The following is a 288,358-nucleotide window of genomic DNA, read 5'->3' on the forward strand; positions in this document are numbered from 1 at the left end:
GGAGAGACAAGTCCACACAGGGAAGAGTCAAGGATAAGAAGCAAGAGTTTTATCCTGATGGCACGGATATGCTGTACATTGGAGTCAATTTGCTTTCTCTTTTTAAGACATGTGTTCAATTGTTGGTTTTGGTTACTTGCAACAGAAAAAGAGAATCTCTTCAAGTCATGGTGTGGATAGAGGGAAGTTAAGCTGAACGTTGGGCACACTGTTTTCTCTCCTGCAGCGGTTGACCACACACTGTGTTCTCTGCAATGAGACACATCTGTGAAATGAAAGCAACTATTGATATTGATCTGAAATATAAGTTTTAGGTGAGACTCTCGCTCTAGGTTTCTCAGAAAAAACACATGATCTCAGGTCTGCAAAGGTGAGGACTAGAATACTACGGACCACTGTGTTACAAGGCACATCCATGGCTGTCCTCCATGTGTCCCCTTTCCTGTGGTGGCTAGTCTGCCTCTTGTTTGTACAAGCCTTTTTACTAAGTTTTAGATACTCCAGTGAAGTTATTTCATAAGGACTCACAGGAAACTTCTAGGTAATAATGAAACTCTTTGAAAGTAAACTTGTGTGATGAATTCCTCCTTTCTGAAAATGAAAAAGCTATAGGTTACATCACATATACGAGTTCATGACTGTTGGCCCTGTTGCTTTGAATCTGTGCTGAGGCAGCATTGTGGTATATAGGGGGAACCAAACCCATTACCCAATATGGCTGAAGTGTAAAAGAGAAAAGGGAAAGGAGACCCATTACTCTCTCTCTCTTTCTCTCCAAGAAATCTTTTATTGAGTGTCTGTACAGGAAATGATGTAGATTATGGCCGTCTAAAATGTATACGCAACATGCCTCATTAATAGAGAATGAGAATCTCCATTTCTCCAAATAATAAGGTTTGATTTTTATTTATATATATGTGTGGAAATGTGCACAAGAGTACAGGCATCTATGCAGGCAGGCCAGAAGATGTTGGATTCCTTGGATCTCTCGTTACAATGGATTGTAAGCCATCCAGTGGATGCTGTGAACTAATCTTGGGTTTTTTGCAGAAGCTATAAGCATTTGAAAAATTAATTTATTTACATCAAATGCTGCCCTTCCTTCTAGTCCCCTCTCACAGAGACCTTCCCTTCATCCCCCCTCTCTTTCTCTGAGAGGGTGGGGTGCCCCCTGCTCCCCCCCCCCGACACATTAAGCCTCTGTCGGAGTCCACTACCCACTTCCAAGGGAAATCTGACAGCTTCCACTAAGTGTTAACATCTTTAGTAGACCACGCTGTCATTATGCTTTTCCACTTGGTTCCCTAGGGGACACATGTCTAAGTTACACTATAAAATAAATGTTAATCTCAAATAAAACTTAATGTTAACAAGATGATAGAAAAGTTAAGGATAACAAAACCCTTTGTTCTTTATTAGTAACTTTTATTCACCTCAATAACTAAGCAGTTATTGAGATGGTTATTAGCCTCACAATTAGAGAAGGTTGGGAGATGCATCCTGTAACCAAGTTCACTTCTGGTCCTTAGAATTTCTCCCATGGAATACTGTGTGTGGGGAAAATGGGGCATGGAAATGCTGTCATGGAAGATATTTACAAAAGCTTCCACACTTGGAGAATAAAACTCATGACAGGAAGGCTGAGAGAATAAGAGAAGGATCAATCTGGGGAGCCAGTTGTTCGAGTGTTGTAAAGTAAGAGGAACCCCACATTCAAATCCCCAGCATTCATGCAAAACAAAACAAAACAAACAAAAGCTTGGTGTGGTTGAATGAGCCTAGAACCTTAGGACTATGAAGACAGGAAAACTGTTGGATCTGTTACCTAGCAGGCAGTCTATCACTAAGTTTACTAAGAAACGTTGATTTCAAAGGATTAAGAAAATAATGATAGTACAGAATCCATGATGTGGTTCTCCTCTGGATCTCTCTCCCTCCCTTCCTCCCTACCCCCTTCCCTCTCACATACACACACGCACATATACACACATCTGCACATACCTACAAACACTAGCACATACCTACACACACACACCTATGCACTCCTACACACAACACACACACATACATATATGCATATACATACTAACACATACATTTCAAATGAAGATAAAGATCATCACTTTTATATTCTTCAATTAAACTATTCAATATTTGAGACTGTATGGAGCCAAGTTTTCAATTCGGATGAAGTCTGGGCTTAAATTTAAAAAAAAAAGTTTTCCTAGAATAATAGCGACATCTTCTAGACAGAACACACACACACACACACACACACACACACACACACACACACACACACACAGGAGAGTGAGAGAGAGACAGACAAATAGACACACAAACACAGAAACAGACACACACACAACACATAAGAAATACAGGCATACACACACATACATGCACACACAGAGACAGACCCTCACATATACATACACAGAAACATACACACACACACACACACACAAACAAACACAGATAGACACAAGTTCTTTATTTCAAGGAACTAGTTTAGAATTGACTCATAGTCTGATATAGTAGTGGGTATTTAACATTCTATTGAAGAAAATAACATGCCATTTCTCAGTTATGGGACTCGAGTGTCTACATCATAACCCATGTGGCAAATTTTATTCTTATTGTGTTTCATAATCTATGACTTTCACATTTGTGGATAAGAGCACCATGTAATAACCCCTTTTCCGATACTATATTAATGTTCATGTTTAGAGAATCTTAATAGTCTGACATTTTATGTGATTATTTTATGTAAACAATTATTTTTGTCAGATTTTTTGAAGCATTCTGAAAATTGGAATAACTTTCCTATAGGAAAACATAGAGAGGTGTGGCAGATAACATTGAAGATGAGATTTCAAAAGCCAAATTAGTGTCTGCTGTAGAATGGCTTCAATGCCCCCAAAATCTAGCCTCAGAATTTTTATGTGAAATGCAAAAGAAAGCAAAAAGGTGTTCTCTCTTCTTTTACGGAACCTCATCCTTCCACAAAAAGATTTCACTATGTGTTATGAATAGAAAAACATTTCAGAGTTCAGTTGCAAACACACACATCTCAGCAACTAATGACCCATTCCCCATGAAGACAAACAACTTCAGAAAACAAAACCAGTACTTCCAGTGTGGTGTCTAATATGTTTACTTCCCAGCAGCATAATACCACTTTGGTCAGGTTGAACCACTGCACAATTTTGCAGCTCTTTCATAAAAACAATGCAAACAATTGGAAAGACAGGATGTACATGCAATGGTAAGAAACAATACAATTGGCCAATCCTTCCCTATGCATATGAAACGCCCTTGGTTCATCTCCACACTGTGTATCTATAAGCCCTTGGACCAGAGTTTTTTGTTCTTTCCATTTTATTATTATTATTATTTGTAGCACCAAATAGACACAGTGGCTAACAATAATTCTGAAGTCATCGAAACATTTTCACAAGTAGAAATTTTCTGGATCTGAACTTGTATGCATGTCCCTGGCTTGAAGTCTTGTATTTCATGAGAGTATGCTATTATGTAAGATTCAGTTCTGATCCTGCCTGTTTCTGATGTGATTTGTTGGCTATAATGAGTTATAATTTACTAACATTTTTAGTTACTACTTTACAAACTCAAGATGTTTCTATATACAACGATTCATTCATTTTAACAAAGAGTGTCCTCCACCCAAGCCTATGGATAATGGTTAGGCACATGGACCACTGTGTTGGACTTTTTGGGTTCAACCCCCCCCCCCCATTCTGCCAACTAATGGGTTGACCTTGGACAAGTCATGAGTCTGGCTTCAATCTGTGTGTAAATGAAGCCAGCTTTGGTGAGAAAAGCTCTGAAGCTGCAACCTGGTAGAGATGGATGCAGTTTTAGGACTGTTGAAATTGCCTACCTCCTTGGGTTGTAACTCTGCTTTATGGCTAAACTATGGGGCAAATGTGAGTGGCTATGTTCAGAAAGGCAAGCTCTTATAGATCTACTCAGGAAGCATTGGGTGGTTCCTATGCAGCAGCGAGGAGGGCTTCTTGTTGCTGTTGTTCCTCTAGCAACGTGTGCTGAGGACCCAGTGAATGATCAACGAGGTGGCCAGAATGAAAGGACCTCATAGCAAACCTTAGGGTAGGATTATGTTTGAATTGTGTCACATTGTATTTCTCGAGTCCAGCATGTACCAGGAATGCAGACATAATTTGTTAAATAAATAAATACATGGACAAGTTTGGGGAGAGGGTAGCAAGAGAGGAATTTTTAGCTCAGGTCGATTCTAGGAGTCAAAGAGGGGGCATTTGCAAGCAGAAGTTTAGAAAAGGTGTTTTCAATGTCTGTGGATTCTTTGAAAAATGGAAGTATCATAGGGTAGTATATGTTTGATGATATAACGATTTTTTTAAAAAACCTAAATCATAGTGTTCTGCGAACTTTAGAAATAAAGTCCTATTTTTGAACTGTCCATGCCAAATTATCCATGTGCTTTTGTAAAGAACTAGAGAGATTTCTTTTACTCATTATATATAAAGTTTGAAGTGTGTGCATGCATGCGAGAGTATGTGTGTTTGTGTGTGTGTGTGTGTGTGTGTGTGTGTGTGTGTGTGTGTGTGTGTGTGAATTTGAATTCCCAAACATTGATCCTGACTTAAAGGTCCTTTAACTTTTGAGATACTTAATTTAATTTGATTACAGCATGTATCTTACGAGGAAATTCTGGCTCTGACTATGACATGCAAAATTATAAAATCATAATGCCAAATTGTAATGTCAGAAATCAAAATCAATTCATTTTTCTTCCTCTTCAATAATTCATTCATTCAACAAATAGTTGTTGCATGACTGGAGTGTGCCAGCACCTTTGCAGGACCATAGTCACATAGTCGTAGGGGGTTTGGGTCTAAAGAGGGATAGGTGGTCCCAGAATTCTCAGAGAATGCTCTGTGCCTTCTTGTTTGAAGCTTAAGGATCAGCCTGGAGTGCTTACAAGCAAAGACAAGCTAAGAGGTAAGAAATCCAGGGACTCGTTCACATACCCACACATGGTAATAGATGTCGAGAACAGTGTACCACGTTTGGAGTCCTGAATGTACAGCTGTGTAAAGGAAAATTAGATCAGCTTGATGCCATGTTTGAGAACCACATTTGTAAATGGGTATAATTTGTCTCTAGCCAAGTTCTTTAGTGACAAACTTCCATTCTTAACAAGCCCCCGAATGCTACATTTTTTCTTTTCCTTTAGATCTTAGCATTGTCTTGAAAGACAGCAGTGGCTCTCATTGCTAGAGCGTTACCGTATTGATTACATGATTGAGGAAGACAAGAGTGTGTTATTCTTCCAAAGTCAATTGTAATTTAAGCTCATTATCTCCCTGCAGATGTCTGGCAAACGGCTACAGAATCTAAATGTAAATGCTCCTGATGAAAGGTTCAGGAATTCTTTTGCCTTGTGTGCTTGCCTTAGTACCCTAGAAGGAAAAGGTGCAGAAAGAGTTACTTGCACTCGACCAACAGAAGGAGCTAAAATTCGCTCCATCAGGCTCCTGTTGAGAAGTCACAACCATTTCTCCCTAACTTTTAACACCCCGTTTATTATATTTATATTGAACTGCATGGAAGCTCAGCCTATGTACAATGCCTTTTCTTTTAATGGCTGACAGGAGCCATGTCAGAGGCTCTGTTTGTGACTCTTGGGGGTAGAGAAGATCGGTACAGATCATGGTGGATTTGTTCTTTCCTTTGTCTTTAGTGGAGCTTCAGAGATACACCAGGGGTTTTGGGGGTATCAATTTCCATTTACATTCTAGAGAATGCTTACATTTCAATGAGCTAAACGTCACTAAAGAGAACCAGCCATTTGTATGTAAGATCATGAAGACATAGAACCTATCCCTTGGCTTGTACGTATGATGGATTGCTTCATTTCGACAAACAACCTGGCATACATTTATCAGCACTACACATTATACAGATGTATCATAAAATGCACAGACCTCTAGAACATACCAGCTTAGAAAGTATCAGCCTATTTCATAGTTGCTTCTGACAATCCTTGTACTGATGTGAAACCATATATTAAGTTTCATATTAACTAAACACTTAACAACTAAGGGAAAAACATATTCAACTTAAGCTCCAAATTTATACAATGTACTGAAACTCGTTGGAATGACCATTTTCTCATTATAAGGGTGAGATGATTTCCTTTTATGAGAGTTTTGTGGCATCTCCTGAACAGCTTTAATATTTCTTTGATAAATAATAACTAAAATATATGTTTTTTACATCTTTTTATAAAAATGAGAACTATCCTTTAAACTGAATAATACTCATAATCTGCACTTTGTTTTGTCATGCTTGTCTGCTTTATTGACCTATTTTATATAACATTCTGGGTCCTCACTGACCCCTCCCCCCAACCTCTCCCTAGTAAAAAATGACAATGTTTTTAAGGATAGGAATCTGTTACCACAACAGGATAGTGTTAAAATAAATTGGTGTAGCTCTTGGGTTTCTGGTCATTTGTCACCTGGTGGGCAATGCACTATCTAAAGCAGAAAGAAATTGCTATTGACAATAGTACCACCCGATGGTGTGACAAAACGTGCTGGGTACCTCTAATTGGTTTTGTTTAGTTTAAGGACAATGGCTTGTAAGGTGAAGTTCACAAATTTCTATGCTGGAGAACTATCCGAAATACCAAATTCTTTGTATCTTCAGGAACCATTTTCTGCTTTTGGAGAAAAAAAAAAGACATATTAAAATATCAGACTCTCTTTCGATGATCCATCTGCTTGTTTTAACTAGGCATGTGTGTGTGTGTGTGTGTGTGTGTGTGTGTGTGTGTGTGTGTACATTTTTGTGCTTACAGTGCCTATTCATTCCATTATGGAAAACCAGATTAGGTATCTAGATTTACTCCAAATTAAAAAATACTGTTTGTACAGGAGGTGCTAACAGATCTTTGTAAAAGCTGAAAAAAATGTCCTTTTCTTATTTACAAAGGGGAATATGCAAAACTGAAACAGATTTTCTCTTGGAGAACACAGTATCTGTCACATACAATACTGGTATCACTGGGTTCCACATATCTCAATGTAAGAGAGTCAGTACCTTTGATCTTACACTGTCCAAAAATATAAAATTTGTATTTAGGGTTACTGATCTAAACTTTATGTGATATATCCCTTTGGATGTATATCTATGTTCACATATTATAATTCAGTTGTATAAATCTCCAAGATTTAAAATATCAAATACATTTCTATGGAAGCACATCAATGTGTGCAGGATGGGTTTAGACTTCTCCAAAGTTCATCAATGGAAATGAATAAATAAAATGTAACAATAAAATATTGAGGGCAGGTTACATAAATCAAGTGAAGAGGAATTCATAAAGTCCAGAGAATCTCTTACCAGAGTAGTGACCCTTGGTAAAAAAAGAACCAAGTTATAACAAGTGTACTCTGGTCTTATATATTTTGTGGAAAAAATATACATAATATTCTGTCTAAATTAATAATAGATATAGTCAATACTTAACTGTTTGAAAAGGACAGCATTAAGTTACAACCTTTACTTCTAATAAATTAAAAGTTCAGTTAAAATATTCTAAAATAAAAAACTTCAGCTGATGTGTTTGGGAACTGTTAGAAATAGAAACTAAAAAGCCAACTGTTTCAGAACAGATTATGTAGGATAAGAACTTGGCATTTTCAAGAGGAAAATGTGGGGTTGAGTTTGTAACTAAATCAAATTCCAATTCAGACAGCTTAGCAACATAGACTATGGAAAGGGTTAGGGCAGAGGTCAATATGTATGTTCCTTTCAAGTGGCCATGACCTTGAACTGATGCAGTTTGAACTATAGCCTAAAGAAGGGTTTGCTAACCTCTGGAAGAGCCTTGACCAAAGATTCACTTAATCCTAGCCCAGGTGATTTGTTCAAAAGTCACAGACTTTATTCTTACACCATTTCAGTCTGCAGACTGGAATACTTCTCTCCCTCAACACACTGCGGGTTTCCACTGCCATCAATGGAAGGTTTGAGTAGGTAAAAAAGCAATGAACAGGGGGCTGATGCCCAGAGGAGGAAGATGTTGAATTGCCTTGGTAAAGGATGGATACACCATGTGTCCACAGCTTTGTGACAGGTGCAATTACTGTTGTTTTCTTTCCCTTTTTCTATGTGCTGGGATTCCGGAGCACGGGTTCCAGATTTGTGACTGTTGGATGATTGACCTGCTAGCATTTCTTCTAGGACCTGAAATGGGATGAGGTGGGGTAGGGTGGAATAGGAAGAAAGTGGAGAGAAATCAGTGATTAGTATTCATTTTTTAAACTATAAATGGCCACAACTATCAAGAGCATGCATTGAATGAGTGTCTTAGTTACTGTTCCATTGCTGTGAAGAAAAACCATGACCAAAGTATCTTATAAAAGAAAGTATTTAATGGGGGGGAGGGCACTGACCAACTTGAGGGAATAGGGGGAGTATTGTAGCAGGCAGGCAAGTATGAAGCTGGAGCAGTAACTGAGAATTTACATCTTATCCACAAGCAGGAGAGAGAGAGAGAGACAGAGAGAGACAGAAACAGACAGACAGATAGAGCGAGAGACAGAGAGAGAGCAAGAGACAAAGAGAGCGAGAGACAGAGAAAGAGTGAGAGACAGAGAAAGAGCGAGAGACACAGAGAGACACACAGAGAGACACAGAGAGAGAGAGACAGAGAGACAGAGACAGAGAGAGAGAGAGAGAGAGAGAGAGAGAGAGAGAGAGAGAGAGAGAGAGAGAGAGAGACTGGTTCTGAAGCCTCAAAACTTGCCTTGTCTTCTACCTTCTGCCTTGTCCTCCAACAAGGCCACACCTCCTAATCCTTCCAAAAATAGTCCTACCAACTGGGAGCCAAACATTCAAATGTATGAGCTTAATGGGGCGCACTGGCTAGTTTTATACCCATTTAACACAGGCTAGAGTCTCAACAGAAAAAAAAAAAAAAAAAAAAAAGATTTAAAAAGACCTGGTTGTAAACTAGGCTGTAAAGCTGACAGGGGAGGGCCCACCTTTTGTGGGTGTTACCACCCCTGGGTTGGTAGCCCTGCTTGCTATAAGAAAGCAAGCTGAGGGAGTAAGCTACCAAGTAGCATTTCTCCACAGCCTCTGAATGAGTTAGGGCCTCTGGGTTTCTTCCTGGTCTGAGTTCCCATGCAGCTTCCTTCAGTGGATTATGAGTCAGGATATATAAGTCAAATAACCCCATTCCTCCCCAAGTTGCCTTTGATCATGAAGTTTCATTGCAACAATAATAACACTTAAGAAAGAGAGGGAGCCATTCTCTTTCAAACTCACAGTGAGAATGGCTGGGATTAGTTTGAGTATCATCATTCTTTTGGCTTCCAAACACAGAAAAAAAAAAATGCTATGAAGGGAATAATTGATGAAGAAGGCAGAAGAAACCACAGCATTTCCATAAAGTGAAATAAAGAATTTCAGTTTGGAAAAAGTTCAAATATTTAACATTTCTCCCTATTAGGTTCTACGTGATTCTAATTCACTCCAGGAAGGCAAAAAATACAAATGGCACTCATAGCATAAGTATAATTAAAACGACAGCATTTGGTAATGCGCTTACTGAGAAAGGAGCCTCCAAAGCCTGTCACTCACCAGGTGAGAGCACCAATATCCCTTCTGTGAAGAAGAAATCAAGGACCTCCCGCAAGGTCAGCCTGATGCCACGTACAGCAGACAGTGTCTGTCCTTCACTGATCCAGTCTGGGGATGCTGCTCTGCAAACACCTCCCCCACCTCATCCACTAGTACAGAGTCATTTCTCCCAATCTTTGTTCTTTAAAGATGCTATTTTTATTTCAATGAATTCCCCCAAAATATGCAAGGTGGGTTTTCAAAAAATTGTTCTTCCTAATTTGCAGCCACCCTCTGGCTGAAAGTCATCTAGTGATCTTGTGCCACAACTCGGGGGTTACTGTGGGTCTTCTCACGCTGCCCATCTGAATCCTGGAAAGCAGGACTGCACTTAACATCTGACCCACTGCAGCACCAGTAGCAGCACCATTGCCGTGACTGAAATGTTTTATTAGAAGGTCACAGATTGACATGTTTTAGTGAGCTCATATTATTTCCTCTGTTTCTTAATCTCCACATGAGGACCTTTTGCTGAGTTTTAGATTGATGGCTTCCTACAGTGAAGAGGTAGAGACTGATATTTCAAAGTAGCCAAATTATCACATAGTCACATGTCATAAAGGAATAAGGATCCAAAACCAGTGTTTATTCTCTGAGTCTTAGAGTTTCTCATATACCCTGAAGGTGACTGTGACTACGCAATGTAGCAGTAGTGGAGAGGGTAGTAGGCGAACAAAGGAAGAGTCAGGGCAGATCCCGGGAGAAGCCACCTCATTATTTATCTGTACCATGTTATATGACTCAGCAGATTTGTGATTCATTTTAAGTACGTTTACGTTTGGAGAGAGAGAGAGAGAGTGAGAGACAGAGACAGAGAGAGATAGACAGAGAGAGATAGACAGAGAGAGAGAGAGAGAGAGAGAGAGAGAGAGAGAGAGAGAGAGAGAGAGAGAGAAAGGAGAGAGGAGAGAGGAGAGAGGAGAGAGAAGAGAGAGGGTTTTAGAGGTCAACTTTGTGGGCTTGATTTTCTTCTTCCATCTCCTTGTGGGTTCTAGGAATCAAACTCATCCCTTCAGGCTTACAGATGTCTGAAATAATTCAGTGGTTAAAGGTGTTAGATTGAAAACCATCAGGGTTTTGTGACTCTATCCACTGAGGCATGTTGCTTGTTTTCAAGCACAAACTTCATTTTTATTTTAGTGTGAATTTTGTCGAACCGATTTCATTGTCAGCTCCCAGAGGGGCCACTACAGTTCCTAAAATGATTCTCTCCATCCGTGTTTTGATATTGGCACCTTCTATCTTGTAGATCAGTGGATATGCTTCCTGGGTAACTTGGGTTGCAAGTGAAATGAGGCTTTGATAGTCAGTGTAAGGTAAGTAAATCAGGCACAGTGTGACACAGGGCAGGTTTTCTCTCACATGTTGAACCTGGGTTACACATATATGACACATATAATGTGAACAGGGAAAAACCGGCAAGTAGAATTTTTGGAAATAAAAAGAAAAGCTTCACGGCAGAGGAAGCAATGAGAGATTCAGAAACTGTGAGAAAATACTCGCAGTCAAACATCTGATGATAGGCTAAAATCATAAATGTGTTAAAGACATCAAGTCTTCAATAGCAAAATATAAAATCAAAAAGCAGCCAAAGCACTTAGATGATTATCTTCCAAGCAAGGTAAAATAGCCAAGAGAGAGATGATAAATAAATAGATTGGGAAACATGTAACCAAGCTCATCATCCTGAACTACTGGGAAAGTGAAGCTATAAACCAAAATGAGATCTATTGGCTCCTGGAATAGCTATTTAAAAGGTTAAAAAAAAGACAGCAAATGCTAAACAATGCAGAGAAAAGAAAGACCAGTGTTGGTGGGAGCCTTAATTCTAATTAATGACAGTCATTGTAGAAAAATAGTGTAGTTGCTCCTCCTATGCCATCCTGTTTGGTTTACTATGACTCTGTAATACATTTTGAAAGTGGAAAGTATGATCATTCTTTTTCTGTTTATTTATTTTTTACTATAAATTTTGTTTTTTACTTGAGGTTGTGGTGGCTTGAAGTTTAGAATTATTGTTTATAATTTTGTCCAAAATGTGATTGGCATTTTTACAATTGCATTGAATCCTACAAAACTATACAATATTAAAATTGTGTTGCTTATAAGCACTAACTTTAGAGTACATTTTTTTTTTTTTTTTTTTTTTTTTGTGACAGAAAAGGAAAAACTAGCACCACTGTAGTGACCGAGGATGGTGTCCTGCTTTGGAGGTGATTGGTAAGGGTGGATTGGACACAGCTAACTCTAAGCATTGTGAAACGGAGTCTCCAGGAAGTTCGTGAATACAAGGTAGAATCAGCAAACACTGACGATGTACACAAACTGCACAGTGAGCAGTGACATCATGTTTCAGTGTGGTGGGGATGAAAAAGTACTGAAGCCCATAGTTTTCAGTCTACTTTCTGCCCTGTCATTTGCCAGTTGTGAGAGGCTGTATATATATATATATATATATATATATGTCTACCTTTTGTAGCTTAGAATACAATGAAAATGTATCCAGCCATCATGGGGCTATTGTGAAAGTTGCTTAACATGTGTTAACCATTCCAGAGAGTGCTTGCTGGTATTAATTGTATCATAAACATTAGCATTCTCATTGTTTCTGCTCTAGTTTCCTGCTAGAGGGATTCTGGATTCCTTATGGTTACTTTCCTCAGGCCACCCTGTGGGATCTACTGTTCTCAGGGTCTGGTTCAGTGGCAATGGTTCCTTGATATTAACAGGAGGTAGAGAACGATTTCAGAAGGGACAAAGTAAAAGAAAGAGAGTCTACAAAGCAGGAGGAAGTCAGTGAGGCTGCTGACAAATGCCAGCTGCCGTGTTCATTTGTTGTGATTTGTGGTGTTTCATAGCTGAGGAGTTCTTCGTGTTATCCTTGCCCAACAATGGAGGGCAGAAACAGACATTTGTCTCAGGATTTTTTTTTTTTTTTTTTTTTTTGGAATATTAATGTCTGGAAAAGTTTGAGTGTTGCTCTTCTTTTTTTACTCCTTAAAAATCATAGTGAAAATCCCACTGTGTACATGATTTAAAACTAAATGAAGCCATATAAGCTGAATAAACAGCACTTTCTCAAAAGCATGCCATCAGATGGCCAACTCTATAATCATATTTTTTGTTTGGATTTCCTCAGTATAACTGCAGGGTATTCTTATTTTTGCATTTTTTTAGGAATGGAATCTAGTCTTCTCACTTAACAAACAGAAGTGAGGATGAAAAACAAATTTTAGTTCAGCAGAATCTAAAATTCAAGAAGGTATAAGAAGACAATTCCCTCTTGTATAGCTTACATTCAGTTTGATTTTCTTTTGTGTCCACTTCCAATTCATAGTGACTTCATAATATGTACATTCTCAGCACATATTACTTCTGATTTCGAAAATATTCATTTGACACATAGTGAGACTGTCTTCCGATCAGTATTTTGATTATCTCTTCCTTGAATGTGAGCCAAAGGGGAAAAATTTAAGATCTGTTTCTAGTTGAATAGATTTAGTAAGACCAAAAAAATTTAAAATCAACCAGTATGTATTAAGTGTTGTAAATCCTTTCTGACTCTCTAAAGATCAAGTTAATTAAAATTTAACCAAGAGCTATTGTAGGTCTTTTTGACTGGATTCACCATAAAATTCATGGGTGACATGTCTTGGGTATGTCTTGATTGTTCTTGAAATGGTCACTACCATTTAATCTCAAGTAGACACTGTATGCTACAATAGCTGTCCTGATAAGCATAGATACAAAGTTCATGTTCAAGCAAATGTATCTCTACTGCATCCTATGTAAACAGCAAAAGACATTTTTTTCTGGTTAAATATGTAAGTGAACCATAGAAACTCTTGAGGCGATTTAATTAAGACTGAACAGGGAATAGAAATACAAATGGCTACATATGACCAAAGTGTGTATTTCCAAAGATAATGGGAGGAGAAAAACATGGCAGTTTTCAATAAGATCTCAGAGGTCAGCCTGTTGCTTTTAAACATCCCTGATCAATTTTACTCAAGGCTAATATCATAAATTATTCAGGAGAATAGGGATGTGCCCGTATTACCAGAAATAGAAGAAACAATAGTATTAGCAGAAAATGATTGGTTAGGAAATCAGGGATTTCCTCTATTATTCAAAGAACCTTTTGGTAGGACTCTGATGGTACAGAATAGGCAACTATGGAGAAGGCTTTAGGCTAAATGACTTGTCTGTATTTATTCATGGTGTTTATCCCAACTATATCATTCTATTCTAATCTTTCTCTTATCCTATCAGAGCCCTGTAATTCTCTATTGTCATAGGAGCCAAATTTCTCTCAGGGTGTTTCTAGGCTTTCTGTTTCCAGTCCCCATGTGTCCTTTTGACCTCATAACCCATTACTGTTATTACTACTCACTGTTCCTAGCTATCTAGGTTCTCTTTCTGTTGCTCAAATATCAAATAGTTCAGAAGCTTTATCACACTGTTCATTTTCTCTTATTCTTTCTTTGGTTGCTTCTCCTTGTCATTCAGCTTCATCTTAGATGTTATATCCTTTCAGGGTTCTTCACTGACAACTGCGTCTAAGGTAACCATCTTAGTAGTCTCCACTCAAACAGCCTTGGTCCAACTTTTTAACGTATTTCTCTCAAAAGGATGTTGACTTATTTTCTTGCTTATATATTAATTATGCCCTCCTAGCAGTGTATAGCCTCATGAAGATAAGGTGTTTGCTCATGTTACCTCTGGTGCTCAGTGGACAGTACCCAGATATGGCTGTGCCAAAAAACATCCATTGTTGAACCAATATACCTTTGGAGATGGAATATAATTTTTAAAAGTATATGTATTTATTTTCTCATTCTATCCTCTATCTATCTATCTATCTATCTATCTATCTATCTATCTATCTACCTACCTACCTACCTACCTATCTATCTATCTATCTATCTATCTATCTATCTATCTATCATCTATCATGTGTTGTGTGTGCACACTTGTGTGTCTAATAGTCATGTGCACTATGTGTGTAATGAACCCTCAGTAGCCAGAAGAGGGAAGTATAACTCTGGGGTTTAGAATTATAGGTGGTTGTGAGTGTTGGGAACCAAACCCAGGTCCTCTGGAAATGCACTAAGTGCTCTTAGCTACTGAGCCATCTTTTCCAGTCCCAAAATACACTTAAAAACAAAAGAAAGACCACCAACAGGCAAAAACCACTCACTATATAGCTTTTTTTCAAAAGTGTTATTATAAAAAGAGGCATGCCTAATGTTGCAAGCAATATTTTTGTTAAACAAACAGTAAGCTAATAAGTAAGGAAAACTGAAAACCACCCACACCTGTTGCCACTTTTCCAAGAACATGTGAATGTTTTTTCCCAAGACACACTTTAATACATCATAATACATAAATGCCTTCTGATAGAATTCATCTTTTCCAATGAATAGTTTGGAGAACATATAAAAATGACTTCAGAGCATCTCATGCCGACAGGAGGAGAACTCTGCTTCCAAGCCACTTATTAATGATGGCTGATTGAAGCTTCAGACTGCTCATCCCAAAGATATGTCTTTAATGGTAATTTCCTTTAGAGGTTCTTCAGAGGCTGAAGGGTATGTATGATAAGGGTGTCACTGACATAGTAGACACTTCAAAGGTGGGGAAAGTTTTGATATTAACACAGTTTTCTTGAAAATATCCCCCAAACTTGATATACCAACCTCTTGGTTGTGAAGTGGGATTTGGGAGAAAGTAGGAGGGTCAGATATACTTCAAACCCTTCAGTCTCTCACACTGTGTGAACTGTCACTTTGTCCTTGAGCTTGTAGTTTGGAACACATTTCCTAATACACTGTATCTTTCTAATCTAAAGTCCATATAGCCAGGGATAGCACCATAGACTTGTTCAGTTCGTATACTCTGTAAAAGAGACTAGCCATGGCGCTGAGTGGAGACTAGAATCAGCTTGCTCTCCCTATATAGATCTGGGTTGGCAAAACGAATGCATTCTCATAGTTTATAAACAGGCATTCTGGAATTAGTATGCACCTCTCACATAGCATTATACTTTCCTAAATATCTTATACGCAGAGACTATAGCTGAATGACACGTGTAAATAGAACAACCTGTTTATATTTTCGAACATCATCATCTTTCAGTTGATTAATTTTCCTTGGGTGTTTATTATGCCCGGCAATTTTATTTTTGGCTGATTAAGGAGACACCGTTAGGATGTCAGTGGCTTGCACACAGGGAGGAGAGTGAGTCTCACCTATGACATGTGGTTTTGTTGTGGCTGTTGCTGCTGCTGCTGTTGCTGCTGCTGAATGAGCAACTGCTGTTGCTGCCTGCGCCGGGCTGTCCGCAGCTTTTCAAAACGAGCCTCCATCTCCTCCAGGACCTTTGGGGTGTATCTGACCACAAGCTTCACACTGTCCTTAGCAGCCTTGAGAAGTTCCACAGCTTTCTCATGATGTTCCCCTTCCACACTCTGAGAAGACACAGAGAGAGCACATTTGTTTCCTCCGGGGACTAATCTAAGATGACTATCCTAGTGAAAACCCAAACTCTGGGGCAGGTATTATACAGCTATTTCTTGTCCATATATTCCAATACTTATAAGATTGAGATAGGAGGGTGGTTGCAAGTTCGAAGTCAGCCTGGGCTATACTGGAAGCTTCAGGTCAGCCTGGCATATGATGCAGAAACTATATTTCAAAAAAAAAAAATAAGAAATCAAAATCGAGGGCCTGGTATTATATGCCGGTTTGTAGGGTGTTTGTCTAACAGGCCTGATGCCCTGGTTCTATTTTCAGTCTCACATACAATCATAGTTGGTGGAAGGTGTCAATCCTAAGGCAGAGACATCAGATGATTCAGTCATATATATGGCTATATACTGAGTTCAAGATTGACCTAGGATACAGGAGATTGTGTGCCAAACATCATCATCATCATCACTATGCATAATGCTCTCCAAGACTAAAGACTATGCACTACAAAGAATCCAAAGTCTGCAACTTCTAGAAGACATGGCAAATAAGACAATATTATCATATTTATTTATGTTCAACATCTATTATTTATATTTCTAACTGAATGACAAATTGGTTATGCTGTATTAGGATACATGAGTCAGGAGGGCTAAAGATGGGGAAGTTCTAATAGCAAATTAAACATTAGAAATTGAATTTCTAAATTTCACCTTGAAGGGTAAATATATGTGCTGAAAAATAAAATAAAATCAAGAAAGTTAAAAGTTGCAATAAAGGGAAGCTTTCTCCAACAGAGAATAACCCCTGTTAAACATCGGCAGGGATTCAAATCTTGAAATTTAGACACAAGGAATTGATTATTAGGTAAAGGATGAGGAAGCAGATAGTAAAAGCTTTTCTCATATGCTAAGCTACCATTAATGTCTTCCTTCAAGCCCTTTAAAGCTCTAAATTTCAAAGGCTTAGAGGGATGTTTGTCATATTGCAATGGAAAGGGGACTCATCAATGAAAGCCCAAAAGGAGGGGGATCTCAGGATGAGATGTCCAGAGTTCCAGTTTCTATATTTCAAACACTGCACAAGGAAAGAAATAAGGCAGGAGGAGGTCTGCAGTTTATCAGTGGATTTATCAAGTCTTTCAGAGAACGCTCTCTTCAAAGTCTGTAAGAGTGAGCCAGAGATACATACATGTGCTTAAGTAATAAAACACAAATGTTTCCTAAAGCCATGTACAGGAAGAGAAGTCATCTATCTTCCATATAATCAAAGAAGTATAGATCAACATACTTCATTTTAAAATTAAGAACAGCAATTTTATATATGTTGTATAGACAAGGATGTGAGGAAATGAACTTTGATTAGTTTAATGAGCTCTAGTGAAATTTTTGTGGAGGGTGCTCTCATTACTAACTGAAAAAAATAGCCTACTATAATGAGTGCTTTTACTAAGCATAGTAATAGATATATACCAGTCTATATATACTAGATCCATAGACATATGAGACATATACCTGCAAGTATGTAAATAGAATACACATACATTGATTAGAGTTTGAACTGCTTTTGAGATTCAAATTAGTCTTTTGAGCATCAATAGCATGGACAAATGATTGAGAAAACTATGATTATTTCAAGTGAAACAAGAGCTGCTGAAGCCCTGTACAGATTTTCTAGGCTGGAAGAAGGGAGCTGTTAAGCTGTTAAGCAGAACATTGCAGTTAGATGTCCAAGGACCGTATAAAGGACACTGCCCTCTTAGCTGACACTGAACATATAAATAGCATGTCCACATTTTACAGAAATTAAGTGCAATAGCTTTTTGCTTAGTTATTTGGATTAAGTGCTAATGGGTGGGGGAAATGACAGAAGATATAGATAGAACTTAGGTGAGGACTTCAATATTATCAGAACATCTAATGTAGTAAGGACAAAGCATGTCCCCCATGGGTTAAGATTTCTTTTCACACCACAAGTATAACAAACACTCAAGATGCATTAATATGAACTATAAAAGGAGACAAAACCTATTAGACCTCAAGAGAACATCACTTAAGTTTGAAACTCATAATTATTAATACACAGCTTCAGGCATTTTTAGAGGGCGTTTTTTAACTCAGTCCCTTGCCTTCAGTAGGTGGGAATAGGCAGAGGGAAAAAAGTTTCAGTTTATCAATTTGGTCAGTTTGTCACTGCTGCCTGCCTGCGAGAGCGTAGTTTGCTTGAGTCCTAAACGGATAATACAGGTTTACAAAATGGCCATAGAGAACTAGAAAGACAATTTATTTAGCTATGTTCCTAAGTCTGGATTAAACAGAAAAAGCGGATTAAATGGAAATAGTTTACACAGCTTTTGGGTAGAGGGGATTTTTATCTCTGGCTAAAGCCCAAGAAAACAAACATGTTCCCTGATTAATACATTCTTTGGGTTATTCACCTGATCACTGATAGCCACTAATCAGAATGTTATTAAGCATCTATCTTAGTGTCTATAGTTAACAAAATTTTCAAGTAAATAAAAGACAAGAGAAAATATTGACTGAAGAAACCTCTTTTTAGTTTGTTGGTAATTACTTTGTAATTTGTCCCAAGATGATTTATTACCACGTAGACTGTTGCTTTCAAGTGAAACCATGATTTGTTTATCTAAACACTTCTTTATTTTTCCACATCAAAACTTCCATGAGCTTTGGCTGTTGTTTGGTTCTGTAGAGGTTTTGCGGAGCACTGGCTGATCTAGAACGTTGTATGCTGTAGAAGAGCAGAGGGTGACTGTTGCCTCGGATCCTCCAGTCTCTACATCCAAGCAGCAGGATGAAAGGAATGTACCATCCCACCAGATTTTCCTGTTTAGTAGTTGGTTCACTGACTCCTGAGGCCAGCTGGTCAGCCTCAAGAACTTGCCTTTTTAATTTGTAGTACTTGCTTTTACTAATGAGGTGAGAGACAGATGACTTTAGGACAGATTTGGATTTGAAGATGCTCATTACGTACCTGTAAGCACTGTGGTGGTTATTCAGAGGGTAGCCACAGGGCCCAGGAAGGAATGCAGGGGTTAACAGGCAATCATAGCACCAGGAGAAGGCAGAGAGAAACCTGACTTTCATGACCCATATTCAGGCCCTGGGGACCCTTATTATCTTCTCCAAACCCCTGGCTCTGCTACTTCTAAGGAGAAATTTACAAAGAGCAAACTTTGTGCTCTTCAAATCTAGAAATCTGGTCTAGACTATCAAGTGATCCTCTCTCAGGCTCTTGCCAACTTCAGTAGTTTCCCCCCGCCCCATGGTATTTCCCACTAGAGCACAAAGCCACTATATGACCTCAGGTCTGCATTCTCTTCTTTAATTCTACTACATAAAGAATCACTTACATAGCCTACAAGTTACACAATTAAATGTAATGGAAATGAAGGCAGGTTTTAGAGAGGGAAAATATTAGAAGCATGTTCTTGGTTCGTTTTAAATCCTCTGATTTTGGGTTCACTAGATATCTTCAGGTTTATCTTAAGAAAACCTCAAGATACCATACCTTTCTGTTGTTTGTATCTGTGGTATGCTTTGGCAGGTAGATGCTTGGTTTATCACGTGTTTATCTTTGGATAGATATTAGTTCTTTAGTCAACTCTTAAATAGGAGCAGACTGATTGACACGCCTCTTTTCCTTTTTATTTTTTTAGAGATAGAACAAATAAAGGGATCATCATCCTATATGAGTCTAGTTTTGTTGGTTAAGAGAGGCTCAGTTAGGGAACGAAGGCCTCTCTAAGCTCAAGACTAGCATGCCTTCAGCCCTGAGGGATTAGTATCTTTCCTGTTTTATCTATGTCTTACTGGAAATATCCCTCAATTCTTTTTTTATTAATATAGATCATTGATTCTTTTATTTGGAGTATTGGCACATTTTCAAACAAGAGGGCCTAGGTGCCAAAAATGCACATTTCTATAATAATAAGGTCTTCTCAAATTCTTAGTTATAGGGAAACATGAAAATTCTTTTCTATTGCATTTCTTGTATCCATTTCACAAAAAATGTGCAAGGCTGGAAAGAATGAATTACATTGGTGGAAAATTTGCTCAAAGAACAGATAACCCACACAACTTGAGACTGATTGATGTGTAAACAGATTTTACTTTTAGTAGATGTGTTAATATTAAAATCTACAGGGAAATGAACAAACATGAGATTTGGATGTGACTATAAATTTGTAAACTATGAGAGAAGTGAATTGTTGTGTTCTGAGAGCACCAATAAATAAATTGTAAATTATTGACTGGCTACTTCTATAAAACAACATATTCTAATTCAATTTAATCATTTTGTATTTATCCATTTTACATCCCACTTACTGCCCCCTCCTGGTCCTCTCCTCCCACAGTCCTTTCCCCATGACCCATGCTCCTTCTCCTCTGAGCATGTTGGGACCCTACTAGGTATTTCCCCAACCCTGGCACACACACACACACACACACACACACACACAAACAATCCAAAGCTGGAAACATTATAAAGCTTAACAAAATTGTCCATATAGAGCTGTTCTAATTTAGAAATTTTTCCTTACAAAAGATACATGAAATTTGACTAACACTGAAAATTTGTGACAAAAGCTTTCTGCACAGTATTGAACTGAGGCTCTTGTGTTTATTAAGGGGACCTAGGAAAGGTTCCAATGTTGAATTGAAATATCTCTTCCCTTTAAGAACCAGAATTTTGTACATTTGGTTTCTCATCCCATTACTTTAAGATTTTGAATTTTGAAAGAGTTCTTAGAAAATATTAGTTTAACATAAGCCTTTCAAATGTACATCTGGTAAGATAGTTCATCAATGGGAATGAAAACAAAGAAAGAAGGAAACTTAGTTAGGATTTTACTGCTCTGAACAGACACCATGACCAAGGCAAGTCTTGTACAGCACAGCATTTAATTGGGTCTGGCTTACAGATTCAGAGATTCAGTCCTTTATCACCAAGGTGGGAACATAGCAGCATCCAGGCAGGGTTGGTGCAGAAAGAGCTGAGAGTTCTACATCTTCATCTGAAGGCTGTTAGTATAAAACTGACTAGGTAGCTAGGAGGAGGGCCTTAAAGCTCACACCCACAGTGACACACCAACACTAACAAGGGCCACACCTACTCCAACAGGGCCACACCTACTCCAACAGTGCCATACCTCCTCCTAGTACCACTCCCTGGGCTGAGCATATACAAACCATCTCAGAAGGTGAGTATACTAGACACTCAGGAATGGTTTGAACAGTATAGTCATAAAGCAGAAAAATATAAAAATGCAACTTCATGGACCCCTAGTTAGGCTTTAAGGACTGGGAACCCTCAGAGAAGTGAATGAGTGTATTGAGAAGAAGTGGATATCCCAGTCCTGAAAACATTTATGTCTGTCTGACTTAAATTATGTAATACTTATTAAAATCGCTATTTAAAAACATCAAACAATTTATAACTGCTTTATAAGTATAGCTCTTATGTACCACCACAAGATCTGGATTTCCTGTAAGATAAATGCATACATGCATGTTTCCATTCAGGAACCTGAAAAAGAAACAAGCCCAACACATAACCCACCGTACATTTGTTCTGTTTAAAATTGTATGCAGTGGTAAGTTCTAAAAAACTTTTACTTTTGTTGATTTATTGGAAACATAACAAAGTTCTGACTGCTAAATGAACCAACATTTAAACTCAGGTACTTTCTGAGATTTTAATACTTTAGCTATGTCACACAAAGAGATATCAAAATGCTCTTTCTAGGACCATTTATTTCTGGGGTGACTGAGAATCCTCCAAAAAGGAATTTGGATTGTATTCCCTAGGTGAATTTCCTCACTATATGTGCCTCCCTTTGTGACAAAGTTACGTTTTTACCTTGTCTGGGCAGCAACTAGAGAAGCCTTCTGTCCTGGGAAAGAATGTTAGACCCTATATCTATGCACTATTTCTGTGAAATGCCAATGCTCAAAGGTTTTCTAGGCTTTTTTCTATGAAATTAATTATAATTTCATCATTTTCTCCTCTTTTTCTCTCTACAATACTGCTTTTTTAATGGAGATCACATTGGCTTTAACTTGACTGAGTTTGCTGTTGAATACCATCTTGAAGCACTATTGTATAATAAAGAGGCAGCATGCTTCCTGGGCTGTCCTTGGCATGCTCAGTTTCTAAGTGACATGTGTCATTTGCAATGGGGGATAGATGATCTTGTCCAGGAGTAAAAGATAGAATGATATGAGGCTATGATACTTTAGTACAGTTAAGTAGCTCAGAATGTTGTCTCGGAAAAGGCTCTTAGGAATGCTCTCATTTCTTGCCTACTCTTCTTTTTCAAGAATAAAGAAATAGAGAGTGAATCAGCTGGGAACTAGCTCACCACACAAAGCTATTTGTTGACAGGCTCATCACTGATGAGAGCTTTTAAAACAATCCCATGATACTTCCCTAACTAATCCAGAAATGAGACACATGGCCAGTCTGTTTCTCTGGGGTGAAAGGACAGGAACCAATGGTAGCAAAAAAGATCTGTCATCTCCCAGCTAATGCTGGAGCAGTGGGAGGTGCCTCAAGGGGTCTCTCTTTTGAGCTATGATTCTCGGCTCTGCAAAAACCCCATGTAGTCACTCGGTAACCTAGTCTTTTCTCACACACAGATGGTTGTGATTATCATTTTATATTTTTCTGTGTATCACTTTACAGGAATATATTAAAATTGATAAAGTGCTGACTCTAAGTAGCATTCCCCCAGCTGCCTTTCCAGGTGGAAACTGTACACTTGCTTGGTGGCAGGAAAGCCACTGAGTGTGGCAGAGTGACATCCTGTTTATTTGCAAATACTAAATATCGATGTATAATCCTGAAAGAAAAGAAAACATAGGTTGAGGTACTTGCAAGCATCATGATAATTCAGAACTTTGGACAATTTCAACACAGTAATGGAAGACTAAGTTCTTTTTAGAGTATGAATTCCTATTGCTGGGATGAGAATGGATCACCTTATTCTTATAATGGTTTTATGCATTTGTGTTGCTTTAATCTTGTTACATTTGAATGTCTACATTTGTGTATATGAATATAGATGCATGTGTATGTGTATTCTAGTATACCTACTTAGAGCAAGTTGTGTTTTCTTTTTTTTTTAATGTGTATTAGATACATATCTTATAGTAAGTATATGAGACAGGTCTTGGAAACACTTAAATTCATATTCCTGGTAGTAAGAAAAACACACCGTTACAAACTAACATCTAGTTCTTCGGAGAAACTGAGTGCTTCCCTGTGAGCTGAGTCTAAAACAAAAATAACAAAAATTAAATATGGGAGTGGGTTTTTTTGTGTGTGTAGTGGGGAATAATTTATACCAGTATTTTTTTTGTCATAGCTGAAGAACTTTGGGAATAGAGATGTCTTGGTGAGTCCATGGTATGTTTTGTCAAAAGTCATAGCACCTTGACCATGTATAAAACTCAGACCCAGCTAGCCAGTCCCTGATGTACAGATTACATTTGGATACCATGTTCTAAATTGTGGCAAACCCAGAGAAGTCAGTGCCCTCTGAAGGGCATCTTTTTATGATGTTATTTTAGTGTGGCCAGATATGGGGAATCTAATCATCTTTAGCTTGGCGTAGAGCTCTGCTGAGTTGGTATTTAATTAGGACAGGAATATTTTTGAACATTTAAAGATATGTTCAGGAAAGAACTCTATGATTCTTTGATCCTTCTCTTTTCTCAAATATGCTAATTTCCCCTTTCTAACTGTATTCTCTTCTGCTTAGGAAGCATGGCAAATGTATGAAATGTGTCACATTTATCCCTTAGAAACAATATGCTAGTGTTCTCTCAGAGTACTTCTGTTCCTGCCTACATGCTAATATCTATTGCCGAGTACTATAATTTTTCAGTTCACAATCATTCTCTGCTACTCGAGTCTACAAGGAAAGATGAGTCTTGCTTAGCAATCTCTGAGCCAGCTTCTATTATGGGCCCCAAAAGTATGCACTAAATAAATCTATTTACCCATATACTGTCTCTCTTTAGTCTATCATATATTTATTTAGCAATCTACTATCCATGAATGTATCTATTTATAGATCTATGTATCTATGTATTTATCTATGTATCTATGTATCTATGTAGCTATGTATGTATGTATGTATGTGTGTATGTATGTATGGTATCTATCTATCTATGTAACTATGTATCTATCTACCTATCCATCCTTCCATCTATCTATCTATCTATCTATCTATCTATCTATCTATCTATCTACCTATTTATCTATCTATATGTAGTTATGTAGCTATCTATCTATCGTTTTATCTATCTATCTATCTATCTATCTATCTATCTATCTATCTATCTACCTACCTGTCTGTCTGTCTGTCTGTCTGTCTATCTATCTATCTATCTATCTATCTATCTATCTATCTATCTAATCTATCAATGCTTGTATTCTACTAAATTAAAGAACAAGCAGTTCTTTGGTCTGTGTTTGAGCTTTTTCAATGATCAGGTCTGTGAACCTGGAGGAGCTGCTTCATATCTCTGGGCTTCAATTTCCTTATTTGAAAACTGAGTATAGAACACCTACTGTTGTAAAATCATCACAACATTTAGAAGAATGTCTGACATTTACAAGGGTCCAACTAATATTAACTCTATGTTTCCTGGTTACTTCTTTGTCAGTCTTCCTATATGGATTCAAATACTTAAGAATAACAGACAGAAATGTAGTTACACAAATGAATAGAAGTTTTCTTTCTATATTCTGGGAACGATAGGTATACTACACAAACCAATAGACTGTGGGACTCGCTAGAGATGTGCTTGAAAGTACTGGAATCCACAGCTTTTACTTAATCTCACACAATTTAGCTGCATCATTTCCATAAGTACATAAATTGTTATTCGAATTACGAATAATAATTAATTATTCAACAACCACAACAACCACAACAACAACTACAAAAAAAAAAACAAACAAACAAAAAAAAACTTTGTCACCCTTTGTTCTCCCCAGGTTCATTCTTAGCTAAGGACAAGACTACTGTGTTGGGCATTCACTGGACAGGAACATTTACCTTATGAGAGCTCTTGAGAAGAAGATCATCAAGTAATTGAACACTAGAAAACAGCATGGAGGTTAATGGAGAAAAGTGTGCATAATTATACATATTTTTATCCTATGAGAGTAGTTACAAATAGAGGACATTTTAAACCAAGAAAGGGGGAATGTACTATACTAGCACCAAGCTGCAGGGGCAAAAACCAAAACAAAACCAAACAGAAAAACCCAAAATTGAACAAGTGCTTCAGAAAAAAAAAAAATCCTGCCAGAATAAGAGATTCATAAATCTAACATTTTGTTGATCTCAGTCTGTCTTTCAGATCTGGGAACTAAAATTGGAAATGTGTTCAGCTGCTTCATCTCAGCAGTAACGCTTCGTAGTAACTGCACGTCACTAGTGATGTGGCATAGTGATAACTGTGGCATCGCATCAGTGATGCTTCCTAGTAACTGCATCTCAGTAGTCATGTTGCATAGTAACTTGATGCTGCCTCAGTAGCAGTGCTTCCCAGTAACTGTGCTGCCCCTTAGTAGTGATGCTTTACAGAAAGTATACTATGGCACAGTGGTGATAGTTCATAATAACCCTACTTCCTCCCTGTAGTACTGTGCCTTAGCAACTCCACTACATCTCCATTGTGATGCATTGATCTAAGTTTACTTAACCTATGAGATGCTATCATTCACAGAGTAGGAGGAATATTTCAATAGTAGATTGAGCCCCATCCACTCCCTCACACATTCATGTATCTGTACAAACACAAACACACACACACACACACAGAGAGACAAAGACACAGACACACACAGAAAGAGATAGAGATAGATGGGGGGCAACCTTTTTTGTGAATAAGAAGTTCTCAAGTGTTTTATTCCACTGGGACAGTCATAAATAGCTTATCCAGTTATTAATTACTTAGCCAATTAACTTTCTCTTATTTTCATGGCTATTTCTTTTATGGTATTTCAAATGTTATCCCCTTTCCTGGTTTCCCCTTCAGAATCCCTCTATCCCATCCCTCCTCCCCTTGCTTCTATGGGGGCAGGCTTGGTTTCAAGTGTGAAGATATGAGCTCTAAAGCAAGGTTTGAAACAGAAAAATGCTGCCTAGAAAATTACATTAGGCAATGCATTTTTAAAGTAAGATTATTTTTCTTTTCCTTTTATATTATTTTGTAAATTAGCAAACAAAGTAATGATCTCTATTATGATATTTCGTACCTGATTAGGAATGTTAATATACCTCATACGTCATTCACCTTCCTCCACTCTCCTGCTGCCCTCTCCCCGACTCTCCTCTTGCTAGTTTTCTTCCTCTCCCTAAACAGACTTTCTGCAGTCATCTCACAGGCATTATCCTGCAGCCATTCTCCATTCCTTATGAGCTTTGTGGAGACAGAGAGAGAGAGAGAGAGAGAGAGAGAGAGAGAGAGTCCTGACACTGAGTGGTAGAGTCAGTAGTCAGCATCCCACCATTTTCTAACACTCCTTCCTTTTGGTTGAACTGTGACAATTCCTGAAACTACAGTAATTTGATTGCTAAAACTAGATCTCTCCTTTGTCTATAGTTTTGGCCTCTATGCTCCTCCATCAACCCTCAGAGAAGGATGGCCCTGAGAGGTGTGTTCCAACCACCTGGTGTTCTTTTACTAACCAGCTGGTCCCTGAGTTTTCCCAGTAAAGGCTAATCTCATTCCAGAATAGGAAACTTTGATCACTCCCCCTCCTTTTTTTTTTTTTCTAGATTAACCAGGTTTCTTGAGTTAGAGAAACCCTCCCTACTCCAAGTGTTTTCAGCCCCATTATTAATTTTGATATTCTAGGGACAAATTTGTAATGGAGTTGCACTGTGGATTTGAGCTTCTAAGATACATTTTATGCCCACCTAGGGTTCTCTAGGTTCACCCCACCCAGACACCATCTCCTTACTCACCCAACGTTCTCTGTCTCTGTATTTCCTTAAAAAAATGAAAACAAACTAACAAAACAAAAGCAACTAACAACCCCCCATCCCTACCAAATTCCCCAAAGAGCCTACAGTGTCCTTATTCTCCACTTTCAATTCTAAGTCTGAAAGAGCATTAGGGAGTGTTCCTTGGCCCCATACTGGACTGTATAGCTGAGATGTCTATGTCACATACTGCTGGGCACCAGGTTCTCCCATCAACCCCCAGACTCTACATGTTTCAGGACCATCCTGCCTTGTGTACCCCAACCCAGAACCCTACCATGCACTTTCCAGCCCAGGGACCTGGGATAGTCTTCTGTATATAATCCAACCATTTTTGGACCTTTACTATTTTTTGGCTACTGCCCCTGATCCCCCTCTCCCCCCTCTCCTTTCCTTTTCCCTGTCTTGTCTCTTCATATAGTTCAGGGTCCTGACCACTATGGAATCTCTCAGATGTGCCTGCCTCTAACTATATTCTCTTACATATCTATTAAAACCTTTTTCTTCTAACATATCTAATAGGGAATAGTTGCAGCAATGGGGGACCTCTCTTCACATTCAACCAAAACCCATTTCCCATACTTTGCCACTACCTTTGGCTATCTTGATTCCCAGGTTCCTGCTCTTCTGGTTTTAACACTGAAGGATCCAAGGAAAGCCTTAATTCTAGGGAAACTGAAATAACTGATCACTCATTAAGACCTGGGAAAATGTTCCAGAGTAGGAACAATGCACCAAGCATTAATTCACTAATTTGAAGATCATAATTACCAACCCCAAAGAAACTGGACTTTCAGAGAAGAAGGCAAGCAGTCCTGTAGGTCAGAATCATCATTGGATACAAAAGAGCTGCATGAAGAATAGAGAGGGATAGATAGACTCAAGGGGAAGACTGGAAGCTTTGAGAACAGCTAAGTCCTTTTGGTTCTCCTTGGAATTCTGCCGATACAACAGAGGCAGATACAGTAAGTAGGAGATATTACCTTCTTTTTCTGCACCTTGATCCAGGCCAGTGAGGGCATTGGAATGCTCAAGAGGTTCTGTATACTGCACCCCATCTGACAACCTCAAGGATACATTAAAATCCCTAGGTTTTAGTCTCGACTCATGATTTTAGTGGGGAGTGGTTTGCCATTATAATGGGTACAAGTCTAAAGCTATAATGTTCTATGGGAGATTCTATGAGTTAGAAAAGAAGATTAAGTCTTTAGGACATTTTGGGGGAAATCCTGCTATCTCAGACAGATCATAACACAGGTCATATTGTGTCCTTTCCCAGATGAAAGCACCTGTTACGTGACAATGACATCTAGTACTCATTCAGGTAGGATTTATTCTTTTTTCTATTTAGAATCTTAAGTTTGCAATTTCATTGAGCTCATACATAGTTTTTTAAGGGTATTTATTATAGAAACAAAAATACATGGCTGAATGATTGCAGCAATTCTCTTCAGAAGATCCGTTCTAATATCTAACTGATTTGGAATCCAAGATGTCCAGACAATTAGCACAGAATGTAAAGGGGACGTGTGTCTCAGCACCTGGTCGCTGAGCCTGGGGTTGTCAAGTGTATTTCTGGCCAAATTATGTATAATGAATGGGCATTGTTGCTGCTGTGTTGCATGAAAAATAGAATGTTATAACATCTAATCTAATTGCAGGACATTGCAGATGCCTTCCTGTACAAGTAAAAAATCTAGAGGATATATTGAAAGTACTGTCCAATATCTCTTGGCTCTACATACAAAGATTTTCTGAATAAAAGCACAGCAGCGAATGATCCTTTGCGTTCGTTATCGTTGATTTATATAAAGAACTTTCAGTTGCTTTAAGTGTTCTAACTTGCTCAAGCTTTCTAACTTTCTAGCTCGCTTCAGAATGCCTCGTACTTAAGTGATCACATGGCCAGCCAGGACTATAGATTATGGAGGTATCCTTAACGTTTTCCTCAACCCATGTCCAATTATCTACCAGTATGTGCCAGTACACACCAGTCTTTCTTCTCCCTATCCTGATTTAATTATTTCTTTTATTTTTTTGAGATTATAATTTATTATTCCCCTTCCTTTTCCTTCCTCCCTCCCATGTACTCTCCTTTCTCTGTTTCAAATTCATGGTCTGTTTTCTCATTAATTGTTGTCATGCATATTATATTCCTAAAGATATAGACTGTATCTGCTTAGTCTGTATAATGATACTTGGATGTATGTTTCCAGAGCTGACCAGGATATATCTACATCATGCCTCCTGTACCTAAGGCTCAAGGATTATTTTGGAAAGAGCAGAAAGGTTGTATGAGCCAAAGGATTCAGAGATTTACTGTGAGATTGTGTCTCCTAGGGATGTCTGAAACATACCCATAAAGTCATAGCAACACTTGAGCTGCCTGAACTTTAACTAAACTGAAAGAGGGAGAAAGTCTGCTCCTCATTTCTTATGTCCTTCAGACTCAGAACTAAGTCACCTTGTGTTTACATCTTTTTGTTTAAAATCAATTGGTAAGTAATAACAACATGGCTCTGGCAGACCCTGTCCCCAATTGTAGAGATTTAGCTATATCTAATCTCGCCTCAGACCAAGTATAGCATACAGTACTGACCTACCATTTGCCTGCCTAAAGTACAGTGTGCTAGTTTTGAAGCTTAAACCTAATGAATATGGCAATGAGTATGACGCTCCTGTCCTAAGACTAGCACCTGCTTCTCGAAATGAGCATTAACATGTCTTAAGCACACAGCACCTTCCATAATGGGTCAGGTTCATTAATCTTCTTACAAACATAGCCTCCTGTTTATTTTACCATAGATGTGTAAGAGTATATAATCTTTCAGTTTTATTGATTAAGCACACCATATACCTTTTCCCAACCATTGTTCAAACCCCATTTCCAGTAGCACTTATTTTCCACAATGTTTTCTGTTCAGTGTAAAACACTGTTTTTAATGAAAACAAAGAAGCAAACAAAAAGTGATTGAGTAATAAAGTAAATATCAAACAATAAAGGAAGGGTGTATCTATCATGTGTCACAAAATAATATACATGAGATTAAGAAAAGACTCTATATACTGACAAGCTCTATAAAACATCTTTCTGATCAAGAAATTCAACTAAACAACAATACATATGTGCATGAAACTATACATTAAAAAACCTTATATATACCATTATTCAACATTTGTTGGATTTTTATGATCAGGTACTTTTCAAAGACTTAGCAACTCCATTGCATTAATAAAGAAACTGAGATTGTGTAAGGGTTACAAAATTTTCTAGGGCCACACCTTTAATGAATCACATGTCTCCCACTAGAGCCTGATGTTTCACACAGTCTACCATTTTAAAACATAGGCTAAAAAAGAAAATGTGTGTGTGTGTGCACAAACGTGCAAGAGCAGACATGCACACGCACACATCTGTGATTCTACTTAAAAGCAAAAAAGATGATTTAGATAAATATCTATCATAAACTTATCTTCTTGGGCAAGGAGGGAATAGAATAAGAGAATTAAGAAAATGGTAAATATCTTTTCTTTTTTGGTCTGGTTTTGGTTCTTGAGTGTGTATGTGTGTTTGTGTGTGTGTCTGTGTGTCTGTGTGTGTGTGTGTGTGTGTGTGTGTGTGTGTGTGTGTGTCTGTGTGTGTGTGTCTGTGCATGTTAATGAACATTACCTGGTAGGATGGTAGGACATCCTATAACACCCTATAATAAACCAAGGAAAGTTGTAGAAATGATAATGTTTCTTAAGCAGTGCTTTGAGGCAGTGTTTTGACCTAATTTGAGTGCAAAGAGAAAAAAATGTTACAACTGTAATTGCTGAGGCAATTTCAGGGAAAGGAAAAGATTTTATCTGAATTTCACCAGTGATCATGAGTACAGAAGTGTGGTCTGTGGGGGGTTTCAATGGCCCGACCCTCTGAGGCACTGACCCATTGATCAGTCACAACCAGGCCAGGCCTGTTTCCTCCTTGTCTCTCTCTAGACCTGGAATATGAGCCCTTTCCTTCCCCTTCTCCCTCTCTGTCCTTTATTTATTTATTGTCTTTTTTTTTTTTTTTTTTTTTTTTTTGTTGCCTCTGTGTCAGTTACAAGCCTGGCAAATAATTCATAGTTGTGTCTATTGGCTATTAATCCACATTTTTAGGGAATAATATTTGACTGGGAAATGGTGAGGAAGGACTGCAAAATCCTTCATGTTTAATTTTTGCTTTTCACTTAATGGCTTCTGAGATGAGCTTTTTCAATCTTGACAGATGAGAGGCTGCAGAGGGAGTTACAGATCAATTGGCCTAGGGATTTTTCTGAAAGTGAAATCAGTCAGCTTTGTGTGTGTGTTTTTTTTGTTTGTTTTGGTACAACTAATGTTGAGCCTTTCTTCTCCCCCACCCCCAGACAGCACTCCACTGTAACAAAGAAACACTATTATTTCTTTTCTCCATGACAAATTCACACTGAGATATATTTCCTCGATTTACATCAAATTATTTCTCAACCAGGTCGCCTTGCCTCCAATTCCGTCCCCTTCAAGGTCACTGTCTCAACCCTTTAATCTCAGGAATGACTCAAAAATTCAAATCGGATTCTTGTTATTTTCTCTTTAAACCAATCTGTTTTCTAGTATTGCTAAAACCACAATCTTCAGCCTAGTGCAGCTCACCATTCCTGCTGTACCTGTTCTTGTGTTTCTTATGCTGGGCAGCTAATCCTCGAGTCTCTACACCAGTGGTTCTTAACCTTCCTAATGTTGCAACCCTTTAATACAGTTCCTCATGTCGTGGTGACCCCAACTATAGGGATAATGTTTATATGCACTGGGTGAAGATGTATCTCTGTCCTTCCTTGTCTGCCTAAAGCACCTCTGGCTCGTTAAAATAAAAGTTCCATAGCCTATGACAAAAGGCAGAATAGAAGGTGGGACACATCAGCAAGGACAGGACTCTGGGAGTCTGTACTTATGCACTTCATTGACGGCTGGCCCTACCTAACGTTTCTCAAACTAAGGAAATGGTGGACTAACTGAGCAGGATAATCTGTGAGACAGATGGGTGTAATTGTTTCTGGGGAGCATAGCAAATCACAGATAATGATAAATATTTTGCTGAAGGTATGACATTCCTATAAATAACCGAAGAAGCACAAGAAAGAAATTGTATGACTTCGTCTGAGTTATTCTAGTCCTAGAATAATGGAATGCACATAATAAAATGCTCACATAACCAGATTCTTGTTTTATTATGTTAAAAGGGGGAATTAAAGAGTTGCACAGTTGGCTCAGTGGGTAAGAGTACTTGCTGTGCAAGCAGAATTCTCTTAGCTCAGATCTCCAGCACCCGTGGTGAAAGCTGGCACCTTGTACACATCAGGAACCACAGTTTAAGGGCCAGGAACATACACAGACAAATTTTTGTGACTTGTTAACCAGTGTGTCACCAAAGCTTTGAGCTCCAGGTTCAGTGAGAGACCCTTTTAGAGGCTAGGAAAGAAATTGATAGTTAAAGATATGCACTTGCTTCCTTGACATCATATGTGCAACCACACACATGCACATATGTATAGATGTACACACAGCACAATAACACATCCATACAACTTATACATATTAAAAAATAAGCCAATCAGAATGAAATTTTGATTTCTTTGCAGAGTACACCAAATACATGCAAAAAGATATCCATGAAGGAAAAAATATTTTCAATATTGATACCATAAGACAATATGTAGTTAACAGTCAATATCTTTCATACAGAATGCATTATATAACCATCACTGTTGCCTAATGAAACAAAAGCCATATAAAAGCAGAACATGTAATAATTTAACAAGGATACATGCTCCACTATGTTTTTGTAGTCTTGTTTATAATAGCCAGAAGCTGGAAAGAACCTTCAACAGAGGAATGGAAACAGAAAATCTCATACATTTACACAATGGAGTACTACCCAAATATTAAAATCAATGACTTCATGAAATTCTTAGGCAAATGGATGGAACTAGAGAATTATCCTTAGTGAAGTAACCTAATCACAAAAGAACACCCATGGTATGCAGTCACTGATAAGTGAATATTATCCCTAAAGCTCGGAATACCCAAGATACAATCTACAGACCACACGAAGCTCAAAAGTTGGAAGACCAAAGAGTGGATTCTTCAGTATTTAGAAGGGAGAACAAAATATTCACAGGTGAAAATACAGAGACAAAGTGTGGACCCATCCCATATACAAACCCAGACAATATTGTGGATGCCAAGAAGCGCTTGCTGACAGGTGCCTGACTTAGCTGTCTCCTAAGAGGCTCTGCCAGAGCCTAAGAAAGTGGCAGATGCTCTCAACCAACCATTGGACTGAGCATGGAGTCCCCAATGGAGGAGTTAGAAAAAGGACTGAAGGAGCAGAAGGGATTTTCAACCCCTCAGGAAGAACAATAATATCAACTAACCAGATCCCTCAGAGCTCCCAGAGACTAAGCCACCAATCAAAGATGACACCCATGGGACCCATGGCTCCAGCCACATATGTATCAGAGGATGGACTTATTGGGCATCAATGAATAAGAACAAAGCCAGAAACGTTTATAATATACTTCACAAATGCTTTTCCCTGAACCAGAACTTTGCTTGTCAGATGTGGAGAGCGGGTGTGGTGGCAGTCCCAAGATAGTGGCCAAGTCTTGTGACTAGCACCTGACTTCCTCCTGCCCCCCTCCCCCAGATTAGCCATTCCCACCGTGCGAGCTGCACTGGCGTACCCATTGACTCGACATCAGACCAGATGACTCGGACCTATGAACTGCAGCCATGCAACATGGACTGAGGAGGTGGAGTTGAGAGAGGATAAAAGGGACTGTGCTTGGAGGAGAAGGAGAGAGAGAGAGAGAGAGAGAGAGAGAGAGAGAGAGAGAGAGAGAGAGAGAGAGAGAGAGAGAGAGAGAGAGAGAAGGGGAGACAAAAGGTCCTGAATAAACCGCTTTGAGAAGAATTCTGTGTCGTCGCTACTTTTCTGCTGGTCGGAGATGGTAGCAACAGTCAGAGTGGAAGGAACAAGCAGGATGAAGGTGAGAAATGAGCTATAGATCAGTCTGCATAGGGTAGTGTTGCCTGAAATTGGGATCCTCTTGCTCTGGCCTTCCATATCCCCCCTGTGACAAGCTTGGATTATGAGAACCTACCTGTCCTCCTTTCAGAGCACCATACCTCAATAGCTCTGGGTTTCCTTTTGAAACTACAGTTTTAGTAGAGCTGCTCAAAGCACATGTGTTTACCCAACTTTATGACTCTGTTGGGAAGTGAAATTTGAATACTATTTAAGATGTGAGAGGGTTTAGGTCAAATATGGGATATCCTCCCCTCCTCCCAAAAACAAAATCTATAAAGAACCTGGACACAAAAACCAAGGGGGGATTTCAGAGTCAGCAGGTGCCTGCCCTGTAGCCTAAATGCTGATGACTTTTTAGACCCATCATTCACCTGGAGAGCTGAGAGGTTCCCTGTGGAGCTTAAGTTGTAGACTTTTATTGAATTTTCCAGACTTGAGCAGAAGAGCAAAGTGAAACACGTTTGTTGTATTCTTTTTTTTTTTTTTTTTTTTTTTTTTTTTTTTTGTGATGTGTTGGCCCAATACTTCTACAAATCATCCAAAGCTGAGGGTAAAACCAGTTATAAATAGGGTAGCCAGTTCTACTCATGAAAAACAAGACCCAAACAAAGACACTCAGGTGCAACAAGGTCCTTTGGGCATAAGACTGTGTTTTCTTTGAAGTTTTTTTTTTTTTTTTTTCTTCCAGCATCAGGCATATGAGGCAAGGTTGGTAATTCTTTTTAGAAGTCTTATGAAGAACTTTAAAGTGGGGCTGGAGACATGGCTCAGTGGTTAATAGCACTGACTGCTCTACCAGAGGTCCTGAGTTCAATTCCCAGCAACTGCATGGTGGCTCAAAGCCATCTGTAATGGGGTCTCAGGTACTCTTCAGTGACAGTGTACTCACATAAAATAAAATTTAATAATCATATATATGTATATATGTATATTTGTGTGTGTATAAACTTTAATGTGATATTCTCACAATATTGTTTTCCTCTACCAAAACCAATGGCCAGTCTAATCACCATGAGCTGGGATTTACTAGCCTTTACCAATTCTATTCTCATATAACATATGATATGCAGCCTGTGTAATTAGATCTTAATATGCCAGTTTGCCCTTTGGTTTGTATAAGTTTTTCTTAAAATTTGCTGATTTAGTTGATGATGATCATGGTTCTCAGCCAGGCAGACTTTTTGCCTCTCAAGAGTTGGCAGGTCTGAAGGCACTTCTCATTTGTGTGTGCAAATGGGGTAGGGTGTCAGTAGTAGTGTGTAGTGTGCATGCGTGTGTGTGTGTGTGTGTGTGTGTGTGTGTGTGTGTGTGTGTTTATGGAGTGTATGTTGGGTGCCTCCTTTCATCATTTTCCACAATATGTTTTGGGACAGTGTATACAACACATAGAATTATCAACTGGCTAGGCTGGCTAGCTGCTAGGACACAGGATCTGCCTATTTCCTTCTTCTCAGTGTTAGACAGATAAATTCCTGGGGGACTTGCACCAAGCTTTTATATGGGAATTTGAACCCAGATTCTGGTTGTGCATTGTCTACTGTACATACTGAGCTGACTCTTCCGCCTCTGAAGCCACTTTCTAATTGGCACGTCAACAGCGTTGGGGTGTTAAGTCACCAGGGTGAACATCTTCCAATATAACAGATAGCATTTCCAACAAATAATTATCCAGTTCAAAATATAAAGTATTTGAAGGGTAAAGAATTCTTATTATGACACATGTAATTTAGAAGGCTTTCATAGTCTAAATTGTAAAAACACAATAATATATACTAACAATTGTGGTAATAAAGATATTCGCATTGAATTGTTGCTGGTTTGGAGGAGCTTAACGTTTCATCTTGCTCTTACAAAAGTTAATGTCAAATTACAACTCTCTTCCCATACCATTTCACATAGATTAGCCTGCAGATGCTACACACGGCTGGGTAGCCAGTTCCTTGTTTTCTCCCCATCATCAGCACATTTTCTTTCAGTACCACCACTACCAACAACAACAACATCAACAACAACAACAACAACATCGTCAACAACAACAACAACAAGGCAAGATGCAGGTTTGGGAAAACTCTTTGTTTGCCAGTTCCTGTCCTTGATTTATCATATCCAATTAACTGCAGGTCCTATTCTTGGTATCATGATCTCCAAACTAATTTTCAAATCTTTTCCTCCTGGTCATTATTCTCTCAGTACAGATTCTGATCCGTGTTCTCCCACCACTTACGATTTCAATCTCATTGAAATCTTAAGAGTTTCCTAGTTGGTCTTAGTAACTTCATGCTTTCTTCCAGAAAATTCTTGACAGAAATAATCTAAGTATATATAAAATTATTTTGGGTCATTTTTTCCCACTTTAATTGATAAACACAAGCTCCCAAACAGGATTTATAGGGCTTTATTGTAAATTCTTCCAATTGTGCTTGAGCTAGAGATGCCATGCTATGGTTACGGTATGTGCTCCTTCTGATGTAAGACACTCCATTAACCTTAGCACACTGCTAGTCTGTGAATGATTAAATCTTAGAGCCTATGAATGATTAAAGAGGCAGGGGTTGACGAATGTATGATGACAAGCTTGTCCAGGAAGAATTTGAAGTCTAAGGCTATGTTCCTTTGAGGTGGGCTATATGTTTCTTGTCCAGAACAGAAAAGATCATCATTGCATTTACAATGCTTGCATCTATGAATCGAGACATTGCCATGATAGGAAACTCAGACAAACGTATCTGGGAGTTATGGGAGAAGGCTCCCGAATAATTTAATATCATCGGGGATGCCAGCATTGGGGATATTAAGGTCTATATTTTCAATGCCTTAGTTTTTACCCTGATTGTCATCAGCAGAGAAATATAGGACACTATGGTTACATTGGTCCTGATGGTGTATAGGCACTGGATATTCTAGGGACTTTCTGATGACCCTAACAATATCTGATATCCAGCTGCTTTTGATGAGGTATTTTTACTGTCTCCTGTCAGACAGAATGAAGGGTTTAAACTACGTGAAGAAGTTAACTCCTTATAAGGACAAAATTTTAAGACAGGAGCTGTTGTTGGGTATATCAAAGGTGTCCAGCTTAATGATAGGCTGATATACCGTCTCTCACTTAACCTGCAAATCACCTTTGCTGAAAAAGTGTTGGTACTTTTGTGATAAGTCAGAGTCACAAGATAAATGACTTTACTGTGGCTGGAATATTCTTAAACTTTCAAGAATCTTTAGACCCTGAAAATTAATCAGTCCCTTCAAAAACATTAAAGATACTAGTGAAATATAAAAAAAATGTAATTTCCACTATTTTAGCAATAAGAAATTAGGTTTACACTGCAGTTATGAGATACTAGCTTCTAGTTGAGTAATTTAATGATGTGTAAAAAGAATTTTTATTAAGAAAAAAATTGAATAGAGATAAAAAACTAATGGAATTAACTGTGTGGTGAACAGCTGCAGGGATTGTCAGAGACTCTTAGCACATTATGAAACTTCAGAGTTGCTGTACCGAGTTGAAACAAACTTAAGCTTTTGTGTACAGCTGGTAAGGGCCTGGTAGTTTCTCGATCAGTGTTTCTGCCTTATTTTATCTAACAGACTGTGTCTACACCATCCTTATATTCTTTTAGTTACATGGGAAAACATCTTACAAACATTAGTTTTCCTTACCTTAGTAATGTCATTCAATCGCTCCTCATACTCCAGTAATGAATCATGTGTCTGTTAAATCATTAGTTGTAGCCTCTACATGTTAGTTAAAGAGGTCATTCCTAACACTGTTGAAAGCAGCTCTAGTTGCTGTATCTCATGGCTCTTTGGCTGTTTTGGTCTGTTCCCTTTCCTCTACATCAGTCAGTGTTTAATTATGATGGTTGCAGGGCTACACCCTTAGGTACCACAGTGTGTTCTTCCCATGTTATCCCTCTTCCTTCACTCTTCACCTAGGAAGGACAAAGGACCCCAAATACTTAAATCATTGGACCGCATGGTCAAATAATTGGCTTCAAATTTTCATATACACATTCTATATCACATTGGGACCATAGGACAAAAGAAGAGATTATCGTTAGATGGTGTCCATTGCAAGTAGTAAAAGTAGCAGAGGAACCTGGGAATGTAGGAAGAACTTGTCCAGGGGTACAGTGGCAAAGACTGCCTGAGAATGGAAACACCAACATTGCCATGAAGAGTGGAGAACTTGCCTCAATCCTTAGCTGGGGAAGGCGTTTCTGGGTTTGTGGTGTTTACATGCAACAGAGAGGAATAGATGAGAATAGAAAACATTCCCTCTTAGAAAACTATGAATGTTCAAGATCTCGAGAAAAGCAGTCTGGAGATTGTACTTATCTTAGTGGATCCCAACTGCAGTCATTAAGAGTCCTATTTCTGTGGAAGTAGAGGGAGATGTGGTATAGAAAAGAAGGTAATGTGGCCACAAAGAAGAACAGAATGGGGAAGCTACCGATGGAAGATCACAGGCAGCCCACAGAGACCAGAAAAGCCAAGGATCGGATTATTTCCCTGAGATTCAGGTAGAGCACAGATCTGTTGGCTGGTTGGTTTGGGGCCAGCAAAACAAATTAATTCTGGCTCTCAGAACAGTGACAACACAATCAATTTCTGTCATTTAAATCACCAAGTATGTGGCTATTTTTTACGGGAGCTCTAGGAAATACACATGTGATTACATTGTTATACATACATAAAGGAAAAGTCAGATTATTCCAATCAATGTGGAGCTGGACAGAATTTTTGGAGGAAAATTTTCCTTAAGTGGAGAAAGTACTGGGATAGCTCATCATGGTTATTTACATAAACATTTCTATGTATGTATTTGATATCACCACTGCTACATTCTTACAGTCTATTAGACAAAGTCACATATGGGCTACAAGATGTTTGGTTTGTTCCCTGATCTGTTTCCAGGGCTGTGGTATGGCAGCTGGTGCATAATAATTGTTCTACAAATAACTGAATGGAAGATAAATGCTGCCAAAATAGCCTTAGTGAGGATGACCCCAAACAGTAAATGGCAAAAGCAGCTCTGGAAAGGATAACACCAGACACTAAATCGAATAGTCAAATCCATGTCTAGCCTGTGACCCACACAGCCATTTTTTTCTATTGTGCTGGTGCAGTATTTCCTTCTGCTTTTTAAAAGATCTCTGTCATGAGGTAGCTTGGACTGATGGGGGCAGTGTAAGGCCTGCTCAGGGTCACAAGCATAGCTGTGCCTGCGTCATTCAGAAGGTGACCACGATGGAACAAAATTGGGCATCTCTTGGCTCCTTGGCAAATGTGAAGGATCCTGTGATGTCATCCTGAGAACAGAAATGTTCCACATGTAACTGAAATTCCAGTTGGCTCTCCTGTTTAATTCTAGCCCAAGCAATCTCCCACGCTTGGCTGTCAGGAGTGGTTAGAAACCTGCAAAAGGCTCACACAGAGGGAGGATGTGAGGATAGCTTCATTCCAGGCCCATCATCTGAGAAGTATGTTGGGGATGCCCACGCTGAGGGTCCAAGTTCCCCTTGCCAGTGGTCAACTCTTCTCAGACCCAAGTGGGTTTGCAATGGTTGCTCACCTCGCTGAGGGCTATTCAAGCTTCACTGAGGTACCCAGTTTATAAACAAAACAAAACAAAAAAAAAAAAAGTGCAGTGATAGACCAGGAAGGTAGGAAACAATTTTAGACACAATCAGACTGAATGTTTGTTTCCCAATCCTCAGTACTCTGAGACATTTAAATTAAAGGGCACTCCTTTTTCAAAATATTATGACCTTTCTTATGGTTCTAAACTTTTGAAAGGTCAAGAGTAGCCATGAGAACACTTCACCTTCTCCTCGCCAGATGCATAAGCCCATAAAGGTTAAGAAGTCGTCATCTTCTCTATCTCGGTCACCAGGATATTTATGGCTTTTATATTTATTTGCTTTTAAATGATGAAGGTGTCCTGAGTCAGAACCTCCAGCTTTGCCATTCAGTAGTTGGGGTTTCTGTTTCCTCATTTGTGAATGGAAATGTTATTAATAGCACTTGCCACAAAATATCATTATGAGGAAAATAATATGCTCGTTCTGTAACGTCCTTACTGTGGTGCCTGGCATCCAAAAAGCATTTCTGGAGCATCACTGAAGTGTGCAGTGGGCCTGTTGTTGGACTGGATATGAGGCAATGGAGAAAAATGAGTGCTGTCTACGGTGAAAGGGCTTTATTGTAGGACTTAAACTTGCACAGATGTATATTTCATAGGAATTAGATTTCCCTTTGGTTATTTTGTAAAGCTTACTCAAAAAACAAATGAATATGTTTTGAGTTCAATTTCTTTGCTGGGAAGCTATAAGACCACATGGGCTCAAATCTACTATTCTAATTCTTGTTTTTGTTGTTTTATGTTTTGTTTGTTTTGTGCTGGGTACCAAACTCAGAGCCGTGAACATATTGGGCAAGCACTTTAGCACTGAGCTACATCTCTAACCACTGCTCTAATTCTTCATTAATCCTCAGTGTACACCTGACAGCACTCTGTGTAGCTAATTTGAGCTGTGAATCTCACCCTTAACTTGGTATAGGCATTTATAAAATGGGAAAAAGGCCAGGTACCAAGAAGACTATTTATTCCCTTCTTTTCCCACATCTTTATTCATTCATCTGTTATGCTCAAAAAGTAATTAGAGATGTGCATACACTGTACCAACAACTTGATTTAGATTTAACTACCAAGTGAGGCAAATGTAATTACAGTTGTCCTGCCAGGGGGCTCTGAAGCGATGATTGGATTTCAGAAACTAGCCACATCTCTTTTCAATGGTGCATGCAACTGAAGGTCTCATGTTCCGTTTGGTCTTCCTTCCTGTCCTTTGCTCTTACCCTTTCTTGTCCAACAGTGCTGATAGGCTATTGTTTTGGGGGGTGACTGTTTGGGACACTATAAAATGATTGTAGCTTTATAATAAAGGGTGAAGAAATATACAGGGACCTCACATGCCAACATCTTATAAAATTATAAAATAACATAAACCACAGGAAATTGGTGTTGATGTAGCCCCAGAACTCACTCAGATTCAAATGGGACTGATATTTCAAATCATCACATTTCACACTTGATAATCAAATAACGTCACAGTAAAGATTGAAGTTCACTTCATGTATTTACTGTGGGTCTCAAAGTTTACCTGACTGCAATCACTAATGTGTGTGTGTGCAGCAAAGGTTTCGTTCTCATTTTATGAGACTCTTTTGAGCAACCAATGGGGAAATTACATGTAAATATGCTCAAAAACTAAAAGTCACTAAATACAGTGGAGTACGGTGACACCAACTTTTAATAGTCTCATTTAAGGACAATGCCTCAAGAATAGGACCCATAAATAATAGGTTATACTAATCTTCAGCCCCTATGACAAACAACTGGTGTATACTATGAGACTCAGCAAAACTATCCTTCTCGGTGACAGGATTAGGGTCACAGAGGTGGCAGGGACCTTTGAGCCTGATCCTACTATGCACACAGTACCTGTGTTTCAAAATACCAAACAACAGATGGTCTTCTAGTTTCTGATTAAAGCTTCAGACAATGGGTATATGCCCTTTATGGATGGCTCTCCTTTTATTTAGACAGCTTTCCATGTATACAAGGTCTTCATTATAAAAACTGGATTCTGCCTTCCTTGAAACCTTCGTGCATTGGCCTTGGTTCTGTTCTTTGTGAGCTGGCACAATTGGAGGTCGCCTGGAGATATCAGTTTTCCTAAGCTTTCTCTTCTTTGCATCAAGTGACTTAAGTCCTTCAATAGCGTGCACCGCAGAGAAGCATGCTCAGTTGTAGCTACATTCATCAGCTCAGACTACAGCATGTCTACCTACCACATACCACACTCCAACTCAGACTACAGCATGTCTGGACTGGCCACCACAAACAGCACTCAACAGCTGGAGCACGAACTGTGTGTCCGACTAAAGTATTTGAATCAACCTTCCTGCAAAGACCACAACACATTTTTGACTTATCTGTTTTACCTTTTAGTTCAGTTTACTTTATATTGCTTTCAAAGATCAATTAATACACCCTAAGAATATTATTCAAGCTTTGATGCTTAGCCATGCCTCCCTGATTCTATATAGACAGTCTCTGGCATCTAAGCATGACTCCATGAAGAACATTAGTAAGTGAAGCCTATTGTGGTAACAATTGTTTCTTTTTAATATCTTGACTCTATCACCTGATAAGTATATTTACTGTCCCTGTTGGATTCACAGTGGCTGCAATACTTAGAAATGATTCTTGAGAGCACACTTGTACATAAAAGGGTGAAAGGAGACCATTAGACAGATATAGATTCAAACTGTAACATTGTGACCTCCTATTAATGTTAAATTTTAATTCAGCTATAAGGGTTTTTTTTTTTTTTTTTTTTTTTTTTTTTTTTTTTTTTTTTTGCCAAGGCTCGACATAAGAAGTCGCCACACAGAAAAAGACTATTTTCAATGAGGCTATATTAGGTGACTCAATGTCTCATTTGTAAGAGCCCCATGGGAAATTTCTTTTCTAGCCAGAAATGATAAAAAAAAATCCTTCTATGAGAGTTAAGCTGTTATGAGTTTCCTTCTGTTTTGATTTATAAGAACAACAAACAGATTGCTCAATTGCTGTATCTTTTCTTTATTTCTCTTTATTGATTCTCCCTCCTCTCTCCTTTTATTATCTTGTATTTCAAGTTAGCAGTTATGTGTTAATAAAATGATAAATTTTGGCAGGTATCATAATATTTCCTTTCTAAACTTAACATATATGTATATATATATAAAATAGATGATGCTGATTGGAAAAACCATTATTTAAGATTCTTGGGTTCATAGATAATTTAACCTTTAACTAAGTCAGTAGGGTATTGTTCTCAGAGTGCTTGGTGAAGTAAGGTCAGCCGCAACCCTTCGAATCACTGTGACTCAACTGAGAACAGTATATTCTAGACACCTTCCATGTGGGGCTTTGCAAATGGCATCTCATTACAAAGCTGACATAGTAGTCACTTGATCAGTTGCTAACCTTGTCTTTGGACTGTTTTTGGTCTTTCAATGATGGGGCCTCCAACCCCATTTTATCATAAAACATTTTATTTGCAGTAATACCACAGCCTGTGTGAGATTATTTCTATTGTGATGACCTCTGGACCCAGGAATAAAAGCTCTGGCTTCTTAAATTGCATTAACTATAATTTCTGTGATTAGGGACAGGGCAGTAAGCCATGCACATAGTTTCTCATTATGAAGATGCCTTGATATGAACACCTGATAAAATGGAGACAACATTCTTTCCTTTCTTATTTACTTTTTAAACCCTTTTTAAAAAAAATTATAAGTTTGAAAATCTTTTTCTCCTACGATTTTCTCTCCCCCAAACCCTCCCTCTACCTCTCTTTCAAATGTACACACCTCCCTCTTTTCACTAATTGTTTCTCCAAGAATATGGGTGTATATACGATTTACTCTATAAATTGGTAATTGTTACTCCTGGGGTCTAATAAACCAGGCTAGGGCTAGAGAGGGCAGTCATCAAGAGCTGTGTCAGAAGTAACACTCTACCTAAGGGTGGGCATTTGTTAGACTGACCGTAATGAGCAAATGATGTTTACCTCTTTACCAAACTACGCTGGAAATTGACTTGGTTGAAATTAATGCCTTGGTAATTAAAATGATGTGGTTTTTTAGCTAGAAACTACTAGTAAATGGTAGCTCTTAAGTAAATGTGAACTCTGGAGTCTTTGAAAACATAAACAGGGTATAAAAATCCTATACAAAGTGTTAGTAAGAATGTGGCCTTCAAAAGAGGAATGGATGCAGAAAGTGCGGTACATTTACACAATGGAGTACTACTCAGCTATTAGAAACAATGACTTCATAAAATTTGTAGGCAAATGAATGGAACTAGAGACTATCATCCTGAGTGAGGTAACCCAGTCACAAAAGAACACATGTGGTATGTACTCACTGATAAGCCTATACTAGCCCCAGAAAGCTCTGAATACCCATGAAACAATGCACAGATATTTTGAAGCTCAAAAAGAAGGAAGGCCAAAATGGGGATGCTTTCTTAAAAGGGAGCACAAAACACTCATGGGAGGAAATGCCAGGTCAAATAGAGGAACAGGGATTGAAGAAAAGATCATTCAGAGGCTGCCTCACCTGGGGATCCACCACTTATGCAGCTACCAAATCCAAGCACTATTGCTGATGCCAAGTGCTTACTGGCAGGAACCAGGTATGGATGCCTCCTCAGAGGCTCTGCCAGAGTCAATCAGATACAGCTGAGGATGCTTGCAGCTAATCATCGAACTGAACATAGGGACCCCAATGAAGGTGCTAGAGAAAGGACTGAAGGAGCTGAAAGGGGTTGCAAACTCATGGGAAGAACATTGTCAACCAACCAAACCCTCCAAAAACTCCCATGGACTAAAACATCAACCTTTGAGCACACATTGAGAGACCTATTGGTCTAGTTGCATATGTAGCTGAAGATATCAGTGTCTGGCATCAATGTGAAAAGAGGCCTTGGGTCCAGGGTGGGCATGTTTTCCTGATGTAGAAGAATGTCAATGCAATGGGTGGAGAGGGTGATTAGGAGGGCATGTACCTTCCTAAAGACAAATGGGGGGGAACAGCTCGGGGGTGGGGAGGATAACATCTCAAATGTAAATACAGAGTATGTAATTAAAAAGAGTGAAAAAATGTAGCCATAGGATAAATAGGTGCTTAATAGAATTTTGACCCAGGTTTATTCTCACCTGACTCAAGTGGATACTCTAAGTGGTTACATCTAACAGCAGATGACCAGAGACCTGGAACCTATCAGCTTCACAGAAGGAAGTAATTGTCACTTTGTTATTAATGACTATTTTCTAATTTGCATATAGCTATGTGGACAGCAGAGTTTTCTTTAAGGTTTAATAAAAGCAATATTCCTGGCACTTAAAAAATCTCCCTCACTTCAGTCTTCTTCATTGATCAAAATTCCATATCAAAGGTGTCTATGACCAAGTGATTGATTAGATAGACCTTGGTAGAGAGGTTGCCTCACTCATTCCCTTCCCCATACCCTTATCATTAGGAACTTTAGAAAGTGAAGCTGGGATTAGGCACAATGAGTCTGTAACAATATAGACACTGAATATTACACCAGGTCTGTTTGCTTTATTGTTGCAATGCACCCTGAGGCTACCCAGGTTCATCACAAGGTCAGTGCAGGAATGGAGGCCTGATTGTGACATCCTTAGCACTCCGCTGTGTGCAAATGTGTGCTCCTTTGATAGACAGATCAAGGCCAATTTACCTATCAGATTGATAACGTCATACATGGCTATGTTTGCTTTGTGTAACTATAATGGTTATGCAAACATATGAGTGGAATTTTTTTTTGGCTACTCTTCTTTCTATTTTCAACCTCCAATTCTTTAGATATGCAAAGTGTACTCAGAGAAATCATAAATTAATAACGCCAGGCATAACTTACTGTGAATCATAATGTTTGACCCTACTTGGCATCCTCTGCCAGAAAGCTGGGCTCTACAATTTTTGATACAAGTTTTGAAAAGAAAGGTCAATAAGATGCTTATCTCATGGCGTTATCTCCTGGAGAAAATAGAGAGAATGCTGAATGGGACTGGAGTGATGACATCAGATATTCACGAGATGCTAGTTTTGATGTTCACTAGAGAAAACCATAGTGCAGTGAATGGCAGTTTGTGAATATAAAACCACTTTGTTTTAAGTGTGAGCAAATGCAAATCAGATTAAAGATATAAACAGAAAATTTATGCCATGGTTATCAATCAGATATGCTTTTTTGAATATGTGTTAGATATTGTGTCTTGAACATAAATCAATGTTGCTACAAAGAGCTCAAATCCAACTTACATATTAAATGTTGATCTTACAATAAATGTTTTTAGATCTGGGGTAAGTATATTTTGGTAAATTCCTGTTTATATTTCTGGAATTTGTAAGCTTAGTTTGGTTTCGTTTGATACAAGTTAAACCTACGGGAAATATTTAATTTGTATCATAAGAAGCTATTTCTTGGGGTGGTATCTGTTTTGGGGGTGCAGTACTTGGCTAACATACACATGGCTCTGGGTTCAATGCTTAGTGCCAAAACAAATGAACAAGAAAACTAACTAATTAAATAGCTAAGTAACTAAAACTTAGTGAAACCTCAGATTCAACCGTTTATATGCGCTTGGGATGAAAATGGTATCGAAATCATATTCTTCAAAACACCCACTTAATAGCAGTATTCTCAGAAGGCAGTTCTATGTGCTAATTTCTTGGCGTGATTTCCCGATTTTCCTAGCTGTTGATATTTATCATACATGTGCAAGATGAAATGAGATATAAAGATATGAAATTACTGACTTTAGAGGTTTATACCCATCCAAGTCCTGGAAGCCAGTTGGAGACAGATATAAAATTGCTATTTGTACTGTAATCTCAATATTGACTTCTGTAATAGGGTGGGGGTGGGGAGTAGAAAATATACTTAGGGAGGAAAATCTCTGCGTGTTTTATCAACATACCACTCCGTTCACTGATAGCAGCTGGTCTCCTCTTTTGAGGCCTCCGTGTCTTTCAGCCACCCCTCCAGGGATGATGCGGGAGATGTAAATTGGGGAATTCTGTTCCTTCCCTCCCATCACGTTAAAACCCAGGCCTTCATCAGTCTTTGGCAGTTCGACTACCCGAGGGTGAGAGTGGCCTTCGCTGGCTGCAAAAGCTGCAACTGTTGCCTGAAAGAAAAGACGTTACTTTGGTAATAAAACATGGGAAATAAGGCTAGATATAGGATCTTCAGGGAACACAATGTCTTAGACATCTCTCTAGCATTCTCCTGTAGAAGGAAGAACATGGAATATCCTTTTAAAGATATGGTATATGATATTTTTCTTTGGTAAACCCTCACCTAGTTATTTCTATCTTTGTAAGTCTTATCTCCTATGAAAAATAAAATGAAAATCCAAAATCAATGTAAATTCTTTCAGAGTTCCATCAGCTACATGTAAATCCTGATCGACGACTCCAAATCTTTGTATACATACTACCTAGTATAATTAATAAGTACATGTTGATCAAGAAGCATGGCATACTTTTTCATGCTTTTGCTATGGTATATAGCCTAAGTTGTTGCTTGAACATACATATTGTTTATTTCTTATTGGACAGACTGCTGAGCAAATTTGTATGTATACATTCATGAAAACATCCTGCTGTTGCTGAATCATTGGTTTAGTAAATATGGAGATTTTATATTTTTTCAATTCAGGATGGCTAAGTGAAAATAAAATAAAAAAGAAGTGCTAGATTAAAAGTTGTTATTGCTATCTCATACCCATATTCTGTATTATTATGAATGATATCTTATTAGTTAATTGATTATATCTCTCTTAATTCTACATTAACATGTCAGCTAGTACAAAGATATGAGCAAAATAAATGGCTTGGGAACTTCTACTTAGGTATACAAAATTTTATTTAATATGATTATAGTTTCATTTTAAAAGTAACACACTAGTATCTTTGAATTCACGGAATCAACTTACCATCAGTTCCCACCCAACAGGAATAAAATAGTAGTTTCAATCAAGCAAAGATTCTCTGCCTGCTTCTTGTATTCCACTTCCATTAGCTTGCCTTAACCACAGTTGATTAGATGTCTAGTATAAAGTGATTTACTCTCAACACTGTGAAAATATTGATTTCCAACTATTGTATGCTCTTTATCCACACACCGCATTAGCGCATCAATTTAGCATTATGCTACTGCCTTCGTTTAATGAGAGATAGGGAATGACATGGGAATAATGGCTTGGCCTTAGCTACATGCATTTGCTCATGCAAACCCTGTTGTCATGCAGGGGTTTTAATGGCTGACATGGATGCAATGCAGACAGCCCAGAAACAACCAGAAAAAAAATACTGTGCTATTGCAACATTATGCTGCTATCCTGCTGTTCTACATGAATAAGAAATGAGAATGCTAAAACACTACATAATTCACTTTCCCCTTAATTAAACCATGGAGGGATCATTTTTCTGTGTGTGTTCCACTTCAGGACAAGCAAAGCATGATGTAATGGGACTCATACCCTCTGTGTGCTGATGTTAGAAAGAAACTGAGAAGAGGAGGAGGAAGAAAGTGGAGGAGGAGGTGGAGGATGAGGAAGAGGAGAAAGAAGAGGGAGAGGAGAGGGAAGAAGAAGAAGAACCTTAAAAGTCAACAGTGTTTAGTTAGAGAAATTAAACAATAGGTGATAAAGAAGGTGAATGAAAATTTCTGGTAATTCTCAGTGGTTCTCATTTCTTGGCATGATTACAAAGTTATAAGCCCTTTATGAGAAAAGTGGTGTTTTGTTAACACATTCTGTATTTGTAATATAAGAGCTGCACGTGTGACTTGAGATTAGCACTATTGTTTGCTAGTGATCCTCTCCTAGAAAATGTCATGATCTTCTCTCTGTATCCTTTCCAGTGGGACCTCTGCGATCTCTGGGTTTGATTCTTTAACGAACAAAAGTGTTGACCTCTGCAAAGGTGCCAGGCCTGACACTCTCAGAAAGTTACCTATTGGCCAGCTGAGGACAAAGAAGGGTACTGGCTCAGGGGTATCAGTTGAAGCCTTTCCATGTCTGACTTACATCAGGGCTTTCAGACTGTGCAGATGAGTGTTCATGATTTACATAGGCTACAGGTTCTTTTGTATCCGCAGGATGTGCTGGAAACCATGTAGAACTCGATACAGTGGAGCAGCAGATTTGCTTGTGCCAAATGGACATTTCGTGATTTTAATGAAATCATTCTCCTTCCTTAAGCTACAGAAGCAGCAGAAAAGGTCAGTTTTTCCGTTAGGAGTTTTACCTGGTGAGTAGTACTGGTTCTAGACTCTGGGCTGCCACTGAGGTCTAAATTCTCTTACAGTGTACACACGAGAATACCTGAAACACACACGCGCACAATCAATTACTACATCACTGGGGTCGGGTGTCCTTTTAAAGTTACTCAAGTCTTACCTTTGCGGTGGCCCTCGCTCGGAATTCAGGGCAGCCATTAACAGTAATCGTTTCGTGCATGTATTGATATACCTAAAATAGTCATGAGGGAAAAAAAAGAACATGTAAGAATATCATAAGAACATCAATTCTTTCATTACAGATAGGAGGAGAAATTTTCATTTTAGGATGGATACTTTCTATCACTACAGGTTGAATCAGTCATCTTGATGATTTGGACCAAATACATCTCCTATTTTGTGTGTATATGTGGGAAGGAAAGGCAATTGCACTTATTTAGATTTTTAAAAAAGATTTATTTATTTTATTTATATGAGTACATTGTAGCTACTTCCAGACACTTCAGAAGAGGTCATCGGACCCCATTACAGATGGTTGTGAGCCACCATGTGGATGCTGGGAATTGAACTCAGGACCTCTGGAAGAGCGGTCAGTGCTCTTAACTGCTGAGCCATCTCTCCAGCCCTATTTAGAATTTTTTAATCTGTACATATATATTTATGAACTTCAACAGCCCTTTTATTTCTGATTCTATAAGACTACCAATTATTTTAATATTTTTGTATGTATGTATGTATGTGCATATATAGATGTATGTAGTTCTATCTATAAAATATTTTATTAAGTTACATGGATAGTACTACTTGAATTTGATAAAATTTTAAATGCAGTTTTTGAAATTGATATTTCAAGCTAAGTTAACAGTATTTTTAATTTGGCTTGAATTTCAACATACAGGGAGGTGTGTTCTTATTAATGATCCACATTTATAATTTTGAATGTTCAGAGCCAAACATTTTCATGAGCACACAAGATCCTCAAATAGTCTTGTAAGCAAGAGGTTAAAGTGGTATTCTAGAGAAGCAAGAAAGGTAAGAAGTTTGTAAAATTAATGTGTCTGTTTCCATGATGCATTGATAAAGCTAAGATGAAACAGAAAGAATGCTGTTAGCATGGAGACCCTTTGAGTAGCATTTTTTTGTCTAATGGACTTAAGCTTGAACCTTAAGAAACCATGAGGCTATTGTATAGTACTTTCCATCTTTTTGCCAATCTGTGAAATGGGTAAGAAATGTTTACTAAATATGTTTTCTTTCTCTTTCTTCCTTCTTTCCCTCCCTTCCTTCCTTTTATTTCTTTTCTTTTTCTTTTTTTTTTTTTTTTTTTTTTTGAAATAAGTTTCAAGGGATCTGGCCTCTCAATGGCGCTCTTTAAACAGCTAATAATATGACTAATTAGTGTTTTAGACACAACAGTAGCAGGCATTGTTAAACCATAGTCAGTAAAACTGTTTTCTCCTGAAAAACTAGTGAGAAGATCACAACATCTTTATATTGATGATTAAAAAACAAAACCAAAACTTGTTTCATCTTACAAAAACTGAAATATAAAGAGTAATTTTTCATGGTATACTTTGAGGAAGATACTTTACCAAAAGAAAATGTTGGACTGTATGCTTATTTTGAAATTATGTAATGAAATTACAAAAATCTATCTCATACTACACAGAGATTATAAAGTCCATTTGTGAACTCTTAGGGCACAGGTATCAAGCTATTGCTTGGGTCTGTGCCCTCCAGGCCTCCATCTGCACCCACAGCTAGAGCTGGCCCACTGCCACCAGAACTCACAGCCTGCCCATAGAGAGCTGAATACACCCAGGACTAATCTCCCTCTGGAGCCCATGACCCACAGACTCACAGGAAAGTAAATCTCCATTCAGAGACAAGATCAACTAACATCAAAGATAAGAAGATGGTAAGAGGCAAGTGTAAAAATGTAAGCAACAGAAACCAAGATAACCGGGTAACATCAGAACCCAGCTCTCCCACTACAGAAAAAAATATAGGAGAACATGAAAAAACAAGTACAAGCCTTTAGAAAAATATGGGAAAACACAAGCAAACAGATGAAGGAATTGAACAAAACCATCTAGGATCTAAAATTGGAAATAGAAACAATAAAGAAAACACAAAAAGAGACAACCCTGGAGATAGAAAACCTAAGAAAGGGGTCAAGAGTCATAGACACAAGCATCATCAACAGAATACAAGAGATAGAAGAGAGAACCTCAGGGGCAGAAGATAACATAGAAAGCATTGATACAACAGTCAGAGAAAATGTAAAAACTTAAAAGCTTCTAACTCAAAGCATCCAGGAAATCTATGACACAATGAAAAGACCAAACCTAAGAAAAACAGATGTAAAAGAGAGTAAAGTCTCCTAAATGGAAGGCCCAGTAAGTACCTTCAACAAACTTATAGAAGTCAACTTCCCTAATCTAAAGAAAGAGATAACCATGAACACACAAGAAGCATACAGAACTACAAGTAGACTGGACCAGAAAAAAATTTCTTCCTGAAACATAATTGTCAAAACACCAAATATTCAAAATAAGGAGAGTATACTAAAAGCAGTAAAGGAAAAAGGACAAGTAACATATAAATGCAAACTGATAAGAATTACACTGGACTTTTTAACAGAAACTATGAAAGCTAGAAGGTCCCAGACAGACTTCATACAGATTCTAAGAGATTCTAAGAGAACACAAATACCAGCCCAGGTTGCTCTATCCAACAAAACTATCAATTACTATAGATGGAGAAACCAAGATATTCTATCCAGGACAAGACAAAATTTACACAATATTCGCCCATAAATCCAGCCCTACAAAGGATAATAGATGGAAAACTCTAACACAAGGAGGAAAACTAGACCCTATGGGGGAAAAAAATCTGCTTGCAACAAAACCAAAAGAAGAAAAACACACAAATATAATTCTACCTCTAACAACAAAAATAACAGGAAACAACAATCATTTCTTAGTATCTCTTAACATCAACAAAATCAATTCTCAGTTTAAAAGACACAGATGATCATACTGTATATGTCAACAGGACCCAGGATTTTGCTGCATACAGGAAACTCATCTCAGCAACAATGACAGGCAATACCATAGGGAAAAAGGTTGGAAAAAAACTTTTCAAGTAAATGATCCCACGAAACAAGCTGTAGTAGGCATCCTAAAATTGAATAAAATACATTTTCAACCAAAAGCCATCAAAAAGATAAGGATGTAGACTTTTTACTCATCAAAGGTAAAATCTATCATGATAAACTCTCAATCCTGAACATCCATGCTCCAAATACAAGGGCACTCACATTTATAAAAGAAACTCTACTAAAGCTCAAAACATATATTGCATCATACACAACAATTGTGGGAGACTCAACACCCCACTCTCATCAATGGACAGATCATGGAAGCAGAAACTGAACAGAGACACAGTGAAACTAACAGAAGCTATGAACCAAATGGATTTAACAGACATCTATAAAATATTTCATCCTAAATCAAAAGAATATAGCTTCTTCTCAGGACCTCACAGTACCTTCTCCAAAATTGACTACATAGTCACAAAAAGGCCTCAACATATACAAGATCATCAAAATATTTCCATGCATCCTGTCAGATCACCATGAACTAAGGCTGGTCTTCAAGAACTACAGAAAGCCCACATATACATGAAAGGTAAACAATGTTCTACTCAACAATAGCTTGGTCAAGAAAGAAAAAAAAAGAAAGAAATCAAAGAAAGACTTTTTAGAATTTAGCAAAAATTTACTCAGACTTATGGGACACAATGAAAGCAGTGCTAAGAAGAAAACTCATAATTCTGAGTGTCTCCATAAAGAATCTAGAGAGATTCAACATCCTTCATAATAGTCACAAAAAAACATGAAATACTTGGTGTGACCCTAACTAAGCAAGTAAAGATTCTCTATGACAAGTACTTCAGATCTCTGAAGACAAAAATTGAATAAGACTTCAGAAGGTGGAAAGATTTCCCATGCTCATGGATTGGAAGGATAAACATAGTATAAATGGCAGTCTTGCCTAAAGCAATCTACAGCTTCAATACAAACCCATCAAACTTCCAACTCAATTCTTTATAGAGTTAGAAAGAGCAATTTAGAATAATAAAAAACCCAGGATAGCAAAAAACATTCTCAGCAATAAAAAACTCCCAGGAGAATCACCATCTCTGACCTCAATCTCCATTACAGGTTAATTGTGATAAAACCATATAGTATTGGTACAGAGACAGGCAGGTAGATCAATGGAATAGAATTGCAGACCCAGAAATGAACCCACACACATAGGGTCGCTTGATCATTGACAGAGGAGTTAAAAACATTCAATGGAAAAAGGACAGCCCCTTCAACAAATGATGCTGGTTCAACTGGCAGTCAACATGCAGAAAAATGCAAATTGATCCATTCTTAACTCCTTGTACAAAGCTCAAAGACCTCCACATAAAACCAGGTACACTGAAACTATTAATAGCAAAAGTGGGAAAGAGCTTAGAACACATAGGCACAGGAGAAAATTTCCTGAACCAATGGCTTATGCTTTAAGAGCATGAATCAACAAATGAGATCTATGAAATTCCAAATGCTTCTGTAAGGAAAAGACACTGTCAAAAGGACAAAACAGGAACCAACATATTGGGGAAATTTTTTACCAATCCTACATATGATAGATGGCTATTACTCAATATATGCAAAGAATTCAAAAGGTAGACTCTAAAGAATTAAATAATCCTATTAAAAGTGGGGTATATAGCTAAACAAAAATTTCTCAACTGAGGATTATTGAATGGCTGAGAAACACGTAGAGAAATGCTCAACATCTCAAGTCATCAGGGAAATGCAAATCAAAACAACCCTGAGATTCCACCTCACACCAGTCAGAATGGCTATGATCAAAAACTCAGGTGAAAGTAGATGTTGACGAAGATGTAAAGAAAGTCCTCTTTAAAGTGGAACACACCTCCACTGTTGATGGGATTGTAAGCTGGTACAACCACTCTGAAAATCAGTCTTGTGATTCCTCAGAAAACTGGACACAGTACTACCTGATGACCCAGTTATACTACTCCTGGGCATATACCCCAAAGACTCTCCAACATCTAACAAGGACACATGTTCCACCATCTTTATAGCAGCCATATTTATAATAGTCAGAAGCTGGAAAAAACCCAGATGTCCTTCAGCAGAAAAATGGATACAGAAATTGTGGCACATTTACACAGTGGAGTACTATTATTAAAAATAACAAGTTCGTGAAATTCCTAGGAGAATGAATGAGTAGGTGACCTGAGTGAGGTAACCCAGTCACAAAACAACACTTAAAGAATGTATTCACTGATAAGTGGATACTAGTTCCCCCCAAAACTTGTAATACCCAAGAACAATTCACAGAACTTAGAAAGCTGAAAGAGAAGCAAGCCCAGAAGCTGAATGCCTCAGTCCTTCTTAGAAGGGAGAACAGAATGTTCATGGGAGGAAATAATGGGACAAATAGAGAAGGAGGGATTGAAGAAAATATCATCTAGAGACTGACTCCCCTGGGAATCCAACCCATATGTAGCAACTAAACCCAAGCACTATTGCTGATGCCAAGTAGTACTTACTGGCTGGAATCTGATATGGATGCCTCCTCAGAGGCTCTGCCAGAGCCATACGAACACAGAGGAGGATGCTTGCAGCTATCCATCATACTGAACATGGGGACACTAATGAAGGAGCTAGAGAAATAATTGAAGGAGTTAAAGGGTCTGCAACCTCATGGGTAGAACAAAACTATTAACTAACCAAATCCATCACAGCTCCCAGGTTCTAAAACACCAACCAATGAGTTCTTATAAAGAGACCCATGGCTCCAGGTCCATATGCAGCAGAGGATAGCACTCACTGGCTTCAATGAGAGAAGAGGCCTTTGGTCCAGTGAAGGCTCATTTTCCCAGTGTAGGGGAATGCCAAGGCGCCGAGGTAGGAGACGGAGTTTGGGAGAGGGAGCATCTTCATCGAAGCAATGGGAGGGGGAAGAGGCATGTGACTGAGGGAAAGGGGATAACATCTGAATTGTTAATACAGATAATATCCAATAAAAATAACTAAAATTAAAATCTATTAGTTTTGGTTTGGAGAGAGGGATGAACTATTAATTATTTTCTGAAAGAATAAAGTAGAAAACATGCCTCTAAAAGTCTTAAAGAGTAATTTTCCCTTTAATTACTCTTATTTTTAATATATGAGTCAAAGCTTCTTAAGAGAAGCCCAAATTTTGATTAGTTCACCATTCATCGGCCACTTGCTAAGATTTGGGACCAGTGTCTCTCGAAATGTTTCGCTGGTTCACCTTTCCTCAAATGCACTGGGTTGGGCCTCTAGGTCTACATGCTCAGATTATCCAGCTGGTAAGCTGATATCCCCAGAGATAAACTGTCGAAACGGTTTAGTTCAGAGAGGTAGACATGCAAGTTAGAATCTGTCTTGTATCTTTGAACCTTGACTAAATCATTCCGATGTCCGGTTCCTGTGGGAAATCTCCACATGGTAGGAAAATTCAGATCTGTGTTACTCCATATTCTGCAGGTTCCTAAAATGGCTGCCAAACCATAATCCCTGGAAGTACATTGGTTTGCTTTCTTGATAGTCCTTCCACAAATATATTCTACTTATTTCTTTTTATAGCTGACTAAGAGAACAAATCCCTCCTTCCCTACCTTGCTTCTCTTGTTAATAAACTCATTGGACATGTTTATCTACCCCCAATTCAATATCTCTTACTTAAGGTTTCTTGTTCCTGCATGTAGTCTCATAACTATGAAATACCCTTCACCACAGCTGTCTGGTCAAGTGCCTATCTAACCATGTGTGATCTTGGCTACCTTCTGCCCTCAAGTGACAAACGAGTCCAGAAATCACTGGGAAGAACCAAGCCTCGTCTTCATTTTTAACCTCTCCCGTGCACCTAGCTCTTGCAAATTCCAAAGTGAACCCTTCCACTGGTCCAGTTCTTTGAGGTCTTTGAACATCCTTATAACTCTGACAAAAATATTTTTCTACCTGGCAGGCATTTGTTTACCAAAGTTTATGAGGATGTTCAAAGGTCTAACTCAAGATTTATCTTGTTAAATGTTTCTCATATCTCTCATAGAGTACCTGGATTTTGGAACTTGCTGGGGGTCATGTTGATTAGTGGCATCTTTGTTTGTATCCATGGATGTTTATAGAGACCATCACTTAGCAAATAATTAAAAGAGTGTCATCAACTGATTAGGACAAAAGGTCATTTTTTGGTTAGGTAAAAAATGTAAACACTTAATAACTACTGCAAATTAAAACTAATTGTTCTCAATATTCAAATTTGAATTTTCAATTAAAAACTGGGATTCTAAAAGGGCAGAACTGTCTAAATAATTGCACAGGCTCTGAAGATGGCTTGGAAACAATCCCTGGCTGTCCAGATTTCCAATTGCATGATGTTGGTCAGTTAAGTGCTTGATTTCCCTGGGGCTCAATGTTCTCAATTGGAAAATGTGCCTTGAAACGGCAAGTCTTTTATGAGGACTGGGTAAGAACATAACAGTTTTCCGTATGTGGTTAGGTAACTGGAAGTTTGTGAATAGCACTACTGTTCTGACGTTGCTCATCTCATTTGATCCTGGGATCTTCAGGGGAAAATCTCCTAGGATAAACAGTATATGAACAGCTGTAGTTCTCAACTGGGGACCATTTTGTCTTCTGGAGATATTTGACAGTGTCTGCTGCCCTTAAGCAAGTAGTAGTTTCAAATGTACAAGGCACTCCCCACTCTCAAAATCAACGACTCCAACCAAAAGTGAGGAAGATCAAATTTAAACTTTTTATAATGCTAGCATGCTAAGTGAAATCAATCCAATATTATTGTCTATCTTCTTATTGCTACAAGGCACAGTAGATTTGGAATGCTTGGTCATCAGAACTGAAATAGCAGAGTCTAGTGATCCAATAAGGTCAAATCTGTGAGATATTCAGTCTACATGGGGTGGATCACCTAGTAAACCTCCTGCTACTCTCATTTCCTAAGGGGAGAAGATGCATCCTTGCTTGGCCTTCTTGTCAAGGACAACTATAAATATGTTTGTCAGTTTAGAAGAAAATTGTCAGGGAAAGGCACTCATTCTGCTGAATACCCAGAAAGGGTTCTTAAAGGCAAAAAGAAGGTGGTTTTGTGTGTGTGGGGGTTGTTTGTTCTGTTTGTTTTTTTTTTTGTTGTTGTTGTTGTTGTTGTTGTTTTTTGGGTTTTTTTTTTTTTTTTTTTTTTTTTTTTTTTTGTGCTTTGACAAAGGAAATTGGAGTTTATTGTCCTCTAGATCCCCTGTCTCGGATGTGCAATCACTGAGCATTTGTAGGCAAATTCCATTGACTAGCACAGATTTCATTACTAGTTAAGCGAGATCATTGTTAGAAGGTCTAGTGCCTTTTTACCTTCTATTTCAACATTAGCAATTTCCTAACTGTAAAATACTCTTAAGATGCCACACGGCATCTTGAATATTTAGACCTTTTCCAAAGCTGCTAAAAATTTAGAGAGGCAAGTCGATTAGATACAAACAAAACAATGGTGGCAGGTTGGTTAAAAAATTTCACTGAAAGGTGTGTTCATCTAACACTCCTTTCTGAGTGAATCTAGTTAGCCAGCTGTGCTAAATCATTTTTATTGGATATTTTATTTATTTAGATTTCACATGTTATCCCCTTTCCCAGGTTTCCCTTCAGAAACTTTATATCCCATCCTTCCTCCCCCTGTTTCTATGAAGGTGCTCCCCCACCTACCCATTCACTTCTGCCTCCCTGTCCTGGCATTCCCCTAAACTGGGGCATTCTGCCTTCATGGGACCAATAGCCTCTCCTCCCATTGATGTCCAACAAGGAAATCCTCTGTGACACACACTGCTGGAACCATGGGTCATACCATGTGTACTGTTTGGTTAGTTCTTTAGTCCCTGGAAGCCCTGAGGGCTCTTGTTGGTTGATATTGTTGTGCTAAATCTTTAAAGGAAACTATACCAGTCCAAAACTGAAAAAACATGATATTCATCCCAGATTGGCTATTAAATTTTTTTTTTATATTTTTCTTTCTTTATTCATTTTCCATCCAAGGTTTGTCTATCTTGTTGATTTTTTCAAAGATCTAGCTCTTGGCATTGCTGATTTTTTGTATTGTTTTGTTTCTAACTGACTGATTTTATTCCTGACTTTGATTATTATCCTACCACATACTCTCATCTTGGGTGTTTGCTTCTTTTTGTAGAGCTTTCAGGTGTGCTGTTAAGTTGCTAATATAAATCTCTCCAATTTCTTTGTGAAGCTACTCCGTGCTATGATTTTTCACCTTAACACTGGATGTTGTACATTTATTTTCATTGAATTCCAGAACGTCTTTAATTTCTTTATTTCTTCACTAACCAAGTGATTATTTCATAGTTATTCAGTTTCTGAGAGTATGATGCCTTTCTTTTGTTTCTTTTATTGTTAAAGTTCAGCTTTCATCTGTGATCATCTGATAAAATGCAAGGGGTTATTTCAATCTTCTTATATCTGGTTTGCTTGATGACTCACTAAATGGTGGGCTTTTGACAAGGTTCCATTAGTTAGTGAGAAGAAGGTATATTCTGATTTTTGGTAAAAGGTTCTGTAGGTATCTGTTAAATCCAGTTGGTTTATGACATCTGTTTCGTTTCTGTTTTGATGATCTGTCCATTGGTAAAAGTGGGATCTTGAAGTATTAGTCTGTGGGGTTCAATTTGTGATTTGAGTTTTAGGATTTTTTTTTTAATGAATGTGTGTGCCCTTTCACTTGTGGCAAAGATGTTCTATATTGAGACACCATCTTGGTAGATTTTTCCTTTGATGAGCATGTAGTGTCTTTCCACATCTTTTCTGAAGACTTTTGTTTAAAATCTATTTTATTAGACTTTAGAACAGATACTGAAGCTTGTTTCTTGAGTTTGTTTGCTTGGAAAATCTTTTCCAGCCCTTTACTCTGAGGTAGTATTTATCTTTGATTCTGAGGTGTGATTCATGTATATAGCAAAATGATGGGTCTTTTTTATGTATCTAGTCTGTTAGCCTGTGTCATTTTATTGGTAAATTGAATCCTTCTTAGTTAGGGTTTTATTGCTATGAACAGACACCATGACCAATGGAAGTTTTATAAAAGACAACACTTAATTTGGGCAGTCTTACAGGTTTTCAGAGGTTCAGTCTATTGTCATCAAGGTGCGAACATGGCAGCATCCAGGCAGTCATGGTGCAGGAGATGCTGAGAGTTCTACATCTTCATCCAAAGCAAGTCAGGAACAGAGTGAGCATCCTTAGGTAGCTAGGAGTATCTTTAAGCCCATCCTCTGAGTGACATTTCTTTCAACAAGGCCACGCCTTCTAATAATGCCACTCCCTGAGCCAAGCATTTACAAACCATCACAAATCCATTGATGGTAACAAATATTAATGATCAATGGTTGTTTGTTCTTTTTATTTTGTTGCTGGGGGTGGTAGTGTGTGTGTATGTGATTCTCTTTATTGTTTTGCTGTGAGATGATTAATTTGTTGTGTTTTCTTGGGTGTAGCTACCCTCATTGTGTTGGAGTCTTCTTTATAGCATCCTCTGTAGAGCTAGATTTACAGAAGGATAGTGTTTAAACTTGGTTTTGTCATGGAATATCTTGATTTCTTCATCAATGATGAATGAGAGTTTTGCTGGCTATAGTAGTCTAGGCTGGTATCTGTGCTCTTTTAAGGTCTACAAGACATGTGTGCAGGATCTTCTGTATTTTAAAATCTCTGTTGAGAAGGCAGATGTAATTCTGTCTGTTTTTGACACTTCCATATTCTAATATTAGTGTTTTGATTATTACAAGAGGATTTTCTTTTTCTGACCCAATTCATTTGGTGTTCTGTAAGTTTCTTGTATGTTTATAGACATTCCTTTCTTTAGGTTAGAGAAGTTTTCTCCCAAGATTTTGTTTAAGGTATTTTCTGGCCCTTTGAAATCTTCACCCTCTTCTATCACTATTATTCTTAGGTTTGGTATTTTCATATTGCTCAGTTCCTGAATGTTTTGAGTTATGAACTGTTTACTTTTGACATTTCCTTTGACCAATGCATCAATTTCTTCTATGGTATCTTCTATGCCTGAGAAGATTCTCAATCCCATTTTTTGTATACTGCTGGGAATGCTTTGTCTGTAGTTCCTGTTCTCTTTCCTAGGTTTTTCATTCTTAGGGTTGTCTCCATTTGTGTTTTCTTTATTGCTTCTGTTTCCATTTTTAGGTCATAGACTGTTTTATTCAGTCTGTTCACCTGTTTGGTTGTATTTTCCTGTATTTCTTTAAGGGATTTATTTGTTTCTTCTTTAAATGGTTCTATCTGCTTGATATTGTTTAGTGTATCTCTTTATGAAAATTATTTATATTCTCTTAAAAGGCTTCTATCATCTTCATGAGATGGGATTTAATGTCTTGCTCTTTGAATATATTGAGGATATCCAGGGCTTGCTATAGTAGCTAAGTTGGGTTCTGATGATGTTACATTGCATTGGCTTCTGGTGATTATGTTCTTGTGCTTGCCTTTTGCCATCTGGTTGTCTCTGGTGCTGGCTGGCCTGGGTGTGTTGGGTTGGAACACCTATTCAGGGAGGCAAGTGGAGCTGTGTGTTCCAGATTAGACCAGGCCTCAGGGGAGGTAGGCAGAACCGTGGGGTGGGGCTTGATGTGCTGATTCAAGACTGCAGGTGAAGGTATGGATCAGAAGGAAGGTGAAGTTCTGATAGCATGGGGCAGAGCCCATGGCTGCTGGGTTTGCTGGGGTCCCAGCAGGTGGGAGATTGGGTTAGGAGGTCACACCTTTGTGTCCAGAGTTAGAAGTGATAGCCCAGGCCTCCTGTGAGGCTAGTGAAACTGTCAGTTATTTGAACATTTTAATGAATGCTTTTCATCTTCTTTTTCTTTATACTGAAAAGCAAATTGACTTTTCTGTTTAGAACTTTATCAATGGGAACTAGCTAGTACACCTGAAATGGAACCTTCACTTTAACATCAGTTTATAACCAAGGTCTCAATAGCATTGTCCTTTAGAGTGAACAGCTACGATGCTTTGAACTTTCATTGGTGCAGAAGCTAAACACCTCCATAGAAGCTTTCAGTGTACACTTTTCAATCTCCAAAATCCTTAACATATATAGAGGTAGGGAAGGAATGTCAAGATCTGGCTATAAATTTCTCATCCTGAATCCCTTTTCTAAGAGACAGTAGCAGTTTACCATTTGTGAACCTCATTTTCCACTATGTGTTGAGCAAGCAGGCAAAGAAAGATAAAGCACATGATTTTGTTGGCATAACCTATTATTCTTATTATGCTCAAGTTAGAATAGCTAAAACAGCTTTTATTTTTTATTACTATTCCCTGCATAACTGAGATCTTTAAAATTGATGTCTTTAACATGCCCATGTTTAGCTGGCTGCAAGTGGATTTTTTATTCTTGCATTTAAAATTTTGCTAGACTTTGATTTTTTTCTGCCTTCTATTATAGTACAATGGTTTCATTGTCTTTTTAATTTTGATGATATTTAGATATTTCTATGTGCTCTCCTGATATAATGAACATTTCATCTCCCCATCCCAGTTTTATCTGGGCACATGACTCAGTTGTGTTCAGGGACAATTAAAATTGAGCGAGATGCATCTAGGAAAGCGGTTTTCTTTCCCCGTTTTCTTTACCAGTGTGTTTGTATATCCACCTGTGGCTGCAGCCTTCAACTTCCAGAGAAAAGGCATAGAAGTGTCTACACTTCAGATGTGATTGATGAGGGCCCAAAGTTTATGGCACATACAAAAGAAATAGCTCAGTGATAGAGACCACAGTTTTAAGGAATCTGACATCCTGTCCTGGCCTCCAGGTAGACCAGGCACACAGTTGGTACATAGATATACATGTAGGCAAAACACCCATATATAAAACTTAAAAAATAGTATTTTTAGATCAAGCCAGAAAGTTTTTTTTTTTTTCTGACACTTTTAGGCAAAAGAGTTCATAGTTGCTAGGTTTTCCAAGTTAAAAATATTTTATAGACTCATTCTTTTTTTAGTTTCTTCCATTTTCTCCAGTGCTGGAAGTTAGGACTCTTTCATTAAAAATTAGAATTTTCTAATATAAGGGACAAGAAATGGAGGACAAACGAAGACACAATGTTAAAGAAGAAGAAATGAACTCATTAGAAGTGTTGTGAAAGGAAGTAAAAAGATAAAGTAACTGGGAGAAACCGCTTGCAAGAAATTAACTTCTCAGATGATTCTTCCTATCCAGAATGTGTGAAGACCTTCTGAGATGGTTAACACAAAAAATATTAAAAGTTACTGAAATAGTTGGGCAAGTATATCATCAAGGAAGATACATATGCAGGTGTGGGAAATATGAGAAGACTGTCATGAGGGAAATCAAATTATGATAGTAATTAGATGAATCTGCAAGCTTACTAGAATGTGAAATTAAAAAAAGAAACATAAACAGTATAAAATGCAGGCAAGAACATGGAACAATGGAAACCATCAGACATTGCCAATGAGAATATTAAATGGTGCAGCCACTTGAGGACACAAGATAACAGCTTTCTACACAGCTAAACCCACCTGTGCTCGAGAAATCCATTTATCTACTCCTACCTATTTGTTCAAGACAAATAAAAGTTGTATTCATGTAGAAATGAAATGTGGGTGCCAAATAGAATCTTTGTTCGTTACTGACTTAACTAGAAACCATCGGAGCAGCAACTCTGTGAAACCTGAAAATGACACTAGACTCTCAGTTAAGGCAAGGGCAGACGTAGAAAGCCATCTGCATCCAGGATAAATGGAACAAAAGGGGGAGAAGTGAAGGGCACGGGAGCAGTGATGCGGTTCAAAGTTCGGCACACCAGAGTGTACATTATCACTTGGGAGATGTAATGCTTTTAATTAGGCATGTCAGGAGTTTATAATGGCAATAAAATTCATTGTATTGTGCAATGAAAATTCCAGAGTATGCTTTTAAGTATTTCTGTAAGCTCATTGATGTTGTTAGATGCACGTCACCAAGATCTTGGGATAGACAAAGCCTCAGTAGAACAGTGTCACTTAGGATTGAAGACAAGATCAGATACACTGTATTTAAAGACTGAAGAGGAGCATGATGGGCTGGGAAAGTAACACTGTAGCTGTAGTAAGCTCTTTAATGGCTGCCGTACCTGCTATGGATGGAGCATCGCTCATGTGACTGTTCTGCAATCAGTAACTGGACCAGTCAATGGTTTAGCTGCTGGTGATGCTGGTATTGTCCCTATGAGGTAAAAGCCACAAGAGTGAGAGAAAAGCTTCCTGCTTGAGAGCTGCTGTAGGGAGTCCTTTTATTTTATATTCCACCATCAGGTCAGGCCTGACCAGGTAGGTTTGATTCAGTGAGCAGTGTCTGGGCCCAAGTGACATTCTCTAATCTGCATTTTTTTTTCCAGAAAGAGGTGTATTAGAGATCTGACAAAGTGGTACCTTAGCTTTTCATTTCCTGTGGTGCTGTCCCCTTGCCTTGTTGGGCTGGCAGTGTCAGGAAGAAGAATGAAACACACAGGAGGATGCAATCTCTCCTCCACTTGGGGCTACACTCTCCTCTTAAAAACACCGAAACCCCTAATTCTCGAAGACCACACGCATATTTCTAAGCTCAGCTAAGCGACTCTCAAACTCTCCTGCAAAGAGATCCATTCCACTTACAATTTACTTTCAAGGACATTGGCTGGCCTGGACCTGAATGAAAATTGTCCATAATTTGTGACCAATCTTAGGTTTTGAAGTGAATTCATGTGAAATGGTCCTATTAGACTGAAAGAAAATGTAATATTAAATGCAAGTAATCTCCAATGCCAGGATTTAGATGTAGATTAGGAAAATGTGAGGCAAGAAGATACTTTTAAACATATGATGATTTGCCTACTCAAGTTACAAAGAAATGGAGGCTCTTTTCTGAATTATTATTTACAGTTCAAGCTTATTGAGAAGAATGCATTAAGAGGCTTCTCTTGTGTCCTACCACCTAAATCACATAGAAGAAAAATGAAGCTTCTTTGGGATGGCATTTTCAAAAGAAGAAAAAAAAAAAAGAACAGGATTGAAATGTTCCATCTATCCAGACAACAACTGGCTTTCCCCTTGCTTTTAGTGTGAAAATTCAGAAGCATGTATGAGAGTTGCAGGTATGTTACATAACTCATCCCTTAAAATCTCTACCAATTTGGAAATCGCTGGGAGTTATTTATAGGGCTTGTTTTAAAGAGAATTAAAATGACTAGGCAATACACTTAATTTTCCCAAAGGAACAGAAAATACTTTGTTCAGTTTTATGGCTTCACAACTAATTATTCTGTTATATAAAAGCAAAATAATTAGTTGTGCAACTATAAAACTGAAGAATGACTCTAATTTTAAGAAACTGTAACATTAACCTTTTTGCCGGTGCTTATTTTTTATAATTGGTTTATAATTCCAATGGATACTTAAAATACATAAGTTTCCTAAGGTAGCGCGCATTAATTCGGATGGGTAAGTTAACAACATGTGGGGGGAACTAGAGAACACAAATAACATTGAATTTCCTCAGAGTCCATATGGCAGGTGGCCAAGCCACCAGGGAAAAATCTCTTTCCTTGTAGTTCAAACAAAGTATTCCCTTGAGGCAGATATTCCTGTCCTGTCCCTGTCACACGGCCAGACTCTCCTGTGACAGGAAATGCCTGAGCAAAAATTTTGGGAACATGTCATCTCCAATTAGTGTAACAGTATCCAAAGCCCGTGGATTATCTCCACTTGCTGATTTTGAGCAAGACTCAAAAATGCTTTAGCTTAAAAAAAACGTTGTTTGGTTGTTTCCATTGAAAAGATCAGAAGGTACTAAGATCTTGGCTTGACGGTTTTACGTTTTGACAGGAAAATTTGTAAGATTTGTAAAATCAGTTCCATTTAAAATACATCTTTGTCAGGAGAACCAACGGAGTGTTTTGGAAGCATTCGGTGTGTAATGTCATTGTTACAAGTGTCATACCAGATTATCAAATGAGGATGGAGGGAAACAAACTCAGTTACCAAGAACCAACCCATGCTGAAGTTGATTAAAATTAGAGCCAATACAGCTGTAATAGAAATTCTGGATACCCAATTAAATTTGAATGTCAGATAAATAATAAAAAATTCTAGTTCATGTTATGATACATACATATATATATATATATACATATATATATATACATATGTATATATATATATGTATATATATATATATATATATATATATATATATATATATATATACAATAGCTAATACTCTATGACAAACACATTAAATTTGAAAAGGAGAATATAGTCTATCGGGATGGTGTTAGTCACACTTTTATGGAAAGAATGATAGAGTTTCGATATGTCTGGCTCTAGAGTAGATGGAGAGAGGACCAGTGGGGTGAGGATAGAAGATGTGGAAGATTATCTTAGACATCTGGCATCTGATTTCTGATGTCTAAGAGATGTTTTATCAGACAGCTAAAAATGTAGGTGTGGTACTCAGAGGAAACACTGTTGGTTCTAAAACATAACTTGACAGTCTTATATTTAAATGTCTTACAAACATGGTGTCTCTGTGATCATATTGGAGAAATACACAAGGAATTGAGTCAAATTCAACATCTTGTTTTTAAAATATGAAAATACTAGCCTTCATCCTGTATTGGTACTAACACAACAAGTACCTTATTACTTTTAATTGGAATAATATAATATAATATAGTATAATATATAGATATGCTCATTTCCAACTCAATTATATTCCAGGAGAAGGTACAAAGAAGCAAAGTTTTAAGAAGTGACTTTGAAAGTAAAAGTAGCTTACTCACACTACTGAAACAATAAAATATAAAACTACTTGAGTAAGAAATTAAAATAGTCTACACTTTCCCCTGAAAGAACTGCCAACAGTTTTTTCTATTTACTCCTTATCTATTTTATTTAGCAATTACAGATATTACCTGTTACTATCTTTATAAACTATTTTTATTTTATCTTTTATTGTGGTCTTGGAAATCATGACATCTTAGTACATATTATTGCTCTTTGTACTTAAGGCTACATGGCACTCTAATATAGATGTTTCCCAATCAACTGGATCAATCTTTTAATGAAGAACATTTTGTGTTAACATCTCATCTACAAATAAGCTTGGGTTTTACAAATTCTAAATTATCTATTTATGAAAAGTTCTTTGGGTAGATTATTGAGTCAAAATTATATGCATTCCCAACACTGATGGTGATATATTGCCTCTTCTGTAAAGTTTTGCAAACTGCAACGAGCATTAAAAAAAAAAAAAAAAAAAAAAAAAAAAAAAAAAAAACTAGTCTACTTTGTCTACAGAAGGTCCTCAAAGCAACCCTATTCCTGATGGGATGATCCAGATGTCCACCAATAATTTCAAAATGAATTACTGTTCAACATAATAAAAGGATGAATCCTTGATTCATGCAACAGTATTTACAGGCTTTATTCTGAGTGAAAGAAATTGGAGAAAGAACAAACATTATATAGCTTATTTATGCTTAATTTGTAAAAAAAATAATTTATCAGAATTTGGTTCTAGAGTCACTGATTGTACTTACTTTATATGAGGAAAATTAAGCAATGCCACAGTTCACCATTAAAACTTGATCACTTTTCAGACTGTAAAAGTTTAGAATAATATCCAATATAGAAATAAGGCTCTTTCAGAAAACTTATCATTCAAAGCATGAATGCAAGCAATGTTTTTCAAATTGTAAAACAAAATCTGTCCAATTCATACTCCAGGTTCATATTAATCTCTGGGCTTTTTCTTTAGACAAAAATTGCTGGAACAACATCTTAAACAACACAATCGCAGTTATGCAGTTGAATTGTCTGGTGGCTCTTTTTGTCCTGATGGGATTTGCTTTCCAGTCCTGAAAGAGTTTTTACAAATCCTAGGGGTACATTTAAGTTTGTGAATGGTCCGTTCCCAGAAATGTTGGCAGGGACTGATTCCTTCAGAAACCACAACAGCTGAATAAGCTATAAATATCCTCGAATTTGGATGAACTAATTGGCTTATTCTTCACAAATAGCATGCATATTTTATCCCTTGAAAGAGGGATGTGTTGTTCGGAGGTCCGAAGCCACATCCTGTAATCTGGGAGTGACTGTTGCAGAGTGGATATTGTTAAGGAAGCTAACACCCTTCCTTAACTGAGGTGAATACAAAGTTGATACCTATTCTAGGTCTTGCCATCCATCAGAGGTTGCAATACAGACAGAAGATCGTAAACAATCCTTTGCCATCTTCCTCAGTAGACATTTGAGTATGGCAGTATAGATACAATAGGCTCTTATATCTCTATTGACCTGCTTTCGAATTTCTTAGTCTTCACAGCTAGCCTTGAAAGAACTGAGTCTTCTCATGCTTGAGAACAAATTCCAAGACTCAAAGTTCAAGGATAATTTCTGTATTTGATTCTCCACCTTATTTCTGACGTCTAACTTTATGTTCTTTGCACCACATTCTGTATGGTCCAGAGAGTGGTGTGTAGTAGCTGTGGTCCATTTCATAGAAGAGATAAAGATCTGATTGGTCTCTTGCATAAACCCATCAGTTATACCTTATTCTTGCTCTTGAACTTTGATCATCCTGTCATCCTCTTCAGCTTGATGCTCTTCTTGACATGCTTTTCCTGGTTCTCATGATACCAAACAAAGAAGAGAAACTGTTCTAAGCATCTATAAAGGGCTATCAAAAAGCAACAGAAGCCATGCTCATCATTGATGATGATGAGTTCACTCAGGAAACTTAGGCAGATGGGATAGATGGCTTTTACCTAGACTCTACCAGAACTGCCTACCAGTCACGGGGCTGTTAAGGTCTGGTCTAAGGTAAGTTTCCTTTTAGAAAGTTTAGTTTGGGCTGCTCTACAGTGAGTAGACACAACTTTGGATCTCATTCTACTGCTGTGTTATTGTCTTCTTTAATTGGGCAGCTGAGTTTCTTGTGGCCCTTGGTCCTCAGTTTCAGAGGATCTTGCCCAGAGGTGCTCCACTTATAACTTGGAATGATTTGTCCATTAGTTAGGCAATAAGGTACCTCTGAAAAACCAAAATAGCAATCCTAGAAAGCAGTTCTCATGGTCAGAAAACAGATACAACACAAATGTACTTGGAATAGATAGTTATGTGATAGGTATATGAGGTATGTATGCAAGAGTCATTTGTGGATTTGTTTAGATGATGTATATAGTCTTATTTTATATTTTAAATATTTTGGAAAATGTCTCCCATAAATTTAATGTTGTTCACATTATTCAAGGTGGTACCATATTTAATGTTATAAATGTATCATAACATATATATGAAAAAATAATTAAAAGATGAAAAGCCAGTATTTGTTTGCTGACTGCCATGGTCTGAAGGTTTGTGCTCCTTTAGCAAATTCATATGTTGAAATCACTTTAGGTCTACTAAAAACTGATTAGATGATAACAGTAACTTTCAAAAATAGATCTCAACATGGGAAAATAAAGGATTTGGTACTTTCTTCTCCTTCCCTCCTTCCTTCCTTCATTTCTTCCTTCCTTCCTCCCTCCCTCCCTCCCTACTTTTCTACAGTTTTTTTTTTTCTTTTTTTAGTGTGTATGTGCATGTTAGTTTGTGTGTTTTCCTGTTTGGACAAGTACACTTGTTTTTTTGTTTTTTTTTTTTGTTTTGTTTTTGTTTTTTTTTTTAATGAAGGCAAATCCTATAAGTTCAAGGCTTGTTTTACAGCAAGTTGTGTGTCCACATGCCTGTCCATACAGAAGACAGAAGACAACCTTTGGTGTGACTCTTTAGGTATTACTCATCTTGATTTTTGAGACATCGAGTCTCCTTGGCCTGCAGTATAACAGTCTCCATCTGTCTCTACTTCCCCAGTTCTGGGATTACAAGTGTGCTTGTCCTAACGCACATAACAATCAGACTCCAATTATGAAAGGCAAACACTTGATTGACTAAGACATCTCCACATTTGGTTCTTTTCCAATAAAATCATCCAACGATTGGGGTTTTATAACTGTGCTAATTATGACCAAGTCAAATGCTGTGAATTCTACTATGGGTAAAGCACAATTTGTTAATCTGAAAAACTCATAAAATAGTTTGGTCCATATGTTTATGAACTGTGGTTTCTTTATATGATGTGAATGTATCTCCTAGACCTGATCTCACTTCTTAAATTGATCATTTGTACATAAGGTCTAACTGCCATCAATTCCTGTTATAAACAATGATGGTCCAGGAAACCTCTGCAAACATGAATTAACCAATATTGAAGTACTGCAGCTATAGGTTCCTGAGAGTTTCTCATCACATTTTCACATCTCAGTTAATGTTTAAGCTTTTTTTTTTTTTTTAACATAGTAGTGAATCATTATCAGTGAGTGAGAAAAATGTATTTGAAATAAACCTCTTCTCTGCATGGCACAGAGCTGACTTCCAGTGTTCTACACACTGATAGACCTCCAGCTTGGATCTCTTTAAACAGCAAAGTCACCCTCAAAAGGTCAAGGGTGTGACAAAGAGGGTAAGAAGCATGCTTCTTTGGAACATGAGAGCTGAAAGGAGGCTGAACACTTCCTTTTCCACCGCCAACTGGGAACTGCAGTCTGCACAGTGAGCTATTCAGTTTTTTATTAAAAAAGGGAAGCGACAGAATGGGGAATTTCAGATTGGGCTCTTATCTTTGTTCACACCACCCTAATTCATCACTACTATAACACTAGACTACACTCTTTACAAAAAGGAACTTTCTGTCGGAAAAATTCTAACTGTCCTCCTGTGTTCTATTGCACACATTCTAAGCACCTGCTTGTTTTCTGTAGCTAATCTCATAAGATGAATAATAGTCTTAGAAGACAATCACCAGGTCCTAGGCTGTTACTAAAGAGGCACTTTGGCTCAAACATATATAGCTTCTACAAAAAAGTAAATAAATAAAGAGAGAAAATAGGATGATTTAAAAATGGATGAGAATTTGCAGTCAATCACTAAGGCTCTTTCTACTTCCAGCTCATTTATTTATCAGGAAAATATAAACTCCCTAAAAATGATTCTGTTTTCCATTTTGTTGCAAATTAAAGTAGAAAATAAAACTAGATCAAGGAAATGAGTGCAATGCAACATTTTCTGTTTGTTTTTTAAATAAAAGCAAAGTCTATAAGTTGAAAGTTTGTTTTATAGCAAGGCAGCTACTGCTTTTTCACAATTAAGGCCTGTAACCAGCTTCCAAATGTACACAGGGACCTCCCCAAAGTGCTAATGACATAGATTTTATTTGGCTTGACCTATGCAGACTGCCCATGATTCTGTTCTGTTGAGTTCTGTAATCATATGCCCTCATGATGATGGTTCAGTCCCCTAATAAATGTAGGGTACTCATGGTAACCACCAAGATAAATTTTTTGTTTTTTTTCTTTATAACAGTAATCTTGCAGTTGTAGTGAATTGTTATGTACATATCTGACAAGCAAGGTAGCTGATTTGCAACTCGATGGTGATTTCTCAAGTGGCTAGATAAGTTTGTAAAACCACCAACAGTGAAGGAAGGTTCTATTCCTTGTCAGCCCATCATTTCTTGTATCTGACATATATATATATATATATATATATATATATATATATATATATATATCTATCTCAAATATATAGCTGGCAAAAATTCTTTTCCATTCTAAGCTTCCTCTTCAACCAGTTCATTGTTTCTTTAGCTGTGTAGAAAATTTAGTTTTATGAAGTCCAACTTGTCAATTATTGGCTTTATTTCTTGGACAAATGGTGTCTTATTCAGAACATCCTTTTCTATACCTATATTATGTATATTATTGTCTACATTTTTTTCTATCAGTTTTATGCATATTTTCTCTCATTTGAGGCCCCTAATTCCAGTTCTTCAGATGTGATTATATATTGAGGAGTAACAGCAGAAACCAGAAAAGTTAAAACAAATCCATTGCTGGGGTGCAGGATTGGGAAACAACAGAGAGAATAGTAGGGTAGAAGTGATCTTATAGGAAATATGGGGTGGGGACAGTTCTAACTAAAGAATGGAAGGGAGATAGACATGGAAAAAGAAGGGGATTAGGAGGAAGAGGAGGAGGGGGAGGAGGAGGAGGAGGAGGAAGAAGAAGAAGAAGAAGAAGAAGAAGAAGAAGAAGAAGAAGAAGAAGAAGAAGAAGAAGAAGAAGAAGAAGAAGAAGAAGAAGAAGAAAGGGTGAAATATCAGAACAGATGTCTAAAAAGGACATAAGTAATTGTACTCTTAAGCATTTACCTAAAGAGCCCTATAATATACCCAAATATACATATATATTTTAAATGAAATTTTCCAATCTTGGCTCACATTTCTTCTTCCAAGAATTAAAAATCATTTGACACAATCCAACATCAGGCATGAGAAGGCCATTTTGAGTTGTTTTCAGGGTTGTCTAGGAGGCTCTTCAAGTATAAAGGCTATTGCCATTGCTCTTAGTTGATGCCTTGAAATGGTAGGTAAGTCCTCACTGCTGAAGAAACCATAGATTCCACACAGAGGGCCCAGAGACCTCTGATCTGGAATTGATTTTAAAATGTCCTCCCTGAGAACTGGTCTCCATGCAAGCCTCCAAAGAAGGGAAGCAACCCAAATTGCTATCTAGCCTTGATGACTGTGGGGTTCAGTTGTGGCACAGATACCTAAACGGTAACCAACATCTTCCTAATTGGATTTAAATGAGCTCCTGAGCTCAACTAAAGAAGGAAATCATGCATTTTACTGGAAACCTAGCCAACTACCCAGGCCTAGTGAAGCCATGGATCTTGGAGGAAAGCCTACCACTATAACTTTACTAAATCAGCAAAATCCCTAACTACATTACAAATATTTGTCATTATATTTAAATAATTTTAGTTTTCATCCCTCATTTGAGTAACATCTCATACAAACCATACCCAATGAAAATGCAGCTGTCAAGTCCAGTTCCAATGGATACATCTACAACAGAACTCTTGTACCCATGTGGTTAGTGTTATTTTAAATCTTTCTCTCTCTCTCTCTCTCTCTCTCTCTCTCTCTCTCTCTCTCTCTCTCTCTCTCTCTCTCTCTTTCCTTCCTTCCTTCCTTTCTTTCTGTATGGTTTTTCTTTATTTATTTTTATTGGATATTCTCTGGATTTACATTTCAAATTTACATTTCAAATGTTATCCCCTTCTCTTTCTTCCCATTCCCCCTCCCCTCCCCTTGCTTCCATGAAGGTGCTCCCTCTCCAAACCACCCTCTCCCACCTCAGTGCCTTGGCATTCCCCTAAACTGGGAAAACCAGTCTTCACTGGTCCAAAGGCCTCTCCTCCCATTGATTCCAGACAATGCTATCCTCTGCTACGTATGCAACTGGAGATATAAGTCTCTCTATGTGTACTCATTGGACGATGGTTTAGTCCCTAGGAGCTTTGGAGTGTTTGGTTAATAATGTTGTTCTTTCTGTGGGGTTGCAAGCTCTTTCAGCTCCATCATTGGGGTCCCCATGTTCAGTTCAATAGGTAAGCTACAAGCACCATTGTCTGTATCAGTATGGTTCTGACCAAGTCTCTGAGGAGGTATCCATATCCAGTTTCTGCAGTAAGCACTTCTTGGCATCAGTAACAGTGCTTGGTTTGGTGACTACATATGGGGTCAATCCCCAGGTGACAAAATTTCTGGATGATCTTTTCTTCAATCTCTGTTCCTCTATTTGTCCCTGTATTTCTTCCCATGAGTGTTTTGTTCTCCCTTCTAAGATGGACTAAAGCATCCACATTCTGGCCTTCCTTCTTTTTGAGCTTCCTGAGGTCTGTAGATTGTTTCTTGGATATTCTGATCTTTCTGGGCTATTATCCGCTTATCAATGAGTACATACCATGTGTGTTCTTTTGTGACTAGGTTACCTCACCCAGGATGATAGTTTCTAGTTTTATTCATTTGCCTAAGCATTTCATGAGGTCATTGTTTCTGATAGCTGAGTAGTACTCCATTGTGTAAATGTACCACATTTTCTGTATCCATTCCTTTATTGAAGGACATTTGGGTTCTTTCCAGCTTCTGGCTATTATAAATATGGCTGCTATGAGGAATTCCAGCCCTATTCCCTCCCCTGCTCAGATAGCTCTATTGACCCATCAAGTAATAACTGGGAAGCAATTTTTACTCAACTTTGAGATAGGAGGTTTTTATAATAAGGACTGTAATCACATATGGAGGCACAGAAATCAGCATTTGGCTAATACAATGATAATCCTTTCCCAACACACAATAACATCATGCTTATTCAGAAATGTAAGTATCATTTAGAAGGCTGTAGGAAGACTAAAGGTCCAGATGTTTAGAGATTTGCTAGGAGCTTGCATTACTTGTACCTGAAATCATATCTTGAAATTTCTTTTTCCAAATATCAGTCAAATTTTATAGATTTTTGATTTTGAAAAAAAAGTCTGTTAATACATTGCTTACTCAGATATACTTTCGCTATTTCCATCAGTTATACTAAATTGTAAAAGGCATTGCTATAACTCCAAGAGTCCATAACTCCAAGAGTAGTGAACTTTGGAACAAGTCCATTTGTGAGTGTGTTGAAAGTGGAACAATTATCTAAGACATGGGGACTGACGGACATGGCAGGTCAGTTCTAGGAGACAACTTGTAGGACTCAAACACCTGTAACTAGGACCATCCCCACTCCATTCCGGACCTGCTGAAGATTTTATAACGTGTGTCTCGGGCATTCTAGATTCTTCTGCTAAGAATTCTCTGCGTAGCTCTGTACCCCATTTTTAAATTGGGTTATCTGGGTTGTTGGTGTCTAACTTTATGAGTCCTTTATAAATTTTGGATATTAGCCCTCTGTCAGAGGTAGGGTTGGAAATATCCTTTTTCAAAGTATAGGCTGCTATTTTGTCCTATTGACAATGTCCTTTACTTTACCCTGCCTGTTTGTGGGACATGTTCTTTTATCTGGGCTGAGACAGGCTGAGGCTAGATGCATCCTCCCCCACAGAGTCTTGATATAACAGGGTGGTGGGGATACCCAAGGGGACTCTGCTTAGAGGAGAAGGGGAGGAGGTGGGGGAAAGGATTGTGAGAAGGGGTGACTGTGAGGGAACAGTGAGTGGAATATAAAGTGATGAATAAGGAAAGGAAAGAGAAGTCCTCAATCTATTTAAAAATATTTTGTATCAAAACTAAAGAGGAAGGGGAGAGTAAAAGAGAAGAAGTAAATCACTTTATTGATGCAACAGAACTCAGCAAAAATGATGTGGGGACAGCAATCACTGTTTACATTCGCTATGATAGGGTGAAGGCACTGGAAATTTTTGTTTGGAAAGAATTTTTTTTTTTTTTTTTTTTTTTTTGCCAGGAAGTAGGCATGCATTTTCATTAGGGACATTGTTGGAAAATCCCCATGAAGCCAAACATCTGCATCACGATCACAACTGTCAGAAAGATTCCCTGGCATGCTAAGCAGTGAACGTGCTTGTCTCAGTCCTCAGAGATGCTAACTCATTAAAGAAGCCCAGGCCTGAAAATGAACCAAATTTCATTTAACATTTGAAGTGATATGCCAGCTTTAATTATAGTGTGAAAGAAGAAAGGCATGGAAAGGCAATGTTTCTATATGGAAAAAAAAAAAAACGTTCATAGGACATTTTCTCTCTGAGAGATGAAAAGTAGGTCAGTTTTATCAATGTGAATGATGATTTGAAACCGAATGCATTACTAACCTACCTTTGGGGATGACAAGGATCTGCCTTTGTATTTTTATATCTCTTGAATTAAATCATATTTGTAAAACCGAGTTTGTTTGGAAAAGGTGGGGAGCAGATAAGCTCAGGAAGTCTGAACTGGGTTGCAGTGTTTTGTTAGTCACCTCTTCCCATGAGTGTTACCAATTTGGGATGGAGACACAGTGTCTCTCAGGCACTGGGGATTCCTGTCACATTGCCCGTTCTTTTTAATCTGAGACAATTGTTAACATAACTCGGGGCTAAGAGAAAACAATCCTTGGATTTCACAGCTATCTGACGCTCCTTTTTCATGTTCTCTGATGCTCATCTAAAGTTACAGTTTAAAACTTTGTATTCGGATGTATAAGATCATTTCATCCATTTTATTGTCTATGAGGCAAATCGCCTATTATGGAATGAAAGAAATTCGGTGTGGATATATCTGAAAGATGTAAAATCTAAGGTCTGTATTTTCAAACTGAATGGTCTTTCTTGTGTGATAAAACTGAAAATGCATGCACACTTATCACCTGTAGGGTTTGTAATCTGTGTTTTTATTTGCACACAAAGAAAGGGAAGGGCATTGGGTAATGGAGAAAAGTAACGACATCAATAACACAAGAAAAATTCAAGAAAGCCATAAAATTAGAGATTTTTTTTTTTCTGGCAGATAGTCAAATTTGTGAGGGATGGCTGTGCGAAATCACAACCACGGACAGACTGTGAGTTGTATAGCTGCCTCCTACTAATTCAACCATTCTCTTCTAGAAGAAAATTCAGGAAGCCTAAGAAAGTTACAAGGTTCAAAAATCTTAGAAAACTATGAGATTGATTAAACCTCTCTCTCTGATATTTTATAAGCAGTGAATTTGGGGGGAAAAGAAATGTATGTGTCAGAGCTGCCTGCAAGTTGGGCAGGGCGCTTAAGGTATGCAGGTATCATGAAGTACGCATCCTCCAATAGAGCTATCACTGATAGCTATTATTGATAGCAAACTCCTTTAAGTAATGCAAGTTCCTATAAGCAAGCCTTCTCAACCATGATCCTGAAAGGAATTCCAACAAGTTCACTCAACTAGATGAATACTACCATCCTCTTGAACAGTGCCCTGCCTGGAGTGAACAAATATTTGTTCATGTCTCATCATTGAAAGTCATTAGATAGGGTTGGGAGAGTACCACAGATATGTACTCTTTGTACATATTCACACAGAACCTCTCATCGATGTCTTGACTCTACTGTCTTATGAATGTGAGGATGAACAGGCAACTGGATATGGAATAAAGAAGAAGAGATGAGAATTAAAAGCATGTGATATTTGCTGGGGAGAATGATGGGAAATCTCTTTTCTTAAGATTAGAGGAAGCACATGCTTCCAAGGAGTTCAAAGGGTTTCTTCTTCAAGTTGGCTGGGTCTCAGAATTGCTGTCAGGATGCACACTGATGTGTGGGAATTGTTTTGCCCATATTGTTCCGGTTGGCATGTAAGTGGCTATGAGCCATTTCAGAGATGGTTTCTTAAAATGGGAATTTGTGGACTAGACAAGGAGAAAAATATCAGAAGGACTTAACATAAAGTGTATCAATGATTAATGAATGTGTGTGTGAGTGTGTGTAGTTATGTGTGTGTTTATGTGTATGTGTGTATGAGTGTGTTTATATGTGTGTGAGTGTGTGTATGTATGTGAGTGTGTATTTATATGTGAGTGTGTGTATGTATGTGAGTGTGTATTTATATGTGAGAATGTATATGTGTGTGAGTGTGTGTATGTATTGTGTATTTATATGTAAGAGAGTGTGTGTATGTATGTGAGTATGTATTTATATGTGAGAATGTATATGTGTGAGTGTGTGTATGTATGTGAGTGTGTATTTATGTGTAGTTATATGTAAAAGAGTGTGTATATGTGTGTATATGTATGTGAATGTGTATTTATATGTAAGAGAGTGTGTTTACATGTGTGAGTGTTTACATTTGTGTGTGAGAGAGAGTGTGTATGTGTTTGTGTATGTGAGTGTGTGAGTGTGTATGTTTGTGTGTGTGTGTGTGTGTGTTACAAATGAGAAGTATAGCTCATCTTCCCATTTGAAATGGTAAATAATAGCAACAAGTAACTGTCTCCATTCAATGAATATATTCTTCAAAGACCAACATTAATAAAGAGAGAAAGTCTCTCACTTTAATTATTTTACATAAATTAGAGGTTATTTGATAGACATAAGGTTTTATTAAAGGAAATAATCAGTGAGACTAGTCTATCAAGATAACAGGTCCTTGATTACATTTGAATATTATTCAGTTTGACTGCTGCGTAGCTAAGAATCCCTTTTGAAAAACTCTAAGTGGCTTTTTCCTTCTTCAATGTGGCTTCTCTTAACACAGCTTCTTTATGTTGTCTATTTTAGCTCCTCATACATATAACAGTCTTTTCTTTCCATGTGTTTTAATTTGGTTTAGCTTTCCTTGTTTGGGTTCAGGAGGACTCAGACAGAAATGAACGTTCTGATGTGGAATGGTTCAAGGCAGATGTTTCCCTAGCGTTGGTGCATAATCAGATCACCAGGAGACCCTTAAAACATCTTGCAGTCTATCTGGCTCTCATCACCAAATACTGACGAAACTGAATTGAGGGAAGAGCTAGGCCAAGGGCGTCTGAAAGCTTTCCAGGTGATTCCTTTGGTAAGCAGGCAAGAACCTGCAGATCACACACCAGGACATGCCAATAACAAGAAAGTTCAGGATAAATGGAATCTGTGCTATCGTTTAAGGATTTTCATCTTTCCAGCAAAGTCCCTGGCATTTACTCCAAAAGAGGCTTGAGAAGGCTGGATTTGCTTAGAGACTTATTTTCACAATTGTCCTAAAACTGCCATAGTCTCAAAATTTCCCATCAGGATGGCAGACACTCATATAGCACATCGTTTGAGTCAGGACTACTATGCCGTCTTGCAGCCCAACGCTTATCAAGGAGAATGAGACCAAGATTCGAGCCTCAGATTTTATTGATAAGGGTGAATCTCCTTGCTAACTGAGACATACTGATTAAGAGGTGAGTGCAGGCGCCTGGCTGTAATCATGTTCCAACCGCTGAAAAGAGTCAGGGTTGGTACAGCGTCGCAGGTATGTGTTCCTCATTCAGTTACACAGCCTGGTATGTGCTTGGATGGACTCCCCCTCATGCAAGAATTCTGTTGATTTTTCTACTCCTCCTTTTATATAGACGTGAGCTCTGTACTAAGGAGAAATCATGACGATACCTAGGCTCAGAGCAATAGCAATTGAAAAACTACAACTATTTATAGAAACCCACAGTTTCCTGGGTAGCAAGGGTCTACTCTAAACTTAATTCATGTTTCTCCCTTCCTTATCTTTGCCACAGAACTCAGTGTCAGAAACTATCAACTTTTTTTTTTTTTTTTTGTTCACACTTGGTTGTATTTGCCAGCTCTCTCCTTCATACCTATAAACATGTCAGAAAAAAATTCCATGGCGTGTGTTTCCTGTTGCCAGTTAGGGGGAGAGGGAATGGGAGCAGGGAAGGGGAAGGGATAACATCTCAAATGAAAGTACAGAGTATCTAATAAAAATTTACGCAAAAAGAATAGCACTTCAAATTCTTTTGAAGAGTATGTTAGGCTATACATCTAATACCTCTCCCTTAATTGTATACTTGTAGCTCAACCAATTGAAGACTGGGAACAGATGTTTTCAGCTTCTTGCGTTAAGAGAATAGATAACAATTTGATTTGATTTTGGCACCATGTCTTTTCCTTGATAATGCATCAGCTACCACCCACAAGAGTGTAACAGTAATCATCAGAGACCACCTACCTAGCACCAGGGTAATCATTTACAGAGGTCTTCCAACATGTCAACATTTGCATATGCAAGGATGAAGAGAGAGCTTTTTTTCCTGCTGGTTAGAGAGGAATGGCACCACAGGGGTTCCCACTTTTCTGGTATATGTGTGTTACTTGTCTTCTGATATAGTCCAAGTAGAAGTCCTTTGGAATTAATTAATACACTAATCCGAAAGTGATGTGTTATCTGTCTCACAGCCTCTGGCCTGAGAGATCAGAGATGCCACCTGCCCAGCTGTTCATCAGAGATCATTGCTTAGCGTTAATTAACAAACTACAAATACATAACCTTTGGATATGGCCATTTGAGGGCAGGATTTTCCTTGGCTTGGGTTTCTCAGGAAAGCTCCTATGAGACAAGTTTAGACTCAGTTCCACCTTTGGGGAAATTCTAGCACAGAGACTAATAGTTGGTGCCAGAAGCCAGGCACTCGACAATTGAAAATACCCCTCACTTGACTCGTAAAAAAGACAGATACAATATGATACTAAATCTAAACCACATTAGAATTAGCAGCCCAAATTAATTAATATAAACGAAGATTGTAAATAGATCTCTTGCTCTTAACTACTGTTTAAATAATTGCCTTTACTTGACAAGGTGTGTTGTCTGAAATGTCAGCATACTGACTTGAATCAAACTCATATTTACAACTGCTAAAGCACCATAATTAATAAATTATGGTCTTCTCCTCGAACAATCCTAAAATAGTTTAAATATTTATTATCGACAAGTTCAACTGTCCCTAATTTTCTACATCTTTTGGATGTCTGCCAGTCTTGCTTTCTCTTGGCAATTTTTCATTCGACCTGGTAAATAACTTGCGAATCTTTATTATAATTGTAGATAGGAAAGTTTATTAGCTTGTTTAAGTAAATTTGTTTCTTAACCTCTAGGATTCCAGTTCTCTCAATGAGCAACGGTTGTTGGTTAGACACTATCTTAGACCAGGAGTAAGTTCTTTCTCATAAACAAGGGATACTATCTGAATACTATCAGAGAGACTTCAATAGAAAATAAATATTTTCTCAAATAAGGAATCAGGAATCAATGGGAAACTTGCTCCCTTCGCCTCCTCGTTGAGTGACATTCCTCAGAATTTAGCTTGAGAATTCTGTAGAAAAATGTGTGGAGCACTATTTTCCCTATATCATCATAACCTGCTGACATAGCCAGTTAGAGAAAATAGTTTGTGTAAAGAAAATGGCTGAACTGGGCACCATTGCACACCATTTTAAAGGCAGTGTCAAGAAAAGAGGCCGAGGTAGTAAGGGCTCTGTGAGTTCAAGGCCAGCCTGGTCTACATTATTTGAAATGATATAAGGTTTCCAAAGATAATAGATTACTTTAAGAAGTGAGAATGTAAAACTAAGAGTTTTATTCATGAAAAGCACATGAAAAACAAATTTACAACAACAAAACACTTGCCATTGTCTTAGTGTGTGTGTGTGTGTGTGTGTGTGTGTGTGTGTGTGTGTGTGTGTGTGTGTACACGTGTGAATATCTTACGTATAATTGGAGGCAGGGCATCTTTCATTTCCTTTAACCTTGTTTAAGGCTGAGTCTTGTGTTTTGTCTTTTAAAAGTTAAGGCTAACAGGGCAATGAGTGTCCAGAAATTCTGTCCCCAGGTATGGTCTTGCTTTGAGAACATTGGCTCCTCGTGGACTGTAGGAATTATAACTCAGACCCTCAGACTTACATGGCAAGCTTCATGCTGACTGTGATGTCTCTATTGCCCTCATTATCTTTAGTATTAGTTACTCTTGTACCTTTTGGCCCATTTCTGCATATGTACCCGTGAGAGGTTGTGATCCTCTAACACGAGACAGATGTGTATCAATCTTCACAGTGAGCACATGGAAATAAGTTCAATGACTGTGGTAGGATCATCCCCTAATAAATAAACATTACAAGGGACTAATCACTGGGTGAGTAGGCAGGACTTCTGGGTTGAAGAGAGGAAGAGAAGGCAGGAGAGAGGAATGGTGTGGGTTTTGGACTGGGGAGAGCAAGGGAGGTAGACAGAATGTAGGAAGCCAGAGGCTGTCGTTTCTAGTAGCAGATCTGGAACCACCACTGGAGGATTTCTAACATAGAACGGTTTGTAAAATTAGGATGCTAGATCCTGGACCCTGTGATTGTGTTACCTGTTGTTTCTAAACTAAGAATTCGTGGTATTGTCCTTTACATGGAGACTCAACTGGGTCCCAGAGAAAGATACCGCAGATACTGGTGGGCCAAGGTGCATCCCAGCCCACCATGGGGATTTTCAAGCACAGGGCATGCATGACAACAGCCAGCCATGAGAATTTAGTGAGAAAGGAAAGAGTTAAAAAAAAAAACTTGGCTGGTCTGCTGAGCTGAAGACAGACAGAGGCCATGTGCCAGTGCTAGCCAGTGTTTACAGGGGTTGTGTTTTTTATATTTCATGCTAAAAATGACCATCAAACGGAGAGTAAATTAATGATGTATATTATCATTCACAATAGAGTTTCATGCAGCAGTCAAAACTAATGAATCGCAACATACAAAAGCTGTGACTAAGTCTTAGTAATCACTGTTAAGAAAAATGAATTTCATTACCATAACTTTTCCTTGTATTTTCAATAAATAAACTTGAAAGAAGTATATTTAATATATTAGTACATTTAATATATATGTTTTCAAGTCTTTAAATCTGGAATATGTCCTTTTGAGTGAAAGGGACAGGAAGGTATAGCAGAGGAAAGAAAACCATAGAGGGAGATAGGTGTCTTGCATACACAGGAATTATATCTGATAGGAATTTTATTTCTTTTGATATATATGAATCACTGTTTGAAACAGGAGACAGCTGGATGAAGAAACTCCAATCTTCAGGCTAGCAATTTTAACGAGATGATATAGACTTCTTTCTATCTATGCTGGCAATACTAGAGCAAGAAAGGGTTAAGTGACTTCTGCATCGGGGTGAGAGGACAGTTGTCATATATAGTCATCTATGGTGCCCAAAATAGAAGTTCTGATTTCCACTCTGGTGATCGTGATCATAACCAAAGAGACTATGCTCACTTGTTTGATGGATAGAAAGCACAGCTTCTCCAAAGAGTCTGTTATTTTGAACTACTGTGTAAGTACATGTAATTACAAGCTTCTTCAAATATGTACTGTTTATTTTATCACTTGTAATAGCAAATGAAAGCTTGGGCTGAAAATTTACCCAACAGTGAGGTTAACAGGCCCCCCCTACCCCGTGGCATTGCACACTACTGTGAGGGTCTGTTTAGATTACTTTAAGATCAATGACCCATTGGAGCAGTTACAGTCTAAAAAGGTTCCTGCCACACAGACCCTCTCCTTGCTACCAGAAAGTGACATGCTGGAAACACTTTACACATCACTAACAAACAAAAAATAATAATGTGTCTACTCAGATAAAACTGCCAAAACAGAGAAACTACAGTTGCATTTTAAAAATTCTTTTCCTAATGAATGACGTCATCATTCTACTGCTGCAGTTTCTCAGATGAAATTATGAACCGTATCGTCAAAAGCAACTGCAGGGAGTACATGTGTTCTCTGTTGTTATAATTATTATTTTAATATGCATAGCATTCATGCAAAAACCAAAAGGGAAGCACATATGGCCAGTAATTATAAGAAAGGATGCTCAGCAATTGAATGATCAAATAAATACAAACTCTGACTGCAGTGAGATGCCACTTCACTGGTGGATATTCAAATGTCTTCACTTTCAGTTGGTGTGTATTATTTAAATGTCTCACATACATTTAAATAATCCCATAGCACCTCCTCTTCCTATTTCACCCTCACACACAAGTTTTACATACTTCTACCATCCATATAATCCATATAGGATGCCATCTTTCCATGCAGATGACATACAACCAGCAAGAAGAAAATAAAGGCTGTATAACTACAGACCGGATTGGTAAGACTTTAGAGACCAGGCTAGTGGCACCATATTTCATCTTGGTCCCCTAATCGCTAATGGGGAATAGTCTTTATTTTAAGGTGAATAATGGGAAACTATGTAATGGCTGTTTTTGAGAATCTGGTGAGATTGTGGGGCTATTCTAAATAAAATCCACTGTTTTATGTTGTGATGGTTTGAATGTGTCTTTGGCAGAAGTCAAGGGTTGTCATTGTGATAGTGTCAGGGAATAGGGACTTCAGGTGCATAAGCCATAAAAGCTGTTTATTCAGTTGTGAGGGTAAGTCCTTATAAAAGAGGCTCCATTCAGCAGGTGAGCTAGATTCTTATCTTGTCCTTCTACTTTCTGCCTTATGGGTGTGAAGCAAGAAGACAAAGCTGGTCCAGAGGTTGCCACCTTTCTCTAAGGCTTTCTAGTATCTGGTCTTTATATACTATATGAAGTCTTGGGATTTTTTTCTCTCTTTTCTTTCCTTTATTCCTTTCTCCTTTTCTTTCTTCCTTCCTTTCTTTTTTTTTGTAGCAACAAAAAAGTGGACTAAAATATATTTGATAGCTCCTTTATTCCCACCCCTGCATTTGTCCTTGGTTTATGCCATATTACTGGAAAAAATTAACTTTTTTTTTGATAAAAATAGACAGCTACTTTCTGGAGATCAATGATGACAGTTGCTTAATGAAAATGGTTTAAATAAATTTGTTTGTAATGAATTATAAGTAGTACCCTTCATTGGCTTAGTCAGATGTTAAAACTTAGCTTTCTTTAATGTTATACTTGGTTTTCAATCACCTTTGCGCACATTCCAATAGTAGAGAGCGCTCCAACTTGCAGCTTATATGACTTTTAATAAAAAAGAGGATCAAATAGCCATCGCAAGCAGAATGGCTCTTCCTGGGACACTTGAGTTTTCTCTCAGACACTTCAGTTGAAGTCGAGCTTCCAGTAGTCCTTTGTCTTCAAGGGAAATAAAATCATCTTGAAGAGTTGTCATCAGCAGCCTTTGTTAGCAAGGAAAGGCGTTTCAAATTCTTTCCAATGTGAGTGTTCAAAACAGAAGCAACCTTTGCAAGAGTCCTGTTCTCTTTTCTGGGTACATCTTCTTCAGGATACCTGGCAGTAGGCATCTTACTTCTAACTTTCCTAGCAAGGAAGGCTCTCATCTTCTCACCTCTAACTTTTTTGCTCTAAGAAGGCATTCAGAGTCTCCCACCAACAGGAAAACTATAGTTGCAAGGATATGGAATTGCCAGACCTCAGCTTTAAGAATCACATATATAACAAAGTCTCCTCACTGAAATAAAATTGTCTTGTCACATTGCTTTAGGATTCCTCCCTCCTGTACACACACACACACACACACACACACACACACAGACAGACACACACACTGAAAATTCTGACCCTCGTTCAGCTGCATATATCAGTTTCCTCTGGAAAAGCCATGAAACTTCAAGAAGCTAAAACGATGTACTTAGTTCACATTCTAAATAAAACCTTTTGAGAATATACGTCCAAAGGATACAGCTTTAAAATTACTAGGACACTTTCAAGGGCCGAGGAAAGGCATCTGTCTGTGGAGAAGCAAGGCTTTTGACACTAATGCGTACGGATGGCAAAGGCAGTAAGTGCCTCTGGCTTCACCACACTAAGCGAGCTATACTCTGGATGGAGAAATTGCACTTCTACTCCACAGGAACAGGCTCTGCCAAGGATTTTCTTCCATTAGGACTCTTGCCTCATTAAAAAAAAAAAAAAAAAAAAAACAACGTTCACTGTTGGAAGAACTGGCCTTTAAAGGTATCCAGGAAGCTTCACTCATATGTGCCATGGACCATTGACCTTCACATGCTACATAAAATCTAGAAGCAATGACAGTTTTTGCCCAGTTGCGCAAAAAATGGGAATGACACAGCTGTTATTTTATTTTATTTTTTTACCACAATTGGCTTCAAAATATTAGCAAAATGGCAGAGTTCAGGAGGAGGTTATATCAAGTGAACAGAGGCTCTATTTGAGTTTTCTTCTTTTTTATCTACTCACAGGTTCAAGCATTTCTAGATCACCTAAGTGGATGAAGCTCTCTCTATTTACTTAGGGCTTTTTTTTTTTTTTTTTTTTTAATTTCCTTTCTGTTTTTGCTTTTGTTTTTGTTTTGTTTTTTTCATGGAAAATTGTCAAGACTTTCATGATGGGGCAAATATAAGTTTAGTGATGTGCATCCTTTTAAAGTTTGCAGTTTTTCTATAGTGAAAACGTAAATTAAAAAAATCATGCAATTTCAAGAGATTCGGCAATGAGCTTTCCTGATTGTGTGTGGTCATCGGCAGGAAACTTAGCACAGAACAGCCTGCCTTGGTGTCCATTCTATTTGCCAATGCAAATAAAAATCAAAGGAAATGTGAAAGCCGTCGACTTCCTTCCTTTTTTTACATTTTCCAGTTTAGTTTATTGAGGAAGAAAGAGATATGCATAACCTTAAAGCAGATATATGTTCTTCAGTACTGTTGAAAGTGGTGGCACCCTGGAAATGTTCTTACAAGACTAATAGCTGTACATAAAGCACCCATGTAACTCTACCCATACATAAACAAAAGCATTTAAAACGTATTAAAGCAATAAAAGCAAAACAAGAACCAACCCTCACACGTTTCCCATAAATAACTAGCTTTGGCAGGATAAAGAAGGAACTTAACAAAACAAAACTTAAATAAAATGTATCGTATATACTCTGGTTTAACTTCAGATTGTATAGATCTTTTGCCTTTTACTAAAGATTTCTGGGGAGAAAAACAACTCTGAGTCTTAAACCAAATTTTTGAGGCTTTGTCTTGACAAGGCTCCACATACTGTCATAAAAATAAAGTACTCCAAAAAAGTGTCATATATGTACATATAATTCTACAAGTTAACTCTTACTTTACCATGTTTATACATAATCTTCAGTTTAGGATTTCCTGTTACAAAAGCCTACAAATGACACAACAATGCATTAGCAAACTCTCTTTAATGAGGAGCTAATGTCTAGAGCCTAGAAGAAACTTAAGAGTAAATTGGAAGTGTGTGTGTGTGTGTGTGTGTGTGTGTGTGTGTGTGTGATTTAATATAAAACAATGGATGAAAGAGTTTAGTATACATTTCTTAAAGCACACAGAAATCCATTATCACTGGGGAAAAATACAAATAAAATCACAATTAGGTACCACCTCATTCTAATGGCTGGCTATTGTCAAGCAGAGAGAAGATAATCCGAATTATTCAGGATGGAGAGAGAGGGGGACACTGAACACTGTTGATTCAAATGCTCATTTCTAAAACTACTTTGAAAAATGTCACGAAAAGTTCTTCAGAAAATTAAAAATAGAACCAATGTATGATTCAGCATTCCCAGTCTGGGAATGTACCCAAAGGAAATTAAACTGGAAAGGGAAAGAGAGATCTGTGCTCCTATGTTTATTGAAGGACTACTCACAGGAACTAAGAGTTAAAACAAAGCCTGCAAAAAAGCTCAGTGGGTAAAAGATGCTTGCCTGATGATCCGAATTCAATTCCTGGAACCTACATGTTGGAAGGCAGGGACCAGCTCCTGCTGTTTGTCTTCTGGCCTCCACACTAATACCATGGTATGACTCCTCTTGCAAATAAATAAATAAATACATGTATCTTTTTTTAAAGTATTAAACCTAACTATCTAACAAGGTATGAATACATAGAGAAAATGTGGTGCATATACACCACCATTAAAAAGGGACAAAATCCTGTTATTTGAGCCAGACATGGATGAGCTTTCAGGGCATTGTGGAAAAGAAGCTATGCACAGACCAAATGCAATGGTTGGTTAAAGTGGTCACTTTTTTGGATTTGAAATTAAGTAGCCTACACACCTCAGAAAATATGTGAGGGAGGTTCCATCCATCCACAGTTAACTAGAAAAGGTTGCCCATCCTGAAGGCGAGAGGTACTAAACTGTTAAATTAGGTGCCAGATTAAATAATAATTTAAACACACACACACACATACACCAAAACAAGACAACTAGAGCTGCTGTAGCATTCATGTGTGTCCTGACAGAGAATGCAAAGTGATCAGCTCCCTTCTCAGCCATCATGTTTGGACTACATGCCTTGTTGAACTATGAGCCCAAATTTCTTTCTTCTCTTAAGTTGCTTCTTTCAGGTATTTTGTTAGAGAAAGTAGAAAGCCAAGTGGTACAACAAACACTGCCTAATCTCACTCAGATGTGAACTCTAAAAGCAGCTCATTAGAGGGAAGGAGGAAAAACAACATCTGGAAGAGGGAGAGAGGAGTAGAGGGAGAGGGTTATCACAATCAGCAAAAATAAGTTCTGGTGTTCTGCTGTACAGAAAGAAGATCACAGTTAACAGTGAAGTATGCTACATTTCAAAATAGCTGGAAAGCATGTTTGGACTAGTCATAACACCCTGACATGATGAATGCAGTTAGTAATGCTTATTACACTGATTTGATTGATATACAAACAATATATGTATCAGACATCAAATCATACCATGCAAATAAAAATGAAAATCTCCCCGTGAGAGGTATGCTCTTTTCTTGGTCATTGCTATCAGGGGACACTTATATTTCTAGCAAAGCCATCAGTACATATTCTCACATACGCATTGGTTATCTACGTTCTTAATTTTTTAATGCCGTGCTGTGGCATGGCTTCTTGTCATTCTCCCTATCCAATCAGACTGGCTAACGTGATTTCTCTCCTATGACATCATCACTATGCTTGCCTTGTCATCATATGGCAAGGTAAGGACTCGTCCTATGTTGGGTGAGATATTCGAAAAGCAATACTGTGTCAACGTATCTCTTAATCTGTAGGGCCTCTTATTAACAGCTTCATTAAATGCCTCATGATTTAAAAAAAAAAAAATTGCAAGAATACCTTTTCTTTTTGGTCCTGTCTAATGTTTCTATTAAAATGCATGAAACATTTTAATTATTATCACAAGATTCAGGAAATCTTTCCTACCATTCTTTTGCCATTTACTGGCCATTTACTCTTGGCTCAGCATTCCATTTGTCAAAGTGTTTAATATTTTAGCTCATTTTATTTAGTCTTCTCCAAAACTTATTATTTTCTTATTTTATATTTCAAACAGAAGAGACAATCAAAATTGCAGAATGTAAGAAATACAAAGATAATATAATTCAGTAGCTAGCAAGTGAGTGGACCTAGGCTTTCCAAGTGCATTGTCTACAATCTGCGCATTTTTCTATTTAATATATCAATCCACAATACTGCTTACTTGTTATGTCCTTTCCTTCTCTCACCCCACACATGGCCCTAACTCCTACTCTTCCTAATTCCCTTTCTCTCTTTTCTTTCCAGTTCCTTTCAGCAGCTTATGACTTTTGTATGACTTTTGAGAAATGTGCTCACCCCAACACATGTTGGGAAACACTGTAGCCTGGAGAAGAATATGTCTTACTCAAAATTAGTCTGATGACCTCATAATATTTTCTTTCATACCTTTATACTTCTTTATACCTTTAAGTCTGTGGTATGGAAACTCTATATAGAGAAGTAGTATAAGATTTAGATGGGGAATAGATTGGCAATAGAGGGACAATGAATTCTATCCCCAAGAATAAAAGAAAGGAACATAGACAGAGTATGACACACATTCCTCAACGAGTGATAAGGTACATAGTTGCCATCGGGAGTTACACTGACTACTAATTTATACACACATTTATTCATTTATTTATTGACTTTACTTTTATGTTAGTTTAGTTCTTTGTGTTTGATACTGGGATCCAACTAAGGCCCTGTGGATGTTAGAAAAAATACAATTAATCAGGGGGCCCAGGCCCCCTTTTCAATTAAAAGGGAAGGCAGGGAGTATGATAATCATATCAATTAAAGGTACTGTTTTATTCAATGGAAAAAGGACTGCCTATTCAACAAATGGTGCTGGTCCAACGGGCACTCAGCATGTAAAAGAATGAAAATAGACCCTTCCTTATCTCCTTGTACAAAGATCAAGTGTAAGTGGATCAAAGATCTCCACATTAAACCAGGTACACTGAAACTATTAGATGAGAAAGTAGGGAAAACCTTAGAACACATAGGCACAGGAGAAAATTTCCTGAACAGAACACCAAAGGCTCGAGCTCTAAGGTCAAAGATTGACAAATGGGACTTAATGAGATTGCAAAGCTTCTTTAAGGCTAAAGACACTGTCAAGAAAATAAAACAGCAGCCAACAGAGTGGAAAAGATCTTTACCAACCCCACATCAGATAGAGGCCTAATATCCAAGGTATACAAAGAACTCAAAAAGCTAGACACCAGAGAATCAAACAACCCTTTTAAAAATGGGGTACAGACTTAAACAAGACGTTCTCAATTGAGGAATATGGAATGGCTGAGAAACATCTAAGGAAGTGCTCGACATCCTTAGCCATCAGAGAAATGCAAATCAAAACAACCCTGAGATTCTACCTCACAGGAGTCAGATTGGCCAAGATCCAAAACTCAGATGACAACAGATGCTGGCGAGGATGTGGAGAAAGAGGAACACTTCTCCACTGCTGGTGGGGTTGTAAAAACTGATACAACCACTCTGGAAATCAGTCTGGTGGTTCCTCAGAAAAATGGACATAGTACTACCTGAAGACCCAGTTATTCCACTTCTGGGCATTTACCCCAGAGACGCTCCAACATACAACAAAGATACATGTACCACATTGTTCATTGCAACTCTATTTATAATATCCAGAAGCTGGAAAGAATCCAGATGTCCTTCAGTAGATGAATGGATACAAAAATTGTGGTACATTTACACAATGGAGTACTACTCAGCTATCAGAAACAATGACTTAATGAAATTCTTAAGAAAATAGATGCATCTAGAGAATATCATCCTGAGTGAGATAATCCAGTCACAAAAGAACAGACACAATATGCAGTCACTGATAATGGGATACTAACTCTTGAAAGCTCTGAACACCCCAGAAACAACTCACAGACTGTGTGAAGTTCAACCAAAAAAAAGAGAAAAAAATATACTTTAATTAAAATAGAACTGTATCACATCCCCCTTTTCTCCCTACAGCCCCTCCTAGTCTCTCTCCTATCCCCTCAAATTAATAGCCTCTTTTCCTATATTATTGTTACATATATACATATGTTTATTTATATGTACCCACAAATACTTAATTACAACCTTAAAAATGTATTCAAAAAATAAATAAAAAAACAACAAAATTATGACTATCTCCATTAGTGTGAATGCAGAATTACCTGTAACACCTCAAGCTTGTGTAGTGTTAGGTAGTTATTTTATTTACACTCTCTTTTTTAAGTGAACATTTTTTAAAAATATTCTTAGTTGTTAGCATGTATTGATTATACCAAATAATGTGCTTCCTTGTAACATTTTTTGCACGTTTATCTATTTTTCAAACCACAGACAAAGAGCCAGCTGATACTTGTCTCTCTTAGATACTTGATACTCAATTCCCCCATCAACCCCTAGTTCATTTTCATCTCAGAGATACATGAAGCATTTGACTGCTTTCTGCTGTTGTTGGGGTGCCACCATCCCATCCCTTACTGATGCCCTCAGTCCTTTGCTCCTGGTCTCTTGTTTTTACTTTTGTACCCGTGTTTCTTCATTAACCAGAGAAACTTTCCCAGAACAAGTCAAATCAGGTCAAAGCTCTCCCAGAATGTCTTACATGGAGTAAAGTTCAATGTTTTTGTGTGGCCTATGAAGCGTTTTATAACCTGCTCTCAGACTGATACTGGGGAATGTACTTTGCTCATCTCATGAAGTGATGCAGCCTTTTGGGCTCCTCTATTCATTCATCGAGACCATTCTTGGCTTTGAGGTTTTGCATTTGTCATTTGCTGTGCTCCAGACACTCCTCTTTGGGATGTATGTAACTTGTTTCAATATTGCAGTTTTTTTTTTTTTTTTTCTGACCTTAAATTGGTAAAATCGAACTCCATCTCCTCTGATCCTGATTTTCTCCTGTCTGTAGTATCACTGGTTTCTCGGTTTCAGTTGTACGGTTCTTTGACACCCTTGTCTTTCAGAAGAGTGCAAGTTTTGTGAACATGGAGGTTTTGAATTGATCATGACCCATATAGTTAGTGAGCAGAGATATTTTACATGCCTTTCCCTTCAGTCAGAGAAACCAGAATCTTAGGACACAGAAAAGATGATAGAATCTCTGAACAAAGAAAAGGTTTTGGCTACAAAGCCTCAAGAGATTACAAATTCCAAGACAGGGAGAAAGAGTCTGGAGAGCTCAGCTGTTTCTTCTACAATGTGCACAGGAGGTTATCTGAAAGGAACCCACCAGTTTCTGGGCACCTTGTACATCTGGTCCTAAAGTGAAGACTTTCCATAGAACAAGTACATCTTGAGAAATTTCCTTTCAGCCTTTGATTAAGTGACAGGTTGAAAGGCTAGTAATATAACTATAGTTATTTATCTAGACTGTGCTCGGCACCAACAAAGAGCCAACAGTGATCAATTTCATGGGAGAAAAAAACCCCCACCAAATTGAAACTCTAAATGCATTGCACAGGGTAGAGTTTACATCTGCAGAGTATGTGCATCTATTTTGTACCTATTCGTGTTCAAAAAGTAACAGCATCCGTTTGCAGTTACAAAGGACACTAGAAGCCTGGTGCATCTGTGCTTCAGAGGCATGCGCTCTGGGCTGGAACAAACTCTGGTATTGAGTGGGTTCATTTGGCCTTTAGGAGGAGACCAGCACAAGATCCCTCAGTTGTGACTCCTAAAACAACAGCTCTGCTACATGGACAGGGTACCATTTCCGATTAATGGATCCTTAGTGAGTGATGGATGAGGGATAACAGGTTCATAAAGAAACGAGAAAGCTTATGTATCTCAAGAAGACTTTCTCATGACCAATTAAATTAATTAGTTGAATAAGTTAATTCCACCAAGAGCCAATTCATGAAATTTAAATTGTCATATGAACACACATGTTTTACCTCACTTAACAGAAAAACAATGGTTAGCCAAGAAGCATTATACAGATTCCCTACAAAGGCATGGCAGTCTATTTGGAAATATTTTCATTAACACACTAGGCATTAATGTTTGAGTATGCATAACTTCAATTGGTAGGAAATTATTCCTTAAGACCTAGCTATGAAAATTTTACTCAAGTGTACCCCTAAGAAATCACCTCATTAATTATGATTATTTCTATTTGAATTTTCACATGGCTTCATGTGACTGCCCACTAGATTAGAACATGCACTACAGTCACTTGCTGAAGCAGGTCCTTCGCTGGTATCATAAAATCAATGTTCAGTTTTACATAAATGTATAATTTCTGCCTGCATCTAATTTAAGAGTTTAGCAGTCTAAATTATATTTTATCATCTGTCCAAGGAGCTAAAAACAGAAAGCAAAGATGTACTTCCAAGCTTAACAATCTTAACTGTTTATATGGCAAAACGTGTTTTTTACTCAGAAGACATATGGCCGAAGGCAGTTGTTAAATTCTCAGCTTCCTACCTCTCGGATTGCTGTACAAAACTCACTCTGAAGCACCTTTTTGAGAGACTGGAGCTTGTGCACTGGTACTTCTCCAGATTCTTGTAGCTTCTCCAGGAGTTCGATTGCTCTTGCAACATCTGAGTGGGGAAAAAAAACATTAACATGAAGACAGAGAATAAACACTCTCACCAGCAAAACGCCATAATTTCAAGTGAGTGATGACAAAAATCCCACTTGATCCTCATGTGCGAATCCTTGAAAAGAAAATCAGAATTTATAACTTGGAGCTTATGGATTTCATCTTCTGGTCAAAGGCCATTTAACTCATCAAAAGTAAGCTTTTCTTTCTCTTTGATGGCATTTCTTAGCCTTAAGTGCACTAAGTATTCCAGACTCCAGGTGTTTCTACTTCAGCTGCTGAAAACATAAAATATGCCTACCACAACTGCCAGGACTAGTTTCTTTCTTTCTTTTTTTTTTTTTTTTTTTTTAGTTTGCCTTTTGTTTGTTATGTGTTATTTATCTATCATGGATAATGTTACAATGATTAGCGCTATGGTTTTATTGTTGTGCAGCTCCTTTCTTTATTATAAACTCTCTGAGGAAAAAACTTCACTAGTTTGTTTGCCTGTGCTCCCATAGTGTGATATGATATTGAGTAAGTATTTTAGGGAGAAAATGATTTGACTAACTCATCTTACCACCATTGCCTTGTTCCAGGTCCTCCTCCTCCTCCTCCTCCTCTTCTTCCTAACTGAAATAACTTATCCTCCAACTTCTTTGTATACAATGTTACATTTTCAAAACCAAGACCTGGTCATATCCCCATCTACCAGCCTTTAGAATAATGTTGAGAGGGTTTTTAAGTATGAAAGTCAAAGGTTAATGTTGCAGGGATTATGCTATCTTTTGTGGCCAACAAAGAAAGCTGAAGTCCTTGGGTTATTTCACATTGCCAAAAGAAAAAGAAATGTAATAAAAGCCTATTTAAAAATATTTATAGTGATTCCTTCCCACACAGTTGCTGTAGTCAGCACCCCACCAAAAAGCCACTTAGACATTAAACAGTAGGATATTTAGCTTTCAATTCCTAGGCAACAAGCTATAGGAAATATTTCATATCACTGCAGTAAGATAAATCCATTCATCCAGCCATTTGTTAAGTCATCCATCTGTCCATCTATCCGTCTGTCCATCCCTGCACCTATACATCTAGCAGTTTAAGGTTCTGTTATATGTAATATAAGGCTTATCAATAATAATATATATTTTCCCTGAACTCATGGAATTCACAATCTCATGAAAAAAAAAAAAAAAAAAAAAAAAAAAAAAAAAAACAGGACAGTTGCCAATGTAGAAAAAAAAAATATTAGACTTCTGAATTTGGGCAAGCTTAACATGGCTTTGTGTATCTATCTGAAGCAAATTACCAGGAGGGGACTTTAGAATCTCCCCCCAGGGGTAGTTATTTTTACTGCCAATTGTAGCCCAAAGTAAAACAAATCATGAAATCAATGCTACCCTGTCAGTTTCTGAAGTCTGACTTCTGGTACATAAACTGGAAGACGGCACAGTCCTCTTGACAACACCAGGCCCATCTACAATTACTGATGTGCCTGCTGCCATGTTATGCCTTTCCAGTACACAAAATACTCTACCCAGATACCCCCTGGGCACAAACAACTTGGATGTTTAAGACGGAGCTCGTTATTTCCTTTTCCTTGAAAACTAGCTCTTCTCTTCCAGCATTAAGTATTTCCATTAATAGGACCCCAAGCAGCCTGACTCCCAAGCTTGGCTGTGGTATCATCTTTTCTCACCCACTCCCACATGCCATTAGTCAGTCAGCAAGCTCTACAGATTCCCACCAAACAGGGCCCTCTGGATGGAATTCTCTGCTTCCATTTCAGGGATGCCTTCATTGGCCTTTATCATCTCTCACCTGTGCTACTGGAATGCAACCTCCCTAATCTCCTTTTAAAATGTGTCTTTTCCTTTTTCAGACCACCCACTGCATGGCTTCTATAGGAACTATCCAGAAAGAGAACTCGAGTTCTGACACCCTTGTCCATAAAACGTCACTGACATCTCACTACCTAGTGGACAAAGTTCAGGTCATGTGGGGGTCTATTAAAGGCTTTAGCAATCGAATTCACTTCCTGCATTACTAAGCACCTCCTTCCCCTCCCCTCATGCTGAACTTTGGAAACCTGTTTTTGTTTTTGCTGTTTGGATGTTGTTCCTTAGTGTTTTCTCCTTTTCCCCTTTCTAAAGCAGCCACCGAGTGCCACATCATCATAGGACATTTCCTGCCCCTTGGCGTGCCGCCCATGCATTCTTTCAGTAATGCTTCTTGGGTTTGTGAATGAAGACATGGTGACAGAGGAGATAGTCCCTTCTCTTGCTTTTATGGGGTCTCATGGACTTCAGGGTCACAGATCTGCCACAAGATGCATATGCTTTAATCAGCATGCTGCAGGAGGTCTCGGCATGTAGAGCAAAGACATACTTCATCCCGTGGGAGCCCAGAGAGGATGGACACTAAGCAAGCTCCTAGGTAGGCTGTGAGAACAGAAAAGGGGTGGATGAAGAATGTTTCAGGAAGACACAGTCAGCAAAGATGAAAGGCTTGATTAAGGAAGTGTGGGTCATTTAAAGTCCCCTGAGAAGCTCTGCTAGAGACTGACCAATAGAGATGCAGATGCTCATATCCAACCAACAGACTGAGCACACAGGGACTCCAATGGATGAGTTAGGGGAAGGACTGAAGGACCTGAAGGTATTTGAAACCCCTCACAGGAAAAACAATGATATCAACTAACCAGAGCTGCCAGAGCTCCACCAACCAAAGAGTATGCACACGGTGGGACCCATGGTTCCAGCTGCATAGGTAGCAGATCAATGGGAGGGAGGCCCTTGGTTCTGTGGAGGCTTGATGTCCCAGCATAGGGGAATGCTAGGGTGGTAAGGCAGGAGTGGGTGGGCGGTGGTGGGGCACCCTAATAGAAGCAGGGCAAGGGGGATGGAATAGGCAGTTTGTGTGTGGGGGGAGGCTGGGAAGAGGGATGACATTTGAAATGTAAATAAGTAAAATAACCAATAATCAAAACAGCACTGTAAGGAGTTCAGTAGGGTTAAAGCTGCAACAAGAAAAAATATATAAGGGGATGAGGCAGAGAGAAGGCATATGATGCAGGATGCTTTAGTCCTTGTACCAAATAATCTCTCTCCAAGGATGTCTTCCTGACATTGGTGTTCCCATGGTTCTTTGTTCCCTCATTGGTTACACACACTATTACTCTCACTTTGTCTCAGTTTGCACACCTGTCTCCTTTCTTTATCCATGGGAGATTTTGCATTTTTTACATATGTGTTTCCATGTTTCTTGGTATGCATGTGTGTGTTCCTATGTGTGACTGTGTGTGTGCTGGCATGCGGAAGTATGAGATGGCTGGCGATCGGCAGTCATGAGACAGAGAGGTAACTGTGGGCATTTAGCTTGTTTTCTTTTTATTCAGTCCAGCACTCCATCACTGACGGTCCCAATCACAGGCAAAAGGCATTTTCTCTCTTCCTTTGCAGCCATCTAGAAATAGTACCCTCAAACACACTCAGGCATATTTCCATGATTCTAGATCTTGTCAGGTTGGTCGTAAAGATTAACCATCACAGCTGAACATTATAATCATCTGGGGAGCTTTAAAAACACAGATGCACAGTCAGGAACACACAAGGGATGCCAATGTGACTGGCATGGCACTGTTTCTGGACATGAGGCTTCAGGACATCTAGGGTTGATACCAGTGCTCTAGAGGGCATGAGTGTTATAGAGGTCCTGTGGGGTGCTATTGTGCATCTAGAGCCTTTGAAAATCTGTTGCAGATTAATGGCTCCAAATAGAATTGTTTTCAAGCTCACTAAAGAGGGCTTACTGATATACAGGCTCCTAGCTCTCATTATAATTTGAGAGATGTTGAGTGAGAAGGCATGGAAATAAGGCCTGAATATCTCATTGAAAAGAACTGCTCAAAGTGATTGTGTAAGTACTGGTACTGACATATAAGTAATAAATGTGAAAACCTTGCATTTCTGTTATGTTTTGAGATAGCATATAAAAAGGATACTAAATTGGATTCTTCAAGGCATCTAAGGACTACTGCCAGAAGAGATGAAGGCTAAGTACCACTTCATTTAATTTTTTTTTTTGTAAATGACATTTGAACCCTGACTGATAAACCCCAAATCTCTGATCAGTACCCACTCTTCTGGTTTTTTGTTTTTGTTTTAATCTTTCCAGGCAATTTCTATGGCCATGCAGGGATGAGAAAAACACTGTCCAAGACCAACAAAACAAAACACAAAACCAGTTCTGTAAGTATGACTTCCTGAAAGTTAAAGCGATCCAATTACATTGCACCATTACATCATTGACACTCCTTATATGAGGTACCTGGGTAAAGATAGAATATTCCCAAGGACATTTTTTTTTTTTAATTTTATTTTTAGTCATTTTTGACAGAAGCACAGAACATTTGCTTCTGCTCCATTAGCTAAGGGAGGAAGGTCTCAGAGGACCAGCTTTAGAGAGTGGAAGCCCTGGGAGGATGAGCATGCCTTCCTTGGCTGCTCAGGCAGTGGGGATTGTCAGCCTGCCTTCGATGGGTATCTGGGCAGGTCAAGAGGGTTTAGGCAGAAATGGCACTTGGGCCCTGAGCCTTCTTGTTGGTATTGGTTCGTTTGAGTCCAACAATGTGGAGCCAGGGAAACCCAGAAGGTGATGAAAGATAAAGGAATCCTGAAAGCCAACAAGAGGGAAACAATAAGCTCTGGAATACAAGCCTGGCCAGTACTGGAAACAAAGCAGAAGTGACTGAGAAATGGACATGAGACTTTGGTCCCGCACACAGAATTCTGATTCTGTACAAAACATAAACAACAACAACAAATAAAACCAACCAAACAAAACCCAATAAAAACAAAACTTCCAAGACAAGGATCCTGGAAGGTAGACAAACTTTTGAGTCAGCTCAGTAGTTAAAAACTACTGCAATGAATCTTGTGGCTTATTTAATGAGAATTATTTATTTATTGTGGTTCTTGTTCAGAGCTTCCCTGTAATAATTTTATGAAGGGTAAATTCGTTACTAACATAAAAGCTTGAATCTACATGTGCCTTAGATTAGCAGCCTCACTATAAGGAAGGAAGGCTACTAAGAGCCACGAAGATTGAAGATTGCCCAAATGGTTTATCTTTCTGAAAAGTTTTAGTTACTGATTATTTACACTGCCACCCTACCATGAAAAGAGGTCTATCCACCTTTATAACTTCTATTCATCCTCCTCTTAAAACCAGTGGCAACCTTTAATTGGTCATCTGAGATTTGAGAATCTTAGTTCGTTTTCAGATGCTCTATGAGAATGCTACAGAGTAGCTAATTTATAAAAAACATTTTATTTCTCACAGTGGGTCTAGAGGCTGAGACAGTCCAGACTGAAGAATTGTAACCTGGTGACAGATTTCTTACTGAATCACAATACAACAGAAGCTATCATGTGGGAAATACACTGATAATTAACCCATCCACAGAGGTAGAGCTCCGGTGACTCATCCCCCTCAAAATGTCCTGGTTGATATTGTTACTGTGGCAATTAAATTTCAACATTGATTTGACAGAGCTATTCAAACCATAGCATGTTTCTCTGCCTCCCACCCACTTAGATTCTTCTGAAATACACAATGCATTCCTTCTATCTCCAGGGTTTCAAAAGCCTAAATCTATTCCAGCAACAACCCTGACGTTTAAAGTTCAAACTTTCATCTAAATCAGATATAAGTGACATGTAATTCACAACTCAAGCTGAAACAATTTTCCTTATCCAGAGACTGTGAAATCAAAATGTTGTCTACTCTCAAAACCAAGATAAGTCTGATGCGGAGTAGATACTAACACTCCAAAAAATAAATAGAAATAGGTAAAAGACATGAATTGGAAACAAATTTTATAATTAGGACAAAGTATGAATTAGGCTAAAATGTGATAAGAAAAAGCACAGTAAGTCTTAAAAAGCTGGAGAATTAATTTAATTTTGTATCTTGGAAGATACAAAATGACATAGACACATGCATATAGAAATAATAATCTGATGTCTGCAGGTTTACGCTATCCTTGACCCCCATGTCTTGGCCCTTTTCTTTGCATATTAATCATTTTGTCAAATAGTTGCATCGTCATATTATTTTATTCTTTTGCAAATGAAGTTCTTTTTTTTACCCACATAAATTTCAAATTGCTCAAATCTTTATCTTCCAATTTTCTATTAATTTTATCTTCCATCTTGAAGTAACTTATCTGCTATCTCACCACGTAGTTAAACCTAGCCATGAAGCTGCCCGCACGCTTGCTGCTTAGATATTTTTTTTTGGGGGGGGGGGGCTTGATATTTTAGTCCATCACACTGATGTTTTATATCCTGTAAAGCATTAAGACATGGGCATAAGTCCACCAACTTCTTCATGACTATAGAACAAGAGGGCCCTTTCTTTGAGTCTCCTATCCTATTTGTTGCTTATTTTGTTCTTTACTGACTATATATCTGTCAACATTCTTAGCATTGCTACAGGGAGTAACTCAGACATTATAAACTTTCCCTATTCTTTTCTACTTCTCATCTCTCATTAGAATCATCCTTAGCACTCTGTTCATAGGGACACAGCCTGTTGCTAACCTCTTCCAGACACTCTGAACCTCTCTGGTTCTTGCTATAGTCATCTGTATACCAGTCTGTACTCTGTGTCTACAACACAAACTCATAGATGGGGTCACTTTTAAAGAACATACATCCATTTCTCTCAAAGCAAAAGGATGGTGAGTCCATGGGAATGGTACAGACAACAAGGAACATTTTTGTGTATAATTCCATGGGAGAAGGGCAAGCAAGCACATGCCAGTCAGACCTCATGTTTAAAGAATACCTAGCTTACTCTCATTAACGGATGGCATGAATCCATACAGAGCATAGGTCACTGCTTACCTAATCACATGTCAAGGATTTTACTGATTAACATTTAACTGGTTACAACTCGATCAGCATGAATCAAAAACTGCAATTTAAGGCCATTGTATGTTAATGTCTTCATAACTTCTAACTCACTTCGACATTGCACATGCTTGTACATGGGGTAAATATCTGTGTGTTGCAAACGTACTCACAAATGCGGGATTTATTAGACTCTGGGTCTGAGCGATGTTGAACCCCGTGCCTTTTATTCCCATTTTCACCACGACTTTACTTTTAGCAACTTTTCTTGGTTGACACTCAGTACTTTCACAAAAGCTCTGTGCTCTGTAGACTTTCTTGGTCAGACCCTGGGCTCTTAATTTTTCCTCTGTCAATAAAGATTAACCCTTATGCGTTTGCCAGTGTGCCTCTTTCAGGTGGGAGTGACTGATCAAGAGGATCACCTGGGGAGCTTACAATTAACACAATAGAATGGTTATTAGTCTAGGCAGCCCACTGGAATTGCCTAGGAATACTCAAGAAAAAAAATCAAAGATGCCTGGATCTTAGTCACATATATTTCTGAGTTCATTGTGCTTGTGTTTGACCTGGACATCCTAGGAACCAGTGTTTTTCAGCAAGCATAAAATAACTTCATATTGAGACTCAGTGATATGGAATCTCGGTGTGCCCTTGCCATTTTAATTACCGTTATATTTATTATATAAAAAAGATCAAATTCATACAAATTATCATTTAAACATGACTATACACAGCATCATGAGCTGGAGCAAACATCTATAGGATTGTCTCAAGAAACATTTGTTCACAATGAAAACACTGGCCTATAAGAAAGTTCTATCTAGAACTCAATGGAAAATAGTAATAGGAAAAAACTTGATCACTCTTCATTAAAAAGTTTGATCACACTTCATTAAAAATGCTGTAAACAAGATAGCAGTATTATAAAAATAGTGAGTTTAAGAAATGTTGGAACTCAAGTGAGACAAGTTTCCAGTGATTGGGAGTAATAATGACGTCATCTTTTTAGTGCTTAATGATGACTTTTGACTAACGTGATTGGCACATAGAATTTGGTCCATAATTTATCTGAAGTTTGAATTTGGTCATTTAAATACATTTAGAGCAGCAAAAGTGTATTAAGTACTATGACAAATAAAATGATCCAAATAGGTAATATCTACTCCAAAGTCTCTTATCCTTGCTACCATTCCCTGAAAAAGGCAGAGAATGAACAGATTTTTCGCTCCAGAATCTATCTTAATTTTGAGCAAGTTATTTTAAGTACAGGGTCCAAAAAGGCCTTCACAATAAACAAACTGCTTATGTATTCTTTTAGAAGCTTGAGCTGTGCTCCTTTGTTCTTTCCCATTTCCCTTGACAGCTAAATGTGTTAATGTGTCAAAAGTTGAAACAACCATTTGGTCCTTCTAAAGATGGCTTCTAAGGTCCTAAGAATTCAGAAGCAGAAATGGTAAGGGCTCTAGCCCTCGATGTCATTACCCAGCTCTTGTGCCCCTGACTGTCCAACCTCATGATTCTTGATAATTAGATGAGTGTATACTTTACTATTTGTTTCCCTGTGGTTTAACCTCAAATGCAAGCTGCATAGTGAAGAGGAACATGAGCCTAGTGGCAGGGTCCTGACTGGCAGGGTTGACATTATACAGAAAATAGTTTCATGTTACACAGTGGTTCCTTTGATTACAGTAGGCATGGAATGTTTCTTTAAAAAAATCTTGTTTAGGGTAAAAAGGAGTCAGTTTTGACAATCAAAGGAAGAGTATCCCACAAAGAACAACATAAGTCAAGGTCCTGTGGTGGCAGGAACAAAAAATACAGGCTAGACGGTCAGCATCGTTCTTGCTTTTGGTGGCTGTGATAGAATACTAGCCTAAGCTAACATAGAGGAGCAAAGGGCTCATTACAGTTTTAGGTTACACTTCATTATTGAGAGAAGATGTATTACTGGTTTTGTGGGTCAACTTGACACAAGCTGGAGTTATCACAGAGATTGAGCTTCCCTTGAGGAAATGCTTCCATGAGATCCAGCTGTAAGGCATTTTCTCAACTAGTGTGCAAGTGGGGGAGGGCCCAGTCCACTGTGCTGTGCATGGTGCCATCCCTGGGCTGGTAGTCCTGGGTTCTATAAGAAAGCAGGCTGAGAAAGCTGACAGAAGCAATCCAGTAAGCAGCACCCCTCTATGACCTCTGTATCAGCTCCTGCCTCTAAGTTCTTGCCCTGTGTGAGACTTGCCCAACTTGCTTTGGTAATGGACAGCAATGTGGAAGTATAAGTTGAGTAAACCCTTTCCTCCTCAACTTGTTTCTTGGTCATGAGGTGTGTGGTTTTGTGTTTGTGTGTGTGTGTGTGTGTGTGTGTGTGTGTGTGTGTGTGTGTGTGTGTGTCTGTGCAGGAAGAGAAACCCTGACTAAGACAGAAGCCAAGGCAGGAACCAAAGCAGAGATCATGGAGGAGTCCTACTTATTGGCTAGCTCCCAGTGGTTTGTTCAGCCTGCTTCTTATATGACCACCTGACCAGGGATGACAGTAACAACTGTTCTGTGATGGTTGGTGATTAACAAACAGCCTTGACTTCTAGTGCTCACTGATTTCTGTTGTGTGAATTCTATCACAGCCTATGTGACATTCCTGATATAGTATGGCTGTCTTGCAAACTTCATAAATATTTAATAAGGGTTTTTCACAAGCCAGGGAGCAATAGATCTGGCACCCTACTGGATGAGGGTTAGTGTCTGAGAAATTAGCAGTCAGAATTTTGTTCAAAGATTTCATAAATGGGTTTTGGGTTTTGTTGTTATTGTTGTATAATTACTAGATAAAGTTATGAGATCATTTGGCTGAACACTAAGGCAATCTGGTTCACACTCCATCAACATTCCCAAGGATGCTACTGCAGGATTAGTTTTATTATTATTAGTTTATACAACAAAGGTGTATACAGGATGCTAGCTGGGAAGACTGGTATTCCAGCAGCCCTGTCAGAGTCCAAAGAAACTTAGCTGAGCAGGTGGTAATGAGGACAGCAAGACATGGAAGTAAAACACAGATAGGTATAAAAAGAATCAATGACCTGCTGTTTGTCACTGCTGTCTGACAAAGTCACCACAGAAGGACAATCAGGCAGAAATGGGTGATTAATGCCAGTGAAATATATTTTCAATGCTACCTTAGTTATTCTGGATTTTTTAAATATCTGGATATATCTTAATTATTCTGGGGAGGCAAATGGCATCAGCAAATTTTGAAGGATCAAGAAGGGAAAGACAGAAGAAGCATGCAAACTAAATTGTTTTTAAAGTAAATGATACCAAGATCACAAGTTCTTGTCATCCTCATTGTAGTCATAGAAGATACTTCAAGTCAAGTAAGGGATTACCTCACACATTTCACCACTTCATCAATCAGCTAATGGATACTACTCAAAATGTAACATTAAAGTAGGCTAAAGTTATAACTTAGTGGTAACCACTTTATATGGTTGTTCTGGCTGGTTTTGTGTCAAGTTGACATATGCTGGAGTGATCACAAAGGAGCCTCAGTTGAGAAAATGCCTCCCTGAGATCCAGCTGTAAGGTATTTTCTCAACAATCAAGGGGGGAGGGCCCAGCCCATTGTGGGTGGTGTCATCCATGGGCTGGTAGATCTGGGTTCTATAATAAAGCAAGCCAGTAAGCAACATCCCTCCATGGGCTCTGCATCAGCTCCAGCTTCCTGACCTGCTTGAGTTCCAGTCTTGACTTTTTTTTAGTGATGAACAGCGATATGGAAGTGTAAGCTGAATAAACCCTTTCATTCCCAACATGCTTCTTGGTCATGATGTTTTGTGCAGGAATAGAAACCCTGACTAAGACAATGGTTATTGTGAGCTCAAAATGAGAATTAAGTACATTTGAGTTTTAATGTTAGTGTGTGAAATATCACCTACATTTGAAAAATAATTCTTATTTTCTCATTATCCTTGATTACTGTGAGTCTTCACTTTCTGCTTTGTTACTGGCAACAAATGAAGGGATGTAAAATTAGAGAATGATGTTCTTGGAATTGGAAGTCCTTCCAATGAAGTGACTAAGATGACTTGTGTTAAAGACATAGTCCTACGCTTGACCAACCCAAGTTTGAGGGCAACCATATCTCGCCCTAAGCTAGCAATTCCTACCAGGTTTTGATCAGCATATTTACTGTTAAGAATATGTCCCAACAAATGCATATGTGAAACCCCAGCTTTTTAATATGCAAAAGAGGCTGTGTCTAAAGTGATGTGGCAGAGCATGTGTACCAACATGATAAAATCAGTGGTCCACAGTGCTTGGTGTCTCCACTGTGATATAAAAGGAAACCCTGCCAACTTGCAAGCTACTAATGAGAAATGACAATTAGTGTGTCTTCCTCATTTGACACTGTTGCTGCTTTGACTTGCCAAACATTGGTATGTTTCTTAACTGCAGACTAATTGGTTCACCTCTGGAAGGACTGGCTCAAATTAAACAAAAACATTTCCTCATTGCAATGTTGAAACTCTTCCTCTTCCTGGTTACTGTCTAACATGGGGTGATCTCTTTCTTCTCCATGGGATTTGAATCAACACTGAGCTGCATCACACACAGAGAAGTTTGACAACAATGAGCATTTAAATCATGAATTTATATAATGATAATCTTGGCTGGAGCTGCTCAAAACTGTTTGCCAAGCCCACTGCATCCAAGGGAACAACTGATGCTACAAAATGAAAAGCTGTAGTTGCTAAGAGATTCTCTGCAACGGAAAGTATCTATTTCATTTGATAGTGATTACTTTCCCAATAAACAAATCTTTAGGTACACAGAGCTTAAGATAAAGCGCTCTTTGTTAAACAATTGCTGTTATGCAGTCGGAATGAGTAATGTGTTCCCATTTTCTCTGGGTTGCTATATTCAGCATTTTGTCCTTTTTTTCCCTTTACTTACAAAAATCACTCAGTTTTCTTTTTTCAGTAAGATAAAGTTGTAGCTTGGTTTGCTTACCATCCCTTGGGGAGTCAGGATGCTGAAAGCCTCCCGCTTTCCTCTGCATACAGTTTCCTTTCTCGTTTTATTCCATAGCTTTCCCCTTCTCCATGTCTCCCCCACTTATCTAGTTATCTTGCACTGGTGGCTTCATGTGATTATGGCCCTTCCCCGTGCAGTCTTATTTGTAATCAGAGTGTAATCAATTCATCCGAGTCTCCTGCCTCCTGACCTTGATAGCATCCACAGGAACACATACCTATCTTGATTGTACCTTTTGAGCTCAGAGGACTGATTTGACCAAAAGGTAATTTGTCTTAATATGTCAAAAAGAAGCTGTACAAATCACTGTTCGCTTTTAATGCTAAGCATTAGAATTCCTGGTTCTTTCGTTTTTTCATTTTCTATATTCAGGTGTGTGGGGCATGGTATTGATGCATATTTGTATGTGTGTATATGGGGGTTTACATGCATATAAGCCCACATGCATGTAGACTCCCAGGGCTGGTGTTGGCTATCATCCTTCATAGCTTTTGCATTTTATGGAAAGATTGCTAATCAAACTTACAGCTACCAAATTTGGTTAGATTCTAGTCAGGCTGGGGAATCAATCTTCTGTCTTTACCTTCAAAGCTGAAATCATAGGTACCTGACCATTTATTGGATTCTGAGAATTCAAATTTGAGTCTCCATGTTTTCACAGAAACCATTGTGTCATTTCCCTATCCCTGAAAACACTACAACATCTACTTGTTAACTTAACATTTGTATATACATTTGAATATAATATTGTATCATGGCAGTTGAAGACCTTTAGCATTGTTTGATAAATAGAAATTATTATATTCAATATCATTTCTTTATATCATGTAAAATTTTTTACTCACTTACTATAAGCAATGACATCATGTCACATTATATTTGCCAAGATTTAGGTTACAGAGTATAAATTCTAAATAAAGTAAAATGGAAGGGACTGGAATCCACCTACCATTAATGAATGATTCATTTGAATCTATATATTAGAGTATCAATGAGTTTGACTATCAGTTATACCACAATTCATTTTAGCTCTCATGAAAGTGTTTAAGAAGTTGAGTTTTCTACGAACTGTTGAATAGGGAATGAGAGCTGCACAATCTAAAGTAAAACATTTTGTAAGTAGATACTTTGTTTGGAAATTTTAATTATAATCTCAAAAACTTAAAAACAAATTCTACATCTGACAGAGGGCTAATTTCCAAAATTTACACACTCAAGAAGTTAGATACCAACAACCCAAATAACCCAATTAAGAATAGGGTACAGAAGTAAACAAAATTCTGAACAGAGGAAATTCAAATGACCAAGAAGCACTTAAAGAAATGTTCAAATCCTTAGTCATCAGGGAAATGCAAATCAAAACAACTGAGATTCCATCTTAGACCCATAAGAATGGCTAAAATCAGCAACTCAAGAGATGGCATATGCTTGTGAGAATGTGCAGCAAGGGGAACACTTCTTCATTACTGGTAGGCATATCACCTCATACAAACTCTTTGGTAATCAATTTGTCATTTTCTCAGAAAACAGGGAATAGTTCTACCTCGAGATCCAGCTACCCCACTCCTGGGCATATAATCAAAAGATGCTCCACTATCCCACAAAAAAACTTGCCCGACTATGCTCATAGCAAACTTTATTTGTAATAGCCAGAAACTGGAAACAAACCAGATGTCCCTCAACTGAAGAATGGATAAAGAAAATATGGTACATCTACACAATAGGTTACTATTCAGCTATGAAAAACCAAAACATCATGAATTGTACAAGCAAATTGATGGAACTAGAAAATATCATTCTGAGTGAGGTAACTCAGTCCCAAACAGGAATGTACTGTATGTACTCACTGATAAGTGTATATTAGTCATAAAATATATGATATCCATGTTCCAATCCATAGACCCAAAGAAGCCAAACAAGAAGAAAGGTTGAAGTGAGGAAGCTTGAATCTCACTTAGAAGGAGGAATAAAATAGGTATAAGAGGCAGATGAAGGTAGGGATGGAAATAAGAGGAAGGGGAGAATGAATAGGGCAGTGGAGGGTTTCAGGATGAAGCGATGGGAAGGAGAGGAGAAATGGATAGATGGCCATCAAAATTAATGAAAATTTGCAACTGAAGGGGGTGAGGAGGTGGGGGACATCTCTAGGACAAGACAGAGACCTGGGATAGGGGAGGTACCCAAGAATTAGTGTGGGTAGCCTTAAATGTGACTCACTGCATTGTAGACAAGACCCTGAGGAGGCCATGTCCTGTAGCCAGACAGGAAACTCAGTGGAGCAATAGAGACATCAACCCACCCACTAAACTTTCAAACACAAAATTTATCCTGTCTACATAAAAGGCACAGGGATGGAGTAGAGGCTGGGGGAATGACCAACCAATAACTAGCACAACTTGAGACACATCCCATGGGCAAGCACAGATCCCTAGCACTATTAATGTTACTCTTATGCTTACAGACAGAAACATGTCCTCTGAGAGGCTCCTCCCAGTAGCTTACTTAGACAGATGCAGACATCCACATCCAAACAGTCAATGGAGCCTGGGAACTCTATCTTGGGAATTCTATTATGGAAGAATAGGAGGAAGGATTGTGCACCCTGAACACACAGAAGACTAACAGAGTCAACTAACCTGGACCCTTGGGGCTCTCTAAATCTGACCTACCAATCAAAGAACATATACAGGCTCGAGCTAGGCCTCACCTCACCCATTGGTCATATGTAGCAGATGTGAAGTTTTACCTTCATGTACATTTTGAAGAACTGGAATGGGGGCTATCCCAAAAGCTGTTGCCTGAACCTGGGATATGTTCTAGCTGGGCCACCTTTCTGGCCTCAGTGGGACAGGAAGCATCTAGCCTCCCAGAGAGTGCCAGGGTAGAAGGGATGAGGAGGAGGGGTACTCACTAAGAAGAGAAGGGGAGAAGGCTTGGGGGAAGGATTGTGGGAGGGAGTGACTGAGGAGGGCAGTGAGTGGGATGTTAATTGAATAAGTAAAATAAAATAAATTAAAGCAATAAATAAATAGATATGGTGTGAATTTATCTACTAATTAATTGAACTGTGTTGTGCATGGTCAGTGAGTGAGATGTAAAAAGTGAATAAAATAAATGAAATAAAATTTAAAATGTATAAATGAACACAGTGTGAATCTATCCACTAATTAAGTAACCTGTTTTGTCAAACCAACATGAATAAACTGATAATATGAGGTCTCAGCAATGCATGACCTTCCTTAGTTGGCTGTCCAGTCTTTTATTGTCAGTTCCTACATCATGACATCAGTTGATTTTATGCAGCTCTGTGAAATAACAGAACAATTTCAACAGGGCTTAAGTAAAATCTCTGCATCTTACCTTTAACCTTAGGCATAAGTGATATCTGAATCTGTTACCTTTTCTTCTATGATTCATGTATCCAAGGATCTCTTGGTAACAATTAGCTCATTAGCTGGCATCTTAAGATCTAGGCACTAAAATGAATCAGTTGTGCTATTTCCAGAGTTTAGTAAATACTCAACAAGATGCTTTCTATGGTCCAGTGATCCCACCTGAGCATGTACATGGAATGTGTGTGTGTGTGTGTGTGTGTGTATTATGTGTAATTATCCATAAATTCCAATTCTCTTTTTGTCAACTTGCAGAAATTGAAAGAGAAATACAATCATGAAGTTGCTGGAAAGACGAACAATCAAACTGGCTGTTTTCTGAAAGGTTATTAAAAAAAAAACCAAAAACCAAAAAAACAACAAAAAGAAACCAAATAAAAATCAACTTTCCTTGTCCTCAAGTACATCCGATACTAGAAAATGGATGAATATTTTTATCCAGACTGACAGTTTGATATATTATTCTGCTATCAAGGTACTTAATAATATTCTTCCTCTTATACCTTATCACAGCTCCATCATAATGTCTTCCAGCCTCTTAGCTGCTTTGGGAACTGTGTAGTAAGGTTAGTGTGGCGCAATCTACATCTTTAAATGGTGATCCCAGGGCAAAGCAGAGCTGGGTGGTTGCCTCTGTCATCGCGAAGGATAAGGGTGTAGGCATTTTGTTGAGTACTTGGGTATCAGGCAGCATAAGAAAGATTTTTAAAATATCACAAAATAATGAGATATTTTTCATTATTGTAGATTCCCTGGAGCCTCTTCTTCAGACTTTTGTGTTAGTGTATCTCTTGTAAATCAAACATTAGGAATAGAGAAGAAAGAAAAGCAATTGCTTTGGAATCTTCCACATTTGCATAACAAATAGCTGATGAAATGGTATTTAATCGTAAGCTCAGTTATATGAAATATTAGATAAATTGTAAACAGTATAAAAATTCACTGGAGTATTTTAAATACTTTATTTTCTAATTATAGTAGAGATTAACATCCAGGAGCTTTATAAAGTAAACAGAAAGAATATTTCTCTAGACTTAAAAACATCTTTCAGGTTTTTTAGTCTATATTGCCGTCACTGTCAACAATCACCCCTCCCCTTTTTAACAAAGCAAAGCTTCTGGCATAGTTAAAAATAACTGAATAATTTTAGCTTTGTTTTAAAGAACCTTTCATAGGCTAGGCAAGTATTATATCTCTGAGTTATATTCTTAGTCCAATTATTCTTAGTAACATTTTAAAGATGTTTTCATTGTATATGTATGTGTTTTGACTACACTCACACACACACACACTCTCTCTCTACACACACACACACACACACACACACACACACATACACACACACACAAACAATACATATATTGTGAGGCATTGACAGGCTTTGTGAACAGGCCCATAGTGTGTGTGTGTGTGTGTGTGTGTGTGTGTGTGTGTGTGTGTGTGTGTGTGTGTGTGTATAGATGCCATAGTACATAGCTCCTGTGGAGGCCAGAGGGGTCATAAGGTCTCCTGAAATTGGAGTTACAGAGGTTTATAAGCTATGTGGACACTTGGCACTCAACCCAGGTTCTCTATAAAACAGTAACAACTGTTTTACTTTACAAAACTCTATAAAAGCAGCAACTGGCCTCAGTCACTGAACCACCTCTGCAGCCCCTTTATTCTTATTTCTCATGTATGTGTGTGTATTACATGTGTAGGGTATATGTATGAGTGCTCCCATACACCCATGTGTATGCATGGAGAAGGAAGAAGAAATTGGGTATCTTTCTCTGTTGCTTTGAGCCTTGCTACTTTGGGATAATGTTCACTGAACTGAAAGCTCATCACTTTCAGTAGGATAGATGCCAGAGAACTTCTAAACTCTGCTTGTCTTCCACCCCATGATGCTCAGTTATAGACGAATGTGGCCATGTCCAGGATTGTGTGTGTGTGTGTGTGTGTGTGTGTGTGTGTGTGTGTGTACGTGTGTGTGTGTGTAGATGCTAGAGACTCAAACAGAAGCCATTTCCCCAGCCCCTATTCACCTTTTATGTACAAAAATATTTGCTCACATATTTCATAAGCAACAGAAGGTTTAATGTCTCTGTTGATTATGTGCCTGTTCACAAAGCCTGTCAATGCCTCACAATGTCACAATGCCTCACATCACACTCTAATTTTGTGGTGAGAACATCTAAATGGAATCTCAATAATTTTGTACAACCGAGCTCTTGAGTTTATAACACTTCTCTTCATAGATTGCGCATCCTCTGACCACTGTGTGTGAAATACAAACCTATCCTCACCCTCCTCTGAAACCAATCATTCTATTCTCTGTTTCTCTACACTCAGTTCCTTCCAGTTTTAACAGATCAGTGAGATAATATGGTACTTTCAGTGCCTATTCCATTTTGTATAATGCAATGCTTATCCATGTTAGAGAGACGAAGGGAGTTCTTCCTTAAAGGCTAAGCAGCGCTACACTATAAAGAGAGACTCCTTCCTTTATTCGTTTATCTTATGTGCAGTTAGGTAGAGCCCACAGTTTAGTAATGGTGAGTAGTGCTAACGTGAGCACAAGAGTGTAGGTCTGTCTTCAATACACCAAAGTCATTTCCAGTGGACATACGCACAGTGTGGGATTGCTGGCTTATAGTCTAGCTCGTTTTTTACCTTCTTGGAACTTTGCATATTCTTTTCTGCAACTGATATATTAATTGTCCTGTTCCCTTTACAGCCTACCAATGTTTCCTTAACCTCCACATCCTCTCAATACCCACTATCATTCATATTTCTCACAACAGCCACTCTAGTTGGTACATCACCTGGTTCAGGTTGTAGTAGTTGATTCCTCATCTAGATTCCTCACTCACTGTCCTGTAAGTGTCCTTACCCACCACTGAAACACCAAGCTGTGGATTTATGTTAAGTCAATATATGATTGGACAGGGAGAGGATGTGGGAAAAGAGAGAAGAAACAGAAGAGGAGAAGTCAGGGAGTAAAATGGAAGAGGAGGAGTCAGAGGAGAAGGAGAGGAAGGAACGGGAACAGGAGGCCTATTATAACGGCAAGTTATAAGGGATCTCCTAGGAGGAGAATAGAGTGTAGTGGTAAATATGCCCAATATAGACGCACAGCTTGTGTTTCCAATTACTGACTTGTGTTTTCATTGAATGGGTTTATTTGGGTTGAAGAGGATATCGCCACAAATTGGCAATTTAGGTTGAAGAGGATATCGCAACACTGAGCCATGTTTCTACTCCCACAAAATCCTACTTTTAAAGTACAAAATTTAATAAAGAATGCATCCCATGAGATATATACACATCTATATGGTCATATTCATTCATAGATCAAATGTAAATGAAAGATGTTACTTTTATTAAAGAAAACATCAATTTTTCAAGGAATGCACTAGTATCAGAAAGTTGTAATTCTTCTTACCTTCCCAGCCTTACATTTTACATTAAAAAAAATCTAATGTCATGGGATAGAATGTAATTTATCTGAGGTTCTGAATACAGAGATATATAGGGCAACATCAACATTGATTATGAATGAAAAACAATTACTCAAGAGACAAGACTTCAGGCATTGAGACTAGAAATACTGCTCCATCGTGAGAGATGAGCCATTTTTATTCTACTCGAGAGAGTAATAATGTAAAGTTTACCTCCTTCACGCTCATACATATAAATGAGGCCTTTACATTTTGAATAGGAATATCTAGGTGCCATTTTAATTTGCTTTCTCTCTGAACACTATTGGTTGAACATCTCATATGCTTAGTTCACGTGCACTTTTTTTTTTTTTTTCAGTAGAGTGCCTACTTAAATCTTGGTTCAGCTTCAAGACTGGATTCCTTTTTTTTTTTTATTCTTAAACTTTAAGAGTTATTTATATTTTGTAAAAGAAATCTCTTATCAGATGTGTAAATATTTTTCCTAGTCTTTTCTTTCCACTTTCCCGTGTGTGTGTGTGTGTGTGTGTGTGTGTGTGCATGTGTGTGTGTGTATGTGTGTGTGTGTGTTTGTGTGTGCTTATGCATATGTATGTGCTTGACTTTGGACGTGTGTATGCCACTGTATGAGCACAGGAGACAGAAAATCTGAGAATCTTGGTGTTCTCTTGGTTTGCAATAACATGACATAGGCTTAGCTGTTCTATAAACATCCAGGGCTCTGTCTCTGCCTCCCTACTTGTCAAAGGACTATGGAAACAACAGACTGCACTAACATGCTCACCCTTACATAGGTTCTGGGACATGGAAACTCAGGTTGTAATACATGCATGCCTCTTGCTGTGAAAAACCCCAATGACCAAAAGCAAACTGGGATGGAAAGGGTTTATTTTCCTTTTACTTCCATGTTACTGTTCATCTGTAGATAAAGTCAAGACTGGGACTCAAGTAGGGGAAATGTGTTGGCCATAGAGAAGTGCTACTTACTGCTTCTTTCTCATGGCTTGCTCTACCTGCTTTCTTGTAGAATCCTGGACCATCAGCCCACCCACAATGGGCTGGGCCCTCTTCCATCAATCATTAATTAAGAAAATAATCTACAGGTTTGCCTTCTGCCTAAGCTTATGGGAACAGTTTTCTCAATTGAGGCTACCTCTTCTTTGGTGACTATAGTTTGTGTCAAGTTGACATAAAACTAGCCAGGATTCATGGCAAATACTTTACCCGCTGATTCATCTCCCGGCTCTAGGTTTTTGTTTGTTTGTTTGTTTTTGGTAGATTTAGTTTTTTTCAAATTATTTCTTTTAGTTTTTGAGATTGTAGCTCTCAAATTCATGGGCTCCATTTTCATTAATTGTGTGTGTGTATGTGTGTTTAGAAAGATATTTCTAAATGCATAAATTGGCCTACTTTAAGAGATGGTAGTTGTATGTGTATTTTTTTTTTTTTTTCATGCAGGACTGACCATTTGTTAATGCAGAGACCCTAGATTTGACCCAAGCCATCTCTGGTTGTCAGTTCAGTTTCTTTGAGCCTCTATGAGCCCAGGTTAGTTGATTCTGTGGTTTGTCTTGTGTTATACTTGATTCCTCTGGTTCCTTTAATCCTTCCTGTCTTCTATGGGATTCCCTGGACTTTGTCTAATGTTTGGCTGTGGGTCTATTATCTGTTTCTACAGTTGCTAGATGAAGCTTCTCAGATGATAATTGGGCTGGACACTAATATATGACTCTAGCAGTATTTCATTGTGTGTATCTTGCATCATTCATGAGGACTTTTTGGGAAATGCTGAATCAATGTAATGAGAGCACATATGGCTTACTTATGCACATGAGGGAGGAATTCAGTTCTTTCCTATTAAGAACAACATCTGGAATAGTTTTATCTAAAAGTCTCCTATTGATTTGAAGGAGATTTATTCTTAATTTGCTAAGTGTTTATAGCATGAATAGTTGAGGAATTTAGCCAAATACATTCTATTAACTTTTTAATAATATTTTATTCATTTATGTGTATGCATGTTTTGCCTACATGGGTGTCTGTGTATCACACACATGCATGACATTAATAGAGGCCAGTGGATGGTGTTATATCCCCTGAAACTTGAATTACAGATAGCTATACATTGCCATGTGGGTGCTGGAACTTGAACCCCAGTCTTTTAGATTAGTATCCATGGGTCCTATCCTCTATTCTCACCCACACTGGCAAATCTCTTTTTTTGTTATATTTTTGTGTTAGTGAATTATTTGAATTGACTGACAAATTATTAAGCATGTCTGATTTGCTAGAATTGGGTCTCATGGTATACATTACCTTCTATCCATGGATGTGTCTAGGTTTATGTTTTTTTTTTTCTGGATTCTTTATTATAACATTTTGTTAAGCATTTGTACATTTATATCCATGGGGAATACTTAGTTTGATTTCTTTTTATATTATTTTTGTCTGGTTTCAGACTCAGGGTAACTCTACTATTAACGTATTGGAAGAATCTTATAGTATTTTAGGTACAAGTTTTTGTTGATAATATGTGTTACTTAGATATTTAATAGAATTTACTAATTTACCATCAAGCAGTGTCTTAGAGTTTTACTGCTGTGAAAAGACACAACAACAAAGGCAACTCTTATAAGAACAACATTTAATTAGGGATGGCTTAGAGATTCAGACTATTATCAAGGCAGAAACATGGCAGCATCCAGGTAGGCATGGTATAGGAGAAGTTGTAAGTTCTACATCTTCATCTGAAGGCTGCCAGCAAAATACTGACTTCCGTGCATGGAGGACTAAAGTATTAAAGCCCACTCCCACTATGACACACCTATTCCAACAAGACCAGACCTCCAAATAGTACCACTCTTTGGGCCAAGCATATACAAAACATCACATTCCACTCGCTGACTTCCATAGGTTTGTTCAAACATATGAGTCTATGGGGGCCATACCTAGGCATAGCATAATTTTAAAAAGGACATTTAGTCCAGTTTCCAAAGTCCTCAGAGTCTATTGCAGTCTCAACAATGTTAAAAGTCCAAAATTCAAAATGTCTTCTGAGATTAGCGAAATCACTTAACTGTAATCCTCAAAGCAAGGCAGGAAACCAGATGGTCACATTCCAATCTTTACATCTCTGTGTCTGATGTCAAAGTCGTCTTCAAATTTCTAATTCCTTTTTCATCTTTGTTGACTGCAACAAACTTCTTTCTCCTAGGCTGGTCTACTCCCTGTTAACAGCTTTCCTCGGCAGATAACCCATGGCTTTAGCATCTCAAACATCTTGGGGTCTCCAAAGCAACTTCAGTGTTACAGCTTCTTGTTTCAATATCTGGAATCACACATGATCTTCTGGGGTCTTCCTAAGGGCTGGCGTCACTACACTAGTTCTGCCCTCTATAGCTCTCTAAGTTCCGGTTGATCCACTCCATTGCTACTGCTTTACTTGGTGATAATCCAATGGTACTGGCATCTCTAATACTCTGGGGTTTTCCACTGCAATTAGGCTTTACCAATAGCTTCTCATAGGTTCCCGTCATGATGCCAAGCCGTACCATTTTTTCTTTTCTTTCTTTCTTTCTTTCTTTCTTTCTTTCTTTCTTTCTTTCTTTCCTTTCTTTTTTTGCATGACCCCTTTAGTTCTGGGTTGTGATCTAGAACTGAGGTTGTACCTTCACCAATGGCTTTCTATGGCCTCTTACAGTGCCAAGCCTTAGCTTCTCTTCATGAACCCTTCATGCCTTCAAAACCAGTACCACCTGAGTGACTCTAGACATTACCAAGTCCAGCTGGAGCATGAGATACAACCTTGGCTATCTCTGAAACACAGCTTCTTTGTGCTCTCAGAAAACACATCCCAAAAGATTCCACCTCAATGAAGCTGATCTCTTTTTAATCATGACTAATTTCTTAGCTCCAGCTAATCAGCATCGAATGTCCCAATAGTCTTCTTCTCTTCTTGGCTACAAAGCCAGAGCCACTTGGCCAAAGCTCCTGAGTTCTGCTGCTTGCTGGGGCTGGAACATGGCCCCCTTGTTCTAGTATATTATCACCAGCTTTCTGTTTTCCAACTTTTTCACTGTCTAAGCTTGACTGTCATGGACCTTGCTCTGTAGACTGACTTTTAACTCAGAGATCTGCATGCTTGTCAACTTAGCAGTGGGATTAAAGGTGTCCACCAAGCTGGGATTTAAGCTTTTCTTCACCTAGAACTCTGTTCTAGGCTGGTCTTGAACCCAGAGATCTGCTTGTCTTTTCCTCCTGTGATTAAAGGCTTGTACCACCGAGCCCTAACCTAAACTTAGCTGGGTGGGATCTTTCCCCAAGTCACTATTCCCTTAATTCAATTTAATACCCTAGAACACAGGATTTAGCTCCATTTCACTTTTTGATGACCCTTTAATACTAGGACCATGTATTTTATATTTTTCCTTTCTCTGTTTGTTATGCTTGTTCAAAACACTCTTCATGAGACTTAACCAGAAAACAAAGTCTCTGCTGGGCTTTTTCGAGACATCTTTTGACAATGAAATTAATATAAATCTCTTTACCTTAGCCTCAGGTAGACTCTTCAGATAAGGGAAAAAGCAGCTACATTCTTCCCCAAAATACCACCAAAACAGTCTCTCAGCCCCATATTAAAATGCTTCCCCTCTGAAACCTCTAGGATCAGGCTTTCACAGTTTAAATCACCCTCAGCAACAAAGTCATCCATATTTCTATTAGGATGGCCCATCAAGCCCCACTTAAAGCATTTTGTGGCATTGTAAGACCAAAGTCCCAAAATTCACATTCTTCCAAACAGAAGCATCTTTCAGCCTCTCACAGCAATAACCCAGTTCCTGGAACCAACTTCTGTCTTAGTGTTTTACTGCTGTGAACTGACACCATGACCAAGGCAAGTCTTATAAAGGACAATATTGAATTGGGGCTACCTTACAGGTTCAGAGGTTCAGTAGGCAGGAACATGACAGCATCCAGGTAGGCATGGTGCAGGAGGAGCTGAGAGTTCTACATATGAAGGCTGCTAACAAAACACTGGCTCCCAGGGAGCTAAGAGTCTTATAACCTACACCCACAGTGATATACATACTCCAACAGGTCCACACTTTTTTTTTAAGTCTATAGAATGTGTTTATTTTTATTTTTTAATTAGATATTTTATTTATTTACATTTCAAATGTTATCCCCTTCCCAGTTTCCCCTCTGAAAACTCTATTCCGTCTCCCTCCCCCTGCTTCTATGAGGGTGCTTCCCCCACCCACCCTCTCTTACCTCCCTCCCTGGCATTTCCTACACTGGAGCATCAAGCCTTCACAAGACAAACAGCCTGTCCTCCCATTTATACCCTACAAGGCCATCCTCTACTACATAAGCACCTGGAGCTATGGGTCTCTCCATGCTTACTCTTTATTTGGTGGTTTAGTCCCTGGGAGCTCTAGGAGTCTGGGTGGTTGATATTTTTGTTCTTCCTATGAGGTTGCAAACCCCTTCAGCTCCTTCAGTCCTTTTTATAACTCCTCTATTGTGGACCCCATGCTCAGTACAATGGTTGCCTGTGAATATCATCCTCTGTATTTGTCAGACTCTGGCAGACCCTCTCATGAGATAGCTCTAGCAGGCTCCTGTCAGCAACCACTTCTTGGTATCTGCAATAGTGTCTGTGTTTGGTGTCTGTATATGGGATGGATCCCCAGGTGGGGCAGTCTCTTGATGGCCTTTCCTTCAATCTCTGATCCACACTTTGGCTCTGTATTTCCTTTAGACAGGAGCAATTCTGGGTTAAAAATTTGGAGATGAGTGTGTGAGGGGCACACTTTCTAATTGTGCCACTCTCTGGGCCAAGCATATACAAACCATCACAAACAGTAACACATTTGTGTGTATAAAGGTGAATGTTTTAAAATAAAGCTCAGTTTTTGAAAGTTAAAAAAAAGTCTATCCTTTTAATTACCTCATTTCTGTGTCTACCAAACCAGCTTTAATTCACTATAAATAACCAGTTATTCTCAAAAGTTTGTGCAAATGTCCTTTATAATATTTTCATGCTTCCTTCTTTATTCCTCTGGGTAATTTAATTTTTCCATCTCTGTAATTTTTGCTGTAGAGTACAAAAGTGAATATAGATATTTTAAGTGAATATTTGTTTCTAGAAACATCGACATTGATCAATAACCCTCAAAGGCGTATTGTATTAAGTGCTTTGTCCATAGTTAATAGTGTTAGGAGGAAGTAGAATCTTTAGGACATGGCTCTCAGTAACAGGTGACAGGTCACTGAGGGAAGTATGTCTTCAAGGCACATGGTGGACTTCTGTCTCTTCCTCTCCCCCTTTCTCTCAGTGGATGACCTCCTCTGCTGCTCCTCTGTTCTGATGTTCCCCTGACATAACTTCAAAAAACTGGGGAAAACTGGTCATAACCGAAATCTTCTAAACATTACTTATCATCTTAATTATTTTCTACAGGAACAGAGAGCTGACAAAGATAAGAACAGTACATGTGGAAGTATAAGGTAAGTCAATTTAAACCCATGTTCAGAATCCCTTGTGAGGATAAACCTTTCTACCTTTTCATATTTATCTCATTATCCTGAATCACTTAACATGACATTTCATTGTTATTACTCTGCCTAACTTTTCTCTACTGCCTCAAAAGCTGTTCTCCGGCACACACTTTGCCTTTTGCACAAAGACTGTTAGCTGTCATCTGAGGTTAAGTTTTATAGAAGAAACTTATAGCCAATAATTTTATGTCATATGTATGTTCAAATGACACCCAGAGCAAACCATGAAACAGTTCTTCAACCATTAACTGCACTTAAAATTCAACATTTAAGTTACACTTTTTGAGAATTTTATACTTATTGAATTTTTATTACTTCAACCCTCTATATCCCTCCGCAACTCTTCCCATCCCCAGTTTATACCCTCCCATTTTCTCCTCTCAATATTCTTCCTTAGTGTTTGCTTGTGTATGTTTGTGTATGTAAGTGTTCATGAACACATGTCTGTCTCTCGGTATGTATCAAATACAACATACTGACTGACTCTATCTAGTCCTACTCATATGTCCCTGAGCTGACCACTTGGGAGTAGATAATCTATCAAGGAGCTCATTCTACCTCTTGGCATCTATCAGTTGCCTGTAGATCATCATGTAATGGAGGAGCCTTGTGTGATTTTTTTTCTACCAACATTGGCATGTCAACTGGGGGCATTATTGTGCTTCTCTTGTTTAGGCAACCATACCGCTGAGTTATCTCTCAAGCCTGCAGCTTTGTGTAATGTACAAGTGATGCTATGCTGCCCCAGATACCTTGGTCCTCTGGCTCTGAATCTTTTGTCTTCCTCCTCCATGATCTTCCCTGAACCTTGTCTTTAGGATTTACAACCTACAGACCACAACTGTGTTCAACATGACAATATGTCTCCAAACATATGATAGTGGCAGTTATAACTTGGAACATTCATCTAATTGACTTTAGGCCTGACCCATGCCTGGTACTGCAAATCTTACCATCTATTTGTCTGGTGAGGTCATCGACCACACTTGACTATTTCCCAAAACCAGTAACATCCTCAACTGCATTATTATTTTTATTCCCACAGATAAGTGGAGCTTTTAACTATATCTCATCAAAGATACTTTTTGTTAAAGATAGAGAGCATTATAGAAATTCATAAAATGTTCAAAGTATAGAGAACTGTTGACCATGGCATGTCCAAACTCAGCTGATATGTGTGTGTGTTTAATCTATAACAAAATTTAATTTTTAAGCCTTGAACACACTGTTCCTCTATGGTTTTGTTGTTGTTGTTGTTATTGTTTTTTGGTTTTGTTTATTTGTTTGTTTGTTTAGACTTTCAGATTTATCTCTTATAGAATAACCTGCCTCAGGAGCTAGATATGGAAACCAGAAATACAATGTGTATCTTTCTGGACTGCCCCTGCCCCATACACATTTTATGAATTTTGTTACTGTATGGAATGTTTGTTGATCCACCAATTCCTATTTACCTTCCTCATTCTTTCTTTCTTATCACTTGCCTGTATTATTGAGTTTTCTAACTTCTGTATTTTTATTTTGCTCATATTAGAATCTCTTTTCTATACAGAATATTCTTATAAGCATTATTTCCCTTCATTATTATTTCTATTGATTTTGAAATGAAGTTAAACTTATTTTTTAAATGTACCAAGTAAGTCCTTTCTTGACATTGTCTGCTACTCCAACTTTTTCTGGCACCATAAGCTTCTTACAACATGATTTTTGCCTTTACTATCTGGTCATAATCATTAAAAAAATGTCTTAAACATTTTCCTATGTTTCTTTTTAACCACGGAATAATTGATTATACTTCAGAACTTAAGAAAAATACCACTTTTCTCCAGGTCTTTCGTTGGGCTAATTCCCCACATTATCTTGATCATTCAGTTTTACTTTTATAAATCCAGCCAATTAATATTCACTGTCTCCCAGTGAATGCTTAATGTGTTCAATGCACTGAGTGCTTATTTCTCTTCTAATACAACTTACTTTTGCTTTCACATATTATTGTTGTTGTAATTTAACGTTTGCAGTCATTACTATTTGATGAATAACTATCTTCCAGATATTAAACTCCATGAGAACAATAACTGAAAGAATAATTTTCTTTATGACTTAGCTTCAAGACATTCTAAAGTGATTTTAAAAAGAGAAGACCTGTTCAGAGATTGGAAGCAATATTTTGAGTGTTTTTTTCTCACCTGGTACTAATCAGCGTGTGCTGTTCAGTATTTTTCTGTGACTCTGTAATAATAATCCAATCTTGGTATACATGAAAAATGTATGTGAAGAATTTATAAATATTCTTTCAATGAGGTGTCAGGAGATTCATGGTTGGATGTTAGGAAGACAGCAAGATTGAAGAGTTAATTTTGCATTTTATAAACAAAGTATTTAGATGTAAAAACAGGTGCCTCCTGTTCTCTTGTAAACTAATTTAATGTTCTTTTAGCTGATGAAGAGAAGCTTAACTTATGAATCACTAGATGCCAATAAACTATATTTGCATCTTTTCAAATGTAAGAGCTATTTGGTTCTAATTCACTCAAAAGAAAGAGTCAAGGGCAATGGATTTACAGCGGCTCCTTCAGTGAGGATTTGAACTTACAACAAAGAGCTTTTATTTCACCTGGGAGAAGATGAAAATTGGCCCAGCTTCATTTTATCTTTTGAACAAGATAACTAAGATTCCAGTGCTTAATCCATCTTAAAATACAGGACAAATTACTCATATATAAACAAATTTCATGTGGAAGGCATTTGTTTTTAAGTGGCATTAGCAAACAATTCCTGTTGTCATTTACTATTCTTATCTTATCTCTAGTGGAACACATACTGAATATCTACACTTCGGTACACATCCCATGGCGTGAGTGCATTGATCGTCCTGCTACGTTAATTAAGAGTAACTCTAAGAGATAAGGAGGAGTGGAATGTGCTTCCCTTAGGAATCTCTTCTTTCTTTCATGCGTCATGTGTCAGTACTTATTAATTCACATAATGCAAAAGGAAGAGGAAGTCATTGTGCTGGTTTATTAAACCCTGATGGGAGGGGTGGCTTCCTGTCTCTATCTGACATTTCAATAATGGAATGCCAGCTCAAATGCCAGAAGAGCTTCAAAGCACTGCTTACCGCACTGTTTATACAAAAGGCAGTATGTTCTTTTCTTATACATAAAGATGGAGGATGGAAGACGTATCTAATGCAGTGTTTGGATGACTGCATTCAGAGAAACTGTATAAACCTAGTAGATTTGGAGTCCACACAGTCATTCTTATCATTATTAATAGAACCTTTAAAAATTACCTAAGTAAAATAAATACCACACTTATAATTGCAAAAGCCCAAGGTTACTCAAGCCAGTCCTTAAAAAAGGGCAAAGCGAAACAGTTACTGTAGAGTTAGTCACTATATCTGTGCATTCATGAACTCAGCTAATACACTGTAAAATGTAAACAGCCATTTAAGGAACTCTAAAATATCAATTTCATCCCAAGCAAAAACCACAAAACACATGAGTGTGTCTTGGGAAAAAAAAGAAGCACCAAGATTTATTGTTTTTATTTGCAATTATAATGACAAATGCAAGGATTCACCTGGCAGGGAGTGCACTGAAGAAAACACAGGTGCCTAATTCACAAGCTACAAAACACAGTATAAAGGTGACCATCTGGGGAAAGCTGGCCGACTTCATTTTCCTATGAGCTTACCGTCTGGCTCCATATTTCTCTTCCAAACTCCACGCTCTGACCTTGAAAATGCATCTGCATGTTTTGCTACATGTGCTTTGTGAACATAGATGCGTGTAGGCATAACTGTGCAGTGGATTTCAACACGGCAAAGGACATTGTGTGGTGCATTTTATTTAATCTCAGTTTGGTTTTCCCCCTGAATTTTAAAAGTATTGAATTTCTGACGACTGCGCGCCAGCCTTCCAGTCACGTTATACTTCCTTCACTTGCCCACACCTGCAGCTGCTGACAAGTCCTGCTCTGAGAAACTGTTCCTTTGAGCTGAGCGGGCAGAGAGGGAGCCCTGAGAATGGAGAGGAGAGGAGGAAATGGGGAGTTAGAATTGTGATTCAGGTGTTTACACAGCAGGCTGCTGTATAATTAGCACCAGACTGAAGAGAAAGCTAAACCACGGAGAAGTCCTCCTTTGTCCTATACACTGACTATGTGTGTACCCCAAGTATGCCACAAGTTTAGGGGGAGGTATTCCTGTTTACTGCCATGGCATAATGATTTCCTAAACAGAAAAACATTCTTTACTTGGCATTTTTGAAAAGAGATTTTGATCTGAATCCTGCAAATGATACCAGGAGTCCCAAAGTCCTTACATGCAAGTATTTAAAGAATGCAGTGCTAGTCCTTGTCATGTTCCCTAAGGTAAGCTTTATATTCCTGTTTTTTTTTCCATCGACGCATGCTATGTGTGCTTCAAACCTTTTATTTCAGTCTTGAGTAATTTTGCTCTGCGAAAAGCCTGGCAATTGATGCCAAGCATTGAGAAGCTCACTAAGTACCAAGCTAATCTCCCCAACTGCATGGACCAACACGTTCCTCTTGACGTTTTCCTGCCCCAATTTTCTTTCGCCAGGAATCAGTCAGTCTCACACCAGATTAACAGCTCATCTTTCTGACTGACTCTTGTAACTTCTCGAAGTCTGGCCAGGCCATTCAGCTACTGCAGGAATGTGCACTAAGTCACTGGTAATTCAAAAATAATCGGCACTTTGTTCATTAAACGAAGTGTTGCCCTGTCTGGAAATCTAAAGAGTATATCAACGGTAAAGACATGTCTGTTGACTTAAGAAAAACGATTATTTTCTAATTGATTTTATTACAGATATATTTTTCAATGGTGTTACTTCAACAAAATCTCCCAGAGAAATTTTTTGTAAGACACAGATTGTCTGTGTACCATTTAGTTTACAGGTAATGGTCAAATTAGCTAGTAACTATGAATCTCTCATTGATGGGCTCCCTGCTCAGTATGAGGCAGCACCAAATTTCTGCCAGAGAAAGTTAATCACAGACATCTACTGTCTGCCCACATTTCACTATGTCTTTCCTTATTTCAGCCATGTCTACAACTCCCCGAATGTCATGCTTAGCATCACACTACAATGTACAAATCTGCTCCACGTGCATCATCACGTGGTAACGGAGAAACTTTTTATATGTAGCCATGAACTCTGGGCAAGCTGTTTTAATGAACAGGCCAGATGATGCAAAGATTTGAATCAAATCCTACTCTGCCAAAGAGAAACATGCTCCTTTCCCTCATCTATGTTTTTAAATCTTCAACAGCTGACACAAAGCTACTTTTCTTGAATATCTTTTCTGAATTAAGTTTTCATATTGCATGTTTTGCTAAAATAATGGCAGCGTGAAGAAGTTATGTAACTGGATCAGATGGAGAATTGATGACTAATTACAGATGTGTGTGTGTATGTGTGTGTGTGTGTGTGTGTGTGTGTATAAAACATGTACACACAAAGACAAACATGAAAATATAAAGAGAACTATCTCATAGCTAATTATTCTCTGTCATAATAGTTTTAACTGAAATGACACTTGTTTCTTTTCAAGTTTATGTAACTGAGCCTGCACTTTGGGGCATGTGTCATGCTAGTTACAAAACATCCAAGAAGGCAGACATAGCTGTTTCCACACAATATGGTTCTTGTCAGTACTACAGATAGGAATATAAGGCTGGTTGAACATTATCTTTCATCTAGCTGGTCTTTGTTCTCTGATCGTCATAAAGGGCATATTCTAATTATTTATTCTCTTTCCATCTGTGTGTGCATGTTCCTAATTCTTGTTAGCTCACACCAGTGAAGTCCCTAAATACTGTTTCAACTAAATAACAAAATGTCAATCCCATCAGTGATCTTTATACTGCTGGATCAGTGGTCAATTCCTGAATGTCATCATTCCTCACCCACTAGAACTTTACACACATGATCTTTCCCACCTCTTTAAAACACACACCTGTTTCTTTTCTTTTGGTTTTCCCATCACCCAGTCTTCTCAACTTAAACATGTTTGAACCGCTCAGAAATAAACTCTCAGATTTTGTGTCTTCTCATTTTCCAGATGGTTTCAAATGTCATCTGCATGTTGATAATTCCCATATTTATGTCTTCATTCTGGACAGTCTCTCTGGGTTCCAGAATGCTGTGTGGATCTGCTGAGATAAACTCTTCATTTGATATTTTATGGATGTCTCGGCGTTTCCAGAATGTATGTTGCTCAGTGCTATAGCCTGTCCCATCCACATTATTTCCCGTCTGTAAGTTTTTGTTTCATTCTTTTCGATTCCCAGGCCAGACCCCCCAAGGCTCCAGGGACTATCTCATTTTCTATGCTCTACATCTACTCTTCCTTTAAATCATGCTAGCTTAGGCTTCTGAATTGAATCTGAATTTGCCCAATGACATTTTTTTTTCTACTACTACATTGGTCCCATTACCACTATCTTTAACCCTGCACAGTTCTCACAGTCTCTTCTCTGCCTGTGCCTGACCTTATGTCCTGCACATAAGAGTGAGCTTATAGAAGCATCAGTTAAGTCATGTAATTCTTTCCCAAAATCCCTTTCATGGATCAGTATCTGAGAGAAGAATGTTAAGTGCTTCAAATAGCAAGCCTTGGCCTCGAAAGCAACTCCTTTACACTCAGGTTTACTTCATTTCTAATCACTCTCTCAAGTAAGTCATAAAGAGATGAAGTTCAGCCCACTGTGTCGAGATGTTACTTGTTGCTGTCATTCTCTCACTTCACCCCACTAGGAAGCAGGGTCAGAAGTCAAGACTGCCCTTACTGCGTTTACTACTACAATGCTTTATTCCAGGACAACTAGTTCAGTATGGTGGAATCTCATTATTTCTTGAATGGTGATTGAATTTACAAGAGTGTGTTAGAGGGTACAAACTGAGGCAGTGAAAGCATGGGAAAGAAGGTTCTAATTCTTTGATAAGCCTCAGACCTAAATACTAAGGAGACAGACTGTAATTTTCTACCAATAAAAGGAAGGATGGGTGAGGCAGGGGGAGAGATAAAGAGAGACCCTTTTGTTAAACAAGAACTACTATAACACCCAGATTTTGTTTATTAATTCAATATTTATTAAACATCCACAGTGTACCAGATGGTTGTCTAGTCATTTGTGATAGAAGTAATAGAGAGCAAAACCTCTGTATGAATAAAATGTAGGCATTAATGAGTGTCAACTTGACAAGATCTAGGATCAACTAGAAAACTAGCCTGTAGGAATACCTGTAAGGGCTCATCTAAATTAGGTGAGTCTCTGGGCATTGCTGAGGGATTGTCTTGAATATGTTACCTGACACTGGGAGAGCCATTCTAACTGTAGCTAGTATTCCCTGGGCTGGGGTCCTAGACTGAGTGAGAAAGATAAAATGAACTGACATGAAGCATCCATTGCTCTTTGTTTGCTGGTTGCAGACACACTATCACCAGCTGTCTCATGCTCCTGTGAATTAGTATAAATCCACCACAAAGATGGAGCCACAGTAAACATTGACTTCCTTAAGCTGCTTTTGATAGGTACACTGTCACAAAATGAGGAGAGGAACTAATACCATCAATTAATAAATATTTTAAGAAACAAATTAATCTGTAATAGGCAGTAAGGATAACAGGAAGAGCTAGCTTTGCATATGATAGAGAACACAGGGTGGAGAGACTGCCGGGGCCAGAGAGTAGCTGTGGGTAGGGTGTCATGGTGCTATACTGGAAGTGGTTGCCCCATTTTTAATATTTACCACTACAGAGAGATGAATGAAATTCAGGATAGCTGGAATGAACATCAGGATGAGGCATTTTCTGAAGAAAAGATGTTCTAAGAAGGACAATAGCACATTCACAGAGAGAAGAATGTGTTTGTAAGGGAAAATAACTAAAAGTGCCCATGTTAACAAATGCGGATAGGTGATGCTGTGGAAAGAGCTAGCTGCCCACCCAGCTGTAGGAAAATGGATGGGTAGCATTAAGAATGGGGGATTCTGGGAGGACACTGAAGGTTCTGATGTAAGGGGTGTTATGAACAGATCTCAGTCTCAGAAAAGCAAAAACTGACTACAACTCACTCTGTTTCAAAACGCAAGGCACAGTAGCTTCTGTTTAACATCAAGTCATTTAAAAAATTAGACCAGAGTATAGCCTTACTAAGTGTGCGTGTTTCTGGTAACGAAGACTATGGGAGGGCTCTGAGCAGCAGGGTCATACATAGACCATGTGAGGTTTCTAAAATTTCAATGGAAAATCTAACCTCATTTCTAGAAAAGCCCTTTGGAATTCATGTTCTCTCTCTGTGGAATGTATGCATGTTGGCACATTTGAGAGCACATGTGTGTCGACATATGTGCTCATGTGCCCTTTCTCAATCTTGTCTGTTATTGCTTCAAGTTATGTACTTACTTTACATCTTCTATTTCTGATGGTATGTATTTTTAGTCATACGTATATTTGTGTCTCTGACGTTACATCTTTCAGCAGTCTTTGCTCCGAACTTCTGTTGCCTCTGTCTGCGCCACAGGCTCATCCGTATGTTGTTTTCCCACGAACTGACTCTTGTTAGTCTTCTCTGCCCACCTCGTGTGTATAGAAATTTTCTCCGTGTGAGCATTTTTGGTGAAGGCCAGTTGCAGGAGATACTGTCAGAAACCGGGGTGGCCAGGTGGACCTTAAGAATGGCGTCTCTTTTCTCCCCTAGTGACAGATACTATATGAGAAACAGCATAGTCTGCACATCAAAACAGTGGCTTGGATGTGGAAGCACACACTGAAGATCAAAAACTCTATCAGTCTGTCTTTGCAGCAAGGAGCACATGTTTTAACGCTACAACTTGTGGGGAAATTGTGGCTAAGTTTTCAAAATGAAAGTCCTACAGACTAAAATACCCCCTCTCCCCTTTCTGGACATAGGAAATGAGTATAAGACCATGGCACAGTATGGAAGAACTAGACTCCAGGGCCATCATTAGTCAAGAAAAACTCAGCATATTAAAGATAAAACCCGAAAGAGATACATGGGTGGGCCAGCCGACACTATAGCATCTCATCTCTGAAAGTGCAAGGCCTCAAAGACTCTTTCCCATCAACTTCCCCCAGAGGGAGAAAGGTGTATCTGTAGAAGGCTACCTACCAATCAATGAGCAATGAACATGCCCAGCAACCAAGAAGAGAGAGATAGACTCTTGGCCCCAGGGGTGAGATGGGAGGAAGAAAGCAGAACACTGCCCTACTTCCCAAATCCCCTGCCAATTCTGAGAGGTCTCCTGCCAGGAGGAAGGGACAGAAAACTACCCATCAGGAGCCCATCTGCAGTTCAAAGGTGAGTTGTATCTGAGTAGCCACAGAAGCCAAGTTAAGGAAGTTCCAAGGGTGAGACCCAGTACACAGAGCCTTGCCTAGACTAAGTGAGGCTAGTAAGAGTCAAGCAACAAGCAACTGCCCTCTGCTCCTGCACAAAGGCAGAGGGCAGAAAGACAGGGCACCTTCTGGGACAGGTGCAGGAGGATAAAGCTGCACAAACATCTAAATTGAAAGCAAATATAAATACGTTTTCTCTGTCTTCTTAGAGCCTTAAAAGCAAGGGCTAGAGATCACGATGCCTACCACACAGTGAACAGTTTAAGTTTCACAGAGTTTATCAATCTCTGTATCAACTAGTCAACTGGGCAGCTCTAGCCTGAAATCGGCCATAGACCAAGGTGACTGGGGAAGCACAGCAGGGGTCCCAATAAGGCTTTAAACAATGACAGTGAAATGAAAACTTAACTCTTGTTAATTTGTCCTGAAATAGTCTCTTGAGTTTTGTGACCACTAAAAATGTAGACAGCATTTAGAAGTCACAAATATCTGTGATCTAGAGTTATCATTTGTAGGAAGGAGTGATTGGAAGTACTATATATGTGTGTGTGTGTGTATATATATACATATATATATATATATTATATATATACACATACATAATATATACACATATATTAATATATAAAATATAGAGATATAAGGTGATATACATAATATCATCTTAAGAAAATTTAGATAAATTTATTCTATAAACTCTAGAACCCAGGGATACCAATAAAAGGGGTACAAAGTAAGCCCCAAAAGGACTGTATTAGATCAATAAAATGCCAATTCATATAAGAAAATCCATCCAGCAGAACTACTTTACATCTGAAGAATTTGACTACTTACAAAATGAAGAAAAGAATTCATCTCAAAACACATTCATGTAAAGCCATTATTTCTTTCCTATTCTTTTATTTCAACAATACTGGGAGGCTTGAATACAGGACCTAGAACCCACCAGGCAAATGCTCCACCAACTGAACTACATTCCCAGCCCCCAGGAAAAGGCGTAAGAAGAATTTTTAAGCGTATTTTCTTTGAAGGCTCTGAAAATAACAGGAAGTGGCCCAAGAGAAGCAACTTTCCCAACCCGGTAGAGTCTGCATGGTAGGAATTTCTAAACCCAGAAGGCAAGGTTTATATTTAATGTGTACACATGTAGCATTGTCTAGTCATAGCTAAACTGTCTACATAGGAAAGCCTGTTATTGAGGTGATTGTCACAGAAAGAAGAGAGCATTATTTAACTCTAGCCATGCCAGGATTTGAACTACGTCTATGCCTCCAAACTTCATATTTTGTAAGGAGTCATGAGTGTGAGGGTATTAGCTGTAAGACTTGGGATACAAAGTCATGAGAACCAGAGCCCTCATATATAGAAGGAGTGTTATAAAAATAGAGGCTCCAGAGAGCTTCAGTGCTCCACTGAGTAAGGACATAAAAAGAAAAAGCCATCTGTAGAAGCTGAACACTCTCCTGGGGCCTCGAACTTCAGAAAGCCTCCAGATTTCCTGTGAGAAATGAGTGCTGGTTGTTTATAAAGTTTATGGACTAACTAGTTGATGGCACAGTGTGGTAGCCACTTGAATGAACCAAAGCTCAAAGCGGACTACAGGAATCCACCAGCACGGGGCGTCCTTTCGGGAGCAGAGAACTATTCTTCTAGAGCCTGGGTTCTTTTTCTGACAGATATGACCCAGGGATGGCCCTCCTGATTTACATAACAGGGCTCTGTGTGTCTGTTTCCACCAGGCTGAGTCCCTGTGGAGGAGATAAGGAAGGGAGGAAGCAGAAGAAGAGGGAGCGATAAAAGTAAAGAAGAAAAAGAGGGAAGGAAGAAAGGAGGAAAGAGAGAGAGGAGTAGGAAGAAGGACAGAGAGCTAGGAGGGCTCTTAATTTTGTTACAGACACAGTTATCCAGCAATGGCAGCCCCCACCCTCCTGATATAATGTAAACCAAACAATCTCCCTCCAGCGGCCCCCCACCACAAGTGCTTTCACTTGGGAGAATAGAACATTAACATATACATTTTAAGGAACAAAAACCACCCAGGTCAGTTGGTAAAAGTCTGTCACTGTAAAACACACACACACACACACACACACACATACAAACACACACACACACACACACACACACCTGCCCCAGTCAGTTAGTGGTGACGATCTTTAGTATGCCTATGTACCAAGAGTTGGATGTCTGGCAATAGAAGAAATCGATGTCTGAGTGGACACAGAATACATTTATCCATAGCATGTTGGTCAACCTTAACTCACTAAAATACATTGAGCCTGGAGAAATGTAGAATTTCCCTCTGAACTGTCAAGATAACTCGACTTTCCTTGGTGTTGAATATTTGGCCTTGCTGTCCCACTATTCACTTACTCAGATTCCATTTGTTGGAAAACTATATGCTGTAATGCAGAAGAAAAGTATGCCAATCTATAAGTGTCTTCTAGAATGGTTAATTGAAACATTGCGCTTAAAGAAAACCTGGGCCCTGAAGCTCATACAATAGGTGATCTATGTCCTGGGGAACCAACTGTTACTAGTTTGAAACCAGCCTAGTGTATGCAGAGAGGGTTAGGGGAAGTTGACACTACAGAATAAGAAAGAGCAAGCAACCAAAAGAAATGGAGTGATGACATTTCAGCTTCCTTCAAACTTCACTTAGAACACCTCTTCCATATCTCACGCTTGTTCTAATGTCGTACTTGGGACAATGAAGTTTTACTGAACCTTGTATTCAGAGCTTGTATTTCAGTAAGGATGGGTAAGCTGAGTGTGTTCATGTACTTAGGACATCCCACACTACTCTTGAAGGGAAAAAATAGATACTCTAACTTTCTTCTTACACATGCAATTCAGGTCATGTTATATCCCTCAATCCCTTTTGCTTTTCCTGTTGGGAGTCAATGGCTGCAGAAAACAAGAACCTGGGGCCCTATGACCCTTCAGAGAACCTGACAAAATTCCAAAGCATAAAGTTTTGTCTGTGCAATAAACATGAGAGGTCATGTAAAAGGTCACAGTCACTAGCTCTTGCTTCATTGCCATAGCCCAGGAAAAAAGAAAAAAAAAAAAAAAAAAAAAACGACACATGATATTGCTACTATATCCCTATCATTCTCTCAGAAGATTCTTTTCCACCCTAAGAACAACCATTATAAACAAGGAGCACACCAAGTATGACCACCAGCTATTTTCAAGTATGTATGTTGCATTTTTAAAACACACAATTTAAGTCAATCGCCGCTAGCAGTGTAATAAATATATTTTCATGAGTACAGATGAAATCTCTGTTCCCTTTTTCTCTTGGTTGCTCTGTGATCGCCTGTGATTCTCTGACCTGTCTCCCCTTTGAAGCTTTTGCAAGCATTGTTGCTTCTATTTTTCCTTGCAAGTTCATGTTCCGCAGCGCGTGTTACAGACCTCTGAACTTGCTCTTGACAATGTAGCATAGCCATTCAACCCAGGGGTTAAGAATCAACCCACCTGCACTACAGTTCTTTTTGTGCCTCAGTTCCCAACTCTTAAAAATAACAACTACACTGAAATATTTCAGTAAATACATAAAGAGCTAACAATAATGCCTGGCTTGCCATCAGTGATTGTGTGCACCAGCTATGGCCATTATGACTCAAAGGATGTCCTCAGATGTCAGCTGCCAAGTGCCTCTTCTCCCTAGACTGCTATAATGAACTCTTGCCTTAGCAACTGGCAGATCAGAAGCTTCCTTCTGCTTTTTCCTGAATGACTATGTGGAGGAAAGAAGAACCCAAAGATATGTATGACCATGCCAAGTAGGTGTCATTACTTTTGATGAAAGGGCATAAAACATGTAGAACATAAGCACCATTCCAAGTCCCAGTGCAGTGCATACAGCAGAGCCATAGGCCAAATGCACATTTCAGTCTGAAGTCTCTGTGCTTTTTCCTTAGTGCACTGGGAAGGCAAGCATGACCCTAAACGGTAGAGGCAGGGAATAGCCCTCCGTAATGAGCATTTCCTATCGGGATGATGTTTGAACTCCTCTATCTGTACACCTGTTGTGTTTGTCTTCTCAGCTAACCTTTGTCACAACTTAATGAGATGGAAACTCATTACTGTCAGTTTTACAGAGAAAAAAAAAAAGATCTCAAAAAAAAAAAAAAAAAAACAAAAAAAAAAAAAACAAAACAAAACAAAAAAAAAAAAAACCAAAAAAAACAGTCCAAGGATACATAGTGCTTGGGGAGGTAAGGTTGGGGTTGGTCTGGTGAAATATAATTCTAAGTACAGGGGTTGGCAGGAGGCTGGAGTGGGGAGAAGCCTTGTTGGTAGGGGAGAAGGCATTATTGTCCAGAGACTAGAGAGTCTGCAGTTAGACCCAAGTAAAGCTATGTGACTTTGCTCCCAGGTTATTTCTGATTGGTGAATCAAAATGTCTATACTCTATAGCTGAGCAGAACTGAGGTAGTCAGGACTGGCTGTTCTCTGGCTTAGGGTCAGAGGAGACCAAAGAGGGGGAAGAAGAGAAAAGGGAGAGAGGAAAAAGACATTATGGGTTAGGAGTCAAGAAATCATGACTCTAAAGGCAGATATGTACCCTCTATGCTATTAAAACTTATTTCCTATCAATAATCTATGTTTCATCCTGACTGCTCTTAACTCTAACTGGCCAGCCATTAGAGCCATGCTTTCTTGATTCCTAACTCTTGGCATCTTTCTCCTTTCTCCCCATTCTATTCCTCCCAGGAACACTAATCCCTGCTTTCCTCAATTCTGCCCAGCGACAGGCTCTAGGTATTTTTATTCACCAATCAGAAATAACTTGGGGCCAAGGTCACATAGTGTCTGTCACTTGGGACTACCTGCCAACTTGGACTCTCTCAGGTTCTTTGGGGCAACCAGGTTTTGGGGACTCTCACTTGGCATTACAATATATAGCAAGTGACCAAAGCTTAACATACAGCTTACAGTACATTCATTAAAGGAAGGAACCTGGAGGCAGGAACTGAAGCAGAGACCATGGAGGAACATTGACTTGCTCTTCATGGTTTGCTCACTTTTATTTCTAATGATACAATTCAGGATCACAAACCTAGAGGCCACACTGTCTGTATGTGGTCTGGACCTTCCCCCACCAATTGTCAAGAATTAAGAAAATGCCCCATGACAGGTTCACAGCCCAATCTAGACAACAATTTCTCAACCGAGATATCCTTTTTCCAGGCAACTCTGGCCTGTGTCAAGTTAACAAAACTTAACTGGCTGTTCATAAACAGTGAACACAGTGAGGTAAAGGAATGTGGCTGATACTAAAAAGAGAGACACCCGAACTGGGATCATACCTGAATCCATACCTCCTTCCACGATCTACCATTTGCTTCTGAAATCATACTATGCTTTAAAACTAAATAGCTCTAAAATAAGGGAAGCCAAAATTACTCTTTAAATTTGCTTCTGAACTATTATATTTCCTTTTTTAATATCTGTATATGGTTAACTTTTATTTAGGAAAATACCACTGAGCACACATTCAAAGCAATTTTTGAATATATAAGTCTGTCTTGAAAAATAATTGAAATTTGTTAATCATCTTTTCCCTGTGCAATGTGCACAAAACAAAATGCTCAATGGTTTTAGAATTCTAATTTTGATCGATTCTAATTTTGAAGGACCCCAATATGGGATTATTTCTCTTTAATAAAAATCTACCACGTCTCCTCATTTTCCTGATTGTTTGTACTACCTCAAAACTATGCAGGCCAAAACAATAATTCATTCAGCAAATATTAGGGAACTTGGATTTGTATTACTATGATACCATCAAGCATACAGTGGTAAATATTAAAATCTTCTATGTACAATGCTCCTATGGTGAAATGGAAGTCAGAGACAGAAGAGTCCCTTAGGAACCAAGGAACCTGGAACACAGATGAGGGAACAACAGCAGCCAGAAAGGAAGGAGACTGTCTCAAACTAGGCAGAAGGCTAAGATTGACACCCAGGCTTGTCTTCTGACCAGCACCATGGCATATGTGTGTGCTCAACTACACACACACACACACACACACACACAAACACACACACACATCATATCACATCACACTCACATAAATAGCTATGAAAAACAATTTTACCCAACTTTTATAAGTGACTTTATCCAATTATCAGAATCACTGAGAACCTGTCAAGAAATGATCAACGTAGGGACCATGTATTTACACACCAAGTTGCACATTCAGAAAACAGTTTGTTTGGATCTCTAAGCATCTCCATCAACTTTCTGCAACTTTTGAATCCCTAACATAACTGTGGTTCCAGCCTCTTCCTGTAACATGATAAAGGACACATTCTTCATCCTAGATGGATGGGATCGTAATATGGGACCATATTACATCCACTGCTCAGGGAAGAAGTGATGACGGCCATTTCGTGATTTCCAAGTGTCAGACCTAGTCTGAGTATTATACATATAATAGAATATGAAAAATCAACAAATATACATCTTTGATCTTATGTTAGTGTTACAATCTGCACTTTAAAGATGAGGAAACTGAAACTCAAAACAGTTAAGAAACTTCTGTGGATGTTGCAGAAAGCAGAAAAGCTAGCAATTAAACATAGGCAGGACATCTCTGACCAGCATGGCTTTAAGCATCATGTTACTTCCTAAGTTGGATAGTACTCTTGAAATGATGAGGAAAACAACAGGATTGAAGGAAAATAGTATTTCACTGCCCATTTACAGTCTCCATGGCGTTGGCTTTCCATCACTCCTTGCATCCTTACAGCAGGTATTGCTATGGGCCGCTCTAGTTCTACACCCTTTCTGGTCTGTTCTCCTTTACTGTGCCCTAACTTCTCCTTTCCCTTGCGTTTACTCATCTAAATGATAACTTTGCGCTCACATATTCCTCTTTGCATGATGCATATTTCTGCTCTGATGTCAAGTAGCCTTCCAGAACTCACTGTGAGTGTCTTTCCCTCCTGCTTCCCTCTGTCCTGTTCTCTGTACACCGTGTTCTGCACCGTCCCACTGTTTTCTCACCTATTTAAATGTTTTGTCTTTCTACCCTAACCGCAAAGCATGCACATCACTGAGAGAAACGTTGTCCCTCTTTTTATCTTCCGTATCCCCCATTGTCAAATATGTAGCAGGTATGTCACATAGTGGGCAATCAAAACGTATCATCACTTATTCCTGCCCTTTTTATTGTATGTTGTAATTGGACTTTTCAAACTTGTTACCTGAATGCGAGATTACTACTTTAAGTACTATTTGGATATGTGAGCACTGATTTGTGGCATTAATGATGATCTCTGGGAAATTCAATTATGTCTTCTAATAGCTTTCCAATTGACAATCAAACACTCTGAAAACAGGCCATTTTGACAGCTCAGTGTTTGTTTGTTTGTTTTTTGTTTTGTTTTTTTGCCTACATTTATTTATCTTGTATCATTGGTTAAGTCTTTTTCCCCATATTGTTCTAGAGCTTATAGAGTTTCATTTTGAGAGATTAAATATAACATTCAACATTACTTCTAAGAGCTAATCCATATCATGTAGAAGAAAAACCTTTCTATAGGTCACTAAAATCTGTGTTGAAACCACATATTAAGCTTAGATTTTTATCACACATGTAAAGCATTGCAGTAAAATAGTTTCTTTTTTAAAAAAATTTTATTGGATGTTCTCTATATTTACATTTCAAATGTTATCCCCTCCCCCCACTCCCATTCCCCCTCCTGTCCTTTTGTCTCCATGAAGGTGCTCCATCTCCCAAACACCCTCTCCACCTCAGTGCCTCTGCATTCCCCTACACCAGAAACAGGAGCCTTCACTGGACCAAAGGCCTTTCCTTCCACTGATGCCAGACAATGCTACCCTCTGCTCCATATGCACCTGGGGCCATGGCTCTCTTCATGTGTGCTCACTGGTTGGTGTTTTAGTCCCTGGGGAGCTCTGGAGGGTTTGGTTTCTAACATTGAATCACCCTACTTTCTAGGAACTCAATGGTTCGAAGCTGGGTGATACTTCCTCCCAAATGGGGATCTAGGTATTTACCTCATGTTTCTTCTAGTTAACACAATGATGTGGGGGTGGGGGAGAGGCTTTGAAGCAGGCCTTGAGAATTATAGATACTTTACTATCTACTTTGCGAAATGTTAGTTCTGTTACTGAGCATTACATCTCAATTGAGTTACTTTTCTGAGATGAGATAGTTTTTCTTGTGATTTACAACATCACTAACATCATGAATCACCAATATACAATGATTCCTAAGTGTGAACATTTTTAGTATTTGTAAAACAATTCCCCATAGATTATGGAGTAGTAGCACTATTGGTACGTGTTTTACCTTTTGTTTTAAAGGAATTGATTTTTAATAGTTTGAAGATTTAATCACAGCTTGTTTTGACTTTATTAAATAAATGGATCAATATTTTCCAAATTAACCACTCTTAAATAAGATTGTGCCAGTCATATACCAATGCCATCGATGTGAATCTAATCACATGCTAACTTGATTCCAGGTAATGAATGAGAGCTACATGTTCTCCTGCCCTGAATTTTATGTTTCATTGTAACCTGCCTTTTTAGCTACATACAACCTTAGAATACTCATATTGTTGGCATGACTATTTCTTATTTTCCCAAGCAGTATGTCACCAATAAGTTTAATTAAAATATTATTCATGGCACCCAGCTGGAATCTCAGTAATGATTCAGGGGACTGAGTAGCATTCATTCACAGAGCAGCATTCAGTGACTAGAAGCCCACTTCATGTTGCTCCATGTTTTCAACAAGACCTCTTGCACAGTTAATAGCATCCTGAGTGTCAAACACAGCTGTGCTGTGCTTATGAAATTCAACCTACCCATTCTCCCTGACCCATGTGTCTGCTACAGAACTCTCACTTTCTTTTCTAAGGGTCAATATTTTATGATTTTAATAAGATGACTTATGTTCTGCTAGAAGACAGCATCAAACAATTCAGTCTGTCATTCTTTGAGACATATGGATTTTCTCAAAATCAGGCTCTCTGTTCGACCTACCTTCGTCTAATTTTCCTCAGCAAACACTTTCAGTAGTGCCCTGGCCACACCATCCAGTATTCCATGGCCGCTCAACAGACCCAGCAATGATCACTTCTTCCCCCATTTAACCTGAAGGTCTAAAACTCAGGAACATTCTGTAACTTCCATTAATCTATCCTTTTTTTGATAATGGCAAGTCTTTGCTAGAAGACCTTATGAAGGATTAACGTTACCATGAAAACACTGATCAAGTAAACAAAAAAAGAGCAGAACTAGGTGGACTTGAAAGAGCTCCAGTGTTTCCAGACGTGCTGATTGGTTTAAAGTAGGAGCTCTGTGCTTTCTGTGCAGCACAGACAGGTGTCTGAGTACAACTTCAAGAGAAATCTCAGGCCTACATTGCTTTTAAGTGGTTTGGGGAATATTTGCTTCCAGTAGGCAAGTACAGCGAGCACATTACTTACTAAGACACAATCTCAAGAACTTCATGCTACGGTTGATTTGGGGTAATGAATTGGTGGGATCATTATAGCTTTTGAAGGCATTCTGACAACAGTGAATGCTTTCAGAATGCATCGATCTTGATCTGTTTACTGTGCTCTATCATTCATTAATTGGTGATTATAAAAAATAAAATACTGAGTAGCTTATTTATGTGTACCAGACTGGGGCATGTGATTCTGCAGCTCCACAACACTACAAAACTCTTCATGGAGCTGCAGAGATGCTCAGCGGCTAAGAGCAGTGGCTGCTCTTCCAGAGGACCCAAGTTCAATCCCCAGAACCCACATCTTAGCTTACAACCATCTGTAACTCCTGTTCCAGAGGATCTGGCACCCTTGCACAGGGAGAAAAACAAAGCGCACACACATACATTAATCTTTAAAGAAATAAAACTTATTAATGCCTCATGGTCTGATTATGGGACTAAATATTTGGTTCAGTCACTAATTAAAACAGTAGGGTCCATGCAGGAAGTGGAGATGAAGCTCTGACTATCAACAGCAGTGACTTATTATTTCCAGTCACGTGGTGGGGGCCACACAGACACAGACAGACAGACAAACACTAGCAAAGTGGCAATTTAAGGTTGCCATTGCTTGTGAATTATTTTCAGTTGGCATTACTCAATAAATATTCTTTAGCCCCTAATACATAGCTAGGAGCTTACAGTGATCCTTAAAAAATGCACTAACAAAACAAAAACATCAATATCATGAATGGCAGGACCTCAACAAAGTAGACAGACATTCAACAAAAGTAGTTTGTAAAAGGTTTATTGGTGCCTCCAGAAAAGAATTTCTGAAAGTGAGCAAACATAATGTTCATGAGCTTAAAGCCTATCATGCAGCTGCTGGTGAAGCCTTAGGATGGGATATAACATCCACCCCCTGGTCTTTTTGTCTCTCTGTCAAGATAATCAGGCATGCAACATCGAAACAGTAGTTAAAATTATAGTCATTATTTTTCTGTTATAAAAATCCTTCTGAATAAGAACAAAAAACTGAAAGCTGAGGTGCCTGAGAATGGATAAATACAGATTTCATATAAAAACTAGTGAATGTAGTTTGATTAGGAAAGCTATAGGCTGCCCAGAGTGGGAATAGAAAGACCCATAAAGTAACGGGCTGTGTGTGCCTTGAAAAGGGAGAAAGGACGAGAATGTGTTAGTGCATCATAACTGCCATGAAGAATATGGGATGCTGACTGACATCAGGTTTGTCCTCATGACACTGCTCCCACCTCCATAATATTGAGATCCACTATATAAAACCTTCTTGGTTTCCCAGTAGAAACTTTAAAGGACAAAAGTTTGATCTGTTAAAATGAGGAAATACACTTAAGACTAGTTTAATTAATAATTTAAATTATGACTGAGAGAAGTCAAAGAAATAACAGCATCCATCTGTATCTTTGCAACTTATCCAAACCCAAGTGGAGTCACAGAAAAGGAAAACAATAATGGCTACACTTTACCTGGTGTACGTACTCAAACAGATTGTCAGCTATTGATTATGTCGCCAACCACCAAAGGACTTTAAATCGTCTAATGTTACTCGGCTCCTAGAAGTGTATTTACGATATTCCTTTTACTTTTAATTGTGCACATATGTATTTGTTTAATGTGTGGAGATATGTCCACATGAGGAAGTGCTGTGCCAGATAAAGCCAGAGGCATTGTGTCTTCTGGATTGGAAATGGGTGTAGGGAACCAACTTTGGTTCCTGGGGTCAGTACTTACGCTTTATCTGAGTTATCTCTCTGGCTCTATAGTAAAAATTAGTTACTCATCTTTTCCACAACAGGTTTTTGTGTTCTCACATTATAGGTAACGGTTTTGTTTTTTAAAGAAATTTGTTTTCAATTTAAGGGGGGAATTGAAAAGCAAGGGTGGAAATCTAAGGGTTTTTTTTATCATATTTTCTTTTCTGACCTTGAAATTGGACTTGAAGGAGATTTGAAGCCACTGTACCCTTAGGAAGTCCCCAGAAGGACTTTAGTACAGTGAAACATGTCTGTTGTTTATAAAGATGGCGGGACTTTGTATCAGAAGCTGCACTTTGCTTGGTTGCCCTGACTTTAGCTGAAGGTCATCCTTAGTTTTAGAGATTAAAATCTGGACAAGGCAGTCTTTGGAAATGAGCAGAGAGTCTGAGAACATTTTAAAGCTGGGGAGAGGTACATTTCACACCCCTCTCCTCAGACTCTTCCTGTGCCACAGGGCTAAATTCTAGGTACTGCTGTCTATCCTGATAACTATCCATTTCATAGGAAGACCACCTGGATTCAAGATGTAGATTTACATACAGCTCTGTGAAGATTACAGTGCTTAGTGTATCTTTGAAAATGAAATGATTATGTATGATACCTTAGCCTGGCAATGAACCCTGTTGTCAAGCAGGTCTGTACATTTCCTTGGCCCATACAACCACATGTTTTTTTCTTTTTAATCTTTTTCTTTTTTTTTTTTTTTAACTCCAGATTTTATTCCCCTTTTGGTCCACCCTCCTATTGTTCCACATCCCAAACCTCCTCCCCGCACCCGCTCCCTGTCTCCAAGGGGATGTCCCCACCCACCACCCTACAAGTCCTCATGACTCCCTGGGGCCTCCAGTCTCTTGAGGGTTAGATGAATCTTCTCTGACTGAAACCAGACCCAGAAGTCCTCTGCTGTATATGTGTTGGGGGCCACATATCAGATGGTGTATGCTGCCTGCTTGGTGATCCAGTGTCTGAGAGATTTTGGTGGTTCTGGTTAATTGAGACTGCTGGCCCTCCTATAGGGTCAGCCTCCTCCAGCTTTTCCCTAAGTTAATGACAGAGGTCAGCAGTTTCTGTGCATTGGCTGAGTGCAAATAAGATACATCCTTATGGTATAATTAGTTTGTTGGCTGTCTTAATCTTTTTGGCTGTTTTCTAACCAGATGATAACCAAGTAGTAAATCTGGAACTGCGGTTACACATACTTACTTCAGTATGATTGCTTTTCCTCGGGACTGTACTAGTAGATGAAGACCAACTGTAAAATTCCCTTTCTCAGTGAACCTTCCTTGAGCCACATTAACCAAGTAGCTCTCACCCACCTAGTCTCTTCTCTAATCACTCGCTTCCCAGCATCCCACAGTCTCATATAATCTAACATCATTGTTATGAGTCACATCATCTGGCCCCTGGCCACCAACTTCAGATATCCCTCTTCTAAGGCTCCCCTTTCACTTGCTTTTCAACAGGAGCTGCTGTGATGTGCCAGGAGGCTGGCAATTCTTCATCCTGAGCCTCTTTAGCCCCCAAATATCAATAATTTGTTTCCTCCCTTTATTCGGTGCTCCTTGAAAATGTCACAGTCTCAAGGGGACTTTCATCGACTAATGTATCTACGGCATTTGTCATTTGTTCCAGCTTTAGTTTTACTCTGGCAGCCTCTCTCATAAGCATGGGGACACCATTAGATTTCACCTGTCTCATAAGCATGGGGACACCATTAGATTTCACCTGTCTCATAAGCATGGGGACACCATTAGATTTCACCAGTGTTGCTCTATTTGCTTACTGGCATGATCACCTTGCGTAGAGAAGTGTTTGGAATGAGGCAGACACTCAATACGTTTCAGTCAACCAGTCCCTTACCATTTGTCTTCCCTAGTAGATGCTTCAGATTCATAGAAATAGGCAACCTTTCTTCTTGTGTTTCTGTAGCTCAGTGGTTCTTAACTTTCCTAATGCTGTGGCCCTTCAGAGCAATTCTTCATGCTACGATAATCCCCCCAAATCATAAGATTATTTTTACTGTTACTTCATATCTGTACTTTTGCTACTCTTATGACTCATCATGCAAACATCTGAAATGCAGGATCCCTGATACATAACACTTGTGTAAGAGTTCTTTGGGTCACAGCCCACAGGTTGAAAATTGGTGGCATAGTATTTATTAAGCAACAAGTTATAAATGTATATTGAATGGACGAATGACTTGTTTATATGTCAAAACAAACAAACAAACAAATAAGAACAACAGACTTTTTCTACTCGATATTTCTTGTGACAGAAACCATAATTGTAAGTTCTCTAGTTTCACAATATCCATTGGTCTCAAAAGAAAGTGTAATTTATATGAGGTTCTCAGTAAGTAAATGAATATTAAGAAACAGTAAATAGGATTCTGCTTTATCCATGGCTAGACTGAGGTCTGCAATGCTGGCTAGTCCAATGTCATGATAAACAGTTAGAAAACAGAAAGCCCCGGGTCACCCTCTTTATTCCCCTGAGCCATCCTGGATCTTAAAGTCCTATTTCCCAGACAGAACACCAAGATGGGTGTGACTTTTATCTAAGAGTCTTATTTTCAGTGATCTATCCCATTGGAATTTGAGACAAGTAAGTCTTAATTTCAGCTCTGTAGCTTTGACTTGTTTCCTTAAAAGCTTGGGCATTGGGAAATTGGGTTTGATAACTGGAAAGCTGCACAGCTTTAACAGTCTGAAATTCAGGTGCTCCAACTTAGATCACATTGTCTCATCCTGTGGCCACCTACTGGAGACTTTGGGTCAATGCAAGCTTCTGGAGTTCCACTGATACACTCTAAGGCATGCATGTGGGATTCTGTGTATTCCTACAATTATTATGCTGACCGTATTGATCCCACTCCAGGTGTTATACTGTCCAAATGGGCTCTACTTCCTCCTCGACTCCAAAGGACACCAACTGAGAATCAAATCTCCCACGTAGAGGTAGCATAGCTTTAAAAATACCTAATAATGTTTCTTCTGTAAGTTAATTACTAGAAAAGAACCGTGAGTCTTAACCATACCTTTTCTGATTTGGTAAGATGCACTTAGTAGTGCCTGACACGAGTCCCATTTCCTTCTTCCCAGTTGCCAGCCAGTTATAATCTGACTTAGGGCCTGGTGGCACACGCCTTTAATTCCAGCACTCAGGAGGGAAAGGCAGGCAGATCTCACAGTTCAAGGACAGCCGGTCAACAAAGCAAGATCCAGGACAGCCAGAACAACACTGAGAAACACAGTCTCAAGAAACAGAAACAACCCCCACTCAAAAAAAAAAAAAAAAAAAGAAGAGGTAAGCAGCTGAGACTGGTAAAAAAAACTACCAAATCAATCTTGGAAAGGTTCATAACCACTGCCTTTGGTGTTCTTTTCTAACAAGGCAATGCCATCACCCCATGAATTGCACTCTGGTTCGTATGACAGCTGTATAATTAACAGTTCTTGATTTACTCCAGACATTAGTTCACTGTCTCTACAGAAATTTATATTCCATCACATATCAGGGACAATGAGGAATTTGGAGATGGGTTAAGAAATGGCTTCATCCCTCAAGGAGATTTATCAGTTTGGAGACATGAAATAAAGAAGGGTTATAAAGGCTTTGATGGGCCCAAAAGCCTTTGTATATATAACATGGGTCACCGCCACTCAGCCTATGTAGCAGTTGGCACTCCAGAAGCTTTGGGTGCACTGTACATCTTCCCAATAGCTTACCCAAATTCCCAATGCCCAACAAACCAGGACAACGTTTAGAATCCCATATTTCACCAACCTAATAAAATTACTTAACTAATCATATTAAGTTACTACCACAGTGAAGTAAAGGGAAGACAACTTCTTACACACCAAACAGTTAAAGCTAGTGTGCTTCAATAATTCAGATGTTCACATAGATAACCCAGCTTTGCTTCCTGAGTTACTCTATGGCTCTAATCACAGAAGGACAGGTACCATCTGAATATAAACAAGAACACTTTAAGTCTTGGTCTTCTCTGGACAACTACTGGGGCATCCAAGGGCTAAGATAAACCTCCCCACAGTGGACTAGTTATATCACTAGTAGTGGTGGTGGGGTGTAAATGTTGGAGTATTTACCTCTTACATAGTTAGAACTTGGGATGTTTAATGACTGTAATTCAGTAATGGGACAATGGAAGAGCTCATCACATTAAAACAGAAATACTTGGGGAAACCATCGTTTTTAATAGCCTGCCATCTGCTTGGCTCTTACCAGCAATGGATTTATCCTGCTTAGTACAGATGATATTGGGACTAAAATCATAGATTATATGACGGACTTCTAAGCTCTTTGCCATTATTAATTTGCAAGCTTGTAAACGAACATTTCCCAACATAAAAATCAATTCTTTCTCAACTCTTACCCTAAGTAAGGTTGCTATGGGCACCGCATAATATCCGTTCTGGCACCAACAGATTGAGTTAAAGTCACCAGAGATCTCTCCAAATTAAGAACCTCAAACACAGTTTACCAGCATTGCCACTGCGCTCGCTGTAGGATGTTCTTTTTGCCTCCCTGGGCCCGCCAGTTTAATCCCCCAGAAAGAGAAATTTTAGAGGGACAAGGACTAAATCATTTTCTTCTGAGCAAAGCATTTTCAAATGGCTGCACCGGGTCCTAAGCCCCGCCGCTGCAGACCCAGAGCTAGAGGTGCCCTCTCTCTGCAGAGCTGGGACTCTGGCGCCCTAGTAACTGGACCTGGTGAGGCAGAAAGGAAACTCCCATCCACAGCGAGGTACTACTCCGGTGCACTGGGCAGGGCCCAGTCCTAGAGGAGAAACCAGGTTTGGGTAGGTTTGAGCAAACGCTGTTTCTCATTCACCCCAAGAGTAGGACGCACAGGTCACACAGGCTAGAAGTTAAACAGTTACCCAGCCTGCGCTTTGTCTCCGCGCCTTCTGCAGCCCAGGCACTAAGGTGCACTTGGCTAGTGAAGAACAAGGTTTGCTGGGGCAGGAGACAAGGAGTTGCTATCGCCCTGAAAACTGCAGGTTGAGGGAGTACTGCGACCTGAGCCGCAGCTCCGGACGGGAAGCAGGAGCCAAGCCGGCTCGGCTCCGGGATGCAGTGTCCCCGAGCTGGTGAAGGTTGCCCGGGCTATGCTCTGCCCTTTCGCCCGAGGGCAGCGCCCTGGCTTGGCAGCCCCGAGGCTTCGCACCCAGCTATCCAGCCAAGCGCCCTGCCGCCCCGGGGCGATCTTCCAGCCACCGCAGCTTCATAGACCCCTCGTTTCCAGCGCAGGGACAAACTTCCTCCCTCCGGGTCCCCGCGCCGGCAGTTGGCAGTTGGCAGTTGGCTTCCCCACTGCTCCCTTAGCAGCATTAGCTGGAAGAGCTTTCTCTGCCCCCTTCTCCAACCTCCAGTCACCAGCGCTCAGCGGTCCCTGCTCATCCTCTCCAACAAAGCCGGGGCCCGGAGGCGACCCGGAGAGGAACTGAGACTGGCAGCTGAAGCATCCGAGCCCTGGCAAGCACCCACGCCCGGGCGAGCGCAGCAAGAAGGGGCGGCGGACACCAGGCGAGGAGAGAGGGGAAGAAAGTGTCCTGTTCCGGGCGCGAAACCCTCCTGAGCTGATCTTTCTCCCCCAGCTGCCCCTGCCCCAGCGCATCCTGCCTTCCCTGTGGGACTGGGCAGGGTGGAGGGCGAAATGGTGCGGACTGTGTGGCCTGACGGACCAGCCGCTCCCTTACCTCTGTCCAGAGTAAGCGGCTGGACCACTGTCAATGTCGCCATGTCTGCCGTGGGAGCCGAAGTGACGCTCGGCTTCAGCATCAGCAACCGCTTGTAGTGAGAAAAAGAGGAGGAGATTGGGGGCGGGGGTGGAGAGGGAAGACGGAAAGGAGGGGGAGGAGGGGGAGGCAGGAAGGTGGTGATGGAGGAGAAGAAAGCTTGGGTGGGTTGGTAGCCAGATGGAGATTCAACTGTTCAGACGCGGCGAATCTTCAGTGCGGCGCCAGGCAGGGCAGGTACCCGCGAGCGCCTGCCTGGCCAGGAGCTGAGAAAGGAACGCTCAGCCCTAGAACTTTGCTCGCCCACCCATCAGGAGCACTGGCTGGGTGTAGCAGGTTTGGTGTCTTTCAACTTTCCACCCAAGCATAATGGACAAAATGAACACAGAGGAAGAGGACGCAGAAACAGGAGAGACAGGAGTAGAGAGGTGGTGACAGAATTCTTTTCAGATTAAGAACATTTTCAACCCCCCTTTCCACATCCCCTTTCCGGAGGAAATGCCACTAGCTATGGGGGATGTTGCTATATCACTGTAGTCGCTGTTAATTTCTGTTGAAGCTTTTTGTTTAGAACGTCCACTCTCGGCAGTACAAGGTAACTGACCGAGGGCCGGGGTTCTATAAAGTGTTCATTTAGGAGCTGGGTACATTTCCTAGGAAAATAACTTGCCTTTACAAGCAAACTTCCTTAAAATGTTTAAAAAAAAAAAAAAAAAAAAAACAAGTTTCTGTCAACGAACAATATTTATCTGGGACCCTCTCGTGTTCATCTAGAAGAAACTTGCACTCAGAGGTGTTATTTATTGATTAATTAGTATGTATGAAAGGATGTTTGGTACCATTTACTACATCTTAACATGGGGGTTCTTTTTTTCCCCCTCTGCATCCTCCAAATTACAGGTAGATAATGTTAAAGGCCTGATTTCAGACCCAGCTGATCACCTTTCAGTTCCCAAAGCCTTCAAAGACCGACTGCGAACCCTTTAGCCCTACTTTCACTAATTTTTCACCAAGCCTTATGTCCTTATCGAATCATGAAGAAACGCGGAGAAACCTCCACTAGGCATAAGAGAGATGAGGGGGCAAAGTGCTGGGATAACGATGCTGTCCTTCCCTGTGACAGCTAAACCATCATTGCGACCGAGAGACTCTCGGTAGACCCACTGGGTTGCAGAGTATTTGGTCCATGGCCAATGCTATGTTCTTCTAATGACGTCAAGAAGGAGAAGGCAGCAGATACTCATCAGGAATTGAAAAGTCAGAGATGATTGACCATCTATGTATTCAACAGATCTTTAGAGACATGCTGAACAAAGTATTCCACTATACTTATTGTTAAGAGTTTTAAGTTTAAGAACTTTGATCATGAAATTCAACTTTTCATCACTCATAGTACCTGACAAACTGGCAGTCTCTTCTAGAGCCCCAGTTTCTTCATCTGTCAAACAGGGCAACAACTTCACTCAGTTGGAAAGTGGTTAGATAATAGGAGGAAACTGATCCTAATTTGAAAGGTCTCTGCTATTTCTAATGCATAGAAAAATATACTCCAAGATCACAAACATACAAGTAACATATGGGCTGTGTAGCATACATTTATATATTTAGAAATACATATATAATGTATAATATGTAAATATATATATATGAATGTATGTATTCGCAAAGCAGTTAGAGCAATAGAGACCATAATGAGATAAAGGGGGCATCAGTACATGGAGAAGAATAGAGGTAGGAAACAATTATGTGATTATACCTTGAAATTTAAGGAGAACCAAATGAAAGGATATACGGTCTCATGATGCAGAGATGGCACCATGGTAAAGAGCACACATTGCTCTTTCAGAGGACTCAAGTTCAGTTCCTAGTGTGGGCATTGATGGTTCCCAGTTCTGTCCTAACTCCAGCTCCAGGGGTCTCTGACCTCTGGCCTCCTCTCGTCAACAGACCCACACAGACACATAATGAATGGTGAAATGCATCTTAAACAGTGAATGTTTAGAGTAGTAGACAGCAAACTTATTAGCATAAGCTATTAATTATGTAGTTATTAGTGCAATATTAGCTATTTATTAGTTTAAGGACTATGCTAGGGGCTAGTCACGCAAAGGTTGGCAATATTTAACCTTTCTTTCGACTTATTTTTTGTCATGTGACAAACAGTGGATAAAGAATAGAATTCAGTGCAGGAAGTTCCCTAAGTGCTATAGAAAGAAAGCGTTGTAGGAGAAGGAATCCCTAACTTCTAAGTAGTCATCAGCATACACATGCCCTAAAGGGGCTAAGAGGAAGAATAAATCCACTTGTGTGTTTTGATAGTAGAATGTGTTTCAAGCACCATTCAGGAGGTACCCATCAGTTATTATTCCTAGTATTGGTAGATTCAGTACCTTTAGCTATGTCTAAACACTTGCAGAAAAGTATTAATGATTCAGCATGCATAACCACTTGTTTTCATTAAGTATTTTTTGTGAACTAGTATTTCTCATTGTCTTGCTGAGACATAGGCAAGTGACCTGACCCATGCTCAGGTCTCAGGCACAACTGTGTGGTCACTGAAGTTCCCAACTTTGTGTTTCGACAGAGTCCATGTGCTTGATTTATTCACATACTCTTTTTTTAAATTTCTATTAGAGTTGTTGAAATATATGTAATTACATTTTAGTCTTAGCTTTTTGGAGACCCAGTCACACTATTATTTCCTTAGAACGTATATTAGTGGTTTAATTTACTAGTAACCACATTTTCAATAGAATTTGTTTAGTTTAATAAATGCCTTATTAATCATCTTGTATGTTCAGGGATTGGGAGTGTGTTTGATATTCTCCCAGTCTTTCCAGCCCAGAAAAGTAGACTTTTTTTATTCCATTTTGGAAATAAATAAACTAAGGCTCAGAGATACTGAACCACTGGCTTGGTAGCATTAGCACCTTTCCCCAGGAGTGCCTATGATTTCAGGAAGGAAAAGTTAACAGTTTGCCTTATTGGACACTTAGTGTTTCAGACATTTATTTCAGAACCACAGGTGTTATTCTCATTCAGAGTCTTCCTGGACCCCGCCTAGCACTAGTCACTCTTCACTTCGCTGGAGATATAGTCAGAGGCAGGAACTTAAGGAGGCAAACATTCTGTTTCCAATGTAAACCACGGCAGCTAATAATAAAACAACTGTCTGCTTTGAAATATAAAATCTGTTCTTGTTAGAAATTTCATTCAAAGCTAAATCTTCTTTAATTGAATCTTTTCAAATTACATGGCAGAATCAAGAAAAGGTTTGCAAAAGACATTAGCATACCATGAAAAAACGTTTAGCCAAGTTTTAAATGGAGTATAAGAAGCACAGTTTCACATGAGAAAAACAGCACCTTCTAACTGAAACTCGCGCAGCCTGAGTGTTAGAAATTATATTTGACTGATTCAAGGTTTCACAATAGCTTTCTTAACTCATATGGTTTGTCAAAATGTCATTAAGAGGAAAAATCAACCTATACCTCTGTGTGTAATGTTTTAAACTCATTATTAGGAGACTGTGTTGTTTTTATTTTCCTTACTTTGTCTTGGTAAATGGCTGCTTGCTGTTTCAATAGATTCTTTGCATTCTTACTCAATGGAGTATATGAAACAATAAATTAGGAAACAAGTACTGTGTAGAGAGTGAAGAAGCTGGCAATTAAATTAGTTCTAGAATAATTTCAGGTTCACTAAGGACAGAGGTAAAAATACAGCATCCTAGAGAAAACGTGAGCCAAAGCAGGGGAGCAGATTTGTTGGAGACCATCAGAAAATAACAAGCCACCAAGAGTCAAATGGTGGAAAATGACATAATTAACAGAATTTGAAATGATGTCCTGTTCAATATGAACCTTTAACTTCATGCCAGTTACAAAGAAAACTACAAATAAAATAGAATGTTAACAGGGGTATTGTTAGCATCTACAGTAAAACATGCTAACAGCAATGAAAGTCAGAGTTGAATGTCAGAAAATTAAAGATGAAATGAAAGTATTAAAAGTCAATTCTCATTATTTTTAATTTACATCAAACTGACAAAAAAGATTTAAAGGGAGAAAAGCTGAAATCTGAATAATTGTTCTTCAGTTGCAAGATCTTATCTGTATTTTCCTTATGTCGTTTTTATAAATAAATAGAATATTTTATTCTGCTTTTTATATGAGAATAACTATAAAGCCTTCCTGATTTGTGGATGTCTTGTTTATGTCTATCTGGTTCACATAATGTGGAATTATTTGAAATTACTGATAATTATCATCTTTAGTTGTGATTGGTGTAAAATGAAATGTTCATTTTGAACAGGACATCATTTTGAATCCACAGAGTCAAAGGTGATTTTTTTAATGTTTTTCCTTTTATTGCCTTTTTTAACAACTTTATTTTACAAAACAAAGATAAATGTACAGATTTTAAGCATTTTTGCATAAAATTATACAATACATTTTTGTCAGTACTTTTTTTTTAAAGGTTTGATAGTGTGATAAAGATCCCACCAGTAACAATGAGCATAAAGTACATGTAAAACAAGATGCAACCTGGAAATAGTCAAAGTTTTCTTGGTGTGTAAAGATTTTTTTTTTCAATGAGCAGACATGTAATACAGGGTACAACACGGAATTTGTCAATGTGTTTTTGGTGAATGAGGATTGAGCATGACTATTTTTTGTTTTGTTTTGTTTTGTTTTCTTTATTTCTTGAACTTCATACAGTCTGTGAGTTGTTTCTGGGGCAGTGCAAGCCTCTGGGGTTAGCATCCCACTATCAGTGACTGCATATTATGTCTGTTCTTTTGTGACTGGGTTATCTCACTCAGAATGATATTCTCTAGATACAGCCATTTTCTTAAGAATTTGGTTATGTCATTGTTTCTAGTGGCTGAGTAGTATTCCATTGTGTAAATGTACCACAATTTTTGTATCCATTCATCTTCTGAAGGACATCTGGGTTCTTTCTAGCTTCTGGCTATTGTAAATAGAGCTGCTATGAACACTGTGGTGCATATATCTTTGTTGTGTATTAAAGTGCCTCTGGGGTATATGCCCAGAAGTGGAATAGCTGGGTCCTCAGGTAGTACTATATCCAATTTTCTGAGGTATCACCAGACTGATTTCCAGAGTGGTTGTATCAGTTTACAACCCCACCAACAGTGGAGAAGTGTTCCTCTTTCTCAGCAACCTTGCCAGCATCTGCTGTCATCTGAGTCTTGGATTTTGGCCAATCTGACTGGTGTGAGGTGGAATCTCAGGGTTGTTTTGATTTGCATTTCCCTGATGGCTAAGGATGTCGAGCACTTCCTCAGATGTTTCTCAGCCATTCCATGTTTCTCAACTGAGAACGTTTTGTTTAGCTCTATACCCCATTTTTTAATAGGGTTATTTGATTCTCAGGTGTCTAGCTTTTTGAGTTCTTTCTATAACTTGGATATTAGGCCTCTATCTGATGTGGAGTTGGTAAAGATCTTTTCCCATTCTGTTGGTTGCTGTTTTGTTTTCTTGACAATGTCCTTAGCCTTACAGAAACTTTGCAATCTCATTAAGTCCCATTTGTTAATCTTTGACCTTGGAGTTTGAGCCATTGGTGTTTTGTTCAGGAAATTTTCTCCTGTGCCTATGTGTTCTAAGGTTTTCCCGACTTTCTCATCTAATAGTTTCAGTGTATCTGGTTTAATGTGGAGATCTTTGATCCACTTACACTTGACCTTTGTACAAGGAGATAAGAAAGGGTCTATTTTCATTCTTTTGCATGTTGAGTGCCAGTTGGACCAGCACTATTTGTTGAATAGGCTGTTTTTTTTTCATTGAATGGTAACAGCTCCTTTGTCAAAAATCAGGTGACCATATACATGAGGGCTAATTTCTGGATCTTCTATTCTATTTCATTGATCCACATGCCTATTTCTGTACCAGTACCATGCAGTTTTCAACACAATTGCCTTGTAATATAGCTTGAGGTCATGGATAGTGATTCAGGAAGATGTTTTCTTGTTGTTGAGGATGGATTTCGCTATTCTAGGTCTTTTGTTATTCCATATAAAATTGCACATTGATCTTTCCAATTCCATGAAGAACTGGGTTGGAATTTTGATGGGGATTGCATTGAATCTGTAGATTGCTTTTGGTAGGATGGCCATTTTTAAAATGTTGAGCTTTCCAATCCATGAGCATGGGAGATCTTTCCATTTTCTGAGATCCTCCTCAATTTCCTTCTTTAGAGGTTTGAAGTTCTTGTCATACAGGTCTTTCACTTGCTTAGTTAGAGTCACACCAAGGTATTTCATAGTTTTTGTGACGATTGTGAAGGGTACCTTTTTCCTAATTTCTTTCTCCACATGTTTGTCCTTTGAGTATAGGAAGGCTACTGATTTGTTTGAGTTAATTTTGTATCCAGCCACTTTGATGAACTTGTTTATCAGCTGTAGGAGTTCTCTGGTGGAATTTTTGGGGTAACTTAAGTACACTATCATGTCATCTGCAAAGAGTGATGTTTTTATCTCTTCCTTTCCGATTTGTATCTTCTTGATCTCCTTTTGCTGTCTAATTGCTCCAGCCAGGACTTCCAGTACTATGTTGAATAGGTAGGGGGAGAGTGGGCAGCCTTGTCGAGTCCCTGATTTTAGTGGGATTGCTTCAAGTTTCTCGCCATTCAGTTTGATGTTGGCTGTTGGTTTGCTGTATATTGCTTTTATTATGTTTAGGTATGGACCTTGGATTCCTGTTCTTTCCAGGACTTTTAACATGAAGGGGTGTTGGATTTTGTCAAATGCTTTCTTAGCATCTAGTGAGATGACTATGTGATTTTGTTCTTTGTGTTTGTTTATATGGTGGATTATGTTAATGGATTTCCTTATATTAAACCATCCCTGCATCCCAGGGATGAAGCCTACTTGGTCATGATGAATGATCATTTTGATGTGTTCTTGGATTCGGTTTGCAAGGATTTTGTTGAATATTTTTGCATCAATGTTCATAAGTGAGATTGGTCTGAAGTTCTCTTTCCTTGTAGGGTCTTTGTGTGGTTTAGGTACGAGGGTTATTGTAGCAAAAAAATGAGTTAGGTAGTATTCCATCTGATTCTATCTTTTGGAATAGTTTGGCGAGTATTGGTGTTATATCTGCAATAAATGTCTGATAAAATTCTGCACTGAACCCGTCTGGACCTGGGCTTTTTTTGGTTGGGAGGCTTTTGATGACTTCTTCTATTTCTTTAGGTGTTATAGGGTTATTTAGATGGTTTACTTGGTCTTGGTTTAACTTTGGGACCTTGTATCTGTCTAGGAATTCACCCATTTCCTCCAAATTTTCCAATTTTGTGGAGTATAAGTTTTTGTAGTAGGATCTGATGATTTCTTGAATTTCCTCAGTTTCAGTTGTTATGTCGCCACTTTCCTTTCTGATTTTGTTAATTTGGATACTCTCATTGCCCTGTAGTTAGTCTGGCTAGGGGTTTATCAATCTTGTTGATTTTCTCAAAGAACCAACTCTTGGTTTTGTTAATTTTTTCAATGGTTCTTTTTGTTTCTATTTGGTCTATTTCTGCCCTAATTTTGATTATTTCTTGCCGTCTACTTTTCTTGGGTATATCTGCTTCCTTTTGTTCTAGGGCTTTTAGCTGTGCTGTCTTGTTGCTGATGTAAGCTCTCTCCAGTTTCTTTTTGGAAGCACTTAGGGCTATGAGTTTTCCTCTCAGTACTGCTTTCATTGCATCCCATAGGTTTGGATGTTGTGTTTTCATTTTCATTGAATTCTAGAAAATCCTTAATTTCTTTCTTTATTTCTTCTTTGACCCTGCTATCGTTTAATAGAGCGTCATTTAGTTTCCATGTGTATGTGGTGGGCTTTTTGTTTGGTGGTTTTGTCCTTGGTAGCTGTGGGGGATGATACTGTTGTTCTTCCTATGGGGTTGCAACCCCTTTCAGCTCCTTCAGCGCTTTCTCTAACTCTTCTATTGGATAGCCCATTCTCTGTCCATTGGTTGGCTGTTAGCCACTTCTACATTTTTCAGGCTCTAACAGAGCCTCTCAGGAGACTAGTATATCAGGCTTTTGTCAGCAAACACTTCTTGGCATCTGCAACAGTGTCTGGGTTTGGTGTCTGTATATGGGGTGCCCCAGGTGTGGCAGTCTTTGGATGCCCTTTCCTTCAGTCTCGACACTTTGTCTCTGTATTTCCTTCTGTGAGTATTTTGTTCCCCCTTTTAAGAAGGACTGAAGCATCCACCCTTTGGTCTTCCCCATTTTTAATAGGGTTATTTGATTCTCTAGAGTCTAACTTCTTGAGTTCTTTGTATATATTTGATATTAGTCTTCTATCAGATATAAGATTGGTAAAGATCTTTTCCCAATCTGTTGGTTCCTGTTTTGTCCTATTGACAGTGTCCTTTGCCTTACAGAAACTTTACAATTTTATATGTCAACTTTTGATCTTAGAGCATAACCCAGAAAATTTCTGTTCTGTTCAGAAAATTTCCTCTGTGCCTATGTGTTTGAAGATCTATCTCACTTTCTCTTCCATTAGTTTCACTGTACCTGGTTTTAGTAAAGGTTCTTCATCCACTTGAGCTTTGTACAAGGCAATAAGGATGAGAATGGGTTGATTTGCTTTCTTCTACATGCTGACTGCTGGTTGATCCAGCACCTTTTGTTGAAAATGCTGTATTTTTTTCCCTCACTGGATGGTTTTAGCTCCTTTGTCAAAGATGACCTGACCATAGGTATGTGGGTTTATTTCTGGGTCTTCAATTCTATTCCATTGATCTACCTGCTTGTATCTGTACCAATACCAAACAGTTTTTATCAGGATTGCTCTGTGATGCAGCTTGAGGTTTTAACTTCCTTTTGTTATTATGTGCCCAAGCCTCCAAATTTCTTAAATTGATATTTATGTCTCTTCAGACAGCACAGGATATAAAAGAGGCACAATAAAGCACAAAATACGAGGAAAAACTTTATAAACTTCATCTTTCCTTATTATTTCTCATCTATTGGGTTCTCAGAATATTTAACCCTTTTTAAAAATCACTATAAGCTTAAATTTTTTAGTTAGCTCTAAGTAAAAGATTGTATGGGGGGCAGATACTGAAGATTGTTAACAGGGCTACATGGGTGAAAGCCACATGCTCATATATTCTACCCCTGGCTTACTTAGCCACAGCCCCAGGCATCCCTGAATCAAAGATTTTCCATTTATCTAATGTATCTTAACCACCTGCTATGTACCAAGCACTAATCTATAGCTTTGGCTCAGTTTGGATGAAGAGAGAAAACTAAAATATAAATATAAATCACCAATAAAGTAGAGATATTTAGATAGAGGTATTCATAAAGACTGGTTCTGTAGGACCTCATTTTTATATTTTATCTGAGAAATATTTCCAGGTATGCCTCACTGATATTTTTATATAAGACATGATGACAGAAAATACTATATAGGCAAATTCCTCTTATTTTTCTGGAAAGACACTTATCATGCCCTTATGACAGGGCACATGTTGGGGTTTGAATGAGAATGGCTCCTATAGGCTTGTATATTTGCATGCTTAGTCCCCAGTTGGTGAACTGTTTGGAAAGATTAGGAGGTATGTCCTTGTTGGAGTTGGTATGTCTTAGTTGTAGTAAGTGTATCTTAGTTGTAGTAGGTGTGTCTTAGTTGGAGTAGGTGTGTCTTAGTTGGAGTAGGTGTGTCTTAGTTGGAGTAGGTGTGTCTTAGTTGGAATGAATGTGTCTTAGTTGGAGTAGGTGTGTCTTAGTTGGAGTAGATGTGTCTTAGTTGGAGTAGGTGTGTCTTAGAGTAAGTGTGTCTTAGTTGGAGTAGGTGTATCTTGGAGTATATATGCCCTTGTTGGAGCAAGTGTGTCACTGGGATTGGGCTATGAGGTTTCAAAAGCTAAGTGAGGACCTGTGCTGCTCTCTCCTCCAGCTGATGAGTATAGAAAGCCCTGTGCTACTTCTCTGGTACCACACCTGCCTTCCACCATGCTCTGCCCCATGATAAAGGACTATTCCTTTGAAACTGTAAACCAAAGAGTCCTTAAGTGCTACCTTTTATAAGAGTTCCCTTTGTCATGCTGTCTCCTCATATGAACAGAACAGTGACTAAGACAGTCCACAGAAAGATCACAATATACTTGATAGAACTGATTTAAAAAAAAAAAAAAAAAACACTTTTTAAACATGACCCTTATTGTATTTCTTACTGACCAGGACAATGAACTTCAGATAAAGTTTGAAATAAGAATTCTCCATGCTATTTGTTTAGGGGTTTATGGAATAATAGGAATGGGTTCAGAAGCATGGAAATAATAAATGATGTATCCCCAAGAAGAAATGATACTATAAGTTTGTATGTTTTCACCTGTATCGTGAACTGTTGTGGAAGTTGTTCACCTTCAGGGGAAACAAGGTATATATTTTTTTCTTTCGTGTAGACAATAATGTGATTATTTTCCCCTCTAGTCATGAAGAGGCACACTTTCAGACTTTGATTAGGGACATCTAATTAAGCCAGGCAAGATCTTCTAAAGAATTTCATGTGAAAACAAGGCAGGCAGATATGACACCAGTATATTTTCTGTTATGCTGTGAATTTATCAGTGGTGAATGCACTCCACCTTGATCATTGTCAAGGAACACTGGAGACCTTGCTTTGGATTTCATCTTCGTGCAATTTTCATTGCATTTATTTATGGGGTGTTGATGTGTAGGGGAGGGATATGCAAAAGTGCCAGGGGGCGGGACTGGAGGTCAGAGTCAGTTCTCTCCTTCTAGCAGGTAGGTGCTGGAGATTGGACTGTGGCTACCAGGCTTGTTCACAAACACATTACCTGATGAACTACCTCCTGGGCCCAGATTTTAGCCTCATTTAAAAGAGGATTCAAGTAGCTTCCTTTTGAACATGTGTAGTTTTAATTTCTTTAAATAGAGTTTACCTTATTCTAGCCAGCAGTATGATTTTTCCTTTGAATTTGGTTCTGTAGGGTTAATTAAGGGTATTAGGAAGAAATAGACATAAAGGCCATTTTTGAATTCTTCTCACATTCTTTCAGAGTGCAGTGAGGTAATTAGGGCTGATACCGGAATATACAGTAGGTATGCTGACAAACATTGATGTCAGTAATTAGCACATTTAAAGGCTAAAATTGCCATTGACGTGGTGGTTAGCACATTTAGACGAATCCCACCATTTTTTTATCCTCTAATGCTATAATTTCGATGGAGAAAATGGTACAATTCAAATGTAATCTTTCTGATCCAAGACACGAATTTCTCAAATTTATTCGTGAGGGCAAATTATGCTTCTCTAAATTGGAACACAGCCCTGTTCTCCCCAGCTTCTCATATTCTTCAGGTACTGGTTGAACTCTGGATCTTGACTCTCCGGCCTCGCAGACATCTTTGAGTCTGTACAGATCTCAGGCATGTCTGCTTCCTGTACTTCAGTGTCTCCACGAAGTTTCCTCCTCCTATGATTTTTAAGATTTTTTATTTCTTGCTCAAGTCCTTCACTCATGTATTAGGTCCACTTAAGGCTTTATGATAGCCTCTTGGACGTTTTACTCTGAATGACAAGAAACGGACAAATGAAAGTTTTGCCTCTGCATTAGTGCATAATGGTGACCATTAACTAGGGTGTAGTACGGGTCAACTATGCCATATCAAGTATAATAAACGCTTTGATCTAGGCTTTCAAGAGGGAGCTGGAATTACAGGCATGTGCCACCATCTCCATGCAGAGTCAATTTTATTTTTGATGAGGATTTTGCTTTGAACATTTAAGAATGAGTCAGTGCATATGGAAAACAATCCAAGGATTGTTCCCAAAGCCCACTCACCAGGGATAAACAACTGCAAAGCCTTTTCAGTATAAATACACACTAACTTGAATGTGTGTGTGTGTGCACACATCTCTGTGTGTAACACAGACATAGGTAGTCTCAATACACATTAAAAGGCTTAAATAAGATTCCAATACATATACTGTGTTTAATTGCAATAATATTAATATTCTTATGAGAACAGAGATATATAATCTTTTTTGACTACTTTCAAAATATTTTATCAAAATGTTGAATATGTTTTCAGATTATTACTAGAATTTTACTTTCAGACAGTAACTAACCTCCCCACACATGACTTTCTTTTTCAATTGCACTGGGGAGATAGCTTCATGGTTAAAATTGTTTGCTTCCAAACATAAGGCTCTGTGTTTGGATCCCACAACCCATGAAGGAAGTGGAATGTGGGCAAACACCTATAACCCAGCACTAAAGAGGGCAGTGTCCATTGGCTCCTGGGACTTTGGGGCTTGTTATCTACCAGCCCAACGAAGAAACAGCTAGCCTAAGGCTCTGTGAGAGACCTTGCTTCAATGGAACTAAGCAGAAAATGTTAGAATAAGATTCCAACAATTTCTGTATTCTGGAAGTCACAGGTTCATGCATCCTTTCTCCTACCCATTCAGAGTATCCTTCTACTTGTAGCCTTTTGAATGTTAGTTCTATTTATATGTGGCCTTCTACAATTTAATTCCTCAATGTGCATGTGCCTCTTACTAATTATGGAATTCAGGAGTATAACAACAACAGTGCCCATGACAGCTTATTGCTGCCTTGCCATATGCCTGTTATTGTATGCCAGTTGATTTCTCATGTTCATTTATATGACAGTAATTTTGACTTTTGAAGTCTAAAATGATTAAGCAAAACATGGTTGCCACAAAATAATCACCATTTTTTTTTCATTTAAAATATATACCACATACTTTCCGAAAATATAGTAAGTCAAAGTGATTGAGTTTTTGGCTAAGAAGCCAATAGTGTGAATATTTAAACAAAGAAAAAAATCTAAGAGCTTAAAACCAACCAGACACCACAACGCTCCCAGGGACTAAACCACCAACTAAAGAGTACTCAGGGGGGACTTATGGCTCCAGTTGGATATGCAGCAGAGGATTGCCTTATCTGGCATCACTGGAAGGGGAGCCCCTTTTTCCTATGGAGGCTTGATGAGTCAGAATAGGGGGATGCTAGGCTGTTGAGGCAGGAGTGAATGGGTGTGTGTGGGAGCACCCTCATAGAGGCAGGGGGAGGGAAGAGATGATAGGGGGCTTGTGGGGGAAACTGGGAAAGAAATAACATTTGAAATGTGAATAAATAAAATTACCAATAAAAAATAGCCACTTAAATGTTTTAGCCTTACAGAAAAAAATATGCATATTTATCATGTGTACATACTTTAAGGCATATAAATATTACGTGTGTTTTGTGTTTGTGTGTGTGTGTGTGTTATACCTAATGAACAAATGCACTGTCACACATAGTATTTTTATACTTGAACATTTTATATCTAAGATCATAGCTGTTTGAAGAATATGCTATTTCTTATCAGCTTTAAGTTTTTATATTGTGGAATAAGTGAATAGATACTTGTGTGTATTATGTGTTTGTATGATGTGTTGACGTTTGTACATACATACTGTGCATACATACATGCACATCTATGGAGGCCTGAGAGGACCATGGTAAGACATCAGATATGCCGCTCTCTACTTTATTCCATCAATATAGAATGTATCTTATTAGCCCTGGAGCTGAAATAACACCACACTCAGCAGTTATGTTCTTGCCCACAAAGCACTATTATGAACATGCACATGACCTTATCTAAACTTGTATGTGGACACTGGCATCCGGACACAGGTCATTATGATTGCGCAGCAAAGCCTTCTTACTCACAGGGGCCGTCTCTCCAGCATCTACCTAGATATTGGTTGTGTTGATTATTCTATTTATACAAAAAGAAATAGCATAGCAACACACAAAATATATGGAAAACTTCAGTGAGATGTTGGCGTGCCTTAGTTTTTAAGTAAAAAGATGTCTATCGCACTAAATAGCTAAAATATAAAATTTAAAATAAAAAGGAATGTGATGTTGTTAATTGTATTTCAATGGCTATTTTAGAACTTAGTGCATGCACTGCTCCCTACTGGCCTTATCATTACTGCAACTAAAACCAGTGTCATGTTTGTAGTATGTGAGGTGACAGATTCTGCTTATATCACAGGGCTCATAGAATTTTAAGATATATTGATTTATACGACATGGCTATGTCTGTACATAGAGATGTGCATAATAATTTCTTTTATTTTATAGTACAGTCAGTTGAGGGGTCAGTACAGTTAGTTAAGAAACTAATTGTGTACTAAAGAGAAAATACAAAATGATAGACAAAGGCCATAAGTTTAAGGCGCACGTGTTTCAGTTCAGCTAATAAATGATGACAATAGCTAAAGTGTTTGCTTCCTCTTTCTTTCTGGAAACAAGTGGAGGCCTCCAAGGTGCAGGAAGGGTGGCAATGCATATTCAATAATTTACCTTGTGCTCACCAAATGGACCCCTTTTTCTGTTCAATTCCTGTATCATTTTCCTTCAACAACTTCACTGGTGGTCTTTGAATGAATAGGAAGATGTTTTAACACTAGAAGTTACAAAAGTCAGGGGTGGGGGGAGTTTTAGTCATTGAATAATTCCATGCTTCAACAAGTAATGAAGACAAAATTTCATTCAATAATAATGCAGACATACAGTCAGTGTCCCAATGAGATTCCTGGTATTTGTGGAATTATTACTCAGTTAAAACAGTTACAAATGCTGTTCTGGAAACTTATATGGTGTAATTTATACTAGTGTAATTTGTGGAATTAGTGTGTAAATTGATCTGGGGATTCAAATGGTTCAGAAACTCATTAGGATTTATGATTCTATTCCACAACAAATGGATGACAACAATAAGGGTATCTAGGGGAGGAAACAGAATAAACATATTTTAAAGAAATCATTTGAACGTAATGTGTAGAGTGATGGGGGCACAGGGAATGGGTATACATTTGAAGAGAACCATTTAAAAACTCTCTGAGAACTCAGATGAAAGGATTTTGGTGTCTTGAACCAAGAAAAGGGAACTGAAGTTTGGTAAAGTAAATGAATATTAGGCACGTTCGGTGGTCATTGCTGACAGATCTTGGTAAGAGCTTGGAATCAGGACAGAAGCAAAGGGGACAAGATATGAAAGAAAAAAAAAAACAGTTTCTGGTAAATGTCGGTTTTATTTCCTCAGATGAAGGGATCACATGAGAGCCACGCCCAAGCTGTGCAAATACATTGTTTTCACTGAGCCCAGAGAATTTCCTTCTCTGTTCTAACTGTCCTTAGGTCTAGGCTTGGAAGCTTGTAGCCTCCCTCCATACAATCAAATCTTCCAAGCTGACTGATTATATCCATTTCATTCAGCTTCTGACTGAATTGCTCTGCCTGGCCTCATACTAACTTTGGCAATATATTCAAATTTTTTGGCTCCTTCTCACTGTCTGGCTTACTCTGTCTTCACTTGTGTCTGGCTTGTTCTTTCTGCCACCCCTCTCTTTAAAACTGTCCCAGTAAAACTGTCATACAGGAATACCCTTCTTTCTTCTCTCTCCCTCTCCTTGCTCTGAAGTTGTCTCTCTTTTTTGTGTTGTTCTCATGAGAGTTGGACATACCCTAATTCTGACTCATTCTGTCAAATATTTCTCTGATTTTTCACTTTGTCTGCCCATCAATTAGATGTCACTTGGAAACATGGCTGCTTCCTTTCTACAAATTAATCTTACTTTCATTGTTAGGTATTAAGGGTACTAAGGAAATATCTGTATTCCAGGACATATCTGCATTTATCCTAGATCATATAGATCTTGAAGGTCTTTGAATATGATCTCTTGCCAGAGCACCCATATTATTGGATTAAAATTCCTCTACATGTTCCCAGGGTTTATTGCATATACGTATGGATCTAGGGAACATGAAATTAGGAATTCATTATGGCAAAAAGAAGATGGCTTAGTCTTTGAATACATGAAGTTTGATGTAGTTTCGAGCTATAAAAATAGTTATGTTTGTGATATATTTATTTATAAGCTTAGAGAATTCTGAAATCGAGATATCAATGTGAAAATAATAGAATTATCTGAGTCAAGAAAACACATAAATAAAAAGTGATGAATTTAAATTTAAAAATATTATTAATATACCATGAAGCTCAATAATATTTTAAGTCATATAATGTAAAAAATATTAAAATGTGACCAACAAATGAAGATGAAACCCACAGAAACCAACTTTTCTTGGCTAGTTCAGAATAGGGCTGAGGCCATGTATTAACTAATGCAGGGTAATTCTATTATACTATTACTATACTAGATCATAAATCATGTAAGTAGATAGACAATGCTTAGTTTTCTACCATATAGTCACTTTCTGGCATAAAACTGATATTTAATAAATACTTTGGGACGTGAAAGAATATATATTTTAAACTATTCCCAATTAGCATCATGTTATTGTACACTCTGTAAAGATTATTCTTGTATTATTTAAATGCAAATTTATGTGCCCCCCCATATCTGGATGCACTCCTTATTCTGAGAATCTTCTGTCTTAATGTTATATAAATATTGCTCCACAATTATTCTCTGATTGGTTAGTAATGAAGCTGATCAGCCAATGACTAAACAGTGGAAAGTATAAGGCTGGACTTCCTCCCAGCCGCTGGAGGAGGAGGAAGAGAGAGGAATTAGGATTGGACACAGGAGGCAGTCCAGGAGACACCATGAGAGAATTCCTGGAGCAGAGAGAGCTAGATCAGTACTAAAAGGCAAGCATCATGGGGATTTAGGCTGAGAGGTTTTGTGCCCCCAATTGCAGGGGCTCTGCAGACCACCAGAAACCATCGGGAGTCCAACTTGTATTTAAAACCAAAGAATTTTTATTCGACTTAAGCCTAAAAATCTCCAGCCTCTCCAGTGCAGTGGATAGGTGTTGCAGACCCTGAGCCAGTAAAGCCTTGCCTATTTATTACAGTTTTAGGAGGGCAAGGGGCTTTCCAGCTTGGCAGTTACATGACTGGTTGACATTTGAAAATTGCAGCTCAGTACATTTCTGTTGACTACTAATGATTTCAGCTTGGTATGAATAATGGTGGCTTGCTTAAGCAATCTATTTTGAGACATCTAGAATATTAGGTACTTTCCTCCTAAGCACTGATTGGCTGTTACTAGGGGTGCTTGTTTGTTAGAGGAGTAGTGGCTATTGCTAGAGGTGTCTTGCTTCCTGGAACAAGTAACTGAGTTCATATTAAAGAAAAAAGTTTAACATAAGATGGAGTCTGAATGCAAAATGGAGTTTGTAATGTTAAGCTGACCCCTTCAAGAGGTAGCCATTTTAACTTAGAGGATTAAAATAGAGTAATACTGCTCGGTTGTTGAGCTAACATTTGTTGAGTAAATGTACTAGTCCGGTCTCAATTATTTGGGAGCTAGTTGGTTTAAAAGAAAAAGCTGGAACACTTATAAATTTGCACGAACTAGCAAGCTATCTTCATTTTAAATATATTTTCACCATGGAGTTGAGAATTCATTTCAAAAGGCTTCAAAATGATATGAAATTCTTGATATAGTCTGTGAAAATTTATCATGAAGGTTTTTAAACAAATTTAATTAATAGAGATTACAAATTATTCCCATAACTTGATGTTATTCTCATCATTCATACAGGATAACAACAGATCTATTCTCAGGTTACATTGAGAAGACTCTGCATGGAAGTACTACTTGATTCATTTATTAGGAGATGCCCAGTGTTATTTGCTTCGATGTTCAACGTGGTAGATATGAAAATATGCACAGTTTTTTTTCTGTCTCTAAGAGATATTCTTAAACATCTCCAAATGCTCAAGTCTCTTATATAAACTATCATAGTAATCTAATAAAATTGACAAATATTCTGTAAACTTTCATCCCTAGGTTATACCAACCACAACACAAATAGTTGCTATATCATGTGTTTAGGGGACAGTGATATGTTCAAAAACAAGTTCAATTCTGAAAACATAGTTTCTATCTGTTGTTGGTTAATTCCAGACATGTACAGCCTAGAGCCAACCACAATAAATGTTTGATATCTGTAGATCAAATCAATAGCACACTGGTGCATGAGGAGGCTTGGGTCTAATTCTAAGCACTCAAAATTTCTTAGCACCCTTCAACTTTCTTAAAATATTCCCATATACAACCAAACGTAATTCTAGGACTCTTTGAAATCATTCATATTTTTGTAGCTGCTCTTATCTACAAATAGTATTAAAACATGGGAGCAGTGAAACCTCAACTGGCTTAAGTGTAACCGATCTGAAATCGAAAAATAAAAATGAAATTGATTGATCCTAGAGCTTCACAAGTACTGAATAAGCAGTCTACATCTGAGCTATATCCATACACTGAAATAGAACATTCTGGTACAGAAAGAACAGAACAGAGACAAAAATGCCAGCATTTCATGGGGCATAGAGGTACTGAGGGAAACAGTGAAGGGACTGCTTCGTTTCAGATGAATGAAATTGTTCTGCTTTCACTGTAGAATGAAGATGGGCTTCAATCAAATGATATGACTATTCAGTTAAAATGTTTGCAGGAAAATGAACTAGAGAAAAAGAGTGTGACTATGGAGACCCATCCGTTCTGTCACCATTACCATTAACACCCATTTTATAATTGCAGGGGGGGGGGCAGGGGAAAACAGCGCCTGCACCTCACTGAACCTGCAGAAATTATATTATCAAGTGAGCATCCTTTAACCTCCACACCTCAAGCTTTTCACACATTCACCAATATCTCCCATAATAATGTTTTCATATTTAGTATTTGGCATTTTTATTCAGAATATTGAACATATAAACCATGGACATTATATGTGTATAACATATTTGAAATATATATATGTGTGTGTGTGTGTGTGTGTGTGTGTGTGTGTGTGTGTGATTTAGGTTTCAGTTTTATGTAGACTGTATGTAAACATTAGTGCTCTTGAGACAGTCTATCTACATCTGGTGTCAGCGGGACTTTCACACTGGTTGATGTCATAAAATATTTAGGGGAGAGAAGACATGGCAAATGAGCAAGTCAACAGTTTCCGTAAGTATATCTCATAACTAGCAGTGTGAGGAACTCACGCTGAGCCCATGTGAGTGTGGGTGGAGGTGAATGCCAGGTTAATTGTTGCATTCAGTATCATTCAGAAGAAAACAATAAGAGCTAAAATTACAGCGTTTATATTCCTGCCTTTCAATTTTATTCATCCCTTTATTGCTTTTGTTTCTCTGTTCCTATTATTTGTATCTCATGTTTGATATTATTTCCCTCCCCTTTTCTCACCAGATTTCTTTTGAAAAGATTTAGTTAAAAAATTCCTTTCCAGAAAGAAGACTTAAAAATAAAGAAAACACTATTTCTTTATTCTTCATATAGAGTTGAAAAGATAGGTCCATGGGAAATATTGTCATGTAGTCTGCTTGAAAAAATAGGTCTTTTGGAGGGAGAAATGTGCTGTGAGATGCCTCTATTACCTGCTTTGGTTATAGGCCATCGACAGTCCCAAGCCTGTGGGCAATGTTAATTATTACCTGACAGGTCGTTTTTCTTGCTTGCTAGTTTTCCAGCCCCTGGAGATCCACTCCCTTATTTGATTATGGATGTGTCGTCCATGTAATGAAAGAACTCTAACTTCAGGTACACAGCTTCCCACTCTCCAGGGATGTTCACCTTCATGGTGTTATTTAGAGATGAATCATGCATGACACAGTCATGTGTCAAGGATACTACACCCTAACATGACACCAACGCTAGGCTGAAAGTCATCTTGTGTTCCGAGCTTCAAATTATTGTAAAATTTTCTTAATTCAGAAAGGTCACAGTTATATAAGGTAAGACATTCTACCTTTTTTTTATTGCCTATGCACTTTCTGTGTGTCTCCTTTCTCAGACTGTTTCATCACCATGTTTGATTTTACTTGCATATTTGTAACCAGCATTGATGTTGACTTTCCAAATTCTTGATATTTGAGAAGTTCATTGTATTGGATATTCCCTCAAGGGACACATTTTAAAAACGTGGTGGTGGTGGTCTAATGGGCAGTTACAAGTGCCCTAAACTCATCAGTAAGTTAATCCATTGACTATGGTTTATGGATTAATGATTGATTCATACCTTCCTCGACTTTATGCACGGAATTTTGGAACTAGAAGGTGGAACTTCAAAGGAGGAGTTTATGTGAGGTGTGGCTTTGAGAGATATACCTTTATGCCCAGCTTAATTTCCCAACTGTCCTTAAATGAAGATATCCTTCCTCCATCATATCCTGGTACCATGGCATTTCTTCTTTGTTACTGCTCTAAAAATGGGAATCTCTGAAGCTATCAGTCCGCACTGTCCTTCCCACTGTTTTTTCCACTTAGATATTTTGGTGTAGCAACAAAAAGCTGTCTAGACATTCTATTCTTGCATTTGGAAATCATTCATACTCATGATGAGGGAATTGTGGGCAGCAAAAATGCAATATTAAGTTTTTTATGAGCTGTAAATTGCTGTACCCCTTAAACAGAAAGGAGTGTTTGAGTGCACTTTCTTAACAAATGCAGGACTCTACCGTACTTTTCATGATACACAGACAAAATACTAGTGTTCATCTTGGTTTAACCTTTTTATTCAATTTAGGACCCCAATCTATGGGATGCTACTATTTACTGTAATTCTATCTCAGATTATCTAATCAAGAAAACCTGTCATAGACATACCCAGAGATCTGTCTCCTCTCTATTTCTATCCTCTCAAAAAGAAAGCTAATGTTAAATATCATAGGCCATGAGTTCAACTCAAGCATTACAAATTTCAACATTTTATTAAATACACCATAATTGTACACATTTATGGCCTAGCATATGATGTATGGGTATCTACATGTGTTCTGTAATAATTCAATCAAGCTATATGACTTTTACATAATCTGAACCACAGTAGCACTTTATATTTCTGCCTCAGTCATTCAAACAGTGCATTGAAAAGTAACTTTCAATTGAAAATAAAATTTAGGAGATGTTTTATGGTAATGAATTTCAAAATCTACAAGGTTCTGGGATCACATATATTCAGACTGAAGTTACTTTTCTTCACAATCATGCTTTTGGGGAAAAAAAGTCAATCCTATTTTGGAGAAAACTTATTTGAGATTGTCATTGACCAAAGGCAGGACTGCTTTCTGGGGCTGAAAAGCCTATGTTATTATATTAGTTCATTAAGCTCATGATTAATTTTGAAGACTCTCTTGTGCCTTTATAGAAAGAGTGATTATTTGGTCATTTTTTTTTTACAAAATAGTTTAAGCCAATTAAATTATATTAAGATGTTTTTCTGTACCTCAGAAACATTATTAATACAAGGTAAAATCTTTTAAGATGCACACTATTGCAATGAGAATGCAAATGTTTTTGTTTTTTTCCACAGAAGACATCCTGGTTAAACATCTTCATCTCCTTGTCATGAACTTCTTGCTTCCTCAACAATTTGACACTAATGCTACAACATCACTTCTGACTCAGATATTTTCATGTGGATAAAACACAAACTGGGCAACCAGTTACTGTGTTATTCTACTGTGCCATTGGAATATTGGAAAGTTAAGAGTCTATAAGTTTTACTTGAAAGATAAAGTGTGAAAATGTAAAATCAGAATAAGGACACCCACAAATGGTTTCCAAGGCTGATGACAGATAAAAATGTCTTAGAGCCAAACACACCATTCCTATTATTCACTCATAAATAGAAAATAACACAATCACACACACACACACACACACACACACACACACACATATATATAATTGTCAGCATACACTAGAATTTGCTTATTTAAATATTAAAATCTAAATAATAAGATATAATTTAGTGTTTATTCAAATTATCTGAAGATTTAAGCAAGAATTATGTTGAATTATTTGTCTGTCTGTGTGTGTATCTATATCCAGGTGTGTATGTGTATGTGTGGTGTGCATGTGGAGATCACAGGTCATTCTTACATGTCCTTCCTAAGGTACATTTAACCTTACTGATTGGTTGGTTGGTTGAATGATTGAGTGAGTAAATGGCTGATTGTGTGTGAGCATTATGTCTACATTTATGTCTTTGCACTACCTGTGTTTCTGGTGCCTGCAGAAGAGAGAAAAGGGTGGACAATCTCCTGAAACTGCAGTTATAGATGGTTATGAGTCACCATGTGGCTGCTGGGAATGGAAACTGGATCCTCTAAAAGAGCAGTCAGTGCCCTTAACCACTGAGCAATCTTTCCAGCCTCCAACTTTCTATTTAATTTCATGTTTGTCTAGATAGTTTGAATGTGTGTTCACATGTCAGTGAGTGCACATGTGTGCACATAGAGGGCAGAAGATAAAGTTCAGTGTCTTCCTTGATAATTCTCCTCCTTAAACATTTCTCTTAAACATGGACATCTCTCAAGGACCCAAAGCTCTTTATGGCCGGTCTTACTAACCAGTTTATGCCCAGTATATTTTCTTTTTCTGCTCCACTGAGCTAGGGCTAGAGGCAGGCTGCCATGCATACACAGCTTTCTGACCTCACATGTGGGTGACATATGTACACCTCCAACACACACAACTGTGTCATACACAAAACTTTTTATAAGGAAAATCTTGTTTTGGAGCTTTCAGCCTGTTTTAAGTTAATCAGTACTGAGTGGTATGAAAGGTTGCTGCTCAGCAAAAGGGAGTACAGTGCTCATTAACAGAACCATGCACGGGTGTTGTTTTGCTTGCTTCACAAACTTAGCCCATGGTTATGAGTGAGTAATGAATAGATAGGGTGGAAAGGAAGGGAACAGGAAAAAGAATACAAATGAATAGATCAGTGGAGCAGATATGCCTTGTGCAGATTAATTTTACTAAAATGCCTGGCCACTGATGAGTTGGTAATTTTCTTGTGATTAACATACACTTGCGCAATGCTAAGGAGGACTGGTATTATGACCTGCATGCAATTTTGCATATTAGAGTAGGATTGCTTCCTAGGAGGTTTAATTTCTCAAGCTAGTAAGGCAAAATTGCTGTTGAAATCCATAATACTGCCAATCAAACTTGAGTTGAGCTCATGTACCTCTATATAAGAATCTGTGAATACATTTAATTTTGAGAAACACTACAATAAGTTTCAGTAAAAGCAAAGTGAGAACCCTGGCTAAGAATTTACCCACTACTCAGTGGAGGGGTAGCTTTAATAGAGTCCCAGTTTGAAACCAATATGCTTACCCTGAGTCCCTGGTCCATAACTTAGCGGCTGTTCAATATTAGCCGAATCACTTGATATCTCTTGCTTCATTTCCACCTCTGGGAAACTGCAATGTAAATGCACTTGTAGAATAAGTCGGACTGAGGGAATCCAACGAGACAATCTAGGTAAAAGATTTGAAGCAGTATTTGCCACACAGTAAATGCGTTTGCCATTCCTCCCAACATTAGGATGACTGTAAAATTTCCAACAGTGAACAAGAGACAGATAAGAATTTAAGAACTTTTCTGATGCCTGAATAATGTGTTGCATTCTATTTTAGTAAATATGACACTGTAAACTTGATGTGCACATATATGTTTCTGGCTAAGAGGAGAGAAGATAAGTACCGCCCAGCACACAGTAGTTGATGCTTACTGGGTTTTTATTTAAATTTTGCTGAAGTAGTTCGATGTGAACACACTATTCCCAGAAACAATGTAGAGATGCCCAAGGTGGCTTACACCCAATCTTTCCAGTCTCTCGGTACGATTTTCAGGTCCTACAGAACAGGAACCTGTCCCATGGTTTTAAGTATGAACTTCAGCAGAATTCAGGTTAGATTTTCAATCCAGTTCAAAATTAAAATAGACTGGTAGACTCCCCTGCTGCAAATCATTTTAGCTCCTACATTTTATCTGGTCATATACTATAGATTTAAAATATTCAATGGAATGATTTTTTTTTACCTGTTTTGCTCTGGAGCCTGCACAGTCTATGTGAGTTTGTGTGAATGTGTGTGCATAAATGTGTTTGTGCATGCATATGTATACATAAACACACACACACACACATACACACATGCCATAACCAGTCTGAATAGTTCATTTATTCAACCAATGCCTTTCAGTACCACAAACCCAGAGACCAAGTAGTAACCTCAACATAATAGTTGAGCAAGACATACCAATTTCATCTTATTGACAATCTAGATGAGAACTTTTAAAATTAGATTAAGGAAAGTTCATTGTCCTATGTGTGCCACTGGTATGTATTTGAAGCTTAACTTCTCTGTAGATTGCTAAGAAAAGAGAGGACTCAAGGCCTGCCTGCAGACTGCTGAGTACCCGGAAGAACCTCAGAAGCTCTCCCCCACCTGAGCCCACTGAGACAGAGTTAGGTCACCACTATCAGAACTCACTGCCTGCCCTCAAAGCTGAACACCCAGGAGCAAATTTCCTCCTAGCCCATGGGCCCTCAGACCCACAGGAGAGACAAATTCCAGTCAGAGACAAGATCACATGACATCACAGATAACAAGAGGGCAAGAGGCAAGCAAAAAAACCTAAGCAATGGGAAACAAGACAACCCAGCAACATCAGAACCCAGTACTCCCATCACAGCAAGTAGTGGATTTCTCAACACACCAGAAAAAGAAGATATGGACTTAAAATTATACTTCATGACAATAATGGAGGTCCTCAAGAAGCACATAAATAACTCCCTTAAAGAATTATGGGAGAACCGGGAGAGCATATGTAAACAAGTAGAAGCCTTAAAGAGGAAACACAAAAATTACATAAAAAGCTACAGGGAAACACAAACAGGAGACAGAATTGAAAATGGAAATAAAAACAATAAAGAAGTCACAAAAGGAGACAACCCTGGAAATAGAAAACATAGTAAAGAAATCAGGAGTCACAGATGCAAGCATCACCAACAGACTACAAGTGATGTAAATGAGGCACTCACTAGCCCAAAAAGCTTGGAATACTCAAGAAACAATTCACAGGAACTATGAAGCTCAAAGAGAAGAAAAGCCAGAAGGTGGATGCCTGAGTCCCTCTTAGAAGGGAAAATAAAACACTCATGGGAGGAAATAATGGGACAAATAGAGGAGCAGGGATGGGAGAAAAAAATCATCCAAAGACTGTCTCACTTGGAGATCCATCCCATATGCAGCCACTAAACCCAAGCACTATTGCTGATGTCAAGTAGTGCTTACTGGCAGGAATCTGATATGGATGCCTCCTCAGAGGATCTGTCAGAGCCATACTGATAAAAAGGAGGAAGCTTGCAGCTTCAGACTGAACACTGGGACCTCAAAGAAGGAGTTGGGCAAAGAACTGGAGGGGCTGAAAGGTTGTACAATACCATGGGAAGAACAAAATAATCAAATAACCAAACCCACCACAGCTACCAGGCACTAAAACACCAAACAACGAGTTTGCAAGGAGAGACCCATGGCTCCAGGTACATATGCAGCAGAGAATATCATTCTATGGCACCAGTGAGAGGAGAGGACTTTGGACCAGCTAAGGCTTGTTTTCCCAGTGCAGGGGAATGCTAAAGTGCTGAGATGGGAGAGGGAGGTTGGGAAAGAGAGCACCTTCATTGAGTCAAAGGAAGGGGGATTGTGGATGGGATTGACAGAAAGGGGATAACATCTGAAATGTAAATACAGAGAATACACAATTAAAAAGAGAGAGAGAGAGGATGTCAGGTGCAGAAGACAACATAGAAAACACTGACATAACAGTCAGAAAAAAAATGCAAAAATCAAAAAGCTCTTAACTCCAAACATCCAGGATATTTAGGATACAATGAGAAGACCAAACCTAAGGATAATAAGTATAGAAGAGAGCAAACACTCCCAACTAAAAGGTCCAGTAAATATCTTTAACATATCATAGACAAAAACTTCCCTAACCTTAAGAATGAGATGACTATGACCATGCAAGAAGCCTACAGAACTTCAAATTGATTGGACCAGAAAAGAAACTTGTCCCAAAACATAATAGTCAAAACTCTGAATGTCCAAAACAAAGAAAGAATACTAAAAGCAGTAAAGAAAAAAAGACAAGTAACATATAAAGGCAGACTGATAACAATTACACCAGACTTCTCAACAGAGATTATGAAACCTAGAAGATCCTGGACAGATGTCATTCAGACACTAAGAGAACACAAATGCCAGTCCAGGTTGCTATATCCAGAAAAACTATCAATTACCATAGAAGAAGAAACCACAATATTCTAGGACAAAAGCATCTGTCCACAAATCCAGCCCTACAAAGGATAATAGATAAAAAACTCCAACACAAGGAGGAAAACTACACCCTAGGAAAAGTAAGAAAATAATCCTCTTGCAAAAAAAAAAAAAACCAAAAGAATAAAGGCACACAAACATAATTCTACCTCTAACAACAAAAATAACAGGAAACACAACTATTACTACAAAAATAACTATTAAAAATACTATTAAAAATAACAATAATCACTATTCCTTAATATCTTGTAACATCGTTGGACTCAATTCCCCAATAAAAAGTCATAGACTATCAGACTGGATACATAAACAGGATCCAACATTTGCTTGCATACAAGAAACTCACCTCAGAGACAAAGACAGACACTACCTCAGAGTAAAAGAATGGAAAACAAAACTTCCAAGTAAATGGTACCAAGAAACAAGCTGGAGTAATCATTCTAATATTGAATAAATTTTCATTCTAATATGAAATATATTTTCAATGAAAAGTTATTAAAAATATAAAGAAATACACTTTTACTCATCATGAAAAATCTATCAAAATGAACTCTCAATCCTGAACATCTATGCTCCAAATCAAAGGGCACCCAAATTCATAAAAGAAATTTTATTAAGCTCAAAGTATATATTGTACTGCACACAATAATAGTGGGAGACTTCAGTGCCCCACTCACATCAATGGACAGATTATGGAAGCAGAAACTGAAAGGAGACACAATCAAACTAGCAGAAGTTATGAACCAATTGGAATTAATAGACATCTACAGAACATTTCATCCTAAAAAAAAGAAGATCCCTACTTCTCAGCACCTTATAGTACCTTCTCCAAAATTTAACATATAGTTGGCCACAAAACAGGCCTCAACAGATATAAGAAGATTGACATACTTGTATGCATCCTATCAGATCACTATAAATTAAGGCTGGTCTTTAATAACAACAAAAATAGTTCAAAAAATCACAAATACATGGAAGCTGAACAATCTTTACTCAATGATAACATGATCAAAAAAGAAATAAAGATGAGAATTCTTTACAATTTAATAAAAATGAAGGCACAATATACCCAAACTTACACGATGCAATGAAAGTAGTACTAAGAAGAAAACAGCTCTGAGTGTGTCCAAAAAGAAACTGGAGACAGCATACACTAGCAGCTTGACAGCACACCTAAAACCTCTAGAACAAAATGAAACAGATACACCCAAAAGTAGTAGATCACAGGAAATAATTAAACTCAGAACAGATATCAACCAAATAGGAACAAAAAGAACTATACAAAGAATCAACAAACCCAAGAGCTGGTTCTTTGAGAAAAAATCAACAAGATCGATAAACCCTTAGCCAGACTAACTAGAAGGCACAGAGAGAGTATCCAAACTAATAAAATCAGAAATGAAAGGGGAGACATAACAAGAGGAACTGAAGAAATTCAAGAAATCATCAGATCCTACTACAAAAAAAAAAAAAAAAAACTATATTCAACAAAGGTAGAAAATCTAGAAGAAATTGATTAATTTCTAGATAGATATCAGGTACCAAAGTTAAATCAGGATCAGATAAACCATCAAAAAAGTCCCATATCACCTAAAAAAATAGATGCAGTCATCAAAAGCCTCGCACTCACAAGAAGCCCAGGACCAGATGGGTTCAGTTCAGAATTCTATCAGACTTTCATAGAAGACCTAATACCAACACTCTCCAAACTATTCCACAAAAATAAAATAAAAGAGAGAGACTACTACCCAACTTGTTCTTTGATGCCACAATTATGCTCATTCTAAACCACACAAAGACACTACAAAGGAAGACAACTTCAGACCAATTTCCCTCATGAACATCGAAGCAAAAATACTTAATAAAATTTTTGCAAACTAATTCCAAAAACACATCAAAACGATCATTCACCATGATCAAGTAGGCTTCATCTCAGGGATGCAGGGATTGTTCAATATACAAAAATCCCTCAACATAATCAATTATATAAACAAACTCAAAGAAAAAAATCCCACATGATCATCTCATTAGAACCTGAGAACGAATTTGACAAAATTCAACACCCCTTCATTTTAAAAGTCTTAGAAAGATCAAAAATTCAAGGTTTATACATAAACATAGGAAAAGCAATATACAGCAAACCAATAAACAACATCAAAGTAAATGGTGAGAAATGTGAAGCAATCCCACTAAAGTCAGAGACTAGACAAGGCTGCCCACTGTATCCATATCTATTCAATTTAGTACTGGAAGCCCTGGCCACAGACATTAGACAACAAAAAGAAATCAAAGGTATTCACAATGGAAAGGAAGAAGTCAAAATATCACTATTTGCAGATGATCTGATAGTATACTAAAGTGACCCCAAAAATTCCACCAGAGAACTTTTATAACTAATAAACAACTTCCTCAAAGTGTCTAGATATAAAATTAACTCACCCAAACCAATCACTTTCCTCTACTCAAAGGATAAACAGGCTAAAAAAGAAATTAGAAATCGACACCCTTCTCGATAGTCACAAAGACTAAAAAATATTTTGGGGTGACCCTAACCAAGCAAGTGAAGAATCTGTATGACAAGAACTTCAAGATTCTGAAGAAGGGAATTGAAGAAGATCCCAGAAGATGGAAAGATCTCCCATGCTCATGGATTAGAAGGATCAACATTGTAAAAATGCCCATCTTGCTGGAAGAAATCTACAGATTCAATGCAATACCCATCAAACTTCCAACTCATTTCTTCATATAGTTAGAAAGAGCAATTTGCAAATTCATCTGGAATGACCCAAAACCTAGAATAGTGAAAACTATTCTCAACAATAAAAAACTTCCAGAAGAATCACCATCCCTGATCTCAATCTATATTGAAGATGAGTCCTTATAAAACATATGGTATTGTTAAAGAGATAGGCAGAGCAGTGGAATAGAACTGAAGACCCAGAAAGGAACCCAAAAACCTATCATCACTTGTTCTTTGAAAAAGGAGCTAAAAATATTCAATAAAAAAAGGACAGTCTCTTCAACAAATAGTGTTGGTTCAACTGGCAGTCAGCATGCAGAAGAATGCAAATTTATCCATCCTTATTTCCTTGCACAAAGCTCAAGTCCAAGTGAATCAAAGACCTTCATATGAAACCAGATACACTGAAACTATTAGATGAGAAAGTAGGGAAAACCTTAGAACACATAGGCACAGGAGAAAATTTCCTGAACAAAACACCAATGGCTCAAGCTCTAAGGTCAAAGATTAACAAATGGGACTTAATGAGATTGCAAAGTTTCTGTAAGGCTAAGGACATCGTCAAGAAAACAAAACGGCAACCAACAGAATGGGAAAAGATCTTTACCAACACCACATCAGATAGAGGCCTAATATCCGAGGTGTACAAGGAACTCAAAAAGCTAGACACCAGAGAATCAAATAACCCTATTAAAAAATGGAGTACAGAGCTAAACAAATCATTTTCAGTTGAGGAACACCGAATGGCCGAGAAACATATGAGGAAGTGCTCGACATCCTTAGCCATCAGGGAAATGCAAATCAAAACAACCCTAAGATTCCACCTCACACCAGTCAGATTGGCCAAGATCCAAAACTCAGATGACAGCAGATGCTGGCGAGGCTGCGGAGAAAGAGGAACACTTCTCCACTGTTGGTGGGGTTGCAAGCTAATACAACCACTCTGGAAATCTGTCTGGCGATACCTCAGAAAATTGGATAGAGTACTACCTGAAGACTCAGCTATTCCACTTCTGGGCATATACCCCAGAGACACTTTAATACACAACAAAGATATATGCACCACAATGTTCATAGCGGCTCTATTTATAATAGCCAGAAGCTGGAAGGAACCCAGATGTCCTTCAGAAGATGAATGGATACAAAAATTGTGGTACATATACACAATGGAATACTACTCAGCCACCAGAAACAATGACTTAACCAAATTCTTAAGAAAATGGCTACATCTAGAGAAGATCATCCTGAGTAAGATAACCCAGTCACAAAAGAACAGACATAATATGCAGTCACTGATAGTGGGATGCTAACCCCAGAGGCTTGCACTCCCCCAGAAACAACTCACAGACTGTATGAAGTCCAAGAAATAAAGAAAACAAAAAATATACATATATTCACAAAACAAGAAGACTTTGACTATTTCCATGTTGCGTTTTGTTTTGCATGTACTTTACGCTTATTGCAACTAGTAGGTTTTCAATGCATACTGTCAAGCCCTTGAAAAAAATCAAGTACTGACTAAAAAACATATTCACATGGTTTTATGTAAAATTTATTTTAATGTCTGAAAAAACAGTACTGACAAAAATGTATAATTTTAAGCAAAAAATGTTTAAAATCTTTACATTTATCTTTGTTTTGCAAAATAAAGTCGTTTAAAAAAAAAAAAAGAAGAGAAAGTAGGGAAGATTATAGAACACATAGGCACAGGGGAAATTTTCCTGAACAGAACAATGGCCTATGCTCTTAGGTCAAGATTCAAAAATGGAACCTCATGAAATTGCAAAGTTTCTGTAAGGCTAAGGACACTGTCAAGAAGACAAAACGGCTGCTAACAGATTGGGAAAGGATCTTTACCAATCTTACATCTGATAGAGGGCTAATATCCAACATATACAAAGAACTCAAGAAGTTAGACTCCAGAGATTCAAATAATCCTATTAAAAATGGGGTAGAGAGCTAAACAAAGAATTCTCAACTGAGGAATATCAAATAGCTGAGAAGCACTTAAAGAAATGCTCAACATTACTTGTTGTTAGGGAAATGCAAATCAAAACAACCCTGAGATTTAACTTCATACCAGTCAGAATGGCTAAGATGGCAGCAGATGCTTTCCAGGATGTGGAGAAAGAGGAACACTCCATTGTTGGTAGGTTTGCAAGTACAACCACTCTGGATATCAGTCTGCAAGTTCCTCAGTAAATTGGACATAGTACTACCTAAAGACCCATCTATTCAACTCCTGGGCATATACCCCTAAGACTCTCCAACATATAAAAAGGACTCGTGCTTCTCCATGTTCATAGCAGCCATATTTATAATTGCCAGAAGCCTGAAAGAACCCGTATGTCCTTCAACAGAAGAATCGATACAGGAAAATGTGGTACATTTACAGAGTAGAATACTACTCAGCTACTAGAAACAAAGAATTTATGAAATTCTAGGTGAATGGATGAAACTAGAGACTATTGTCCTGAGTTAGGTAACCCAGTCTCAAAAGAACATACATGCTATGCACTCACCAGTAAGTGGGTACTAGAAAGCTTTAAATAGTGAAGAAACAATTCACAGACCTTATGAAGCTCACAAGAAGAAAGCCAGAATGTTAATGCTTCAGTCCTTTTTAGAAGGTAGACCAAAACACTCACTAGAGTAAAAACAAGGTCAAATAGCAGGGCAGGGATTGAAGAAAAGATCATTCAGAGGCTGACTCACCTGGGGAGTTACTCCATATGCAGCCACTAAACCCGAGCACTATTGCTGATGCCATGAAATGCTTACTGGCAGGAACCTCTATGGATGCCTCCTCAGAGGCTCTTCCAGAGCCATACAGAACAGCCGAGCAGGCTTGCAGCTAACCATCAGATTAAACACATGGACCCCAATGAAGGAGCTAGAGAAAGGAATGAAGGAGCAGAAAAGATTTGCAACCTCGTGGGAAGAACAATATTATCAACCAACCAAACCCTCCAAAACTCCCATGGGCTAAAATACCAACCATTGAGCACACATGGAGAGACCCATGGCTCCAGCTGCATATGTAACTTAGGATAGCATTGTCTGGCATCTTTGCAAGAAGAGGTCTTTTGTCCATTGTTGGTCTATTTTCCTAATGTAGGATAATGCCAAGGCCCTGAGATGGAGAGGGTGCACCTTTGTGGAGATAAGTTGAGGGAGATGGGGAGGGTTATGTTGGGGTGGGGGACGAGATGGGATAACATCTGAAATGTAAATACAGAGAGTATTCAATAAAAATCAGTAAAAAAAGAAAGAGCACATCCCAATTACATATAAACTTTTTTTTTTTGTGTGCACTTAAGTGCATATAGAGCTCTCATCTGTGTGACAAGGCCAGGGATTTGAAAAGTAACCACTGCTTTCATTTCCACTTCTGTCTGTGCAGGAGGGAGCTCAGTAAGGGTCTGGTGTGCTCCCTTTTTTTCCTTTTTCATATTCTGCCACTTTGTTATGTGGTTACTGTAGGGTCAGTCTTCTGCCATTCTTGAAACAGGACATTGAGGAAAACTTTGTTTCTCAGAGGCTGACACTTCACGACATACTTCACTACCAATTGTTATTTTTCTCATCATTTTTACTCATGCTAATGAGTAAGACAAGACCCCATACTGTCTACAGAGTGTTACAATTTTTCATAAATATTCAGAGGCTTTAAATATCATAGCAATGTTCCGTTGGAATCCTGGGTTACTTTGATCTATTATAAGATCAAATTCATTATTGACAGAAATGACAAGCACTACAGTGACTGAGGACTTACTGTGTGTCCCAGCTGTACAAGGAATGTTTCAGAGGACTCTTTTTTTTAACTATTCTTGCGTATCTGTGAGGAAGATGACATTCTATATTTCTAGATAAGAAAGACAGTACGTGGGAGAGCAAGGAACAGAGCACTTTCTCTGCTGAGTTACACCCCAAAGCTCATCTTATTTACCTTATCCTTCATCTTTTAGAAAATTACATTTAAAAATCTACTGGTGCACTGGATTAGTCTGGGTATTGTAAAGGAAAAGAACGAAACAAGGACCGGTTATATTGTGAAAAGTGGAGATTTTAGATTAAAATACAGGAAGCAGTCTGCGTAGTCTTAGGGGTGAACATCTTCCCACTGGTAAGACTGAAAACAGAGAAGTTAGAGAAAGGACTGAAGAAGATGAAGGAGTTTGCAACCCCATAAAAAGAACAGCAATATCAACCAACCAGATCCCCAGAGCTCCCAGGGACTAAACAACCAACCAATGAGTTCACATGGAGCGACCCATGGCTCCAGTCACATATGTATGGGGATGGTCTTATCCAGCATCAACAGAAGTCCCTGGTTGTATGAAGACTCGATGCCCCACTGGAGGGGAATGTCAGGGCAGGGAGGCAAGAGGGAGTGGATGGGTGGATGAGGGAGAAGCTTCATATAGGCAGTGGGAAGGGGGATGGGATAGGGAGAAAAGGCTTAATCGTTTGTGGAAATGTGCTCACCAACCCATCCAGAGGTACATTCCACAGTTGAATTCAGGTCCAATGAAATGACACCTACATATGATATAGCGTTGAATATGTCATTCATTTGACTCCATTACAGTATCGTTTTGGTTAGTTTGTCAGATATGGTTGCTCAAGCTAGTCAATCGCTTAAAAGCCAGCCTTGTGAAGTGAAGAAGTTTTGAATTGGTACAAACACTACTTTGATTAAAATTCTAATGTCAACAAAGTAACATAGCTAAAACAGTGAGACCATAATTAGATTTGTGACACCATAGTAGATTCATTTGCTGTTCTACTATATTTTTTGTGAAAATTAGCACAAATATCTTCTTTAGCTATTCTTACATGCATAATTAATTACTCTAAGAACCAAGTAGAGGTTTAAGTATTCCACATACATGAAGGCGAGTGACGTTTCTCTTTCATTATGAAATTGTGCCTCTATGTAGGTTCCCATAAAAAGTATCCAAGAGTTCTCAGAGGATAGAACCAAGAGCTTCCATATTACTTCCACTTTATTTTTTGGCAATTTCTATCATGGATAATGGTTCCCTTTAGCTTTTGCTCTGTCTTGAAGCTTTGTTCTGGTGTCCAAATATTGAAAAGTTTCGAATGTTCAGAAATAGCAAAGGACCACATGCTTTCATCTTGGCTGGTTCCTTTTATCTTAGTAATATCTCTAGTCTGGTTTCAAAGACACTTTGGGCATATTTTTGTTCTCTAAAATGATAGCTGTAAGCCAGTGCAAATCATGAGGATAAGCGGAGTATCTCAAAGTTGTTTGTAGCCATTTCCTTTCATGGTCCCCGGACTCTGTGTCTTTGTCTTTGCTATTTCATCAACCTTTGAAATTTTTTACTTTATATCTTTATTCTGAACATTTCTATTTGATAACATTTGAAAATTGATGGACAGTTTTCTAATTTGTCTGTGGAATTATCACCTGTTCTATAAGCACTATGCATTTAAGTTTATTAGGGTTTGTTTCTTACTTTCAGGATGTTTATAGATAATTATTATGAACTCAAAATCATTTATTTGAAGTGCACAATGTCCAATTTTATGAGCCCCAATAAAGTTGTGGGATCTTTACTGTTTCTAACTTTAGATGTTTCATTTCATTATTCCCAATGTAGAGCTCATTCCAATTAGCACTCTCTTGTGATGTCAACAGACTCTGCCCCTTATCAATCTCTCTACCTAGATTCACTATTCTGAATAATAAATGTGCACACCAGTGTAACACACACACATATATATATTTAAGTATATTTATATTATATATAATTTAAGTCTGCTTTTACTTATTATCATAGTGTTTTAATGAGTTTATCATTTTATAGTATTTATAGTGACTTCCTTGTGCTTGTGTGTGTATGTGTCTGTATGTGTGTGTGTGTCAGAGAAAGAGAGAGAGATAGATAGAGAGAAAGAGAGAGAGAGAGAGAGACAGAGAGAGAGAGAGAGAAAGAGAGAGAGAGAGAGAGAGAGAGAAAGAGAGAGAGAGAGAGAGAGATAGAGAGAGAGAGAGAGAGAGAGAGAGAGAGAGAGAGAGAGAGAGAGAGAGAGAGAGAGAGAGCAAACAATACTCCTTTGTATGGATATGTCATTATTTCAATCTACTGTTCAGTAGATGGGCATTTGCATTGTTTCTGGTGTCTTTGTCAGATACTGCTGTCTCCTTATTGTATGCACTGGGTTCTGACAGGGCAGTACCACCTTGCCTGTCCCACTTGCACTTTTTAGTCTCGAGTAATGTTGAGCATCTTTTCATGTGGGTATTGATTACTTGTGATTACTTGTGTGTCTTCTTTAGATATAAATCCATCCACTTTACCTTGTATAAATTTGAATCTCATCTTCTACTGTTTATAAGACTTTCTTTACATCTCCGAATACAATTTTCTTACAGAATTTTCTAACGCCTGTTTTCCCACTCAGGTGAAATTTTTTTTTATTTTATTTGTGAATTTGAAACACGTTTAAAAAATTGATATTGTTCAATTTACTCTTCTTTTTCCTGAAGGGACTCTTGTCAGGCTGCGCATGGCAAGCATAGCCCTGTCAGGCCTTGCCTTTCTCCCCTGTTCCCTTTGCCTGTCTAAAAGCCCTCAGATCACATTCCTAGAGCTAGCTGCCAAGGTCTATTCCCTTTTTTGGCTACTTCCTCCTCCTGAGATTGACTACCGAGGTCCAGCTATAAAATTATTGAAGTCCATCCATCAAAAGCCCCTTTGGCTCTCCTAATTAACATGTCTAATTAAAATTAAATACCTCATCCTAACAGGGGTTTTCCCTTTTTACTGTTATAAACTACCATTTTCCTTCGGGTTGCATCTGTCTCCTCTCTATCCAGAGGCAGTCCTTTGTCCCTCCAGGACAAATACCCCTCACCCCTCCCTGTCTCTGTTCCTTTCCCCTTCCCTCTTCTCCAGTATCTCCTGTCTTTCTCTTTTATTCTATGTCCTATGTCACTCTGGGGACAGACAATATCTTCTTTGTGCTGAGAACTTGGTCTTGAGGTGTTCTGAGCACATACGTATGCCTTTCCATTTTTTTTCCTTTTCATGCATTTGATATTATGTCTAAGAGACCATTGTATAATGAAGGGTCACAAAGATTTACTCCTGAACATCCCCATAAGAGATTTATAAGTTCCATTGTCATACAGAGGACTATGGTTCAAGAACACTTATGTGTGACACTGTGGTGACTGGAGGAGTATTGTTTTGTTTTGTTTTGTTTTTTCTACATTTTTTCTATATAACCTCGATGCCAAATATTTCAAGGCACTCAAGAACTATTTCAACATGCCTTTAATTTCTCCCTTGCAACATACAGGATTCCAATACCCACACGTAGTAACGTGCTTTTGTAGTTGTCACTGGGTTAGACAGAAAAGATTGGAGACAGTTTTCAAGCCCTGTTTGTTCAAAGAAAAATTCTTTCCATTGAATTGTCCCAGCACTCTTGTTGAAAATAAATTGAACATAAGCCCAAAGTTTCCTTTCTCCTGCTGGAATTTCTACCTCACTTACCTGGATTTCTGCTTTATAAAAAGCATCCCAGCATTTGATTACCACAGTTTTGTTGATAATTTTAAAGTCAGAAAGTGCAGTGTGTTCAACTTCATTTTTTTTTCAAGATTGTTTTCACTTTTCTGTCCCCTCAGAACTTCAGTAGGACTGTTGGGGTCCTTGGTTATAATCCTTCCGATGAGGTGGCTGTGACCATGAGAGAATTTTAAATGAATATATAGAGTGATTTAAGGAGCCATCATTACTTAATAGTGAAGAGCTTCAGGATTCATTACTATGTATCTTTGCAGGCCTTTGCACTCATGACTGATAAATAAAATTGCCTGGCTTTCCCAGATATGTCCAAACTGTGGTCTATGGCAGGCCGTGGGTGTCCCAGGACAGTTACCTAGTATAACCTAGCACAGATGTAGATGACAAAGCCATGTTGTATGATATTGGTTTTAATTGTCAAGTTAGCATGATCTAGATTCACCTGTGATCTGAGTATGGATGAGGGATGGCCGAACGGGGATCAATCTGGGTTATAGGAATGTCTGTGGAGATTATCTTTAAGTTGTTAGTGATGTGGAAAGTCAGCCTAAATGTGAGCAGCAACTTTCCCTGGAACTGTGCTTGGCATCCAGTAAGACTAGGAAAGGTAAGCTGACTGACAGGCATGCACACATTCATTCTGGCTGTGCTGTTGTGCATAGCCGTGACTATCTGCTGAGGGTTCCTTCTTGACTCAATTTGGTTTTTTTTTTTTTAAACGACTTTATTTTACAAAACAAAGATAAATGTACAGATTTTAAACATTTTTTTTGCTTAAAATTATACATTTTTGTCAGTACTGTTATTTCAGACATTGAAATAATTTTTACATAAAACCATGTGAATATATTTTTTTAGTCAGTACTTGATTTTTTTCAAGGGCTTGACGGTATGCATTGAAAACCTAATACTTGCAATAAGTGTAAAGTACATGCAAAACAAAACGCAACATTGAAATAGTCAAAGTCTTCTTGTTTTGTAAATATATGTATATTTTTTTTTTGTTTTCTTTATTTCTTGGACTTCATACAGTCTGTGAGTTGTTTCTGGGGGAGTGCAAGCCTCTGGGGTTAGCATCCCACTATCAGTGACTGCATATTATGACTGTTCTTTTGTGACTGGGTTATCTCACTCAGGATGATATTCTCTAGATGCAGCCATTTTCTTAAGTATTTGGTTAAGTCATTGTTTCTGGTGGCTGAGTAGTATTCCATTGTGTATATGTACCACAATTTTTGTATCCATTCATCTTCTGAAGGATATCTGGGTTCCTTCCAGCTTCTGGCTATTATAAATAGAGCCGCTATGAACATTGTGGTGCATATATCTTTGTTGTGTATTAAAGTGTCTCTGAGGAATATGCCCAGAAGTGGAATAGCTGTGTCTTCAGGTAGTACTATATCCAATTTTCTGAGGTATCGCCAGACAGATTTCCAGAGTAGTTGTATTAGCTTGCAACACCACCAACAGTGGAGAAGTGTTCCTCTTTCTCCGCAGCCTTGCCAGCATCTGTTGTCATCTGAGTTTTGGATCTTGGCCAATCTGACTGGTGTGTGGTGGTATCTCAGGGTTGTTTTGATTTGCATTTCCCTGATGGCTAAGGATGTCGAGCACTTCCTCAGGTGTTTCTCGGCCATTTGGTGTTCCTCAACGGAAAACGTTTTGTTTAGCTCTGTACCCCATTTTTTAATAGGGTTCTTTGATTCTCTGGTGTCTAGCTTTTTGAGTACCTTGTACACCTTGGATATTAGGCCTCTATCTGATGTGGTGTTGGTAAAGATCTTTTCCCATTCTGTTGGTTGCCGTTTTGTTTTCTTGAGGATGTCTTTAGCCTTACAGAAACTTTGCAATCTCATTAAGTCCCATTTGTTAATCTTTGACCTTAGAGCTTGAGCCATTGGTGTTTTGTTCAGGAAATTTTCACCTGTACCTATGTGTTCTAAGGTTTTCCCTACTTTCTCATCTAATAGTTTCAGTGTATCTGGTTTAATGTGGAGATCTTTGATCCACTTACACTTGAGCTTTGTACAAGGAGATAAGAATGGGTCTATTTTCATTCTTTTGCATGCTGAGTGCCAGTTGGACCAGCACCATTTGTTGAATAGGTTGTCCTTTTTCCATTGAATGTTTACTGCTTCTTTGTCAAAAATCAGGTGACCATATACATGAGGGCTCATTTCTGGATCTTCTATTCTATTCCATTGATCCACATGCCTATTTCTGTACCAGTACTATGCAGTTTTCAGCACAATTTCCTTGTAATATAGCTTGAGGTCAGGAATAGTGATTCCCGCAGATGTTTTTTTTGTTGTTGAGGATGGATTTCGCTATTCTAGGTCTTTTGTTATTCCATATGAAGTTGCACATTGATCTTTCCAATTCCATGAAGAACTGGGTTGGAATTTTGATGGGGATTGCATTGAATCTGTAGATTGCTTTTGGTAGGATGGCCATTTTTAAGATGTTGATTTTTCCAATCCATGAGCATGGGAGATCTTTCCATTTTCTGAGATCCTCCTCAATTTCTTTCTTTAGAGGTTTGAAGTTCTTGTCATACAGGTCCTTCACTTGCTTAGTTAGAGTCACACCAAGGTATTTCATAGTTTTTGTAACGATTGTGAAGGGTACGTTTTCCCTAATTTCTTTCTCCACATGTTTGTTGTTTGAGTACAGGAAGGCTACTGATTTGTTTGAGTTAATTTTGTATCCAGCCACTTTGCTGAACTTGTTTATCAGTTGTAGGAGTTCTCTGGTGGAATTTTTGGGGTCACTCAAGTACACTATCATGTCATCGGCAAAGAGTGATGTTTTTATCTCTTCCTTTCCGATTTGTATCTTCTTGATCTCCTTTTGCTGTCTAATTGCTCCAGCCAGGACTTCCAGTAACATGTTGAATAGGTAGGGGGAGAGTGGGCAGCCTTGTGGAGTCCCTGATTTTAGTGGGATTGCTTCAAGTTTCTCCTCATTCAGTTTGATGTTGGCTGTTGGTTTGCTGTATATTGCTTTTATTGTGTTTAAGTATGGGCCTTGGATTCCTGTTCTTTCCAGGACTTTTAACATGAAGGGGTGTTGGATTTTGTCGAATGCTTTCTCAGCATCTAGTGAGATGACCATGTGATTTTGGTCTTTGAGTTTGTTTATATGGTGGATTACGTTGATGGATTTCCTTATGTTAAACCATCCCTGCATCCCAGGGATGAAGCCTACTTGGTCATGATGAATGATCATTTTGATGTGTTCTTGGATTTGTTTTGCAAGGATTTTGTTTAGTATTTTTGCATCAATGTTCATAAGTGAGATTGGTCTGAAGTTCTCTTTTTTTGTAGGGTCTTTGTGCGGTTTAGGTACGAGGGTTATTGTAGCCTCAAAAAATGAGTTGGGTAATATTCCATCTGATTCTATCTTTTGGAATAGTTTGGCGAGTATTGGTGTTATATCCTCAATAAAAGTCTGATAAAATTGTGCACTGAACCCGTCTGGACCTGGGCTTTTTTTGGTTGGGAGGCTTTTGATGACTTCTTCTATTTCTTTAGGTGTTATAGGGATATTTAGATGGTTTACTTGGTCTTGGTTTAACTTTGGGACCTTGTATCTGTCTAGGAATTCATCCATTTCCTCCAGATTTTCCAATTTTGAGGAGTATAAGTTTTTGTAGTAGGATCTGATGATTTCTTGAATTTCCTCAGTTTCAGTTGTTATGTCCCCACTTTCCTTTCTGATTTTGTTAATTTGGATACTCTCTCTTTGCCCTCTAGTTAGTCTGGCTAGGGGTTTATCAATCTTGTTGATTTTCTCAAAGAACCAACTCTTGGTTTTGTTGATTTTTTCAATGGTTCTTTTTGTTTCTAATTGGTCTATTTCTGCCCTAATTTTGATTATTTCTTGCCGTCTACTCTTTTTGGGGATATCTGCTTCCTTTTCTTCTAGGGCTTTTAGCTGTGCTGTCAGGTTGCTGATGTGAGCTCTCTCCAGTTTCTTTTTGGAACTACTTAGGGCTATGAGTTTTCCTCTCAATACTGCTTTCATTGCATCCCATAGGTTTGGGTATGTTGTGTTTTTGTTTTCGTTGAATTCTAGAAAATCCTTAATTTCTTTCTTTATTTCTTCTTTGACCCTGCTATCCTTTAACAGAGCATTGTTTGTTTCCATGTATATGTGGGCTTTTTGTTGTGTTTGTTGTTGTTAAAGACCAGACTTAGACCATGGTGATCTGAGAGGATGCATGGGAGTATTTCAATCTTCTTATATCGATGGAGGCTCGTTCTGTGTCCAATTATGTGGTCAATTTTCAAGAAGGTCCCATGGGGTGGTGAGAAGAATGTGTATTCTTTTACTTTGGGATAGTATGTTCTGTATATATCTATTGATTCTAGTTGGTTCAAAGTCTCTGCTAGTTTTGCAGTGTCCTTGTTCAGTTTCTGTTTCCCTGATCTGTCCATTGGTTAGAGTCGGGTATTAAAGTCTCCCACTATTATTGTGTGGGGTGAAATGTATTTTTTGAGCTTTAGTAGGGTTTCTTTTATGAATGTGGGCGATTTTTTATTTGGAGCATATATGTTAAGGATTGAGAGTTCCTCCTGACAGATTTCCCCGGTAATGAGTAAAAATTGTCCTTCCTTATCTTTTTTGATAACTTTTGGTTGGAAATTTACTTTATTCGATATTAGAATAGCAACTCCAGCTTGCTTCTTGGAGCTGTTTGCTTGGATGTTTTTTTCCCACCCTTTTACTTTGAGATAGTGTCTGTCTTTGTCTCTGAGATGAGTTTCCTGTATGCAGCAAAAGGCTGGATTTTGTTTATGTATCCAGTCTGATAGTCTATGTCTCTTTATTGGGGAGTTGAGACCATTTATGTTAATAGATATCAAGGTAGTTGTTTCTGTTTCCTGCCATTATTGCTTTTTTTGGGTTGATTTCTGTCTGTGTTTTTTTCTTTTTTTAGTTTTCTTGTTTAGGAGTTTTCTTGTTCTTACTAGGCTGTATTTTCCCCCATTGTATTGGGTTTTCCACCTATAATTCGTTGTAGTGCTGGGTTTGTGGTCAGATATTGTGTGAATTTTTGTTTGTCTTGAAATATCTTCATCTCTCCATCGATGGTGATTGATAGTTTTGCTGGGTATAGCAGCTTGGGCTGGCACTTGTGCTCTCTTAAGGAGTGCATGATGTCTGTCCAGACTCTTCTAGCTTTCATAGTCTCTGTTGAGAAATCGGGTGTGAGTCTGATTGGTCTGCCTTTATATGTTACCTGACCTTTTTCCCTTACTGCTTTTAGTATTCTTTCTTTACTTTGGGCGCTTGATGTTTTTACTATTATGTGTCGGGAGGTATTTCTTTTCTGGTCCAACCTATTTGGAGTTCTGAAGGCTTCTTTTATGCTCGTGGTCATCTCATTCTTGAGGGTAGGGAAGTTTTCTTCTATAATTTTGTTGAAGATATTTACTGTGCCCCTTAGTTGATACTCTTCTCCCTCTTCTATTCCTATTATCCTTAGGTTCGGTCTTCTCATTGTGTCTTTGATTTCTTGGACATTTTTGGTTAGGAGCTTTTGTTTTTTGCATCTTCTCTGGCTTTTTGTCTATGTTTGCAATATTGTCTTCTGCCCCAGAGATTCTCTCTTCGATCTCTTGTAATATATTGGAAATGCTTGCTTTTGTGACTCCTGATTTCTTTCTTTGGTGTTCTGACTCTAGGGTCATCTCTTTTAGTGTTTTCTTTATTGTGTCAATCTCTGTTTTAATTTCTCTCTTCCATTCATTTATTTCTTTGGTTCTGTTTTCCTCTAGTTCTTTGAGTTCTTTGAGTGTTTTTCTTGTTTCTTCTTTAAAAGCTTCTGAATCTTGTTGCTTTTCCTCCCTTTCTTGTTTAAGTAAGTCTATCAGTGTCTTGAGGCATGATTTCAGGTCTGTGTCTTCTTTTTCTGGAGTGTCTGGAGTTCCGATGTTTGCTGTTATGGGAGAGCTGGGTTCTGGTGTTGCTAGATTGTCTTGGTTCCCTTGGGATATACTCTTTCTCTTTCCTCTTGCCATTTTGTTGTCAGTGATATGTTCTTACCTTTCCCTTGTATCTGGTCTGTGTTCCTGTTTCTCCACTGGTTGAGGTGTCAGATGGGTCGAGCCCTGTTTTATGCCTCAGAGTCGTCGGGTGTGAGAAGAAGTTCCAATGTTCTGTTTCTGTTTGCTGGATCAGGCACGGCATGGCAGGGCAAGGCAGGGGGTGCACTTTCCTTGTGTACTCCACAGAGATCTTTCTGTTCCCCTGCAGCCCAGGTCTCCCACCTACCAGTTGCTGAGCCTCTATGAGCCACCGATCTGGGTGGCAGGTAGGACAGGCTCCGCTCTGTGTCCGGAAGTCGCCTCCGGGTGGAAACAGAAGTTCTAATTTTCTGTTCCCAATCGCAGTTGCTCAGCCTCTATGAGCCGCCGTTCCGCCTGGCAGGTAGGCCAGGCTCTGTTCTGCGTCTCTCTTGACTCAATTTGGTGATGGACTGTTTCCTGAAGGTGTAAGATTATTAAACCCTGTCTTAAAGGTTTTTCTCCCCTCAGGGTATTTTATCACAGTAATAGCAAAAACAAACAAACAGACACACAAAAATCCAACAACAAAAGAAACTAGACATGTGATGTCAAGATGTTGGTTACATATGGTCATTCTTTACTAGTGCAAATGAATCTTATAGTTAATTTTTTTGGCCCATTAAATGTCTATTCATATTTTCTATTTTATTCTATATTTATTTTTACCTTATATTATTTCTATTTTAGTAACTTGTCGATTGCATGTATGTTGTTTAATTTAATATCTCAATACTTTTAGTGTTTGTTATTTATTTTTTGAGAGAAAGTGGTAGGATGTTCCTTGATAATTTCAGTCTTTTGATTCTTCTTCAGGATTCTAGCTCATCTGGCTCAAGTTACATAGTTTGCTGATAGTTTCAAAGAACCACCTATTTCATTCACTGCTTTGGAGCACTGCTTTTTTATTCTCTCCTGAGTTTCCACTCTTAATTTCCTTTATTTAGCCTTGTTTTTTTTCCTGGTTACTTTCGTTTTAACTTCTGTATTATTTCCAAAAGTAAAAGAATAGGATCTCAGCTTGAGACCTTTGTTCTTTACAAATATAAATTTTACAAATACAAATGTAGTACTAACCAACATGTTGTCTGAATCTCATGTTTCCTTATGTCGTTTTGTTTGTTTGTTTTGTTTTGTTTTCTGGTATCTCAAAATCGTTTTTTTTTTTGTATCAGTGTTTGCTGACGAGTGTCCCTTTGTAACATTTCCTAATTGTACATCTCTTAATTTGTCTGTATTTTTCTCTTGCCTTTCAGTTATCTTTAAGTGGATATGCAAAATCTGTATGATTTCAATACATTCATATACGGGGAATTAGTTGAAAGTCTAGCATATAACTTATACTGACGGAATCTTGCTTTTTACTTGAAATGAATGTGTATTGTGCATTACTGAGGAAGCGGTCTGTGTGTGTCCATTCTGTCCAATATTGTGCTGTTCTCCAGTCTTCTCGTGGTTTGAGGTCTAAATTTCTACCTTCTTTATAAAAGTATTCTATTTGATGTTCAGTCTTGTTCCTTGCCTTCCCCCTCTTTGGTCACTATATCCACTGTTGAAAGTTGGGTATTGAAATCACTGTATTTCCCAATGCTAGCATATTATTCTTTTAAATAATTTCTCATTTTTGTTGATATTCCACCCAGTAAAATGTCCTCATATTTTTGATTAGTTATACAAACATAGTTTCTTTTGACTCTTGGGATATTATCATAATAATTTATTTAGGTACACTTGTCTAGGGACTGTGTTAACCTGTTCTCTGTCACTGTAATAGTGTCCCCAAGATAAATCAATTTTAAGAAGGAAATACCCATTTTTCTAAATGTTTTTTTTAAATCCATTTGATGTATGTCAGTTAATGCATGGTATCAATTTATTCTGACGTCTGTCTATTTTTTCCAGATGAAATTTCGTTAGTGAAAATAAGGTATTGAAATCACTTAATAATAACAAATACATGTTAACTGATGTCTTTGAACCTAGTAGTAAATTTTTTAAATAAAATTACACACACTAGTATTTGACATATATATGTTTAGGATATTAATATATATATTTGTTTAGCTGTTTTCTGTTTCTTTGATTAGAATAAACTGCTTCTCTTTATCTCTCTTGATTAGTTTGAAATTTTTTCAATCACATATCAGGCTAACAATGACTCCTTGCTTCCTGCACATTTAAATAAAATTAATTTTAAAAAGGATATATATATTATGTATGTGAAATAAACATATATACATATATATTCATACACAATACACACACACACACATATATATATATATATTTGTATATGAAAGAGAGAAAAGGGGATTACATAGGGCTTGGAGGGAGGAAAGGGAAGACAGAAATGTTACAAGTGTCTTATGATCTTAAGAAAAAGTAAACTGAAGAAAAATGCTTACTTTGGCTTCCAGTTTCAGAGGTCTCCACTAGCACTTGGCACAGCTGCTTGTGATGAGGACATCTGGTAAAGAGACTGTTCACTTCACAGATTGCAGATAGAGAGAAAGGAAGAGATCAGTGTCTTACACAGCCTTTGAGAACGGACCAGGTGACTTAACTCCTCACAGCAAGTGCACACCGCTAAAGTGTCCCACTGCCACTCAAGAATTCCATTTCCCATGTACCAACTCTCAGCATATGAGCTTTCGTACACATTTAAATATAAATCATTGCACTCCATCATTGGCCCCCAGAGGGTCATGTCTTATCTCATAATGCAAAACTGCACCCAGTCTAGCTTCAAGATCTATTGTGATGATAAGTCTAGCCTTGTGCCAAAAATTCAGTCAACCTCTCCTCTGAGACACAAGGCAAATTTATCTGTGAGATCGCATGAAAATAAAGTCAGAGGCCTATTCCATGATATAATTTTGCGAAATAAACGTCCCTATTTCAACAAAAAAAGAAGAAAAAAACCCAGCACGAAGAAACTTGATCCAAGCAAGAAACTAGAAGATAAATATTAAATCTTCAAATCCCTCTCTGACATCAGGATTAATTATGTAGTGGTCACAGTATCATGAGCATTCATTCTGTCCATGCTGTATGATAAAGTATTTCTTACATTGGAAGAGACTTGAACTCTCGGTGGAGTTCTCAGCTAGAGTCAATGACATAGGCTGGGGTCACTTAAGACTACAATCCTATCCTGTGCTCAGCCTGTTTTCTAACCTGCCCTTAAGAGAACAATGTAACAACTAATCTCATTTCTCTAGGGAGTTGCCCATGTACCCAACATTTACAACCTATACTGATACACAGATGTAACTTTGGGTTCCCTGTCTAAGCATCATGTGTATGACAATTATTACCGAAAATAGCAAATATCAACCATATTGAAAGGAATCTTATAAGATGAATCGCCACCATAAATGGTAAGCACACATAGGGATATTGCTTGACAGACACTGATATTTGTAGTACTGTTTGTTTTCTGTGTCTGTTGGAGTCATTTGGCGTCAACTGGTGTCAGTAGAGATCAGTTGGAATCAGTTGAGATCAGTTGGCATCAGTGACTTAATCCTTGTAAAATTATACAAAATATCCCCCCTTTCTTTCCCATTTGCTGTCTTATGTGCTGTTTAAGAAAAGAGAGAACTTTGTTAAAGTAGGTTCAGACAGATAGTAGAGTCGCACACAGAGATAAAGGAACAGGGACAGATTTTCTTGACAGTCTTCATCAGGCACAGATTTAGAATCATACAACAGGCAGACAAGGAGGGTGGGAAACAGAGGTAGTGAAAAGTAGAGAATTTAAATCTGGGCTCCATCTTGGTTAAACAACATGAATGGGAAGTACTTTGATTTATTTCCTTAATGTAACTCTAGCACTTTATTGGTGACTGAGTTCATTATTAATATGTTCAAAGTGCCACACAACGTATATAAATATCCCCATCTTTACAGCCTTACTGATAAACTATCACTGCTAACTGGCAAGGATCCAATGTTATTGGTCTGTCGAGTTTCCTGGAGTCTCCACTCACACCAACTTCACTCTTGCAGCTTCACCCACTGTGTCAAGGACTCTGACTCCGCCCAAACTGCTGCTTCTTCCTTGTCTGTGTTGGAAATATTAGTCGAGGCATGTGTGACTCTGTAATCCTTCTGTGCTTCATGTATCACATGAAGCAAATGCTGTTACTGGAGTCACCAAATGTTGGGGTGGTATCTGGTTCTGGCATCCCTGTTCAGCTAGGCTCAGCTCTCCATCCCCAGACAAAGAAAAGTGCTGTTAGAAAGCAGAAAAAAGGAAATATATTCATGTAGCCAGAACAAGAAGGGGATGATTCCTTCCCGCTGATTCCTCCCCTAATATCTGTGACATTATGAAATGAGGTTTAGGTTTAAAGGTTTTCAATGGCTAAGCAGTCCTGATGAAAGTGAAGGTCCATTCTTCATCAACCTACCATTGTCTCCTGCTCAGATTGTCCTACAAAGTCATTCGATTAATCATCAGAACTGCGTAATGGCCTCTCTTGGGAGAGAAGTTTCTCCTCTGCCTGGCACCAGGCTTTAGCGTTTGCCGCCTTCTACAGTAAGATTCTTGGGGAATTTTAAACTTATTATTTATTGTTTCAAAACTCTGAAAATTAGGTGTGTAGGCACAAGTATCTCTTCAGATTCCTGGCAAGATGGCCACAGTGTCCAGTTCTCAGCATCCTCAGAGTTAATCAGTGGCTGAATATAGAGAAACAAATCTTGAGGAACTACCTCTCTGAGTGGTAGCATTGTAACAGGGCATCCAGAAGTCCTTATCTGAGATTGAAACTGAAATTCCTACATTTTTATACCACTAAACCAGTGATTGGTGGGGTCTTTCTGATTTAAAATCTGTTCTCAAGGTGAAAAATGCTTGGGTTTTCTAAAATGAGGGCCCATTGAGCACTTTAACCAAGTGTTCTGCCCTTGACCTACCTACCCAGCCTTCTTTAGGCTTTCTGTTTTAAAGCAAGACCCCATTATGTTGTTCTGGCTTTCTTGCTGTGTAGCCAAAGAAGGCCTTTGACTTGTAATCATCTTGCATCAGCCACTTAATGGCTTAAGTTACAGAACTGGCTTCTTTCTAGTGACACCGATCTTTAGAAACCACATCTTCCTTGGCTCCAACGTTAAAAGAAATACTCTTCTGGCCAAAGAAAACGATTCTCAAATTTTTCCACTCAGGGGTTTTTACTCTTGATTTTCACCCTAAGTATTACTAAAAGGAGCCAGCAATTCCCATGGTACCACTTGAGTCTTGTTCAGCCCTGACATACCTTCCCTCATATTAACTAGCTGTCACTTTAAACTTAACTCTTTAAAGACTGAAGGCAAGACAAATTTAGCTCTTTCTACTTCAGAATGTAGCACAAACAGCCTCAGTTCACAGTGCCCAGTGCATGGCCTTATTTCAATCACTTCATGAGCAGAGCCCTTATTGTCTACCACCTCTTCCTCATTCTGGTTTAAACGCAGACCATGACAGCCATTAAACTCATATTCTTTATTGTAAACCTCTAAGCTTTTCTATGATCCATGCTTTGCCAAACTTCTGCAAATAAGTTGGAAAGGCTTTGGCTTACTTGGCATGGTGTCATCATTAATTGCCTTTCTGTTGCAAAAATAAAATAAAATAAAACAAAATAAAACAATACCCTATCTAAATACATTTTAAGATTTTGTGGAGAGGGTCAGAAGAGTGGATCCGTGGGAAAAGTACTAGCCATATATGCCTCGTTTGATTTTTGAAATCTACATAAAATTTGAGGTGTGGCTGTGTACACCTGTGATCCCAGTTTGGTTACTTCTGGATAGGAAGCAGAGATAGAACCATTGCCTGAAAACTTTCAGGCCAGCTGGCCAAAAATAAGAGAGACATGCATAGAGATCTTACCTCAACAAGGTAGAAGGCAAGAACCAAGTTCTCAAAGTTGTCCTCTTATTTCTGCATACATACTGTAGCACACACACACACACACACACACACACACACACACACACACACACATCACATGTGTGTAAAACAATAATAAGAAAATAAATATGATTTAAAAAAGATTTATTTTAGCTTTTACATTATAAGTGGTCTAAGTCTAGGGATGATCCTAATGCTTTGTCACCATTGGCATGGCAGAAAATCATGCCAGAAGAAGGATGTGGTAGAAGAGGCTGGTCACATTCTAGTAACCTGTAACAAAAAAATGAGAGAGGAAATAGTCCAGGTCCAACCAGACATTTCAGGGACATATTATCCGCAATGACTTTGCTTCCTTTACTATAGCTTTTGCATTCTCCCAGAGCACCATCAATGAATCCTGCAATGGAGATGCTCTTGAGAGACATTTATGGGCCAGTACATGATATGGACATTTCTGATAACTATATAAGGTTCTATTTTTCTAATAAAGCTCGGCATGTAAAATAATATAATATAGTAACACTTTAGATTTAAAAGAGTACCTTATAACTTGACTTTTTTGCTATTTGTTGACTTTAAGAAAAATCATTGTTATAATCGCTCTTTGCCTATTGATTGCCTTTCTTACCTCAGTTTTGTAAGTTTGTGTTCTTTGTTCTGTTCAGCTATGGACTTTATTTTCAGTTAGCTTAGTAATTAACTAATAATTAAATGGGCATTACCTTACCAGCCTTAAAACAATAAGCTATTTTTTTAAATTTTGCTATATTTACATGTAATGTATACTTTCAGGGTCCAAATGCATTTAAAACTTCCTAAATCTTTATTTCTTGTTTGAGAAGAGCAGGTGTAAAAATCAAAGATGAGAGATTGGGGTCTTCTAACGTCATTCCTGCATGTGGAAGTAACTTTCAGTGATACATTGTTTCTTTCTAATTCTGCAGGGGGCTCTCATTCCCATTTTCCCTTGTAACATTGTTTGGTATTTTCCTTAGCTATTCATGCTTTTATTGTTTCAGCCACCTGCAATATAGTAGCATTCCATTGACTGTTTTCGCCAAATAACCTAAGGTAAGAGCCATGGAGGGAGAATTCTGTGTTTATATCAAATAAAGGCAAGCCCCGAGAGACTAACCTTTAATTGGGAGCTGCTCGGAAGATAAAATTGAAATGTGTTGCCTGGATGGAACATTTAGAATCCTCCAAAAGCACTTGTTCTCTTTCCTGTCTGCTGCTAGGCTAGTTGTTCCAGTGACATAATTGTGAACTTGCTGACTGTCGGAGCCATTATGGAATCAGGAAGTCAGTGACGGAAGGAGTGAGTATGAGGCAAACTGTCACAGTGCTCATTGTCTTTGCTGACTTTCAGCCAAGGTGCTTCCCCATGCAGTCCTAAGATTTGGGTTGATTCTCCAAGCTTTAGAGTAGCTAACTTAGTTGACTGCTTGCATTCTCAGGAGTTTTTCCTTTCTGGCTTCGCTGTGCTTTATTCTGACATCCTGATGTGACTTCACTCATGTTTCCCTGGTATCTTAGCCTTCTCAAATAGATGTCTTCTGTTCTACATTGTCAGAATCTTCATCTTAGTGATTTTTCTAGTCTCCCTTAAAGGAAAGGGGCAGTATTTATGCTTCAGTAGCCAGAGCTCCTGAGGCAACCTTTACATTTGTTTGACTTTGTTTCTCTTCCCTTTTTGCTCAGTCTATCACTATGTATAAATTCTTCTATACATGACCCTTATATTTACCCATTTTTCTGTATCCTCAGAGAAAACAGCCTCACTGAAGTTCTCATTGTTTGACTCCCCAAACCTTTACTAACCTTGTAGCCCGCCCACACCTACAGTAGCCTATTCTACCATTTAGACACACTGTAGACCTTGGGACTTCCATAAAACACAGAAAAAAATAGTCCTTTGTACTTTAAGATTTCAATGCCTTCCTATTTGCCTAAGAGAAAGGTAAGCATCCACGTGCCTCTTCTAGATTATTATTTAAGCAATTTCTCCTTGTTTTGGGCGATTATTTAATTAATACCAACATAATATATCAGACTGTTAGTTTTATGAGGATGCCGACTGATTTTCATGACAGTTCTGGCCTCAAAGTATTTAAACAAGGCCTGGTTCAAATGCAGGGGTCATTGAACATTTGCAAAATAGGATATTGTTAATTGAACTGGGCCCAAGCTACCCTGAGACATGCATCAACGGAAATCAATGGAAACCATCTGTTTGCTTAGTTTTCTGTTAGCGTTTTCCTCCCCATTGACCAAAATTTTAGGCTACGTTCTTCTCATTGTTCACTTCAAACAATGCCTTCAAGCAGAGGCACACATTCTGAAGTTGTGTGCTCAGTTTGAATTAATCAATATAATCTCATCTTGAGAATTATTTTGTCAATTACAGGACAGTGACACATCACATTGATTTTCTGCTTAATTTGCGAATGCATAACACCAGAATGACTAATGAATTTTTTTCTATTTAACATACAACTCAGGTCTAGTATTATAAAATACATAGGTGAAATCACTATTTTAAAAAATCATGAGGTATATGAAGACTACCAGTATTCTTTAAATACATTTTTACATCTAAGTCAAGAGGACTTTAGAAGATGTATTATGCTGGAGAAGGTTTAAACGTATTGATCTGTGGTAAATAATCTTCATATCAATGTGTCACTTAGATTGCTGGCTTATGTTTCTATAGATTGCAAATGGGGTTCCTGAGCATTGAATAAGAATCCATCTCTTTGTATCTAACAGTAAAGGGCCGGGAGGCCAATGATACCCTGTCCTGACAGAACTTGACTCACCCGTCAAACCTAACCGTTTCCATTTCAGAAAGATTACCAGCGTGTTTAATCGGCTCAGACGTGGACTTAACTTTCAAAGCTTTCAAACTTCAGCAGCTTAGGTTGAACTGCGTGTCAGGTTTAGATCTATTCCTGGCACAGAAATGTGCTTGTTTTATAAGTCACACATTTTCTACCAGGCAGTAACTATTTCTTAGGAAATATACTGTGCTTTAAAATGTTTCTTTTTTTCCCCTTTAAAGGCAGGAATTTTCTCTTTTATACTATATTCCTCCAAAATACAACTGAACTGTTGATCTGCTGTATTGATCACTGTAATGTCCTAGAGATTGTATTAACACTTTTGCTGCTTTTCAGTTATTTCCAAAACACAGTCCTTGAATTATCTGAGTCTCCAGTGAACTCCGCCCTTTACCCACAGCCTCTCCTCTTCTTCTACTGTTATTCTGCTGAGTTTCAGAAGGACTCCGGTGTAGCCAGAGCAAGACTGTGATCTCCCACTTTTTTGTTCTTTCTTGAAATAGACTGCCTTGTTTTTCTTGCAGTTTTAGGATAGGAGCCATGAGTGAAAAATGAAAAGATGGCAAAAGTTTTTTTTATTGAAATGTTTTCTAACTTATTACACACCTCATCTTGCTTTATTGTCATTTATTACCTCAAAATATGAATGACACAGGTGTCTGAAGAGAATGTATTTCGGGTGTCTTCTGCAGAACTTTAAAATAAAACTTTGATTTAAAACTTTCATGTAATTTAATTATGTCATTACTTTAATTTAATTAAAAATTTAAAAGTTGTAGATTTACTGAGAGATTTAGATTATAAAATTTAAATTACAAAACATAATAGTTTAGTCTACCTTTTTCTTATTAGCACTTTTTATTTTTATAATACATTTGTTATAATGAACAAAATAAAATAGTGTCATTATTTCACTATCTAAAATTTGTTTTCTCTATTATTACTTTTTAGATAATTACTCCTTGATGATATTTCTATACAAAAAAATCATGCTGAGTCAGTGATCTTTTAGCTTGTCTTTGGTGGTGATGAAACCTTGAAGTATCTACTTCAAGAAGATGACTAGGATGCCTCATTTCGGCTTGGAATTGTATTGAATCCCTATCTGGCACTTTAGTTTTAAGTAAATATAGCTATAAAATATAAATAAGCTGAGATCTATACAATAAAATACCTCTGTAGAATAATAGAATAGCATTAAAATCACATTCTTCAACAGCATCAAGTATTTGACTATTAAAAGTATATATATATATATATATATATATACATACATACACACACACACACATACACACACACATATATATATAATTGACATCAGAGAACCCAACAATATCCAGTTTTCACACTCACCCCAATAAAACTGCTTCATTAATGTATTTAATAATGTTAGATTTGAGATACCTTTACTAGCTTTGAATGACTTTGACAGGTTCCAGGAGTTCATGTATTGTTAATTTTCCATTAAAAAAATACCAAAAGGAGAAAAAAAATCAAAAAATATATATTTGATTTCTGTGCTTCAGTGATTTTGTTCATTGCTATATAACTCATAAGCATTAGTGAGGCAGAAATGTCAGGGAAGAGAATAGGGTTGTGAATCATTCACTTGGTGAAAACCAAGAAGGATAAAGGAAGAGAATGGGGAAAGTACCTAGGGAGCAAATACCTTTTGGATGAATGTCCCCAGTGATCTGTGTTCTTCCTTGAGGCTCCACCTCCTAATAGCACCACCTGCCTGAGGACAAGCCTGTAAATAGATGAGCCACTAGGAGACATGGTGTATTCAACCTGTAACAGTAAGGGGCAGGTATTCTGCAGTTTTCCAATTAGGATTATTCTAATAGTTTTATGTTGAATAAAACTGTATTATGGTGCAAATGGTTTTCTTTCTTTCTTTCTTTCTTTCTTTCTTTCTTTCTTTCTTTTTAAGGCATCACTGGAATTTGAACCCAGGACCTCTTGCACCCTAGGCAAATATTTTACCATTGATCTAGATCCACAATGGAGGGATAAGGACTCCAACCCAGCCACAAAACTGTCTATCCTAAATCTGTCCTGTTTAAAAGAAATGCAGGGACAAAGATGGAATAGAGACTAAAGGTATGGCTAAACAATAACTGGCCCAATGTGAAAGCCACACCATGGGCAAATACCAGTCTCTGACATTATTAATGATACTCTGCTTTGCTTGCGCACAGGAGCCTAGCATAACTGTCCTCTGAGTGACTTTACCCAGCCACTGGCTGAAACAGATGCCAATAACCACAGCCAAACAATGGACAGAGGTTCTTATTGAAGAGGTTGGGGAAGGGCCTTGAGTGGGTGGAACTTCACCTGAGAATCTGGCCTCAGCGAGAAATGATGTGCCTACCCTGGCAGACTTGATGTACCAGGGTGGGAGGATGGGAATGTACCTAGGAGAAGGGCACACTCTCAGATGAAAATGGGAAGGGGTAGAGGTAAGGCCTTTGTGTGGGGAGGGACCAGGAAGAGGGGGTGATGTTTGGTGTAAATAAGAAGCAAACTAAATAAAACCAAACCTGGATTATGCATTTTGTGGAGAAAGACCACAAAGTAAAGTAGCTAGCTCAATCATCATTTCCAGGGTAGGTGCTGTCAGCCTAAGTTTCGTCTCATGTCAAATTTATGCGTTACTGTCAGCCTAATGTCAACCTTGTTCGCATGGCTGAGGTAGTGTCTGTTGGATTCTTGAACTGCAAGGCTACTGCCTTTTCTATTCTGCTTTGCTAATTCTAAGCAAATGATTGTGCACAGTTCAGGCAGAAAGACAGTCATGATTCTCCTTCCAGAAGTTAGATGGGCTGTATAAGTGATGGCACATATCAGTGCGGAAATCTGTGTCTGCTGTCTGCATTATTTCTTTATTCAGTCATTCCTTTATAGTTGATAACATGCCTAACTTGAACTCCATTTCATGGGCAAATACCAATCTGTTCTCTGAGAGACTCTACCCAGAAGTTGACTGAAACCGATGCAGATAACCACACCCAAATTTTGGAGAGAGGTTGGGGACTCTTATGGAAGAATTGGGGGAAGGTACCGGAAGGAGATGGGAACCTCACAGCAGGTTCATAAATATATACTTATATTTTGAGTTAGAACCCAGTATCTCGGGGCTTATGCATTTCTTACATTTCTCAGCTTGGTCCATTTTTGACAATTTTGAAAATCATAATCTTCTTTTTTCTTCTTAATATACCTATATTTTTATGATATATATAACATATATATATATATACTTGACAGGAGTCTACAGGTAGGTTGGAAGATGATAATTAATATCTTGTATAAATTAATGTTGGAAATTAATATGACAATTATTCCTTAACCCACTATTTCCCCGAATAAGCACAATTTCAAAGCTTAGGCCTTAGCTGGGCAGACTCTTAATTAGCTCGTCTAAACTATCCAACCAGTCTGACATTAGTAATGATACTCTGTTATGCTTGCAGACAGTAGCCTAATATAAACTGTTCTCTGAGAAACTCTACCCAGCAGCTGCAGATAACCACACCCAAATATTGAAGAGAGGTTGGGGACTCTTATGGAAGGGTCAGGGAAGAGCTAATTGACCACCTAACCCATCCAGACATGTAGCCAGCTATACCTTAGTCATGCCCAACACCCCTCATGTCTTCTTGTGTAGGGCACTTTCCTCTTCTTCCCATAATTCCTTTCTCTGCCCTAGGAAGTCTCACTTTCACTTCATGCACAGCTATCTGGTTATCTGTTCTTTTTTAAAGGCAATATGAGAATGACTTAGGTAGATGAGGAAGGACAGAGAAAGAACTTATTCCAGTGTACTCCAACAGTACATCTTGTATAGTCTTTATCCTGCTCTTGGCATCAGGCATTTGTTTCCAGGAATCTCTAGTTTCTTTCTTGTTCATGCTGCTAGCAAAATTTGATAATAGGTACTCCATTATGTATTTTAAACAAACAAAAAATACATCTAAAGTTTCTAGCATAATCTATATCAGAGGTCAGCCAATGTTTCCTGTAAAGAGCCAGACACTAATTAGCATAGAAGATGTAGGCATGTGATTTCTGTCTCTAAGACTGAACAACCCAAGAAGCAGCAGGAACATGCAGAGTTCAGTATGTAAGCAAACAGACATGAGTGCGTTCCAATAACATTTTCATTACAAAATCAATAGAAGGGCACGTTTGGTTCACGTTCCACTCTCTGTTTCCCTGATACTTTTGTGAGGCTTCTCTGTGTGGACGTGAGGGCTTCTATTAGAACAAAGATGAAGACGAGAATGAGAGCAGGGACATCGGGTGACAAGGGGAGAAGGAGGACAGTGCAGGAGGGAAAGGAGATGGGTGGGATTAAGGGTTATCAGTTGAGTTCAAATGCTCTGATTTTAGAACTAGCACTGTTATTTTTCTCTCTTAGTGTCAATGACTCTTCAAATTACATCCCAGGAGCCAAATGTACTTTTTTAAGTGATAGACTATCTCAAGTATATACTAATCTCATATTCCAAGTGGTGAAACCGCAACAATGACTGTAATTCCACATGCTGCACTTGACTATCAAATCTTCTTTATTTATATGAATGCATTGTGCAGTTCTAGGCACTGGTTCACTAACAAAATGCTAAACCTCCCCAAGAGCATAGTTTCTAAAAATGTTTTTGAAAAAGAATTGTTCAGTGCAGACATCTTCTGGCTAACAGGTTCAATCCCCAGCTATTTATAGGTCTCACTGCGTAACAAGGAGCCTGTTGTCTGGAAGCCCAAGCCAGCACTGAAGGTTACAAGTTCAGCAAATGTGCTCTGCAGAGCCTAAGATGGAAAGACAACGAAGAATGATGGACGTCACAATTTATAGACACGATTAAACCCTTAAAGAAAGAGGACAATGAGAATCGGAGTAAATTTAACAAGTAGACTGGTCACCATAATCACAAATGTTAACTAAATTCATCACTAAGACAAATATACTCCCTCTACTCAATATCGACTTTTCTGGAACATTCTCTGAACCCTTTTTTTTCACTTCTAAACCCTCACAATGACAAAATTTTGCATGAATGTATAATGTGGGATATCTAATGCGTTGACCCATGTGCCTTTGACCCAGACAGACCAGCTGTTCGAAACAAATTACCTTTGCTTTGCTGTGAGACAGCATTATCTGTGGAGTATATTTTTTCTCCTTTCAAACAGTTATAAGTCATGACTAATCAATAAAGAGCTAGAAAGATACTGTGTTAAGGGTAAATCACACACTATTTGTATATAAGCTTACCTTGTAGCACAGAAGGACTCTTCATTTATTGATTATACATTTTTCTAATTGTCAAAAATATCTGTATTCCAAAGTGCCAGTGACTGTAGATTTATTTTAAATAAATGAAATCTTTCCTCCCATTAGACCATTGATGAAAGATGAAAATAAACCTACAGGAGAGTTAAATGAAGCATGATTTCATGTAACTATTAATTACCCACTGTATGCACTTCTAGGTTAAGGGACATCTCTGTGGAACAAGATGGGGGAAATAGATCGCAAAATTCACATGGGAAGGTTATGTTGAGAGATGTTTCTGTTCCTAGCAAGTATTTCTGCAGGATGTAAGATGCTGCTGTAAGTGATTATCAACAACAGAGGAAGCTGCTGTGTACAATCTGAACAACAGAAACTAGGTATAGCCATTGTAGGATGATTTGCTGCAAGGGATTGGTAACAAAATGGAAAGCAATCAACTATTGGTCCCTAGCTGGTATTGTCAAGGCTTAGTCCTGTTTTGCCAGGACTTGCCTGCAGACTCTGCCCAGGTGATAGTAGCATCACAAAAGCACGTGGGAACCAGCACATCTGTCCTGATACTACATCTACCAAATGAGTGGGTAAGAGATCTGGTAATGGTACCATTTTTCCTTCTTTCCAATCTCAGAGCATATCATAAATGCCATACAGTCTGCAAAACATCATGCCTGTAAGTTAAAGGTGACCATGAAAAGGAAGACACAGGGCATATAACTAGAGAGAAACTGATAAAATGTGCTCAGGTATTTGAAGGATTTGTCTCTTAAGTATTTGAATACATGTGGCAGATATAAACTGATAGCCAACCAGGCAGACAGATGATATTTATTCAATTTTCACCACAGGCTTTGTGGCGGAAATGCTTTAGTCCATATTCTAATCATTGGGAAACTGAAGCATAAATGGTTTTGGTTGTTGACTAAATTTCCATAGCTACTAAGATGTAGAGCTAGGGCTTGAACACAGGACAACATGAATGTGGCACTCATCTTTCATGGAATATTCTACAATTCACCATATTCTTATACTCTGTGCTCTTATTGTTTTGACTGAAGAAAACAATTCACATTTATTCAGGGTGTTCACACAGTATCTTTTGGTATGCATCTGCCTGGATAACTCACAGAATTTATGGCCCTCATTTGCCTCTTACTGGCCACGTTGGATTCAATGTTTCTGCTCTGGGTACTCAACAAAGAAGTCAAATGATTCCATATTTGTTTCATTCTTATAGGCACCTTTGTGTTGCCAATTTATGAAGCTACAGTCCAAAAACAATCACCTTTCCACTCTTCTTATGCTTGTGATGTATACAAATACCTCATTCCCAAATGGAGCATACCCTTGCTTTAATTTCATAAACCACTAATAAAGAAGAGGTTATAAATATCAGGCCATAATTTAATCAGACTTAGGGAATACAAAAGTCTATTCTTGAGTGCTCAGTCAGAGTTAATGTCTGGCCTTCCAATAAACAGCCAGGGGATGGCTACCTACATGGAATGACTCCGAGTCGGTATTTGTCAACATCCTTGATAATGATGCATGCTCTAGTCAGGAAGAACATCATTTAATTCAATATTGAGATGGGGTTTCTCAGATCTAATTTTATTTTTTTCTACAATGAAAAAGTATCCAAACTCCGATGGTGCAAGAAGATGGTGACCATATAACCACCCTCCTCTGAGCTTATCAAATTCTCTAAGAAGCCTCTGTTTGGTTTGATTTATATTAATACTGATAACACTAGAAAGTGTATAATTAAGTTTAACCTTTAGAAAACTGTTAGACTGCAAATGATTTTTTCCCAGTTGAGATGCAAATGATTCTGTCTGATAGAGAGAAAAAAAAAATAACCCCAAAGGTCACTCTTTAGGGCCTTGGTACTAAAGGATATTAAAGGGTTTGGTATTTAATTTAGCAATGCTCTCAGCACTTTTATTTTCCTTTGAGAATACATATTTTTGTCCTCCTTATAATGTGTTGAACCAGTTTGACCTTTGGTATAATCTCTTATTAAAGTGTTAACATGCACACGACACATTTCTTTGTTTGGATGAGTTATAGTGCTTCCTTTTGGGAAAGTATTTTGGTTATCTAGCTTCTACAAATGATCAGTAAAATACTCATGTCCTTTCCCCTTCTAAACATACCTCAACATCAAGGCTATATCTGCTGTCTTTGTGGACTGGAGTGCTGCAGATATAGTCTACATATTGTATAACTTCATACATGTTGCAAACTGAGATTATCGCTCAATGAAATTCATAGCATACCTCTTCCTTGACTGTTATTATAGTTTCCTTGAAAAACCTGTTTTAAGTATCATGTGTTTACTGATTACAGGCTCAAAACATATTCAAGTTTGATAAATATTGAAATTTCACAGTCCCAATGTAGTAATAAAGCCGTTTTTATCTAATTTTAAAGATGCACTTCTATGCTTTAACACATTCCGTAAATTTCTCAGATCTGTCAAGGAACTGATCAGAGGGGAATCCTGTCCTTATACCAGAGTCTCGGTGATTTAGGATTTCTCCAGGAAAACATATGCAAAATGTTTTCGAGATATTAGTTTGGTTCAATTTTTAACACAGAATTCAGAGACTCCATAAATCCTTCATAAGACAGTGAATGGTTCAAGTATCACTTTCCTCAGCATATTTTGAGTTTACAGTGTATCTTTGACCTTCATCCTTGAGAAGTTTCTGTTATTCTCATTATCTCCTTTTGTGTATCTAATTTTTTTAATACTCAATTGACAACTTCTATAATTTGTCCAGGAATGACTAGAAAATGCCATTTGGTCTTTGTTTTGATATTTCAAAAAACCATTTTCATGCTGGGAAGATGCCTCAATGGAAAAAGCCCTTCCTATACAGACCTGTGTCTGGATCCCTAGCACTCAAATAAAATCTGCATCATCACATAAAATCAGCACACACGTGATTCTCCAGTGCTCGGTAGCCATTGGGATGACAGGCAGATCTCTGCCCTTACTGGCCGGCTGGTGTAACTGAACTGCTAAGCCTTAGATTCAGTGAGATAACCTGTCTCAAAATACAGTAATGTGGAGAACATTTTAGGAAGGCACTGATCATTCATTGCTGGCCACCACATTTTGTGATGTACACCTGTGAATACAAATACACAGACATGCATGTAGTAGACAGAAACATACAAGCAAACTCTTTTTACTGTTTGCATAATGAAGTCATGTGTTTTTGTTATTTTCTTTGTAACAGTTCAACCTCTACATAGTATGACAAATGCTATATTTATAGTAGTTTTATATATGTATATATACATACATATATATATATATGTATATATATATATATATGCTAGCCACACACGGATTGATATTTTATAACCTTGCTAACCTTGTGCTTGAGAGTCTTTATTTTATCTTCTAGTTAAATCACATGTCTGCTATTTGCTGTCCAGCAGGTTCCTCTGTGAACATCACCGTCATGTTAAGCAGAGAAAACACCATCTAGTAGAAATGTGTGACATATACTGCACTTGGAAGGTTTTTATTTTTCACAATTCAAAGCAGCAAAATAAAAGTTAGAATTAATCTAATGTACTTTATTTATCTTATCCAACATACCTAACATGTCATATAAAGTACTCAAGAGAAAACATGGATTTGTGTTTTATTTTCAGAGGACAGCTGTGCAATTCTGTTTTTTTTTTTTTTTTCATGCTTTGTACTTTTGTTAATGAGTATATCTTATCTATACTGAGGAACAAATTTAATATTTTGAGTTTCCAACTTCCATTTGTTCAGCATTTTAAAAGCATCTTTGAAATAGTTTAAAGCAAGCCAATACTCAGTGCTCTTGTTATTAGCAAAAACACCAAACAAAAACAAAAGCAAAAAAATATGGTATCATCAGAACTTTATTGTAAGCTTGAGGGAATGGATCTGGTTTGTTTATCACATATCTCACCTTTAACCACATAATCTGTATTTTTCTATTTTCAGTTTTTCCTGTTTTATTCTTCTCTCATATAGTACATCTCAACCTCAGATTTCCCTTTCTTGACACCCTGCAATCTCTCCCCTCTCAGATACCTCCTCCTCCAAGAACACCAACCAACCACAGAATAATGATACCACAATAGGAGCAGGCACAGACTGTGACACCAAGGCTGGATAAGACAACACTCTACCTTCTAAAGCAGAGCATCACTGGACCTTCTGCAGAAGCCCAATGGCAGTCCTCTCCAAATAAAGGACAAGGCTGAGAGAAGCCCTTCCTCGGCTTTGGTCAGTGTTTGCAAAATGCAGAGGGCACACAAGCAGAATGCCATGTAGAGCTCAGAGGACACTCGGAAGGTGTCTGTGACTGAGGCCGGGTCCTTTATTTCAGACTCACTCCAGCTTAGAAAAGTGCTGTATATCCTGCGGGAGAGAAAGATGGGCAGGGAGACCGGCACAGAGATACAGTTCTTAATTAAAAGGTACACAGAATTTCCCTCCAGAGTGAAGAACAGGAGGCAGCATCCTTGCTTCATTTGTGTGTAACTAATACCTGTAAAATCTCATTGTCCAGCCAAACAGACCTGAGATCTGCGTTACATCTTATCTCCGTTCCTCTCCAAGCTCCATGCTCTAATTCTATCTGACTTCAGAATATGAGTACATATTTTTTCTTCCCAAAACATCATTTGAAAGGATTAATGTAAGATTTTCCCCCCTAGGTGATTCATTTGTAGAAACAAATTTTAAGTCATATCTAGTCTATTATTCTAGTCGCTGGCAGTCAAAGCACAAATCTATGCTTTCGGTCTTTTACAACGATATGTTGTTTTCTGGATTATTTACTTGCTTCGGTGAAAATATTACTGTAGATAAGGTGCAAGAGGAGCACGGAAGGGGCTATTAGACAAACGGCACAGCATCCATTCAGAGCGATTTCTCCAGGGTAATGAGAATTAAATTCAATTGCCTACATTAATCTGCATTTGCTTTCTGACTACTGATGACCCTGGAACTGGGAATAGACACAATGCAACTTGGGAGTTGATCTCAGCTGGAACTCCCCTTCAATAATGTGCTAAAGCCACAAGGGGAGAGAAACTCAACTCAGTTACAGCCACGTGTCCGCAATCCTCACAACTGTCTGTACAGCACTCCACGGCTTCTTCTGACGGAGAGATCAATGGGTTGTACAAGGCTTCTGACAAATTGCGTCATTTCTCCTCTTTGTTTAGGGGATGAGATAGAGAAGTGAACAGCACCATTAAGATAAAAAAACAAACCAGAATGGCTTTTAGAAATTAATGCTAAGAATGTAGTTTGTTAGTTCTGGACAGCTGTTGGCTTAAGTAGAATAAGACATTGTACTTCTGAACTTATGCCCAACACTTTCATGAACATACCAATGAGTCATGGTTATTGATGATGTAATAAAGCCACTTAAGAAATAATGAAGTTGGGAGGAAAAAAACTCAGTAGTATTCCCGAATTACCTGAATCATAAGGTACAATAATTCATCGATTTCTTTATTGAAAACGTTTATGGTGTTCTGTTTAAATAAGAGGGAAACATCTCACTAAATGTTCATTCATTAGTTCCTCAAAACCATAATGTCTGTCCAACTTACACGAATATATAAACACAGACACAGACACACACACACACACACACACACACACACACACACACTTCCGAGTACTTCAACATATACTCATGTATGTTATCACACTGCCTTCAGAACAGGCCTAGAAGGCACATTGAGTTTTTATGTATCACTTCCTTAGAAACATGGGATGTGCAAGACAATAGCATATGGGAACAACGCCAACCAGAAATTTAAACCATAGCTTTAAAGCTCTGCAGAATGAAATAATGCAGTATACAGTTTATTTTTTAGAAATAATGGCTTCCCAGATGTCATAAAGGTAGTATTTATTGCCCTGCGCTTTATCTGATAATTGTAAAATGCAGTGGTTTTTTTTTTTTTTCAGTTACTCTAGAGACTCATTTTATTTTACACAATACAGTCACCTAAGAAAACAATACCTGAATGATATGTACCTAAATTCTAATAAAATCTTGATCAGTAATTAGCTAATGGAGAGATTTCAAACATTTCTGCATATGCATGAGCATGCAAGTAATTCATTTATGGGTGAATGTCAGCAATGCAATTCACATTTCCTGGTAAGGCTTTACTATTCTGAACACCCCTCAGTAATCATTCACTTTCAAATGTGTCATATTGAAAGGCTTCATGAGGATGTAAAACGGCTCATATACAATTCAAATTACTTTCCTAACCTTGGTTCAAATCAAAAGGTGTGAGAAGGGAGAATCCAATATATTCTATTCACAAGAACAGCAACAATAGCAGAAAAACAAAACAAAACAAACAACAACAACAAAAAAAACCTTAGACAATAAATAAAGATCCTCAAAAAATCCTTTGTTACTAGAATGACTGATCTCTGAATGCTGGCCTTGGGGAACAATTTAATTTATGTCCTTGCCTAAGGGGGTCCCTAGGAGGCTTTCAACTCATGCCCAGGCATTGCAGCATTAATACCCCAGTTTCTTTATTGACATATTGTTGTTGGTGTTTTGTTGTTGTTATTGTTTTTTGGTTTGTTTTAATCTAAGTCCTTTGTTTATTTGCTCCTTAGACTCTTTTAAGAAAAGAGCACACACATGTACAATTCACACACATTTAAAACATTGACTGTCCCTCTCAATACAGTGCTTGGGTTGTGACAAGAAGTATTTTCTTGTGTGAGTCTGCAGACTGCTTTCCTATACTGATTAACTACATAGATTTGAGACGGAGCTTCCAGGTTTGTGCCCAGGCGAACACTGCAGAATGACTAAGAACATCACCGGAGGCTGCTTAAGACAGAGACCAACGCTCCAATAATTATGTCTTTCTGATACTGAAGGGTACAGAAGTGGGAACTATCCAGCATCTTGTCTGAGGAGTACATCTAAAGTTCTAAAGAAACCTGGCTACCTTCCTTCTCCAGAGGGAACATGTTTAGTTTCTTGGGCATAGTGACTCAAGAACAGCGCTCTCTTGCATAGACAAGAAACTCAAACTCATTATGTTTGAGGATTGTTGCATTATTTGCTTTGCACTTAGCTTCTCCAAATACCTGTTCCATTGGTCATTAGCATTACCTTTGATGCTCCAAGGCACTTGAGCTTCTATCTGGTTGACACTTCAAATTTGGTTTTGATGTGAATAATTCTCCTTTGATCAGTGAGCAAAAACACTGTGTGGTAAGAAGGTGCGTGTTTTAATGGCAGACGGATGACAATTTCAAGCTGAAGCGAACTGACTTGTGCATCTCCTTGCCTGGAACACTGCTCAGAGAGCCCAAAGCAGAGACTCATATGGCAGGATGATTCACATCATCCAAAACCTTGTTGTTCTTATCATGGAAGTTATCCTAGCTGGGTTTCCAGCAAGACTGAATACTGGAGAAGTCAGTGATGGACAGAACCATGAGAGGGACCAAACAGATCTGTCTGGAGCCAAATTGGCTTTTATATGGTTCCTCCCCCTAAAAAAACTACTAACATCCTTTTTTAAAAGCAGTTTTCTCTCCTTTGCTACTGGTGTTTATTTAATTATTTTTCCTTTTTCTGTGTAGCACAAATGTAGTTCAGAGGAGGTTATATTGTAATAGGTGCACCTATATCATGCTAATGACATAAGGATTGTCCTCTTAACTGGTGATCTAAAATAAACCCTGTCTCCCAAACCATGCTTAACCCTTCATTTCATCTGATCACCTTTTGACATTTTCAAGCTTACTTGGTTTTCTTTTGATTTCCAGTTTTGCATATGTTGTTCCAATGAGTTCCGATCCCTTAATATGTAGAAAACTGCCCCCAATCCCACACACATAATTGTGTGCATGTGTGCATATGTGTAATTGTACATGTGTGTATGTATACTTGTGTGTGTGTGTGTGTGTGTGTGTGTGTGTACACATGCACAATAGTGCCAAGGTGTGCATGTGAAGGTCAGAGACAAAAATTGATGCAGTCATTTCTTTCTCCATGTTTTAATATTTTTTGAGAATCTCATACATGTATACAGTTTGGGACAATGGAACAACACAAACTCCTCACTTCCTTCTCCCCAACTCCCCCCCACAATCTAGCTACCATCCTTCCCTATCAACTTTTAAAGAAACAAACCAACCAATAAACACTAAGACCACTTAGTGTTGTCACTGTGTATGTGGGTGTGGGCCTCTCCACTGAGGCATTAGTAACCTTCCAAGTGCTACATCCCTGAAGAAATCTGACTCTCTTTCCCTCACCAACAGTTAATTTTCAAAAGCTCTTCAGCTACAGGTAGGACTCTGTGAGGCCCTCTACAGTCCATGCTGGACATTTGGCTGGTTTGATTGTGTATAGGTATTATACATATAGTCCCAGCCTTTGAGACCTGTGTGTGAAATGGTCCTATCATGAGTGAGAAACACTGGTTCAAGTCAGTCCTCCACTACACCTGGGTCTTTCAACAATTCCACTTCTTCATCCATGATGATCCCTTACTCTGCAGAGAAGGAGTAACACAGTTCATTTTCTATTTATCTGAATTCTATTGATCAAACTGCCTTTACCTTCTGATTGTCACTGTAGATGCTAAAACTATCACAATTCTCGTGGCGATAAAACAGATTGTATGAATCAATGAATAAAAAAAGGCTGAAGTTTTAAAGAATTTTTTGAAAAAAAATGATTATTCCGAGGCTAGTGGCTTTAATTTAACTTTGAATTTTAGACCCATCTCAGGTAAATTAAAATAAAAATAATTCTACTCTTTTTAATACATTAATTTTTTTCTTAAAAGGGGATTTTTTTTAAAGTTCAGGTTCCTATATTTCTTAAGACCTATAAAGAGGCCCAGCCAATCTTTAGTTCTATGAAATAGAAACCAAGGACATCATTAAGTGTATCAGATCATAGTTTAGCTGATACTAAGTCAAATAAAAAATAATGTGAACCAAGAAAAATTTAACTTTTTGTAAGAAGGACAAAATATTTTTAGAAGAGTGCTGAACTAGACAAGGCAGCCCTGAGTTATTTGAATCTATTATTTATCAGTAGAACAGCTAAAATAGGGATAGTGACTGTTCCAGTTATATTGTCTAACCACCATCATAATATAAACTTTTCTAGATTTTTATTACTTGTGGGTTTATATAACCTTGTGGGGTATATAACCAAAACATTCTTACATTTGATTCATAAGTATAAACAATGATTAATAATATCTGCTGTCTTAGTTTGGCTTTTATTGCTGTGAAGAGACACCATGATCAAGACAACCCTTATAAAGAAGAATACTTCCTTAGGATAGTTTAGTTTTAGAGGTTTAATCCACTATCATCACAGCAGGAAGCACAGAAGTATTCAGGCAAACTTGGTGCTGGAGAAGGAACAGAGAGTTCTACATCTTAATCCAAAGGCTACCAGAAGACTTTCTCGTTTAGATAGTAAGCAGGAAGGTCTCTTCTGCACTGAGTGGAGCCTGAGAACAGGAGAAGCCCTCCAAAGCCCACCCCTGTAGTGACACACTTCTTTCAACAAAGCCATATCTCCTAACAGAGTTCCTCCCTATGGGGCAAGAATATTCAAACCACCACATCTGTCAAGATACTAAGATTGAACAATGATGCTCCTGATGTTAAACTGAAACTCACTTTAGCCAGGGATCTATACAGCAGTCAACCTAGTGAGAAATATATGTCTAGGAAGGTGTTCTTTGTAATCAAGTTGATATAATGAGATCTTTTCTAGCACTGAGAGAATTAATTCTGGTTTTACATCTTGAGCTAAAAAACATATGTATACAATTCAGATGATATATATCTAATATTTGCTAGCAAATTGTGCTACAGTGAAAAACACCAGAATATTAATTATATAAACCAATGTCTGTTTCTTCCTTATCTTTGCATCCAAATTCTGAATAATGTAATAACATAAAGATCTAAATGGAAAATTTGTGTAATTAACTAGCAAAGTCAGATTTCAGTTGAAGCTTGTTTGTGTGCCTTGTGTGCCTATAAAGGAGAACAAAGATATTGGTTGTCCATTCTGAAATTCTCCTAGCAAAGTTGGGCAAAGACACATTCAACTGGCACTCACATTTCATGTCCAAGCATATTAACCTGATGTCACAGCTTTAAAAGAAAACACTTTTCTTCTTGTTCATATTCACATATCACTTTAGGTTAAATATCTGTGTCTCCTTGATTATTGAGTCCTACTATGTAAAATCCACCTGGTACCATCCAACTAGAAGTGAATCTCAACAGTCTTTGAGTCTGTTTCAAATACTTGAGATTTTGTTTGTCTGTTTTAGTTTTAGTGTTTATTTTTGAGAACAAAGACATAATAGCAAAATTAGCACATCGTGATAGCCAACAGGAACCAAAGAGCTTATATGCTACAAAGAAACCACCTCCAAGTCGAAGCTACATACTTCTAATTTTTAAGCAACCAAAGAAGTGAAAATAGAGTTCTCTGTGATCATAAGAGGTGCTTGAATAATTACTTCACTCCTTCCCAGTCAATCACGATCATTTAAGTACAAGTGAATATGCTCATCATTGTGGCAAATTGTTTTAATATTGAAGACTAAATTATTTTTCAAATTTGGTTGGGTGACCTCACAAACAATCTCAGTGGAAGTGAATATTACTTAATAAGCCCTGTGAGGAATGTCTCTAGAGTTTTCTGTGGTCATAAGTATTACATAATATTATGTAATAATTTTTAAAGTATAAAATCCAGAGGCATATAAATGAATGCCTATAAAACATTCAATGATAAAAACATTAAAATTATACACACACACACACACACACACACACACACACACACACACACACACACATATATATATATATATACTTAATAATAAAATACAGCAATTGATGAGTTTAGGATCATTCCCTGTGTGACAATCTTTTGGTTACAGAGTCTTATTCAATCTTTACAGGAATCTTGATGCATACAGCCTGTCATCACACCAAAAATAAGACTTGAAGAAGTAAGATAGAAAATAACTTTTGTTAGAGCTGGAGACAGGACCATGCTCTTTTATCTCAGCAATAGAACAGTTTTTTTTTTTTTATAAATGCCCAAGAAGAAATTATAAAAGAGGTACAGCTCTACACAACTCTTCTAGAAGAAATCAAATTATACAATCCTCATTGAGAAAGGCAAGCTTTGAGTAAGAATGCCCAGTGGCATTTTGACATTTCCAATCATACAATCTAAGTAGAACAAAAATGGATAAAAATAAGATAAAGTTTTGAGGAAGCATAGGTATCTAACATAGTCAGTTAGAAGAAAAGAATCACAAAGCACTCTATTAGACTTTGTCCTTTTTTGAGTCTAAGTTTGAAGAGTTAAGTTTTGAGACACCATAGGACAGTTCTGAGCAAAATGTAGCTTTCTAATACTTGCTTGTGAAGCATGCTCATAACAATAAAATGTTAATTGCCATCATACAGAAAGTAAAGTTCTAAACATACTGTATAAAGTTAGGTTATAGATTCAACTAATGTGAAAAACAGGCCTTCAAAGCCACACAGGGTAGGATTGAAGCCAGTTTTAACATAACAGTGTTGTAACCATGAGAACACTGTATAACATTTAAAAGTCTGGTATCCTGGTAGTAAAATGACAACAATAGCAGCTTTTATTCTATGGAAGTACTTGATGATTTAAAAATTACTGGTCATAAAATTATTAGACAAGAACCTGGGACATGCTCTGTATTGGAAAACATCGACTATCATTATTGTGAAAATGCTTCAGATAGTATTAGACACATAGTGTGTGTTTTAGGGTTTCATTGCTGTGAAGAGAAACCACGACCAAGACACTCTTATAAAGGAAAACATCTAATTGGGACTGTCTTACAATTTTAGAGGTTCCGTCTATTCTTATCATGGTGGGAAGCATGGCAGGGTCCAGGCATACATGGTGTTTGAGAAGAAGTTGAGAGTTCTACATCTTGATCTGAGGGCAACAGAAGACAATTGCACTCCACACTGGGTGAAGCTTGAACACAGGAAACTTCAAGGTTTGCCCCCACAGTGACACACTTTCTCCAGCAAGGCAACACCTCCTAATAACGACACTCCTCGGGGACCAAGCATTTAAACACACCAGTGTACAGAGTTCATGCCTATTCAAACCGTCACAGTCACATTCCTATCCCTGGTGCCCACTGGCTTATAGCTGTAACCTAATACAAATTGCATCTAGTCCAGCTTCAAAAGTCCCCATAGTGTATCACAGTCTCAACAGTATTTAAAGTTCAAATCCAACTCTGAGATCCATGCAATCTCTTAGCTATAAACATTATAAAATGAAAGTCATTGATCAGATCACATACTTCCAATGTATCCTGAAACAAGATATACATTATAGTTCCAAAATGTAGGAAGCATAGCAAGGAAATACTGGACCAAAGCAAGACAAAAAAACATGCGGGTAAACTTTAAACTCAGCATCTCTGTCTCATGTCACAATGTGACTGAGGTGGCACTAAGCTGTACTCCAAGTCTGTGGTCTACACAGTGCTCCTTATCAATAATCTATGAAAATCTTGTGGGGTTTTATTGGAAGAAAAAATAATTTGTAAGGCTATTTAATATGTATATTTGTTTTCAGCCTGGTATTTGAATACTTTCTTTACAATGTGTTGGGCTTCAGTCATAAGCAATAGAAAGGATGCCAAAAGAAATATTATTTACTTAAAGGACTTAAGAAATTGGAAACTCATTTGACAGGCAAGTGGAGCAAAGAAGAGGAGAACATTTATGCATGATCACATCCCTGAGTTAGAGGCTAGCCGGGGCCAGCAAGTACGACTCTGTTACAACTGGATAACAACAAGAAACAAACAAACAAACAAACAAACAAACAAAACCTAAGAACCAAAAGATGCCTCCATAATTGGCCCATCCCCCACCAGCTTTCTCAACAGCTGCAAAGCATCCAGGGAATCCACCATATCTGCTTATAGCTGCCTGTAGTTCCAGGGCATGTCGTTTTTGGAGTATTCCCGGAGGCAATTGCAAAACTTCACATCAACTTTAACTTACACTATCTCACTGTTGCCCCAAAAGCTAGAAACATTTTTAGCCTCTTCTCTGCTTTTCATTTCTCACATGAGTGACTCTTACTGGTAAATCTAGGGCAGTATCATCTAGACAAGGAGGGAAAAGACAGAAAATAAGAGTCAAGAATGCTACTGAGTTCTAAATAATCTGATATAACAGAATTTTACTTTTACAATAGAATACATATCTATTTGCTAACCCAGGCTACTGCTGTCTTACAATCATCCTACAAGTTTTACTCATGGACTTTTTTAAAAAATGAGTCGTGTAACACTTTCTGTTGATTTGTGTGCTTTAAGCACATTTGCCAGTATTAAATGTATGTGATGTTATTTCTCCACCAGTGAAATGAGCCATTCAAGCCAAATTACAAGATATAAAGACAGGTTTATTGCCATGAGGAGGGAGAAAAATAGGAGGGGGAAGAGAAAGGGAGAAAGAGCACACATACAGAAAGAGAGAGGAGAGACAGAAGGAAAAAAACAGGGAGACAAAAATGTCTGTTTTACATAGGAAAGAGCATCTGGGGAAAAGGGCAGCCCAGCCTCTGGGCTAGAAATTTCAGAGTTGGGGTTAGTGTATGCCAGGTAGGGACAAAGGGATACTGGGAGAACCTGGAGGCCAGGGCTGCTTTGGTATGTAAAATATGTACCTCAGTTCCTTGTCCTAGGTCTGAAACCAAACAACATGCATGTTCCATAGATAATCAATATATAGAATGTTTCCCATTGACATTAATAGCTAATTCAATCTTTTCAACAAATTTTGGGGAAGAGCTGGACGGTCATGTGCAGATGAGTAATGCTGAATCAAAACATTATCTCATAACAGAAATAAATTGTAAAATAGCGAGACACCAATTTAGATTAAATTCTCCCCATTATCAGAAAAAGAAATCTTTTATGAGCTTGGCTTAATTCATGTCTTTTTAAACATAAGGCAAGAGAAACAAGCTTCATAAGCCAACATAAGTCAATTAAAAGGAAAAACGTTGTCTTCAAATGGCAGCATTCATAAAATAAAATCATTACAACACGGACAAATTATTTATAGGTTATATCTAATAAAGGACTTGTAACCTGTATCTGGAACATATAAAACTCTTAGCGATTCAGCATTAAATTCCTATTGATCGAAATGGAAAGTAGGAAAGGGATTTAAATAAATGTATCTCCAAAGAAAATGAAAACATATACATATGCATGAGGAAATGGGCTTAACCTTTGTCCATCATGAGGGAATTGTAAACCCAATCATAAATCAAAACAAAAACAAAAACAAAACACAGCCCTTCACACATCCTAACATGGCTGACAGGAACAGGAGAGGATGCCATGTGCTGATGACACTCCTAAGATGGCTGACAGGAACAGGAGAGAATGCCATGTGCTGATGACACTCCTAAGATGGCTGACAGGAACAGGAGAGGATGCCATGTGCTGATGACACTCCTAAGATGGCTGACAGGAACAGGAGAGGATGCCATGTGCTAATGACACTCCTAAGATGGCTGACAGGAACAGGAGAGGATGCCATGTGCTGATGACACTCCTAAGATGGCAGACAGGAACAGGAGAGGATGCCATGTGCTGATGACACTCCTAAGATGGCTGACAGGAACAGGAGAGGATGCCATGTGCTGATAACACTGTAGGAAAACAAGTCCTCATGCTCTGCTGGTGTTGCTGAGAAATGTTTCACTGCTTTCAGAAGTACAGTAGCATTTTCCCAAATGTCAAACATAGAACTGAAACCACAATTCTTTGTTTTTCTGCATAGTCAAGATAACAGAAAACATTTCTTCATAAGATGTATATGTAGGTGATTCACACAGTTCTGTTCATGAGTCAAACCCAATATCAACCGATCGATGTGGTGTCAAATCAAATAAGCCTTATCTATACTGCATTCTTTATTTGTCCATTAGAAAGAATTCAAGTTTGAAACATGCTTTGGCATAAACAAACCTTGAACATTGTCATGCTTGAGTGAAATCCTATGCAAGTCTGCATGGGATATGAGTCTATTTTTATGAAATGTCTAGAATAGGTAAAAATATAAAGAAAGAGATTACGTAGTGGTGTTTAGTGAAGGGAGATAGATGGACAATGAATAATGTGAGATTTCTTTAGGGAGTATAGTGGATTGATAGGCATGGCCTATCTCATATGCTTGGATGTTTGACCATGGGGAATGTCACCATCAGGAAGTTAGTTGGCGTAGATCTGGCCTTGTCAGAGGAAGTGCGTCACTGTGGAGGTGGAATTTGAGATCATATATGTTCAAACTATGCCATTATGATACACAGTTTTCTTTTGCTGCCTGCAGGTCAAGATGTAAAACTCTTGGGACCTTCAGCTCCACATCTGTCTGCACACTTCTGTACTTCCTTCCATGATGATAATGGACTGAATCTCTGAAACTGTAAGCCAGCCACAGTTAAATCTTTTCATTTATAGAAGATGACATAGTCATGGTGTCTCTTTGTAACAATAAAGCCATGACTAAGACAGGAAGAAATATTTTCATAATGAAAACTTGTGGTTTGCACCCTTTCATTCATTGAATTTTAAGCTATATAAACAATATTTCAGTGAAGACTGTCTTTAAAAAATGAAGTACTGGAAAGTGAAAAGACTCTCTAATTTAACTTACAAAAGCAAATTAACATTAAATATCTGCGTTGAAAAATAAAAAAAAAATTCTACACATTGATAAAAAGAAATCAAAATAATTTATTCATAGGTATGTAAAATGAGAAAGATTTAGACTGTTTTATACATTAAATTTATATATCATATATATATATACATATATATATCATATGAATGTAATAAGTGCCAGATTTCTACCGAACAATGATTGTGTATTTTTTGTGCTGTAATCAATGTGGCATCAATACTCTGAGGATGCCTGACACATATTTTTAATGATTCTTTTTACACCTGCCGCATTGTTGTTTGAAGAACATAAAATGCAAATACTTAGACCTAGTGAAATTAAGGACCTGGAAGATGGTTCTAAATTTTAAAAATTCACTACATTTACATAAAATATGCACCATAAATATGTACTATAAAAGAGATACCATAAAAAATGAACTATAAAATAAACACAGGTAAAATATCATAAAGTAAGGTCATAAAATGCAAATTTTAAGATGCAAAAAGAATTAGTAAAAAGGGTAACTTGTAGAAAACTTAGAGAAAAAACATTTTCTTCTATTTATTTAGTTTCAGTTGAGGCAAAGACTGTTGCTTCTCAAATAAATAATAGTTTTCTCACCACAAACTGTAGTGTGGATGTGACTAACTGTATCAGCAGAGAACAATGAGAATTATCCCCCAGAACTGTTTCGGTGTCCCAGAACAATGCTACCCTTAGTGCAAAATGAAAGAACCTGTATATTTGCGTGTTAAATATATAGGTATTTTACACACATCTATTTTAAACTGAATGTCTGAATTTCTTTTTTTTTCTTTTGTAAGAGAATTTTATTAAAAACACATTTTCAATGTCTGAATTTCTTACCATCAATGTTGTAAAAGTATTGTTTCTTTTTGTAACAATAATTAATAAATACTCATTTGAATATTTCCCTTTGAATTTTTGCTATTTTAAAAGTGACAGTAATTGTGATAAGAAGAATGACTCCATTAATTTGTAATTCAGGAGAAAAAAAATTTAAAGATATGAATATACATCCAGATCCACTATCTTTCAAGAATACTTCACATAAGTCTTGATCATTCCTCCGTTCCGTAAGACTTTGGGTTCATTACTTTGATGGTAATCTTTGGATCTGGTGGGGCATACCCTATTCCTCTTGGGATGGCATCAGTTACCAGAAGGTAGGGGTGGGGCTTCTATATCAGCTTAAATGGAGCTCTCTGAGCTCTTGATGCTAGACTATGAACATTTTTCTTTTTTCAGTTGCTTAATCTGTCAGCAAACTTGTCACTGAGCTAGTTAGAGGACAAATCACTGTTGTAGAACCCTAGTACTGTACCTGTCCGAGAATCCCACAGATTCTAAGACAAATGAGAGTTAATCTCATATCCACGAGATTTTCTGATTTTCTTAGGGATTCCACTACCTGGAAGCACAGGGGCAACATAAAAGGTTGGATGTGAGAAAATGAGCAGCCTGGCCCATCTTCACACTGCTCTCTGCGGGCTTCTCAGTGAGGATAAAGCACCATTCTTAGGAAGCTAGAAATTAAGTTTCCTCCCTTAATGGCTCATGCTAATGAGCCCACAGCCAAAGAAAGGTCTTACTAAACAGTTTGGGCTGAACAATCCTGATTATGAAGAGAAAATGAGGTTGCTGTTAGGCAATTGTAAGGGATATAAAGTAAAGGGAAAATCTCTTGAAAACCCTTCCTTCCTTTTTCTGCAGTGGGAGATGCTAACAGGAGACAATAGGATTTTGATGTAGATAGAGTTCTAGGGGCTGGACATTCACCTAATAAAGGCTGATAGCGGTGAGCACAAGGGAGGCAGCAGAGCCATCACAAACAAGAGAGGTATTTAGTAATAACTTAGGATCATTGCTGCCTAATCCAGCTGAAGAATAACGGTAATACCCAGGTATAACGTCACTTGTATATGCTAGCATATGTAATTTTATATGTAGTGTACCTAGTGTCTTGTGTTAAGGTTTGTGAAAATGGGATGTGACTAAATGTCATCTCAATTTAAGTAGCTGATACAATTCATATTCTTTTCCTTGTTGGCAAATTCTTCTCTATTTTTGTTAGAAATAGTTGCAATAGGCTAGATTTGAGGGTGCAGTTTATTTTGGTTTTTTTGTTTGTTTGTTTTGTTTTGTTTTGTTCTTTTTTTGCTGGGTATAAGCTCTGAATAGCCACAGTAGTAAATATGTTACCCAATATTTTCCAGAGAGTAATTAGTGTGTACTGTGGTTTCTTTCTCTGGCTGTCTTCATTTCACAGCGACTGGAGGCCTAAGAAACACAGTATCCAGAATGCTTGCCAGCAGCTCTCTGGTTTAGAATCTGCCAAGTAGAAGCCAAAAAGCTTTGAAAGGTTAAAGACAGGAAGAAACTGTTATTCTCTGCCCAGTAGTGAATCCTCATGGATTTCAATAGATTGTGACTCATTTTGTAACCAAAAACCCTGGGAATTATTCCCTTGCCATGTTGGTGATCAGAGAGCATGGGGAGAAGATTCTTCTGATGCTGAAACAAATACTTGGCCTCTCACAGCAGCCAATGAAGCCAAGACAGAGTGAGCTCTGTGTTTCTCCCCCCATGTTTCAGCTCTACTCAAATAGCTCTTGGCTCACTTAGTTTCTGTTTAAACTATTAAATGTGCAGTAATTTTTTTTCAGTAAATTTTTCCCTTTAAAATAACAGGCTTTACTTATTCTTTGACAATTTCATGTGTGTATGCTGCGTGTCCTGATCATATGTTGATGTGCACAGCGGTGTAGCAATGGCAGGCGTATGGGGGTGACCAATTGTTTCGTGCTTGGACTTGCAGTCTGCTCCACAGGACAGAATTCCTGTCTGGTACTGTAAGAGTTGACCAGCTCTTCACACTGAGAAACTCCTTTAACCAGCCATTACAGGATGAGGAATGAGATAGCAGATTTATGGGAAATATCATCAAAATCCTGGACTTTAGGTTGGGGAAATGGCTCTGGCGGTGAAATGTTTGATGGACGAGTATGAAGTCCTGATTTCAAACCCCAGAAAGAACATTTTAAAAAGCCAGATATGTGGCGTACTTTTATAACCTTTGTCCCAGGGAGGTGGGAGAAGATGATCCTGGGGCTCAACAGCCAGCTGAGTGTAATCAGAGATTCCGAAAGCATAAGGTGGAGGAATCATTGGGAAAGTAATCTAAGATTGATCTCTGCCCTCTACGTGTACATAGGACTGCACACACATAGACTGCTTGTGTATGCACGAATGCACACATGCACACACACCTCTAAATATAACCTTTTCAGTCAGTATGTTCTTTGTATGTATGTTCTAGGGGCTGACCATTTGGATTGGATAACCAATCAGTGTGCTCTGCCTGGGGGGAAAACTATCTCTCCTGTTCTCAGCATTGATTAGCTGCCTGTAGTTCTTGTGTGGGGTTGAGGCTTCCTGAAATTTCCTCCTCTGGCCTTCGCATTTCTATTAGTGACAGCTGTCATTCTTGGTCAGCTCCTTGTTCAGGCAGTGTTTGTGAGACTTCAGATGTTATTAGGAGATACAATGTCCTAGGGAAAGCTTTGCTTCTCTGGCTCTTACAATACTTCTACCCTTTCTCCCACGTTTTACTTTGTTCTTCTTGAGTGGGTTTTAGGTTGAGTTATAGATTGTGGTCTAACCAATTTTTGTCAGTTGCATCTCTTTGGTCTGACCTTTAGTTTATTTCAAACGACAGCAGTGAAGTGAGCAGGAGTTAAGTCTTTCAGGGAAGTAAAGGGAATCAAAGCATCATTCTAGAAGATTCTCTATTAACATGTTTTCTAGTTCAGTCCCAGCTGCATTGTTTGAGTGGATATAAAACCTATCTCCCACAATTAAAAATAATCGAAGGCTCCAGAATGCCTGAACACAAATGTGGTTTTTGTCACCTTCTAACTCTGTGATGATGACAAGTTCCTTTCCTTAGGCCTCTATGGTCATATATTTATGACAGCACCTTTTTCAAGTGGTTGTGGTGAGGCTTAAATTGTAGTATACTTGAATTTTCCAGAACAGTCTAGAACTGTATACATGCTTAAGAAATACTTTTTCAATGCATTTATGTTGTAAAGTATGTTTGTGTATATAAGTGCATTTGTGTGTGTGTGTGTGTGTGTGTGTGTGTGTGTGTGTGTATGTGTGTGTGTGTGTGTGTGTGTAATAAGGAAAAAGGCAATGAACATGAAAATGAGTTGAGGAGGGGTATATGGGAGGGTTTATGGGGAGAATATGTATGGGACAAATGATTTCATTATAATCTCAAAAAAAATAAAGAGAATTAAATGGCTAAAGTGGATTACATAGGTATGTATATGCTTTATGTAAATTGAATTGTGAATACACAAACTTCCCATGGACCTTTGCAAACACATTGCTCTCCTCCTCTAAGGCACTGGTATTGACTAAGTTGACAGCTAAGTTTGATGGAACACATATTGGCTAGGCATTGCATGGGGCATTTCATGGGTGTATTTTGTATGTCTCATTTACAGTTAACTAATGTTCACGCTTTTCTGACAGGTCCAGGCAATTTATTTGCCCATTCAAGGTCATACAGAATAGTACCCAATGCCCAGTCATTTTAGCAGAGTACCTACCTACTGGCTAGTTTTGCATCTTCGGGAATCTTATACCATGAAGGGATTGTACTCTGCTCCTTGGAGAAAGGTCTAATCGCTTCAAAGCATTGAAAAAATTCAAATTTAAGGTTCTTTCTCTTCTAAGCTCTATAAATACCTTTGTGAAAATAAACTCATACCCAGGACCTAAATTAAAGTAAAGTGGCAAAGAAAATGAGGACAGTACCCTAAAATAAAATCTACTTTCAGCTTTGTGGATAGTAGTTTTATGGGAATCTTCTGGTTCCCAAAAACTCTAGATTTATTTCCTACAGAAAGAAACCTTTGTCCTCTTTATTTAGGAGAAGATGGAGTCAACCCAGAGAATTAAAATCTCTACACCTCTAAGGCAGGGTTTTCCATCTGTCTTGGTGTTTGATGCGACCTGAAGGCATTTCTTTGTCTCATTAATGTCTCCCTCAAGTGTTGTGCATTAATTACCCTTTCCAATAAGTAGAAGACACTATTGTGCATCATTAGTTTGTATCAGCGGATTATAAAAAGCACCTTCTGTTGCAAAAGGGAGAAGTGGACTCTGGCTTGCTTTAGTACAAATGAAATTGGTAGAAGTATTCTAGAAACATTTGAAATAACATTCCTGTAAACAGGCTTCCTTTGGGCCAATCAGACAGCAGGCTTAGGTCCAAACCTACTAACCTGTAATCAACTTACCAAACTGCACTCACCAAAATAACATTCCTGTGAACCAGCTTCCTTGGGGTCAATCAAAAGGCAGGCTTGGGTCCAAAACTACTTGTAATCAACTTGCCAAACTGCAGTCACCTTTCATTTTACTTCCAGATCAATATTACTTTGAGAAACTAGGAACCAATGATGGTTTAGTATATCAATGCCCTGAAGTTCTGGACAAATATTTCTCCAAGGTGCAGTTATGTGGATGAAAGGTCACAAGTACATAGAGGGAAGCAAGTAATTAAGGCAGGCATTTGAGCTAATATGTTAGATTGTGGATCTCTGGGATGTGTGCTTATACTGATATCATTTTTAAAGTTCATTATATCTGCGTTGTTTTAATATGCCTGGAATCTGCTTTCATTTATATTCATCCTCTCACATTTACAGATACATTTGTTAACGTGCTGAACTTCCTCATACAAGTTTCCGCTTTAGTCAGAATTTTAACTCTGTAACAACAACACCAAGTCTGAATTTCCCAAGGCAGAATGGATTTCTTTCAATTTATGATTTTACTCCATAGTCCTTGGCTCTTGTGAGGAAGGTCATAGTAGAATGACTCTGCTCATGGTAGATGAGAGAGAGAGAGAGAGAGAGAGAGAGAGAGAGAGAGAGAGAGAGAGAGAGAGAGAGAGAGAGAGAGAGAGAGAGAACAAGGACAAGATATATCAATCACTCAAGGTCAACCCTGTCAGTGTTCTTTTAGCTCCAGATAAGATATCCTTTCTAAAATTGTTTTCCAGTACCTCTCAAAGGAGCAACTCTATCTGGGAACGAAGCTTTCTGACACACAAGGTTTTGTGAGTCTAACATACTGTGTGGCATTAAGACAATGAATGAGACTGTGAGGACCACATCATGACCAAATCATAACATGTAGCTTGAGCCTTCAAAACATCATTCATATTTCGTACTACACAATGCATTTTGTCTACTTTCTGTACCTCAGATAGTATTAATCAATCTAACAGTGTTCAAAAGTTTGGCTCCAGGACTCTTTGACGTTTCAAGGCAAATTTAATTATGAGTTATTTTAAAATTTAAAAAGCTCATTACTAGACAGTAGCATATATTATATGCATTATACAAATATTTATTAATATATTATCTATTATCCCCAAAAGTAACTTGGAATAGACAAAAGCTCATAGTGTGCATTACCCTTTCCACAGGAAGCATAGAAGGAGGGATGAGACCCAAGTACGTTTGAAAGCCCAGAAAACCTTCAAATCTAGGGATTCGTGTTCTGTTTTCAAAGCCCATCATGGCATGATATGAACCCCTTATGATTTGAACCCCGAACTTTGTGGACAGCTCATCCTATGGCTTTGCCATTTATAACCCATAAGGTTTCCTTCTACAGCTTTGTCTACTTGTCTCTATCTTATTTTGGTAGACAGGCCCACATTTGTGACATCACTCATTCCTTAGGGTATTAAATATATCTTTGGTCCACAATCACAGCTTAGTCACCATCTCAAAGACTGGTAGCTGGGATGGTGGCATCCAAACACATTTTCTGGGCCCATAGTCTTCTTTTGAAGTCTTAGTGAAATGTCTATAAACCTACAACTTTTTAAATTTTGCATACCTGATCATTAAGAGTTATTTGGGCCACGTCAATGTCTACTCCTACCTTGAACATTGGATGGAATATGACTCAGAGCCTTCTGAGACCCTAAACAAATGAAGCTCCTTAGAAGAGGTTCCCAGGTAGCACTCTTCTCTCAAAGGAACCTGTCAAGTGATTCTGTGCTTACAAACCCCTTGACCTGCAATGGGTACAATTTGACCTATATTCTGGAGAAACTGACAGGCCATTATTTACTCTTTATGATGCAAAACACTTGTTTGCTTCTATTGAGTGCCAATATGTTTTAGAACCACTAATTCTTGTATTGGCTACTTTGGTGTCAACTTTACACAAGCTGGAGTTATCACATAGAAAGGAGCCTCAGTTGAGGAAATGCCTCCATGAGATCCAGCTGTAAAGCATTTTCTCAACTAGTGATCAAGGTGGAAGAGCCCAGTCTATTGTGGGTGGTGCCATCCCTGGGCTGGTAGACCTGGGTTCTATAAGAAAGCAAGCTGAGAAAGCCAGGGGAAGCAAGCCAGCAAGTAACATCCCTCCATGGCATCTGCATCAGCTCCTGCTTCCTGACCTGCTTGGGTTCCAGTTCTGACTTCTTTGGTGATGAACAGCAATGTGGGAAGTGTTTCTTAGGATCTTGGATATATCTTTATCCAAGAATTAAACCCTTTCCTCCCTAATTTGCTTCTTGGTCATGATGTTTTGTGCAGGATTAGAGACTCTGACCAAAAGAGTGCTGTAAACTCAGTTTCACATAGACTTTTCTGCCGTGAGGTTCAAATTCATTAAACTGGTTCTTCTCTGCTTTTACCCCTAGTTCTTGATGTTTGTATGGGAGAAATCAGTTTGTAGCTGACCACTGTAATGCTATAATGTAAATGCTGATGGCCTTAAAAGAACATCCAGTAGATTAATTAGTCTCTTAGATAAATCCAACAAGAACATGGTGGGTGATCATTTTGATATATGTATCTATTTGGTTTACAAGTACTTTATTAAGAATTTTTGGGCCTATGCTAATCTGCTATAATGACTTGTAGGTTTATTTTTAATGTTGTATCTCTGCCTGGTTTGACTATTAGAGAAATACTGTCATTATAAAAAAAAGTTGGAAGTGCTCAACATTTTTTTCATTAGTTCTTTCTCTGTTTCTTTTGAAAATGATTTCAAGAGTATTGATCATGGGCTAGGTGTGGTGGCACACATCTTTAATCCCAACATTCAAAAAAAAGGAGGCAGGTGGAGCTCTGAGAGTTCCAGACCAGCTTGGTCTACTTGATGTGTTCAAGAACACAGCCAGAGCCATATAGTGAGAACCTGTCTCAAAATAAAAACAAACAGATAAACCAACAGCAGCAGCAACAACAAAACAAACATGAAAAGTGTTGATTATAGATCTTCTTTGAAAGACTGGTAGAATTCTGTTATGACTCTATCTAGACTCATAATTTTTTTTTAGTCGGAAGACTTTCTATTACTGCTTTAATATCCTTAATTGTTATGGGTTTATGTAAGTTGTGGATTTCTTCTTGGTATATTTTTGGTGGTGTACTGGCTAGTTCTGTGTGTCAACCTGACATAATCTGGAATTATCACAGAAAAAGAGGCCTCAGTTGAGAAAAATTTCTCCATGAGGTCCAGCTGTAAGGCATTTTCTCAACTAGTGATCAAGGGGCGAGGGCCCAGCCCATTGTGGGTGGTACCATCCCTGTGTTGGTAGACCTGGGTTCTATAAGAAAGCAAGCTGAGCAAACCAGGGGAAGCAAGTCAGTTAGTGACATCACTTCATGACCTCTACATCAGCTCCTGCTTCCTGACCTACTTAAGGTTCAGTCCTGACTTCCTCTGGTGATAAAGAGCAATGTGGAAGGGTAAGCTGAACAAACTCTTTCCTCCCCAACTTAGTTCTTTGTCATGGTGTTTTGTGCAGGAATAGAAACCCTGACTAAGACAGGTGGTTTGGATAAATTTAGATATTCATTTCTCCTAGGCTTTCTAACTTAGTGGAATAAAGGTTTCCTCTGTATTCCACTGTGTTTGGATTTCTATAGTGTGGCACAGCATGATGTTTACCTGATTGTCTCTGCTTCTGCTAATTTGAGGCTCCTTTTTCTTTATTTTTGGTTAATTGGACTAAAGGTATATTTATCTTTTCAGAGAACCAGCTGTCAGATTGATAGATTTTTTTTTTTTTTTTTTTTTTGTAGTTTTTGTTTCTGTTTCATTTCTGGCTGATTTAATAAGTCATATAAAGAAAAAGTATCATTTAGCATGCCGATAGGCTTCCTTGAGTAAATTGCTGAAATATATGGATCTGACCTCAGATTCCCAGCACCCACACAGCAAGCTTGGTTTGGCAATTCCCTTCTTGTAATCCTAGTGCTGGAAAGCCAGATAGGAGGATCATGAAAAGACAGAAGAATGCTAGTCTAGACAATTGTTCAGTAAAAGACACTGCCTCAATAAATAAGTTGGAAAGTGACCATGGAACATGTATTGTATTGATCTCTTGCCCCTACATGCATATAAATACATATACACATACACAGAGAAGAATACACACACACAAAAGGGGGGAATGAGTTGTTATAATTCATCTTTTTTGCATTTTATTGGATATTCTATGTATTTATGCTTCAAATGTTATTCCCTTTTCCTGTTCTCCCCCTCCCACCCCCTTTTTCCCTACTTCAATAAGGATGATTCTCCCCCTCCCATACACCCACTACTACCTCACCTACCTGATATTCCCCTATACTGGGGAAATGAGCCTTCACAGTACAAAGGAAGTCTCCTCCTATTGATGCCAGACAATGCCATCCTCTGCTACATATGCAGCTGGAGCCATGGGTCTCTCCATGTAACTTCTTTGGTTGGTGGTTTAGTCCCTGGAAGCTCTGGAGTGGGGGGAGGGGCTCTGGTTAATTCTTCCTATGGGGTTGCAAACCTCTTCAGTTCCTTCAGTCCTTCCTCTGACTTCTCCATTGGGGTCTAATGCTTAGTGTGATGGTTAGCTGCAAGTATCACCATCTGTATCAGTAAGACTGGCAGAGCTTCTCAGGAGACATCCATATCAGACCCTATATAACTATGAGTTTTATTTTGTCGAAGTCAAATAAAATATAAGTCCACAAATGTAAAAGAAATATCTGAGGAAAGGAAGACAATATTTTTGTTTGTTTTTATATTGGTAAGAACACGTAACATAAAATCAACCATCTTGACATTTTTTTTTTTTGGGGGGGAGGGCAGGACACAATATAGAATTGTTAACAGTAGGCACCATGATATGCAGAAACTCTAATTGTGATTTTGCCAGAGCCTGAAAGTTCTTAAGAAAAGGAATCATTTGGTTCTTAGAATAGCTTAAACAAACAGCAGCCATTGCCTTTGTTATAGTACATAGGCAAGAGTATTCAACATTTGTCCTTTTTTCTTCTAAGAGAAGAGGAAGACAGTCACAGAACGCCACCGTTTATGTTAATTTCAGTGCATTTGTCATGTCATCAAAGACTGGGAAAATTGTGTTCACGATCCTGCTAGCTTGCTCCTGCTTCATTTTCTCTATGTAATTAGATGTGAAAATAGCAAGCTAGTTTAAATGTACTCTGTAGGATCAAGGGACTATGTTACAACCTCATCACCCCAACCAACAGAGTCTCTTAATCAAGAAGAATGAATGCCTGACACAACACGGCTGAGTTCTGACCTCAGGGCTCACAGACACATATCAATAGTGAACTGGAAAAATTTAGAAATGAGTTTTAATCGAATTCTGATCGACTCACAGTGGATGATGGCACAAAGAAAATCAGGTGTGAAATATGCCACATTCTAGTCTAAATTCCTGTGTTTTTCTCATCTGCTGTATCAGTATAAATTTTAATCTATTTAAGATTAAGATTGGTAAGTAAAATATTACTTGATTGAATCAAAGTTTAACTCATAAAGATGAGTCTAACATTACAAAAATCAGCTGTGATTTTTGTTGGTTAATTTTACTGTCTAGATATTATAGTGAGCTTTTTATTAAGTGTCTTCTGTGAGAACATTCAGAACACATAATATTAAGTCATATACCTGGGTGATTAATTCAACTTCTGCACAATAATTTGAAATGCCAATTTGGCAAATGTGTCCCAGATGACTATATTGCAAGCAATTTGATGTAATCAGCTGGCTAAGTGACTTATCTCCACCTGGCACATAGCTACTTTCTTTGTCCATATCAGTCATAAGTGCCAACATGAGATATGACTTTAGCTGCTTTGGTACTAATGCCCCCCACCTATTAAATTACACAGTGCTTTGCTTCATTAGGCACCAAGATGGACCTTAGCAGAAAGAACCCTGTCTGTATGTGCAGCCCTTATTTCTCTAGTAGTGTGTGTATCAGACAATCAGAAAATCAATAGGAAAAGAAGTGTCATATTGTTTTTTTTTTTTTTTTTTTTTTGTAGAACACTCATGGTGCTGAGAAATTAATCAACAGTGAGGGTGACCGAATGGGGGAGTGCATTTGAGAGAAACTAACAGCTTATTGCTTGCACATCTGATTTACTGTTCAAAGTTCTTCAAACTCTCATACTTCATAGCTAATTCTCATCACAACCTTACACTAATAATTAAATATCTGCACTAAATATATGAATCTAGACTACTGAGGTCTGAATTATTCTTCTGTTTTAAGATGTTTTTCAAATGTAGCTTGATAAAACTGTATATATTAAAGGGGATTATAGAAATTTTCAATAAATTAAAACAAAATGCCCTCCCACAAAACCTCCTTCTGTTAGTAAATTAATTTGAATGTTATGTGACTCAACACAACAAAAATATTTTGCAACATTTTTTCATTTCAATTTAGTCCCTCCTGATATTTTGTGAATATTTTATTCTATAATGCCCATCTCAATCTAGGGCTTTTTTTTTCATGTTTATTCCATAAGCTTTTAATGAGAATCCAATCTATTCGAGAAAAAATCTTCTAGTATCCATTGCTAGAGCATCAACAAAGACAGATGATATTCATGAGGTCATGAAGCTTCATGATGCTTCTCGCTACTTCCAGGGTGAGAAGAAGATAATAGGTACATGCATCAGAAAGATAAATGAAAGGCAATAGATGCAATAGGGCAGAGCAATCTAGGTTCAATCTAGATTAAATGTGCTATCTGTCTTCTTTAAAATAGAACAACAGAGGAAAGAATTTATAGGAAATTGGCAAATGCTGAAATCTAGGAAAAAGAAAACAATCACAACTCATTACTAGCTTCAACAGAGAAATGAGTGACTGCGGGACGGAAGTTGAATTACATCAAAATGGGGCATTATTGACATCATACAAATATTAGTGTGATAATTATAATATTATTTTAGCACCTTGTCAAAAATATTGTTAATTCTTCTAAGCAAATTTCATGTGACGCTTGCCTGTGAACTGCTAAGCCAATAGCAGTAGGATGTTGGAATGAAAAAAGCCCTAAAGAAGGATGCCCAGGAATACATGGTAAACATATGGTATGGCAAAAAATCACACCCTATATATACTACTCAAAACAAAGCCAGGGTAATGAAACATGCATGAAGCATAAGACAGTCTCTATTCATATAATGTATCACCTAGAATCTTCTAGAATTTAGTAAGAGTTTAAGTGGAAAAGAGACTACACAGCAGGGATGAACCAAGACTTAACCTACAAAAGGTCATAGGTTGAAACATTATATGTGGTATCTGTGTGTGTGTGTGTGTATGTGTGTGCATGTGTGTATATGTGTGTGTGTATGTTTGTGTGTGTATGTGTATGCACAGGTTCCTTTATTTAAAATCACAAGCACAAAAGTATTGATCATGTTTCTTTCCTTAAGGAGTATAGTAAAACAGGACACCCAGGTGCTTCTCTATAATCCCAGGACTAAGCTCATGGAAGCCAGGGAGTCTTGCCTTATGCTACAGAGCAGACATTGTTTAAAGACAGAAATCCTAAAACATTCATTTTCTTGCTAGATTTTGGTTGTTTGGAGAAATTTTCTATTTAAAATTTAATAGAGCCCAAAATTAAAATTTTGACTCCACTACATGCATAAATTCACTCTATTAGACACAGAAAAAGAATCCCAAAGTGGTTATAGATGTCATTTGAATGAAAGGCTAAAAACTAGTAAAGTCTCAGATCATTACCGTGATTTCCTTAGGATTCTTAAAATCGAAAGTCTTGAAATAACTCATTGTGAATTTTTTAGGCTCAGTTTATTTTTAACATTATTCTATAAACCACCATGTGATCCATCTACCCCTGACAGTGCAATTCCCTCGGCATAAACTCCATTTAACTTTTAATCATTCATTAAATAGGCTCATGATACTAAACATTAATTAACCTAAAATAGAATACCTGATGAGAAAGTTTAATTTGACATTAATATCAAGAAGATGCTATAAAAAGTATATTAATATATTTTTTAAAATGATTAAGTACATGGTGCAGCCAAGCTGCTAGTCAAAGCTAGTGACTCAGAAGATAATCTTAAAGATTATAAGAATAATGACTTTACAAATTATTTTACAAGAACTTAAACAGAATAAAATATCTTACAAAAATTATGAAAATAAAGGATCAAACAGGTTTTTCATATATATATGTGTGTATATATATACATATATATAAACACACACATATATATACACATATATATAACCAAAATTTGTGATCTTGCTTTGATTTTTGCATGAATTTAAAATTGCAGTAAAACAGTATATAAACAGACAAGTATAATTACAGAAAAATTTAAAAATAGAAATTAGACATAACACAGACTATTTTTGATACCTCTAATACATTTTTAATAATTTTATGGAAAGACACTTTCTGAAAGTAATACTTCTATGTTTGAATCTGAATAGGCTCAGTTTTGTTCACAAGCATGGAAGTACTTGTGAAACCCATGTGGCATTTTCAGGTAGAAGTTGTTCTCTTTGTTGGGTAAGATCCTGGGTTCAGAAAGGCCTGTGGATCCTGCCTAGCTAGGTCCTAGCTGGTCGGTCAGCTGTTGTAAGCATAACCTTGTGCCCACCCTCAGACTTTCACAGGCTGAGCTGTTCACTCATGGTTTCCCCAAAATGATCTATAGGGAGCCTTTGAGCCACACTTTCCTTCTGTGAGATGCTTCTGTCAAGCATTACTGAACGAGCAATGGTAAAGTAACCAATAAAATTATGAATATTGGCCCTAAGCTTCAAACTAAGCTCTGAGTACACTAATACTGATGGAGAAAATTTAAAATATACCATTGTAAAAGATATGAAAGAATTCTACCTAATGGTTTTCTTACAGATTTAGATGGAGCTATATGAATACCATAGAATAGAAAGAAAAATGAAGTGTGTTTTCTATTATTTTACAAATTAAGATATGTTCAAAATTAAGATACAGTTGTGTGAACCTACATAAGAACAATATATACATTTATAGCTCATAGAATAATGGGGCCCATGCAGTTGATTAAAACACCTTAAGAATCAAAAGCCTTTTTATACTGCATACCTATAGTGATTCCCAGTTAAGGATAGGCTGATACTATGATATATGTTGCTATCAATGTATTTTAGAAAAGTTATTTCAATACACTCATTTAAATTTTATTTATAGTGTTATTAAAGTACCTAGAAACTAATGAGCTAGGAGGAAAATGAAGCAAGTGTGTTATCACAGAAACTTGGAATCTATTTGTGTTGACTTGAAAGGAGTGTGATATTAATTTAAAATCTGGTACACACAGAATGCAAGCCACTCCACTGTATAACGTGCAAACCCTGTAAACAGTAAAATCGAGACCATTGTCTGTCAATAGTTTCAGTAGAATTCAGGAAGAAGAGAAGAAGAAGAAAGTACTCAGAGCATGTGAGTTTATTTTTGTGATTAACAAGACACAACTGTCATATATTGGTGTAATCCTGTATCCTTTCTGATATAACCCAATGTTAACATATAGTGGTGAATTTTAACTCTTCAGAAGAATGGAATTTATAATGATTCATGGTTATACTTCTGTTTCCATTATCTTCCTTCTCTTCCCTAGGTAATGATTCCAATTTTCCTTCCATGACATGTTAACTCCATACATGAAAGAAACTTTTCCCTAGTCTTGTTTGTTTTTAAATTTTATTGCACTTTCTTTATTTTATTACTGAACAATGATCTGTTTCATTATCATTAAGATGATCATTTCAATAATTGATGATGTCAGCTACTAGATTTTAAAAATGAGGTCAATAAATCTATAGCATATACTATATATGCATACACATGTATATATATATTATACATAGACATGTATATGCCATTATTATACTCCCATTTAATCACCCTAGCAGAAAATATTTAAGAAAAAAATCTTGTTAATAATATGAAAAATAAAATGCTAAAAGTAAATTTGACAATTGAAGTTAAAGACAAATTCACTGAAAAGTAAAAATATTGATGAAATTTTGAAATGGACACAAATAATGGGAAGATATTTAATGTTTGTGAATAATCAGTATTAAATGTCCCAAACATACTTCTAAGAAAATAAATTTCCTCTAAACTGCTATGTGTGTGTGTTTTTATTGGATATTCTCTGTATTTACATTTCAAATGTTATCCTTTTTCCCCCCACTCCCACCCCCCCTCTACTTGCTTCCACGAAGGGGCTCCCTCTCCCAAGCACCCTCTCCAACTCAGTGCCTTGGGATTTCCCTACACTGGGAAAATGAGCCTTCACTGGACCAAAGCCTCTTCTCCCATTGATGCTAGACAATGTTGTCCTCTGCTAAACGTGCAATTGGAGTCATGGGTCTCTCCATTTATGCACATTAGTTGGTGTTTTAGTCCCTGGGAGTTCTGGAGGATTTGGTTGGTTGATATTGTTGTTCTTCCCCTGGGGTTGCAAACACTTTCAGCTCCTTCAATCCTTTCTCTAGCTCTTTATTGGGGTCCCAATATTCAGTCCAATGATTATCGGCAAGCATCCTTAAATGTATCTGTATGACTCTGGCAGAATCCCTGAGGAGGCATCCATATCTGACTCCTACCTGTAAGCAGTTCTTGGAATCAGCAATAGTGCCTGAGTTTGGTGGCTGCATATGAGGTGGATCCCAAGGTGAGGCAGTCTCTGAATGATCTTTTCCTCAATCCCTGATCCACTATTTGGCCCTGTATTTCCTCCTGTGAGTGTTTTGTTCTCCCTTCTTTTTTTTTTTTTTTTTTTTTTTTTTGTTCTCCCTTCTAAGAAAAACTGAGGCATCCACTTTATTGCCTTCTGTCTTTTTGTGATTCATAATATCTGTGAATTGTCTTTTGGGTATTCAGAGCTTTTTAGGGTTAGTATCTGCTTATCAGTGAGTGCATGGTGTTCTTTAGAGACTGTGCTTACCTCACTCAGGGTGATTGCTTCTAGTTCCATTCATCTACCTAGGAATTTCATGAGATTATTGTTTCTAATAGCTGAGTAGTACTCCATTGTATAAATATACCACAATTGTTGTATCCATTCCTCTGTTGAAGGGCATTTGGATTCTTTTCAGCTTCTGGCTATTATAAATAAGGCTGCTATGAACATGGTGGAATACATGTCCTTGTTATAAGTTGGAGCATCTTTTGTGCATAAACCCAAGAGTAGAAGCTTCAGGTAGTACTATGTCCAATTTTCTGAGGAACTGCCAGACTGATTTCCAGAGTGGTTGTACCAGCTTGCAACCCCACCAACAGTGGAGGAGTGTTCCTCTTTCTCCACATCCTTGCCAGCATCTGCTGTCACCTCAGTTTTTGATCTTAACCATTCTGACTGGTTTGCGGTGGAATCTCAGGGTTCTTTTGATTTTCATTTCCCTGATGACTAGAGATGTTGAGCATTTCTATAGGTGCTTCATAGCCATTTGATATTCCTCAGTTGAGAATTCTCTGTGTAGATCTGTACCCCATTTTTAAGTAGGATTATTTGATTCTCTGCAGTCCAACTTCTTGAGTTCTTTGTATATATTAGATATTAGCCCTCTATCAGATTTAGGATTGATAAAGATCTTTTCCCAATCTGTTGTTTGCTGTTTTGTCCTTTGACAGTGTCCTTAGCTTTACAGAAACTTTACAATTTCATGAGATCTCATTTGTCATTTCTTGATCTTAGAGCATAAGCCATTAGTGTTCTATTCAGGAAAATTTCCCCTGAGCCTATGTGTTCTAAGCTCTTCCTCACTTTTGGTTCTATTAGTTTCATTGTACCTGTTTTTTTTTTTTTTTTTTTTTTTTTTTTTTTTTTTTTTTGCCAAGGTCTTTTATCCACTTGCACTTGAGCTTTTTACAAGGGAGATAAGAAAGGATCAATTTGCATTCTTCTGCATGCTGACTGCCAGTTGAATTAGCACCATTTGTTGAAGAGGCTATTCATTTCCCATTGAATGTTTTTAGCTCCTTTGTCAAAGATCAAGTGACCATAGATGTGTGGGTTTCTGGGTCTTCAATTCTGTTCCATTGATCTTCATGCCTGTCTCTGTACCAATATCATATGGATTTTCATCACAATTGCTTAGTAACACAGTTTGAGGTCAGAAATAGTGATTCCCCTGGAAGTCCTTTAATGGCTGAAAAGGGTTTTCACTATCCTGCCTTTTGTGTTATTCCAAATAAATTTGCAAATTGCTTTCTTTTAATTCTTTGTAGAATTGAGTTGGAATTTTGATGGGAATTGCATTGAATTTGTAGATTGCTTTTGGTAAGATGGCCATTTTTACAATGTTGATCCTTCCAATCCATTAGCAAGGGAGATCTTTCCATCTTCAAAGATCTTCCATTTCATTCTTCAGAGACTTGAAATTCTTGTCATACAGATCTTTTCCTTTTTTGGATATGGTCACACCAAGGTATCTTATATTGTTTTTGACTATCGTAAAGGTGTTGTTTTTAATTTATTTCTCAGCCTGCTTATCCTTTGTGTAGCAGAAGGCTACTGATTTGTTTGAGTTAATTTTATAGCCAACTACTTTGTTTATCAGCTGTAGTAGTTCTCTGTTGGAATTCGTGGGGTCACTTAAGTATGTTATCACATTATCAAATAATGGTATTTTGACTTCTTTTCTGACAAGTATCGCTTTGACTTGCTTTTATTGTCTAATTGCTCTGGCCATGACTTCCAGTACAATATTGAATAGGTAGGGGGAGAGGGGACAGCCTTGTCTATTCCCTGATTTTAAGGGGATTGATTCAAGTTTCTCAACATTTAATTTGATGTTGGCTACTGGTTTGCTATATATTGCTTTTACTATGTTTAGGTATTGGGCTTGAATTCCTGATCTTTCCAAGACTTTTAACATGAAAAGGTGTTGAATTTTGTCAAATGCTTTCTCAGCATCTAATGAAATGATCATGTGTTTTTTTTTTTTTTTTTTTTTGTTAGTTTGTTTATATAGTAGATTACATTGATGAATTTCCATTTATTGAACTGTACTTGCATCCCTGGGATGAAGCCTACTTGGTCATGGTGAATGATCATTTTTAATGTGTTCTTGGATTCAGTTTGCAAGGGTTTTATTAAGTATTTTTGCATCCATCTTCATGAGGGAAATTGTCTGAAGTTCTCTTTCTTCGTAGGGTATTTGTTTTGTTTAGTTGTAAGCACAATGTAGCTTCTAAAACTTAGTTGAATAGTGTTCCTTTTGTTTATATTTTGTGGAATAGTTTGGAGAGTATTGGCATTATGTCTTCTATGAAGGCCTGATAGAATTCTACACTGAACCTGTCTGGTCCTGGGCTTTTTTTTGGTTGGGAGTCTTTTGATGACTGTTTCTATTTCTTTAGGGGTTACAAAACTGTTTAGATGGTTTATCTGATCTTGACTTAACTTTGGTACCTGGTATCTGTTGAGAAAGAGTTCTGATGTTGCCAGGTTGTCTTGGTTCCCATTGCTTAGGTTCTTGTGCTTATCTCTTGCCATCTTGTTATCTGTGATGTGAGGTCATCTTGTCTCTGACTGGAGCTTGTCTCTCCTGTGGGTCTGTGGCCCCGTGGGCTCAGAAGGGAGATTGCTCCTGTATGTTCCGCTCTCTGTGGGTTGGATATGAGTTACCATGGCAGTGGTCCAGCTCTGCCTCTGCACATAAATGAATGCCAAAACAGTCTGTTCCCAGGCATCACTGTATTACCTGTGCCCCGAGAATTTCTGGTAGACTCTCTCCAGATAGTCGGTGGACAGAAAGTTGGGGCTCATCTGTGGGCTCTGCAGGGAAAGTGCTTCTGAGGCTCCTCTGGGTGCTCAACAGGCAGTGAGTGAGTCCTGATAGCAGTAGGTTGGCTCTGGCTCTGGTCCAGAATAGTCAGTTTCCAGGCAACACCTTACTAGTCTTTCTAAGCTTGTGTTACTTCACTTCACTTAAGACAATGATCTCCAATTCAGTGCATTCTCATCCTAATTACATGATGGCTTTCTTTTAATGTTTGAGTAGCACCTCATCCTTTATGCATGCTGCATTTTATTAGTCTTTTCATTTGTTGATAGACATTCAGGCCAATTTTATGGCTTATATATTATAAATAGTAAAATAATAAACCATGGAGTTCAGGGATCTCTATCATATGCTGCCTTTGCTGTCTTTAACTGCATACCAGGATTAGTTTGGGGGAATCAAACCATAGTAATATATTTTATTTTTATTGCTTTTATGAAAACAAAATATTTATTTCCATAGTGGTTGTTTTTAATTTATCAAAAAGAAAACAAAACAAAACAAAGAACTTAACAAACTCGCATTGCTACATTGCTGTGTTTCTTTTCTGTGGAACCCTTGACAACTTTTATTGTTCATTTCTTCTTGATGGCTGTCATCTCAGGGATGTAATAAATTATAAGTCTACTTTTGATTTGCCTTTTCCCAGTGGCTTAAATTCTGAACATTTTTATATATTTACTGATCTTCAATAATTTTTTATTTGGAAAATGTTTAATTTATAGTCTTAGTTATTTATTTATTCATTTAGTGGTTATTTGGTTCTCATATATTCTTTTATATATTGAACATAATATTTTTCTGAACATAATATTTTTAGTCATTTATTGCATTAGATCTTAGATAATATTTCACTTTTATCCATATTTCAATTTGAAGTGAAATCAGTACACAAAAATTCATGTTACTGTTACATTTTTATTTATTTATAATTATTTACAACCCAAATGCTGACTCCTCTCATTCCTTCCTCACAGAGAACCCTCCTCCACCCTCTCCTCCTCTGAGAAGACATAGCCCCCATGTATCATCCCACCCTGGGTTGTTACTACTTTGGATGTAATATGTCTTTTCATTTTTAAAGCAATGCACTTACTTGCCCTTCATAGTTGTTAGTGATTCAATTATGCATCTATTGACTATATCATTTTTATATAAATGTGTAGTGAATTACCCTTTGTTTTTGCACCAAATTCAACACAAAGCTTTCAAAGCTTGTCTGTTATTCCTCCCATCTTTTTTTCTAGAATTATGGCTCCATATATGTCAGATTTACTATTTATCACAACTCACTGAGACCTCATTTATTTCCATTGTCCATTAGTTTATTTATTTATTAATTTATTTCAATTTTTCCTAAGCATATTTTCTATCTACAGATAGCATAATTCCAGTTGATATGTGTTACTCTCTTCTGTTCTCTCCAGTCTGTTGTTAATGCATTGAAACTGTGCCTAGTAACTTCCATGGATTCCCCTGTCTGCTGTGTCTAACACTGTGGCCACCTTGGAGCTTAGAAAATTACATTTAGCCTTGATTGACAATGAATCATATTTTGTTTCTTCTATGAAAAATAAAACTTGTTATTGTATGCTACACACTATGAAGAAAGGCATAGGACTGCTTTGAATTATGTTTTTTTTTCTAATAAATAGTTATATTTGTGGTCATTTTCTTCACTGTGTGAGGATTTGATTAATAATTTCTTACACTGCTTTCACATCTGAAATGTAGAGTTTTAATGACTATCTTAGGATTTCTATTGCTGCAACAAAACAATGCAACCTGGGGAAGAAAGGGTTTGTTTGGCCTACACTTTCACATTGCTGAAAGGATATGAGAACAAGAACTCAAGCAGGACAGGAACTGTGAGGCTGGACCTAATGCAGAGGTCATGGAGGAATGCTGCTTACTGCTTTGCTTTCCATGGCATGCTCAGCCTGCTTTCTTGTACAATCCTGAATCACCGTCCAAGGATGGAATCACACAACATCCTGTGGGTTGTTCTCCATTTATCACTAAGGAAATATCTAAGAGCCACATTTTATAAAGGCATTACTTTTTTCAACTGAGGCTCCTTCCTCTCTGATGACTCTAGATTGTGTCAAGTTGACATAAAACCAGCTAGCACAATGATGGCATGCGAAGAGCAGCTGAGAGATCCTTGGGAGATGCTGTAAACAGAAATGTCCACTTCCTATGAATTGATATACTTAAAATCTCTTCAAAGAGTTTCCCCGAGATTCCTTGCTTTTTGCATTTCAGAGTTTAGGCTACCTGGGCCAATTATGTGTACATTTTATATAACATTTGTTATAACATTTTATTATAATTAATTCCTCTATTTTATTATTAATGTTTTAATCTCTTACTGTACCCAAGTTTATAGAACCTTGGCTATTGATATGCAAGAAAAAAATGTAGTACAAATAGGATTTGTTACTAACTGACAGTTATGTCCCTATGAGAAGGGTTTTAATTGTCTCCTATGGGAAAGGAGAGCCTTCTGTCCATTGAGACTGGGGAGTGAAGAAATCAAACTCTTCCACTTACTGCAGCATTAAATGTAGTCTCATGAGATTGACATATATCACCCCCATTGCCCTAGCTAGACAGTCTGTATATTTTTCTCACTCCCGCTTTATTCTACTAATATCTAGCAGTAGACTCTCATTCATGTCAAGGCCCTGAGCTTTTGCAAGTGCTGTTCTGCACAGCAGGGATCATCTTGCAGTGAATATCTTTTAATGCCACTCACATGTGACTGCTTCAAAAACCTGGCCTGATCCTATCAGGCAAAATTAAGTCACCCTGAGATTTTCCACAATACTTTAGAAAAGTTTCTATTACTGATCTTGTTCAATATATAATGTCTTTAGAGAAAGGCCTCTAATTCATTTATTTATTCATATTTAATGCACAATACCATAGTCTGGACTCTGAGGATGTATGATGAAGGTTTCAGATACATCTTCTGCCCATTGCATCCTGTTTCCATGGTGAGAAGTGGTCTCAATTGTGGACTCAGAGAACAGACCAAAAACTGGTTTAGAGCTCATCTGTTCATGCTTGAGCAAATTAAATTCCCTGTGGACATGAGTAAGCCTGAGTCCCAAGAAACATCTAGAAAGAGAAGGCAGATGGAGAGTGGGAACCAGAGATTGGGAAAGAGTAAAGAGCAGTCTTCTGGATATGGCGTGGCCAAAGTGATCATGACCATGTGACATCTATGAGCACCAGCACAAGGTACACCACACACACACACACACACACACACACACACACACACACACACACACACACACACCTGAAAAGAATACATGGCAGAAGTAGGAAGGAAAACTAAAGGAAAGGGAAGGGAAAGGAAGGGAAGGAGGGAAATAAGCAAAGGAGGAAGAATATAGTGAAGAAGGTTATCAGTAGAAGTGGAAAGAAGAGGAAGTGAGTTAGTACTGGGAAGGTGGATACCATCAGAGTGCATTATTTATCAAGCAAGTAATTGTCAATCAATAAAGAAATAAATAAATTAAGTATTTGACACATGGTAAGCATTTTAATAGTCCTTGGCATATAAAAATTGGAAAATTTTGAAGGGTGCCCTTTCTGTCTCTCCTCTGGTGTCTAAAATATGACAATTGCTTTTAATGAATGAATGGACAGGTATCCATGCTCCTAGACTACGAATGTCAAACTTTATATTGTTTAGCTCTTGTCTAAAATAAGACAAAATTAAAGAAACCTGTTTAGTTCTTAGCTAACTTCATTTTAGAAAAGAAAGCCTATTTAGACAATACTCTGAGTACACAATGATTATATTGATTTTATTTTCTTAGTGATAACTGAATTACCCTCTATAGCTGTTTCTCTACTCATCAGTTCTCTAAATACTGTGTGTGTGTTTATCTTCATTATAAACAAGACCATGTGAGAAAATGGCATGCTTTTAAGTATATACAACCAAACAATATGAAAAGACTAAGATGGAATCAAATGTTTATTCCTTCAAAATTCTCACATAAAATTCTTAAGCATCTATTAGTTCCAATGATATAAAATTGCTAACAGTTTAAAGATTTTTGCCTATTCACATGGCAGTTTTACATGGACTGAGAGAGTAGCAGATAATAAAAGTGTTGCGTACCTGAGAATACTGTCAGTATTAAGAGAGGGAAACCTTTAGATGCAATGAACATGTAATACTTTAAATAGAAGACAATTAGAGCAAATCAGGAGGAAAGGTTAAAGGCTAGAGAGTGATCTAGAGAATTGTGGTCCCATGGTATGATGGGAGCAGAAGAAATGATCAGAGAGAAGCTAGCATAGAGAAAGTTGTTCCTGTGTGTATAAAAGCCATTACTTCATGCCACCTATTTAATTTCATATGATCTACAACTCCCTGAAGCTGTGGAAGTTAGAAAGAAACTGACAAACAACAGGTGTGGTACAGAAGACATAATAGCTGAAAACTGAGAATTCCCAAATCAGCAACAAGTAGTTCTGTAACTGGCAAAGCTTTATAGGCATGATAGTAATTTCAAATATCTACAACAGTGGTCTATGTTGATATTTTCTTCTTCTTTTATTATTAAATTATCTTATTTATTTACATTCCAAATGTTGATTCCCCCCTTTCCAGAGTTCTTCACCTCCTACCTCTTCCCCTTTACCTCTGAGAGGGTGCTGTCCCCATCTACCCAATCATCCCCCCCCCCCCGACTTCCCACTTCAGCCCTCCACCTCATCGGCCCCCCACCCCACCACCAAGAAGGATCAACAATTGAGAAATGGGACCTCATGAAACTGAAAAACTTCTTTAAGGCAAAGGATACTTTCAATAGAACAAAATGGCAACCTACAGATTGGCATCTTTACTAAACTGATATCTAATAGAGGGCTAATATCCAAAATATATGAAGAACTCAAGAAGTTAAAATAAAAAAAAAAAAAAACGTGATATTTCTTTTATGTACTTATAACATAATCTAAATGCAAAACTTAAAATAAGCAAGATATAGTTTTAAACTTCTAAAAATTATGTAACACTAGAATATTCTCTACTCAGTCAAGAAAAGGGGAAATAAACCTCTACACTGTCTTGATTTACTTAGACTCTCTGTTTACTGCAGTACAGCTGCATAGCCTGTAAGGGGTTGGCTCTTTTATTCAAATAATTTATTTAATGAATAGGAAAAAGGCAGAGCTTCAGGGCATTCCATATGTAAGTACTGCAAAGAATTAAAAACACTGAATTTATTAGAAGCATTTTTCTCTAAAGTACCATGTTTTAAAGTGCAAGCAATCTGAATGATGATTAAATATAGACTGTGGATGTTTTGCACATTAGGCCTTAATTTCTGCTTTGTTTATGTGGAAATGATGTATGTTACTTTTCTGGGATATCCCTAATTATCTAAGGGAGAATTTTGTTTAAATTTCATAATAATTTCTATCCTTCAACATGTTTAATGTTATTTTTATATCTCCACACAAAATGGTATAGCTATTTGATTTTTTTAAAACATGCCACATGACTATTGAAATCATGTGCAGATTCAGAAACAAGATAATTATGCTGGCTGACCAGTGAACTATGCTCTTTGGTTTATCACTATAGAGAAAATTAAAAAGTGATATACTAAAAAGAGGATGTTCCCTACAAGTTATATGAGAGAAAACTAGCGATTTAGAAGTATTTGAATATCATAGTAGAAATGAGGAATCTTTTCTGCTGTTGAACAGTTCACCAGATATGATTACTAAGCAATTTGATAATAGATTTCAGTGGCTCTCACAAAACCTGTCTACACAGAGTGAAATGAAAGCGGGTCCTTCTCCCATTCCCTCAGCTTCCTTAAAGAAGGCACTTGTGATCTTTCCCTGCCACCCTGAAACAATTTCCCAACCAGCCCGTTTCCTGTAGAGCAGCAGACAGCAGTTTATGACGTAATTACCCAGTGACAGATGCGTAGATCGCTGGGAATCAAACATCTGACCACCAACATGACAACATTTCAATATTATAGTATATTTTTGTAAGTCTTTTCATCATCAGACAAGCGAGAAGATAGCCCCAGGGGAAACTGCTCACGCCTTTGTTTGTAGCTTTGTGTTAAATTTATGCAGTTCCTCTTGGTTGAATTTTGAGGGAAAAGCCCATTCACATAGGCATTAATGAAGGAGGAGAACTGTGTATGAAATGGACAATTTGATGGTATAAAGAGTGAACATTATTGCTGCTACTGCAAGCGTTGACATATTTATCTAACGGAGAAAGGAACAAAAATCAAGGTGATTCATATGTGATGGGTGACCTGGTGAACACATAACAGGGAGCATCTGACACACAGCTGAAGACGGCCAGTCTTGTTTGTGCACACACACCGTCTGACACCTCACTAATTTCTCCAGTAACCTCTCACACCCTTCAAGAATGCGTGAAATAAATGAAAATTCCTACTTTTTTACTTGCCTGTTTTTTTTTGCCATCAGTAAGAATTTGAAATAATTTGAAATTTTTTTCATTAATTTGAAAAAGTGGTTTTCTTTACTTGTGAAGAAAAACAAGTATTTTTCTTTATTAGATAAGGGGAGAGTGCAGGCTTTGCAAAGCTAGTTTCAAATACACCAAGCTGTTAATAGAGACAGAAACCCTGGTGATAGATTAAAAACAGCTATAAGATATCTGTATTGATGAGGTGGATCAGTGAGTCAGAGGGCTTGTTGCAAGCATGTAGACCTAAGTTCATATCCTTGAGCCCATGTAATACGAGGAGCAAAAAGCATGAGGTCTTGTCTCAAAAGGATAAAACAAAAACAGAGCAGACTAACCAATGTTCCCCTTCTGTTCTCTGCACTTACACATGGCATGGCCATTGGCTCATGAAACCATGTATAGCTGAAAGACACACACACACACACAACGTAACCTGGAATACTAAATGCACAAATTCAGCCTTTCTGTCTTTGTTTTTGTCTCTGAGCGACATACTTTCTGGAGACCACAGATCCACCAGGCATGCTATTCTGTGCATTTGTGAGAAAAGGGATTGTTTGGGAGAAAATAGAAGGCTACAAGAGAAAAATGTCTGGTGTGAACCCACTGACAAATTGAAAGTTGGTACTGCAAAACGAAGATGAATCTGATAGGGAGATATGTGATTGTAGCAGAGACACAAAGAATATGCAAATTGCTAGGATATGTGGCTACTTTGACTATATCTTCAACGAATAAAGCTTTCCTTTCCAACCATTCCTTACTTAAATAAGCACTTAGATTTGTTACTTGGATGGATGCTCTTGATAAGAGCCAGACACACTACTGATATTTGAAAAAATAAAATAAACATTAGTGTGAGTTCTTCAGCTGTATCCTCCCTCCCCATTGTCTATTTTGCCTGTCTTTTTATTCTCTCACTTAAAGGAAGAGACAAAAAAACAACAAAACAAACACACAAAACATCTGAGCAAAACAAAGGTATTTGAGATTTTCTTTAAAAACTTATCTTTCTGAGAACACTTAAGTGAACCTGTCACATGTGTGTTTGTGCAACCATACTTATTCTCTCAGTACTGACAATAACTGCGAGTTGGAACAAGCATAGTTGGACATCCCATAAATAAAGGAAGTGTGGTGCAGATGTACAACAGGACAAAGATCATACCAGTCTTAGGAAGATGCAACTAGAGGTCATTGTATCATGTGCAATTAGCCACAAGCAGATAAATGATTCATGTGGAACTTAGATACAAAGAATTTTTAGTTGTGTCCCACGAATATTGAAGGGGTTCCATGAGAGGACAGGAAGTGGTTTTAAGGGGAGGGCAAATGGGAGTGTTAGGACATGCATGTGACGTAAACACAGCCAGAGAACAGATGAAAGGAAGACAAATAAGAAAAAAAAAAATACAATGAAATGTCTTTATGAAAACACCACACAGTAATGTATTACTTTATATTCTTTAAAAAGTAATGTTAATAAACAATAAAAATCAGCATTCACAAAACAGCAATTTTATTAAATTTTCAAAACTAAGTCTCAGACTGAAGAGACGCGGAGGGATAAAACTTATTTTCGTCCCTCAGAGTCCACCTAAAGTTTTTCAAAACAATAATTTCATGATACAATGGTTTCTGTGTTCAGTGCCGAAGCCATGTAATTGCAAACTACTGTCTTCCATTTGCATATTGTTGACCTATTCAACTGTGCAACCAATTAAGGAAGTAGCACATGGGTGGGAGAGGTGGGTGATGTGCTTTACACATCACCATATTTATGAGTTTTGAAAATTGTTACTGCGGTAACTTTAGAGAGCAGGAGTGTGAGAAGGAACCCCGCCAGCGTGAGGGTGTTGAAGGGACTGCAGTGAGCAGGGGAATAGCAAGGTGCACAGCATTGGTTGAGGAAAATTAGAATAATAATAAAAATAATAATAATAATTCTAATAATAAAATTAGGATGATAATTACCTAATTCAGGAGGTAGAGAGATCCAAATATAGAAGGAGAATAGCCACATTAACAGTAAAAATGCTTGGAAAAAGTATAAGGAATCATGCTATTACCCATTATCTTTTTAGCTTAAAAAACCTGTAATACATATAAGTCTGTGTATAAATTATACATGGAGTTTTATCAAACGTAACAAAATCTCTGTCGCTAACATGAGAAGGCATTTTGGTTTTATGAGCTGTACATCAGGTTGACTAAGGTATTCTCTAAACATTACAGACTAATGCTATTGCCCTTAGTTGTCCCCAAAGAGGTGGAAAGTCATCCTCTTTTGCGGAAGATGTTATGTACTTCAGTCACACGGCCAGAACCTCCTGAGCTACAGCTGATTTGAAAGCCTCCTCCATGAGATTAGCTTTCATGGTACCAGAAGGCACCAAACAGACTTCCAAAGGAAAGAAGAACCAACAGTCCTATACATCTATGATACACTATACAAATAAACATATGCTAGGGGCTTATATACATGAACAATGATCAACAGACCTGTAACTAAGTGTAAGGTCCACAGAATCAGAGGAAGGTTATGCCTGGTACTGGAAACCTAGCCAACAGCTCTAGGCTAGTGAAATCATGTACTTTGAAAGAGAGACTAAAACCTATACCTTATTAAATAAACATAACCCCTAACTACTGGTTCTAATCATCTGTCCTTATATCCATGGATAAATGTAGTTCCCCCAATCCTCAATGAGGAAATGTCTCTTGACAGCAGATAGGGAGAATTTTGGAAGCTACAACCAGACAAAATGCAGAGTCGATGAGCTTAGTGAGTATTCTGTGAGGTTATATCCCTCGAATGTCAGTATTGCACCCATAAGGTTTCACCAACATGACTGCCTAAACATGAATTGAACAAGTCAATAATAGCCATGAAAAGATGAGCAGGGGAAAGCATAGGAGGCCTCAGCCCTAGACAAAGAACTACAGGCAGCTCAGGACAGCTAAGGAGGAGAGGAATAATCTTCCTTGGGAAAGGACATTCCAATTACTTATCCAACACCAAATGATCAGCCCTGAAAACATACAAGTACCATTGCACAGACTGAGAAGGTTGTTATTATGTATATAGGAATATATGTATATAAGTATACGTATGTGACAACAGTTGATGAAGAAGAGTCACTGAATTGGAGGGCCAGGAGGGTTGTATGGGAAGAATTAGAATGGAAAATAATATAATTACTACAATATAAAAATATTAAAAATGATTTAAAAATTAACAAATAATGAAAATATAGTTACTTCCAAACAGTTTGGGACTGTATGTTTTAAAAGCCTATTTAAGTCACTAGAAGGCATTCCTATTTCATATCACATGTTTATATCTCCAATATTTGAGTGTACAAATTAGATGACATATAGTTATAAGTGTTCTAACTGATCAAATGATATTATAAATTCATATTATTTTGGTTCTTTCTCTGAAAAATTCATTTTAATCATTTTGTGCCTTTTTATTACCCCTTATATCAAAAACAATTGAAATTTTACATGATTCTCACTCTTATCAGGTATAATTTCAGATTTTTGATTATCTAATTATGGTACTGGTATTATCAGTTATGTTCATAAACATATCCTGTGGTGTACTAATACTAACTGATAAGTTATGTATATTAGGTTTATTTATCTAATCTTATGACTCCACAATGCATATAAGGAAACTGAGGCTTATCTGTCATAAATTACTTATTCCTACAAGAGTATACTAGGTAGCCTGATATCCAGTCTAGTACTATAAGTTGACCAATCCTTGGACAAATATTAATCTTACTTAAAATTTGTGCCAAATACTCTATTTAATAAAATAAAATAAAAATATTTCTATTTTTATTAAATATTTTTTAAAAAAGAAAATATCAATTTTTATTCTTTTTTCCCTTTTTAAAATAGATACTCTGTATTTACATTTAAGATGTTATTCCTTTCCCCATCCAGCTCTCATCACCTCGCCTCCATTTGCCTTCACAAAGGTGCACTCCCTCCTAATCACCTTCTTCACCCCATTGCCTTGGCATTTCCCTACATTGGGAAAACATGCCCTCCTAGGACCAAAGGCCTCTTCTCACATTGATGCCAGACACTGATATCTTCAGCTCCATATGCAACTTAATCAATAGGTCTCTCAATCTGTGCTCAAAAGTTGGTGTTTTAGTTCATGGGAGATTTAGATGGTTTGGTTGGTTGATAATGTGGTTCTTCCCACGAGGTTGCAAACTCTTTCAGCTCCTTCAGTCCTCTCTTTAGCACCTTCATTGGGTCACTGTGTTCAGTCTGATTGTTAGCTGCAAGCATGCTCAGCTGTATCTATATGACTCTAAAAGAGTCCCTGAAAAGGCATCTCTATCTGGTTCCTGCCAGTAAGTACTTCTTAGCATCAAAAATAGTGCTTGGATTTGGTGGCTGCATATGTGGTGGATCCCCGGGTGAAATAGCCTCTGAATGATCGTTTTTTTCAATCTTTGTTTTTCTATTTCACCTTACATTTTCTCCTGTGAATGTTTTATTCTCCCTGCTAAGAGGGACTGAGGCATCCCCATTTTGGCCTTCCTTCTTTTTGTGCATCATAATGCCTGTGAATTGTTTCTTGGGTATTCAGAGCTTTCTGGGGCTAGCATCTACTTATCAGTGAGTGCATACCATGTGTGTTCTTTTATGAATGGATTAGCTCACTCAGGATGGTATTTTCTAGTTTCATCCATATGTCTGAGAATTTCATGAAATTATTGTTTCTAATAGCTGAGTAGTATGCCATTGTGTAAATGTACCACACCTTCTGTATCCATTCCTCTGTTGAAGGACATTTGGACTCTTTCCAGCTCTGGCTATTATAAATAAGGCTGCTATAAACATGGTAGAGCATGTGTCTTGTTATATGTTGGAGCATCTTTGGGGTATGTACCCAGGAGTGGAATAGCTGGGTCTTCAGGTGTTGTTATGTTCAATTCTCTGAGAAATCACCATTCTGATATCTAGAATAGTTGTATCAGTTTACAACCCCACTAACAGTAGAGGAGTGTTCCTCTTCCTCCACATCCTCATCAGAATCTGCTATCACCTGAAATTTTGATATTAGCCATTCTAACTGGTGTGAGGTAAAATCTCAGTGTTGTTTTGATTTGCATTTCCCTGATGATTAGGAATATTGAGCATTTCTTTAGATGCTTCTCAGTGATTTGATATTCTTCAATTGAGAATTCTTTGTTTAGGCAAATACTTTATTTTCAAATAAGATTATTTGATTCTCATAAACATGGAAGCTGAACAATGCTCTACTCAACGATAACATGATCAAAGAAGAAATAAAGGAAGAAATTTAAGATTTTTTAAAGAATTTAACCAAAATAAAAGCACAACATACCAGAACTTATAGGATGCAATAAAAGCAGTACTGAGAGGAAAACTCATAGCTCTGAGTGCCTCCAAAAAGAAACTGGAGAGACCATACACTAGCAGCTTGACAGAACACCTGAAAGCTCAAGAACAAAAAGAAGCAGATATATTCAAGAGGAGTAGACAATAGGAAATAATCAAAATCAGAGTAGAAATCAACCAAGTAGAAACAAAAAGAACTATACAAAGAATCAACAAAACCAAGAGCTGCTTCTTTGAGAAAATCAACATGATTGATAAACCCTTAGCTAGACTAACTAGAGGGCACAGAGAAAGTATCCAAATTAACAAAATCAGAAATGAAAGAGGAGACATAACAACAGAAACTGAGGAAATTCAAGAAATCATCAGATCTTACTAAAAATGCCGACACTCTACAAAACTAGAAAATCTCGAGGAAATGGACAAATATCTAGACAGATACCAGATACCAAAGCAAAATCAAGATCATATATACCATCTAAACAGTCCCATAACCCCTAAAGAAATAGAAGCACTCATCAAAAGCCTCCTAAGCAAAAAGAGTTCAGGACCAGATGGGTTCAGTGCAGAATTTTATCATACTTTCTAGAAGACTTAATACCTATACTTTCCATACTATTCCACAAAGTAGAAACAGAAGGAACACTACTCAATTTGTTTTTCAAATCCACAATTATTCTCATACCCAAGCCACACAAAGATACTACAAAGAAAGAGACGTTCATACCAATTCTTTCATGAACATCAATGCAAAAATACTCAACAAAATTCTCACAAACTGAGTCTAAGAACACATCAACACAATCATCTACCACGATCAAGCAGGTTTTATTCCGGTGACTAAGGGATGGGTTCAATATATGGAAATCTATCAATGTAATCCACCATATAAACAAACTCACAAAAACAAAACAACAACAACAGAAAAACCACATGATCATCTCAGTAGATGCTAAGAAAGCATTTGAGAAAATTTAACACCCCTTTATAATAAAAGTGTTGGAAAGATCAGGAATTCAAGGCCCATACCTAAACATAGTAAAAGCAATATACAGCAAACCAATAGCCAACATCAAACTAAATGGAAAAAAACTTAAAGCAATCCTGTTAAAATCGGGGACTAGACAAGGCTGCCCATTCTCCCCCTACCCATTCAACGAAGTACTGGAAGTCCTGGCCAGATCAATTAGACAACAATAACAAGAAAAAAATCAAATGGTTATAAATTGGAAAGAGAGAAGTCAAAATATCACTATTTGCAAGTATGATAGAATACTAAAGTGACCCCAAAATCACACCAGAGAACTCCTATAGCTGATAAACAACTTCAGCAAAGCAGCAGGATATAAAACTAACTCAACAAATCAACTGCCTTTCTCTACTCAAATGATAAACAGTCTGAGGAAAAAAATTAGAGAATCAACACCCTTCACAATAGTCACAAAGACTATAAAATACATTGGAGTCACCCTAACCAAGCAAGTCAAAGATCTTTATGATAAAATCTACAAGACTATGTAGAAGAAAATTGAAGAAGATCTCAAAAGATGGAAAGATATCTTATGCTCATGGATTGAAAGAACTAACACTGTAAAAATGGCTATCTTGTCAAAAGCAATCTACAGATTTAATGCAATCCCATCAAAATTCCAACTCAATTTTTTATCGATTTGGAAAGAGCAATTAGCAAATTCATCTGGAATAACAAAAAGCCTAGAGAAGAGAAATCTATTATCAACAATAATACAACTTTTGGTGGAATCATAATCCCTGATCTTAAGTTATATTACAAATCAATTGTGATAAAAACCACATGGTATTGGTATAGATATAGGCAAGTAGATCAATGGAACAGAATTGAAGACCCAAAATTGAACCCACACACCTATGGCTACTTGATATTTGACAAAGAACTGAAAACATTCAATGGGAAAAGCATAGCCTCTTCAACAAGTAGAGTTGGTTCTGGCAGTCAGCATGCAGAAGAAGGCAAATCAATCCTTTCTTATCTCTTTGTACAAAACTCAAGTGCAAGTGTATCAAAAATCTCCACATAAAACCAGGTACACTGAAACTATTAGAAGAGAAAGTGGGGAAGAGCTTAGAACAGAGGCATGGGGTAGATTTTCTGAACAGAACACCAATGGCTTATGGTCTTAGATTAAGAATTGAAAAATGGGACCTCATGAAATTGCAAAGCTAAAGATATTGTCAAGAAGACAATTGACAGTGAAAGGATCTTTGCCAATCCTACATCTGATAAAGGGCTAGTATCCCAGATAATTTCTTTTTTTACATTTCAAATATCATTCCTTTCTCAGTTTCCCCATCTACCCCTACCCCTGCTTCTGTGAAAGTGTTTCCCCATCCACATACACCCTGCCATCTCCCAATCCTGGCATTTCCCTACACTGGGGTATTGAGCTTTCAGAAGACCAAGGACCTCTCATCTCATTGACACCTTATCAGTCCATCCTCTGCTATGTATAATGTTGGAACCATGGGTCCCTCCTCTATGTGTACCCTTTGGTTGATGGTTTAGTCTCTGGAAGCTCTGGGGGGGGGGGGTTTCTAACTTCTCTACTGGGGACCCCATTCCTAGTATGCCATATATTCTTTAAACATTTAATTATGTTATAACAAGTTAAGATACATTTGTTAAGATCTTAGCACATTTGTGTTGAAGTGTCTTAAGTGTTTTTCAAAAAAATCCCATTTCAGAGACTAAAGTCAGTTTTTACTTTAAAAACCTTTAAGGATATGAGCTACTGAAATCTAAGTAATTACTTTGATTTTAATATTGTTTCAATATATTAGAACACTTTGATGTTGTGAAGATATGGAAAGGCTCGATGTAAGTTTATGGGGAAAATACATCATAGCAGGTGAATGGTAGAACAGTAGGGATGCAGAAAGGGCCATTCTGTAAATACTGCTCTGATGCAGGGCAGAGTGTAATATGAGAACAGACCATCTACCATTCGTTGTGGATCTATTACTTGCATTTATTAATGTAATAAAATCAATAAAGACCTCAATTGTAACACCCAACCCCAAGTACAAAAAAATAAATAAATAAAAGGATTTGGCGTAGAGTTTCTTGTTATAAACAATAAGATGTAATCCATAGTCAAATTATTAAGTCTAAATATTTCCTACCTCTGACTGGCAATACATGAGACTTTACTAGTAAAATTTATAAAACATACGTGTTCAAGAAAATCAGTGAGGAATTAGATGTCAGTTAGTGGTATAATGTTTGTCAAACTTACAAAATTTGAATTCTATCATAAAATTTGGGAGAATAAAGTAAAATGATATATGTAAATGAAAATAAATTTAAATGAAGAATTAAACGTAAATGAAAAAATAAATGGAAATAATTTGATTATCGGTTGTATCTTATTGATTATAACAAGGAGATCTGTGCCAATCACTAACTTACTGTTTGTAGTTGGAGGTGGGTAGAAGAATTGAAAAATCATTCCTAGTTTGATTTGACTGCATTGATTAATGCAGATATAGATTCACAACTCGTGAAGACAGAAAAGGGCCCTAGAAAAGTTCTGTAGGAAAGTGAACTTATCAAAGGCAACACAAATACTGTCTGAAAGTTCTTTGTCTATTGAAGAATTTGAATTTAAAGTAAAAAATCTTTAGTGTTAAGAGAGTGCGTCTTATTCTAAGTGTTCTGAGCAAAAAGAGAACCTATACAGACATATGAAGTGGCTTGTGAAGTGATAAGTATGTCTATAACCTTGAATGTGGGTTATGTTACAGTATAGGCCTTTGTCTAGACTCACAAGTTTGCATACAGAAAATATGAGTACTTCGTTGCATATAAAATTTAGCCCAATTAAATTCCTTAAAATAAATACAGCCTTTACAAATATAAACTTCAGGCTTTATGAATAAACTCACTTAAGTGTATAAGCAAAATAATGCCAAGGTGCGAACAAACAAATTTTCTGGGCATTTAAAAGGATGGAGTACTTTGCAATATATTTTATGAAGTTGAAATAAATCTAGCACTTAAACTTGACAAGAACTATTAAAAAAGGAAAAATCAATCCACTGTTTCCCTTGACATGAAGAAAAAAATACTACAATGTCAATGAAATAATATATAAAATATAAAGCATATTGCATAAAAAATGATTTATTTAGTAAAGAAAGTTTTATTTAATATCAGAAATGCTACCATTATGTTTATTTACACAATAATATTTATTTGAATCACTGATGATAAAAACTTTTCAAACTCAATACAAGTGTCAACAGTATATATATATATATATATATATATATAAGCATAAACACACATACTATATATAGTACATATGTGCATATGTAAATGCTGAGGAAAGCTCAGCAGTTTGAGAACTCACTAGCATTTGCCTACTGTGACCAGTGTTCTATTTGGTTTTTCTATCCTTACTATGCACATCATTTAAATTGCCTCTAATTATAAGAATATGGCTATGGTGAAGGACATATGACACATGATTAATTATGATCTATGGTCAGAGTGGGGGGATCCTGCAAATATAGGTATAGCACTAAGAAGTTGAAGTAAAACAACTAATTTTCAGACTATGAGTCCTATCAAGGCTGTTTTGATAGCAGAGAACAAAGTCAAAAATGTCTGTCTTATCATCCTGAAGCTGCTATAAATTCCATGAATTTAATGTACAAATGTATGGCAGTGGTGTCCAAGTGTTGGCTAGGATAAATCTAATTGTAAAATGTATAAGGAAAGTCAAGAGATGAATGTGACCCAAAGAAACTTTGAACAATAAAGTCATATTACTTACACTATCAAACATGAAAACATGTAACCGAAACTATTTTCATTGTATGAGTTATCAGTGTGTGTACAGACAGAAATTCATGACAAAGATGATGCTGATTGACTCACCACACAGGTTCAACGCTTTTGTGATATACGTCAAAACTTTGTTGTGAAAGGGTGGTCTTTTAATAATGATGGAAGCTCAAGTAGATATTCAAAATCAAGAACTGACTTTGACACATAGAAAGTAGTTTAAATGGATCATTGCCCTACCTATAAAGAATAAAGCTTCAAGAATAAAAATGTGGACTGCTTTCATGTGCATTGGGCTATACATATGTCTGAAACAATTCCACATAGGATGTGAGAGAAAGGATTGACTTGTCCTCCTTGATTAAGAACATATGCTCTACAAAGAAGACTTGTGAGAGGGAAAATGCAACGCAGTGCCTGAAAAAAGATGACTGTTCCACACAATGAAACTCAGAACTCAACTGCACAATATACATGCCATTCAACTGATGGGGAACTTAAGGCCATCACCAAGTAAAAAATAAATAAACTTCAAGTATATATGACAACAGTTGAAGAAATGGGATGATTTGGGGGGTATGGACATGAAAACACGCTCCACATCACTAGTTCTGAGGGAAATGCAGTTTGGAGCCATAATGAGATTTCAGTGCACGAATGCTGCAGTTCTTCACTAATGATACCAGATAAAATGTTCTTACAGTTTTAAAAGCTGTCTCTCTCTGCCTGTTCGTCTGACTGTGTGTCCGTCTATCTGTCTGTCTCTGTTGGTCTGTTTTCTTGTCTCCTTTCTCTCTCTCTTTCTCTCTCTCTCTGTCTCCTGTGTGTGTGTGTGTGTGTGTGTGTGTGTGTGTGTGTTTGTTTACTTGTTGACAGGCCAGAGGACAACTTCAGGTGTGCTCTTATAATAAGAATCACCTCCCACCTTTTCCGGACCGGTGCTGTCCTTTACCTGGATCTCACTGATTGGGCTACACTGGCTACTCAGTGAGCACGCCCTTCTGCTGAGATTACAAAGGGGCACTCAATGGCTGCATTTTAACCTGGGTTTTAGGGCTCAAACATAGGTTCTTATTCTTGAGTGTCAAGTACTTTATCCACTGATCTTAGCCAATGAACAACTATTTAAAGGACTTGTAGGTTAGGGATGATTTGGATCCTTGCTTTTAGATTGTGTTTGAATGGGTAATAGAGGCCTAATAGTCACAAACAGTCAATATAGTTACTAACCAATTAGCTCCCCAAAAGATAATCTGCCATTCTTTATCTTCACAAGAGACATTGTGGTGTTGCTCGGTGTAGTAAAGAACAGTCAAGAAAAAAAGACATTCAGGACAGGCACTGATAGAAAAAATCCAAGTCCTAGTCTAAGCCTTTATGAAAGGGTATGAAAGGCCTTTTATGAACATTATGTACTTAGAGCTGACTATTGTACTTCTGAATAAAGTCATAGTTTTATGGATGCTGTTTATATTTATTCTCTTTCATGTGTTTGTGTGTTTTAAACTAATGAGTATGACGGTAATGCTTCCAGACTTCCACAATATGCCATCCCACTGTGGTTCTGTGTGAAAGTGGCCACTCAAGGGTCTTTATTCTCCTGAGCACAAGAATCCAAACTCCTCCTTCCCGTGAAAGTTCCTATCCCAATCTAATATAATAGTATCTTTCGAAAGATTCCTTTGATTCAAAGGACAAGAAACTGAATGAGAAGGATTCAATTGGTACCACAGTAAAATTAATTAATAAACTACAGTAATTCACTGATTTCCTATGCTCATTGCTGAATCATTTGCTAAGGTCCCCAGACATCAGATAAGAAACTGTAAAGGAGCTTTCTTTCCTCTGTGTCTGACACCTGCTGATCTCAGCATGTCCCAGTTTCCTCCCGTTCCCCCAAGCTCTGCTACGATATCATTTCTTTTTATCAGATACCTTGTAACTACAAAACTAACCAGACTGCAAAATGCTTTATTCTGTTTTCTTTTTAAGTATGAGATTCATTTTCTTGAACATAGATGAGTGAATCGCTCATGAACATTTAACCTCATCTGATATAATCATATTTTCTTTTCCAGAAATGTGAAATTATGATCCAAAGAGATTGGCAGTCTGCATGTAGGTGAGTCTGAAATTTGGAGCCCTGGAGATGTGGAGTTCCTGTGCATAGTCAATGATAATCATGTTAATTGACAAGCTCCAGATCTTTAGATAGAGAACATAGCCATGGTGTGGTGTGGTGTGGTGTGTGTGTGTGTGTGTGTGTGTGTGTGTGTGTGTGTGTATGCATGCCCCAGCAAGCTCATTGTTTAAACTGGAAAAGAAAGTAGCTATGAGAGTTAATTTCCTGTAAAAAGCATTGCTCAGTGTTTTGCAATGATGTATGAATGTCATTGTACTCATAAAAGATCATTAAAATCTTTCACAATAAATGCTGCCATCAGGATGAACAAAGCTAATGCACACGGAAGACTTCAGATGCTCTCTGACAAAGAACAGATGCTATAGAAAGTGGAGTTGGGTGAAAGGAAACAGAAACTCCTGCAATGAGAAAAAAAGAGAGGAAGGAAGTAAAGGAGAAGAAAGGTAAATGATATGTTCACTAAACCATTCTTAAAAATGTTCTCAGAATAGAAAAGACAACTATTGAGTAGCTCAGCTCTTTTTTGTATGTTTTATTTTGTATTGGTTATTTTAGTCATTTACATTTCAAATGTCTTCCTTCTTGGTTTCTTCCCATCATACTCGTCAGCCCATACCCCTGCCCCTGCCTCTAAGAGGTTGCTCACCCACTCATTCAGCCACCCATTTCTGTTTCACCTCCCTAGCATTCCCTTAGGCTGGGGAATCAAGCCTCCCCTCACTGATGCCAGATAAGGCCATCCTCTGGTACATATGCAGCTGGAGCCCTGGGTTCCTCCATGTGTATTTTTTGGTTGATGGTTTAGTCTCTTCAAGCTCTGAGGAGTTCAGTTAGTTGATATTGTTCTTCCTATAGGGTTACAACCCCCTTCAGCTCCTTCAGTTCTTCCCCTAACTCTTCTATTGAAATCCCTTTGTTCAGTCTGAGCATCTGCATCTGTATAGGTCAAGCACTGTCAGAACCTCTCTGGGGACAGCCTATCAGGCTCCTGGCAGCAAATGCTTCTTGGCATCAGCAATAGTGCCTGTGTTTGTTGGCTGCAGATGGAGTGAATCCTTAGGTGGGGCTGTCTCTGGCCAGCCTTAGCCCAAATGTTCTGAATACCCACAATACAACTCACAGACCATATGAAACCTAAAGAGAAGGAAGATCAAAGTGTGGATGCGTCAGTCCTACTTAAAAAGGGGAATGAAATAATCACAGGAGAGGGAGGGAGGTATCAGGGAGGGCGAGAGAAGAGGTAGAGAAAAAAAAAAAAGGAAGCAAGATTATGTGTGGGAGGAGACAGGGAAGAAGTACAGAGGGACAGGAAATTGAAGAGGTGTGTAGCAATGGTAGCTGGGGAACTGGGGCAGCCACTAGAAAGTCTCAGATGCCAAGAAAGCAAGTGGTTCCCAGGACCTAACAGGGATGACATTTGCTGAAATACCCCCCAAAAGGGGGAGGGGGGCTAGAGCCTGTAGAGATCATATCCAGTGGATAGGCAGGGGCCTCTGATTGAGGGATTGGGCTACCCACCCATCTCACACATTTTAACCTAGAACTCTTCCTGTCTGGAGGAAATGCAAGGACAAAGAGTGGAGCAGAGACTGAAGGAAAATAGCCCAGTTCTTAAGTGAATAGTTGAATAGTGGTCAAGTAAGGAGTTTTCTGCCTTTCAGTTTTCTGAAATGTGCTTTTATTTTTCTTTGTTAAAAAATGCCCATTTTCTGTTAAGTGTGCACCTCAAAATTGTTGCAGGGAAGGCAGCCGTGAGCACATACTACTTGAGAGTGAATTCACAAGCTTAGGAAACAACTGTAGTAGATACTCACAAACCAACTTCCGTTGATTAATTTTCTTTTCTTTTTTAATTCTTACTGAAAATACATTCTTCTTTCATCCAGTACATCCTGACTACAGTTTCTTGTCCCTCCATTCCTCTCAGCTCCCTGTCACCTCCCCCTTTCCCTTAGATCAACTGTGAAGCCATTCTCTTTTCAGCAAAGTGGTGACGGCCAAATGGGGTAAAGCAAGGTACAACATGACAGAGTCAAGGCCCAGGGAAAGTAAAGTTCACTTAAAATGATCATTCTAACCTATCTCTGCATAGAAACCAGAGCTTGGACATAAAGCCACCCTAGTCTAATTTAGTTATCATGAATAAATATTCTCCAAAAATTGTTTGTCAAATAGAGCATAAAATATTGCGTTGGGATTTTATATTTTCACTCATAAAATGAAATCTAAACAAAGTAAAGTTTTAGAAGTCTATTAAATGTTTAAGCATTTTTTATGGTATCACAGAGTCTCTGCTAAGTGTTTGACACATTTGTTTTTATTTGTTTTTCTATAACCATCCCCTGAGATGGTGTCATGGTTTGAATATGCTTGGCCCCGGGGAATGGCACTATTAAAGGTGTGGCCTTGTTGGAGTAGGCGTGTCACTATAGGTGTAGGCTTTTAAGATCCTATCCTAACTACCTGGAAGTCAGTATTTATTCTATTAGCTCCTTCAGATAAAGATGTATGACTCTCACCTCCTCCTGCACCATACCTGCCTGGATCCTGCCATGTTCTTGCCTTGATGATAATGGACTGAACCTCTGAACCTGTAAGCCAGCCTTAGTCATGGTGTCTGTTCACAGTAATAAAACCCTAAGACAGAACTTGGTACCAGGAGTGAGAGGATATTGCTGTGATAGGCCTGACCATGCTTTGTTTGGAAGAATGTCGATTTTGGGACTTTGATTTTGGAAAATCATGGGATGCTATAAATGGGTCTTAGTGGGCTATCCTAATAGGAATATGGAAGACTTCGTTACTGAGAGTGATTTGAATTTCTGAGGACCTGGCCCAAGAGGTTTCAGGGGAGAATTTCAATATGTGGCCTAGAGAATGTATTATGGAATTTTAGTGACTACTAAATGTGGCGACTCTTTGTAGTTCTCCGAGGAGTCAGCCTGAGGCCAAGCTAAAGAGACTCAGACTAATTGCATTGACAAAGGAAGTCTCAAAAAAGCCCAGCAAAAACATTTTGAACAAGCATACCAAGCTTAGAAATGAAAAATATAAAGTATATGGTTCAAATATTAAAGGGGCAACAGGAGGTGAAGTGGAGCTGAATCATACGTTCTAGGAGATAACAGATTAAGGGAGTGGGACTTTGGGGCAAGATCCTATCCTGATAAATTTAGATCCAGGCATAGTGATATATACCTTTAATTCCAGGAGACATGTATGCAGATCTCTAAGTTCAAGGTCAATCTACAGAGTAAGTTCCAGGACAGCCAAGCTTAGGCAGTGAAGGAGTTGGAAAACAGAAATCTGGTGATACCATAATAGAACAAGGGGACCATGTTCTAACCCCAGCAAGCAGCAGAACTTAGCAGCTTTGGCCACGTGGCTTTAACTTTAGAGTCCAGAATAGAAGGGACTACTGGCACAATTGATGCTGGTCATCTGGAGCTAAGAAAATAGTTATAATTAGGAAGAGACCATCATCACTGAGGTAAAATCTTTTGGGAAGTGTTTTCTAAGAGCACAAAAAAGCTGTATTCTAGAGATAGCCAAGGCTGTACCTCTTGCTGCAGCTGTACTTGGTACTATGTGAGTTTCCCAGATGGTACTAGTTTTGATGGCATGAAGACATCATGAAGAACAACTGAGGCTTGGCACTGTGAGAAGTCATGGAAGGCCAATTGTGAAGGTGCAACCTCAGTTGTAGTTGAAGGCCCAGGAATGAATGAAGTGGTCATGCAAAGGAGTTGAGGCTTGGAAGCATGAAGAGAACCTATGAGAGGCTATTGGTGAAACCTAGTTGCAATGGAAGACCCCAGTGTATTGGAGATGCTAGTACTATGTGATGATCACCAAGAACAGTGGCTGCAATTGAGTGTATCCTTTGGAGGAGCCCAGAATGTTTGAGATGCCAGACATATGAGCTATCTGCCGAGGAAAGCTGCTAAAGGAGTGGAAACAGCCCAGGAGAAAGAAGTCAAGAAAGATGAAAAAGGAGTTGAAGATCTGAAGATCTCTTTGGCATCAGACATAGAAATGCAGAATTTGGAGTTTTCCCAGCTGGTTTCCTGTCTTTCTTTGTGGATTACAGGTAAGTGATTGGATGAATCTCAGAGACTTTGAACTTTGGACTTTCAACATTTTTGAGACTGCTATAGGTTATGGGCACTTTAGAAGTTGGCCTAAATGTATTTTACCTATATTTACGTATGGCCACAATAGACTCATATGTTTGAACAAGCCTATGGTGAACAGGGAGTGGAATGTTAAGGTTTGAATATGCTTGAACCAGAGAATGGCACTATTTAGAGGTGTGGCCTTGTTGGATTAGGTGTGTCACTGTTGGTATGAGCTTAAGACTCTATTCTAACTGCCTGAAAGTCAGCATTCTACTACCAGCCTTCAGATGAAGATGTATTAACTCTTAACTCCTCCTGCACCATGTCTGCCTGAATGCTGCCATGCTTCCTGCCTTGATGATACTGGACTGAACCTGTGAGCCAGTCCCAATTAAATGTTGTCTTTCTTAAGAATTGCCTTGGTCACAGTGTCTGTTCACAGCAGTTAAACCCTGACTAAGACAGATGGCCTGCAGAGGACATTAGTTTCTATGTGTACTGGGACATTCTGCCTCTTCCACCAGCATTAAGGCACTATGCACTTCAAAGCTCTGCCTACCCCATGATCCACACTTTTTAAGGGCAGCTGCCACTAGCCAATTCTGCCTATGTGCATTTATTTAAAGATGAGCAAAAGCCAGTTTTATTATTCTAGAAGAGGCTCATGAGATAAGAGTCAACATTATTGCTGCTGTTTGAATACCATGGCAAAGAAGTCTAAGGAAATGGAGACAGAAAGTCAAAAACACTTGAAAGTTTTGATGTTTTTATTTACATGATCCAATGTATTTTGACTAAGGCTGATTTGCTTTGTGGGGTGAATAAGAATTTCAAATTTCATATTATTCTCAATATACAAATGAAGAAGGACACAATCAGAGTTGTTATGTGATCATCTGAGAAAATGGTCATAATCCCTAGAGTCAATATCTGGATTCTGGAAATCTGCATGGCCATGCTGTAAGGTTAGAGAGATGGTCTTCATAAAGCACAGCGCACAACATATTTAAAGAACTCCTTGCTATCTTTCAATCTTAGTTGAATTAAAATTTATGTTTTTAAAGGCAACATACAAACAAATAGATTCCATTATATTTTCATTCATGAATAACAGTGTACTTTATCCCCATCTTCTGTTCTTATGTTTGGTGTGTGTGTGTGTGTGTGTGTGTGTGTGTGTGTGTGTGTGTGTCTGTGTGTGTGTGTGAATCTAGAGTCTGAAAGTTATATACATCTTATTAATTTTTTACCCCAGTGCCCTCTATTTTCCTCCTTTTGAGTATCTTTCATTCCCAAACACTTCCCCTTCTACTTTTGTGTCTTGTATGTGTGTGTATGCATATATATGATACATGTGTGTGTGTTCTAAATTCTGCATATGACAAAAGACATAAATATATTAGACTCTGTGTATTAAAAATGTGGTTTGTTTTTCTTGGACTTTGCTTAATATTATCATCCTCAATTCTATTAATTATCTTATAAATGACATAATTGATTTTGTGACTGAACTAAATTCTAATGTGCACATTAACCAGTTTGTTGGTAAAGCCGTTTTTAATTTGTTGGAAAGTGGAAGAAGTGGTTCAGATAATACATTTGGATGTTTGAAATTCAAACACATGGGTGAATGTTTTTTGGTTTACAACTCCATAGAAAGAACAACAATATCAACCAGCCAGAATCCCCCAGAGCTCCCAGGGACTAAACCACCAACCAAAGAGTACACATGGGGGCACCCATGGCTCTAGCCACATATGTAGCAGAGGATGGCATTGTCTGGCATCAATAGGAGGAGAGTTCTTGGTCCTGTGGAGGCTCATTTCCCCGTGTAGGGATATGATAGGGTGTTGAGGTGGGTGTGGGTTGGAGGGGGAGAATTCTCATAGAAGCAGGGGGAGAGGGGATGGGAAAGGGTGTAAACATATAAACTATCCAATTAAAGAGAGAGAGAGAGAAAATAGAAAACTCCTCTGACACATGAAAAAAATCTCAATCTATTTTCAATTTTCCTAACTGAAAATCAGTGGTGTCCTACTCATTTAATGTGCTGCACAGTCTGTGTGGAAAAGTCTCTTGTGTACTGTAAGGATGCAACACCTGTCCATTAAAGCTGATTGGTCTGTAGTTGGGGCAGGAAATTGGAGGTGGGACATCTGATAATAGAAAGGATTCTGGGATAGAGCCAGGCAGGAGATGATTGGGCGCCTATATGCATGACATCTGAGTAGAGGTAACTTGCCATGTTTCACAACTTAGATCAGAATTAATGCGATATTATTGTATGAAATAGGGAACAGCCAATGGTTATGGCCTAAGTGTAGTCACAATTTTGACTTAAATACAATATGAGTTTCAGAGTTGTTATTTTGGGAACTTGGCTCCTTGAGAAAAAGAGTTCATTCCATGCACTTTAAAGAAGGCTTGAAGGTGAAGATGCTTTCAAGTTCAGGTTCTTCTAAGCTTGGATACCTCTAACTGAAGAATCAATTCCTGAAGGATTTTGTGATAACTACCCACCTTTGAAGTTCAGGATTTTCTTCTATTATAATTAATTAATAAGATTCACCTGCTGGTTGAATCGATGACATGATAATCCAACTCCAAGTAGCTAAAAATAATACCTCGAAAAATACTATGCAAATTATAAAATATCCTATAAATTTTAGGTAATACAGCCCCTACTGACAGTGCAGTATTTTTAAATCCTTAAGCAATTGTGTTTCTCAGACAACTATTGCTGGCAGGCTATGTATGGGTTTTCAATAAAATAGAAGAATATTCGGAGCCAACTCATATTGGACGTATTTGGACATTTTGTCCTTGTTTTCTGTTGCACAGGACACTGAGAAGTATTAAGCCTGTGTACTGCAGGATTCTATTCTTAACTCCGGAAACTACTAAGTGGAAAAATCAGGCAAGTTGTTGTCTTCTCTCTTGTCATTTACCAAAAGCAAAAGGTCCGGTTTCATGAAGTAAATGTGTGGATTATAGCAGACAGCTTTTGACAACAGCCATGCCATAAGTGACACATGCGAAAAGTCCTGAATAATAAATTAGCATAATTTGCCTCAATATTCACTCAGTCTGCCCCTCTTGTCTCTGCACTGCCTCTTGTCACTGGAGCATCCCATCAGAGTGTTCAGTTATCTGGAGAAAAATCAGCACTTCGGAGTGACCAAAACTATTTTCTTTGAAATATGAGGACAACCAGGAAAAAAAAATCCATCTGGAAACACCAAATATAGCTCAAAGAGAGATTTAAACTAAGCCAAGAGCCATGTCTCTTGTGCTTCTGATACATCAATGAACTTCTACATATTACCAGAAAATGTTAGCTCAGAACTTCACCTCACCCGGGAATGTAGGGTGGTTCGGACGTCTTTGCAGATGTTGTTTTCCCCTAGAAATTTAAAGCTGATCTGATCATTAAAATGCATAAAGGGTCATTTCATGTAATTTTGATGCAAATGCATGTTTGCATGTTCGAATGGATGCACACACAGAGACACTCCACAACAGAGCAAAGTTAAGTCCCAGAGATTTCAAATCATCTTTGCATTCATATATACTGAAAGATCTCACCTTAGAAACATAAGCAATTGCTCCAGCACTCCATTTTTTTCATGGGCTTCAGTCCCCCTTAAATTTTACTGTTTTATATTAGCTCTGCTGGTTCTCCCAGTAGGTTAGAATGAGCATCTATTAAACATGTAAAAAACGATGCTTTATAAAGCATTATCCTCACCACAGTGAATTAAAGCTCCCTCTGAGAAACAGAAGGTATGGGCAGAATGCTAAGAAGATGCACTTTTGTTGCCATAGCTTTGCATTTCTATGACAAACAGCAACGGTTCTTTTAAAAAAATCAATAAAGGAAAAGATAGAACAAAGCAGTAGCAGAAAAGAGAGTGAAGGCAGGTGCAGGGGACCGTGGTATGCAGGACAGAGTAATGGCAGCAATCCCTTCAGGCATTTGTGGCTTACATATTTAGTATTATTAGCTCAGTGTCTGTGGACGTCTGACTTAAAAAGATATATAACTACCTGGTGGTAAAGGCTCCTGTGAAATAGAGGACTATCTACCGTGTTGGGACTATCTATCATCTGGCATTTTCAAGATCCATTCTAACAAGGGGCCATATTAGGATGCAGACCCTTGTGGTTTATTCCTTTCCCAGTTTTTGTTCTTGGAATGAGGTATCCCCATGAAACTCATTAAATCTTCCATCTTTGCAGCTGACACTCCACTCAGGCATGAATAATCAAAGGGGTAAACAGAATGTTGATAAAAATATTCAAGTGTCTTTTGATGAAACATGATATAATAAGTAGCTTAGGAAAGGATAAGCACAGTCACAAAATGAACTCTGTGCTTCCATTATGTGAAGTTATGGGAAACTATATTCGGAGGCTCGAATGCTTGCTGGGTTGCAGGTCAGGACTCGCAACTATCAGTTCAATGCAGAGGTGTCAGATATTGATACTGTGAGTATTGACAGTAGAGAACTGAGGTGATTCAGATAAATAGACATATGTCTCATTCCCTCCACTACTGTCTGTCATAATTCTTGGAAGATATTGGGATAGTATCAAGAAAGGGTTAGGCTTGAGCTCACAAACCCATGTGTGCTCGGAACGACGACCATTCATTTTGACCAACAATTTTGTAATATATCTCAAAGAATCGAACCAAAGAAAAAGGGATCTCATGCAACGACTGACACATCAGATGTTTGTGGCTCTCACCATTTGATAGCACTTGGACTTGAGTAGAATTCAGTGTGCAGGTAAAAAAAGAAATATATCAGTTGGAGAATTTCCTCAGAATGGCTGGTCAGTGGTGAAGGGATTCAAAAATAAGTAAGATCTTTACTTCAATAGAATCTTTCAGAGGTGGCACCATAGAAAATTCCTGCTTGCCTGTATAAGGGCACAGATTGTAGAGTTACTTCTATCAGCAAAAATTTTCTTATGAGAATGGGGGAGAAGACAGAAACAAGGGATCTAAGGTGGGACAAAGGGGAAATCAGAGAGGATATGTGAACATAAAAGGCACAAAGGCAGAAGGAAGAGGAGCAGTAAAATGCAGAGAAATAAGGGTAAAGACCAGCAGTGTCATGAATTATAAATACGAAAATGTCACATTGAAACCCTTTACTTTGCATGCTAACTTTAACAGGTAGTAAAAATCTATGCACAGATCTTGCAGCTGGAGCTCCTTTACTTCCTACTCATCCATATTGGGAGTATTTAATATACCTTTGAAGAGTTCATTTTTATTTCAAATGTTGTTTATAGTTTGTCAACACACACTTTTTCTCGTTTTATATAAGAATTTGGGACTATTGATAAAGAAAGCCAGTATAGCAGCTGCTAACTCTTTACAGACATTTCAAATAATGCAATTTTAAAACAATGTAATCTTCAGCCCAAAGGAGGCTGGGTCAGTAGTTTACAATTTGCATCAAATACTGGTACAAATTTTAAAATGGATTAGTCCAAGTGTACCTAAGTTAATCCAGAAACATCATTTTTAAATGTTAGTCTTTTAATATCAGTATAATTGAGTGGATCATCATCTTTCTCATTTCTTCTAGGAATGATTTAAAGGCAAAAAGAGAAATTTGAGCTAGCATGTGCATACATGATGCCCATGACAACACAGAACTCAGTGGCTTAAAATGGCACAGTTTGATTGCTCCCACCCCGGCCTGCCAGCTGGGCTCATCTGTCCTGCTCTGTGGCAGTGACAGCTGTTTTTCCCGCTGCAGGTTGCTGTGCCCCACGAGGTTGCTGGGCTTCATCTGACCTCTATCATTCTTCTTCTCATGTGTATGATTCTTAAATCGAACTCGGGCCAGGATGTGGCAGTGACTGGCTTAAACATGGAGATGGAGACACCAGGACCTCGAGGATCTCAGTTTAAAATTAGCAGACCATTTCTTTGGTTCTTACACAGGTAACGGAATCAGATTCCACATCTGCACTCCAGGTAAGTGAGGGCAATAATAAAAAGAGGGTGAGTGTGGGGAAGAGGACAATTAGTGCCACCAAAGAGGAAATAGAGCAAAGACAAATACTCTGTATTTGGTAAATCTGTGATATAAAAATAACACATTCACTCAGCATTTCCAGGAAATATCCCCTTAGCTACAGGGCTCAAATAGTAGCATCATGCAATGGGGTAGATAAAAATTAGTGTTGAGGAATGACAGGAGGTCTTATGCTACAAGAGTCCTCCCCCTCTGTGTGTGTGTGTGTGTGTGTGTGTGTGTGTGTGTGTGTGTGTGTGTGTGTCTGAGAGAGAGAGAGAGAGAGAGAGAGAGAGAGAGAGAGAGAGAGAGAGAGAATGTGTGTGTGTGTAATTAAAAAGTTAGGTCTATTCACAACTTTAGCAGTCAGATATTTATTTTCCATCACGTGTGGAAACAGATGTCTGTCTGTGAGGACTCTTAATTTGAAAAAGTTGACATATAGTTTTAAGACAAACTACAGAAAGTACCCACAATGTGGGAAATAATGTGGGAAACGTGTTGTCTCTGCAGCCATGGGAGTAAACCATTCTACCAATGTAGGAGGTAGGAAGCCTACAACTCTAAAGAGTGGCAAATATTTTAACAAAAAGACGAACATTTACTACAAAATATAAGTGCAATGCTCCCGATGTCATGAGTTTACAGTCCATTCTGTGTTTTCAAAGAAAGGATAAAGGCAGTCACCTTTTAAAAGAATGAGCAAAAATAGACACTGAGAAACGTTAAATGATGAAGTATAGAAAAAACTAATGATAGAGCATAGCTGAAAATCAAAGTAGAAAAAAAATTAAAAACTATCAAGTAGATGACAGCAAGCCAAGAGGAGTAAAGGGAGAAGAGAAAACATCAGGCAAACTGGGGAGAATATAAGCAAGAAAAATGAATATGACAGAAATTGATAGAGAAAAATATTAAATACAAAAATAGAACCAGAATTTAAATCAAGGAGAGAAAACATACAGTTCTGAAGACATTCCTGACAAACTATCAGAACAATGGATGGAACAAATATAAGAATGTAAAATACAGTGGAGTAGCATTCAACCATAAAGAAAAGCCAAAGTCTCATCATGTGAAAAACACAAATGAAATAATTAATATGTGCCAACCAAAGTAAAATTAAGACTAAGCCTCATTAAAACCAAAAAAAAAAAAAATGCATTTTATGTATTATATTATCTAGTAATTCCATCTTTGAGAAATGTCCAAACATTCAAATATAATATGTTGATATTATATATAGGTAGATCTCAAATTGGATTTTTAGTTGTACAATATAAGAAGAATCAATAAATTCTAATTTAAAATGCACACTAGAAAAAAGATTACTTTATTATTTTAGTTAGTCCTACTAATGACACAAACTTCTAGGTATATACTTTCTTTAAAATTTTCCTCATATGAAAGACATGTTGTTTATTTTTTTTCTCTCTTAGCAAATGAGGAATAACTCCAAATTGTGCAGCAAGAACAGAAAAAAGGAACCATCTATGGACAACTCGGCGTATTGATGGAAGCAGAGCATTTATACACGCATGATATGGGTTGGTTCCCTATTGAAAGAAAAGAATTATTGCCTTTACTAACAATCAATGTCTTTAAATTCTTGAGGAGCAGCCTGGTTTCAAGAACCTTTTTTCCTTGCAACTTGGAGTATCTGTGAATGTTGAGGAAGCTTGGGTCTTCCTGAGAACTTTCTGCTCATAACAGTCAACAGTTTATAAATTCTCAGTGACATGCAGTATATCAGGAGGCCTCACACTTTCATGAGGAAAAGTTAGTGTGCTCATTTTGTGTAGGTCTCCTTCAGGTAATCATTGTAGCTGATGGCAGTTCAGGAGAACAGGCAATATGTCATGCCCAGAGGACAGTCCTTTGGTAGGCTATGATGTTTTAATGAACACTATTGACAGCTCTTTTATGACTTAAGTATAATTTTTTCCCTTTGAACTGAATATGTTGTTGATCTTTAAAAAAAATAATATATGACAGTTAACTTTAGCTTTCTGAAATTATTTTTTGGTGAGTGTGTGTGTGTGTGTGTGTGTGTGTGTGTGTGTGTGTGTGTGTTTACCCATACACTTAATGTGCAGGTACCCGGTAGGTTGTAAAGTGTCCTTTTCTGTTTCTACCTTCCTTATTTCTGAAAGACAGTCTTTTCTGAACTTGAAAAGATTCTGTTACAGATAGACTATCTGGTTGTCAATGACAGTAATTCTCCTGCCTTTGAATCTCCATCTCCAGGACTAGGGTTATAGACATATGTTGCTGTGCCCAGCTTTTTACATAGAGCCTAGGGATTCAAACTCAGGTTTGTGTAACAAGCACTTCACCCCCACTGTGCACCTCTGAAGCCCTCACATGCTGATATGAATTGTTAATTCAACTGTGTTGCGATCATATAATGTTTAGTATCATACTTGTATTTAGAAATATTCATTTAGATTTTATTCATGTCATAACAACCACTGAATTCTTATGGATGCCGGATAGCTTTATAAAAAATTACATTTTATGTCTTCAGTATACAATATTGAATATGTGCAATATATGTAAGTATATGAAAAACATTTTATTGTATGAGATATGGCATGTTCGAGTGTCCTCTTATATTCCAAGAGTATAAGGTAGAAAGTGATGAGCAATTATGAGCCATGAAGTAGCCTGTGGAAGATGCTAACATTATAAAGCTTCAGTAGCTCAGCAAAAACAATACCGGCACACACATGAAGAAATGGAACACAGGAGAAAGTTTGGAAGTAGATCAGAGTGCACAAGGCATTTATTTTTATGGGGAGCACAAGGCATCTATGAACAACTATGTGTTGCCATAACCAGAAACTAGTGTTCAATGTACTCTTTCCTCTCATGTTCCAGTAAATTCCAAGTAAATGAAAGACAAAATGGCATAAGAGGAAATGATAAAAAGCAAGATATAACTTTTATGGGTAAAATTTTAATTATGAATCATAATAGAAAATATTCATGTTTGAAAAATATTCAAAATAATACTAAATTCTCTCAAATAGAAGACCAAGCAAGTGAAGCTGAAACCAATGGTAAAAAGAAACTTCTCTGAACCTTTCATAATATTGATAAAAGCCCTAAAATATAAAAATTCTCCTGTATTTTGATATACCGAAATGTGATAGTGCAAAAAATTATAGGACAGGGTTGATAGAGAAAAAGAAAGGCTTTTAAAAATTCCCAGCCATGGTTATAATAAAACTTCAATAAGTATAATACCTGAAGTTCAATAACGTATTAGACACATGTGTAGAAATGGCAATTCCTCACATTCATTTTGAAAGTGTAATTTGTTATACATTGGGCTGAGCAATTTAGTAATACAGTCGTAATTTCAGATGCAGAATTGATTTGCACAATTACTTATCTAAGGACTTTTACCCTGCAGATACAACCATGCTACCAGTAAATTGATTCAGGGACCCTGATCTGGATAGGTTCTGTGTAATGACAGCACTGTGAGAAAATTGGATTCACAGACTTCTCGTGAATCATAAGTGGTAAGAAAATGGTGATGACAAGACTTCAAAGATAAGGTTGCCTATCTAATCACTTTCAACAATCATGATTCGAGAACAGATTTTGCCTTGCTCATCGCTTTAGATAAGAACACAGGCCTAGCCAACCTCAAATCAGCCTGATAGGAGTTACTGAGACAGAAACAATTTGGTTACACTTTCCTGGATTCTTAGTCAACAGAATTACTATACCACAAAAGGTTATTAATACCACATATGTGTCTGTACTGGCTGGTTTTGTTTCAACTTGACACAAGCTGGAGTTATCACAGAGAAATTAGCCTCAGTTGAGAAAATGCCTCCGTGAGATCCAGCTGTAAGACATTTTCTCAACTAGTGATCAAGGTGGGAGGAACCAGCCCATTGTGGGTGGAGCCATCCCTGGGCTGCTAGACCTGAGTTCTATAAGAAAGTAAGTCAATAAGTGAGATCCCTCCATGGCCTCTGCATCAGCTCCTGCTTCCTGACCTGCTTGAGTTCCAGTCCTGACTTCCTTTGGTGATGAACAGCGATATGGAAGTGTAAAGTGAATAAACCCTTTCCTCCCCAACTTGCTTCTTGGCAATGATGTTTTGTGCAGGAATAGAAAGCCTGACTAAGGCAGTGTCTAAATATATCTATACCGTATACATTTAATACATTATATTTATTTGTTAAGAAAGCAGAGAGAACCTAAAATTCAATAAAAAATAATGGATTAAATATTATCTGACCCATTCATTAGAAGGTATTTTATAATTCAATGAAATAAGTTATCTTTTGTATATTGAAATGCAAATATAATGTATTAACTATTAAAACAATGCACCGAACAGGATACAGTTTGCTGTAGTTTGTTCATGCATTAGCATTTCTGTGGAAGAACACAGAAAAACACACAATATTGTGCAGGACAAAGTGGGTAAAAGTTGGTGGTTGTGGTACAACAGCAGGACTTTTGTCTCTTACATTTTTTTTATTGACTTCTCAATCTTAGAAATGGCTCAGATACTCCACAACAGCTTAAAGGTCCATATAAGGAAACCAATCCCTAGAAGGCATGTACTGTTTAATTAAAAAAAAAAAAAACCTTGAAATAAGAAAAAGCAAATTGAATGTTGTATGTATGGTACATATGCATGAACTACTAAGCAAAACAGGAGAAAGAGGGGAATGGGATTGAAGGAGAGCCCAAATGGTTTCAGTCACATCATTGTATATTTCCTACTTCAAACTGGGCCAGATGGAGAGGTAAGTTTAAATATTGATTTCAGGGACAGGGATTAATTTAGGGTAGTTATTCAAATGTCCGTAAACATTTTTATTAAATGTATTTATTGTGTGTGTGTGTGAGCACATGCATGCATACATGCTCATACATGTTCCCTCTCATGCTTTCCACGTGTGGAGGTCAGAGGAAGTTATAGAATCTTTTCTTTCCTTCACTACATAGATCCCTGTGCTTAACCTAAAGTTGTCAGGCACAGAAGCAAGGGTCTTTACCCTCTGAGTCTTCTCACCAGCCTGACTTATATGTGTTTTATGATTCAATATTTTAATATTAATGTGTTTCTTTAAAAAGCCATAAAATGTAAGGTAACCAAAACCCCAAAGTCATTGTACTGATTTAGGAAGATTCATACAAAGAAACAGAATCTCATGCAGGACTCTTCAGTCTTGGCAACTCTGACAGTGAAGACATTAGCATCATTACGACATACTGGTTTTAAACAACTCTATCAAGACAGTCAATTTCAGATTCATATTAACCATATCAATTGGAAATATAATTAAAGTTCATTTAGCAAAAAAAAAAAATCAGCTCATTAGAGTGGGAAGCAAAGTGAACTAAGACTGTGATTTTTCAAATGTAAAAGAGCTAAGAACACATACATATGTGTTCTTTCATTAACTGACTACTCTGCTGAGTCCAGTGGGTGTCCCATGTAACAGACTAAGCCCCAACTGATACTATGTCTAACTTTTCTGCTCCTCTTTCCCCTGCTGTGATCCTAGTTATACCTCCCAGAACCATGCAGAGCAATTTCGGTTTTTCTTGCAGAGTCCTTTAACCATTTTAGACTCTTCAAATTATCTTCTAGATTTTCTATTTTTGAAACAGATATTTATCATTCTTAAATTATATTTTTTATGATAAATGGCTCAGCCTTGGTAAACTGTACTTGAGGGGCTTAATTTTGTCATTAAATTTGGCACTCAGAATGTAACTGTCATTGAGGCACGATTTCAAAGGAATCATGTCTTTTTATTTCAATTGAAATAGATGTTTTTCTCTCATCCTGACCACAGTTTCCCCTCCCACCCCCGCCCCCAGGCCTCTTCTCTCTTCCAGATCCATTCCCCCTCCATTTTCCTTCAGAAAGGAGGAGGCCTCCAAGAGACAACAATCAGACAGAACAAAGTGAGATACAATCAGACAAGGCAAAGCCTTCTTATCGAGCTGGACAAGGCAACCCAACAGGAAAGAAAAAGTCCCCAGCGCAGGCAAAAGAATCAGAGACAAACCCCTTTCTTTATCAGGAGTCCCATAAAAATCTGTCAAGCTAACAGCCATAACATATGTGCAAAGGACCATGCAGAGTAAAATGCCTTAAGTATTAATAGACATTTGATGAACCAACCAGCCTGGTAGAGATCATAGTGAACTACATTGCTGACAGCTGTCCGGTCATATTAACTCCAATAACGAACAATCCCCCAGTCTCTTCATCGAATAAAGCAAATGTTTGCTTACAATGCAGGTTACAAACAGGATGAACATGAGAAAGGAACCCACGGGGATGGGAAAAGCCATTATGAAGGGGGAAATAGGAGAACATGTGGGAAAGGAAAGAGAAAAATTCTGGAGTAAAACTCATTAACAGGAGAGAGTAGAAGCAAAAGACATAGGAAAGAGAAGGGAATACTAGGAAGGTTAGCCAAAGCTTACTAGGTAATAAAAAGCCATGTAAGTATACTACATTGTGATCTAATGTAAAACTCACTATAGAAGAAGGAGGGACTGGAGAGATGGCTTAGTGATTGCGTGCCTACTTCCACAGGACCTGAGTTCAGCTACCAACACTCACTTCAGGAACTTCACGAAACTCTGAAACTTCAACTCCAAGAGATCCAATGCTCTGGACTCCTAGGGCATCTATAAATAAGAGCATATACCCTGCTGCAGATATACATATATACACAGTCAAAAATAAAATAAATCTCCATTTTAAGGGAGGTTTAAAGGGGGTAGCCTGCATAGGTGAATAATGTTGATCACAGAAACTGTAGATTATCAATTGAATATTCTAGTGCCCTAGGAGTTGTTGGTCAGCAAAGACTCTGAGGCATGTAAAGCTCATTGCCACTGCTCAGAACTAGATACTAGACCTACTGCTGAAGGCATCTGATACTGTGGTGGTAGGACACTACATTAGTAGTGATATGCTCAGTTTTGGTCAGAGAAGCCTCATTTTGCAATGGATGATATCATTATTGAAACTTAGAGCTAGTCAAAGTGCTAAGAATAAGGAACAGTTAAGTTTTCAGCCTGAAAAAGGTAATCTGTATCTCCCCATCTAAGGCTCAAGGAAGGTCACAGAAGAAGTATCAGAAAGCAGAGAAGAAAGACAAGGGCATGTTGAAAACATGGACTTACAACAGCCACAAATTATCATCACAAAGCTTCCACACAGATGTCAACATCCAATCATGATTGAGGGTAGGAATCAGGAAACCCCTTTCTCCAGGAAGTAATGTATGTAACCAATGGTTGCTGAGTAATAGGGAGAGATTTTCTTCAGTGGTTCTTCCACTGTTAATTTGCCCATGCTCCAGCAAGTAAGCCTTCACCTCACAGTCATAAGAGCAAACCTAATTAAACCCAATGGATCATAAATGAATAAATTACATGGAAGCAGAAAGGAGTCTAGTTGGGAAGAGAGGGTTCTGCAGAAAGTCAGGGGATAGGAGACAGTAATGGGGTGAATATAATGGGAGTTCATTATGCACACATGTAACACTGTATACATAAACAAATAAAAGGTTTATTTAAAATGCAAAGAAAACAGTTAAGTATACTCAAACAGTCAGTAGATGTATCATTAATGAGAGGGCAGGCAAGGGATTCTGAAAGCTACGCTAATTTTTCAGTTTTTCCCTGACTAACTTCCTGGGGCTATAGGCTGCTAGTTACTCCTCTATCACAATTCAGACTATTTTCAATTTTAGCTGGATAAATGACTCTTATTAACTTTATATTAGACCGCATGATGGAATTTTAGCTATTAATAATCAATATAAGAACAAGGTGTTCAACTTGCAGGGCGAACAGCCATTTTCATTGCTGTTCTTGCTGGGTAGAATGGGCAATTAAATCTGGAATGTCAGCACTTACAAAGGGTCATGAACATGCCATTGGACAGGCAGCCCAGACAACATCACAACGGAGGAGGAGCTTAGGACAGAAGCCTGCTATCCATGAGTGGGAAGGGGTTACCATTGTTTATGCTTCAGCCACTTTGATTGGGGATTATTTGCCTCCTTTCTAATCTTCAATATTTTACTCTATTTCCACTAGAGAAAGTACATATACACATACATGTACACATATACATATATATTATCTAAAAGATGCCTTTGAACTTTATCATTCTGTATCATTCAGCAGAAAAATAATTAAAAATGTGCTTGAATGATTGTATTATGCCATAGCTGTTATAAAAAAAACCTTATGTAAAAATATGATAATCCAGCCACTTACTCAAGTATATTTCTATGTGAGGAAGTACGCTATTCATCAAATTTAAAATGAAATGTATTTCAGTAGGAACCGAAACGCAAATGTATTCTGATTTTAGTCACTGGATGTCACACTTAAAATCCCAAGGTAAATTTCTAATAAAAATATAGAAACTTTAAACAGGTGATTGACATTAGCTTCCACTGGGCTAACATCTCCAAATGTGGACTTTAAATTCTCTTCTTAAAGGGAAGTGACCAAGATGCACATATTACATCAAAGAATGTTTATGCTAAGTGCTAAAAACTGTGTCCATGCAAGAGGTACGCATAAGATGAGCCATCTGTATGCATGGTAGGATAACGAGGTTCCATGATACTGGACCTCGGTACACATGGAGGAATGACTAAGCTCTTACCTATACTTCCTTTACATAGAGTCACTGAGTGCATTGGTACCATCTCAAAAGACAGATAACAGAAGCATTTGCCTTTGTTTAATCAGATTCCTCTGAAGCAGATTTACCCATTGTAACAGTTTCCTTTAGAAGAAGACTTGGGAAACTTACACAGCAGTCGTTTCCAAAATCTCCTTTTCACATCTAAGTGTGTCTCTGTTTGGGAAAGTAAACAAAGCCCTGAGGTAGCATCTAAGATTAAATCTGTTTGCTGTTTCACTGCATTCTGCAAGATGACTGTGTGTAAAGCTAAGCTCAAGGCTTCCAGAGGAGAATAGAGATGCTCAATGTGCTTTCTTCAGGCACCACGTACCATTTTGTCTCTGGGGCTGGGCTTCTTGCTGCTAATGCTCTGCTGTGGCTACTCCAAAGACTTATTACTGTATTATGAACCCTGGTCGCCACTGGACACACACACTGTGCCTTTATAGCTGTGGTCAGATATTTAAGTAAGTTTAGTGACTGTTTTAGGTCTTTCCTTAGCCATAAGTCTTACAGTCTTACATAAATAATAAAATAGTTGTTTTTCTTTGAAAAAAATGACGCTAGTGTCTAACTTAAACAAACAAAGAGAACAGCACAACAGAAAAAAAAAAACAGCCTCGGTACTTGGAAACATATTCTTTTTAGTACAGCACTGTGTTTTTTGTTCTTTTAAATGTTTTGTCTACCAAGAAAACTGAAGTTTTCCATAGAGACTAGGAGATACCATCTGGAAATTTTTCTACTATATTACTAAAATAAAAAATGCCTCCTTCTGCCAATTGTTAATGTTTCTAAAACTTTATTCTTCTAAGTAGTTAGAGATTATGTCCAGGAAACCAGATTTGCTTCTGTTTTTATTTGTTTGTTTGGTATTTATGAAAAGAGGCTACAAAACAGGAAGCCAGAACACATTTGCAGTATGAGGTAAGGAATGAATAGAAACTCAGATACACATCAAGAATCATAAACTCTTAGCATTGCCCATACTCCAACACGTTTGGAAATATGTTCTAAAAATGGTAATAAACATTTTTTTCTTTGAAATTTACACCATCAAAGTCCATGCTAAAAACACATGTATTTTCAATGTTGAACAGATGGCAGGTTTCCACTTCACTGAATTGTTTTACAAATTGGTGAGTCAAACATCCGGTGAAATTTTTATTTTAATTTAGCTTTCACTTATAACTCTAATTGCATATAATGGGGGTGTTAAGAACAGTTAGGAGAGTGTCTTTATGGAACCACAACTAGGGATGTAGGATCATTGATTTAAAGATGTTATTCCTGTGCAGACTCAGAAATCAGTCAGTCATAACAATATGAAACCACTTCTTGGAAATATCTGCCAGCTTCATGTTTCAAAATGGGTTCACTTGTAGACATGTTTGATATTGATTAGCATTAATACAAAGAAAATGGTTAACATGCTCCTCTATGTTCATAGCAGCCTTGTTTATAATAACCAGAAGCTGGAAAGAACCCAGATGTCCTTCAGCAGAGAAATGGATACAGAAAATGTTGTACATTTACCCAATGGAGTAATGCTCAGCTATTAGAAACAATGACTTTATGAAATTCCTAGGCAAATGGATGGAACTAGAAAATATCATCTTGAGTGAGTCAAACAAATAACAAAAGAACACACAGGGTACCCACTCAAGGACAAGTGGAAATTAGCCCCAAAGCGTGGATTACCCAAGATACGATTCACAGACCACATGAAAGTCAAGAAGTTGAAAGACCAAAGAGGGGATACTTCAGTCCTTCTTAAAAGAAGGAACAAAATATTCACAGGAAGAAATACAAAGACAAAATTTGGAGCAGAGACTAAAGGAAAGGCCATCCAGAAACTGAAGATCCATCCTATATACTGTCACCAAATCCAGGCAATAATGTGGATTCCAGGAAGCACGTGCTGACAGGTCCCTGATACAGCTGTCTTCTGAGAGGCTTTGTCAGAGCATGAGAAATACAGAGTCGGATGCTTTCAACCAACCATTGGACTGAGAATGGGGTCCCCAATGGAGGAGTTAGAAAAAGGACTGAAGGAGCTGAAGGGGTTTGAAACCCCATAGGAAGAACAACAATACCAAATACCATTTTGTGTAACCCTGAAATAAGCACCTCAATCTCAATGATAGTGAAATAGCAATAAAGAGTTTTAATTCAGCACAGCCTTCTATGAGATTGTCCTGGACACAGTTACTACATATAATTGATAAGACACCAATCCAAAACAACAAAAAAGGTACCGATCCTAAGAAAACAAATGTAATAAGAAAGGGCTTCACCCAGACCTGGCTCGTGCCATATCTGATTTGTAATCAGCTTCCAGCCTTCTATCCTGTTAAAGACAGTTGCTTATTTTCAAAAGCACTTAGGTCCATAATGGGGATTCCTATACTATATACTAACTATTAATTAATGTTCCGGGTTGACGATTCAATTGGTAAAATGCTTGTTATACAATCATAAGGACCCAAGTTCATATCCTCAGAATGAGTGTAAATGCTAAGTATGGCACTATATCTCTATGATGCCAGAGCTGTGGGGCACTGGCCCAGATGCTCCCTGAAGCTTGTGAGTTAACCAGTGTAGCCAAATCTGTTAGCTCCAAATTTGTTCAGAAACCTATCTTGAGAAGCAAAACAAACACAGAAGATAGAGAGTAACTCCTCACTCTCATATCAACTATTGACCTCCAGACCTATGTGTACAACTCACACACACACACACACACACACACACACACACACACACACACACACACAAACACACACACAGGGGAGAGAGAAAGAGATTCTAATTGTTTTTGCTTCTGTTTGTGACCTCTAATTTATTTTAACTGAATCTACACTAAAATATTGAGTTTTTTTTTTTTTTTCTGTGTGGCATTTGATAATTTATTCACTCGAATGAGACAGGAGAAGGAAGACATTTATACTGGTAAGAGAAGAGAGGGTAATGCCTGGATCTATAGAACTGCAGAAGGAGTGCTAATGGGCGCTGTATCACAAAGGGCATTGTCAGCTAGGTAGAAGTCTTTAGAGTCCATTTGAGAACAGTAAGTAAACACAGTTATCTGTATTTTAATTATTCTGTCTCTGGGGCTATTGGTTTTGTTTCACTTTTAGGTCACAGTTTAACATGAACACCTCCTTGAGTTTTGTCTTTCAAAATGTACTCGTGTTTCTTTTGTTATTTTCCCAAATTACCATCTTTCATTTATTTTTTAACCACTCTCTGTGGGATCCAGAATCACTTATTTCTATATATGTTGAACATCTAGAATTACCAGATGATAACTTTCACGCACAGATCACTGGGCTGTCTGCAAATTAAAATTGATATTTTTTAGTGCTGAGCTTTCCATCTATGTGTCTATTTCTCAGCAGCCTGTAAAAATCCATTTCTGCTCCTTTTACCCTCGGAGATGGATTGATACTGTCTGAATCAATTTCAGTTGGGGGACTAGTAACCTCCAAGTAATAACACTCAACCATGTGCACACATACGCAAGTACAGACAGACATGCAAACAAACAGAAAAGCCAGTTCAAATGAATAAACGCTTATCCACATAGGAACACACACAGAGATGATGTTAAAACCTTCCGTGAATCCCAGTTACTGTGAAGATGAATTCCATTGTACTGTCTGTAGCTTAAAGGGTACTAATCTTATATGTCCTGATTACTTCTCTTCACAGATTCACTGTCTATGTGTGAGGTGAATTGGGGCAGGCAGAGAACAAGAAAGAATGCTCCTGAGAGATGTCTTAGAATATAAAAAGAATGAGAGAAGTTTAGGAAAACATATATCCAGCTTAATTTATAAAAAATTCAAGAGTGATTTCAAAGTGCTGTTTTCTCTGTCTACAATAACATTCAGCCTTGTTATTTCCTGCCTAACCCTTGCCCCTTATCTATCTCTGCAACTGCATCTTTAAGCAAGCAGCGTTTGCTGCTTCACATCAACCCCCCCACCCTCTTCTAGAATAGCCGTGCATTTCCTTACACCTTTTCTTCTTCCTAAATTACAACTTCATGTTGAAAGTCTAGGTAGTGTTATATTTGTACGAACCATCCTGGTACATATCTGTTACATATGAATGTAAATCTCTGTCACATTAGCACCCCTTTTAAACTGAGCACGGTACTGATTATGTACACAGTCTTACCCAGATCTCCAGTAACAATATAAATGACAATTATTATTGTCATTACTTTACACACCTCAAGGAAACTTTGTCATAGAATGAGAAACTTGGTCAAAATCACATAATCAGTCAAGTAGAAAGCAATGGTTGAAATCAAGATCTGACTGGAAAATCTAAGTTCTTAAACTTTATCTTGTATAATAATTCAGTCTTGGTATTTTTAAAAATATTTATAGCTTTACTTTTGCTTTTCTGGCCTTCTTGAACTATAGCAAAGGTTAGAATAGTGAAGAGAAAAATAACAGCATTTAAAATGATATAAAGTTTTTTCCTTATAAAATTAAATTCATATACCCACTACATGTATTTATACCTATTTATCAATTGTGTTTTTATGGCATGTACTTTTAATTATGTTGAATTTCTCATAAAAATGATTGAATGACACTTTGGTCCACTGTTGAATAAATACCAGATATATTAAAGTAGAGTTGAAATAGTTATCTCTTCAGTAAATCTTTCAAACTGGGTAATGTATCAGCTACTTTTCTGTTGCTGTGGTAAAACACCTTGACCAAAACAACTTATAGACGAGTTTATTTGTACTTATAGTTTCTGAAGGTTAGATTGTCAGATGTCAGAGTGAAAGCATGACAGCAGGAAGAGGAAGCTGTGGTTTCACATCTTGAACTGAAAGCAGGAAACAAAGACATTAAACAGAAAATGGCGCATGGCTATAGAATGTGAAAGCCTGCCTTCAGTGACAAGCTTATCCCAGCAAGGCCATACTGCTCACATCTCCATAAACAATACCAAGTGTACATAAACAGAAAAAGGTGTACATTAAACAGTGTACAAAAAAGTGATACATAAACACCAAGGACCAAGTGTTTAAGCAACTGAGCTCCAGGACAACATTTCATTCAAACCATCAATGGATTACTACTTTTTTGATCAATGCTCTATGTCCAAGGGGAAATCTGGGAAGGATTGTTTTCTTTCTTTAAAATCTTCTGGGTTGTTTCATTTCTAATTTAAATTACTTACGTATATTTTTAAAAGGCATTGCCTACAATATCTAAGAATATTATCTACATAATCTAAGACTCATATCCAAATCCTGTGCAAAATTAAAATTTAATAACCAAAAAAAACCCCAAAATTCTATGTAACAAAAGGTTAATTGTTACATGCATGCTCTATTTTAAATCAATTAAGACGTATGTTCCAATTACTGTCTTAAAGGTTCTCATTAATGTTTGTTGGGAAAAGATAGGTATGTATATTTCAAGAAAAATTCATATATACGGCTTGGGAAATGATCTTTATGAATCCTATATCTGATAGAGGGCTTATGTCCAATATATACAAAGAACTCAAGAAGTTAGACACCAGAGAACCAAACAATCCTATTAAAAATGTGGTACAGAGCAAAACAAAGACTCTCAACTGAGGAATACTGAATGGTTGAGAAGCACCTAAAGAAATGTTCAACACCCTTAGTCATCAGGGAAATGCAAATCAAAGCAATCCTGAGCTTCTACCTTACACCAGTCAGAATGGCTAAGATCAAAAACTCAGGAGACAGCAGATTCTGGTAAGGATGTGGAGAAAGAAGAACACTCCTCCATTGTTGGTGGACTGCAAGCTGGTATAAACTACTCTGGAAATCAGTCTGGCAGTTTCTCAAAAAACTGGACACAGTACTACCTGAAGGCCCAAATATTCCACTCCTAGAAATATACTCAAAAGATGTTCCAACATAGAACTAGGACACATGCTCCACTATGTTCATAGCAGCCTTATTTATAAGGGCCAGAAGCTGGAAAAATCCCAGATGTCCTTCAACAGAGGAATGGATACAAAAAATGTGGTACATTTACACAATGGCATAGTAATCAAATATTAAATCAATAGCTTCATGAAATTTTAAGGCAAATGGATAGAACTATAAAACATCATCCTAAGTGAAGTAACCCAATCACAAAAGACTACCCATAGTATGAACTCAATGATAAGTGTATATTACCCCAAAAGCTCAGAATACCCAAGAAACAATTCACAGACCATATGAATCTCAAGGACATGGAAGACCAAAATATGGATGCTTCAGTCCTTCTTAGAAGGAGCAACAAAGTATTCAAGGGAGGTAGAGGGTGTGAGAAACGTGGGAGTAAGAGAGAACGGGGAGAGGGAAGGGGGTTTAGGATCAGGTATGGGAGGGGACAGGGATGATATACTGATGGTCAGGAGTTTTAATAGAGCTGTGTAGCAATTGGCAAAGCCAAACTGGTGGTAGCCACCAGAAAGTCCCAAATATCAGAAAAGTAGGAGGCTCCAGGGACCCAACAAGAATGAAATTAGCTGAAATGCCCAACAAAAGGAAGGGAGAACCTGTAGAGACCATATCCAGAAGTTTTGCAAGGTCTCCAGTTGGGGGATGGGACTTCCCACTCATCTCCAATTTCTTTTACCCAGAAGGGAACCCAACCCTTACACTATTGTGGATGCCAAGAAGTACTTACTGACAGGAGCCTGATATAGCTATCTTCTGAGAGGCTCTGACAGAGACTGACAAATACCAAGGTGGATGCTTACCACCAACCATTGGACTGAGAACTGAGAGCAGGGTCCCCAATAGAGGAGTTATAGAAAGGACTTAAGGAGCTGAAGTGGTTCGAAACCCATAGGAAGAAAAACAATATCAACCAACCAGATCCCCAAGAGCTCCCAGGTACTATAACACCAACCAACGAGTACACATGGAGGGACCCATGGCTCCAGCTGCATATGCAGCAGAGGATAACATTGCTGGGCATCAATGGGAGGCAATGCTCTTGGTCCTGTGAAGGCTCTTATCCCCAGTGTAGGGGAATGCCAGAAAAGGAAGGCAAGGGTGGGTAAGTGGATGGGGGAACAGTCTCATAAAAGCAGACAGAAGGGAACAGGATAGAAGATTTCCAGAGAGAAAACTTGGAAAGAGGATAAAATTTGAAATGTAAATAAATTAAGTATCCATAAAAAAACTGTACATAATTTTGATTATTAATCAGAAATCTATAACATATCAAAATACCTAGGAAAGTTTAACGTTGTTACTGCAAAAGTCATAATTATAAATTACTTCAGGTCATCACTACTTCCCCTCAATCAACATATTTGTGTTTGTATTGTTGAAATTCAATTCTATTTTTATTTTAATATGGAACCTTAGACCGTGACTTTAGGGAGTACTGCTAAAGTCGGTGGGGAGTTTCTTTAACATAGACTATAAACAACTATGCAGTATTTCCTAGTTCATTTTCTATTCTCTTGTATAGTCTTCAAAAGGGCAACATTTTACATTAATGGAATACTTTTTACTACTTATACATTATTCTGTCAGTGTTCGTGTCCCATGTGGCATTCAGAATCTCATTGTTCTCAGACCAAAGTGCGGGCTTCCTTCAGTTTCTATCCCTTGGTCTGAAAGATCTATGTAAAGCAAGCGACCATTTATCTGAGTTTTTGCCTCTTTAGTTATCAATTCTTTTTTGGGACTCAATATTATTCCAGCACAGAGGATTCAAGTGGAAAATCATTGTCTTGATAGCAGTAAGGAAAATGTATGCTGTATACTGGGATAGAGGTAGAAGGAGAGACTATCTTTAAAGTCACTGATAATTTTATCTAAGATTAAGACACGTTATAAGTAGGTTGGATTCACTAAACCTAGAATATCCAAGGAAAGTACTCGAGGTTGCAAAGCAATGAACAGTCTGACAAGAAACAAATTATTGAGCACAATTTGGCTACCATGTTGATTCGAACCAAAGCCCATACAATTCATCTTGAAACTTCAAAAGACCCAAGGTGGGAGTTGAGCTATTAAAAGTTTCTCTGTGGGTGATAAGTTCCTCTTAGCTCCACAGTGTAGACTTGTAAAGAAAATTATCAAAGGTTAAAAATGTTTGAAGTATTAAGTGCTTGTCTAGCCAGTGGGTCAAAGTACAAACCAGGGTGAAGAAGGAAGGCCTTCCTGTTCTTTAGTGAAAGTCAAGTGGGAAACCAGCTTTGAACTTCTGTTAAATTAAAACAGATTGAAAGAAAGCACACTATATGATTTTTTAAAAAACAATTTGATAAGTAGAAAGAGATGACTGATGAAAAGTCTCAGGTAATGGAAAACATGTTACTCCTTTTACAACATGTAATTGCATGTGGATGTGTGTGCTCAGCATAACTGTTATAAAGTGCCTTATTTATGTTTGTCCCATTTGGGAATTTTGACAATCATTATACTGGCTCTTATTATAATCTTTGCTACTAATTCTGACTTCCATGATTTATATATTCAATTCCAAGATGACTTGGATTTGATACCAGTATTATCTTTTGAATCTCTATTTTAATTTTGTAGAAGTTCAGAACTGGTCCTAACTTGACGTTACCTAATGTTCAAGAACCACTCTCAATAGAATTCATTAACCCACCTATTAGTCATATGACCTGATGAACACAGTTTTGAGGACAGAGTTTCTAATATTTCTAATATAATCATTGTCTTTTGTTATCTCATTGTAGAGATTAAATGTTAGTGAGTCCTAAGTTTTGCAGGAGAAACCATATTCAAACATAGTAGAAGAGAACTTCAGTACAAAAAAAAAAGAATGGGGGAAGGGAGAGAGGAGAGAGGGGAGAGAGAGAGAGACAGACACAGAGAGAGAGAGAGAGAGGAGAAAGACAGAGAGAGAGAGAGAGAGAGAGAGAGAGAGAGAGAGAGAGAGAGAGAGAGAGAGAGAGAGAGAGAGGAAGATATTACCTCTTGAGTGCTGGAATGCTGGAACAGTTTGAACTGAAGTTCATAAAGTCAGTTCTCATTTCTTCATTTTCACACAAACACACACATATGTTGCAATGTGTGTGTTTGTGTGTGTGTGTGTATGTGTGTGTACTAATGTCATTTAATATAACATCATGTTTGCATATGTACATTGTCATGCTTTGAATGAGAATATCGGAGAGTGGGACTGATTAAAAGGATTATCAGGATTAGGAAATGTGTTCATTTTGAAATAGGTGTGGCCTTCTTGGAGGAAGTGTGTCACTGAGGGTTGGTTACCTTTGTAATAAAAAAATGCCAAAACAAAAGAAACATCAACAAAAAAGAAGCCTTGCTAGGCCAAGTCTCTGTCTCTGTTTCTGCCCCTACCCTCCCCCTCCCACACCCCCCAGGCACCTGTGGCTCAAAATGGTGCTTCTTCAGCATAAACTCCTGTCTGCTTTTACGCTGTCCTCCAAGATGATAATGGAGTAAGTACTTTGAAACTGTAAGCAAGCTCCAATGAACTGTTTTCTTTTATAAGAGTTGTCTTGATCATGGTGTTTCTTCTCAGCCACAGAACAGTGATGCACACACACATACAAAAGACCAAACACTACTAATTTTCTTATGTATTAAATTAAGTTGTATTTAAAAGTATGTCCTACATTATAGCCCTAGGTAAAGAATGAAAAGCACTAAGTAAACCAAATTGCACAGCATATTCCTTTCATGGGCTCACACTCTTTTGAGCGTGGAGAACTGTTATCCTACCCACATTTTCTGTCCTCAGATTTAAGAAATAACTAGGTCAGTGTAATAAATACCTTGACAAAGATGTCAGTGGAGCAGACAAAAGCAGGTACTCACTATACTTAATAAAGTCTGGAAACATGTACTGGAGCTGATTTTTTCCCTTTTTTTCTTTTTTTATTGGATATTTTCTTTATTTACAGTTCAAATATTATCCCCTTTCTTGGTTTCTCCTCCAGAAATCCCCTTTGCCATCCCTCCTCCTGCTGCCTCTATAAGAGTGTTCCCCACACCCAGCCATCCACTCCCTCCTTCCTCCCCTCCCTGGCATTCCCCTACACTGGGGCATAAATGTAGAAGTGATATTATACACAATGAGCAGACTGTATTTGTAAACTTCAGAGCACACACACACACACACACACACACACACACACACACACACGCGCGCACAGAGCATCAATTAGAAGGCTATGATCTGAAAGCGAGAGCACAGGTGTGACGCACGTGGTTAGGCTGGGGGTTAGAAAAGAGAAGGAACAAAGGAGATAATATCAAAAGATAGTATTTGTTTCATCTTCTATTGGTTCTTTGTGAATTTCACACCATGCGCCCCAGTCCCACTCATCTCTCTCCCCCCTCATTCCCATTCTCCACCCTTGTACCCTCCCCACTGGCAGAAAACGATTCTCATGTAGACGCTGTAGCGTATCACTGTGCATACCGCAGTACACCCTTTTGCCCACACTTCTTTGCTTGCAAATGTTCATTGCAATGCCCCAGTCTGGTACCAGACCTCTGGCTTCTGCTATTCTATCAATCCGAGACCTCACTGAAACTCCTCTTGGGTATCCTGTTGTTACCCTGTGTCATGGAGATCCTGTAGTTTTCCATCTGGAACTCCAATAATTCATGGATGAGCTTGCTGGTGGAGTGAGCCAATTCAAAGCCTTGGATCAGGGGCTGAGCAGTATCTAAGCTGTCCAGCCCTCCAATTCTCTCTGCCTTACCCTCTTAGGGCCTGCTTACCAGCTACCTACCCCTTATACCCAGGGCCAGCTCTATCCTGCTGCTGAGGTGTAGGGCTTGTTCTCTGAGTACTGCAGTCAATTAGGAACCAGTCCTTCCACTCTCATGACCCCAGGGCAAGGGATGAGGAAGGGGAGGCGGGTATCTTCTCCCTGTTACATCACAGCGGACAATAGGCTGCTGTCCTGCACTCAAGCTCTTGAGGCCAGCTCCACTGTGCTTCTCCAGCAAGTGGTGGGGCTCGCCTCAGATGCCTAGGGGCAGGAGAAGCTAGCTTGTCTGCTCTCACGCTCCTAGGGTCAGCTCTCTCTTGATCCCGGGTGAGGGGTGTGGCCAATTCTGCACAGTCCTCAGCTATCAACATGTCCCCAGGTAGCAGCCCAGACTCTGTGACCCTGGCTGGCCTTTGGTGGTAACAGATTTCTGCTGCTGCAGGACCACAAAATCCAGGGAAGCATGGACCAGGACCCCACAGTGATCCCGGGTAGCATCATTGGTTACTAACCTCAGGCTGTTCCTCTCCACCCTCAGTCTCCAGCTCTGCCTCTCCTCATTGTGCCCACACCCTTCTGTTTCTCTTTCTCTTCCATTTCTCCATCACTTACTTGCTCCCCTTAGTGGTCCCTGGGGTTTCTCAGTGTCTGGGGTCATCTCAGTAGTGTTCTCGGGAGTGCTCTGCGCCACTGTGCACAAGTGGGGGTACCGCCCATTCACTCCCCCATCCCATCCCTGAGTGGCGTTGTCAGGGGCATCTCAGGCCGGCTTTTTTCAGGGAACATTAGGCTACTCATCATTCCTGTGTTCCAGGTCAGAACTCTGAGCACAGACACGGTCTCTCTCCTTCTTGCCACCTCCTACTGCTCATACACACCTCTGGCACACATGCAATGCCCCCCAGGAGCAGGCAAAAGCTATTATTAAACATAATATCAGACAGAAACTGCACAGGTTAATATATGCCAGATTTCGTACCATATCGATATCAAATATATACTTATGTTTAATTCTTTCATTTCCACAGTATTCCTGATAAACGAGGCATCCAATTTCGTTTTCAACACAAACTAAGCCACTTCATTCTCCTTACCTTTCCCACTTAAACTACTCTTTACCTGAGAGCTCTGTGTTGAAGCCCCTGCACCATTGCTCTCCTTTTTTTTGTTACATGAGAGCCTCTCTGCTTTTGGAAAACTGGTTTATGCACATCCACCCGACCACCGAAGCACATGGGAGTCTACATACAAACAGGAAGATGAAGCTGCTGCTCGCCAACGAGTCCACCCTGCAAAACATCATATCAAAGGATGTTCACTTTCCTCTTAATCCTGGGACTCTAACATCAGCTGTTAGGATTATAGATAGTTTAATGTCACCCAGAAGTTTTTTCTTTGGGATTATGGAACAGAAATAGTCCAACTCTTCAGGAATTATCCCTGCAGAAGGGTTAAGATGAACCCTTGAAGATTTTGGTAGCTTGATTAAAATATTCATAACTTTTTTTGGCCTTCATAGTGACATTAATGAGAATTCTTTTCTCAGTGGCAAATTGTTACACAGAGGGAAAAGCAAACAAATAGAAAATGAAGATGCTAAAAATGATTGGAAATGATTAGCTAGATCACCCCCCCACTCTCTCCTCGTGTGTGTGTGTGTGTGTGTGTGTGTGTGTGTGTGTGTATCTTGTATATCTATATCATCTCTATCTCTATCATATATATACATATATTTATATCTAACCTCTATATCTTTCTAATCTTAAATAAAAGTATTTTCTAGGGTACTTTCCAGAAACCTAAACAAGGATAATAGGTTAATACTCTATCTTACTTTATCTGACTGATATTCCAACCAGTTTCCCCTCCCTCCACCATTCCCAGTCACCCCCTCATTTCCATATCTATCTATCTATCTATCTATCTATCTATCTATCTATATATATATATATATATATATATATATCCCTAAATATCCCTAATATATCCACCACTTTCCATTTCCCTGAGAGAGAGAGAGAGAGAGAGAGAGAGAGAGAGAGAGAGAGAGAGAGAGAGAGAGAGACCCAGTAATATAAAAAGAACCCCGAGAATTGGAGACACCTCCACTCTCAGTGCTAGGAGTCCGATAGGAGGACCAAGCTGCAGAACCATAGGTCCATGCAGGTCATATCCACACAGGGTCCATGACTGTCACTTCGTTCTATGACCCCTGTGGGCCATGCTTAGTTGATACTGTGGGCTCTCTACTTGCGGCGTCCTCAACCTCTCCTGTAATCCTCCCCCTATCTTTTATTTCATGGTTCCATATAGTTTTGTGCTTCGGGAAAGAGAGACATCTGCTCCCTCCAGTTGCTGGATGTTATCTTTCTGATGACACCTGAGCTAGGCTACAGATCTATGCCTGTAGTAAAATATCACCAGAGACCATTTTATTGAATTTCTTTCCAAGTCATGTCTGTTTCTATCCTGTGTCTCTTGGTTGACCAGCTTCTGGTTTCTGGCCATTCACTAAGGGTTATATATGGGGCTCCCTCTCCAGGTGTGGACCTAAATTTGAACCAGTTATTGCTTGGCACGCCCACGAGTTCTGTGCCACCAATTTCCCCTGCGCATCTTGGAATCAGGGTAGATTTTAGGTTGAAGGTTTTGTGGCTTGGTTTGTGTCTTGCATTCGGGTTCCATATCCCTTACTATTCAGAGTCTTTCATAGGTTCAGTCTAGAAGACTGTACTAGGTTTCTGCATGACCCTCAAATGCCCTCCAGTTCCAGTTATCTCTCCCAGTACCTCACCTCCCCTCCACCTGCCATCAGCCTGCTCCTTGCCTGCCCCCAGTCTACTTCCAAAATCTTTCCAGGGATCCACAAGTTCCTTCATCCAGCCCTCCTTATTACTTTCCCTGTCTGAATGTAGCAAGATTATCCTTCACTTAGCAGCTAACACCTCCTTATAATGATGGTTCTATTTCCGAGAAGGGATTATATCACTCGGAATGCTTTTTGCTAGTTCCATCCATTTGCCTGCACGTTTCATGATTTTTTTTTAAATAGCTGAGTAATACTAAATTGTGTAAATGTTTACCACATTTTAAAAAAAAAATCATTCTTTGGTTGAGGGATATTTAGTTTTTTTCTAGTCTGGACTTTATGAATAAACCTGCTATGAACATAGTTGGTTTTATTCATTTTTTTTAAAGAATTTTAAGGTTTATGTATGTATTTTATGTATACGAGTGCTTTATCTGTATGTACACCTACATTCTAGAAGAAGGCACCAGATCCTAGGATAGTTAGTTGTGAGCCACAATGAGGTTTACTGGGAACTGAACTCAGGACCTCCTGAGTTAAGAGCAGGCAGTGATCTTAACCACTGAGCCACCTCTCCAGCCCAATTCTTTGAGAACTTTCTGAAGATAGTTTGAACATACTCACCTTTCTTCTACCTCCTCTCTATCTATTTAACATTATGTTCATGTTCTCTGTCTCTCTCTTTCTCTCTGTATGTCTGTCTCTGTCTCCCTCCCTCCCCTCTCCCTGCCCTTCCTCCCCTCCCTTCTCCTCCCTCCCTCTTCCTCCTTCACCCTCCTCCCTGCCTTCTCCTTCCTGCACTTCCCTCCCCCTTCCTCCTTCCCTCTCCCTCCCTCCCTCCCTCCCTCCCTCCCTCCTTCTCCTTCCTCTCCCCATTCATCCCAGTATGTGTTGACAGACTACTCTTGGAAATGGAGCTTGTCCTGACATTCCAAGAGTCACACCACTAAAGACAACTGGCTGTCCCTTTCCCAGGAGCTATCAAATGCACATAGCACCTCAGTGACAATTCATGCCAGTCTCCTCCTCCCCTCCTTACTGGGTGTGTTAGTTTTTTTTTTTTTTTTTTTTTTTTTTTTTTTTTTTTTTTTTTTTTTTTTCAGTTTGGCACAAGCCAGGGCCATCTGGAAAAATGTAACTGTAATTAAGAAAATTCGACCAC

General features: G+C 38.0%; 1 protein-coding gene across 1 annotated transcript; it reads right to left on the reverse strand.

Annotated features, from left to right (window-relative positions):
- Positions 1-8,150: 8,150 nt before the first annotated feature.
- Positions 8,151-144,334, reverse strand: LIN7A (lin-7 homolog A, crumbs cell polarity complex component; the record flags this gene model as incomplete). Its single annotated transcript, XM_080935977.1, has 6 exons — positions 8,151-8,256; positions 15,948-16,166; positions 46,853-47,062; positions 49,340-49,411; positions 92,406-92,524; positions 144,253-144,334. The coding sequence occupies 5 exons, from the start codon at positions 144,332-144,334 to the stop codon at positions 15,948-15,950; spliced, it is 702 nt and encodes a 233-aa protein (XP_080792103.1). The 3' UTR covers positions 8,151-8,256.
- Positions 144,335-288,358: the final 144,024 nt, after the last annotated feature.

This window comes from Micromys minutus (genome assembly GCF_963924665.1).
Source record: "Micromys minutus genome assembly, chromosome: 22".
NCBI classification, from domain to species: Eukaryota; Metazoa; Chordata; class Mammalia; order Rodentia; family Muridae; genus Micromys; species Micromys minutus.